Source organism: Dipodomys merriami, unplaced genomic scaffold, assembly GCF_024711535.1.
Source record: "Dipodomys merriami isolate MVZ:Mamm:240054 unplaced genomic scaffold, mDipMer1.0.p SCAF_3, whole genome shotgun sequence".
Lineage (NCBI taxonomy): Eukaryota > Metazoa > Chordata > Mammalia > Rodentia > Heteromyidae > Dipodomys > Dipodomys merriami.
This window is the reverse complement of record NW_027204492.1, coordinates 111512642-111781595: the sequence shown is the minus strand read 5'-3', so window position 1 is coordinate 111781595 and position 268954 is coordinate 111512642. Positions and strand designations below refer to the sequence as shown.

Sequence of the window (268954 nt, the reverse complement as noted above, 5' to 3'; positions counted from 1 at the left end):
GCTCAGCGGTAGAGTGATTGCCTTGTATGCATGAGGCCCTGGGTTGGATTCCTCAGTACCACATAAGCAGAAAAAGCCAGAAGTGGCGCTGTGGCTCAAGTGGTAGAGCGCTAGCCTTGAGCTGAAGAGCTGAGGGACAGCGCCCAGGCCCAGAGTTCAGGCCCCACAATCAGCCAAAAAAAAATGTTTTGAGCTAGACACTAGTGGTTAATGCTTATAACCCTAGCTATTCAGGATGCTGAGCTCTGAGGGTTGCATTTCAAAATCAGCCTGGGCAGAAAAGTCTGTGAGACTCTTATCTCCCAACTAACCAGCAAAAAGCCTGAAGTGGAGGTATGGCTCAAGGGGTAGGGTACCACTCTTGAGGAGTGATTTGAGATAGGGTCTGACTATGTTACCCAGGCTGGCTTCTGTCTCAGGATCTTCCTGCCTTGGTCCCCTAGGTAGCTAGGATTACAGGCGAGTTCAACCAACTTGGGTGCATAGTGGTATTTTGATGCAGGATTGCTTGGGATTCTATGTGGAGATGAAGCAGGAATAAAGGGGACCAGTAAGAAGGCCCTGGCCAGCATCCTGTGCTCCAAGCACCAAGGACTTTTTGCTCGACATATTCTGCCTTTTCCTGCTTCCTTGGCTTTTGTTCTTTTGATCTCCAGCTACCAGATTTACTCTTCTTGTTTCCTCTTCTTTTCCCCCTCTTCCTTTCATTTAGATTAAAGTTGATGCCGTAGTGTGATTTGAATTTTCTTTCTAAAATTAGATAGCATAATTTTATCTTTGCAAGATTTCCTTCTCAACCTGGTAAGTGATGGTAGGTGAATTGCTTATGCAATTTTATTTTATTTTATTTTTGTGTCCAGTCGTGGGGCCTGAACTCTGGGCCTGGGCGCTGTCCCTCAGCTCTTCAGCTCAAGGCTGGCGCTTTACCACTTGAGCCACAGCTCCATTTCTGGCTTTTTTTTGCTTACGTGGTGCTGAGGAATCGAACCCAGGGCCTCAGGCATGCAAGGCAAGCCCTCTACCACTGAGCTACCTTCCCAGCCCCTGCTTATGCAATTTTAGAAAGGGACACTAGCAGATCCCTATTAGGGCTTGGACTATGCTCAGATGTCCTGAAGCACTTCATTCTCTTCAGCCTAGTCCTGATCCTGCAGATCCCTACAAATGGCACGAACCTCCTGGTGTGGCACCCAAACATGATGCAAGGTTTCTTGTGTCTATCCCCATAAAAATGCATAATTAAATCTAATTATGAGAAAAGCTCATACAAATCCATATTGAGGGTCCTTTCCTAGCATAACTTGCCTGTGTTCATCACCACTGTCAATACTGAAGAAGGCCAAGAAGTTCAGGTGTGAGGTACATGTCTATAATCCCAGTGCTAAGGAGGCTGAGTCAGGACAGTTACATGCAGGTCTGGGCTACAGGGAGAGACCTTCTCTCAAACAAAGAAACAAGGCCCGAAGGAGGCGGAGGGACTGTTTTAGTTGAAAGGAGATTGAAGAGATATGAGCTAAATGTCATGTGTACTCTTGGGTTTGAAAAAGTTATAGAAAGGGCATTATTGGGACAATTTGAATATGAACTATAGCTTGGATAATGCCAACACTGATTTTTTTCAGTATTATGTGAACACTGAATTTCTTGAGTCTTATGATTGTACTGTGGTTATGTGAAGGGATGTTCTTGGGATGTGTACTCTGAAGTATTTAGCCAGTACTTACTTCCTTATGGATTAGCACCATCTATTTATAGCTGTCTACATCTTTCTGTCTGTGTAGTGATAAAGCCAATATGGCCAAAATTTAATGATCCAATTTAGGTGAATGGGGATATATGGACAATTTTATGCTATTTTTGCAAACTTTCTGAATTTCGAAAGGATTTCACAATTAGACGTTTTTCAGCCACAGTGGCTTACATGTGTAACCCCAATTACTCAGGAGGGAGAGGTCAGTAGGATTAGGATTGTTGGCTAAGGCTGGCCTGGAGAAAGTTATCAAGACTCCATCTCAGTCAATAAGGTGGGTATGGTTGGCATATAACTGTGACCACTGCTACTTAGGAGGACATAGGTAGGAGGATAGTGGTCTGAGGCCAGCTGAAGGTAAAAACAGAGATCCTATTTGAAAAGTCACTAAAGCAAAAAAAGGTTGAGGTGTGGCTTAAGTGTTAGAATACCTGTCTAGCAAGGGTAAGATAAATCTCAGTACTGTCAAACAACAACCACCACCCCCTTTTTCAGGTTAGGGGTGTAGCTCAGTGGTATAGTGCTTGTTCAGAATGCACAAGGCTCTGAATTTAATCTCCATCATGTCCAAAACAAAATCTGGATGTGGTGGTATTTTTCTGTTATCCCAGCACTTGAGAGGCTGGGATGGGAGAATCAAGAGTTTAAGGCCAGTCTACACTACATAGGGAGACACTTAAAAAAGTGAAACAGGCACATCTTTTTCAAAAAACAAATGGCTGAAATTCCCTTCTAGATGAAGAAAGTAGAGATTGGAATCCTTCTTTAAAACAGATGTCTCCTTTGTTGTCTAAGGCCATACCACCAGAGAACCTGCCCGATCTTGTCAGATATCTCCTTTGCCTTCCACATAAACAAAGGGTTATCAAATAGTCATCTTTCTGCAACAACAAGGAGGGAGGTAAATCATTTACTTTTTGATTGCTTTGAACTTCCAGTTCCCATTTGCATCTTAAGTCCACTGGCTCTGTTGGAGCGGGCAATTAATAAGGAACAAACAGTTATAAGTTCAAATGACTAACCATCCGGTTTATCTTTAATTGCCTGAACAGAGAGAAATGTTCAAGGAAAAATAGCTTTATGTAAGAAGAACATGTTATTAATAACTGAAATACGTCCACCCACAGGCATGCATTTTATGTGTGTTTACAGCACAAGAAGTTAGTTTAGGAATTTGAATACAGTAATAGTCTGTTGACTCCAAACCTTGGCTCACATTAGAATCTATTATCGAATGGTTCAAATTGCTGATAGGTGGGGTCCTTCCCCCATATTTAGACTTCATAGGCTTCAGTGTGCCACAAGAACTTTAAAGAGATTTTAGAGGATTCTAACATATAGTCAAGGAGAACTGGTCTAGAGACCTTTTCTATTTTGGATTGTCATGTTATTGCAGTATGATTAAGGACTGCTGGAGATATGATTATTATTTTTCATTTTATATACCAGCTTTTGTTTCCCTAATATTCACCAAAGATGGTCAATGAATTTTTCAGTGCTACTTTTGAGAAGAATTATGATCTAACTTCATTGATTGAAATTATTGAGAATGGTAATGAAGAACAGAGATACCGAAAGGTGTTGATGGCTCACATCTGTAACCCTAGCTATTCTAGAGGCTAAGATCTGAGAATCATGGTTTAAAGCTATCCTGGACAGGAATGTCCATGAGACTATTATCTCCAATTAAGCAGCAAAAAGTTGGAAGCAGAAGTTTAGTTCCAGTGGTAGAGTGCTAGCCTGAGCAAAAAGTGAAGGGATACTACCCAGGCCCTGAGTTCAAGTCCCAGTACTGGTGCATGTGCAAACATGCATACACACACACACACACACACACACACACACACACACACACACACACACACACACACACACACACACACACACACACACACACACCAGAGATGACTTAGAGTACAACTCAGACTAGGAATGCAGCATCTTGGGAAGGTGATGTGATCAACAAAACCCAACTCTTCTCAAATTCAAAATTCATTATTCATTATTTTATAAGCATATATTTAGTTGTCTCAATACCATTTATTGTACAGACTCTTCTTTGCCCCATTAATAGACTTGGTATCCTAGTCAGATATTAATTGGCAGCTGGGCATGGTGGTGCACATCTGCAATCTTAGCACTCAGAAAGCTGAGGAAGGGGCTGGGAAGGTGGCTCAGTGGTAGAACACTTGCCTGGCATGCCTGAGGCCCTGGGTTCAATTCCTCAGCACCACAAAAGCAAAAAGCAAAAAGCGAAAGTGGCGCTGTGATTCAAGTGGTAGAGCACTAGCCTTGAGCTGAAGAGCTGAGGGACAGCGCCCAGGCCCAGAGTTCAGGCCCCAAAACCGGACCCCCCCCCCAAAAAAAAAAAGAAAGCTGAGGAAGCAGGATTGATGAGTTTGAGTTCAACTTGGACTACATAGTGAGTTCCAGGCCAACCTGGAACTTATAGACTTTGTCTCCAAAAAGAAATCAATTTGACACAGATGTGTGGATTTATTTTTGGAATCTCAATTCTGTTTCATTGGTTTCTTTTTTTTTTTTTTTCAGCAGCAGATGCATATATTTGTATAGAGGTGGCAAAATATTTCCTATTTTTTTCTGAAGTTCCAACTATTTTCTGTTTGCCCCTCAAACATATTTCTATTAGTATATATCAGTTGCAGTAGTGTCCACTGTGATTTCTATACATGTGCACATAAATACACATACATACATACAATATGTCTCCATCAAACTCACCCCTTCCATTTCTCTTCTTCATTCCCCTCTACCTTGTTGTTTTATTTTGTGCCAGTCCTGGGACTTGAACTCAGAGTTTGGGTGTCCTTGAGCATTTTTGTCCAAGGCTAGTGCTCTACCATTTGAGACACAGCTCCATTTCCTGCTTTTTTGCCAGTTAATTGGAGATAAGAATCTCACAGACTTTCCTGCTCAGGCTGGCTTCGAACTGTGATCCTCAGATCTCAGCCTCCTCTTGACTAGCTAGGCTTGCAGGTGTGAGCCACCAGCACCTGGCTCACTACCCACTTCTTAAAACAGTATCATTGTGCCATTTTCATACGTGTATATAAAGTATTTGAATCGTGTTCAATCACATTCATCTTAGCTGTTGGTCTTCACCTTCTTCCTAGTTCCTGCCCCCAACATAGTTTGTTTTATTTTCCTGTGATACCATTGTTTTCGGTTTCTGTCCTTATCCCATGGTCTTGATCACTGTAGCTTCAAGTGAGAGCAAAACTCTTCAACACACTCCACAAGGCCCTTTATGACTTGGTCTGTCTTTCCAGCCTTGCCTTTCAGGTCATTCCCTTTTGTGCTCTCTACTCTTAATAAAACTTTAGGAACTTGGAGAGGAGGGGTACCTGAATTTCAGACCTGAGGAAGGGGTGCTGCCCACTCAGGGAAGGAACAATGTCTGCCAAAGTATGGAAAGCAGGTTAGGAAGAACAAGTCTTTCTCCAAATTTTTACTCTCACTCTCTAGCGCCCTCTACTGGCAGAATCTGAGAGGGAGCAGCTGATAAAGCATAAATATTTGCAGAATTCCACACTAACATCATAGGCTAGAGCATTGTGAAGGCTGGAGACAAGATCACAGAGAAGTAATGTAATCTTTCCCTACATTGATCATAATTGATTGAAATTTATATAATTCTAACTTGTCTGTTACCTGTATAGTTTTGGATAAGTTTCTACTCTGTCCACTCACCTTTTATGAGAGCAACAATCTTTTGACTACCTTATAGTTAGTACTATTATTTGAAAGTTCCAAATACATTCTTTAAGAAATAAAATAGTTCTGGGTGATTTTATTTTTGGAAGGTCTTTTTATAAATACCCTTCCTTCCCTGCCTCTGTTAGTTCTCAATTTGTTGTTGTCTCAATCTAGATCACATATTTGTATGTCGTGTGTGCGTGTGCGTGTGCGTGTGTGTGTGTGTGTGTGTGTGTGTGTGTGTGTGTGTGTGTGTGTGTGTGTGTGTGTGTTGGTACTGGGGCTTGAACACAGGATCTCAATTTCCCACTCACCCTTTGGAATTCAAGGTCTCACATTCTCACTCAGCTTTTTTTTTTGCTCATAGCTGTTGCTCAGCCACTTAGGCCCTGCCTTCAGTCCAGCTTTTTTGCTGGGTAATTGGATATAAAATCTCATGGACTTTTCTGCCTGGGCTGGCTTTGAATCATGATCCTCAAATTTCAGTTTCTTGAGGAGCTAGAATTATAGGCATGAGCCACTGACACACAGCTTAGATTATACTTATTTTCATAAGAACCATCTTGTGGGCTGGGAAGATGGCTTAGTGGTATAGTTCTTGCCTAGCATGCATGAAGCCACTGGGTTTGATTCCTCAGTACCACATACACAGGAAAAGCTGCAAGTGGCACTGTGGCTCAAGTGGTAGAGTGCTAGCCTTGAGTAAAAGAAGCTCAGGGACAGTGCCCAGGCCCTGAGTTCAAGCCACAGCACTGGCAAAATGTAAACAAAGAGAACCATCTTGTGTTTGCCTTATTCAGAGTCTAGAGGACTAAGCTCATCTCCAACTGAACCTGTGCAGCGCAGAATCTTTAAGTACTGTGCACAGCCTTTATCTTGGGCATTCCCAGTAAAGGCAATTGATACTACCTTTTACATTCAATCTGTAAGCAACCTCTCTCTCTCCCCCCTCTCTCTGTCTCTCTCTGTCTCTGTCTCTCTGTCTCTGTCTGTCAGCCCCCCCCCCCACTTTCTCCTGGCTTGAACTAAGGGTCTCTTACTCTCACTTGGCCTTTTCACTCAAGGTTCGTGCTTTACTCAATAAATTAGAGATGAGTGTCATGGACTTTTCTGCAGTCTCTTGAGTAGCTAGGATTACAGACTGAGCCTCGATGCAGGGTTTCCTCCTTTACTTTCAGTGCTTTCCCTTTTCCCATTTATAAAATGCCAACTCCTTACCAGGGTTCCTAAAGTCTCACTTGATTTACCAGTTCCTTTATTCTTAGACACATTTCATGTCAAACTTCCTCTTGCTCACTGTGTAGCAACATCTTGAGGTCTTCTTTCAGTTCACTGAACTTGTCAATTTTTTATTCTACTTGGAAGTTTTTGTGTGTTTTTTTCAGTCCTTCTAGACACCGCGCCCCTTGCCGCCCACCTCCCCCCTTCCTTTCTCTTCAAATCTCATCTTAGCTGCCACTTTCCCAGAGAGGCCTTTGTCAACCACTCAGTCTAAGTTGGTTTCCTCTCGTTTTCTTCCTAGTGCTTATCACACTGTGAATTTTCTCTTTGTTTATTTACTTTTACCAAGATACTTCTCTAGAATGTAAGTGTCTGAATATGAGGATCATTTGTGTCTTCTTCACTGTCCTGTCTCTTAGCAGATACTCAAGATTTATGAGATGAACAAACAAAAGAAAGGTTTCCCCCCCTCCATCTTAAAATTGAGGTCCTGCCAACAACGAGGAAGAGTCTAATGTGGCTGAGTCAATGCTCAGCCTGATTTTCCACCCAGGAATGGGCAAGGTCTAAGTCCAAAATGGGTTAACTTGGCTTAAATTCCCCTCCCCCGCTCAGGGATGATGGAGACAATGTGTGCATGGAGGCTGACTGGAGTCACCTCAGCAAGTTTATTTTCTGCTAAATGACTGAAAAGAAGACTGCCAAGGAGATCAGATGGGACCAGGAAGGCGGTTCTAGGCTCTGTGGTAGTGCAAGTGATTTGCAGATACGCTTTGGTTGGAATGGTGATAATGGAGATGTGGGAAGTAGCTGATTTGATATACACTATATAAGAAGCATCTTGTGCTGGGTGCTGGTGGCACATGCCTGTAATCCTAGCTACTCAGGAGGCTGAGATCTGAGGATCGCAGTTCAAAGCCAGCCTGGGCAGGAAAGTCCGTGAGACTCTTATCTCCAGTAAACCACCAGAAAACCGGAAGTGGGTTGTGGAGCAAGTGGTAGAGCACTAGCCTTAAGCTGAAGAGCTGAGGGACAGCATTCAGGCCCCACAGCCGACCCCCTCCCCCCCAAAAAATCTTGTAATTGTTAGATCTTAATTAGGTTTGCCAAAAAGAGACTACCACGAGGTCTTCAGGCAGAAAAGGGAAGTTTATTCCTAACCGTGGGCCCCCAGAGCAGGATGGAGATGCAGGAGGAAAAAGAGGCCAGTCCCTGGCCACCCAGGTTTAAGTAAGGAAGAGGGTAGGTGGGGGGAAATGTGTGACCATGCTGGATGCAGATGTGATCCCAGAGCCTGAGAACCTCCCACCACCTGGAGGAAGCATGATAAGGGCATCCAAGAAGGTGACCTCAGAAAAGAGGAAGGCAACTGCGTCCAGGTGTGCCAGTTACCTAGGTAATGCAGGTGCTGGATGGAGATTGAAACAGGCTGGGGAGGCTTGTCTACTTTTAGATTCACCCTGGGACTCGCACAGGGGCCTTTCATAGTGCATCTTAGAGTAATGGTATTTTATCATCACTTGCTACTTTATTTGATATTTTGTTCTATGAACTAAGGATGTCACCTACCATGTCCCAGAGTCTATACACATTCTCTGGTGTTTATGTGTCTGTGGGACTCGAGTAAATTTCTTAACATATTTAAGGCTTAGAATACATATATGCAAATTAGACAATACCGGCCTGCAGATTCCCTGGCAATGAGCAGCTTGGGAGACTTCAGTCCACTCGACAATAATCTTTGTGCAGAGAGTTCCAGTCTTCAAACTGGACCACTGGCATTTTCTCAATATTTGTGAATTGCTGTGCAAACACAAGTTTCAAACAGATAGCTATTTCTAGCTACTTCCCGTATAGAAAACAATTGTAAGCAGCTATTGTGTGGATTGTATGAATATATTTTAAGAAATAACTCACAGCCAGGTCCCCATAGCTCATGCCAGTAATCCTACATACTCAGGAGGCTGAGATCTGAGGATTGTGGTTTGAAGCCAGCCTTGACAACAAAGTTTATGAGATTCTTATCTCCAATTAACCATTCTTGAAAGCTGAAAGTGGAGGTATGGCTCAAGTGGTAGAGCACTAGTGTTGAGCAAAAAAGCTCAGGGATAACGCCCAGGCTTTGAGTTCAAGCCCCAGTCTGGCACCCCCCTGACACGCCCCACCCCCCCACGTTATTAACCTATATGTTATATGGGGGGGGAATTTCATCTCCACACTATATTACAATCAAGCTCCCCCCCTCTATCATGCTTCCTTTCCCCCTTTCCCTAAAAAAAGTTTCCTTTAATTTCGGTGGGTTATACATAATTATAGGATTGTGTGTATGAAGTGACTAACACAGATATTTCCAAGCTGGGTGCTAGTGGCTCATGCCTATAAGTCTAACTATTCAGGGGGCTGAGGTCTGAAGATCGCAGTTCAAAGCTAGCCTGGGCAAGAAAGTCTGTGAGACTCTCCAATCAATCACCAGAAAACCAGAAGTGAAGCTGTTGCTCGAAGTGGTAGAGCTCTAGCCTTGAGCAAAAGAGCTCAGAGACAGTGTCCAGGCCTTAAGTTTAAGCCTCGTGACTGACAAAAAAATATTCCAAATCACATATGCTTTGTTTTACTTCCTTTGTAAGACTGCAGACTTGAAATCCTAAAAATACCACCACAAATTTTCAGTGTAAGTAACACTGACAACAGAAATGTAGAACTGTGTAGTTCTACCAGACACAGACCTCAGCCTGACATATTAAAGGCAGGAATTACACATTAGGTGGATAAATGAAAATCTTGTCAATGTCTTTTAGAATGGACACCCATTAAGAGTTATAGTAATTCATGAACTGGAGGCATAGATATTTGATAGAGTGCTAACTTTGAGTGAAAAAGCCCAGCAAGAGCATGTAGCCCTGAGTTCAAGCCCCAATACTGACACATATACACACAAAAGAATTATAAGAAATCAGAAAATCAACTATCTAAAAAAATTTTAAGAGTCTAAATGTTTTTCATTTTGTGTTTATGAAAAAAAAAGAATATGAAAACTCAGGAAGTGGATGATAGTGTTCATAGTTATAATTTCTATTTTTAACACCCTAAATTGCTTAGTTCTCATTTCTTTTTGTATGTCAGCTCGTGGTTGGTTTTGCAGAGCTAACATTTTCTTTCGTGACAGCTTTTAAAAATAAGCCAGAAGAATTTGGTCAGTAGCTTCCCCATTCCATAGAATATATGACAGCCGCGCCTCAATGGCTCATACCTGCAATTCAAGCTACTCAGGAGGCTAAGATCTGAGGATCATGATTTGAAGCCAGCCCGGGCAGAAAAGTTTCCATGAGTCTTTTATCTCCAATTAACCTCTCAAAAACTGGAAGTGGAGCTGTGACTCAAATGGTAGAACCCTAGCCTTGAACTAGATAGTTCAGGGACAGCACCCAGGCCCCTTAGTTTAAGCCCCAAAACTGATCAAAAAGAACACATGACAGCTTAAAAATGCCATTTAAATTGGATTAAAAAGAAAAGGTAATGTGATAGTAGTTTAGTGTTTATTTTTGTTCTTTTTTTTTAAATCTTCTAGAAATATCCTGATGTTTTCCAGGATACAGGGTTTGAGCTCAGGGCCTTGTACTTACTAGGTGGCAGGTGCTCTACCACTTAAACCACTTCTCTTGTCTTTAAACATTTTAAAGCCCTTTTTTGCTTGGGTTATTTATTTACTTGCAAGTTTGTGCTTGCTCCTTTGGTTATTTTTGAGTCAAGCCCTCATATTTTTGCTCAGGCTTGTCTGGACTTTGATCCTGCTTCTTATACTTCCTGTATGGTTGGGATTGAAAGTGTAATCATCATGCCTAACCTTTCCTGTTTGTTGAGATTGGAGCACACTTACTTTTTTTTTTTTGCTCAACCTGACCTTAAACTATGTTCCTACCTATCTTCACCTTCCAAGTAGCTGGGACTACATGTATGACCCACCATGCCTGGTGAGGGTGACCTTTTTAAAAACCAGCTCTTTTGTAACAGAGTACATTATTGGCAAATTATCTACTTTTTATATTATGAACTCATCAGAAATATAACTAGAAAGACAACCTTTTCTTCTTTTTTTTTTTTTGGGGTCCGGTCGTGGGGCTCGAACTCTGGGCCTGGGTGCTGTCCCTCAGCTCTTCAGCTCAAGGCTAGCGCTTTACCACTTGAGCCACAGTGCCACTTCCGGCTTTTTTCTTTTTGCTTATGTGGTGCTGAGGAATCGAACCCAGGGCCTCATGCATGCAAGGCAAGCGCTCTACCACTGAGCCACCTTCCCAGACCTTCTTTGCTTTCTTTTTAGCTAGTCAGGCCCTACATTGTATATTCCAATCTTTAGGCTACAAAAGAGATGAGAGTTCCTTTGTTTTGTTCATTTTCCCAGAGTGACAAGCAGGAGATGGTAGACTTGTGGTGGTTTAGCCAAACTCAGAAGGGACAGTTGGCCTCCCTGGGATTGGAGAGCAGAGCTGGCTTCAAAGGCGAGTGATCCGTGTAGTTGTCTAGTACTCACTGCTTGGTTTAATGCTCTGACGTCCTTTTCTTCTTCTTTCTTTCTTTCTTTTTTTTTTGTCGGTTGTGGGGCCTGAACTCTGGGCCTGGGTGCTGTCTCTGAGCTCTTCAGCTCAAGGTGAGCACTCTACCACTTTAGCCACAGGTCCATGTCCAGCTTTTTCTGAGTAGTTTATTGGAGTAAGAGTCTCGCAGACTTTTGTCTGTAAGTCTGCCCAGCCTGGTTTTGAACTGTGGTCTTCAGATCTCAGCTTTCTGAATAGCTAGGATTACAGGTGTGAACCAGCAGCTCTTGGCTCATTGTTCTATTGTCATAGATGCAAATAAACTACTTCAACCATATTTATTTGTCATTCCTCTTCCTGTTGGTAACCACCTCCCCAACTGAGTCTGTGGTACTTTCACCTTACTTCTTACTTTTAAATATACTTATTTTTGAATGGACTCAGATTTAGAAATAGGATCTCTCAGAGAGCCTGTGTCTGTTAGCGATCTATTTTTGACATTTTTCTTTTGCTCTCTACATTTTCTTGGACAAAAATTTAGTTTATTCAGTAGTCTCTTTCTTACTTTTTTTCAGTACATTGTTCAGAGCTGGTTTGTGTTGCAGGGCAGGTAGACCACAAAATCTTAATACTTTTATTTTTATGTCATTCCTAGGGCCTGAACTAAGAGCCTTGGCTCTGTCCCTGAGTGATTGTGCTCAAGCTTGTGCTCTATCATTTTGACAGCCACACGCCATTTCTGGCTCTTTGGTAGTTAATTGGAGACAAGAGTCTCACAGATTTTGCTGCCTGGGCTGGGTTTGTTTTTTTTTTTTTGGGTCTGGTCGTGGGGCCTGAACTCTGGGCCTGGGCGCTGTCCCTCAGCTCTTCAGCTCAAGGCTAGTGCTCTACCACTTGAGCCGCAGCGCCACTTCCGGCTTTTTTCTTTTTGCTTATGCGGTACTGGGGAATCGAACCCAGGGCCTGATGCATACAAGGCAAGAGCTCTACCACTGAGCCACCTTCCCGGCCCCCTGGGCTGGTTTTGAGCCATGATTCTCAGATCACATCTTCCTGAGTAGCTAGGTGTGAGCCACTGAGACCCAGTTAAAATCTTAATTTCTAAACAAGGGGTCCTATATTTTTATTCGTTCCCATGCTCACAAATCTTGTCACTAGATATGCTGGGAAGAACAGAGACTATAGCTATGATGGAAGGATTTGAAACTGATTTTCTGGACTTTTGACACATACTAGGTACTCCGTGAGCAAAAGGGTAAGAGTAGAATGAATAGTATTTGAAACTATATAAACAGGATGTTTGGACTTAAAATTTATAGTAACAGAAATGATGGATGATAGGGAGTTAGGTCACTACAAATGAGTATCACTAATTTGAGGAAAAGGTAATTCTAATCCATAAAAAGTAAGGGAGTGTTACAACAGCATATAATATCTCATCTTTTTGTCCTTAATTTAACACCTTAATTTTATTCTGGTGTGCAAACCTTATCCCCAAGAAAATGTGTCTAGGCCATATGGGTGGTTAGATCATGGGTTTAAGGTTTTATCAAAATGCATATGGCTACCTGTAATGTTTAACTTTCAATTAAACAGATGTCAGTTGGTGCTATGAATGGCATGTACCCAACTCTGTCTGTGTGAATGTTTAAGATCTTGCATTTGTCTTTAGGGAGCTACTTATTTTAAATAGATGAAATTCACAAGATCCTAAAACAAAGCCCCTGTCCCCAACTGATTTCTAATTTATGTGTTTAATTTGTCCTTGAATATACTTGGTTTGGTAATCATGGTGGGGGGGGGAGGGAAATCATATAAAAAATTCTTACTGGTTTCTAAATTAAAACAATATACTGTAAGAGCAGCCAGAGCAAGGATTATCTCCAGAGGTGACAATGCTCTCAAAAGGTGCTTGGCCTTCACCTTTGTCTGTGAAGTGAATGATGATGGGTTTTGCAAGGATACAGGAAGAGAATTGCCAGAGGATTTCATCTATTTCCTGAAGTAAATTCTGTCTTTAGTTGTAAAGTCTTATTCTTAAATGTTGCTACTTGCTAACTTACTTAATGAATTTCCATCAATAACGGGACTTTTTTAAACAAATAGAATTATTCTTCCATTTGTGCTCAGAGTCATTTAATTCCATAAAGATTCTGAAGAAGAGGGAACAGTTCATTCATAAAGTCAATTATTAAACTCAAAATTTTATTTCTAAAAAACCTTTTTTTTGAAAAAAAAAAACAAAAAACCAGAGACTAAAAGATGGCAGTAGTGGAGACTTTCTTTTTTCTCATTGAGAGGCCACAGAGGACTTGAGGACAGATCATAGTGTAAGTGGCCATAAGAGCCACTGTGAGGATTCCCAAAGATAAGTTTGGCAATGACAAAAGTAGATCTAGACTGGGAAGGTGGCTCAGTGGTAGAATGCTTGCCTCGCAAGCATGAGGCCCTGGGTTTGATTCCTCAGCACCATATAAGAAAAAAGCCGGAAGTGGTACTGTGGCTCAAGTGGTAGAGCACTAGCCTTGAGCTGAAGAGCTGAGGGATAGCGCCCAGGCCCAGAGTTCAAAAAAAAAAAAAAAGTAGCTCTACCAGGAGAGTTCTTTGCTTCTATGAAGACATGAGAGCTTGAATAGTGACTGTAGTAGACTGAAACGAGTCTCTTTTCTAAATGTCCTGGATTTAACGTGGTCCAGGAGTCAAGTCTGAGCTAAAGGAGGATTTCTCTTTGCAAAGGCAGCTTAAGGCCTTTTAGGTTTAATGGGATCCTCTAAAAGCCATGTCTGCCTGAAAGTCCCAAATATGAACTTATTTGAAGGAAAGGCCTCTGTAGATGTAAGTAAGAGAAAAATCTCAAGATGAGATCATTTGGGTTAGGATGAACTCTAAACCCAATGACTGGCAGAGCCTTAAGAAAGAGAAAAGAAGAAGACACATAGAGACACACAGAGAAAAGTCCATATGAAGTTGAAGGCAAGGATTGGAGTGATGCATGAACAAGTCAAGGAATTCCAAGGATTTCTGCCTACCTCCCCGAGGAGAGAAGCAACCCCAGCAACACATTGATTTCAGACTTTGCCTTCCAGGCTTGTAAGGGAATGATTTCGCTTGTCTTATGGCACAGATGTGTGGTAATTAGTTACAGCAGCACTAGGAGACTATCATCAAGCCAGTGTCAGTGAAGTGCTTGGTTGTTAAGATCTAATTTGATTTAGAGAGATAATGAGAATTTTTTATATCATAATCTCTTTTAGTAGAAAAGGAAGGACATTCCCAGAAACCTCTTAGGAAAATTTTTTTCTTTCTATCTTCTTGGCCAGTCTTGGGTCTCATGGTCACTAGGGGATGAAAGAGAGGTTGGGAATATGGATAGTTAGCAAACAGGAGCGCAATAGCTAACATTGCATTGCTGCTTGAGACGAACTGGGAGTCCTGCTAGCAAACAGAAGGTTTGTGGGGGTTGGAGATGAATAGATAGAAGTTAGGTAGGTAAAGTACATCATCTGTCATAATGTAATATTTATATCATTAATACTTTGGAATGACAGCCACATGCTGGTAGCCCATGCCTGTAATCCTAGCTATAAACCAGGCATTTAATTAATTAATTTACTGTTTACCAGTCCTGGGGCTTGAACTCAGGGCTTGGGCACTGTCCCTGAGTTTCTTTTGCTCAAGGCTAGCACTCCACCACTTGAGTCACAGTGCCACTTCTGGCTTTTTCTGGTTATGTGGTACTGAGGAATCAAACCCAGGGTTTTATGCATGCTAGACAACACTCTACCACTAAGCCACATTTCCAGCCCAAACCAGGTATTTTAATAATCACTAAAATGAGGGAGACTGAGGCACAAACAGAGTAGTGATTCTTCACCTTGGCTACATCTTGAACTGTCCTGGGAGTTTTTAAAACTGCCGATGTAATCCAGGAATCGGGTGGCTCATGCCTGTCATCCTAGCCACTGAGGAGGATCACATCTGAGGCTCACAGCAGCCCAGGCAGCCAAAAACTGTGAGATACTTAACTCCAATTACCCACCAAAAAGCCAGAAGTAGAGCTGTGGCTTGAGTGATAGAGTACTATCCTTGAGCAAAAAAAAAAACTCAGGGCCCAGATAATTGGAATGACAAATTATACTTGAATATTAGTCAGCATGAGGAAAATATATACTGTAGTCTTTTCCAACTCAGGTGAGATTCATGAACAAGCAGAATGTATATCCTCTGCTTATTAAAAAAATGTAGACTCTACCATAAAGGTCAAATGTTACAAAAGCCAGGAACCATGGTATGCACTTTTAACACTAGTATTTGGAAGGCTGAGGCAAGATGATTGCAAATTCAAGGCCAGTCTGAGCTACATAGTGAGACTATCTCAACACACACACACACACACACACACACACACACACACACACACACACGCAAAATCTTGTACTGCCCCTCAGATCTATTGAATTAGAATTTGCAATTTAATAAGATCTTCACGCGGTTCCTATGGACTTGAATGCTAAAGAAGCACTGGTCTAAGTGACTCACTATAATATGACTAAACTACTCTGTATACTTCCTTTATTTTTTGTGGGGGAGGGCAGTTTCTGGGGATCAAACCTAGGACCACAGACATGTTAGGCAAGTGTTGACACACTAAGCTACAGCCCCATCTGTGATTAAATCACTCTAGACAAAACAAGTTACTTTTTATGAAACAGGAATTTTTGTCATCTACTCATAAACACAGAAAATAAAAGCCCAAATATAAGCATAGGAGGCAAAAATGAAAAAAATGTAGGGAATATGACCATAATGCAGTAGATATAGAAGAAGAAAAAATTATTTTTTGGTCAAGTTTCAATGGAATGAGGCATATCTGATGGCTATTGGACTGTGTATCACATTTATGATTACATTCATTATATTAAATTCCTTCTAGCACATAGTTACCAATTAATGTCTCTACCAGCAAAGACACACACACACACACACACACACACACACACACACACACACACACACACACACACACACACACATTACCTCAGCTTCTTTGTGAGACTAGAATCTGTTATGATTTGCAATATACCTCCAGGAATAGTTTATTCAAAATCAAATATATTGTTTTTTTAAAACATAGTTTATTTATACTAGACCATATCCTCCAGTTGTCATGTTTGGCGTGAAACTGTTTCTACCCCAAAATTTGAAATAAAACACTGGGGTCATCATTTTACTTTGGAAAGATTATAACAATTTATTTGAGCAAGGATATTTGCTTTTAAACAAGTGAAATTGAGCCAGTATTTTTGCATAAATATGTTGTTCAAATTGATCTGTTTCATCTGAGAACTCTTTTAGGCAGCAAGTTGGATAACTTTGTCTTTCAGTGATATGGTGGAGGACGTAAAGTTGGAATATGATATTTGACTTGGATTGTGTAAAATGGATAATGAATGATTTTAACATATAAATGTAAGTGTGCTGTGGATAAGACTTCCCTGGTAACTTGTTACTTTAGCTAGTAACTGTAATTGTAACTCTGCTTCTGCTGTTTTCTGAGCAATGGGAGCCCTAACCCAGTGGAACCATCACCACCCTTTATTCTATTCCCCTGCTTCCCACCAGCAAAACCTTGGTGGGAAATTTAAACTTAAGGTGCACATTTCTTGTAATAATCATTGGCTAAAACCAACACCCAGCCTCCCCCTTTCCCCGCCTTAGCCCCAAAATGCTTAAAAGCCCATGTGGGCTGGCCCTCGGGGCGTTTCCTGGGATCCCAACTCCAGGTGCGGTCCTGGCACGTCAGCACTTTTCGCTCAATAAAATCTTTTACATTTTCACTGCAGACTGAATGGTCTCACTGTCCCTCCCCACTACATAAGGAGGAATATAACAGGCTACAAGGCTGGGCACTGGTGGCTACTCAGGAGGCTGAGATTTAAGGATTGAGTTTCAAAGTCAGCCCGGGTAGAAAAGTCCATGAGACTCTTATCTCCAATTAATCACCAGAAAACTGGAAGTGGAGCTGTGGCTCAAGTGGTAGACTGCTAGCCTTGAGCAAAAGAGCTCAGGAACAGTGCCCAGGCCCTGAGTTCAAGCCCCATGACTGATAAAACCAAACAACACACACACACACACACACACACACACACACACAACCAACACACAAAACCCCACAAAACCCAAATAAACAAAAAACAGAACACAAAAAAATCCCCCCCAAACAACCTCCCCAGAAGAACCCAAACCCCCCAAAAACTCACAATAAAACAGGATGCAAAAATGATACAAAGAAGGTATTAAAAGCAGACATTCCACAAAAGAAGGTTTAGGGATATCCAATAAGCAATGTAATGCTGCTCAGTATCATTAGTCACCGTGGAAATGGTTAAGATAGCACTATTATTGCTGAGTTTTTTTAAACTGACAATGACAACTGTTAGAAAGGATGTAGAACAACTGAGATTTTCTTGAATTTCCAGTAGGAATGTAAAAATGTTACGGCTTTGGAGACTTTTTAATAACCGTTTATTATCAAGTTAAGCATACACTGCACTTCAGGACCCGCACATCTCACGCCTGGATATTTTCTCATGAGTCATAAAAATGTTTGATAATGAAGAACCTGTACAAAATGTTCATTGCTAATTTTCTTCATAAGAACTCAAATATCTATCAGCAGGAGAATGGATAACCAATTTAGCCTATGGAATACTACCAAAGCAATAAAAAGAAATCAGATATGGCCTATGCACTAGCATGGATTAATCTTAAAAAAAAACCCATTATGTTGAATGGAAGAAATCATTCTTTTGGTGTCTATGTAAATGAAATTCAGTACTAGGGTTTGAACTCAGGGCCTTCATCTTGCTAGACAGGCATTCTACCACTTGAGCCATACTTCCAGTCCCTAGACATCTTTTATTTATTTATTTTTTTCCGGTCATGGGGCTTGAACTCTGAGCTTGGACACTGTCCCTGTGCTCTTCAGCTCAAGGTAAGTGCTCTACCGTTTGAGCCATAGCACCACTTCTGATTTTCTAGTGGTTTATTGGAGACAAGAGTCTCATGGACTTTCCTGCCAGGCCTGGCTTTGAACCATGATCCTCAGATCTCAGCCTCCTGAGTAGCTAGGATTACAGGCGTGAGCCACCGGCACCCGGCCCTAGACATCTTAAAATGCAAAAGATTCTGTTTCAGGCTAAGGCCCCAGGGGTGTAGGACTTCACCAATTCATTCTGTGCCTCTAACTTGTTGGACCTGATGATCTTGTGGTTTAACTTTCAGATACCTTAGTGTTTTAGTAATAGCTTCCTTTCCTGCCTCGTTTTTTAAATTCTCAATGAAAAGCCTTCACTCTTTCTAGGTCCTGTAAGTACAATGCAATATTTGTTGCTGAGACACTCTATATAGGAAAAGAAAAAGGAAAAAAGTCTCTTTTGAATCTTATTCCCTTGCTTTTATATTGAAGAAAACACAAAGATGTGTTTGATTTTTTCAACCGTCAAATGTGATGTTGTCTAATTAGTTAATTAGATCAGATTACTGTTTATATTAAACACAAACAATGACAACAGAATTTTACCACAAGAGCTCACAGGTGAAATTAGTGGAAATCAGTCAGCGCTTGTCTGAATCTGTCCTAAATGGTGTATCCTGCCACAATCGTCTGAGCTGACAGATGCATGGCCTCTGTGAATGAAACGCATAGAGTTCACGGAGGAAGCCACTTGCAGAGCTCAGTAGCAGTTGCAGACTTCTCACTTTTAGTGCTATTGCACAACAGGAACACAGGTGGCATCTTCCAGAGTGTGCTCTCTCTCTGTCTCTGTCTCTGTCTCTGTCTCTGTCTCTGTCTCTCTCTCTCTCTCGTTGACTTCTACAGTAAACTCTTCCTCTAGAGCTCAAGACCAAGGTCTCTACATCTGACAGAATTTTTTTTTTTTGGGTCCGGTCATGGGGCCTGAACTCTGGGCCTGGGCGCAGTCCCTCAGCTCTTCAGCTCAAGGCTAGCACTCTACCACTTGAGCCACAGCGCCACTTCCGGCTTTTTTCTTTTTGCTTATGTGGTGCTGAGGAATTGAACCCAGGGCCTCAGGCATGCAAGGCAAGCGCTCTACCACTGAGCCACCTTCCCAGCCCCACCTGACAGAATTTTTTTGATGGCTATTCCCTTACCAATTTTTTTTTGTGGTTTTCAGGATTTTTATTTTATTTTATTGTAAAGGTGATGTACAAAGGGGTTACAGTTACGTAAATGAGTATATTTCCTGCATATGACAGATTTTTTTTTAAAGAGAAACTTTGTGTGTGTGTGTGTGTGTGTGTGTATGTGTGTGTGTGTGTGTGTGTGTGTGTGTGTGTGTGTGTGTGTGTGCGTGTGCGTGTGCTAGTCCTGAGGCTTGAACTCAGGGCCTGAGCACTGTCCCTGAACTTTTGTGCTCAAGGCTAGCACTCTACCACTTGAGTCACAACTCCACTTTCAGTTTTTTGGTGGTTCACTGGGGATAAGAATTTCACAGATTTTATTGCCTAGCCTGGCTTCAAACTGTGATTCTCATAACTCAGCCTCCTGAGTAGTTAGGACTATAGAAGTAAGCGTCCAGCAAGAAAGACAGTTTTAAATTTGAGGTATGACATATGTCTTTGAAGAGAACATCAATATTCATGCTGGGAGGGGGATGTAGCTTAGTGGTAAAGCTCTTGTCTAGCACATGCAAAGGTGTGACTTCCATCCCTAATGCTGTTCTGATAATTCTGTCTCACATTGAGTAAAGGTGACTTGTCATTTGAGTTAATAATGGAGTTTAGCCAAAGTGGCTCTTGGGCCAGTTCTAGCCCAGGTTTTTAGGAGAACTGATGGGTTCTGCTTCATTTCCCTTGAAACATCCAGTTTGGATTCTTTCAGAAGCAAACACTAGCCAGGCATGGTGGCATATGCTTTGCAATCTTAGCACTTGGGAAGCAGAAGTAGCAGGATTGGGAGTTTGAGGCCCGCCTGGCTATGTAATGAGATAGTATCTCAAAAAAAGAGGAAGAATATGAAGGAGAAGGAAGGAGTATAAACTCCAGTGTCTCATGACAGTAATTGTAGCTAGTCAGGAGGCTGAGGTCTGAGGATCACAGTATGTTAGTAAGCACTGCCAGAAGTGGAGCTATGGTTCAAGTGGTAGAGTGCCAGACTTGAGCAAAGAAGCTAAGTTCAAGCCCCAGTACCAGCACCAGAAAGAAAGAATAAAAGAGAGAGAGAGAGAGAGAAAGAGGAAGGAAGGAAAAAGAAAAAAAGAGGGAGGAATGATGGAAGGAAGGAAGGAAGGAAGGAAGGAAGGAAGGAAGGAAGGAAGGAAGCCAAGCAAGCAAGCAAGCAAGCAAGCAAGCAAGCAAGCAAGCAAGCAAGCAAGCAAGCAAGCAAGCAGTATATCACCATTAGGGAAAATGTTAGTGAAAGAAAAGGGAAGAGAGAGCAAGAGTATCCTAGGGAAGGCTTCTAATCTTGCTGCACCAACCACCATCAAGGCTTGAATTCAATGCCTCATGCTTTCACTCAGCTTTTTCTACTCTTAGGGGTCTACTACTTGACCCATGATTCTACTTCCGGTATTTTGCAGGTTAATTGGAGATATGAGCCTCTGGGATTTGTTTGTTCCAGCTGGCTCCAAACAAAGATTCTTAGATTTTAGTCTCCTGAGTAGCTAGTATTATAGGTGTAAGCCACCAGTCCACGGGCTTGCATTGCAGGTTTTACACTTGTCAAAGGGAGAGAGAGAAGGAAAGGGCAAAGAAGTAGAGGGGGAGAAAGGAGAGACAGGGAGTGGGAGAGAGGGGGAGAGAGCGAGAGAGAGCGAGAGAGAGAGAGAGAGAGAAAGAGAGAGAGAGGGAGGGAGGAAGAGAAAGAGAGACAACATAGAAAAGACTGCATTTGAGAAGTTTCTCAATGGGTAGGAATGACCCAGTTCCATCCTCCCTGTTGTCTCAATCATTGGCTGGGAAAAGGCCACGGTGTCAGGCGCAGGTGGCTTACATCTGTAATCCTAGCTACTCAGGAGGCTGAGATCTGAGGATCACGGTTCAAAGGCAGCCCGTGTAGGAAAGTCCACGAGGCTCTTATCTCCAGAACTACCAGAAAACCGGAAGTGGCGCTGTGGCTCAAGTGGTAGAGTGCTAACCTTGAGCTGAAGAGCTGAGGGACAGAGCCCAAACCGAGTTCAAGTCCCACTACTGACAAAAAAAGAAAGGCCCTGGAAAACATGGCGTCAGTGTGATGAAGGTAGTAAATATAAAGGCACAGCACTTGGAGGCTGTCACATACTTGCGCTCCCTGCCCGTGGCAGGTTGTGTCTTGAAGGGAAGTCTAAGTGGCACCCTGTGCGGCTGTACATCTTGCTACCCTGCTGGAATGGGTAGCTGGAATGTCTTGAAGAGAGGCGTTGAGTCTGCACCAAGACAGAGTGAGGCCCAAGGTGTCAGGTGAGCCTCTAGTCAACTGCAGCCCAGCTGCATCAGAGGGAAACCTCCAGAAGATGAAGCTGCCTGTCAACTCATAGAATTGTGAGTGATAGGGCTGGGAAGGTGGCTCAGTGGTAGAGTGCTTGCCTTGCATTCATGAGGCCCTGGGTTCGATTCCTCAGCACCACATAAGCAAAAGAAAAAAGCCAGAAGTGGCACTGTGGCTCAAGTGGTAGAGCGCTAGCCTTGAGCTGAAGAGCTGAGGGACAGCGCCCAGGCCCAGAGTTCAGGCCCCACGACTGGACCCAAAAAAAAAAAAAAAAGAATTGTGAGTGATAATAAATGGCCACCACTGTGTTGAGCCTACTGCATTTTGGGGTGGTTTGCTATGCTACAATCTATACCAAAACAATATAGAATGCACTAACCTCACGAATAACACTTAATGAATTTTTGCATAAATCCATATATTAAAGATATAATCTAGTGAAGATCACCTACATAACAAAGAGCACCCCTCATAGCAACCTGAAAGGTACCTTCATCCTGTCATCATGGTGAATATTATTCCTCACTCAGAAATGAACTATTATCCTTGAGCTTTGCATTGTAACTTAAGTTTTCCGTATTTTCGCCAGTACTGAGGTTTGAACTTAGGGCTTCAGGCTTAGTAGGCTGGTAATGCAGCCTAACTGTTTTTTGCTGGTTATTTGGAGATAGAGTCTGTCCAACTTTTCTATGTAGAATGATCTCAAACTGAGTTCCTCCGGATTTCAGCCTCCTGATTAGTGAGGATTATGGATGTGAGCCACTCGAGCCTGAGGCCAGCCCTACATGTTCTTAAACATCAGATAAATGGAAGTATACAGTGCTTAGTATATGTTTTCTGGCTTCTTCCACTTAGGTCTGTGATTCGTCTATGTGCTTGAATGCAGCAGAGATTTGTTTTTATTTTATTGCACCATGTTTTCCTGTTTGTATGGCTACACCATAATTTGTTACTCTGTTACCCAGTTGGTGGGTATTTGAGTTATTTCTAATTTTTGGCTACTATGGACAAAGCTGCTCTAAACATTTTCATATAAGTCTTTTGGCAAACATATACATCATTTTTTCTGGAGTCTATTTCTAGAAGTGTGATTGTTGGGTTGTGAGATGGCATATGTTTAGCATTAGTAGATAATGCCAAATTGATTCATTACTTTAAAATGAATTTCTTACATAATGTAATAAATGATAATGGTGCATCCGGGGTGTTTCAATAAGAGACCTCCTGCTTGCTTGTTTTCCTCAGCCGCTTGACTTCAACTTCCCTGGAGTCATGAATCATAGCTAGATCCATGTAGTGCGGTGTCCATGTGAGAAAAATACAAATGAAGTGTCTTCATTGTATACTGATACATACAAGTTTTAAGACTGGGTTCTAGGTACTCTGGTGATCCAATAGAAGAAATAAAAAAGGCCATAGATACATAATAGGGACTGATGAACACAACAAACTTTCAGTATTGTGGAGATAAACCCAGAGAAAATGAGTAATTAAGCTTCTTTTTGGTACTTGGAGGTAGAATTCAAGGCCATGTACATACTAAGCAAGTGCTTTACCACTGAGCCACACCTCTAGCCCATAAGTAAGTTCTTTTCCTTTTTCTATAAACTAAGATATGGGGTCTTCTTATGTTGCCCAAACTAGCCCTGAATTTCTGGGCCCAAGTCATTTTTAGCCTCGAGTAGCTGGAACTGCAGGTGTGTATTACCATACCAGGCCTTTTAGTTTCTTAAAGGATCTTTGACCAGCTTTGCTGTACTTCAGATTTCTTTACAAATTAAGTACATTTTTCCTTTTCAAATATTATCTTCAAGTAGTTTTACAAAGGGATTTCAACTTATCAAATCAGTCTATAAGTAAAATGGACCCTGACCAATGTCATCATAAGTACAATTTTTTAATGCTGGTACTGAGGCTTGAACTCAGGACCTCGGCACTGTCCCTTAGCTTTTTTCATCAAAACTGGCACTACACCATTTGAGCTACATCTCTATTTCTGGCTTTTTTGGAAGTTAATTGGAGATAAGTCTTATGGACTTTTATGCCCAGGCTGGCTTTAAACTGTAATCTTTGAATCTCAGCCTCCTGAATACTTAGGATTACAGATGTGAGCCATCAATGCCTAGCCTATGTATATTTTTAAAACACATTCATTTTCTAGAACTATGTAGGTAGGGGTAGGATAAGGATCTGGCATCTTATCTAGCTGTTCTTTTAAAAGAATTTTCATCGATTCTGTTTTTGGCTCTATCCCACACATCACCTTCAGAAGACAATCTCTCTCCTTCCAGTTTCTAAGACTTTCTGAGGTTTGTAGCATGAATCATCATGTTTCTTATTAGCTTCCCACCTGGCAGTCTTTTCTGCTTCATTATGGCATTTGATGATCCACTTTCTGGCTTTCAAAAATTGTCATGTCTCATCTACTGTCTCATATATATATATATATATATATATATATATATATATATATATATATATATATATCCACTTTCTTGGGACTATGTTTGAAGAATGTCCTTCCTGTCTCTCTACTGAGGTTTGAAGGACTCATATATGTATGAAATTATACTGGTTTAACTAACCCTGGATGAGATTTTATAATATCCCTCAAAATAAAGCAGTAGTTCTTTTTCCTAGCAAGGCCAGAAATATATCAAAGGCAGAGAGAGGGAGAGAGGGAGAGAAGGAGAGGGGGGAGGGAGGGAGAGACTAAGAATAAGGGACAGAGAGAGAAGAAAGACTGTCCTAGTGGCTGGGCCAGTTGATCTTTAAAAGTATATTAAAAGTATTTATGTTCAACATTCTGAATAATAGAAATAATAGTATCTTGGATCCTAAGTGGCAAGCTCAGGTTATCCAATCGTTACCGAATTATAGCTTGGAAGGTGGCAAAGTGCTACAATGTGCAGATATATTTTTTGTTGGCATTATTAATTTCACACTTGCACACGCAGGGCTCGCTCCTTCCTTCCTGTCTTCCTTCCTTCCCTTCTTTCCTTCCTTCCTTCCTTCCTTTCTTCCTTCCTTCCTTCCTTCCTTCCTTCCTTCCTTCCTTCCTTCCTTCCTTCCTTCCTTCCTTCCTTCCTTCCTTCCTTCCTTCCTTCCTTCCTTCCCTAGAGTTTGAATTCAGTGTCCTGTGCTTGCTTGCTGGACTGGTGCTCTAAATCTGAGCCGTTCCTTCAGCCTGTTTTTTGCTAGTTAATTGAAAATGGAGTCTTGTGGATTTTCTTCAAAGCCTATTCTGTCCAGGCTCACTTTGAAGCACAATCCTTTAGTTCTCAGCCTCTTGAAGTTTGAATTAGGTGTGTGAGCCACCAGCACCCAGGCAGAGCATATTCTTGTGGGTAGTTAATGCACTCAGCATGGCAAAGCCCTTTTCTCCATACTGGGTGTGTTTTCAGATGACTTCTCCACGGAAGCAAAAAGCCTATTGCTGACAGCCAGCCATCCAGAGTGTGGAAAATGCTATTCTTTTATGCTATAATTGCAACTATTATTACCCCTGTCTCCATTACTCACTCAACCTTTTCTTGGTATGGTTCTCTGATTTCCTGTAGAAAACCAGCTCTTCTGACATATTAGACTGTTCGTTGGGGACAGTTGAATCCATTCTCAACACCAAAGTTACATGGTGACTTAGGAGTGGCTAGTCACAGACACTGATTCATGGATGAGCATATGACCCAGTTAGACTTAGCCTATAAATTAAAATAGATTTGGTGGTGCTATTAGATGGTATGTTGGAATTCGACCTGAGAGCATACATATGTGATTGGGACAACTAAAAATGAAGCTAATGGCATAAGGTAGAGGAAACTAAGCCAGTTGTGATGATTGCACTCAGATATCTGAATTCAATTGTGTGAGACATCAACTGCTCTTGAGGCAGGTGCAATTATTTTTCTGCCACCAATTGGACTCACCTAGCAAAAGTGTTGTGGGAGTTGAAGGCCAGTGAGTGAAAATGGAAGTTCAAGTCCTAGTCTCATACCTGAACAAAAACCAACAAACTCGTCTCTCTCTTTCTGCATGCCTCTATTCCTTCTCCTTCTTCTCTTCTCTCTCTACACACCTCCATCTTTTGTGGGCCGGCAGTTTACTCTCCCCCTAATAAATTATTTTCTGCCTGAAAGAAAAGAAAAGAAAAGAAAAGGGAAGAAAAGCATAGAATAGCGTAGCTTCTTGTTTTCCCAGTACTGCCCCCTACAAAAATTACTTTCGTAATGTGGGCATTTAGAAGTAGATTAGCAAGAGAAAATAGTAAGCCCCTTTCACTCATGTAGGTTAATTATATAGCTCAAAAGCAAACGTTTGGTAGGAGTCCTGTAAAATATGATATGTGAATATCACTCAAATAAATATTCACATAAAGAGATCTGAATGCTAAGAAATACTTGTTTCTACAGAATGCCATTTGATATTAGATGATGTCCACGCTGTCATTTGATAGGAAGATATTTGCCAATAAAGCATCTCATTTTCCCTTGTAACAAATTTTATTATGTTTGTGACTTTTTTACCCACTTTGGCAGTGGTACAACTTGAACCTTTAGCATCCTGGAAAGCACATTTTTTAGCTTATTTTGGGAAATCTCAGTGGGTTCATTAGAGAGGTCATTGTGCTTTGTTTTTGAAAAGCATCCAAAGGCTCTGATGTTTTCCTGCCACTATTTGACAGTTTCATAACAGACAAAGCACAGGGGTCTTATAGCCAAATAACAGCTAATGCTCATAAAAGCAGTTCTGTTTCATATTCCTAGGACTTTCCATCTGCCTATTACTTTTTGCTTTGGCAGTATGCAAACTTGAATGCAAGCTGTTTAGCTTGCTATGGAAATACTCTACCACTTGAGCCTCACTTCCAGCCTTTTTTGCTTTAGGTGGTTATTATTATTATTATTATTATTGTTGTTGTTGTTGTTATTACGCTTGAACCTAGGGCCTGGGCACTGTCCCTGAGCATTTTTTGCTCAAGGGTAGTGCTCTACCACTTGAGCCACAGCTCCATTTCCTGCTTTTGGTGGTTAATTGGAGATGAGTTTCATGGACTGATCTGGGTTAGCTTCAAACTGCCATCCTCAGATCTCCATCTTCTGAGTAGCTAGGATTACAGGTATGAGCCACTAGTGCCTACCTTTCTTAACTGGCTTTACTCTTCAATGAAATGCAGATCTGTTTTTATAGTGCGGGAATATAATGAAGCATAGCAAAAATAGCAAACTGGACAAATGCAAGTAATTACTATGCAAATGATATAAAAACCTATTAGCCGAGATCACATGCATCCTAGCAACTGAATATTACCAAAAGGAACTGACTAATCACCTGTTTCTGATAAAGATACAAACAGTGGGATCGTAATAATACTTGACATAATAAGATTTCTGTGAAATCCTAATTTATCTTATGTTTTCAAATTCATGAATGTCTATGGATAACATTTTTTTCCTGAGACTCCTGGACTGTGTGCAGACCATTTTGTATACTGCAGGAAACAATAATGGTGTGAGATTCAGACTTGGCCAACACTTCTGAGAGGATAATTATTGGAGGATGACCAAGAGCAACAGGAAAGCCTTGACAGTAGGAAGGACAAGCATTGGCATCAATATTCACCAATTGTAGTTTGCCAAAATAGCAGCAGCTCACAGGTTGGGTGGGAAGTATGTTTAAGAGTAGGTTTCGGGGGCTGGGAAGGTGGCTCAGTGGTAGAGCGCTTGCCTTGCATGCTATTGAGGCCCTGGGTTCCATTCCTCAGCACCACATAAGCAAAAAGAAAAAAGCCGGAAGTGGCACTGTGGCTCAAGTGGTAGAGCGCTAGCCTTGAGCTGAAGAGCTGAGGGACAGCGCCCAGGCCCAGAGTTCAGGCCCACGACGGGACCCAACAACAACAACAAAAAGAGTAGGTTTCAAGCCAGTGTCTCAGGTGCCAGTGTCTCACACCTGTAATCCTACCTACCCAGGAGCCTGAGATTTGAGAATCCCAGTTTGAAGCCAGCTTGGGCAGGCAAGATTTGAGACTCATATCTCCAATTAGCTACCCAAAAAGCTGTGGCTCAAATGGTACAGTGCTAGTCTTGAAAAAAAATATCCTCAAGGAGGGCTGGGAATGTGGCTTAGTGGTAGAGTGCTTGCCTAGTATGCATGAAACCGGGGTTCAATTCCTCAGCATCACATAAACAGAAAAAGCTGGAAGTGGTACTGTGGCTCAAGTGGTAGAGTATTAGCCTTGAGCAAAATAAGCTCAGGAACAGTGCCCAGGCCCTGAGTTCAAGCCCCAGGACTGGCAAACAAACAAACAAAAAAAGCTCAAGGACAGTGCCTAGACCCTGAATTCAAGTCCCAGGACCAGCCCAGGTTTCATGAAGTTAAAATTGGTCCATTCCAAAACAGTTACTTATTTTTATTTTTAGCTAAAACTTACATTAAATTGTGGCACAATATAAATTATATAGATTGTGTGTGTGTGTGTGTGTGTGTGTGTTTGTGTGTGTGTGTGTGTGTATTGGGGGTTTGAACTCAGGGCCTTATGCTCCTGTTTGGCTCTTTTACTCATAGCTGGTGCTCTACCACGTAAGCCATGCTTCTAGTTGGGCTTTCTGCTGGTATTTTGGAGATGGAGTCTTTTGGATTTTCTGCCTTGGCTGGCTTTGAAACATGGTCCTCAGATCTAAGCCTCCTAATTAGCTAGGATTACAGGAATGATCCACCAGTGCCTGGCACATTACATAGATTTTATTATTTTAGCTACTCAAGTGTACAGTTTAAGTGTATTACATATTTTCACATTGTTATACAGTAGATTTCTGGAACATTTTTATAGTGCAGAATTGAAACTCTATTTCATATATATGCCACTTTTTTTTTTTTTTTTGCCGGTCCTAGGGCTTGAACTCAGGGTCTGGGCTCTGTCCCAGAGCCTCTTTGTGCTCAAGGCTAGCACTCAACCACTTGAGCCATAGCACCACTTCTGGCCTTTTCTGTTTATGTGGTACTGAGGAATCAAACTGACAGCTTCATGCATTCTAGGCAAACAATCTGCCACTAAGTCATATTCCCAGCACTCCATATTTTCTTGATTTATTCATCTACTGAGGGGCATCTGGGTTGATTCCATATCTTAGCTATGGTAAATAATGCTGCAATGAATATAGTTGTGCTGGTAGCTTTAGTGTGTCCTTGCTTGTGACAATGCCCCATTCCTAAGAAAGTGGGAAGACTTGGAAAAAAAACATTAAGTGAAGTAAGCCAGACCCAAAGAAACATAGGCTCCCTGGTTTCCCTCATTTATAATAATTAGTATATGCCTGGGATAGTCCCAGCAGAGGTGCACAATAGCCCAATAGCTATGTACATATGACCACATAAGTCCCTTGGTTCAATCTTCAATACAGAGAAAAAAAAGAAAAAGAAACTGGGCTCAGCAGTATGTATTTGAGAGGGTGAGGCAGGAGGATTGTGAGTTTGAAGCCAGTCTGGGCTATATAATATGACCCCATTTCAAAATAATCAATTCAAATGAAATCTGAACCTAGCTATTTTCTATGATCACAAAACTCTTTTCTCATGAATTATATAGCTATAAATAAATAACCAGATATGAATAAATGTGTCTGTATATCTGTAATGTAGACTCTGCCATGGTTTAAGTAAACTAGGTATGTGAAAATGAAAGATGACACAACAAAGTAATAAACATAGTCATTTAATAATATAATGCATAATAAAACTTACTATTTAAACTTGTCCTGAATTTGTTCAAATTTCATCTATTTTTAAAAATACTAAAAATCATTTTTCCCCTGAACTTTAAAAGGTTGTACAAGGGAGTTACAACTTAACATGTCCATTTAAGTGATTTCTTCATCAGAGTTACCCTTGCCATTATTTAAAAATCAGGTTTATATAGACATTTCAGAAATGTATTTGAGACATATCCACTGAGTTATGTAAGATCCACTGAGTGTATTATTAAAGTGTTTGCCAATCACATTGTAAGAAATAGAAGTAGCTTTCAGGATATCTGGGGACAAAGTTGGAGAACTACCTTCCTCAGCTGCCTTCCCTAGGTGAAGCTACCTTATATGATCCCATTTTCTGGAGCCTTGGAGCTATGCAAATCTGTTAGGGACCCTGATCTAGGATAAGAAAGAGGTAAGAAGAGGCACTATTTTAGAAAGGGCACCATTTGAGAAAGTTCAGTTCTAGTGGTCTCACTGTAATCTTTGTTTGCTTTGAATTGACACAATCCAAAATAATCATGGCATTTGCAAAATGTAATGAAGTGTTGGAAGTATGGCAACACCCAGTGTAAAGTGTTGCCTGTTTGGATCACATAAATCAGTATGTTTGCAGAGTTAAATTCCAAGCATGATTAAGGCAGTGGAGAGGAACTAGATTGTTATCTTAACCACTGGGCAACCATCTCCATTTTGCTTCTCCAAAGAAATTTATAGGGATGTGGTAGAGACATGGTAAATATTTTAAACATGTTTTTCTCTTATTTATTTATGATCTGTCTTTCTATTTACTTATCTGTGATGCTGCGATTGGACCTACGACCTCTAACTTGGAAAGCAAATACTCTACCCCTTGAGCTATGTCACCTGCCCTTTTGTTTTTGTTCAAGAGTGGCCTTAAAATTGAAATCTTCTTTCTTCACTTTCAAATAGATGGGATTATAGGCATGAGTTACCATGCCTAGCAATCATTATTTTCAAATTGGAACAGAATTTACACACCATGAAACTCACATGTTCAAGTTGATAATTCAATAGGTTTTAAGTCTGTTCATAAGGTTGTACAGTTATGAATACTATTCCTATAACATTTTTATTACCCCTAAAGGAAAACCTGTAAAACTAGCAGTCACCTTTCATTTCTCCCAAACCTTTTTTTTTTTTTGTCAGTAGTGGGGCTTGAACTCAAGGCCTTGGTGCTGTCCCTGAACTCTTTTTGCACAAGGCTAGTGATCTACCACTTTGAGCCACAGCACAACTTCCAATTTTTTGGGTGGTTAATTGGAGATAAGAGTCTCAGGGGGACTTTTCAGCCTGGGCTGGCTTTGAGCTACAATCCTCAGCTCTCAGCCTCCTGAGTAGCTAGGATTACAGGCATGAGCCACTGGCGCCCAGCCCCAAACCTATCTTTACTCAGCCAGGGGCAACTAGTCTCTGTTTGGATTTGACTGTTTTGGATAATTCATATCAATAAACACACATGTTATTTGTCCTTTGTGTCTGACTTTATTCTCTTAGTATGTTGTCAGTGTTCAGCCATATTGTAGCATATCTTCACTGGATAATATTCATTGTATGGTTTTGTCAAATTTTATTTATACATTTATCAGTTGAAAAGTTAGGTTATTTCCACTTTATGACTATGATGAATAATGCTGCTATGACCATCTGTGGACAAGATTTATATAAATGTATGCTTTTTTCTCTCTTGGGCATAAACCTAGGAGTATAATTACTGGGTCATTTGGAACCTCTATATTTAAATGTGTGTGTGTGTGTGTGTGTGTGTGTGTGTGTTTGTTGGTACTAAGGCTTGAACTCAGGGCTTGGGCTGCTTGTTTTCACTCGAGGCTGGCGCTCTACCACTTGAGCTACTGTTCAACTTCTGGCTTTTAGTTAATTGGAAATAAAAGTCTCACAGATTTACCTGTCCAAGCTGGCTTTGTACCATAATGATCAGATCTCAGCCTCCTGAGTAGTCAGAATTACAGACATATGCTACCAGAACCCAACTATATTAAACAATTTTTTTGTCAGTTGTGGGGCTTGAACTCTGGGCCTGGGTGCTGTCCCTCAGCTCTTCAGCTCAAGGCTAGTGCTCTCCCACTTGAGCCATAGCGCCACTTCCGGTTTTCTGGTGGTTAACTGGAGATAAGTGTCTCATGGACTTTCCTGCCTTGACTGGCTTTGAACCATGATCCTCAGATCTCATCCTCCTGAGTAGCTAGGATTACGGGCGTGAGCCATGGGCGCCAGGCCTATATTTAACATTTTGAGAAAGTGCCAGACCCCCTTTTCAAATTGACACCGTTTTGTATTCCCACCAGCAGTGGGAACATTATTGCCCTTTCCTAGTGAGTCATGCTATATAGTTGATGGAGTCTCACATATTGGGTTACATATGTTTTAAGACAAACTTTAAGAAAAACCTGTGAGGGCTGTGGGCATGGTTCAACAAGGCTCTGAGTTCAAACCCTGGTACTGTCCCAAACAACAACAACAACAACAACAACAAACTCAACAACCTATGAGGATGTATCAGGCTTGTAAAAGCTTTGTAACAATGCTTTCCTAAAGGATGAGAAGTCTGTTAAGACATTGCTAGGTAGGATCTGTTCCAGAAATAATAGTTTTTAAAAAAGTCTCTGTTGCCTTAAATGAAACAGCTGCTTGGAGTCAAAATTGAGAATAAGTTTCATGAACTCAAAAATGCTTCCAACTTTTCTATGGTCTAGAGCTTCAGATTAAAGCCTCATTGTGTGTTAAGGCCTTTTTCTATCAATAAAAGCACAGTCCTCTGGTTCCAAAATGGGAAAAAAAGAGAGGTGAGCAACTTCCTTATTTTTTAAAATCAGATGTTATTGTTTTCATAGTTACTGAATTGCTATGTGGACTAATATGGAAAATGTTTGCAAACACATATCCCCCAAGAGGTTCTGAAACTGGAAAAAAGAAAGAAAGAAAAATCAATCTTCGCTTGTGCTTGTGCTCCTGTTTCTGGCTCTCACATTAGTTAAGGGGCAGAATCTAATGGGTGGAGTCAGATGAAGATAATACACCACATGGGAAATAAACATCCTCTCCAAAATGAACACTCACTTCTATATTTTCCAGTACAAAAGGAAAGCAGGCATTGTCAACCAGATGTGCTAACTTTCTCATGTAGTCACATTCTAAAACCCAAATGAAATCTCTATAGTTGCCAGTTATTTCAGTATTTTCAAAGAAAAAAGCATGGCTTAATCTTATTTTCTTTAACATTTTTTTTTTTTTTGGTCCGGTTGTTGAGCCTGAACTCTGGGCCTGAGCACTGTCCCTCAGCTCTTCAGCTCAAGGCTAGTGCTCTACCACTTGAGCCATAGCACCACTTCCGGCTTTTTTCTTTTTGCTTATGTGGTGCTGAGGAATCAAACCCAGGGCCTCAGGCATGCAAGGCAAGCGCTCTACCACTGAGCCAACTTCCCAGCCCTTTCTTTAACATTTTTATTTCACATTTCAGGACCACTTATATATAAGAATCTCAGTGAGGGCTTACAATTGGAATAAACAAATAGTACTGCAAAAGGGGGTGCTCATGAGAGTTGATAGGCATATATATGTGTATATATATGTGTATATATGTACATATATATACATGGAGGTATTGGGAAGGACTGATATACTTAAAACATTCTCATTATGGAAAATTTCAAACAAAATATTTCCAGAGATTAATATAACATACTTTCTTCTTATTACTCAGATGAAACATTTGTCAGTGTTTTCTGTAGTTTGTTTCAAACTGTCTTCTCTCCATCTTTTTTCTTTTGTGTTTGAGTATTTTAGTGCACATTTAGGAGGTCATTTTACTCATAACCAATATAGAATACATCTATACGTGGTAAGGGTTGTTTTTCATAATGATGATACAATGATCACATTTTCAAAACAAATAATATCCTTTAATAGCATTGGATACTGAGTCCATATTCAAGTTTTCCTTACAGTGGACAGACTATGTTTTGAGATTTCCTTAATCTGGGAGATTTTAGATGTACACAAAAATCAAGAGAATAATAGAATACACTCCCATGTTCCTATTACCCACTTTCAACATCGATCGACTCGATTAATTATTTCCCCTACATATTCCTCCCACACCCTTGTTCAATTTTTGATGCTGGAGATTGAATGTGAGGCCTTTTTTATTGTGATCACATTCATTTAACATTAAAAAATTCACCATTTGGATGTTAGTGGGAGGGAGGGAGTGGAGGAGATGAAGGACAGTGAATATGGTCAATGTATTTTATGTACATATGTGAAAATGGAACGATAAAACTTTTAGAATAATTTGGGAAGTATGGAAGGGAAGGAAGGTGATGGAGGAGGTGAGTCTGATCAAGATACCTTGTATGCATAAGAGGACATATCAAAATGAACCCACCTTGTTGGGTCTGGCACTTTTCCGAGAGGAAATCTTAGACATTGCTCTATCTAGAACTTTTTCTTCAGTTACCACTTTTGATTTAAATAAGCAACAATTTATTATCAGATGACTAGAACATGTTTCATGACCTCAAAATGCTACTTGAAAATATGCCTGACCATGAAAATGGGTGTTCGGATCATATTGTCCTTACTGAACCTGTTTATTTCCATTACTTGTTTGTATAGTTCTGTAAGAAACATTTTCCTTATTTAAAATTCCTTTCCAGCGGGAACTTACAGAAACCAAAAAGGAATGATAGATACACAAAAGTTAGAGCTCATAGCACAGGAATCACTGTTGATATAAATAAGTTACTTAGATGATTTGACTATTAACAAAACTGTACATTTTATCAAAGAAGGTATTTCAGTACACATCGTTTGATGTGTACATATGACTGTATAGAATTAGCATGAAATCCTAGTATTCATATTGTAATCCCAAAGTCTCTTAGTAAAAAATGCATAAAGTATTTACATGAGTCCTAATAAAGGAATATCAATAACAAAAAAAGTTACATAGAATTGTGATTTTATGTACTTGCGCTCTCCTATGGGTTGTGACACCACCAAAATTATAGTGATAAACATATTTCTGGCCTTGCAAGGCTGAGAGTGAAATCCCAGATGACTCAGTAACTATATCAACTTGATCAAAGAAGGAAGAAGGAAACAAAAGAGAGTGAGACCATAATCTAAGTTCACTATAAAAGAAATCTGTCTATTGTCCTGGGGTAGAAGTCTTTGTTATTGAGTACAAGACTATCTAGTCTCTGCAGAAAGTTATTTACAGATTGGCTTGGGCTGTACATGGTTTTTCTGTGAGATGGCGGTCGTATTACTCTCTGATAGAAAATCTTGGCTTAGGCTGGGTTCTCTGGGAGCTGAAATAGAGATGGAGACTTTTGTGTAAGTGTTTTGATGGGAGAGAGCTCTCAGGAGAAAGAGCATGAAAGAAGCAGAATGGGGCTGGAGAAAGCATGGGACAAAGAAATGGTCTCAGCTGGAGACTTGCATTAGCCCGATCCCACTGGAATATAATTAGTATGAAAGGGTTGGTTGGTGGTACTTTGAGGTTGGACTCCCCGTGCCCCCTTGTTTTATTTTTCACAATTTGATACCTTTTTCATACATGTCTATAATATACTTTAATTGTACTCACTCCCCCATTATTCTATCTTGTCTCCCATTCTGCCTGTCCTGTTGGCCTCCTTTTAATTCCTAAATAGTCCAAGATGCTGAATGTTATTTTATGTTTGTGCTGGTCCTGGGGTTTGAACTCAGGGCCTGGGTGCTATCCGTCCTGAGATTTTTTTTTTAATTTTAATTTTTTTGTTTTATTTAAAAATTTTTTCTATTGTAATAATGCTGTACAGAGGGGTTACAGTTACACGAGCAAGGTAATGAGTACATTTCCTATAGGGCATTGTTGCCTCCTCCTTTGTTTTTCCCTCTACCATCCCTTCCCTCCACCTCCACAACTACCCCCTCCCCCGCCGAAATTGTAAAGTTCGTTTTCAACATAGTGTTTTTTATTTTTATTTATTTACTTATTTTTGCTCCAGGCTACTGCTCTGCAACTTGAACCACAGATCCACTTCCAGATATTTGGTGGTTCATTGGAGATAAGAGTCACAGATTTTCCTGCCTGGGCTGGCTTGAACTTTGCTTCTCAGATTGCAGCCTCGTGAGTAGCTAGGATTACAGGCGTGAGCTACCAGGGCCTAGTACATGCTGGACTTGCCCCCCTAATGTTAGTAAGTCATTTCCTATGGGCTCTTTGTGCAGTGGCAAGGTATATGGAAGTGTACCCTCCCAGAAGTGGCTTTTATTTTGCAGATTAAGTGTGCAAAGGGAGCAGCTGTGGGCCATTAACAGATAACACTCACCCATGGTAAATATTCTGCTAAAATCAATCTTGGCAGTGAGCCGACATGCCAACCGTAGATTGTATTAATTTCAAATTTTTCTTTCTGGGGATGCAGCATGACTACATTTCTCAACCTTCCTTTCAGTATGATGCAGCCATAAATAATCTGTTTCTAACCAGTGGAAAGTAGGGAGAAGACATTTGTCTCCTCTGAGCCTGGCCTATAAGCCCACCTGTATATAAAGCAGTCTTCTAAGACTTCTCTTTCTTTGCTGAGTTCTCCCTCGGTTTCTTTTTCTAGATGTAGAGAATTTAGTGGAAGATTCTGAGGTCCTAGGGGATGGAGGTACTGGTAGATAGTGTTCTTGAATGAACTCCAAATGTCTGTCCACTGATCCACATTAGACTATGGCATGAACAAGGAAAATGTTGGTTAACCCATTTGGATTTGGGGGATTGTTTTGTTATAGCAGTTAGCTTACTCATTCTGTGAATGTATCATTTTCCAGAAACATAAAGTGTTTTAGAAAATTTGGTTTTTGGGATCATGTCAGTTTAACTCATCATAATCCTTACTCAACTCTGTGATGACTGAAGTACTGAATACCTAAGAATATTTTCTTAGCTCTTTAAGAAATAGGAAGCTAGTTGCTGGTGGCCTCCTGTTTATGATCCTAGCTACTCAGGAGGCTGAGATCTAAGGATCACTAAAGTCAGCCTGGGAAGGCAATCTGGAAACTCTTATCTCCCATTAACTAGCAAAAAGCCAGTAGTGGAGGTGTGGCTTAAGTGATAGAATACCACTCTTGAGCAGAAATAGCTGAGCAAGAGCTTGAGGCCTTGAGTTTAAACCCCAGTACTGGCACCAAGAAAAAAAATACAGGGAAAAAGCATAAAGAATATTTTGGCTTCTCTGATCAGTGTGGAGCCAAAATGAGTGTGTTAATGTAGAATTACAGAAGTATGAGGAAATTCTCTTCTAAAAGGTTCTTATTTACTATGAGTCTTAAAGACTTTGTTTTTAGTTTCTATACTCTTATCAGTATTTCTCTCCAGCATTTCTTTGATAACTTTTCCATATGCAGAAATTGTATGTTGTAGAAATAAAGTGGGGCTGGGAAGGTGGCTCAGTGGTAGAGCGCTTGCCTTGCATGCATGAGGCCCTGGGATCGATTCCTCAGCACCACATAAGCAGAAAAAAAAAAGCCGGAAGTGGCGCTGTAGCTCAAGTGGTAGAGCGCTAGCCTTGAGCTGAAGAGCTGAGGGACAGCGCCCAGGCCCAGAGTTCAGGCCCCACGATCGGACACCCCCCCCCAAAAAAAAAGAAATAAAGAGCAGTACTTGGCATTTCTTAGTAAAACTTTATTTATTTATTTATTTATTTATTTTGTCAGTCATGGAGCTTGAACTCTGGGCCTGGGTGCTGCCCCTCAGCTCTTCTGCTCAAGGCAAATGCTCTACCACTTGAGCCACAGAGCCACTTCTAGCATTTTTTGTTTATGTGGTGCTGAGGAATCGAACCCAGGGCCTCATGCATGTGAAGCAAGCACTCTACTACTGAGCTCCCTTCCTGGCCAGTAAAACATTTTTGTAAATGTTGTTTTCTTTTCTTTTTGCTGTGTCCTGGCTTTCAGCATTACCGTTCTGGCGGTGTCAATTTGTTGAACAGCTTCTCTCTTGCATGCTGGAATCGTCAAAGGCTGCCCTCCTACCTGACCCAAGCTGGGGTTCATCATTCACTGTGTCTGGGGCTCCTTCTTCTCGCATAGTCTTTCTCAGTTCAACCCAGTCACAGTCCATACCCATTCCAGCCTCTTGTAGAGCCATTCTATGTGAGCTGTGATTCATGTATTTTCTTTTTTCTTTCCTTTCTCCTTTCTTTTTTTCTCCCTCCCTCCCTCTCCCTCTTTCTCTCTTTTTCCTTCCTTTTTCTTTGCTCCCCCTTCCTTTTTTCCTTCCTTTTTTTGTTGGTTGTGGGGCTTGAACTCTGGGCCTGGACACTGTCCCTGAGTGCTTCAGCTCAAGGCGAGCGCTCTACCACTTGAGCCACAGCACCACTTCTGGTTTTCTGGTGGTTCATTGGAGATAAGAGTCTCATGGACTTTCCTGCCTGGGCTGGCTTTGAACAGTGAGCCTCAGATCTCAACTTCGTGAGTAGCTAGGATTACAGGTGTGAGCCACCAGCACCCAGCCCCTTCCTTCCTTTTTTTGTGGGTACTGGTCCTGGGGTTTGACCTCAGGGCTTAGGTGCTCTCCCTGAGCTTCTTTTGCTCAAGTCTAGTGCTCTATCAGTTGAGCCACAACTCCACTTCTGACTTTTTTTGATAGTTTATTGGAGATAAGAGTCTCAGGGAAAGTTTGGGTTGGCTTTGAACCATGATCCTCAGATCTTAGCCTCCTGAGTAGCTAGGATGACAGGCGTGAACCACTGGTGTGTGGCTGATTTTCTTTTTTTCTAAACTTCTACGGCACTTAGCCTGAGGTACACAATTTAGCACCAAATTAAAAGTTGTCTTTTATTTGTAGTCTTAGTGAAGCTAAAGCTTCTTGCGTGTGTGCGCGTGTGTGTGTATATATTCCAACTAGGCTCTAGTGATTCCTGCCTGTCATTCTAGGGTCTCAGGATCCTGAGATCTGAATCATAACGTTCAAAGCCATCCTAGGCAGGAAAGTCCATGAAACCTTTATTTTCAATTAACCATCAAAAAAACCCAGAGTCAGCTGGGAAGGTGGTTCAGTGGTAGAGCGCTTGCCTTGCATGCCTGAGGTCCTGGGTTCAATTCCTCAGCACCACATAAGCAAAAAGAAAAAAGCCAGAAGTGGTGCTGTGGCTCAAGTGGTAGAGTGCTAGCCTTGAGCTGAAGAGCTGAGGGACAGCGCCCAGGCCCAGAGTTCAGGCCCCATGACTGGACCCCCCCCCCAAAAAAAGAACTTTATCTTGCCCATGTAATTGTAACCCCTCTGTACAGTATGTTCACAATAAAAAAAATCCAGAGTGGTGCTGTGGCTCAAAGTGGTAAAGCACTAGCTTTGAGCAAAAGAGCCTGGGGACAGTGTCCAGGCCCTGAGTTCAAGCCCAGGACTGACAAAAATATGTCTTCTCCCCAACATCTTACTGTGAGGATTCAATGAGGAAATGTGTAGAAAAGTGCTTTGAAAAGCCCTTTAGTTCCCACTAGTAAATGCATGTTAGGGCCTATTACACTTTGCGCTTGCGCTTGCATGTGTCATAGGAGGAAATAGGATCTGTTGTCCATCACGTAGAGTGGGTCACTTTGTAACCTTGCTATTCTCACTGACACCTAACTACAACTGGGAAGAGAAGAATGGTCCCTTGGCTTTCATTTTCCTAAGAAGATATTACAGCTATGGAAAATACAGAGATGGCAAGATTTTGGAGAGGAAAAATACTAAGTTATTCCTTGCTGCTGTTTTGATTTTTGTGCTGGTCCCGGGGCTTGAACTCAGGGTCTAAGTGCTGTACTTGAGCTTTTGTGCTCAAGACTAGGGTTCTACCACTTGAACCACACCTTCACTTTCAGCCTTTTTGGTGGTTAATTGTCAATAAGAGTCTCTCGGACTTTCCTGTCCAGTCTGGCTTTGAATCATGATCCTCAAGTCTCAAGTCTCCTAAATGGTTAGGATTACATGCATGAACCGCCAGCAAACATCCCAAGCATGTTCAGTTTAAGGTTATACTTTACAAATGGAAAAGATGGCAGAGACATTTATAGGCCCTGCTTAACTCAAGTTCATGGAACACATGTCCCCAAGGTTAAAGTGGCAATAGGGCAGACAGAACACTATTGAGCTTGCTCAGTTTAGCATCATAGAGATGGTAGAAAAGAATAACTCTGGGCATGAAAAAAAGGAAAAGACACTTAAAAAATACTTTCTGTGCCAGTCCTGGGCCTTAAAGTCAGGGCCTAGGCACTGTCCCTGATCTTTTGTGATGAAGGCTAGTGCTGTGCCACTTAAGCTACAGCTCTACTTCTGGCTTTTTGGTAGTTAATTGGAGATAAGTGTGTCACAGATTTTCCTGCCCAGGTTGGCTTTGAACCATGGTCTGGAGTAGCTAGGATTATAGGTGTGCTGTGCTAAATATTTTTCTTAGCATAAATCAGTTGTATAAAGGATTTTCATTGTGATTTTATGACTGTCACACAATGTACTTGGATCAAACTCAACCTCTCCATTTCACCCCTTACTAACCCTCTTGGAAAGGACTCTTAATGTTCATTAATCAAGGATTTTCCCCACAAAGGTGCCTGTATTACTTAGTAGCTAATATTTCCGGAATATATCCTGTCTTCTATTTCATTCCTTCAGAGTCAAAAAGTAAAACATTACTCTGGCCAAGATTGAAGTTGACCTTATTATTTTTTTTTTTTGTCAGTCATGGGGCTTGAACTCTGGGCTTGGGTGCTGTCCCTCAGCTCTTCAGCTCAAGGCTAGCACTCTACCACTTAAGCCACAGGGCCACTTCTGTTTTTCTGGTGGTTTGTTGGAGATAAGAGTCTCATGGAATTTCCTGCCCCAACTGGCTTTCAACCTGGATCCTCAGGTCTCAGCCTCCTGAGTAGCTGGGATTACAGGCATCAGCCACTGGTGCCCGGCAATTTTTTTCCTAATGTATCTCTTCCCTTTTCCTTTTTGTCTTTATCATTTCATGATTTTCCCTCTTCATTTTTCCCTTGGTTGACCATAATACCAAAGTATTGTTATCATTAGCAAATGTATTTTCTAAGATGCCTTTGCTTTTTTACTTTTAATTAAAGTAAAACTATTTGGATTACAACTTTTCTTTTTGTTTTTGTTGTTGTTTGCTTTTTGCTTTTTTTTTTTTTTTTGTTGGTCGTGGGGCTTGAACTCTGGGCTTGGGCGCTATCTCTGCACTCTTCAGCTCAAGGTGAGCGCTCTACTGATTGAGCCACAGTGCCACTTCTGGTTTTCTAGTGGTTTAGTGGAGATAAGAGTCTCATGGACTTTTCTGCCGGGGCTGGCTTTGAACCGTGATCCTCAGATCTCGGACTCCTCACTAGCTAGGATTACAGGCGTGAGGCACTGGCGCCTGGCTTGTTGTTTGCTTTTTGAGACAGGGTCTCCCTATGTAGCCCATACTATTCTGAAACTCCCATTCCTCCTGTCTCAGCCATGTGCTGGGATTACAGGCATGTACCCCCTATTCCTGGCTGTTATGGAAGTTAAATACATATCTATAAATCTATTTTTTTTATTAAAGCAAGTTCTAATGTGTATGTTTTAACCTTGGAACAACTTTTGTCCTCTTTGATTTATTGCTTCCCAGAAAGGCTTGATTAATGTATTTTGGCAATGCCTCCTAGGGACAAGAGCATTTAAAATGAGAATTTTTGAAAGGGAGATGCACATATGCAGTTACGTTGCTGGAATTTCCAGCATCATTTATCTTCCTGTGGCTTTTCCCCAGACTTTTCCTTAAAAATTGTTAGAGCATAGCCAATGACAAGCAAGCTCATTTGAATATAATAATGTTATAATGCTTATTGTAGCTCTGTTTACAGTAGTCACACTGGGATCAGTCAAAATGTGCAAAAACATGAATTGGTATATGTATATATACTTTCATGGAATATTATTGAGGCAATAAAGAAGAATGAAACGACAATTTGAAGGAAAATAGATGGAACTGGAGATCACCATGTTCAGTGGAGGTAAGCCAAATTCAAAATGCAAATACATGAATAAATAGATGCTCAACATCCCTGACCATAAAGAAAATGCAAATCATTCATCTCACTCCAATAAATACGACCATCTTCAAGACTATCAACAAGTGCTGGAGAGGATTCAGGGGAAAAAGGACTCATCCACTGTAGTTTAACCACTGTGGAAGGCAATTTGAAGAGTCCTAAAAAACTAAAAATAGAACTAGCATTTATCTTCAAATACCACTCATGGAAATATCTCTGAAAGACTTTGAGTCAGGATATAATAGAGGCACTTATACACCCATGTTCATTGCAGCACTATTCACAATAGCCAAGTTATAGAACTAGCCCAGATGTGTAATAAGCAATGAGCGAACTAAGACATGTAGTATATACATGGAGTATTATTCAGTCATATAGAAGAAATGAAATTGTGTTGCCTGCAGGTACATGGATGGATGTGAAGTTCATCATGTGAAGTGAAGTAAGTCAGATTTAAGAGGACAATGGTTGCATGTTTTCTGTCATATGTGGATGGCAGACCTAAAAAGTAAGCATAAATGTAAACACATAGAAGACTCTGACCAGATGAGAAGGAGTGTAGAGGGAGAGAGACTATTAGAAGATAAGCAGGGGCTGGGAAAGTGGCTTAGTGGTAGAGCGCTTGCCTTGCATGCCTGAGGCCCTGGGTTCGATTCCTCAGCACCACATAAGCAAAAAGAAAAAAGCCGGAAGTGGCGCTGTGGCTCAAGTGGTAGAGTGCTAGCCTTGAGCTGAAGAGCTGAGGGACAGCGCCCAGGCCCAGAGTTCAGGCCCCACGACTGAACCCCCCCAAAAAAAGAAAAGAAAAGAAGGTAAGCAATACTGAAACACACTGAATTTTGAATGACAAAGTCACACTAACCCTCTCTTATTGAAGTCTGTATTTTTGGGCTCTACCATGTAAATCTGCTACAAAGTACCAGGTGATGGTTGGTAAGTGTAGATAAGAATCTCATGGACCTTCCTGCCTGGATGGGCTTTGAGTCATATTCTTCTGATCTCAGCCTATTGTGATCCTCAGATCTCAGCCTTCTGAGTAGCTAGGATTACAAGCATGAGCCAGTGGCACCCTACTCTAGATTTGAGTTATGTCAGAGAAAGTAAGTGGCCTAACCACATCCTCCTCAAAGCTTTAGGGGAGACTCTGGGACTCCATTGATATAATTATCTTTGTTCTCCAGCTTGTTAGGACACAACTACCAACAGAGGGAGGAAAGCTAACTTCCCCTGCCTTGCTTTTTCTGGAAAGCGCATAGCGCGTAGCATGGTGTGGTAAGCTCAAGGCACCTGCTCCAGTCTCACAGGGAGAAAATATCACCATTTTCCCCACCCTGTGAGAAGCATTATTCTTTCAGGTAGGTCTAGAAGCTCCCTTCCTGGTCAGGGCGGAGAGCTAAAATGCCCCTCTGGGGTAAAGTGGGCTTGGGGTGGCACCAGCCCTTGCCCTTCCAAACCTGGCCCTCTCCTGCCAAGCAGGAGACAAGACTGTGGGCAGGTGGTGCGTGGAGTTACCTGGAGAGGGGCGGGGCGGGGAGAGGCAGGCGCGTGGAGGGCGGGGCCTTGGTGGGATTCTAGGTTGTGATTGGTCTTTGCCGCGCCTGTCTCCATGTGCCGCGCAGCGGAGGCACAACATTCAAGCCCGGGGGGCGGGGCTGCTGCGCACCGGGAGGAAGCCGCCTCGCGGCAGCTGCGGGGCGTGGAGGCGGTGACGGCTCAGGCCCAGGCGGTGGCGGTGATTGTGACAGAGGCGGTGGCACCTTCGCTGGGGACAGTGCCTCAGCAGGACTCCTTGGAAAGCCCATGGAGGCGGCGGCGGGCGGAGGCGGTGGTTCTGGGCCGCCCTTGCTGCTGAGCGAAGGCGAGCAGCAATGTTACTCCGAGCTGTTCGCGCGCTGCACGGGCGTCGCTAGTGGGGGCACACTCCCCGGGCCCCCTGAGGCCGCCAGGGTCGCCCCTGGAGCTGCCAGTGCGGCCACTGGTCCGGTGGCCGATCTGTTCCGGGCGTCACAGTTGCCCTCTGAGACACTGCACCAGGTATGTGCCTGTGTTCCCAGTTCCTGCAGATCTGTGGGGATTGGGTGTGTGTGTGTGGGGGGGGGAGAGGACATATGGTGTGAATGGGGTGACAGGACGGCCTCCAGGGATCTGGAGGCCACAGTCAGGTCTTGGGGATGGCGGCGACGCCCTAGTCCCTGGGGACCCGAGCCTCCACAGCTCAGCTCTTTAACCAGTGCCGGGTGAGCTCTTGTCTTTGCTCTCCAGAAACTCACACTCCTTTCCTTCCCGTTCTCCCCCCCCCCCCCCCCGCGACCATTTCTGGGGTTCTGCAGCCACCCAGACTCAAAGTTTGCTCTGTTCTGCAAGTGATGTTTGTCTTGGCTGGTGTCTGATTTAACCTCTGTTCCCCGCTTCTGCCCCTCCCTAGGTTTGAACAAATTGAAGTGTGTGTGTTGTGTGTTTGTGTGTGTCCGCATATGTGTGTGTGTATGTGTGCCCTGAGCTACATGTTATCTTCCATGTTTTGTGATAAATGCGTATCTACTATATATATTATATATATTGGCTCACTTGTATTTCTGATTATTAGCATTGAACTGGAACCCTTGCCTGGACAACTTGCAGAGCAAAGACTCAGGACATAGGTCAAGCCAAAGCCAAGTTCCCCATTTGGGGCTAGGAGTGGACCCCGGTGTCTATCAAAGGAGATAGCTGTTGTTTTTTTCATTTGACCATTACTTGAACTTGACCTAGAGTTGAAAAATCCGGGGCATCATAGCTACTTCTTTTTATCTGTTCCATAACTGGAAAAAGAGGAGGAGATGATCCACAGCTGGTGCTGTTTTTTGTTTTGTTCCTTAAAGCTTGGAGAAACCTTTTCTCACTTGATGTCATGGCACTAAATGATGATAAGATTAATAATAGCAGGTCTGAAATATGGAAGGAAGCTTTTCTCTCAAAAGCAGTAAGATGAAAGTTTCAATGCCAGTGGAAGTTAAAGTATTAGTGACATTTAAAAAATCTACTTTCAAAGGAGTATTGAGGGTTTTACGGTTCACTTGCACTACCATTGTGTTTGTAATTTTTCTTTTGTTGCCCCAGACTGTGTTTTGTACAGCCAGAGTGTGCATATGCCCATGTGTTTATGAGCATAGGTTTAGCTACTCTGTCATTTGTTTCACCTCTTCAAATTTAAGATTTCTGAAAATATAATTAGTATTCATTGAATTCAGCATAGATGTTTGTCTCCAAAGAAGTCCCATGATCATGCAGACAGTTCTGTCACTGCAGTTAAGCAGTTCAGGTGGACCAGATAAAAAGGAAGTCCATTTCCAAAACACAAACCATGGCTATTAAATGATGCCCTCAGAATATTTCCAAGCATTATATATATATTTTTTTAATTTTTTTTGGGGGGGTCCAGTCGTGGGGCCTGAACTCTGGGCCTGGGCGCTGTCCCTCAGCTCTTCAGCTCAAGACTAGCACTCTACCACTTGAGCCACAGCACCACTTCGGGCTTTTTTCTTTTTACTTATGTGGTGCTGAGGAATCGAACCCAGGGCCTCAGGCATGCAAGGCAAGCGCTCTACCACTGAGCCAACTTCCCAGCTCCTTTCCAGGCATTATAAATTTATTGAAGTGACTGAGACTACCCAGCAGGTAGGTTAGGTCTGGGCACTGTTGGGGCTTTTTTTTTGTTGTTGTTGGTCGTGGGGCTTGAACTCTGGGCCTGGGCGCTGTCCCTCAGCTCTTCAGCTCAAGGCTAGAGCTCTACCACTTGAGTCACAGCTCAAATGGTTTATTGGATATAAGAGTCTCACAGACTTTCCTGCCCGGAATGAGTTTGAACCATGATCCTCAGCTCTCAGCCTCCTGAGTAGCTAGCATTCCAGGCGTGAGCCAACAGTGCCCTGCTAGAGCATATTTTGTTGTCAGTAATGCCTCAAGTGTGATAAGAGGTTGTGGACACACTAGCTAATATCTACAGGATTTGGGGAGGGACTTTCCTTGAGTTATAACCCATGCTAGATTAGCTCCTTGTGTCCTTGGTAAATCTAAGAAAAACAAAATTTAAATATTCTGTAGTCTAAAAAAATAAAGAACCCACAGTGCCTTTGTACAGATGACATAATATTCTCCAGTTGAATATTGCATGCAAAAGGCTGCTTCGGTTGCTTGCAAAGGGAACTTTCCTAGAGGATTGCTTAGAGTGAATATCTCAGAGCTTGCAGCCAGAGTACAGTGAAGCAAAACTCTTTAGCCTAACAAAATTAAAATAACCCAATCTTCTTGGTACAGATGAAAATAAAAATTAAAGGCATACCAGACAGGGAAAGGCAATTTTAAGGCATTCAAAGTCAGTAACTGGCAGTCACCTAGTTCTTCTTTTTGCCTGTCCTAGGGCTTGAGCTCATGGCCTGGGCTCTGTCCCTGAGAATTTTGTTCAACACTAGGGCTTTGCCACTTGAGCCAAAGCTCCACTTCTTGCTTTTTAGTGGTTAATTGAAGATAAGAGTCTCATAGGCTTTCCTGCCCTGGCTGGCTTCGAACTGCAATTTTCAGATCTCAGCCTCCTGAGTATCTAGGATTACAGGCATGAGCAATCTTGTGCTCAACCCAGCCACCTAATTTTTATTCGTTACTTTGGAGATGGTTCAGCTGGTGTTGTGTATGTTTTGTCCACCTTAATTTGCATGATTCCATCAGTATATTAGTTAGTCTTTAAAACAAGTATAGAAAAATGCTCTCTTACCTGGTTAAACAGGAACTTGTAAGTTTAGATTTAAGTGGCTCAACAGGTATAACTGCTCAAATCATGGAGACATTAACCAACATTGGTGGTTTCTATGGTAACAGTAAGATCCCCCCCCCCCAGTCTTAATAAACAAGATTACAATAATGTACCAGGAAAGGTGAGATTCTTAAAATCTTACCAGAGTAAATATCCTAGAGAGTGAACAAGGGTGAACATGGTTGAAGTATCATATGCATGTATGTAAGTAGAACCATGATCTGTGTTTGTCTTATGATCTTAAGTTTCTTTTTTTAAAAATTGTTTTATTGTAAAGATATTGTACAAAGGGGTTACAGTTACATAAATAAGGTAATGAGTACATTTCCTATCAAGCATTGTTACCCCTGCCTTGGTTTTTCCCCTATGATTATCCCTTCACTCCCCAACTCCCCGCCCCCCAAGTTGTAAAGTTTGTTTTCAACATAGTGTCTTGTACGTGTCATTGTTATAATGGTCAACTTGTATCTTTGTTTCAGCATTTTGATATTTCCCTTCCCCTCCCCAAATGATCTGTGTTTTGAGAAAAGGGAGGGAATGAGGTGAGTGATGGAGTGGATGAGTTTGATCAGGGTACTTTGTATTCACATATGGAAATATCACAATGAAAACTTCCTTATACAACTAATAGGTGGTAATAAAAGTCTTTAAAATACTTTTAAACATACTTTAAAAAATAAAATACTTTAATATCTTCTTATGTCTAAAATAAACCAGAATATCTGTTTTTTTGGGGGGAGGTCCGGTCGTGGGGCCTGAACTCTGGGACTGGGCACTGTTCCTCAGCAATTCAGCTCAAGGCTAGCACTCTACCACTTGAGCCAAAGCACCACTTCCAGCTTTTTTCTTTTTTTGCTTATGTGGTGCTGAGGAATCGAACCCAGGGTCTCAGGCATGCAAGGCAAGCACTCTACCACTGAGCCACCTTCCCAGCCCCCAGAGTATCTGTTACAGAAGTGAACGTATGAAATTAGCTTAGAGTTTTAAACTTTTTAATATTATTTGTTATAGAAATGAACCTACAAAATTATCTTAGGGTTTTTTTTTTTTTGTCCATTGTGGGGCTTGAACTCTGGGCCTGGGCTCTGTCCCTCAGCTCTTCAGCTCAAGTTCTACCACTTGAGCTACAGCACCACTTCCAGTTTTCTGGTGGTTTATTGGAGATAAGAGTCTCATGGACCATGGACTTTCCTTCTCAGGCTGGCTTTGAACTGCAATCCTCAGATCTCAGCCTCCTGAGTAGCTAGGATTACAGGCGTGAGCCACTGGTGCCCAGCTATCTTAGTGTTTTTCTCCAGTTGATATATAATTATTTATATACCCTTATAAGTTATTAATATGGTCTCAACATATGATAAGCATTCCATCGTGGGGCTGTTGGTAGAACCTGGAGGTTGAGCTTAGTGGGAGGCCCTTATGTCATTGAAAGTTTGGATTTGAAGGGTATTGTAAGACTTAACCTCTTCCATCTCTTTTGCTTCCTGGCTGTGAAGTGGTGTCTCTGCTCTCTCAAGTGCTCTCTACCATTGCCATCTGGCATGTCCCTTTGAGGCCCAAAGCAATGAGATCAGTAGGACATAGACCGGTACCTCCAAGACAAGCATATTTGGTATTCTGTTATACCAACAACAGGTTAACACAACACATATACATGCAGGTGCACACATTTATATATAAGATTTTTCTTGGTGCTGGGGTTTCAACCCTAAGACTTATACTAAGCAAGCATTCTACCACTGACTCTACATACAATTTCATAGACTGTTTTCTCAGGGTAGTTTTAGATTCAGGGGAGCATTGAGGAGAGAATACTGTATTTATCCTGTACTACCCACATGCATAGTCTCCCCTACCATCAATATCTGGCACCAGAGAGGTATGTTTGCTAGTGTTGATGAACCTACATTGACAACATCATTCTTGCCAGAGACCAGAATTTCCATTAGAAATCACTTTTGTTGTTGTTTTACTCTATGGGCTTGGATGAATGTATGCCATATATCCAGCATTGTCGTATCATACAAAATAACTTTCCTGCTTTAACAATCCCATGTTCCAGTGAGACATCCTTCCCTTCCTGCAAACCACTGATATTTTTACTGTCTCCAGAGATTTGCCTTTTAAAGAATGTTATATATTTGGCATTATCCAGTATATTGCCTTTTTCAATAGGCTCCTTTCACTTAGAAATAGGCATTTAGGAATCTTTTCATAGTTTGGGGCTCATTTCTTTTTAGAACTGAGTCCATTGTCTGGTTGTATTCCTTTATTCGTTTCCCTGCTGAAGGAAATCTTGGTTGCTTCTAAGTTTTTGACAGTTGTGGATATTGCTGTTGTAGACATCTGTGTGCAGCTTTGTCCACACATTTGGAGTCATGGGGTAAATAGCAAGGGGTATATTGCTAGATGCTATGGTAACAGCAGATCTAATTTTCAGTCTTCTAAAATGTCTGTACCTTCAGCAGTGAATGAGAGTTTCTGTTACTCTACCTCCTTGTCAGCATTTGGTATTGTTAAAGGTTTTGGATTTTTGCCAATGTAATATATGGATACTGATAACCCATTGTATTAATTTGTTAATTCCCTAAAGATATATGATGTTGGGCACATTTTTATATTCTCATTGCCATCTTACATTATATTTTAAAGCTTCACAAGAAGCTATTGAAAGTTATTTTTTATGTATTTATACAATATTCATTTTCATGTGCTGATTTATTTGAAAGCAGGATTCTAGCAGTAGATAGAAAGTAGTTGAATGAAAAGGCTTTTATACTAGAAAAGGAATATATAAAATAAGTGGTTTTTTATATTTAAAAAATATATAAAATATTTTATATTTCAAGACTACAAATATTAACGATGTTTCCCCAGGCTGTAAAGTATTTTATGCCTATCCAGAAGCCAACATTTTACTAGAAGTCATGTGGTATAGTGGGAATCAGGTTTAGTTCGACCCATGTAAGTTTCTGTTGAGTGGCAAGTCCTGTCCTAACTGATGATGTTATAGCAGTAAATCAAACTCAAATCTCTGCTCTAATGGCTCTTAGATTTCATTGCAAATGCTTTTTATACCTCAAGTTTTTTGTGTAAGAAATATCTGAAAGATATCTAAACAAAATGTCTACCTCCAAGTGACAAAATATATATTTGACATAATGAATTAAACATAGATGCCTATGCATATTCTTTAGAATGGCATCTTAGTCTTTGGGGATGCTGGGCACATTTCACTTTAATGATAGGTAATACTTTTTTTGGCCAGTCCTGGGGCTTGAACTCAGGGCCTGGGCACTGTCCCTGAGCCTCTCAGTACTAAGGCTAGTGCTCTACCACTTGAGCCACGGCATCACTTCCAGCCTTTTCTCTTCATGTGGTGCTGAGGAATCAAACCCAGGGCTTCATGAGTGTTAGGTAAGCACTCTACCACTGAGCCACATTCCCAGTTCAATGATAGATAATTCTTAAACATTAAGAGGAGGGACTGGGAATGTGGCTCAGTGGTAGAGTGCTTGCTTAGTATGCATGAAGCCCTGGGTTTGACTCCTTAGCACCACATAAACAGAAAAGACCGGAAGTGGTGCCGTGGCTCAAGTGGTACAATGCTAGCCTTGAGCTGAAGAACTCAGGGTCAGCACCGATGGCCAGAGTACAAGCCCCACAGCCGGCAACAAAACAAAACAAAACAACAACAACCCACAAAACCCCCACCACCACAACAACAACCAAAAACAACATTAAGAGGAATAGTTCTATATAACACTGATTCTATGTTATTCAGGAAAAAAAAAACATTGGAGTCTAGTAAGCAATGCTCTTGTGGAAGCAGATTATGATTAAAGTAGAAAAAACAGTTTTGGAGCTGGGAGCTGGTGACTCATACCTACAATCCTAGCAACTCAGGAGGCTGAGATCTGAGGACAGAGGTTTAAAGCAGACAAATCTATGAGATTCTTATCTCCAGTTAATCAGCAAAAATTTGAACATGTAGGCCTGGCTCAAGTGGTAGAGTGTCAGCTATAGGCACAGAGCTGTGATAAGTGGGGGATTTTTTTAAAACTCTGAATATAATTTCACTTTTTGGGAAAAGTTATTTTGAAGATTTTTTTTTCTAAATTTCAGAGGTAATTATCACTAAGGCTAAAGATAAGACAAAATTCTTTTTTTTTTTTTTTTTGTCAGTCGTGGGGCTTGAACTCTGGGCCTGGGTGCTGTCCCTCAGCTCTTCAGCTCAAGGCGAGCGCTCTACCACTTGAGCTACAGCGCCACTTCCGGTTTTCTGGTGGTTTATTGGAGATAGGAGTCTCACAGTCTTTCCTGCCTGGGCTGGCTTTGAACCGCGATCCTCAGATCTCAGCCTCCTGAGTAGCTAGGATTACAGGCATGAGCCACCAGCTCCCGGCTAAGATAAGACAAAATTCTTATAACCTTTTTCCTGTTACTAGATTATTAGCCAGAACAATTTTTTTTCTTTTGTTGCCAAATACTAGGACTTGAACTCAGGGCCTCAGTTCTTGTTTGACTTTTTCACTGAGGGCTGGTGGTCTGCCATTTGAGCCACACTTGCCCTTCTGTTTTTTTGATGGTTAATTGGAGATAAGAGCCTCTTTGAGTTGTGTACCCCGATGACTTTGAACTGAGACCCTCCAGATCGCAGCCTCCTGAGTAGCTAGGATTACAGGCATGAGCAACTAGTGCCAGTGCCAGAACTATTAAAAATATAAATGAAATAATTGTCAAAATTTCTTCTTTTAGGTCATTTCATTTCATATCAGGTACTTTAGGGAGACAGAGACTAGCATATAAAAACAGTAACTAGGATGACATACTGTTTAAGAACAAATGGTAGCACATACAGGAAAGTATCAGAGCCAAACCATTGTCTGTTTAAAAAGGATATTAGCCGGGTGCCAGTGGCTCAAGCCTGTAATCCTAACTACTCAGGAGGCTGAGATCTGAGAATAGTGGTTCAATGTCAGCCCAGGCAGGAAAATCCCTGTGAGATTTTTATCTCTTAATTAACCACTCAAAAACTAGAAGTAACACTGTGGCTCAAGTGGTAGAGTGCTAGCCTTGAGCATAAAGAGGCTCAGGGAAAGTGCTCAGTCCCTGAGTTCAAGCCCCACAACTGATAAAAAAGAGGATATTGCCTTTTCTATTATTCTTTTTTCTTATCTTTTTTTTCCATATAAGGGCTTAAACTCAGTAGTACTTGCTCAGCTTACCAATTCACCCTACCACTTGGGCCATACCCCCAGCCCAGATTTTTACTGGTTAATTTTAGATTCTCATGAACTTTTCTGTCAAGGCTGGCTTTGAACCTCAATCCTCCAGGTCTTGCCTCTTGAGTAGTTAGGATTACAGATTTGAGTTACTGATACCTGGCAAAAGGAGGATATTGGCATAATAATTACTCATTGTCTCTTAAAAGTGGGAGAGGTTTTTATTCTTTGTCGATGTGGTTTTTAATGTACTATGTGATTTTTTTTTGTTTCTTTTGTATGTTCTTCTCTCTATGGTATAACCCCTGTTGTCACTGTATTTAATTCTGGTGCCCTGCATCTTGTATATATATATATATATATGTTTCTAACTTGGGGAGGGGAAGGGAAATAACATAATGCTGAAACAAGGATGCAGGTTGACCCATTGTAACAAGACACTGTGTTGAAAACGAACTTTACAACTTGGGGGGTGAGGTGGGGAGGGAGAAGTTGGGGTTGGGGTGGAGGGTAGGGAAGGGATAGTAGGGGAAAAACAAAGGAGGGGGTAACAATGCTTGATAGGAAATGTACTCTTTGCCTTACTCATGAACTGTAACCCCTCTGTACAGTATCTTTACAATAAAAATATTAAAAAATGGGAATCCATTTGTTATGGGTGGCTGTTCTGGGGATGTCTGTATCTAGAGTCTTGTACATGCTAGCGTAGGAGCTCTACATTTCCAGCCTTCATTGATTCTTTCACAATAAGATATTTCAGGCATGCATAAGCTACCCAACAACGATGACAATAACAACAAAAAGATTTGCAAATAAATTTGTACCCCCCTTCAGTATAAGAAGTAAGATAATCTGACTAAAATGAAAAAAACTTCCTTGGTTCCCTTCTCTGGTCCTATTCCTCATTCTCCCTACTCCAGAAATGACTGAATTTGATGTACATGATTTGAACATTTCTTAAAACCTTTATTATATGTATAGTTCCTGTATATATGTGTAGATCACTAAAACAGGGTTTTGTGTGTTTTTTCAACTTAAAAAGAGCATTTATTCTGAGTAACCTTCTGCAACTTGCTTTTCCTCTCATTGTTAGATTTTTGGAATTCATCCTTGTTGACACATGTGCTGTCAGTTCATTTGTTTCCTTTGAGTTTTTTTTTTTTGTTACCCCTTTTGTAATGAGTCATTATTATGGTTTTGCAGAGACTTTTTTTTTTGGGTCCGTTCGTGGGGCCTGAACTCTGGGCCTGGGCGCTGTCCCTCAGCTCTTCAGCTCAAGGCTAGCACTCTACCACTTGAGCCACAGCGCCACTTCCGGCTTTTTTCTTTTTTTTTTTTTTGCTTATGTGGTGCTGAGGAATCGAACCCAGGGCCTCAGGCATGCAAGGCAAGCACTCTACCACTGAGCCACCTTCCCAGCCCCTTGCAGAGACCTTTATGTCAAAGGAAAATAGGGGACATTCCTGATTTATATAGAATGTCATGTGATTCAATACATGTATAAACAATAAAACAACTTCATAAATAGTAGAATGCATATTGATACTCTTTTTTAATTTTTAATTGTTATTAGAAAGGTGAGGTACAGAGGGCTACAGTTACACGAGTTAGGTAATGAGTACATTTCTTTTTGGACAATGTCACCCCTTTCCATGTTCTCTCCCAGTTTTCCCCTCCCATCCCCACTCACAAGTTGTATAGTTCATTTTCAACACAGTTTCTAGTGAGTATGCATATTGATACTCTTTTTTTGGGGGTGGGAGTTCGGTCGTGGGGCCTGAACTCTGGGCCTGGGCGCTGTCCCTCAGCTCTTCAGCTCAAGGCTAGCATTCTACTACTTGAGCCATAGCGCCACTTCCGGCTTGTTCCTTTTTGCTTATGTGGTGCTGAGGAATCGAACCCAGGGCCTCATATATTCAAGGCAAGCGCTCTACCACTGAGCCACCTTCCCAGCCCCCATACTGATATTCTTGAAGGTGCTAAACAAATCTTTGAGCTAGTTAAGTTCAACTTTCATGGGCTTTCCTCCATCTTTTTTAAAAATTGAAAATCTCAAACAAGAAGATTGAGGAATGAATTATTATTAGACCATCACTGCACTTGCCTCTCAGGCTCAACAGCCATCAATGCTTAGCTGCCTCCATTTGAATCTATGTTTCTATCTTTGTTATCTTCCTCTTCTCTAAGCTATCATATGATGGATCAGGTTTATCTTCAAGGAAGTAACCTGGTGATAAGCAAGAGATGGGAACTTGCAGTTGGTTTAAGGTGGGCAGAAAAGGTACCTGTGGCCTAAGGACAAATGTGAAGTCAGAATGTTTCCTCATAATCAAGACATGGGCCATTATTGGGGTAATGATGCTTGGGGCCTGATTTAGAATGAGTGGGGAAGGCTATAGGGAAGTTGAAAATGAGCCAAAAGCAGAACAGAAATATGAGGTCGCTTTGAACATTGTCCCAGTTACACATTCCTAAGTTGAGGCTGCCCTGCTTTAAGGGCATAGAAAATAGTCTTTGAGAAAATATTAGGTTACTTTTCTAATTATTTATTACTTTTTAAAGAGGGCTTGATTCCTTTCTAGGTTTGTTTCCCCCTCCAAACTCTAGTTGTTCCCTAAAAGCAAGTATCTCAGATTTTCTATTTACGGCAATTCCTTCACTCACATCTGTTGAGGGGCAACCAATCAACCTGAGTTGCTCAGGACTAAGGGCTTTCCCAGGGCATGGAACTTTTAGTTTTCAGACTGTTCTGCAAACTGGGATTATTGACAACCTGTTTTATGGGTTACTTATCTATTGCTTTATGATGAATTATCACCAATTTCGCACATTAATACAGCACACGTTTACTATCTCCTAGTTTCTGTGGGCAAAGGCTTCCTGAAGCTACGGCAAGATTAGCTGGGCTCCATTGCTTTCAGTTCCTGGCACGCGCGCGCGCGCGTGCGTGTGCGTGTGTGTGTGTGTGTGTGTGTGTGTGTGTGTGTGTGTGTGTGTGTGTGTCCCCTTCCTGGGCACAGTTGCTGAGCTCTTTTTTTTGCTCAAGGCTAGTGCTCTACCTCTAGAGCCACAGCTCCACTTCCAGCTTTTTTGCTGGTTAATTGGAGATGCCTGGGCTGGCTTTGAACTGCAACCCTCAGATCTCAGCCTCCTGAGTAGCTAGGATTACACTGGCTCGTGGGTTGCTTGTGATTTTAAAGTGTTTTTCGTGTGCATGCTGGGTTGGACGTCGGGAGGGCTTCATCATGCTAGACAAGCACTCTACCACTGAGCTAAATTCCCAGCTGGCTTGTGAGTTTAGGGACTGAGGTGCTCAGCTCCTCAAGGCCATCACCAGTTGCTGGCCTCATAACCCTCAACTGGGCAGTTTGCAGAATAGCTATTTGCTTCTTTAAGGCCCAGTAGGAGGGTGTCTTTTACCATCAGCTAAGATAAGTGACATAGCATCACCTTTGCCAAATTTGCTAGAAGCAAGCCTCAGAGGCAGTCAAAGGGGAGGGGATTAAAAGAAAGGGAGGGGATTAGGGATTAGTAGGAAGTTTGAAGTACTGAGAAGATTTAGGGCTGTTCTACCACACTTGCTTTCTAGGTTTGTCTGAAGGAAAACCTGGTTAGCTTTTTCCATACAGAGCTTCCAGCTAACTACGTAACTCTAGGTTTGTTTCAGACTTTCAGTCCTCCTGACTTAGTGCTGGTATTATTGGTGTATATACCATCATGTCTAGCCTGGACATTTCTTGAGACCGGAATACACACACACACACACACACACACACTCTCTCTCTCTCTCTCTCTCTCTCTCTCTCTCTCCTCTCTCTGACTCTGTGTGTGTATATGTATATGTATATGTACGTAGGTATGCATATATACAGGCATAATGTGGCAAAGCATGTCACAAATTTTGAATTTATCTTTCTGATTGGCTTATGTTTCTTACACAGTAGATTTCATTGTTACATCTGCATACATGTTTACACTGTATTCCAATCAAGTTTTGCCCCTTTTAGCTGAATTTATCTTTAAAGAAATATTTTTCATGAAAGATGTATTTCCTTTTCTCAGGTAGAACTGGCAAATATTTATCTTAAGCATTTTCAATTTTACTCATTAAGCAATTTGTTTTTCTTTTGAACTAGAAGAAGGCAGGAAAGAAAGTAGAGAAGCAGATGTTAAGGTTGGAAATGAAGTTCAGTGGTAGAGTGCTTGCCTAGTGTACCCAGACGTTCTTGGTTTGACTCCCAGCACTGAAAAAAAAAAAAAAGATCAGGACTGGGTGCCAGTGGCTTACTCCTATAATCCTAGCTACTCAGGAGGCTAACATCTGAGGATCGAGGTTCAAAGCCAGGCTGGGCAGGAAAGTCCCTGTGAGACTCTTATCCCCAATTAACCACCCCAAATCTGGAAGTGGTGATGTGGCTCAGTTGGTAGAGTGCTAGCCTTGAGCACAGAGATGCTCAGGGACAGTATCCAGGCCCTGAGTTCGAGTCCTACAACTGACAAAATTTAAAAGAAAGATCAGATGTTGATATCTCTCCTGGCCACTCCTGCTCAGAAGTTCCCAAGCAGGACTTCTTAGCCTGTATCCAATTGAGGTGGGTCTGTGAATTGGAGTCAGAAAATGACATCTCTTTATTTTTATTACCCCACTGAAGGCATGCATTTCCTTCTATTGTGCAAGTAGGTAACACATCATAGTAATATCATCACTTCCTATGACTTTATCACCAATAAAAATAGGAGTTTAGACAGGATCCAGTGGCTCACACCTATAACCCTAGCTAATTGGAAGACTGAGAGATCTGAGTATCACAGTTGGAAGCCAGCCTGGGTGGGAAAGTTTGTAAGAATCTTATCTCCCATTAAGCATCATAGAAGCCAGAAGTAGAGCTGTGGCTCAAGTGGTAGAGCGCTAGCCTTGAGTAAAAAAGTTTAGGGACAGTGCCCAGGCCCTAAGTTCAAGCCTCAGAACCAGCACAAAATAAAGAGAAGAATGAAATAGGAGTTCAAAAAAATCATACTACTACAATTACTACAGACATGTCATTTGTTAACAAACACACATATATATATATATTCATACCACACCTTATTCTTTAATATTTTAATAGCTGTATTTTAATATAATTCCTTTACAATATTATTTTATTTTTTATGGCACTGGAGATTGAACATAGGGCCTTGTACTTGCTAGGCAAGCATTGTATCACTTGAGCCATGCTCCCAGCCCATGTATTTTATTTTAAATGTTTTATTTTATGCATTAAAAAGATTACTTTTGGAAGAGGTTTATATACAAGATTTCCAAAGGGACCATGGCACAAAAATAGTTAAAAAGCCTTTCTCAGAAGAGTTGTAAGGTATCAAGACTAGAAATATCTGCCCTTCTTACTTGATTGTATTTCAAAGTCAAAAAGCAAGTACAGTGTCAGGGGTAGCATTCTTTGTTTTTCTTTTATACTCTTTGTATAGAAGTTTACGTAAACAAAATAAAAATTGCCTTGGAGGTAAGACATACACGTAAGACAATAAGTGATTTTTGAATTTGGAAAGTCTCATTTTCATGAATATATACAATTTTCAACTAAAGATGAATTTCCTGAATAATATATGCTAATGTTTCTTGATTTTTTAATTCTCTTCAAATAGTTGTATAAAGGGGTTCAGTTCAGCATGTCAGTTTGAGTATACTGCATCTTCACCATCCCTCCCATCATCATTCTCTCACCCAGGAACAAGGTTCTGTAAAACTGCTGTGGTCCCTCCTCTTCTATCCATTCTGCAGGAGGCCCAGCTGCTTTTTTTGGGTACCCAACAGCCCTTACAGCTCTCATTCTGAGCTGTGCCTATGACCTCTTTATCTGGCCCCCTCAGCTACTTTCCCTGGGAAGGGTGAAGGATGAAAGAGAAAGGACAAACTTTGTTGTGGGAGAGCCTCTCTAGAGCAAATACCAGTTGTTTATTGGGCTATAGTATTTACTAACTGTATCTGAGAAACTTTGAGAAGCTCAGCTGTTCTTTTTTTTTTTTTTTTTTGGTGGTTGTGGGGCTTGAACTCTGGGTCTGGGTGCTTGTCCCTCAGCTCTTCAGCTCAAGGTGAGCGCTCTACCACTTGAGCTACAGCGCCACTTCCGGTTTTCTAGTGGTTTATTGGAGATAGGAGTCTCACGGTCTCTCCTGCCCGGGCTGGCTTTGAACCGAGATCCTCAGATCTCAGCCTCCTGAGTAGCTAGGATTACAGGCGTGAGCCACCAGCGCCCAGCAGCTCAGCTGTTCTTATACTGTATATATGATTCAGGATCAGAAGGGACAATTAACATTCAACTAGTGAGAAATGTTTGCTTGGGCCTCACTCATTTGCAGCACTTTGTTATGGTTTTGGAGAGCAATGTTTTGGTTCAGTCTCCTGGTGGGAGTATTTCTACCTGCGTTAATTTCTTGAGTAGGTGAAGTAAATCTTGTAGATGCCAGTAGTTAAGGATTATTTGTTTTGAAAACTGTCAACTAATCTCTCTTTCTCTCCCTTCCTTAGTTCAGGTCAGCCTTGTGAAAACGAATAATACACTCATAACTTCCGGCCCTTGGATATGTTTGGTGTTCTCGCTGTGTTTTAGGTTTTCCCCTTTAGGATATCTTTGAAAAAAATGTTTTAACATCTCTCCTTTGTATATACTCTGGTATTTTTTATGATGCTAATATTGAGAGATGGCAATGAGAATAATGCATGTAAAATCCAACAGTGGATGTTTTAGCTTCTTTTATTCTTGGTTCACAATCAAGTATCTCAACCTCAAAACTACTCATATTGTGGGCAGATAATTCATTGTTGTGAGAGGAGCTGTTCTGTGCATTGCAGGATACTTAACAGCCTCCTTGGTCTCCACCCACTTGACCCAGTAGTTGTCCTGCTCCCTAGCTGTGGTAACAGATAATGTTTCCTACCATTGTCAGTGTTCTGTCAGTGCAGTTCACTTTAGTTCTCCATAGAAGGTAATAATAATCAGGGTAAAAGCCAACATTTGTTTATTCTTGATCATGTCCTTGGGTTTGTCCTATAACATGTAAAATGATCATCTCATTGAATTTTCACAGCCAAACCTTGACATGGGTGTCATGTTCATTTTGGAGAAAACAAAACAAGCTCAAAGGTTCATTTGCTTGCCTAAGTTTACATAGGTAAATGCATTTTGGTACTACTTTTCTTTTGGTGGATACACAGTCTTTACTGTAGGAGACAGATTACAAAAGGATTTCAAAATAGGAGAGAGGTTTCCTGGGTGATGTCTCAATGGAGAGACCATTGCATTCCCAGCAATTCCATGTAAACGTTGATTCCTTGCTTAAAGGCATTATTGCATAGTGTGTGAGTAAAGGACTGGAGTTTTAAATTTTCTCTTTCTGAAGTGCTGGGGATTGAATTTAGGGCCTTGTATGGTTCTACCCTTTGAGCCATACTCTCAGTCCTATTTTGTGTTTTATTTTCAGACAGAGTCTCTATGTAGGCTGACTTTGAACTCACTATGTAGTGAGTTCAAGGCTGGCCTTGAAATCTTGATTTTCCTGTCTTTGTCTCCTGAATAACTAGGATAACAGATGTGTGTGTCAATACACATGGCTCTTGGCTCTTTTTTTCTTTTTAGTATTTCTGCATTACTGGAGAATGAACTCAGAGCCTCATACTATGTAGGAACTATACCACTTGAGCCATGCCTTCAGTCACGATCATTTCAATAGATGTAGACAAAACATTTATAATATTCAACATCATTTTGTGATAAAAATCCCAAGAAAATGCTGTAGAAGGGGCTGGGAATATGGCTTAGTGGTAGAGTACTTGCCTGGGTTCAATTCCTCAGTACCACATAAACTGAAAAAGCCAAAGGTGGCACTGTGGCTCAAGTGGCAGAACATTAGCCTTGAGCAAAAGAACCTCAGAGACAGTGCCCAGGCCATGAATTCAAGCCTCAGAACTGGCAAGAAATGCTATAGAAGGAAATTTTCTTAACATAATGAAGGTCATTTATAGAATGCCCACAGCTAATATTGTAATCATTGAGGAAAATCTGAAAGCTTGTCTTTTAAGTTCCTGTACAAGGAAGGGATGTCCACTTTCAGCACTTCTATTCAAACTGTACTGGAAGTACTGGCAGAAGCAATCTATCAGGCCAGCAAAAAGAAATAAAAGATACCTAAATTGGAAAAGGAGTAGTATAGCCATCCCAGTTTGCAGATTATATGATCTTATACCTAGAAAACTGAAAAACTATAAAAAATCTGCTAGAACTAATAAATGAATCCAATAAAGTTTCAGGATATCAAATCCACATATAAAATCAGTTGTATTTTTTTTCAGTTCTGGAGGATAAATCACAAGGCCTTAGAATTGCTGAGCAAATGCTACCACTGAGCTCCATACCTAGTTCTTCAGTTGCATTTCTCTCATGCTTGCACGCTACCACTAAGCCACACACTCCCTCTGCCTGGGAAAGTAGACCAGTATAGCCATTATGGCAAACATTATGGAGGAATGGAGGTTCCTTATCAAATAAGAAGTAGGTACTGGGGATATAGCTCATTGGTAGAGTGCTAGAATAACATGTACAAAGCCATGAATTTGATTCTTAATGTGTGCACCCGTCCCTCACCAAAAAGGACATACCATATGATTGAGCAATCATATGGATGCTGGACTTCTGGATACTGGACTCAAAGGAAATGAAATCTGTATGTTCATGACATATCTGCATTCCCATATTCATTGCAAGATTATTCACAATAGCCAAGATACAGAGACTGTATGAAGAAATTGTGGTGTGTTTGGGTATGTGTGTGTGCACACACCTATGCACATACACACATACACACACATACAGTGGAACATTAGTCCGTTAAAAAAAGATATACAGGGGCTGGGAAGGTGTCTCAGTGGTAGAGCGCTTGCCTTGCATGCCTGAGGCCCTGGGTTCGATTCCTCAGCACCACATAAGCAAAAAGAAAAAAGCCGGAAGTGGAACTGTGGCTCAAGCGGTAGAGTGCTAGCCTTGAGCTGAAGAGCTGAGGGACAGCGCCCAGGCCCAGAGTTCAGGCCCCATGACCAGACCCCCCCCCCCAAAAAAAAAGATATACAGCCACAGTGACAACATGGGTGAACTTGGGAGACATTCTAAGAGAATAAGTCAGACACAGGAATAAAAAACCTCTATGATCCCATTTATATGTAGAATCTGAAAAAAAATTAGTTGAAACATAATAGAACCATGGTTAGCAGGGGCAGGGAGGAGGGTGGGAAAATGTAGGTCACAGGGTTCCAAATTGGCAGTTATGCAGAATAAATAAGTCTAGAGAACTTACAGCAAGATTGTAGTTAATACTATGTACTGTATAGTGAGAATTTGCTCAGAGTATATTTTAGGTTCTCTTACTGTTCTGTTCCCTCTAAGGAAACTGTGCAAGACAGTGATATGATGTGATCTGTTAAATTGCTTGCCTGGAGTAATAATTTCAGTATGGACACATCTGCTGAAACATCATGTGGTATGCCTTAAATTTATACAACAAAAATGGAGACATGCATACATATATGTATACACACAAGATTTCTTTATACGTTGTTTAAACACACCAAGGTCCTAATTGAGCAAATTGAACCCTTAAAAAACAATCTTCCTCATATACTTTAAAGGCAAATACAAAAATAAATAGCTTTGTTCTCTTTTGCATTTTTCATGGATTAACATATCTTCTGGAATACTTGTTGCCATGGCAATGGGATATTATCTATCTCTGTAGTGTACTGAAGTAAAATAGACCTTTGTGTTCAAGAATGATGTTAGTGACAGGTGGCTGGGTGAATGTATAGCAGGCTGCTTTGTCAGGAGTAGTCTCTCAACATTCCATTGTTTAAAGTTGTGAAGTCAAAATGAGTATTGATTTCTTTTTTCCTCTCTGAAAATACAATTTTAGTCTGGAAAAACGTTCCTGAGTTCTTCTGCTCAAGGCTAGCGCTCTACCACTTAAGCCGCAGCTCCATTTCTGGCTTTTTGGTGGTTCATTGGAGAGAACAGTCACATTGACTCTTTCCCTGCTGGCTTTGAACCTTGATCCATCAGGTCTCAGCCTGTTGAGTAGCTAAGATTACAGGTGTGAGCCACTGTTGCCTGGCTGCTGTTGATTCTTACTTGGGAATACTTCCTTAGTAAAGATCAGAGCTTCCTGCTGGTTTTGGTATTGGCCTCACACAGGTGGCTGAGGATAGATAGCAGCTGACCTTAATCTTTTTGTTTTTTTATTTTTTTGGGTCCTGTCGGGGGGCCTGAACTCTGGGCCTGGGTGCTGTCCCTCAGCTCTTCAGCTCAAGGCTAGCGCTCTACCACTTGAGACACAGCACCACTTCCAGCTTTTTTCTTTTTGCTTATGTGGTGCTGAGGAATCAAACCCAGGGCCTCAGGCATGCAAGGCAAGCGCTCTACCACTGAGCCACCTTCCCAGCCCCTGACCTTAATATTTTTTCTTCAAAATATTTCTGGCAGTTTATTAGAGCAGTACCTTACAAACATGTTGTCATCCTCACCTATCTTCTAGAAATTGGTCTTATAAATAAATAACAGTTTCCTTGTGCTGAAATAAAATTTACTCTGGTTTTGAGAATTTTAGTGACCTTCTTGAGAAGATACTGTGGCTGGGAATTTTAGACCTAAAACAGTAACTTCAGCTCTCGTATACATTATTCTATTGCAGAAATAGAGATACTGCTTTTGTCTTCTCTGTTGGAGTCAGTGTGCATATATCTTGTTGCTAATACTATCAGTGAAAGTTGTTGATCGCTTTCTAGGTATCTAATACTACCTTCCGAGAATTTTATATATTAGCAAATATTCCTATAAATATTTGCAATAGATTTTATGATTATTTCCTGAAGGAGGCATAATGATTTGTATGCCTTGTGCTTCTAATAATTATCTTTTTCTTTCTTTCTTTTTTTTGGGGGGGGGTCCAGTCATGGGCTAGCACTCTACCACTTGAGCCACAGCACCACTTCCGGCTTTTTTTCTTTTTGCTTATGTGGTGCTGAGAAATCGAACCCAGGGCCTCATGCATGCAAGGCAAGCACTCTACCACTGAGCCACCTTCCCAGCCCCTCTTTTTATTTCTTGTAGGCTTTAATTTAGGGGCTTTGTGCTCTGTTTTTCTCATGGCTGGTGCTGTACTACTTGAGTCACACCTCCTGCTTGGATTTTTCACTGGTTACTTTTTTTTTCTTTTTCTTTGTTGGTCGTGGGGCTTGAACTCTGGGCCTGGGCACTGTCCCTCAGCTCTTTAACTCAAGACAAGGGCTCTACCACTTGAGCCACAGCCCCACTTCCAGTTTTCTGGTGGTTAATTGGAGATAAGGTCTCTTGGACTTTCCTGCCTGGGCTGGCTTTGAACCACGATCCTCAGATCTCAGCCTCCTGAGTAGCTAGGATTACAAGTGTGAGCCACCTGCACCCAGCCTGCTGGTTACTTTGAAGATAGAGCCTCATGGACTTTTCTTCCCAGACTGGCTTTGAACCTGGGTTCTCTGGATCTTAGCCTCCTGAGTAACTAGGACTATAAGTGTGAGACACCAGTGCCCCAGCCCTGATGATTATTTGTGTGCAGTATAAGACTTCGTTGCTCCTTCTTGTTTACCTGTTTTTATGTTAGTGTTTGTTATATTGAAGCATCCTTCTATCAGGAGCTGGGAAAATTCAGCGTATATGCTAACTTTATCCTGCACTGTAGTTTTTATTAAAAAAAAATACAGCCTATGCACTTAGAATGATTTTTGTATTTTTCTTTCTTTCCTTTTTAACTTCTAGATTCCCCTGATTTTTACATTTTAAATTGTTGGGAAAATATAAGAATAATTTGTGATATGTCGAAACTATATGAAATCTCAGTTTCCATAAACAATGTTTTATTGAAACACAGCAACACTTATTTGTTTACATATTGTTTATGGCTGCTTTTGTCCTACAGTGGAAATGTTGAGTGGTTGAACTAAGAGCATATAGACCCAAGAGTCTGAGGTGTTTTCAGAAAAAGTTTGCTACCCTTAGTCTATAATTTCATAAATCCAGAATGGGAGATCACATTGAATAGTAAAAGCAGATTGAGTAAAAGTTCAAATCTATATGAATGCTTTTTTTTTTTTTTTTTTCAAAATCAGTCATGGGGCCTGAACTCTGGGCCTGGGCACTGTCGCTCAGCTCTTCAGCTCAAAGCTGGCACTCTACCACATGAGCCACAGCGCCATTTCCGGCTTTTTCTGCTTATGTGGTGTTGAAGAATCAAACCCAGGGCCTCATGCATGCAAGGCAAGCACTCTACCACTGAGCCACCTTCCCAGCCCACGAATGCACTTTTGGTACAAATTTTCTCTCTCTTTCTCTCCCTTTTGTTGCTCTTGAGATTTGAATGCTTGAACTTGGGCTTGCTAGGTGGGTGCTTTACCACTTGACCCATACCTCCAGGTTTCAATTTTTTTTTCCAGGCTTCAATTTTTAAAAGTTATTGTTATTTATTATTATTTTTGGCCGCATTGGAGTTTGAACTTGTGCTTGCCAGGCAGTGGTTCTACCACTTGAGCCATACCTCCAACTCTGTATATTTTTGTTTTGCTAAATTTTTCTATCTTCATAAGCCTTGAATTCATGTACTATGGCCTGTCTGAAATATACTTGATTTCAATTCTCTTTCTATACCATATTAGTTTTTAACATAACAAATAATCATAGCCCTTCCCAAATGAGGGAGAATAATGAATTTTATTATTTTACTAGTTAATGTGTTTCCTTTGTCATAAATTATAATCTTCCCAGCTCTATTTATTTCTAAACATATTACTTTCTACTTTTGAGCTTTCAGCCAACATATAGGCATTGGCAGTTTAATAATCAGAACTAAGCCAGCTGGAATGATTGTACTGTTTTAATTGAATAAATCCAGTATGTGATTAAGGTGACATATTCTCCATTTATCAGATTGGATCTAATTTAATTAACATACAATTAAAATGCATTTATCCTTTATCTATATTTTTACTTTAAAAGTATACAGCTTTGTTAAGGTATAACCCACCTGTCATATAACTACTCATTTAAAGGATACAATTCAGTGGCTTTAGTATGTATTTAGCATATTCATTGGAGTTTTAATTGGTAATCCCCAATGATTTATGATATTCAATGTATTTATATATTTCTTCTTTCCCTTCCTTTCCTTTTTCTCCTTGCCTATCTCCTTTCCTTCTCCCTCTCTCCTTTACTTCTTTTCTTTTTGTGGTATTGGGGATGAATCTATGATCTTTTGTATGCTAGGAAAACACTCTAGGACTGAGCTATACCCCCAGATTCTTTCCCCTTCATATTTTGTTTTGAAATAGCATCTCGCTATTTGGCTCAGGCTGACCTCAAACTTGCCCTCCTACGGTCACAACCTTCCTAATATGGGGATTTCTGGCATTGTGCCACCATACTGGCTTTGAGCCACCACACCAGCTTTGAGCAGCTTGTCATGTGCTTACTGCCACTTGGTTATCTTCTTTATGTTCAGATCCTTTGCCTAATTTTAGATGGTGTTTTTAAATAAGATACAACATTGTAAGAGTTTTAAAAATACATTCTGCCTATAGATTTACTATCAGATAAATGATTTGCAAAAATGTTCTCCCCATCTGTAGGGTTTCTTTTTACTTTCTTGATTATATTCTTTGAAATATGAAAGTATTAAAGATCTTTTTGGTAAGGTCCAGTTTATTTTTCATCACTTGTGTTTTTAATTCAAGATGACTAAGATCTACATATGTAAGCGTTTTTTTTTTTTTGATAGTCCTTGGTCTTGAACTCAGGGCCTGGGCACTGTCCCTGAGCCTCTTTGTGCTCAAGGCTAGTGCTCTACCACTTGAGCCCCAGCACCACTTCCAGCCTTTTCTGTTGATGTGGTACTGAGGAATTGAACCCAGGGCTTCATGCATGCTAGGCAAGCACTCTACAACTAAGCTACATTTCCAGCCCTACATATGTAAGTTTTTTCCCTAGGACTTTTACAGTTTTAGCTTTTGATATAATTTGTGTACTGGGTTTGAGGTAGAGGTTCAGTTGTGTTCTTTTGTACATGGATATCTAATTATTCTAGTATCATTTATTGAAAAGACTATCCTTTTCTCATTGAATTGTTTTGGAACCCTTGTCTGAAATCAGTTGACTATAAGTGTAGGAGTTTCTTTAGACTGTAAGTTCTATGTCATTGACCTATATTCTATCATTATTCCAGCAATTTGTTTCATTATTTTTTGTGGTTTTAGGTAATAACTCTATCGAGGTCTTAGAACATACTAGCTTAGCTTGTTTAATATATACAAACTCGGGGCCTCGTATTCTCCATTGACTTTTTCACTCAAGGCTGGTACTCTACCACTTGAGTCACAGCTCTGCTTCTAATTTTTCGCTGGTTAATTGGAGATAAGAGTCTCACAGACTTTCCTGCATGGGCTGACTTCGAACTATGATCCAAAGATCTCAGCTTCCTCAGTAACTAAGAGTACAGGTATGAGAAATTGGTGCTTGGCCTAAAATCTTATTAATTTGGGCTCTCTACCTAAAATTAGAATGCTTTATAATTGCTAGTATCATACCTGGTATTGAAGTTTTCAGACTGGGTTGAGGAAAGATACCAAGACTGGAGTGGGACATTGACTTGTAGGAGCCACATGGTTGGGAAGTAGGATAATGAGAGGCAGTAAGCGAATATTTCTTCAGCCTATTAATCAACAATCCTAAAGAAGAAGTAAAAAATAGGATAGCTTTACATAGATTAAAAACAAGATAGCTTTACATAGTTTCAAAATGGAATACTGATGGTTCCAATTTGTTTTTATGGAGTGTATCACCAAATGAAGTTGATAACAAAATATGAAAAAAATGTGGAAAAATACAAACATTGACCACTCTGAATCAAAAACATGGACTCATAGCTGATTCTAATTGTGAGTTTGTTAGGTCTGGGAGTGTGCCTCAAGTGGTCAGGTGTCTACCTATCAAGTAAAAGGTGCTGAGTTCAAATCCCAACACCACCAAAATACTGGATTCTAAATAGAAGCACGTTAAGAAACGTCTTTTTTTTCTTATTTAATTTTGCTTATTTCCTCTTTTATGTATATATGTAAAGTAACTGAGAAGTCTGTTTAAAAGAATATTTAATATACCTGTAAGAGATGCGTAAGTGGTAGAATATCATGCCATATCTTTTCAGGCAGCATTTCCTTAGTGCTACCTGAAGGGAGCCTTCACATCCATCTCAGGGGACCAAGCGGAGGTAGGCAGGCACAGGAGAAAGGTTATTATAAGGTTTATTAGAGGAGCCATATTTCCCCAGAGAGGGAGCACATGGTGTCTGTCCCTATCCAGGTAGCAGGGGAGTGTAGGTAGGGGCTGGAAGTGAAGTAGATGGGAGTTTAGGTGGGTCTGGGTGGAGAGGGGGAGGGGCCAGTTGTGTGGCAGGAACTCCAGGAATGGGAGGGGGCCCAGGTGTGGGTGGAGCTGAGGACCAAAGGTGAGCATAATACTAAAATACAAGTATTTTAGGTTTGAAAGCTTTAATCCTTCTCTTTCAGTTCTAGGTATAGCTCAGAGGGGTGTAGATTCTTTCCCAGACTACAGCGTATGAAGTAACCTTTTTTTTTCCTGCACTCATTGTATATCCATTTGTTTTCCAGTCACAATAATTTCATTCTCTTTTTTGCTTTCTTCTGTGTTTATAGATTTGAGGAACCATGTATTTTTTTTTTTTTTTTTTGCCAGTCATGGGGCTTGAACTCAGGGCCTGGGCAACTGTCCCTGAGCTTCTTTTGCTCAAGGCTGGCACTCTACCACTTGAGCCATAATGCCACTTTGACTTTTTCTGTGTATGTGGTGTTCAGGAATCGAACCCAGGGCTTCATGCGTGCTAGGCAAGCACTCTACCACTAAGCCACATTCCCAGCCAAAGTTTCAATTTTCTATAATCATTGTCTAGTGATCAAGAATAGGAGATTGAGGGCTGGGAAGGTGGCTCAGTGGTAGAGCACTTGCCTTGCATGCCTGAGGCCCTGGGTTCAAGTCCTCAGCATCACATAAGCAAAAAAGAAAAAACCCAGAAGTGGCGCTGTGGCTCAAGTGGTAGAGCGTTAGCCTTGAGAGCTGAGGGACAGCCCAGAGTTCAGACCCCACGACCGGATCCCCCCCCCCCCCCAAAAAAAGAATAGGAGATTGGCCAGGTACTAGTGGCTCATACCCAGAATCATAGTTCGATGACAGCCTTTGAAGAAAAGTTCATAGGATACTTTTTTAAGAAAGAGCTGCGCATGGTGGCACTCCTGTTATCCTAGCTACCAGGAAAGCTAACTTAGTAGGTGGATCACACCAGGCCTGTGCCTGGGCAAGAAGCAAGACTTTATCTCAATGATTATCAGCAGAAAGTAGGGCTGGAGGCATGGCTTAGTGGTTAGAGTACCTGCATAGTAAGCCAAAAGGCTAGAGCTCAAATCCTTGTAAAAAGACAAAAAACAAAAAAACCCCAAACCCCAAACCCCAAAACCAAAAAACCAAAAGATTTTAGGTAGGGGTCATAGCTCACATGGTAGAGTGCTTGAAACCCTGGGTTTAATCCCTACTACCACAAAACAAAAAAATGATCAATGTTGGTACACTGCTGTTAATTACATTACAGACCTTATCTGAATTTTATCCGTTTTCCCACTTATGGTCTATTCCTAGTCCAGGACAAGATTCTATCCATGGTTCCATATGGCATTTAGTTTTTATTTCTCTTTAGTATTTTCCTGTGTAACGGTTTCTTAATTGTCTCTACATTATAATGCATTTGAAAGCATAGACCCTTTGTTTTGTAGCACATCTCTTAATCTGGGTTTGTCTGATATTTCTCATGATTTGAATAAAGTTGTGAATTTTTGACAAGAATATTACAAAAATGATGATGCATCATTTTCATTGTGTCTTGTTACTGGCGATATTTAATTCCTTGTTCAGAGTTTCTCTGCTGTAAATTTATTACCATTTTGTGCATAAGTACCTTGGGGGAGATTCTTTGAGACTATATAAGTACTCATTTCTCTTCAAACTTTTCCTCATTCAGGGCTGGGAAGGTGGCTCAGTGGTAGGGTGCTTGCCTTGCATGCCTGAGGCCCTGGGTTCCATTCCTCAGTACCACATAAGCAAAAAGAAAAAAGCTGGAAGTGGCGCTGTGGCTCAAGTGGTAGAGCACTTGACTTGAGCTGAAGAGCTGAGGGATAGCGCCCAGGCCCAGAGTTCAGGCCCCACAACTGGACCCCCCCCCAAAAAAAAAACTTTTCCTCATTCATTTTAGCATTCATTGATGGATTACTCTATGTAATGTCACAGAGTATTTATGATAAATATTTGATTAAGGAAAACATAGCTGTTCCCTACAAGAAGATCAATTATGTTGCATTCCTATCTATTGTATCAATATCACATTAGCAACTGTGTTCCCTAACTTCCAGATTCAACACAGCTGACGTGTTTCTCCCCAATATGGACGTTTATGGTCATAGAGGTGGTTTTAGAATAAACCTTTTATTTAGAATAAACCTTTTATTTAGAAATCAATTCAAGTTCACAGAAAAATTGCAAGAATATTACCAAGAAATGTTTGTATGCCATTTACCTAGATTTAGTTAGCATGTGTTACATTAACCTTATTTTCTTTCTCTTTAGTTTGTATATCTGTATTCATGTCTATTGCTATATGAAAAACCATTTGAGATTAGGTTGCCTCATTGTGCTCTTTTATGCCTTAATAGTTTAAACTTAACACAATATATTACCAGTTACATAAGGTAGTTTCATGACTGTTAACCCATACCTGTGAGAGAAACAGATTCCCTAACTAGATCACAGCATTCATGTACAGTTCTTTCTTTCTTTAGCAGTATCTGGTTAAGATAAAATTTTTCACTAAAGCTTCAAGTTGGAAAACTATATATGCAATTGTTATGCAATGCAAATGTTATTCAAATTTAGGTAATTTAATATTTATACAACACTTTAAAGTTTATATTCTAGTTGTAGCAATTGTCTCTCCAGTGTTCTTTGTTGGAATATTACTTATTTGTCTCCTGAGATAGAATCAAGCCAAGATCACATATGAACTTATTTTTTACAGCTCTTTATTTTCCTTTGATCTGGAATAGTTCCTGTAAGTCTTTGTCTTTTATCACATTGACATTTCAAACAATGATATTTTCTGACATTTTTTTTATTACTAGTGTGAAAATACCGTATAGAGGGGTTACAATTACATGGGCAAGATAATGAGTACATTTCTTATCAAGCATTGTAGCCTCCTCCTTTGTTTCCCCTTCCCATCCCTTCCTATCCCCCTCCTCCCCTCCACCCCAGCCAAAGTTGTAAAGTTTGTTTTTCGACATAACGACTTGTACATCTCATTGTTGTTGTAGAATGCAACAAATTTAGTTTTGGTTGTTTTCTCTTCTGGTTGAGGTTGAAATTATACATTTTTTTCTGGCCAGCTGCATAAGTGACATGCGCCTCTCCGGTAATGCCTACGAGGCACGTGGATACTCAGTGTGATTGGAATTTTGGTCATAAAAGCACTGTTTAAGTCTAAAGTATTTTTAGACATGACATAGCAAAGTGATCAGTACCATGAAGCCTCTTATAGCAGTGTTTTAGAGTTAAAAATTATGATTGATACAATTCAATGCCAAGCCTACAAAATTCAGAAAAGTGAAGGAAGGAGTGGGTTGGGAGGGATGAGTAAAAATGAAGAAAGGGTGATATTGATCAACATTTGTTGAATTCATATACTATGTTGAATGGCAACTCCTTCGTACAACTAATTCAATATAAAATTAAAATCAAAAAATTATGATGGAAATATATTCAGAACTGTTCATATTGAGTATACCTAACATGAAATCCCAAGTGTTTTGAAATTTTCTTTGAGGTCATTTCCCATAGATAAGTGAATATGTGATTTGTACATTCATGACTGTTTTATTTCTTCATGCATGCGTTTATCTTCTTAAAGTGTTGGGTTCTTTTTGGTGGTACTGGAGTTTGAACCAAGGGCCTCACACTTTTTCAGCTGTATTGCTTACAGCTGGAGTGCTATTACTTAAGCCATGCCTATAGCTGGCTTTTGCTGTTTGTTTTGGAGATGGAGCTTCACAGACTTTTCTGCCCTGCCTGGTTTCAAACACTGATCCCCTGGATCTCAGGCTTCTTAATAGCAAGGATTATAGGCAGGAATCGCCAGTCCCCCGCATTAAATATTTTTAACCATTTTAAGAGTGCATTTCAGTTGCATTAAGTACATTGAATATGCGATGCTACCATCACTACTATGTATTTCTAGGACTTTTTCATTCTAAACAGAAATTCTGTACCTATCAAGCAATAAATTTACATCCCTCCCTCCCACTAGTCCCTAGTAACCTCATTTTATATGTGATCACATTATTTGAGAATAAACACAGTTTTCTGTATAATTTGGGGTGTCCTTGACTTTGGCTCCCATCTCAGAACAATGATACAAATATCATTCTGGCATGAACTACTATATAAGTAACTCCAAGTCCTAGTAAGGGAAGAAGTTTTATTTTGTAAGTTAACAGAAGTAATCATTAGGCTGATAGTCTGGATCTTGAGAGTAGAATATTTTGAAGGAGCTAAATAAGTAGAAACAGGATGGCAGAGCAGAGCTTAAATTGCCTTATAGGTTTTCCATTCTGCCCTCTATCAATGGAATATAGTCACTCATATGTTTGTGTACATGTCTTGAAAGGTAAGCCCATATAAATTGAAATAAATTCTAGCAGTACAAGAGGCTATTGGTTCATTCTAAAGGCGCTTTTCTAATGTACACTGTGTGTTGCTATTCTGTGGTCTGTAAAGTGAGTATAAAATGAACTCTTCAGAGAGTGCTTTGAGGCAAAACTCTATGTCTCTGTGCAGATTAGGAAGGACATCTTATTTTTAGGAACATTCCTCAGTGCTCTTCAAGGACTCGCCTACTCTCAATCATTCTTCCGTGTGTGTTAGGAATACTTAGTTGAACTCATTTTGCTGGCACCATAGATTATAGATAGTGTGGCTGTATGTTTCAGTTTGCCTGGAGCTGAAGAAATAGCTATAGTTTATAAAACACTCGAAATTGTCAGGTGACCCACTTAGTCCTCTGCTGTGTGGTGTAGGGTGACTTTCATTTCCTTGACAAATCTGACAAGGTCTTGTTTCCTTGACAAATTTGATAATGCCTTGTAAGTCTTAGGAGATTTTTTTTTTATTTAAGCAGGCTGTAAGTAGGAACACTAGGACTACCTTGTGGGTCTCTTGCTCCTTTTTTTTCCAGCTTGGGGCTTGAACTCAGGGCCTGGTCAACTGTCCCTGAGCCTCTCTGTGCTCAAGGCTAGTGCTCTATCACTTGAGCCACAGCACCACTTCCGGCTTTTTCTGTTTATGTGGTACTGAGGAATTGAACTCAGGGCTTCATGCATGCTAGGCAAGCACTCTACCACTGAGCCACCTTCCCAGCCCCAAGTCTCTTGTTCTTTAAAGATAAGCACATGGATAGATTCTATAGTTAGGGCATATAGGGAGGTAGTGTGGCAGGGTTTATCTTGCATTTCCATATCTGGGAAGGCAAGATTTATTTTTTTTAATTTAAAAAAATCTGCAGATTTCTTGCTCTTAGGAGATCTTATCTTGAGGTGTCCTTTTTCAATTAGTGCCTAATGGGCCCTAATTATTCCTGTTTCAATGAGTTGGCTGAAGCAAGACTCTGCACTTAATGAAACTAAGTTGTCTGCAGATTTAGGATAGGTGATTCTGAGGTCCTAAGCCAGCTGGAAGGACCCTTGTTACCTTTCTACTCTTATCTGAAGATTCAGACTACCTCACTGGTACCAGTGGTAGTAGGCCCTAAGAGCATGCACTGTTTCTTTGGGCTGTATATTGTTGCTTAAAAGTGCATCTTGTGTACCAGTGGCTCACATCCTTAATCCTAACTACTCAGGAGGCTGAGATCTGAGAATCACAGTTGGAAATCAATGCAGGCAGGAAAGTCTGTGAGACTTTTATCTCCAATTAGCCAACAGGATGCCAGAAGTGGAGTTGGTAGCTTAAAGTGGTACAGTGCAATCCATGAACAAAAAGGCTTAGGGACAGTGCCCAGGCCCCAAGTTCAAGCCCTAGGACCAGCATACCAAAAAAGCTCATCTTGAAATTTAGTGGCTTATAAAAGCCATTTGCAAGCTGGGCACTAGTGGCTTACACCTGTAATGCTAGTTACTCAGGAGGCTGAGATCTGAGGATTGCTATTCAAAGCCAGCCCAGGCAGGAAAGTCTGTGACATTCTTATCTCCAATTAACTACCAGAAAACTGGAAGTGGCGCTGTGGCTCAAGTGGTAGAGCGCTAGCCTTTAGCTGAAGAGCTAAGGGACAGTGTCCAGGCCCAGAGTTCAAGCCCCATGACCGACAAGAAAAAAAAAAAGAAAAAAAATCCAACAAAAAACCCATTTGCAGTTTCGTTAGCCAGGGATTGGAGAGAATCTTGGCTGGGCTGTTCATCTCTGCTCTAGATGGCATTGTTTCGGTTGGCTGAGATCACTGAAACAATGAGTGATCATCATCCTGCTTTCATGATGGCTTCTGCACTGTTGCCTGCTCATCTGTGGCTGACAGTCTCCATATGCTTTCCACACCGCAGTGGTCCCTGCATGTTTTATGGGGCAGGGGTGACATGAAAGCCTTTATTTTAAATTCAACTTCATATTGGTAAAAATATGTAGCACTGGGATTTTCATATTTATTTTCTTTTATCACAATTATAACCCAGTCAGGATGAAAACCAAAAGGGACGAAGGAGTACTTCATTTTCTATGCTCCTTTTGTGGATGATGGGTTGTCCAAATAGCAGGAAATTCAGCTTTTGGCTTGTTTTGGATTACTGAGCACCATCCTTCAGAAATGATTTCCTAATGCTCTCGTGGCCATCTGGCATGATCAGAGAAGACCTTTTACTCAATAAAACTAAGCTAATAATAATAACAAGCTGAAACATCTTTATAATAAATATATTTGTACAGCTTTTCAAATCGCAGTTTATTGAAATTCTGTCAGCCTTGGCTGTTTTCCATGCTCCTTCTGTGCCCTTGTGCTTTCTTTTTTCTTTTTCCTTTTTTTTTTTTTTTTTTTTTGGAGCCACTCCCGCTGACTTCAAAAGGATGTTCTGAGCTCTAACAGGAGTGGTGTTGCTGGGACACAGAAATGGTGGAAATAAGGTTGGATTTAATTACAGTAATCCTCATAAATTTTTGGTAGAAGAGCTGTATGCCATGCTAATCACTGTTTAACAAGTAAGGGAGAGACGGCATATATAAAAAGATAAATGGTTTTTCTTATGGTTATTAACTGACTCCTACCTTCTCCAACCTAGTAACAACTGATAACACAAAACAGATGTTCCTTGGACAAGAGAAAAATAGTTGAGTGAGGTCTTTTTTATGATATGGTATTTATTATTTGTAACACTGAATCTTTGTGTGTGTGTGCACGCGTGTGTGCACATGTGCGCACATGTATGGGCATGTGCACATGGGTGCAGTGGTACTAGGGCTGGAATTTAGGTCCTCACACTCTAACTTGGCTTTTTCACTCAAGGCTGGTGCTCTATCATTTGAGTCACATCTCTGCTTTCAGCTTTTTGTTGGTTAATTGGAGATAAAGAATCTTAAGGACTTTTCTGCCTAGAGTGGCTTTTAATCAGAATTCTTGGATCTCAGCTGCCTGAGTAGCTAAGATTACAGGTGTGAGCCACCAGTGCCAGATTTGTAACGCTAGTATTTGAAACAGGATGCACGATGTTTATTCTAACTAGAAATTTGTGGGCATTTAATAACAAATGAAATAAGGATACAGGTTGACCCATTATAACAATGAGATGGACAAGACACTATGTTGAAAATGAGCTTTACAACTTGGTGGGGGGTGGTAGGGAAAAAACAATGCTTGATAGGAAATGTACTCATTTACTTTACTCATGTTACTATAACCCCTCTGTACAGGATCTTTACAATAAAAAATATATACAAAAAAATCTCACATGAAAACTCATACTCATCCCATAAAAAGATGTTAATAAATATAAGTAATACATAATTTTATATAAACATTAATGAACAAATTTTAAAGCCTGAGATAAAAGAAATAACCCATGCTCACTTTTATTCTGGACTTTCTTTTAGCATACATATTTTTGTTAGACTTGGCTGACTGCCTAGAATTTTTCTGGACGATCCTTTAACCATGGAAGAGAAAGAAAATTTCATATCCTCAAATTTTATCCTCTGCCTACATCCCACACTTCTTGTGATTGTTCTCAGATTTCTTAATCAATATTGAATCAAGTAAAAATCTCCTGTGGCTATGAATTTTGGCATGCTTAAGAGTATCCATGGAAACATCCTAATTGAAAACATTCAGTTCCCATTGGATCATTTTATCCCATGAAGCATTTAAGAGAGTTCATTTAAATCCTCCCACATATTTGACACCCTATAAAGAATTTTACAGCACAAGGTAACACAATTCATGCCACGGTAGTCAACCTCTAATCTGAGCACTCAAAATTATTCTATGGAACTGCGGATGGGAACTCAAAATGCTGACCTGGAATAAGTTTGCAACACTTGGTAAATTAAGCATTTTGTCTGTGATATAAGCAGCACTCTGAAATTAGGCAAAAATCTATTAGAAATTTGCTTCTTTATTGTATTAATAACTTACATGTTAGAAGGTAAGGTATTAGAAACCAGGAGCCACTTGGTTTCATACCTTTCCTCATAATTTTGCCTGCCTTAGAACATTTTCATTCACCCTAACAAGAAACTTTATGTCCCTTTGTAGTTACCCCCAAATGCTTCATCTCCCAAACCCTAGCTGTTGGCAGCAAAGAATCTGTTTTCTGTATCTAAGGCTTTACATATTCTGACCGTTTCATATAAATGAAATCGTGCAATATGTAATCTGTTGTGACTGCTTCTTTCACTTGGAACAATATTTTAAAGATCCATCCATATTCTAACATGTTTCATTACTCCATCCCTTTCTTGAATGTACCATTATTGTACTTGTACACAGTGCTTGACACTCTTGTTTGGCTTTTTTGTTGCTGTTGACACTCTTTTTTTATTGTCATTTGTGGGGCTTGAACTCTGGGCGTGGGCACTGTCCCTCAGCTCTTCAGCTCAAGGCTAGTGCTCTACCACTTGAGCCACAGCACCACTTCTCGTTTTCTGAGTGGTTTATTGGATATAAGACTCTCATGGACTTTCCTGCCCGGGCTGGCTTTGAACCAAGATCTTCAGATCTTAGCCTCCTGAGTAGCTAGGATTACAGGCGTGAGCCACAGGCACCTGGCTGCTGTTGACACTCTTAACACTTGAGTGAGGCCTCGACTTCTGGCTTTTTTCTGGCTAAGAGTCTCTGCCTGAGCTGGCTCCAAACTGTAATCTACAGATCTCAGCCTCCTGAGTAGCTAGGATTACAGGTATGTGCCATTGGTGCCCTGTGCATCATTTGTTTTTATGGTTAAGTAACATTCTACTTTATGGACATATCACATTCATTCACTGATGGACAATTAAGTTGTTTCCACTTTGAGCTATTATGAATCATGTTGCTATAAGTATATGTGGACACATTTTTATGTGGACATATATTTTTCATTCTTTTGTAGGTATATGCTCAGGAATAGTATTACAGTAACTGTACATTAAAAATTCCAAGATAGGGGGCTGGGACGTAGCTCAGTGGCAAAGCACTTACCTACCAAGCGCAACATCCTGGGTTTGATCCCCTGTACCAAAAAAGAAAAGTCGAAAAAAATACAGTTAAAAGAAAAACAAAAAAAAATCCAAGATATAGTTTGAATTGAATGTTGTAGAAGCCCAAAGCATTTTAGAAACTGTTTACTTTTGTAGAACACAGTTTGCAAACAGTGTTAAAGTAGAGAGAAGTACTGATTTTTTGTGTGTTGGGTAGACATGCATTTCAGTTTTATAAGCTGTGCTGTGGTATAGTTAACTGTGAAATATTTCTTCATATTTAAAATCTCCATAACTCTGGATGTGTTAGGAGTAGATAGACTATCTTGTTGGTTTATGTGGCTTAGTGGTAGAGTGCTTGCCTAGCATGCATGAAGCCCTGGGTTCTGTTCTTCAGTACTACATACAGAGAAAAAGCCAGAAATGACGCTGTGGCTAAAGTGGTAGAGTGCTAGTCTTAAGCAAAAGAAGCTCAGGGACAGTGCCTAGTCCCTGAATTGAAGTCCAGTACTGGAAAAAAATATCACTGTTCCTTTCTTGCTATTCACTTTGACCATGGATTTGCTTTAGCCTGTGACCTGTGAGAGGAAGTGATGAGTGAGCTCCTTTTTCCAGGCAGAAGAGTTAAAAGCTAACACATGCTTTGTTTTGTCTCTTTCTGTCATTGCTATGTTCTAGCACGAAAACCATAATGAACAGAGCCTCAGAAGATTTTGTAGTATGATGAAAAAAAAGAACATTATTTTAAGCTATTAAGATTTAATGACTAGTTAATGTAACATTGTAGTCCTCAAGCACTGCACACCCTGAGACACGTAGCAATGTTTGAAAACAACTTTTAGTCATCACAATTAGGGAAATACTATTGGCATCTAGTGGGCACAATGCCTAGGACACCCAGCTGCCAAAAACCAACTATTATCTGGCCTCAAATGTCAGAAATGCTGAGCTTGAGAAGCCCAGCATTAGTGTAACCCAGTTTATGTAACCTGATTAATGCAAGGGTGTTGAGAAGATTAAATGGAACAAATTATATAAAATAAGCACACAGGGTGGCTTATGTATTTTATAATTGTAGTAGAGCCTGGCAATAGCTATGAGATCTTGCCTTGTGTCCATGGGAAAGGAGATGGTTTCAATCGTTCCAAGGGTTCAATATTCAGTTTAATTGTAGTTACATTTATAAATCAATGCTCATTTTGAGCAATCATTTTATTCCTTTAAAAATGGAAGGAACTAATGTTAAATGTTTATTATGCTCCAGGGTCCTTTGATTTCTTCCCCCTTTACAAATACTCCTTTGTTTGCAGTACTTGGATTTGAACTTAGTGGCCTTGTACTTGCAAGGCAGATACTCTACCACCTGAGCCATGCCTCCAGCCCTTATAAGTACTCTGAAATTGATATTCCTCTCTCCAACTCATCTTTGATAAAGAAATTGAGGCTGAGCTACTGCTGATAGTTTATGCCTGTAATCCTAGCACAGGAGGCTGGAATCTGAGAATTGAAATTTGAAGCCAGCCTAGGAAGAAAGATCTGAAAGAATCTTATCTCCAATTAACCAGAAAAAGACTGGAAGTGGGGGAGTGGCTCAATTGCAGAGTGCTAGCCTTGAGTGAGCCTGAGGGTAAAGTTAGTAGGTAGTGGGCCTAGAATTTGAAGCATGTCTGTTTGCCTTTTAAAAATTATCTTCAAGTAGTTGTACAAGGGGAACAAGGTGTTTCAATTTAACTTGTATATAGTGCATCTAATCAGAGTCAACTCTTCTGTCATTCTCCCTCACCTATCCTATCCCCAATATATTCTATGTTGCCATTGCTTTCAACAGGATGTGAAGGTAATACTGGCTTATAACAATAATATATCCTATTAGTTAGCTGTTGCTATGTGAGAAGTTACCTTAAAACAAGCACTTTAGAATAACAAATTATTATCTCATATAGTTTCAAGAATCAGGTGTACAGGAGAAGATAAGCTGAAGGATTGTGGGTCTGGATATTTCTTGAAATTTCAGTCAAGTTGTCTTCTAGGACTACGGCTATCGAAAGGTATGATTGAAGCTGGAGGAGCCACTTCCATGATGATTCACTCATACGGTGGTTGGTAAGAGGCCTTGCTTCCTCACCATGTGGATCTCTCTTTAGCACTACTTGTCTTCTGCCTTCATGACATGGCAGCTGGCTTTCTCCAGTGGGAGGGATCTGAGAGACAGTAAGGTAGCATCCACCATATCTTTTGTGATCTAACCTTAGCACGTTGGATCTGCTCCATTGTATTGGTCCCACTGACAGTCCTAATACAATGTGAGAGAGGATGGCATAAAGGCATTATGAATACCAGGAAGTGAGGGTCATTAAGGCTCACCTTGGAAGCTTCTAGGTTGAAAACGATGTTCATTTCCCATAGTTACAAAACTATAATTTATATTTCCTTTTCATATTCTAAAATTCAGCTTTCTTTATCTATTAAAATATTAAAATCATTTACAATGTGAATGACACAACAAATTGAATTCTTTAAAATATAATTTTATTTTTATTTTTTTATTTTTTATTGTGAGAATACCATACAGAGGAGTTTAATTTTATTTTTATTATTAAGATGTTGTACAGAGTGGTTGCCATTTCCCAATGCAGGTAATATGTACATTTCTCATTTGGACAATGCCACCCCTTTCTTTGTTTTCCCTGTTTTATCCCTCCTGTTTCAACCCACACGTTGCATAGTTCTTTTTCCACATAGTATATACTGAATGCCATGATTGCATTTGTTCATTCTTCCTCCTTCCCTTTCTGCACCCCTTCTTTCTCCCTCAAGAAGCAGAACAAGAGAAAACCACATACATCCACCACCACCACTACCACCAATAAACAGACTTCTTAATATTTACTGAATAGGTAAAATAAAATAATATAAAGGTTATGGCACAAATATAGATTTCATTTGGTAGATTTAAAGATATATTTTAGCCAAGTGCTGGTGGCTCCCACCTGTAATCCTAGCTACTCAAGAAGCTGAGATCCGAGGATCACAGTTTGAAGGCAGCCTGGGCAAAAAAAGTTCATGAGACTCTTATCTCCAATTCAGCACCCCAAATAAGCTAGAAGTAGAGCCGTGGCTCTAGTAGTAGAGTGGTACAGCTCCAGTTTGAATGAAATAAGCTAAGCGAAGGCACTGAATTTAAGCCTCCCTATGTAAGTATGCATATATATGTATATATGCGCGTGCATACACACACACACACACACACACACACACACACACACACACACACACACACACACACACACACACACACACTTACTTTTTTGCCAGTCCTGGGGCTTGAACTGAGGCCTGAGCACTGTTCCTGAGCTTCTTTTGCTCAAGGCTAGCACTCTACCACTTGAGCCACAGTGCCACTTTTGGCTTTTTCTGTTTATGTGGTACTGAGGAATGGAACCCAGGGCTTCATGCATGCTAGGCAAGCACTCTACCACTAAGCCACATTCCCAGCCCTATACACATATTTTAATTGACACATTGTACAGTGTGACATTTCAGTACATATATAAAATGTGTAATGGTGAGATCAGGGATGTTGGCATATCTATCACCTCAGATATTTTTTATTTCTTGATATTGGAAACTTATAACATTCCATATTTCAGTTAATACATTTGTATACACTTGCATACCGCCCAACACATTTACTTATGAGTTTGTAAGTTAAATCTAGTTTTTAAATTTGAGGGAAAACATGGATCCCTTGGGGCCTGATTTACTGCACTTAACAATTTTTTTCCAAGTCGTTCCCTTTTTTTTTTTTTTTTTTTTTTTTTGCAGATGGTACGATATCATTCTTTCTAATGGTTGAGTAAAATTTCATTGTGTGTGTGTGTGTGTGTGTGTGTGTGTGTGTGTGTGTGTGTGTATCACATTTCCTTGATCCATTTATCCATTGAGGAGCATCTGGGCTAATTCCTTAAAAAGCCAAAATCAATGTTCAGTAAAATAAAATTCCACGAAGTGGGTACTCGAAAGGGGTAGGGTAGGTCAAGATGAAAGGGATAGACAAATGAAGAGGAGAGGGGGATAATGCAGACAATATTCCAAGGTATATCCTACAAAATTAAGAAGAGTGAGGAAAGGAGGGGGTAGAGTGAGAATGTTGAAAGGGATCACATTGATCAAGACATATTGTATTCATAAACTGCTAAATGGCAACTCCTTTTTACAACTACTTAAAAATAATAAAAAAAAGTCAAAAAACACAAAAAATCACAAAAGGAAAAAAATAATTAAAAACTTAAAAAGAATAAAATTCTTTCTCTAGCCACTTTGAAATATATATCAACTATAGCTATCCTACTTGCTTTTTGCCTTTGGAACCTATTCTTTGTATCCAGCTTTATTTCATGGGCTGGGATAACAGAAATTTGAACTGATAATGCCTTCTTTCTTCCTGGATAATCTGTCTGTCCCAACTGTAGAATTAATTTTTCATTTTCAAAGTCCTCCCAACTTTCTTCCATTTTTATTGAGAATTTGCTGTGCTTGAATGCCTGGCAAAGTATAAGGTGAATGGGAGATGCAAGGATTGGGTGGTTTCCATGGAGACTTCTTGCAGGAACCTTTCCTGTTTTCACTCAGTTCATGCTGGGAGGCATTCACTTCCAGTTAATGTGTGGTGCCCATCAATTCACTGGCTCTGGCAAAGGGGCTTTGTCTAAATAAATGTGAAGTGAGTTGTGGGTTTTGGGGGGAGTTTTTGAGACAGTGTCTTGCTATGTAGCTCAGGGTGGCTTGGAATTCTCTATGTGGTCCACAGTGGCTCAAATTCTTGGACCTGTCTTAGCCTTCTGAGTGCTGGAATTATAAGTGTATACCACTAGGCTCACAAGAGATTAATTTTTTCTATATGCCATCTTTGAAGTTAAAGTAGGAGATGGGCATTGGTGGCCCACACCTGTAATCCTAGCTACTCAGGTGGTTGAGATATGAGGATCATGGTTTAAAGTGAGCCCAGGCAGGAAAGCCTGTGAGACTCTTATCTTCAATTAATTGCTCAAGAAGCCAGAAATGGAGCTGTGGCTCAAGTGGTAGAACTCTAGCCTTGAGCACAAAAGCTCATGGACAGTGTCCAGGCCCTGAGTTCAAGCCCTAGAACCAGTACAAAAAAAGTTGATTGTCCTGAAATTTGAGGATATCAACTAGTTCCCTTCTTGAAGCAGATAAACTACACTTTTTTATAGTACATTTGGTTTTTAGTGTTCATAGGGCCCTCACAAAGTACAGAAATATATGGATTTTCTGGGTCTAATCTTGCAACCATGAAATAAAAAAAATGTTTCCAGCTCAGGAATCAACTCTTCATTTTTAACCACTGTTGATTACATTGCTTAGAGCTTTTCATTTCCTTCAGGCATTTTCCTTTTCCCCCCTCTGCACATGAGTGCAGTTAGATGTGACCAATTCTACATGGAGGCTGGCTCACTCACGTTCTTGACTCCTGCTGTCCTAATGGCTTGCTTCATTTCCACAGTGATAGCTTTTCTTGCCTTTCATCTGTTGACTTGACACTGTGCAACGTATTTCCTTTCTTAGATATAGAAATGAAAAAAAAATCCTGCATGGTTTGAAGGAAACTTGAAAAGTGCAAAGCATTGTGAAGGAGACAGCGTTGGTTTTCATTTTCACTGTAGCTAGAGTAGGTTAGCACCTGCGGGAAGGCTTGCTTTCTTGATTCATGCTCTTCAGTGTCGGTGCCTAGGGCAATCAAGGTCAAGCTGGTTGCCGGTAGTACTTTTGGCTTTAAGTGGTTCTTACTATGATTAATAGGTCTTACAATAAAATCAAGGTACAGTCACTCACATCACTGTGTGACACATGAGTGGAATTGTTGGGACATTGGAGATTTTTATGATTTGAAGTTAACCATTATAATCTTAATCGTTTCTCATTCTCATTCTCTCTCCCTCCCTCCCTTTCTCTGTCTCTCTCTCTGAATGTGTGTATGTTATTTTCTGACCCTAAGGTTTTTGTGGACAAGTTTTGGAAAATTGACCAGGATGACAAATTAACTATGAAAATCTATTCAAAAGATTAAATATGTTTTATCACAGACATTTTAATGCATTTGGATGTTTTCACTTTGGGGACTAGAATTCTTTTTTATTTACATTTTTATTATCTTTAAGTAGTTGTACAAAAGAATTGCCATTCAGCAAGGCAATTTATGAATACAATGCATCGTGATCAATGGCACCCCTTTCATCATTCTCCCCAATCCCCCCAATTCCCACCCTTTCCCTCAATTTCCTTAATTTTGTAGGATATATGGACTGAATTTTATGACTGCGTTCTCTCCCTCCCCCTTTGGGACTAGCATTCTTAAGAGCTGACTTTTATTTTGGACTCTCTAATATGTGTCAGTGATGTCTGAAAAGCATGTTTTCATGTGTGCATCACATTATATTGCAACTTTGATGGAATGTAAATCTTTTATTGGCCTAAATCTGAGTCTAATCCCCTGCATGGCTTTGGTAGAAAATCAATTTCCTCTTCTCTGTCAAGATTTTTCAGGTCAGTGCACTTTGGAAGTTTCCCAGTTCTCTTAGATTAAAATAGATTGTGTTTCTGTGCTACATATTGGTAAAAGTTAGTAGGACACTGGGATGTAGAAAGCGAGAAAATAGAGTTGGGGACAAAAATATCATTGCTGTTTTATTTCTTTTAAAAAAATTTTTGTGGTGTCACTAGGGTTTGAACTCAGAGCCTCATGCTTGCTAAGCAAGTGGCTCTACAGCTGAGTCATGCCTTCAGCCTCTAGGCATTGTCCTATTTCAGGTAACTTTTTGACATACTGCCCCTTTGAGGAGCCAAGGAAGGTGTATGTTTTGAAAAGGTATCATTTGGGGAAGAATTACTAGTGATACTTGTAGGTGAGGCTTTGCACTTTAATGAGTTTCTGCTTGGTGACCTGCTTACTTGTCACTAGAAGTGAATGGGAAAGAAAATAATTTACCTCCCCCTCCAGTCCAAACAAGGTAAGCAACTTGGATTTTTAAATTTCGTTTTATAGTTAGCACTGAAAAGAATTCCACATCCCAGCAATCTCTTGAATCGTAGGCAAATCAAAGCAAGGAGATGGATGGTTTGGGACTGGTGAGTACACTTAGAGATATTTTAAGGAGGAATTTGTTGTACACACATAGTACCTTGTTTTCCTGTGGTGCCAAGGTGATTGACTTTTTTTCTTTTTGAGACAGGATCTCATGATGTAGCTCAGGCTGGCCTTATACTTCTGATCCTCGTAGTGCAGCCTCCTGAGTTTTGAGATTATAGGCATATGTCACCATGCTGGGCCTCATGATTTTTTGTTTGTTTTGAAGTACTGAGAATTAAACTGAGAGCCTTGCACATAATAGACAAAAGTGCTCTACAACGTGAATCATGAGTCCAAATCCTTTCTGGATTTTTCCCCCAGTAATTTAATAATTTATTCCTCTAGAAAAGGGTAAAAGTATATAGCTGTCATTCACAAAATATATATGAATGACATTTAAAATGGAAGCCCTTTATTATTTCTTTTATCAAAGTTCTTTCTGTTTTTGAGATAAGATCTTACTACCTTTTTTTCCCCTCAAACTAACCTCAGACTCACAATTTTCTTGTCTGTACCCTTCAAGTAGCTGGAATTATAGGTATGTACTACCATGGCCGGCTCAAACATTTTTTTTCTTTTGTTGTTCCTGGAGCTTGAACTCAGGGCTTGGGCACTGTCCCTGAGCTTTTTTGCTCAAGGCTAATGTTGTACCACTTTGAGCCACACACCACATCCAGCTTACTGGTGGTTAATTGGAGACAAAAGTCTCATGGACTTTCCTGTCTGGGTTGGCTTCAAACTGTGATCCTCAGATCTCAGTCTCCTGAGTAGCTAGGATTATAGGTATGAGCCACCGGTGCCTGGCAAAAATTCGATTTTTATTTGACTGAACAAATAACAGCAAGAAAAGTAGAAGCATTTCTAACTTATGAATCTAAGAAGAAATATTACAGAGTGTTTTACCATCAAATGTTTGCCTTTATCTTTCTCCTGGATAATGCAACAACTTTCTTTTCTGTTGTTGTTATGGTGTTGCGGATCAAACTAATACCTCATACGGACTAGGCAAACATGGATACTGAACTAGACCCTAGCCTTTTTTTTTCTGAGATAGTTACTCACTCTGAAGCCCAGGCTGGCCTTAAACTTGTGAATCCCCTATCTTCCACTTGCTAGGTAGCTGGAGTTACAGGTGTGTGGTACCACATAAGGACTTTTAATTCTCCATAGTTATATTATTTTTGCTTTATGTTTTAGTATTGTATATCAAACTCCATATGACATTATTGTTTTATGCAGGCATTTTTATTTAGATCGGATTTCAGCAATTTTTTTCTGTGAAGTCCAGATGGTAAATATTTTAGCTTCTGTGAACCATATGGTCTCTGTGACAAGTGCTCAACTCTACTGTTGTAGTCCAAAGTAGCTGTGGACAATATATAAATGATTATGCATGCCCACATTCCAATAAAATGAATTCAAATATGCAGATTGGACCTACAGGCCAATTCATAATATTTACCATTTTAGCTTCCTTGTTTTGTTACATCTTTTTTGTTGTTGCTGGGGATTAACCCAAGGTCTTACATATACTAATTACATGCTCTACCACTGAATTGCACCCTCAGCCCCTGGACAAAATTTTAAGGCAAGACTGTCTGCTCCCTTTACTGTTTTATCCAATATTGTGCTAGAAATCCCAGCCAGTATAATAAGGGAAGAAAATGAAATAAATGTTTCTTGGATCAGAAGAAAAAATGGTATCTATTTACAGATCACATGATTGTTTACAAAATAACTTGTAGTTAATAAGTGAATTCACCAAGATAACTATCCATGAACACATGGAAACTGAAATTAAAAATATAATATAATATAAAAATATGGGCTGGGAAGGTGGCTCAGTGGTAGAGCGCTTGCCTTGCATGCCTGAGGCCCTGGGTTCGATTTCTCAGCACCACATAAGCAAAAAGAAAAAAGCCAGAAGTGGCGCTGTGGCTCAAGTGGTAGAGCGCTAGCCTTGAGCTGAAGAGCTGAGGGACAGTGCCCAGGCCCAGAGTTCAGGCCCCACGACCAGACCCCCCCCAAAAGTATAATACCTGTGTTGAGGGTATAACTCAGGTATAGAATGCTTGCCTCACATTTATGAGGCCCAGTATTTCCCCATAATGTATATAATACACCACTTAAAAATACTTAGTTGTAAAATCTAATAAAGCATACACAGGATTTATATGCTGAAAACTGTCTAATACTGATGGAAGAAATAAGAGAATCTCTAAAGAGATAAAGAAATATATCATGTTCATGGATTAGGAGACTTAGCAAAGTAAGAAGGGTAATTCTTGCACTGGAGGTATGACATAAGCAGTAGAGTATAAGGCTCTTGCTTTAGTCTCCAGTATTACACAAAGTCAGTTCTCCATAAATTGATATATAGATTTAATATAATTTCCATGAAATTATTTTGTAGATATAATTTTATTAAAAACTTATATGGACTGGCAAAAGAGCTAGAATAGTTAAAACAATTTTGAAAAAAGGAGAATACAGCAAGTCTGCCTAATTTTAAGACTTATTATATAACTACAGTAATCAAGACTGTGGCACTAGGAAAGAGATAGATACATAACCCATTGGAACAAGACATGGAACCTAGAAATATGCCTATAGAAATATGCTCAATTGAATTTTTTGCAAGATTACTTTTACTTGTTTGTTTTTTATATGAAATCTCTATTTCCCAAGATGATCTTGAATTCCTAGGCTTAGATGAGCTCCTCACTCAGCTTTACTTGGGTCTACAGGTACAAAACACCATGCCTCATTCATTTGTAGTTTTCTCTTTTTGTGCACATCCTAGGGCTTGAATTCAAGGCCTCAAGATTTAATTGGGCCTTATGCTGTTTAATTAGAGATTAAAAGTCTCACGAATTTGTCTGCCTGTGTTGGATTCAAACCCCAGTCCTCAGATCTCAGCCTAGCTAGGGTTATTGGGATGAACCATTAGCATCTGGCCCAATTTGATTTTTTATTAACATGTATCAATTGTTTATATTAATGGCATTCAGTGAGGCATTTCTGTGCATGCATATCACTTGCACTAGATCATGTCTGACTACCCTCTTTCCACCCTCCTTCCCAATCTCTATAATGATCTCTATTTTATTTTCAGACTGGCTTTCTTTTGCAGTGCTGGTGATTAAACTCAAGGCCTTGTGTTTGCTATGCTAGTATGTGCCACTTGAGCTATACCTTGGCTGTTTTGCTCTTTCAGTTTTTTCAAAATGAGGTCTTTGCTGACCTTTGCCTTTCCTGGCCTCCATGTCTGATCTTACTACTTCTGTCTCCTGAGTAGCTGGAACCATAGATGTGGGCCATCATGCCTAGCATGATGACTTTGTTTGCTTTCATATGGAAGAGAGGAAGTGCATTACTTGTCTTCCTATGTAGGATTTATTTCATTTAACATAATAGCCCTCCAGTTCCATCTATTTACCTGCAGATGGCATGATTTCATCCTTCTTTTTGGCTGAATAATTGTCCACTGTGCATTTATATAATATTTTCTTTGTGCATTCATTTGTTGAAGAGCTCTTAGGCTCATTACATGTCTTAGCTGGTGTGAGAGTGTCACAATGACATGGGTGTGCAGGCATCTCTTTGGTGTGTTAATATCATTTTCTTTGGATGTATGCCCAGGCATGGTATAGCAGGATCATATGATAGATCTATGTTTAGTTTCTTGAGGAAATTCTATACTGATTTCCATAATGACTGCACTAATTTACATTCCCACCAACATTGTGCAGTTGTTTCTTTTTTTCTCACATCCTCACAAGCGTTTGTTACTTGTTTTTATTAAGTGCTTAGAAAAGTGTATTATGTGCTTAAAATATTTTTCTAAGACATCACAAATTACACATCCAAACTTCCTAATGTCAGAATATTTAATATTCTACAAGAGAGGCACTTAAAGAAAGCTGTTGCACATTATGTTCTGAAAGTCTAATGGATTCACGCAGACAGCCTTTTATGAAGGGTGTTACAGAAATCATTTATTACATGGTACTTGAATGATTCATTTTGAACTTAGAGATTTACTCCTTTTTGAGGCTAGTAGAATCCTCTTGTACACCTTTTTCTTGCTGTAAGGTGAAAACTTTGCATTTTATCTTTCTGATTTCCACCTGTAAAATACCACAATTAGCAGAATATGAATGTGAAATTTGTCTTTTATGAACATGAAAATGTTATGATGTTAAAACATAAAGCATATACTGATTAGAAAAATAAGAGATTTGTATATAAGGATACACTGAAAACATACAGAGATATTATATTTTTTCCTGAGTAGAATGTAAACTTTATTTTATATTAAGTTAAAATTTGAATTTAAAAGAAACCACAAACATTTGCCATATCAAATAAAAAATAGCCAGGTGCTGTCACACCTGTAATCCTAACTACTCAGGCGGCTGAGGTCTGAGGCTTGTGGTTCAAAGCTAGCCAGGGCAGGAAAGTCTGTGAGACCCTCATCTCCAATAGACTACTCAAAAAAGCTGGAAGTGGAACTGTTTCTCAAATGGGTCTTACCTTGAGCCAAAGAAGCTCTGGGACGGTGCTCAGGTCCAGAGTTTAAGCCCCAGGACCAGCAAAAAATAAATCAGGATCGTCCACCTTCACATTAAAAACATAGATTCAAGACAAGGTTCAATAATAATGTAAAAATTTATATTAGCAATAGTCCAATTTGATGGTTTGCACAGAGAACCTCAATTTGAAACAAGTAAAAAAGTACTACTTGACAACAGCAACTGTAACTGTGGTACTCTTCACAAAATTCATTTACAAAATGTCGGCATGGAAATTAAAACACATACTCACACATACACACACAACACACAAACCACACTCTGAACAAGGGGTGAAAAAGGGCAACCAACCTTTATAGAGTTCAAGAGAGCACTTATACAATCTTCCTAAATTGGTACATGTCCTGTTAGATTATGAACTATAAGACAATAAGCGTGTCCATCATTTTAAGCTACATAATGTGTCGGTTACAACAACCCCTTGAAACTAGTACACTGTGTTTTTAGAATTCTTTTTCTCGTGCTATAATCTGAATGTTTGTGTCTCTCTAAATTCTTATGTTGAAAAGTAATCTTAATCCTCATTGTAGTGATATGAAGAGGTGAGGCTCTTAGGAGATGATTGAATCATGACAGGGAGCCATCGTAGATGCGCTTGGTGTCCCTATGAATGAAGCCTGAAGGAGCTTGTTTCCACTATGCCACAATGCAGCAATAGAACACTGTGAGCTAGAGAGAGCCCTCACCAGACTGGATTTTCTGACATCTTAGTATACGACTTAGTCTCTTAGTCTCTAGAAATGGGAGAAATCAATTTCTATTGTATATACATTGTTCAGTCCAAGATATTTTAACAGTCTGAATGGACTAAGATGTGGGATGGGCATGCAAAAGTTTTAAAATCTGAGTCCTGAGATGACTATGCTTTGTTTGTCCTGGAAAAAAAAATCTCACTATAACATAGACATTCTTCACTGCTCCAAAGTCCTTCAGCTTCCTTGTTTTCATTGCTGTGCTTGAATGCCAGCCGAAATATAAGGTGAATGGTGGATGCAAGGACTGGTTGGTTTCCATGGAGACTTCTTGCAGAAGCCCTTCCTCTGTTTAGCAGTTGTCAGGGAAACATCTAGCTTCAATTTGTGGGGGTCTACCAATTTGAATGGCTCTTTGAAGAGGGGGGATTTAGTTATGCCTCTTCAAGATCCTAATAAACAAATGTACAAGAGAGCTTTTGAATGTGTCTTTAGAGTTATAATAAGTTTTTCTGTAATTTAGGGATGTTAACTACTTTTCTGTCTGAAATGGGCAAACTATCCATTTGTTCACATTCAATAAGTAGTAATTTTGAGATTCATGAAAAGAAGCCACAGTCGATTTCACACCAACTTTGGATCTTTAGAATATCCTATAATATGAAGAATTCAAAGGCCTGACTTGTGTGAAACTGTTTCCAGACTGCTAAATTTGCTTATTGCTTCTAATGAGCTATTGTTGAATCAATGGCTGGAGTTGGTGGTGGCTAATGGAAATGGATTCTAGGTATTAGTGATTCTTTAAAAAAATTTTATTTTTATTATATTTAGTTATGCAAAGAAGTTGACATTTAATAAAGCAGTTTATGAATATGTCTTGATCAGTGTTACCCCTTTCAACATTCACACCCATCCATTCCCTCCCTCTTCTTAATTTTGTAGGATATATGTTGGATTCTTGACTGTATTCTCCCCCTGTGTTACTCTTCATTCTTCTACCCTTTTCTGGTTGAACAACCCTGCCCCTTTCAAGTACCCACATGCTGGTGTTTATTTTGCTGAACTTTGATTTTGCCTTTCTAAGGAATTACACTATTTGAGTTCTCCTTTGAATTGACCATATTTCAGTTAGTGCATTTGTATACACTTGCACACCACCCAATTCTGATATAGGTAAATTCCCTAAGAATTTACAATGTCTCTACAGCGACAACTTCTCCATTGTCGTTTTTATCAATCAGTCAGGTACAGTAGATTGCAAAGTGCCGGGCAGTATTTTGTATCTCCTTTCATCAGGGGGCGGGGCCTCTTTTTAGATCCTTCATAACAAAAAGGTGAGACAAAGGACATCTTGGGGAGGGAGAGGGGGAGGGAAGGCAAATGGGAGACGGTAACAAGGTTCGACAAGAAATGTACTCATTCCCTTATGTAACTGTGATCCCTCTGTACATCATGTTACAATAAAATAAAATTTAAAAAATCTTCATTAGCCTCATGATTTGCTTAGACCATAGAATGCAGTGGAAGTGACTTTGTATAGATTTTGAGCCTATGCATTAAAAAGCATTTCAGTTTCTTGCTGCTTTGGAAACTCTGCCACCATGTGAAAAAGCCTAGGCTGGGCTGCAGGATAAGAGACCATGTGGAGGAAAATAGAGGCGCCAGCCAAAGCAAGTCAACTGCCGAAGCATCAGCACTGATCTCACCTGAGATCAGTGGCACTGGTCCAGACCAATGTAGTTGCCCAGATGAATTCAGCCCAAATTATTGAGCCCCAGAATTTTGAAGTAAGTAAATGTTATTACCTTATGGCACTTGAGGCTAAGGGTGGTTTGTTATGCTGTAGTAGATGATTGAGAGCCAAGTTGGGAAGCTCTGGAATGATCAAGTCTTACCTTTGACCTATCTTCTGTAACACCCAGGATTCTTACACAGTTAGTACTAGGAATCTTGGCTAAATTGAGCAGAAAAAGCTGCTCCATTTTTCTCCAGCAAAACATAGGGGGTGTCTTGAAAAATGCACAGTCAGGTCATATCACAAAATCGGTCCATTGAGGATGCTTTTACTCTAGCTACTGAGTATCAGGTACTTCCTCCTATTCCACCACCGCCATTGCCTACACTAGACTCCCAGATTAGAGCTGCCCCTAGAGCTGAGCGTTACTTATGTTACAAGAAAACACTTATCTGTTTGTCCTACTTTGCAGCACTCACTACTGATTTCAAATGCCTGACTGGGTGTTCTTTATTCAAGTTTTGGTCTACTTTTTTTTTTAAGTTTATTTAGCTGAAAGTGGGTGGAAAACTTCTTAAGCACTGTCCAGGGGTTTCAATGCTGGGCACCAAAAGAAAATGACACATGTATGGAAGTTTCTGTCCTGTATTCTCTCCAAGTCAGTTGGTTACCACACAGTTCTGATGAAGCCAACTCTGCTTTGTGGCTGTACTTCTTACAGCTGCTTCTACAGCAGATGTGTGCTGATGGCCATTTTGAAGACCAGAAACTATGGTGGTCTGATTTGGATGCATTTCTGACTGTCAAGCTACAAACAATATGTATTTCAGTTGGTGGGAGCAAAGAAACTCCAGAGTCTAATACTTAAGAGAACTCAACAAATAGAATCACAGTAGTATTATGGGATTGGCTAATTGAACAATGAATTTGTTTCATGTTACATTTATTTGAACCCAGGGTCTCACATATGTGACATTTAAATTTCTGGGCAGTAAGACCTTTCAACTCAAGTGGTTTTCCATTTTTCAGAATTTCTTTAATAACTTCTCTGAGCCTATTTGTAAAACCATCCACATAGAATTAGTGTAGATGTTAGAAGTAATATCTATGAAGGCAAACACAATACCTAGTGACTGTGTAGTCAGTGTTTGATAAATGTTGATCATCTTTCTCATGCATCTTATATATACACACACTCCAGTTACATTAAATACCCACTGAGTAGACTGATTGCTCTTACTGTGTGGACTATCTGTTAAGTTGTTAACTCTCTTAGTTTGGCTTGTGAATGTAACTTGTACTTGATAGAACATCTTGGAAGGAATCAGATGTAGATTTAAGCTCACCTATTGTAATAGGGCTGTCAGTTTAGGAGGATGACATGATTCCTTCACATCAGGCAGATGAATGTCTACAAGTGACTCAAGGTAAAAGTGGGGAGACCTGTCTGGATCCTACAGGTGCCTTTCCCTACAAGTACATTTCAGTCACCCTAAATCTTGAGAGTAGGGAAATCAGGGATTTGCTTACCAGAGAAATATTAGTAGGAAACTGAGAGTGAGGTGCTGGACAAAGACAGAAGTAAGCAGTGTCAAACTTAACAGGAAAGAGAATGGAAGTGAATAGTTGGAACAGGGAATTTAGTCATGGGAAAAGAATTGTGTGGTCAAGATAATGTGACCATTAGGACTGGTAACTTAGTCATTGTTTCAGAGTTTGGTTCTGGTTAGTTAAATCCATCTGAATATGCCATTGTGATACAGAGTGCCTGCCTGTATGTACTGGTTGTTGGGAAGAAGAATAATCACGAATAGGGAGAAAAATCCCTCCTTCAGCCTTGGAATAGCAGCTATTTCAAGTTCCTCAAGGGAGATATTGTCAGAATGTCAGGAAGGTGAGAGATATGTTTGTTTGTTTGTTTGATTTTTGATCATGGGGCTTGAACTTGGGGCCTGAACACTGTTTCTCAGTTCTTCATCTCAAAGCTAGCACTCTACCACTTGAGCTACTACACCACTTCTGGTTTTCTGAGTGGTTTATTGGAGATAAGAGTCTCATGGACTTCCTGCCCGGGCTGGCTTTGAACCTCGATCCTCAGATCTCAGCCTCTTGAGTAGATGGGATTACAGGCGTGAGCCACCGGTGCCCAGCTGTGTTTGCTATTTTAACAATTGGATAGAGTCTTTATGGGAATTGGACAAAGAAACCAAACTAGTGAAATTAGATTGCCTATTTTACCATAAATAGATAATTCTAGTATGAGTTTAGTTCCATGCTAAAAGTTCCAATCTATCTAGATTTGAGGGTCAAGAATGAGAACTCAGGTGTGATCTGAGGCTGAACTTCCATTCATTCATTCTCTTTGCAAGTCATGGATGGGTGTAGTACCATTGCTTCATTTGCTTGAAATGTCTTGGTTTGCATTATTCTTCTAAGTCACTAAAAGAAGTGTGTGTGTGTGTGTGTGTGTGTGTGTGTGTGTGTGTGTGTGTGTGTATGTGTGTGTGTGCGCACGCGCATGCATGTGTGTGCACTGTATAAAATATAGAATGGGTCAAAATAGACATTTCTGTCTATTTAGGATAAATAAGCTGAACTTTTAATTTTACTTTTGAAAAACACTAAAACCGTCAGTAAATGAACTGTCTGCAAAGCCAAACCTTTGTCTGGTGTGATGGTCTGAGTTGCCAGAAGCAGCAAAAGCTTTATATAATTCTGGCAATGCATTGTGTTCACCTGAGATTTCTCTGCCTCCAGCTATACAATAATTCTATGATATGCAGTGCCTCGCAACCTGGGCCAGAAACTTCAAACTAATTTTCTCTTGTGATTTGTGCTATAATTGCGTTTTAATTCAGTTGTAGTGTCAGGTCTCTCTCTCTCTCTCTCTCTCTCTCTCTCTCTCTCTCTCTCTCTCTCTCTGTTCCTTCATCTCATTAATTCCTGGCATTTAAGTCAGTACCTGGTGCAACTCAGTAAATGTTAGTTCTTACTGTGAATTCTGTTTTTATTCTCTTGTAAGCCAGTGGAGTATCTTCTTCATACCTGGACCATTCACTCCATTTGCTTTCTTCCCCTCTGCTCATCTTTGAGTTGGTAGATCCCCATTTTTCTCCAGGCAGTTGACAACCTTAAGATCTTTCTGACCCTATGGTGATCTGTTCCCATTTGTGTGCAGGTGGCAGGGCATCTCGGCAAGCCATTGTGTTGGTTTGTCAAAGGAAGCCTAGTTTATGAAAGTCATGAATGACCTTCACTGTCGCATGACATCGTTTATTACCTATAGTCCTTCCTCATTCCTCCAAAATGTAGGTGGATAGTGAAAGAATCTGTAATATCCTTCTGTCATGTCTACTTCTTCCAGTGCATTGTGCAAGGACCTTTATTTCCCCTTCTGTTTTGGAAGATTATTTATTCATTGTATTATCTTTAAATTGTTTTGCAAAGGAATTGCCATTTAACAAAGCAGTTTATGAATAGTATGCATTGTGATCAATGTCACCCCTTTCAACATTCCTACCCATCCCTCCTCTAGCTATCCTTTCTCTTTCTTCTTAAATTTGTAGGGTATATATTGGATTCCTGAATGCATTCTCCTTCTCTTCATTCATCTCTTTCTGTTTTATTTTTAATGAAACAAGGTCTAACTATGGCCTAAACCTCACACCTCTTCTTGCCTTCATTTTCACAGTGTTGGGATTATAGGCATATACCACCAAACCGGGCATATTCCCACTTGTAGTGAAGTTAATATACTGATTATTTGAGACTGTGTACTAGCTCCCTAAGAACAAAGAAAAGAAAACAATGTGGGAATCACAGGCATGAGTGTACAATTGATTTGAATTCCCATCTTTAAGAATGATGCTAATTTATCTTTGCCTCTTTAACATGGCTATACAATGTACTCCCTCCAGAGGCTGAAGAAACTCAAAGATCTGGGAGGATGTGGGATATTTCTCTTTGAATGTGTTTACATGGAATGAGGACTTAACTGAAGTTCTCTTTCTTGTTGTCCTGTGGTCAGGCAGTGTTTCTGATCCTTTGGACTTAAAAAAATATACTTATTTGAATAGGTTAATAGAGCCCACTACCCAAAGGTACAAAACCAAATATATAGAGGTTCTCTTTATCTGTGATGAGTTAAAAATTCAGACGCCATATTTATTTTCTTATTCTGTGAGCCAAACCTGAAGTCAGTGGAATGGGTGCTGTGGGAGAAGGCAAAGTGATTTTAAAAATGCAGGACTTGTCCTCAAGAGATTTACAGACTTGTAGGCAGATAGAACAGTATACTGAGAACTACTATATAAAGTGCCAGAGGGAAAGTGAAAGCCATAGTTATATTTATAGCTTATTATTGATAGTTAATTTTAGTTTTTTCAGATATGACCATATATATATATATATATATATATATATATATATATATATATATATATATATATATATATATATATATGGTCAGGGCCAGCTTTACACTGTGATTCTCCTAACTATATTTTGAATAACAGGTAGACATCACCACTCTTGGTTGTTTGTTGAGGTTGTTTGCCTAAGCTAGCTTGGAACCATGATCCTCCCAATTTCTGCCTCCCAAGTAGTTAGGATTATAGCTATGAGCTGCCATGCTTGGCCATAAAAAGATATTTTTGAAGAATGGTACTGAAGGTTTCCATAACACTCTATTATCCTTAAAAATATAAAAAGCAAACTTTTATTTTTTAGTGTGTGAATTATTGCATATGTTTTGCTCATGTCTGAAATATGGCATTGACTTGTTTAGGCTGGTTGCTGTAGAAGTTGAGTAGGAATATATGATGCTCTTGTTTGGGAGCTTCTGAAAAATTTAAGGAAATGCATAATAAATGGAGGAAAAATGGGAGCTGAGGGAAAGGGCAAATGCCGATGTTTTCTTTTTTTGGTACGCTTTTTATTGTAAAAATACTGTACAGAGTGGTTATTGTTACATGAGCAAGGTAATGAGTACATTTCCTTTTGAGCTTTGTTGCCTCCTCCTTGGTTTTCCCCCACCAACCCTTCCCTCCCACCTCCACAGTACCCCCTCCCCACCACGTGCCGAAGTTGTAAGTTCATTTTCAACATATTGTTTTGTACATCTCATTGTTACTATGGGGCAACCTGTATCCTTATTTAAGCATTTTGTTTTTTTTCCTTCCCCTCCCCAAATTAGAGAAGTGTATATACAAGATGCAGAGCACCAACATCAAGTACAGTGAAAAGAGGGGTTATATTGTGGGGAAGGAACATACAAAGCAACAACAAAATCACATAGTACGTTATAAATATGTTAAAAACAATAGCAAGAGAGAAAAAAACCACTTGTGTCCCTATCTTGGAGTTCCTTTCACTTAACATCATCTTATATGGTCATATGTACATAGCTGTTGGCCTTTTCTGCCTGTCTTACACATGTACTAGTTATTGCAAATAATGGAAACCATGGGACCTATGTTTCTTTGGGCCTGACTTACTTCACTTAATATATTTTTTTCCAAGTCTTTCCATTTCCTAACAAATGGGGCAATGTCATGCTTTCTGATGGAGGCATAGAATTCCATTGTGTATATATACCACATTTTCTTGATCCATTCATCTACTGAGGGGGCATCTGGGTTGGTTCCATATCTTAGCTATGGTAAATAATGCTGCAGTAAACATAGTTGTGCTGGTAGCTTTAGTGTGGTCTTGTTTGTGATCATTTGGGTAAATGCCCAAAAGTGGGATTGCTGGGTCATAGGGGAGCTCTATGTGGAGTCTTTTGAGGAACCTCCATACTGCTTTCCAAAGTGGTTGAACAAGTTTACACTCCCACCAACAATGAAGTAGGGTTCCCTTCTGGCCACATCTCCTCCAGCATCTGTTGTTATTAGCCTGTGTTTTCATTTCTTTTCTTTTTAATTAATGTTTTTTTATTGTGAAAATACCATACAGAGGGGTTACAATTATGTGAGCAAGGTAATGAGTACATTTCTTATCAAGCATTGTTGCCTCCTCCTTTGTTTTTCCCCTACCATCCCTGCCCTCCCATTTCCATGACTACACTCCCCCCACTTTGTGTTTTCTTGTATTGGAAAGGTTTACTCTTTAAGTTGGCATTTACCTAGTATACCTGACTAATTTAAGAAAATGCCCTTTCTTCATGTTACTGTGGGCAAGGCAGGGTGGCAGTGTGTTATGTAGAACCTAGAATCTCCTGTAAAGGACCCATTGGTAAATATTTCAGACTTTGTGGGCGAAGAGGCAAAGTAAAGTCTATAATATAGTATAGGTACTTCTATAACAAGAGAGAAAATGAAGCTTCCATAAACTGTTTATGGGCATATTTCAAAATAAAATAATACTCTGTGTGTGTATGTCTCTTTGTGTGTGTTTATGTGTATGTGTGCCAGTAGTGGGACTTGAATTCAGGAACTTGAGCTTTCACTTGGCTTTTTTCTCCTCAAAATTAGTGTTCTGTTACTTGAGCCACTCCTCCACTTCTGGATTTTTGTTGGTTAATTGGTGAGATTCTTGAGGATTTGAACCTGAGTCCTTAGATCTTAGCCTCCTGGGTAGTTGGGATTACTGGGGTGGGCCCCCTGTGCCCAAATATGGCATCATAGATTCAAATACATTTTTATTTTAAAAATTCATTATTATATAGTTATACAAAGAGGTTACAATTCTATAAGTCAGGTCATGAGTATCATAATCATAAGGTATCATGATCAATTTCACCCCTTCCATCATTCTCCAGACACTTTATAAAATTCTATGTACTAGTTAGTTACTGTTCTATTTGGAGGTAATAGTGCAAACGTTCATCTTTAAAGACGATTTTTAGCTTGTGACGATTTTCAGTCTAGGGGCTGGATTTGACCCATGGGCAGTGGTTCTCCAAATCCTGATGTAATTGAGAAAAATCATGAGCTTTAGAGCCAGGCACATGTAGGTTTGCATATTGGTCCTGAGTGTATAACCTTGAATAGATCACTAAACTTTTTAGCTTGATGGGTTTGTTTTTGTATAAAATCTATGAGGGTAATAACTCTTACAAGATGGACTACATGTCATTTGTATCCCAGTGATTTTTTTTAAAAGATGGAGTCATGCTGTGTGGCTCAATGCCATGTGGCATGTCATTCACAGGTAACATTGGTGGTGGTCTGACTTGAAAAATGAACCTGATAGGCAAAGAAGCAGGAAGCCATTTGGCTCACAAGTGCAAGTTTTATAGGAAGGGAGCAAGCAATCCTGGAAGTTCTTTGGTGACTTGTTTATAATAAGAGATCATAAAGGGAATGTTCAGGCTGGTATTTGAAAGTGCCCAGGTTAGAGCAGGACTTGAAGCAAGCAAAGTGAAGGGAGAATAGAAAACAGGAGTGCTCTTGGGAGAATTCTTCCAGCCTCTCCTAGTAAGAGTTTTTCGATGTTTTAAATCTTCCCAAGGAAACCTTTAAAAGAGAGAGAGGCTTATTCAAACCTTTGAACTGTTCTGAAAATTTATTACATGTAAGCAGGCAAACAGAATGAGTGTGGACTGGTTACTCAGCACAGACACTTAATCTGACAGAATTAAGCAGAGAGAAGAAATTTTAGTGGTCATTACCCTCTTTCCAGAACTTTGACTAGGTTCCTCCTAAATTGTCAGTGCACTTTGCTTATTTATATCCCGCTATGCAGCAGTTTAGTGTACATCTATAAGCTCGAAGGACTTGATTTAATCCATTCCTTTTTTTTTCATCTCATGCCTTCCACCTGAGAAAACAAACCCTAGTCCATAGGTCCTTACTCTGTCTTAGAAATTTGCATCATGAATAATCTAAGACAGGTCCTGCTGAGCATGTTACATGTTTGGAATTAAAGATGGATGGAATTACAATGCATATGCTATGAAACTAAGAAAATTGAGGGGAAGGGTTGTGAGGGAGGGAAGAGAATGAGGAAAGGGGGACATCCATCGGGATGCAATTGTACTTATGAACCGATTTGTTGAATGGTAATTCCTTTGTAATCTACTTAAAGATAATAAAAATAGAATCTAAAAAAGATGGGTGGAATTAAGGGTGGTCAGAATATTTTCCTTGTTTGTGTTGTTGTTGTTGGTTGTGGGGCTTGAACTCTGGGCCTGGGCGCTGTCCCTCAGCTCTTCAGCTCAAGGCAAGTGCTTTACCACTTGAGCCACAGTACCACTTCCAGAATCTTTTATTTTTTATTTTGAGAAAAGCTGAGTGACTTAACTTTTTTGAAGGAGTAGTTCTATAAAATAACCTCCTGATATTTGAGTATCTGTGATATATTGCCACCTCTTTTCTGTAGATATCATTAAAGCATTTCCATCCTAAAACTTTATGTTTTTATAAGTAACTTAAATGTAAAACGCTTTTAAATAAAATTACGTAGGCATATAATATATTAAAAATTAGCCTTGTTTTGGATTGAAAAGCTCCAGTCTGATAAGGCTTCTAATTATTTTCACTTCTTTGAAGCTTAAATATTTCAGAAAGCTCTTCATATAGCTCTCAGAGGTTTGCTGTACAAGGAGCAATAAAAGTAACCTGTGGGCTTACCTCACTTAGGTATACATATACTTGGTTGCAAAGCAGTGATTGTAGTGGTATATGAGACCAAAGGTAAATAAAATGCTTTACTGTCAGATTAGAGTGTGTCTTAAAGCTATCCTAATAAATGTCTCACCAGCAATTTCAGTTGCCTATAGTAAAGAGCTTTCCAGTTCAATATAGTAGTTACAATAAAAGAATAACGAAAGGGCAAGTTGATATAAAATTCATACTTTCTGAAATATAGTTGTTAAATTGTTTACATACTAAAGTTTAACATTTCTCCCCTCCTCTCCCCTCCCCTCCTCTCCTCTCCTCTCCTCTCCTTTTCTTTCTTTCTTTTTCTTTGAGACAAGTTCTCTATGTAGCCACAGCTGGCTTCAAACTCCTCATTCTCCTTCCTCTGTCTTCCCAGCGTTGAGATTACAGGCAGGTACCATCATTTCTGGCTTGTAATTTCTTGAAATCTGGAATTATTCTGAAAGAGAACTGTCTTATAACTGGAACTGCAGTAATGCTGTTGGTGGGATTTTTTTCATGCATACGTTAGGATGTGTGAATTTATATATTCTCTATAAGGAACATAAAACTCAGGTACATTTTATTTTTGAGCATCAATTCCATTCAGTTGAATGGGAATTTATTGACTGTATCTTGGGTGGCCAATTTTGTGTTAGGCCAATTTTGTGGAAGTCACCTTGCCCTTGAATTTTAATGAGATGCAGAGATAAATCGATAACTATACTGTGGTAAATGCTGAAATAAACCTTACTTAAATTTGAAAAAATAAACCTCCATGATTCCCCATCACCTCACTTGGAGCAATTACTAACCCTTGGTTTTTCTTGTTTCCCACATATGCCTATTTATTTCCTTTCTAACATTTTATTTTGAAACATATCCATGATAATTTATCATGAAATGGACATTTTAGGATTGAGGGTTCTTGAAAGACATTGGGAAAATGAAGTATATCCAGGATGTTGGGAAATTGCTATTGAGAAGGGGAGGAGGACGTTCTAGTTTTAGATGGTGGAATGAGAACCAACAGTTATTGCACCGTCTTGAAAGTACTAGTACATGCATTACTTTTTATGTTCATCTGAAAATGAGCACCCAAGATATAATTACAATGGTTCTGGAATTTTTTTCTGAGAACTTTATCAGAATCATTCACATTCAACTTCAATAAACCAAGATGATATACAAGTGGTGGTATCTGTTCTCTGTTCACTCTAGTAACTTTCTAGACTTTGAACATTTGAACCCAACCACTTGAAAGTCATTCTTCTTTGTAAGAAAAATAACAACCACTGTTGGTCATTTTTGTTTTTGTCTTTGAAGAAGGAGAATCATGCATCAGTTCTGAAATAATCATGAGTAGGTAGAATTTAATGATCTGAACGAAAAACCACCCTGTAAACTGGAGGAAAAAGAAACCAGTGTGTACATTTAGGTTCCCGAGGGAATTTCTGGTTAGCTACACCATGAAATCTCCAAGGTTTCATCATATAGGTTTGGCTCATTTTCCTGTTATGAAATGGGGTTTCAGCATTGTTCTCTCTCGACTGTTTTCAGATCACAGAACTGTGTGGCGCGAAGCGAGTTGGTTATTTTGGTCCCACACAATTTTACATTGCTCTGAAATTGATTGCTGCAGCACAGTCTGGCCTCCCTGTGCGAATAGACAGTATTCAGTGTGGTAAGTATCTCCCATTTTCTGTGCTTTATTGTTCACAACAGATTTCTTATTTATGACGGCTCTTTTTGGTAGTTTAAGACCTGTCCTGTTACATTTTGTGGAATTTTTTTTTCTAGTTTCTTCCAACTCCTCTGCACAATGAAGTAAGAAAACTTGGTGGGTGGCTTAGTTTTTTTTTTTTTTAATGGGGGAAAATCAGAAGTTTTTCTTTAGCAGGATGATATTGGGAAAGAAATTCTAGAATCTGAGACAAAACAATAGCATTCATTTTAATTTTCTACTTCAGATAGCTGTGTTGTCGTTTACTGCTGTGTTAAGGATTAGTTCAGAGTAATGGGAGAATGGTAATTATGGGAGAATGAACTGTCCCTTTTCTCTCTCTTCTATCCCTTCCAGTTATAGCAGATGTCTTCATTTTCCTCCTCTTCCTCCCCGCCCCCCCCCTCCTCTTTTCTTTTTCCTTTTTGTTGTGAGACTGGACTCAAACTTGGTACCTGACACTTTGCTCGTTGGCTAGAGCTTTACCAATTGAACCAAGCCTCCAACCCCTCTCCCCTTGTCTTCCATACAAGGTCTCATTGTATAGCCCAGGCTCTATCGGAACTTGTAATTTTCAAGTCTCAGGCCCCCCAGTGCCAGGATTACAGAAATGTACAACGACACCTCGCTATGTACTTATTTAATTCTCAGTTCCTAAAGTACTCTTCTGGTCACCTAAGGGATACCAACATTTTGGAAGAATGAATCTTCTTATGAATATTCCAATTTTAACATTTTCTTGCCATCTCTGTTCCTGGACCTGCTATGTACTCAAGTATTTTCCCCCAAATTAAACAAAAGGGAAAGCCCCCAACTGCCAGCCTCATTTCTGTTTCCTCAGCAGGAGTTTCACAGATCTGTATGAAGAAGTTAACGATTGTGTGAGTGTACAAGGTCCTTGAATACCTCAATGTTAGCACATAGCCTTCATATGTCCACATACTATGCAGGCATGTGTTATTTTTCTTTTCCTCATTTTGAGATAATGACTCATCTGCAAAAAAAAAAAAAAAAAGCGCAAAACAGAAACCAACTCATCTGCATACTTTTGTCCTCTGCAGGTTCTGGTAGACAGGTTCTGGCTATGGCAGACAAAGCCTTTGGAACTAACCATAGGGAGTCATAGTCATTATGCTAATCTTTATCAATGGCTTAGAGTGGGCCAGACACTGTCTTCTTTAATCCTCATAGCATCTAACTAAATTAGGCATAATGCTTGTTGAACTTTGCATTAGGATAAAATACTGTCACAAATCTCAGTGCCTCAGTTAGATATAGGTAGGTTTCTATCTACATTACCCTGGCCAGTCTTCGGCTTTTAGATTTAACTCTGCAGGGCAGCTGCCTTTCATGTGTTGGCTCTGTGATCTTGGGTATTTGACCTTACGGCACCTCCAAAACAGCACCTGTTTTGACCAGCAAGGATGTGAGTTAAATTCTTTGGTCTGGATGTGACTCGTGTTATTGTGGCTTATAGTGTTTTCCAGAGCTTGTCACAGAGATGCATCTGCTTCACTACAGAGCAGACTGGGGGGAGCACAATCCTTTGGGGGAATTGGTTATGAGTAAACACTGCAAGTTTCTACTATGGCACTGTTAGTATCTCTATTGTACAATGGTGCAATAGAAGTCTAGGTAAGTTGAGTCAACTTGCCTAAGGTCCTAGTGTCAGTAAAGTCTGGACTCAGGAGCTCTGCTTCTAGTTTTCATGTTCTTTATGTTTTGAAGGGGAGGTTGCAGTGCTGGGAATGAAATGTAGGGTCTTGCACATACTAGGCGAGTGCTCTACCACTGAGCTATGTCCCCAGCATTACTTTCTTGAGACAGGATCTCTTTTTATGTCCTACAGGCTGGCCTCAAACTCCCACGCCTGTGTCCGTTTTTCCAGGTCTGGAATCACAAGTGTGCGACCACCATGCTCGGCTACTATGTGCTTAACTGCTATGCAAAATAGCCATTTCTCACTATCCTTACTATCCTTGTAGTAGATTCTGATAGAGATCTGTAATCATGGACTATTTCCCAAGTGAGACAAAAGTCAGGCCCCAAAGAGGTCCTTTGGTATTATAGAATTAAATTCTCTGAAAGAAATTAGTTTTTTTTCCCCCCAAGACTATTATTCTACTACATGGTCCACAGCTCCACTTCTTGAAATATCTTTCCTTTCTTCATTCCTTTCTTCCTTTCTTTTTTTTGGGTGGGGGAGGCAAGGGTCATGGGGCTTGAATTCTGGGCCTGGGTGCTGTCCCTGAGCTCTTTAGCTCAGGGCAAGTGCTCTATCACTTTGAGCCACAGCGCCACTTCTGGTCTTTTGGTGGTTACTTGGAGATTAGATTCTCAAGGACTTTCCTGCCCATGCTGGCTTTGAACTGAGATCCTCAGATCTCAGCCTCCTGAGTAGCTAGGATTACAGGCGTGAACCACCAGGAACAGCTGAAGAAGGCTTTCTTATTTGTGCTTTGCAAACACTGATGCTGCCTTTGGAAGTTTAAGGGTATCCAGAATTAATTCTGAATTATCTTCTTTCATTTAAAGATTTACTAAATAAAAATTATTTGCAATTACTATGTGTTAAGTAAGAATGAGAACAAGATTGGCCCAAACTTTAAGCTGCTACTTGGTTGGTTATGATCTACTAGTTTAATATTTGATGCCACACACCTTGAAGTTCAAGGAAGATGCTCTCTGAAGGCCTAATGGGAAAGTCTGTGGAAGTCTTGTGATCTATAGGGAGTCATATTCTGGGAGTTACAGATAGATACCTCCTTTTTTTTGCTAGTCCTGGGGCTTGAACTCAGGGCCTGGGTGCTATCTCTGAGCTTCTTTTGTTCAAGTCTAGTGCTGTACTACTTGAACCACAGCTCCACTTCTAACTTTTTGGTAATTAATTGGAGACAAAAGTCTCATGGACATTCCTGCTGGGCCTGGCTTCCAACTGCAGTCCTCAGATCTCGATCCCCGAATAGCTAGAATTACAGGCATCAGCCACTGGCACCTGGCAGGATACCCTTATTATTATTCTTTTTGCTGGTCTTGGGACTTGAGCTCAGGGCCTGGGCTCTGTCCCTGAGCCTTTCTATGCTCAAGGCTAGTGCTTTACCACTTGAGCCACAGTGCCACTTCTACAGATACCCTTACTTTATGAATGGCATGAGCCTATGTGTATATGTATGTTAATCTCTATCCCTTAGTTTTTCTTATTGTAAATGCCAGCACTATCTCTTAATGCTAGCTAAAATCCAGAAATATCCTGGGTCCCTTGCTTTCTCTAGTATAGTCCATCAAAAGTTCAGCTCAGTGCCTTTTGTTTCTATCTCTGTTCCTACTAGACTAGGCTACCTCTACCACTTGCCTGGATAACACAATGGTTTTGTCCTTGGTTCTCTGGTCTCCTCTCTTCTTTGCTCCTTTCTCATTTCCCATATTGGAAAGAGTGATCTTTTTGAAATAGACATGATATTATTTCATTTTTCCCTTAAAACCCTCCAGTGGTTTGCCTGTTGTATGTAGTCCCTAGTTCAGAATTCCTGTACCAGTCTATTTCATACCCTTATCTCAGATTTTGTCTCTTAGCATCATGTCCTTTTAGCTGCTTCTAGGTGATTTTCATGCTGTGAGCATATACTATATCAAAGTTTTAGGTTTCCAGAGTTCTGGTCTTCCTCTCTCTTTCCCATGGCTGTTTTTCATACTTCAAGAATTAGAGCCTGTCCCTACCATCGTAAAGTAGGTTCTGTCAAATTCATTAGTGATGGACCCAGTCTGTGGTCAAGCTGCTTCTAGAAAGTATGGTGTCAGAAATCTTTATAAAAGTGCAGATAAAAATGCTGGAATGAGGTTGCTAAATTATGCATAAAACTGATGTTCTACATACAGGGCAATGAAAGTACAATTGGCTTTTGTACTCTTTTCTCAGATGAAATTCGTTTGCCTTGCTATCAAACAAAAGTACGTGTTAGTTAACAGTTTTATAAAAGTTAATATCTACCCTTTCATAATTATAAAATGTCTAATCAAGAGTACATAGTTCTGGGTGTGGTGGCGCAGGACTGTCATTCTAGCATTCACAAGGCTGAGGCAGGAAGATTGTGAGGCCAGCCTGGGTTACATAGCCCAGCCCTGTCTCAAAGACCAAACCAAACCAAAACCCAACAGAATAGTAAGTCATAACAGAAGCACACAGTCTTAGGGGAGTTAGGTGTTCCCTGGGTGAGCCTGCTGGGTATTGGTTGTTCAGGGCACTCTCCTCTGTACTTTGCTCTCTCTCAGCATTTGTTTCCTTATAGCATTTATCAATCTGTAAATATTCCTTACAGGTTCAACTAATTTTTTGTCTGTCTTCCTCATTTGCTTGTAACCTTGCTTCAGAGGAAGGGAAGAGGATCTAGTAGCCTCTCTGTTATGGGGCATTATAGCTACTCAGTGTATGTTGGTGGAAGGAAGGCAGAAAGGGAGGGAGAGAAGGAGGGAAGATGGAAAGAAGGAAGGGAAGAAGGAAAGAGAGAAGGAGGGAGGGATAGAAACGCTGAATGTTTGTTCTCAGAGAAGGCATCTTAATAACTTGTCACTCTTTTTCTTTGGGGGGGGGGTCTGGTAGTGAGGCCTGAACTCTGGGCCTGGGCGCTGTCCCTCAGCTCTTCAGCTCAGGGCTAGCGCTCTACCACTTGAGCCACAGTGCCACTTCTGGCTTTTTTTCTTTTTGCTTATGTGGTGCTGAGGAATCGAACCCAGGGCCTCAGGCATGCAAGGCAAGCGCTCTACCACTGAGCCACCTTCCCAGCCCCCCCTTTTTTTGGTCCTGGAATTTGAACTCAGGGCCTGGGTGCTGTCCCTGAGCTTTTGCTCAAGCCTGGCACAAGGCTAGCTAGTGATCCACAGCTCCATTTTAGGCTTTTTTGGTGCTTAATTGGAGATAAGAATCTCATGGACTTTTACTTCCCAGTTTACCTTGAACCACCCTCCTCAGATCTCGGCCTCCTTAGTAGCTAGGATTACAGGCATGAGCCACCTGTGCCTGGCAGCTTGTCACTCTTTAAAACTCCGGAGGGACTTTTGTAGTAGTCATTCTAGTATGTCATTCTTTTCAGGCCCTTGCTCCTGACATTGTCTGCCTTGAAAATACCTGGGGAGCTTAAAAAAATCTGGGTGTCATAGTCCAACTACAGAAATTCCCATTTAATTTATATCAGGTCCAGCCTAAGCATAAGGGGTTTTAAGATCTCTGCAGGTGATTCTTACATGGAGCCAAGGTTGAAAATAACTTCTCATGAAAATCTGTGTCAAGCATTTTCAAGAGCTTTGCCTAAAGCAAGAGTATATATTTGGTTATCTTGGCATGCAGGGTGCATGGTTTTCAGGGGACATTTATTGTCAGAGTTGTGCAAGTGCTGACTCTTTATTTACATGACCTTAAGAGTGAGTGCCTCTTTAAATGTTGGCAACGGGCATCTCCGTAGTCATAACCTCACTGAGGCTGGGGTTAAACAGATGGTGAAAGAGCATACTTGCAGGGTGGAAGAAAGAGGAGTGAAAATTGAGGAACAGAGAGAATTCCTGATGAGGAAATCATGTGAAAACATTTATCCTGGTAGCTGCTGTGACCTTTCTTCTTTCTGAGGACTGCACTTGAACTTGCATGAATATTAAAGGAAGTCAGGCATGATCTAGAGTAGGGTTCCTAACCATTTGTGTGCCAGGAACCCTTTTGGCAGTTTGAAGCCTATAGGCACCTTTCAGAATAATGAGATTTTTGCTCTTTTGGCCCAGGAATCAAACCAGGTGCTTAGGCATGCTAAAACACGTGCTTTCCCACCAAGCTGCATCCCTATCCTAGAATGTTTTAAATGCATCCAAAGGCATCAGACTGTAAAGGCAATCAATTATATTGAAATAATGCCCAAGGTATTTAAAAGAAATCATTATATGGCAATGTAAATGCTTCTTTATTAAATCCATAGAGATCTGACTGAGATTGAAATAACCTTCATACTTTCAGAATAGTCAGAAGCATATACAATACATCTAGATGTCTACAGCAAGTGTAATGTGATGTAAAAATACCTGAAAGTCACAGAAACTGCTTAATGATACCTTAGAGGTTTCCTCGCTACATTCTTAAATGAAAGAAATTAATTTAAATTAGGGTAGGGGACCATTCAAGGTGACCATTCCCTTGATTTATTTTCTACAATCTCTTTGGGAGCCCCTAAACCCTGATAGCGCAATGCTTGAATTGCTATAGTCTCTAGGGCTGAGTTCTCCAGAGTGGCTCATGATCTGGTGGCAGCCTGCATTGTCTGCAGTGGAAAGAGAGAGAACTAGGACAAAAATGAGTTATTTATAACCCAAATGTGGTTGATTTATTTTATTCCTACTGTGAGGTATCCTTTCATGAAATTGATAATAATAAGTTTGGGACAAAAATTCTTGGCAGAATAAAATATTGGCACATTTTATTGGTTTTCTTTTGATGGGAAGAGGAAAGAAAGATTTTAACAGCTCGCTCTGTAAAATCCCCGCATCGTAGTTATAAGTCTGCCACCATGAACATCCTAAGGCAAATAATTGACTCCTTTGGACTCCTCACATATCTGTAGAATAGTCATTCTCAATCCAGGTGATTATAACTTCAGGGGACATTTGACAATAACAGGGAGACAGTTTAGTTTGTTACAGTTGTGGAGTGGGTGCTATAGACAACAATAGAGGCCAGACATCTTGCTAAGCATCTTACACTAAAAGGGGCAGGGCCCTGTTGCCTAACCACAGCAACTTCTTCAGTCTATACTGCAAATAGTACCGAGACTAAGGAAGCCTTCTGCAAAATATCTACTGTTTTAGATCCTGTAAGAGAGGCAGGATTTCACAAGTAGTGACTCCAGGTTAAATAGTTTCTATGGCTTAAAAACAAAAACAGAAATTCTCTGAATACACACACACACACACACACACACACACACACACACACACACACACACACACGAGAGAGAGAGAGAGAGAGAGAGAGAGAGAGAGACAGACAGACAGACAGACAGACAGACAGACAGACAGACAGAGACAGAGAGTCAAAGAGAGAGACAGAGCGAGAAGGAGAGGAGTGGAGAGGAGAGTAAGAAGAGGAGAGGATGAGGAAAAAGGAGAATGAAAGAGAGGGAGGGACAGGGAGAAAGAGTCAGTTTAGGGAGCTGTCTCTGTGCACTACTTACTAAGCAAGCCTTCCTATCTCTTAGCCCTAAAAGAAACCTTTTGAGTATGACAACCAGTTTAATGATTTATAGAAAAGACAATCCCTTAGTGTGGGATAGGTAGACCAAGGAAAGTGTAAGTAGCCCAGAAAGTGAGGCTTGTAGCTAAACACAAGGGCTGATGTATATATAGTTCCATCTTTAAACAGAGATATAGTTGTGACTAAATGCTGTGTTGTAGTTTCCCACAACAAAGGGTTATGGTTAACTCACTCTTTCTTTGTACCTCTCATCTCAATTTCTCTTCCTTTTTCAGTGGTTCCTTTTGACAACTTACTCTTCACAATCTTCCCTTTTCCTTCTCAGCTTTGCTACAAGGGATCTAGAGCTGCTTTGGACAGTTCACCTATGCAGAATGACCCTCCTGTACAGCTGGTCAGTTGTGTCTTCTGGAGTTGTATTCCTTTATCCAAGCTCCTGTCCTCAGCCCTTTTGTTGCCTTTTCTTTCCAACTTGTACGCAGTGGTTTCCAACTTTATCACTGTTCTGGGATTCTTTGGCCAGCTTGTCAAAGCTCTGAATTTCACTAGGAAAAGGCACATTGACACAGAGACAAGGGATGGAGGTTACTGGAAAGGAGAACAAAGGAAAATCCTAAATCTTAATTTAAATGTTACAGACATGCATGTGGGCACACACACACATACATACTGCTCAAACCGTGCACTTAAAGATCTGTATGAATTATCCTTCCATAGAAAAACTTCTTTATAATAAAATAACATTTAAAAAAGAAGTCATTAAATTGAAAATTCACATCTTTGAAGGTTAAAAACACGCCAGATAAGATTATCAGACTAGCATGGGAACTGGACCAGTAAAATCAAATCAGATTGATATTGTCTACATATTTATGGGGAGATGTAACTCAAACACTGGAATTACAGGATTACTATATCTGTTGTTTGTATTGATTGTAGTTACTTTCTCCTCCTATAAAATACAGCTAAGTTGGTTGACAACCAGTGCTAGTGTGATGTGACCTCACTACATGAAGTGTATGTGTTTCTGCCTCTAGAATATTTTAAAATATCAAATAGACATTTTAAACAGAAAGAAAAGAAAAGAAAACTTCTGTACATAATTTAAAGAGAACTCAAGACATTTCTGACTACAATGTTCCACATTCCCTCGTAAAAACTAGTATCTGGAGATCTACTGTTTTATGATGGTAGTCACTAAACACAGGTAGCAAATGAGTACTTCAGATATGGCAAGTATGAACGGAAATGTGCAGTGAGGATAATACACGTAGTTAAGTTAAAATAATGTGAAATATACATAGCACAAAACTTGCCATCTCAGCTATTTTTAAATATATAGTTCAATAGTTTTAGTGTGTTCACATTGGTGTGCATCCAGTTTCTGGAACTTTTCCACTTTGCCTTGCAAAGTAGACTCTGATTAAATCCTTCTCCTTCTCCCTCTCCTTCTGTAGCCTTTGGCAACTGTTCTACATTTCTCTTTCTTTTTTGTGGTATTTGGGATTGAATCCAGTGCCTCTTGCTTGCTTGGCAAGCACTTTGCCATTTGAGCCACATCCCCCAATCCCAAGAGGAAAATTGGGAGAGTATTCTAAAATGAGTTATTAGACCTCAGTGCTAGGTACCTTAGCATTGTCACTGAACTCAAATCCCAGGCTATGAGACTTCCAAGCTCAGGCTAGTAAGTGATCTACAGGCCCCTCCCAGAAGGTGGAGACCTTAGCATCTTCCAGTAGCCAGGGTCAGCAGTGTGTCAGGGAAGACACATTTTATGTACTTGTGGTTCTGGGGATCAAACCCAGGGCCTTAAGCATGCCAAGCAAGCACTCTACCACTGAGGTGTATATCCAGCCCTCTAGTTTCTATTCCTATGAATTTGATCACTTTTAATAGTTCATATAGGTGGAAGCATTTGTCTTTTGTAACTGTCTTATTTCACTTTTCAAAAAGCCTATAAGCAGGAGTTTGAGATCTGAGGATAGTGACTCAAAGCCAGCCCAGGCAGGAAAGCCTGTGAGACTTATTTACCATAAAGTACCAAAAAGCTGGAAATGGAGCTGTGGCTCAGGTGGGGAAGTGCTAGCCTTGAGTAAAGAAGCTCAGGGACAGAACCCAGGCCCTGAGTTCAAGCCCCAGGTTTGGTACAAAAAAAGCCTTTAAAACATAATAGCTACAAAATTAATAAGTATATATTGGCATATATTTGTAGGGACAGGATTGAAAGACAGTAAACATTTGGGATTTGGATCCTCTTCCCAACCACCATCACTCTGTTGTCTTGGTAGTAAAAATCTAGTGACATTTGCCATTTATTATTACATTCATGATGCTTATATTTTTCTAGTTGGTTGAGGAAATTGAAATATTTCTCCCATTTATGTCTTTATCAGAGATGGTGAAATAGGACCTGGCCATGGCTTACACCATGCTTTGGGCTTATAATCCTGGCTGCTTGAGGGGTAGAGATCAGAAGGATTGTAGTTTGAGGCTAGTTTAGACAAAAAGTTAGTGAGACTCCATCTCAACAAACAAGCTGGCCATGGTGGTACAGGCCTGTCAGGTACTTGGGAGGCAGAGATCAGGAGGATCAAGGTTTGAATCTAGCCCAAGTGAAATATTAGGGAGACCTGTCTTAACCAACATCATGATGGCATGCATTTGTCATCACAGCTACGAGGAAAGCATATGAAGCTAGAAAGGTTGTGTTTCAGGCTGCCTAGGCAAAAATATCAAGATCCTGTTTGAAAGATAACTAAGCAAAGAAGGCTGGGAGGCCTGGCTCAAGTGGTAGAGCACCTGCCCAGCAAGTATGAGGCCCTGAGTTCATGCCCAGTACCATAAAACAAAAAAAAGAAAAAAAAAACCAAGAGATTTTCCTTTACTTTTTAGACAGCTATAAGTTAAAAAAAAAAAAAAGAGGAAGTAGGGTTGGGAAGGTGGCTCAGTGGTAGTGCCCTTACCTTGCATGCATGAGGCCCTGGGTTCGATTCCTCAGCACCATATAAGCAGAAAAAAAAAAGCTGGAAGTGATGCTGTGACTCAAGTAGTAGAGTGCTAGCCTTGAGCCAAAGAGCTGAGGGACAGCGCCCAGGCCCAGAGTTCAGGCCCCACGACTGGATTTAAAAAAAAAAAAAAGAGGAAGTAGTGGGTCACCGGTGGCTCACGCCTGTAATCCTAGCTACTCAGGAGGCTGAGATCTGAGGATCGTGGTTCAAAGCTAGCCCAGGCAGGAAAGTCTGTGAGACTTTTATATCCAATAAACCACTAGAAAACCAGAAGTGGTGCTGTGCTCAAGCAGTAGAGCGCTTGCCTTGAGCTGAAGAGTGCAGGGACAGTGCCCAAGCCCAGAGTTCAAGTCCCATTTCTGACCCCCCCACCAAAAAAAAGAGGAAGTATACTTTTCTTTGTAGAAAGGAATTGCCAGATAAATGCTTTTTTTTCCCCCTGAGCCAGTGTCTAGTTATGCATGTGTAGTTAATATATGAAGCATTTCTGTGTTCAAGGAATGTAAGATACCGCTATGAAACTAAATTTTGGGAGGATGCTGTTCTCATTGTCTTTTTGGTCTCAATAAACATTGAATTTGTGTTTTTAGTTTGTTTCCCATGTTGTTTAGGAGGCAAGATTTTAACCAGTTGGGATCACTTGGCACATATCACTGCATAGCAAATGCTTGATTAATTTCTAATGAGGTTTCACTATTCAATTTTGTGTACATATCACAAGGAGAAAAATTCAGACTGAAAAGTTATAAACTAGATTTGCCTTTTATTTTTAAAATAAGTTGAAGCCGCTTAAGAGAAATGGTACTATCATGAACATTTTCCATAAGACTGTTATTATATATGGTTACAGTTCTTTTAAGAGAGAATTATTTGAAACCTCATTACTAAAGAAAAATATTTGCTATTTGGAGGCCATCTTGAGAGAGAATTTGTTTCCATAGCTAAGATATGGAACCAACCCAGATACCCCTCAGTAGATGAATGGATCAAGAAAATGTGGTATATATACACAATGGAATTCTATGCCTCCATCAGAAAGAATGACATTGCCCCATTTGTTAGGAAATGGAAAAACTTGGAAAAAATTATATTAAGTGAAGTAAGTCAGGCCCAAAGGAACATAGGTCCCATGGTTTCCCTTATTTGCAATATCTAGTATATGTATGAGTCAAGCAGAAAAGGTCAGATAATGTGATGTCAGGAAAATGAACCCTTAAATATGTATTTTAATGTTTTTTTCTTTCATGCATGTGTTTCTAACGCATTTATAAGATTATCTCTTTGTTGCTTTGTATGTCCCTCCCCCACAGTATAACCCCTGCTTTCACTATATTTGATGTCAGTATAACTTGTGGAGGAGATGGGGAAAAACCAGTTGTTTAAGGATACAGGTGGACCTGTTGCAACAATGAGAAGTACAAGTTGTCATGTCCAAAACGAGCTTTACAACATCGGTGCGGGGGGGGGGGGGGGGAAGGAGAAGGATTGGGATTGGGGGGGAGGGGGGAGGCTGGGAAGGGATGTGAAGGGTAAACCAAAGGAGGAGGCTGCAATGCTTGGTAAGAAATGTACGCATTATCCTGCCCATGTAATTGTAACCCCTCTGTACAGTATGTTCACAAATAAAATAAAATAAAATTAAAAAAAAAAAGAGAATTTGTTTCCTAAGCCAACAATTCTGTTGAAATGCCATCACCAGATTGGGAAAATGTGCGATGTGACAGTGTCATAAATGGTGCTTAAGATCCAGGTTTAAATCTGAGGATAGGTATTGCTATTCATAACCAGGTGTATTCCATGGTGTTCTCTGGCATGATCTTTTGAATGCCAATAAAACACTGGTCAGGGAGCTCATGAATATTGAGCATGTCTTTCTCTTCTCCCTCAAAAAGTACCTGGATGTACAGTCAGCTTTTTCTGGGTCAGGGCACAAAGGATTTTTATATGATGTTGTTCCACCCATGTTGCAGACTGAACTGAAAGAAATACCTTTCTGAGAACAGAAGCATAGGATTAGCTTGCATTTTATTCACTAAGACTCTGGAGTTTCTTTACTTTTGTCTTTTTTTTTTTCCTTTTGAAATCCATTCCTGTCTTGAGTCCTGGAGTGCTGCCTAAAGTTGGGAAACATTAGAACATTCAAAATGGCAGCTGCCTTCTCTTCAGAGGACAGTCCTAGTTTAATTTTCCAGATTGGTTCCTCTATTTATGTCTCTTGGGCCTGTGGCTGATTGATCACACAAGGATTTGTCACATTGCCTGTTTCTTTGAATCAAATGTGGACATAGCAACTAAAAATAAACATGATGTGGATATTAGAGAACCACGGGCCTTCTTTGCCTGGGGAACTAGCTGTTTGCTAAGACGTTTTCTGGCTTTAGCATAGCATCAATCATTGGAAGTGCAGCTGTGCTTTTGGAATGGGAAACTGATGAAAGTGCGAAGGCACATGGAGTATTATCCCGAACAATGGCTACAGATGCAAATCATTATGTACAATCCATAACATTATCCTCGTTTTTTGTGAGTCTTTGTGCAATGTGATTGTGTGTGATTTGCCGTGTTGAGAACTAGAAGTATGCCAATGCGTCATTTTCATTTTTGAAATGTTTTGTCAAAAATTGAAAAGACAAAGTAAATATACCTCACCATGGCATTTCAGCTCTTTGCCGCATTGCAAATGGCTAATGGTTTTGACATTAGAATCTGGCTAAATGTTTGACTGATCTGACTTGATACTGTTTTCTTCATTATGTTATCAAAAGACAACCAGCGATTGAGTGGGAAAATTCCTTGAAGAATTACATTGTGTAAGAAACTGTTCAGCCTTGTAAGTTTGTCCCCAGAGCTAAGGAACCTAATATAGGGCACTGGTTAAGAACTAGCTTGCTTGGATTCAGCTTGCTCACAGAAAAGCTATGTGATGTTAGAGAAATTATTTAGTTCCTTTGTGTCAATTTCTACATCTGTAAAGATTTGATAATGTTTTTTAAATTTAATTAAAATTTAATTAAAATTTTTGCAGTGATAAAACATTTGAATTCAGGGCTTTGTACTTGCTAGGCAAGCCACTATTTTCACTCCTAACCCTCTTCTTTTAGTTAATTTTCTGATAAGGCATTCGATTTTGACCCTTGAACTTAACACCCTCTGTATAGCTGAGATTATAGACCTGTACCACCATGCTTAGACCCATGATAGTTTTATTATACTTACTTGTGAGGATTCAGTAAGTTAATATTTGCAATTCCTTAACATTGTAACTGGCATACTTAAGTGTGTCTGAGTTTTCATTGCGACTGTTTATCACTTCTTGTATTTATGCAATTCCACGTCCTTTTTCTTTATGCTAAAGGATTAAGTGAGGGATCAGCCTCAAAGCTCAATTTCTTCTGTGATGGTTCAGCAGCAGTGAAAGATGCTACAAGTATAACAGCTTTGTGAAACCGTAGCCTTGTAACCCTCATTGTGCCTCAACCGATGTTTAATCTGTATTTAATCTGGAATTTTTTCTCAAAAATGGCCATTGAGTCAGCTTTTGGCCATTGAGCCTCGCCTCCCTTTCTGCAGTTTTTAAATAAAGTCTCACTTGAGCTTTTCTCCTTCTGGTCCTAAAGAATTGCCTCTGCCTCGTTTTATGATGTCAAAGAATGATGGTGAGATACGATTTGGGAACCCAACTGAGCTTCATGGAACGAAGGTTCAGATTCCATATTTAACCGCAGAAAAACTTTCCTTCAAAAGAATGGACGATGAGGAGAAACAGGTAAAATAGCCTGATTAGGCATGTTTGTTTGATCCTGAGTATGAACACTCACGTTGCAGGGCCTCACTTCCAGCAAATCTTACCATGGGGAGCACAATTACAGTTTCAGAAGTGAGCCAGTTAATTTTCATGGTAGTAAAAAGAGCTGATGCATGGGAATTACCACAAACTACCTGTAGACCTTTCAGAACCTACTTTAATGTAGAATTATATCTAAAACAAGGAAACTGATTCATTTTGTATACTTACATGATGTCTCTAGGATCTTAAAGGGTCCTCTGGTTAACATAGCTTCATATCTTGTTCTTGGGGAGAAGACTAGACCATCAGTCTTAGAAATTTATAGTGTACCTAGGCAGAGAAACCCTACAGTAAAGAGACCTGGCGATCTATGGTTACTAAACTCCTTTCATCAAGGAATCCCTTCTTGGTTCAACATGTTTGGAATGGCATCTTAGGAAATGCTGCTTATTTGGAATGCCGTGGGTTTGGAAATAGAAGAGGGAAGAAGGGCTTTTAAGATTAGGCCACTAATTGCAATAGTCAGATGGTGTTTAGTGAAGACAAAAATATGAAATCCTAGAAGAGTAGGCCTCTCAAATAGTTTGCATGTTAATAAGGCCCAGCACATCAAAGAATAGCTCATACTTCTGATAAAGATTCTGAGTCACATAGAAAGTTACATTATATTTGGCACAGCATCTTCCTTAAAGTAAGGAAATTTTCTGTATTTTAGGAAGGCTTGAACCAAAATGTTTTTAAATTCCATGAATATTAAAGGATTATATAGGGAAACTAACACAGTTCACTCTAATGATGATGGATATCTAAGGTGTTTCTGTAGAAGATTTTATGTATTTTATTTTGATTATTTGAAACAGAGCCTTGCTATGTAGCCCAGGCTGGTTGAGATCACATGACCTAGGTAAAGGATTATATTTATAGTTAAGGGAGGCATATCATAGCACATTCTGTTAAACAATTGCATGTTCTGTTGCTTTCGTCATCCAGGCACATTTTAAACTAGTTCTTCAGAGGTATATTTTAAAAGGAGGTATAGAACTCTCTAGTCAATATGGTTTTGCATGTTTCTCACTAGCATTTGGAGAAGAAGAATCTACTGGCCCACAGTGGTTGATGTACTGGGAAATTGTCTCTGGCTGTGTGAAAGAGGGTGCATCCTTTTATTTCTTGCTGGGTCTGTGTTCGGCCCACCAATTCTATAGATGTGAACACACACTTCGTAGCAAATATAATTTTCTTTCTCTTTAAGAGAGTATTTGATTAGATTTCATAGTTCTCCTTAAAGTAAAGAGGACGACAGAGTCTGTGTGTTATGTAAAACACTGTTATGTGGTTACCTCGAAGTTACCACCATTGGTAGTGTTAAAAATGAGGAGGAAACCCAACAACAGATCAGCTTAGTTACTTTGTCTAGAGTACTATGTCAGGTTCATACTTGAATTGGGAATGCAGCATGTGAAGGATTTGTTCTAGTATTTAGGAGTAGTATATTCTCAGCACAAATCAAACACAAAAAGCTGGTATTTAATTTGGCATAGTAAACACCAAGAATACTTAGTATTAACTATAGATTTTATTACATTTATACTTATTAAGTATGAATCTAGGAAGTTGGAGTCTTTATTAGTGGGTGAAAACTGAACTGACACAGAGATCACACTTGAGGCATATGAATTTTCATGTGATCAGTGTCTTTTATTTTCCACAGGAAACTATATTATTGGAGTAACTGAAAGCATTTCGGGTTGGTTTTAGTAATTTAGGTTACCTCAGTACTGCTGAGACTTTCTTCTCTGGGAGACTTGTGAATTTCTAGACACTGCCTTTTAACTGCAGTGTGTGTGTGTGTGTGTGTGTGTGTGTGTGTGTGTGTGTGTGTGTGTGTGTGTGTGTGTGTGTGTGTGTGTGTGTGTGTGTGTGTGTGTGTGTGTGTGTGTGTGTGTGTGTGTGTGTGTGTGTGTGTGTGTGTGTGTTTCGGAAATACTTCTCCCCATTTGTTAAATCAGTCAGGTCATCAGCCGTAGGGTTCTGTTATGCTTCCTAACTGCAGCTCAGAATGACAGGCTTCTCCAGTGGTTGTCTCTGAACTCTGCTCTGGTTTTTTGAAGCAGGAAACACAGTCTCCCACGATGTCACCTCTTGCCTCCCCTCCTTCTTCCCCGCCTCATTACCAGAGGGTGCCCTTGAGCCATGGCTACAGCAAACTGCGGAGCAGCACTGAACAGATGCATCCAGGTAAGAGGTGACCTGGGGGCCAGCTGTCCCAAGCAAGGTCTTGGAGTGTCCTTAATCTACCAGGCAGCAATGCCACCAGCTGTTTAATGTCCTGATCTGATTATTCTTGTTTCTAGAAACATGGCGCAATTTAATTTGATATTCTTGAGCCAAAATTTTTGTTAATGAAATTAATGCTTTGTCTCCTGTTCTGGAAACGAATTCATCTTTAGCTTTGTCTTTTATGTATGGAGTCTCTGTGATTTAGCCTTTTATGTAGGGAGTTCATCACACAGGGCCATAGAATGCTAAGGGTTTGCATTTTGGGGGAATTGTTATTCCTTTCTATGAATATACCAAATACATTTATGTAATAACTGCTTTTTTTTTAATCATATTTCTTTAAAAAATATCACTACGTGAAAGCAAAAGAGTCGATCCAAACCTTTAAAGATTGAAGACATAAATAAAAATACTGGGTTCTTGATTTTTTTGAATAAGGATAAAGGAAATGCTAAGAATAGCATTTTGCAGGAAGCATGTGTCATGCATAGTTACAGGGTTACCTGCTTGCTCACATTTCTGCTCTGCTAGCCATGTTACTGGTAAAATATGTTAGTTGGTTGTGAGGATGACTTGCAGAGTTGGCTGCCCAGGCTGCAGTGCTAAAAGCTTCATAAATTCACTGCAGTATCTCATCTTTCTGGGTTTCAGGGTCTGCTTTAAGATAGGACCAATTTAAAGTACTGTACAATTGGGATTTTTGTGGACCCTGGTTGAAAATGACCCAGTTTTGGCCTTTTTTTTTCTGCACTAAAAAAGTGGTAACTTCTAGAGGGTCACAAAAATAAAAATGTGTAGTAGGCTGAACTAAAGGGAGGCTGTAATCTTGCAGACAGAAGTAGATATGGCATGATGGAAAGATCTCTGAATTGAACCAGAAAGTATAGGTTTCTATGTCCAGCCGCATGACTTCAGACAAACCATTTAACTTTTCTTAAACAAGAGTTATAGTAACCTATAGGGATGTTAGAAGGATTCCATGAGACCATCAGTAGAAAATGTTTTTAAATTAAGTACTACATAAGTGCAAGAAGATGTTGGCAATGGCAATAGTCACAAAAAAAGACTGTTCTAAAACCTAGATATCCCATCGGTATCTTAAACTAAACAAGGTTGGGAACTCTTAATTTCCCTCTTACAGTTTCCCTTACCTGATTTTCCCTATTTTTGAAGTGAATCTTTTTTCTTTTTTGAATCTTATTTTGGCTTGGATTTTTTTTTTTTTTTTGGTGCTGGTCCTGGGGCTTAAACTCAGGACCTGGGCACTGTCCTAAGCTTCTTTTACTCAACATTAGCTCTCTACCACCTGAGCCTCAACTCCACTTCTGGCTTTTGTGGGAGTTAGTTTATTGTAGACTTTCCTTCCTGGGCTGTCTTGGAACCACAATCCTTAGATCTCAGCCTCTTGAGTAGCTAGGATTACAGGCGTGAGCTACCAGTGCCTGGCTTGGAAGTTCATTTGTAAGTTACAGGTAAATTAGGTTTTGTTCTATAGAATAAGCTATCATCAAGCTCTTCCTGTTTCTGGCTTCCTCTCTTCATTCCATCCAAACTGAGTTTCCATTATCACAGTGCCAAGGAGCAGCTTGCTTCCCTCCTTTCTGCCCGTCTCGGCTCCCATTCCTTTACATACTTAAAAAAATAAGGTAAAATCTATATATTACAACGCACATTTTGTTTATTTTTGGTTTATATATTTATTTTTTTGAGACAGGGTCTTGCTATGTTGCCCCAGTGGGCCTTGTAGTTACAATGTCATCCAGGCTGGCCTCAAACTTGTGATCCTCCTTTTATAGCCTCCTAATACAGAGTTTGTGTGCTACCACACTTGGTGAACACACACAGCACAAATTTCAATTTGAACTTTTAGCAAATGGATTATGCCCATGTAGTCACCATGTAAGTGAAAACAGCCCTTTCCGGTTACTCCCAGTCCTAATTCAAGCACTATTCTGATTTTTGTTACTATACATTGTTTTTGCCTTTTCTAGACCTTCATAGAAATGGAAACAGAATAAGTGGACTTATATATGTCTACCATCTTTCCCTCAACATAATGGTTGGCATTTTTCTATATAGTTGTATTGGTAGTAACTTCTGTTATATGACTGTACCACAATTTGACAATCATTCTTCTATTGGTGAATATTTGAATTATTTCTAGCATTTGGCTATTACAAGTAGGAATACTATAAACATTTGTCTTTTTTGTGACATAGACTCTCATGTCACTGACAAGCAGGAGTGGAACTGTTGAGTCTTAAGGTCAGTAGATAATGGCAAAAGAGTTCTACTTTGGTACTAAATTTCAGAGTGATGAAATCTTTTTAAATTATATTTTTATTATCTTAAGTAGTTGTGCAAAAGAGTTACCACCCAACAAATCAGTTTCTAAGTATAATATGTATTGGTTTAAAAAATACTTCTCTCCTTGAAGAAATATATTACTTCTTCTATTTCCTCATTACTAAACCTTTTGTAAGGGGATTAAAGAATTATTTAGTTTGAATTGGCACACATATTTTCCATTTCATTTGGGAGGGAAGAGAATCAAGGCAATAAATAGTACCTTTTTACTGAGCTGAGTTTCAATTGAGGAATAAATAAGCCAGAAGTCAGATTGATGATGGCCTGAATAATATAGCTGACTGGAGCACATCTTAAGGTATGTGGCCATATATGCTTCTGACTTTCCTGTTTGCATTCACAGACAAGCTTGGATACCCCAGGCTTTCATGTTAATGGAAGGAGAAAGTCTTTAGAGAGAAGATAACTACGTAGCCCAGACTAACCCTGAAACTAGCAAAGCTCCGGCCTCAACTTCCTGAGTGCTAGGATTCCAGTTATGTGTCACCACACCAGGCTGGTTTTAAATTTTTGATGTATTGTTATATACCATCTTTATTTGAAAAAGATCAAAGTATACTAAACATGATGTTCTGCTCTCCACTGAATTTTTAAAATTTACTAAGTTTCAGAAAGAATTTTGTGTATTTATATACTTTCCTGTCCTCAGACCGTTAACCTATGGAGATGAGGATTGTTTCTACTTGAATGATAATTGCTCCTTTCTGTTGGAGTTTAATATTATCTGGTTGTGCTTAGCTGTTTTTCTGCCATATTAGCAAAGTCATTATTATGTGTTCTAGTCACAGTGCAGCCAGTTTTGAGAGAGATATAGTGTATCAGGCTGGAATTGTTGCTTATTCAGATAAGGTCTTTCGTTTAATTCTGACCTGTAGCCAGTATTTACTATAGGTTGAACTATAGATCAAATCTCAAAACCACTAATGAACTCTGTCTCTGTCTCTGTCTGTCTGTCTGTCTGTCTGTCTGTCTGTCTGTCTGTCTGTCTGTCTGTCTCTCTCTCTCTCTCACACACACACACACACACACATACACATGAAGAGCCCAACTAATATGTAAGTGATCATCATCACTTTAGAGTTTGGTCCAACATACCACAGGAAACAGGAATCAAATTTGAATATTTTTAATATGGTATTTGCTTTGCAATACTGGGACTTAAACATAGGTCCTCATGCTTGATAGACAGGTGCTTCACTATTTGAGCCATGCCTCCAGCCCAAGACACTTTTTTTTAAGGTTTTAATTTTTTAAGTTTTTTTTATTGTGAAAATACTGTACAGAGGGGTTACAGTTACATGAGCAAGGTAATGAGTACATTTCTTATCAAGCATTGATGCCTCCTCCTTTGTTTTTCCCCTACCATCCCTACCCTCCCACTTCCACAACTACACTCCCCCCCCCAAGACACTTTATTAAACATTTTATTATTTTCTTTTTAAAATCCCAATTAGGTTCTTAGTATTCCATGCCAACACTTTATTCCTGACACTAACATGATGAAAATATTTTTCTGCCTGTTTATGGCTGGATGTCTTTAGATCAGTAGTTCAATTGCACTCAAGAAGATCAGCAATTTTCTAGATGGCCCAATAAGCAAATGCTTTAATTTCTTTGCCAATTCTCCTGTGAAAAGTAGATGCTGTATGTGTTTGGGTGTCAGGTCTTCATTTTGAGTAAGACCATTGTATACCATCAGCTTTCTCTCTTACTGTTTCAGCTCCCTATGAAGCTAGGCAGCCCCTTGTCCAACCTGAGGGATCATCATCAGGGGTTCCAGGAACCAAACCTCTTCGGCATCAGGCTTCTCTTATCCGGGTAAGTTATATAACCTGTGGCTGTGGCAATGAAGAATGGATGTAAGATTTGCACTTTGGAACATGGATTCTTGAAGGCTAACTGTTGCATTGCATGGGAGATGTAATCCACATCCTCATTTAAACATTACATTTCTTGTCGTGTTGCTGGTCTAATTTCCTAAATCTTTTCTATGTTTGTGTCTATGTTTTCAGTCTGTAGCCCAAACCGGAGGTGGTTCTTGATCTTCAGTGTATCTCCAGTGTTCTTCCACTTTCATCTACCTACTCATCTGACACCTTTTCAGGAGAGCGTCATTTTTTTCTGAAGCAGCCTGTCTTGCCTTTGCCTGATTCTTTATTATTATTTAGTGCATACTTAATGTTTTCCATTTGTTTTGTGCCTCCAATTATGTGGTAAGCTTTTGAATATAGAACTACTTTGGAAGGTAGTTCTATATTATAAGTGCCTATATAATGCCATTTGGACAACAGGTATGTTGTGCAAATGACTATTGTTTCTTTTTTTTTTCTTGTCCCTTTTTTTTTTTGTTGTTGTTGTTCTTCGGGCTTGAACTCAAGGCTTGGGCGCTGTCCCTGAGCTCTTTTGCTCAAGGCTAGTGTTCTACCACTTTGAGCTACAGCGCCACTTCCAGTTTTCTGGTGGTTAATTGGAGATGAATCTCAGGGACTTTCCTGCCCAGGCTGGCTTTGAACCCCAATCCTCAGATCTCAGCCTCCTGAGTAAGAGCTAGGATTATAGGCATGAATCACCAGTTCCTGGCTTTACTATTTCTTATATGTAACAGATATAAAATAAATAATATGGCCCAAGCACAGGATTATTTGTTTCTCCTCACAGCATTGTGACTTAGACATTTCAGCTTCTCTTTCTTTAGTGTTTTCTTTTTTTCTATATTTATAGCTGTTGTCTTGTGTAGTATATGTGAGTTCTGTTGTAGGGAAATCATATTATCAATGAAGGCTGTATGCCTGTGTCTGTGGAGAAGAAATTAGCAAAAATCTACATTTATTGTTTAGCATGAAAGACAAAAGGAAATGGGGTAGTGGCTTGTATAACATTTCAATTGTATAACTAAGGAAAAAAGATCATTTATGCATAAGCTGTTCTACTCAAAATAGAAGAGTGGGGTCAGATACTCCCATAAAGAAGTGGGCTGCTAGTTCAGAACAGAATAAACAAAAGTCTGAGGAAGATCCTGGAATTCCCTGAATGCCTTCTGGGGATGGAACACTGTGTGAAACATGGTATAGAACATGATCTTATAAAATAGCATTTTGTGTACAAAAACTTCCTTAAAGACAATAATTCAGCCATATATCACATATTTTATGTAATACTTTATAAAACCATAAGCTGTAGGTCATCTTTTTTTTTTACTGGTCCAAGGCTTGAACTAAGGGCCTGGGTGTTGTCCCTGAACTTCTGTGCTCAAGGCTAGTACTCTACCACTTGAGTTATACCTCCATTTCTGGCTTTTTGGTAGAGAAAAACATCTCATGGACTTTCCTACCTGGACTGGCTTCGAACCATGATCCTCATATTTCAGCCTTCTGAGTAGTTAGGATTACAATGAGCTAACAGAGCCCAGCTATGATCTCTCTTTTTAGTATAGATGAGTTGAGTGTAGTTGAGCGAGGTCATGTTTCATCCATAATTTATAAGTGCTAGAGCCATAATTTGAGTCCAATGTCAAAACCTTCACTTTTGGCCTAGTAGTATTGTCTTATATACCTGCCTAGCATGTGTGATGCTCTGAATTCAAAACCTGTATTGTCTAAAAGAAAACCCCTTCATTTTGAATACTTTGCCCACCACAAGTTCCTTATTACAAGACTAGTTTCTAGAATTACTGCATAAACAATAACTGGGCATAATAAAATTAATTTTTTGTGATAGTATGGATGGAATCCTTGACCTTGCTTATGCCAAACAAGCACTCTACCATTGAGCTATACCCCCACTCCAAAGTATTCTTGAAAATTCCTTACTAGCACCACATTGGAGAAGGAAGATGCTATTCTCTCCAAAGGGTAATATAGCTCAGTTTCATCCCCATGTTGAAACAGACAGTTATTTCTTCAGCTGAGCTCCAGATGTAGTAGTTGGCAGCATTCGAAATCCCATGGTTCAAAAACATGTGCTTTCAACACTACACTCATACCCATTGTGAAGACATGTTTACTTTAGGCAAGGCATTAGAAGGGCTAGGTTTCCTTCCATACTATTCAGGGTATAGCTATGCAGGTTCCTGCAGAGTGTGTTCTTTTTCTGAAGAAACACAATTCTGAACAGGTGAGATGATGGTCAAAGAAACAAAGAATCCTGGGCTTTGTAGTGATCGGATGGGACTTGCTGGAATGTAATGGCTTGAGCACTCAGTTGGACTTGTACCCTGTGAGTCCTCTTCGAATCTATAGGTCCCCCCATTCTGCTCACAAACATGCTTTTTGAACTCTTCACTTACATAATAGTGAACACCAGTTAACCATCAGGTACAGTATTGAGGATATACAATGAAGTGAAGCATTAGTAATCCCTGTCTTCATGTAGAGTTCGGGATATTGGAGGAGACTTACTTTATTAATCGAGCCCATTAGCAAAGTAAATATATAATTATGATATGTGATATGAATGCAAATCATACTGCACTTTGAAGATGAAAAATGAGGATGAGATGCGACCTAGCCTGGAAAGGCAGGGGTGCTCAAGGAAGACTTCTAGGGAGCAAAAAGAAACATTTGAGGGCTGGGAAGTTGGCTCAGTGGTAGAGTGCTTGCCTTGCATGCCTGAGGCCTTGGGTTCAATTCCTCAGCACCACATCAGCAAAAAGAAAAAAGCCAGAAGTGGCGCTGTGGCTCAAGTGGTAGGGCACTAGCCTTGAGCTGAAGAGCTGAGGGACAGCGCCCAGGACCAGAGTTCAAGCCCCACGACCGGACCCAAAAAATATATATATATAAAAGAAACATTTGAGTTGAAATGAGGAGGATACAGAGGAATTAACCAGGTAAAGGGATGGGAATAGAGGTACAGGCTTGAAGATAGAACTGCATATATAAAGACATTCTCAGTGTGCTTAACATTTTGTACACATTAACTCCTTCAATGCTTGGAACTATTTATCTTCAGGGGTAACACTTATCTCATTTTTTCCCCACATGACAAAACTCAAGGTATGCTTTAGTCACTTTGCCCAAGGTCACAGGCAGGAGGTAGTGGGACCAGAGTTCAAACAGTGGATACCATTCCCCCAGTTACTGGCTAAGGAACCAGATGATGATGATGTCATCTGTTGAACAAGGAAGCACTGAATGAAAAAACAGTGCCGGGGAAAAGAATCTGATGGTGTAACTGCAGTGTCACTGCATGTCATAGATTGAACTTTTAAAAGAGCCCTGAGGAGTTGACACAAGAGTTGGCTGGTTTGTGGGTCTGAGCTTTGGTGACAGCTGAAACTGGATGTAGATACTTGTCAGCAATGAGCCTTCAGAAAAATCCCAGGACAACGTGCAGGAAAAAAAACCAGACAGGTTTTGGCCAGATCCACCTTAACTCTGTGTGTGCTAGGGTAAGTTCTCTCTCTCTTTTTTATACACTGATGACTCAGAATAGATGTAACATTCCACTTAATAATCCATAATCTTGCCAGGTGCTGGTGGCTCATGCCTATAATCCTAGCTACTCAGGGGTCTAAGATCTAAGGATCATAGTTTGAAGCCAACTGGGGCAAGAAAGTCTGTGAAATTCTTATCTCCAATTAACTACTGAAAAAGCTGAAAGTGCTAGGCACTGGTGGCTTACGCCTGTAATCCTAGCTACTCAGGAGGCTATTTGAGGATTGCGGGTTGAAGCCAGCTTGGACAGAAAACTCTGAGAGACTTTTTTTTTTTAAATTGTGAAAATACCATACAGAGGGGTTACAATGACATGGGCAAGGTAATGAGTACATTTCTTAACAAGCATTGTTGCCTCCTCCTTTGCTTCCCCTTCCCATCCCTTCCCATCTCTCTCCCCCTCCCACCATCCCTCTTTTCTCCAGTAAAACTACTCAGAAAAAAGCCAGAAGTGGTGCTGTGGCTCAAGTGGTAGAGTGCTAGTCATAAGCACAAAAGCCCACGGACAAGGCCCTGAGCCCAACCTTAGGACCTGTACACACACACACACACACACACACACACACACACACACACACACACACACACACACACACACACACACACACACACACACACACACACACACACACACACACACACACACACACACACACACACACACACACACACACACACACACACACACACACACACACACACACACACACACACACACACACACACCCCACACCCCCCCCCCCCCACACACAGCCATAGTTTGATTCTCTTAATGTTTTCTTGGTATTAGTAGAGGTTCTTGTTTAAAGCATAGCTTACTGTTCAAGGAGAGAGCAAGGGGAATGGTTCTTGACCAGAACAGTCTGTGGTTTGCACAGCTGGTGGATTTTTCTTTCTTCAGTTCTTAGGTTTCCTTCTTGTGTCTTGTCAACTTGGTTTGGCTAGACTCCATGTTCCAGAAAGCAAAATGTCAATGTGAATTAGTCATGAGATGAAGGAATTGGAAGTGAAGGTTCTTGGTAATAGGGTATTAGTATTTATTGGGCACAGGGCTAGGCTAGCTGGGGTGGCAATCCCCCTTATGCTATTATGTGCCTGTACTGATAGTCATCCTCCCTCCCTCCTTCCCTCCTTCCCTCCTTCCCTTTCTTGCCTCTCTCCCCTAGCCTTGTATTCCAGTCTTCTTTGACTTATTTATTTATTTAATGAATTTTAAAATTGCTATTGTAAAGGTGATGGACAGAGGGGTTACAGTTGCATAAGTCAGATAAACAGTTCAATTCTTCTTTTTTTTTTTTTGGTTTGGGTTTTTTTTTAACTGTATTTTTTTGGTCTTTTCTTTTTTGGTACTGGGGATCAAACCCAGGACGTTGCACTTGCTAGGCAAGTGCTTTGCCACTGAGCTACATCCCGGCCCGAGTTCAATTCTTTTTGAACAATGTCATTCCTTCCCTTCCTCTCTCCCATTTTTTCCCTTGTGTATAGTTCATTTTCAACATAGTGTTTAGTGAGCATCACTGTTGCATTTGTTCACCCTTTGTTCCTCCATTTCTCTGTTCCTCTTTACCCTCTCAAAGTCAGATAAATGATCAAAAAAGACAAAAGGAAAAGAAAACAAAACAGCCCAAAGGGAAAAAAAAAACTTCTTTCCATTTCCTGGAGTTCCTTCTGATAAATATAGGTATTGCACCGTTGTGTTCCCCACCTAAGAACATCTTCCTTTGATGTGTGTGAATGCCTAGAGACTTGTATAATTTATTATGTCCCAGTGTACTTTTTTTTTATTCATCCAGTGTTTACTAGTAGATTTATATTCTCTGCCCTGTTTAGAAGGGGCCATGCATCTGGGTCCTGGCAGAGTCTGGACTTGACATTGTATGGGTAGTTATACCAAATTTTGCATCCAACTCTTGTAATGACCTTTGTTTCATATCTTAGAAATTTCATTTTTTAGCTGTTGGATTTTTTTGGTCTTTGAAACTTCAGATACAAATCATATTCTATGTTGGTAAGTAGTCCATAGTGGTTTATCTTCTTTCCTATTTTGCCAGTTAACAGGTATCCAGAGGTAGTTTTGTGGTTTACTTTTCTCATAGGTTATCTTAAACATCTAGAACATGTAATCATTTGTAATTGTGCTGGCACAGAATTTAGAACTGAACCTTCGCTCCCACTCTACTCTCTAGCTTCTGTTTTTGCTAGGGTTTTAGAAACCTTGACCTTATGTTGTCTTATTTGACTTATAGCATTTGGCACCAACCTCCTTCTTAAAATACTCTCATTATTTGGGGTCTTTCATGCCACACTGTTTGGATTTTTCTTCTATTTTTGTGACTACTACTTCCTAATTTTCTTTTCAATTCTCCTCCTCTGCCTGCCCTTAACATGCTGGTGATCCCTGGGCTCACTTCTCAGTTTATTTACACTTTAGCCACATGGAATCTGATGATAGTGACCTTCATCTACCATACATCCTCATCCATATTCCTTTCCTTTCCTTTTTATACGCTTCTTCCTTCCCTCCTTCCCCCACCTTTCTTCTCCCTCCCTCTTATTAACACTCCCTACCTTCTTTCTTTCTTTCCTTGCTTCCTTTTTTCTTCCTTCCTTGCTTCCTTCCTTTGTTTTTTCTCTTTTTCTCTCCCTGCTTCCTTTTTCTTTCTCGCTTCACTCTCCCCCCCTCTCATTTCTTCCTTTTTATCTTTCCCAGTTTTTTACCACTTGACTTTCTTGTCTATCTATCCAATTGTGTGTGCTTTCTGGTTCAGGCCATTATCCTTTGTCACAGAATCTGTAATATCAGCTTTAGATATTTTTTTTTGTTTATGTCTGTCATAGGGCTTGGATTCAGGGCCTGGGAGCTCTTTTGGCTGAAGGCACTCTACCACCACTTTGAGCCATAGCACCACTTCCTAGATTCTTTCTTCTTATTTCCATATTTGTCTTCTTCCTTACTTTATCCTTATCGTAGACAAAACCGGCCTTAAAACCCCAGTTGGAAAAATTATTTAAACATTCTACCATATACATATATGTTGAAACATTGAAATTTTTATGGTTTTAGGTATCAGTTAAAAAATAAACCATGTGCCACTGGCTCATACCTATAATGCTAGCTACTCAGGATCTGAGATCTGAGAATTGTGGTTTGAATCCAGCTCGGGTAGGAAAGTCTGTGAGATTTAACCACCCAAAAGCCAGAAGTAGAGCTGAAGCTAAGTGGTAGAGTGCTAGCCTTGAGTGAAAAGCTCAGGGACAGTACCCAGGCATTGAGTTCAAGCCCCAGGATGGACAAAAAATATTAATTACACTCTCTGCCCCTTGAAATTAGTTCATCTTACTGACTGATCAAACCTATCCTCTTCTCATTATTCTTTGCCACATCATCTACATTTTCTGATCCTAGCTCTCAGGTTCCTCTGTTTGGTCTCTACTTATCTCTTCAGACACAATAGTTACAGCTTCTCTCTTCCCGCATTTTGGTAATGAAGAGCTCCAACGTTCTCTCTGTGGAACCCTTACTCTTCACCCTGACTTTTACCTTTTTGTTTGTGTGTGGGTTTTTTTTTTTGCCAATCCTGGGGCTTGAACTCTGGGCCTGGGCACTGTTCTTGAGCTTGTTTTGTTCAAGGCTAGCAGTCTACCACTTGAGCCACAGTGCCACTTCTGGCTTTTTCTGTGTATGTGGTACTGAGGAATTGAACCTGGGACTTCATGCATGCAAGGTAAGCACTCTACCAGTAAGCCGCATTCCAAGCCCTTCTTTTACCTTTTTTTTTTTTTTTGTTGATCGTGGGCTTGAACTCTGGGCCTGGGCGCTGTCCCTCAGCTCTTCAGCTCAAGGCGAGCACTCTACCGCTTGAGCCACAGCGCCACTTCCAGTTTTCTAGTGGCTTATTGGAGATAAGAGTCTCACAGACTTTCCTGCCTGGGCTGGCTTTGAACCACGATCCTTAGAACTCAGCCTCCTGAGTAGCTAGGATTACAGGCGTAAACCACCAGCGCCCAGCTTTCTTTACCTTTTTTATTTCTCAATTTATCTATATGTTTTCCCCTACTGATATATGAAGTATGAATGTGTTCTAGTATTTTTGAAATAAAAATGTGATGTTTAATTGTTCATTTGATCCATGGAACACTACTAACCAGAGGATCACCATTGATCACCATTGATTTCTCATCGCTGAGGTAGCTAGGATTTTTATATTGTTCCCAGGACATTTTATGCAGGTACATGTGGATAAAATTGTGTGCATGTGTATGCATATGTAAATCTATCTATCTGTCTATCTGTCTATCTATCTATCTATCTATCTATCTATCTATCTATCTATCTATCTATCTATCTATCTATTTATCTATCACTGCAGGTTTGACAAACGCAATACCTTTCTAATTTGATATAATTTCTAATTTCTATTTTAAACCAAAACACTCTCACTTTTCAAAGCTAAGCATGCATGGTGTGTTTTCTTCTTTCTGGAGAGAGTAACATAATAGTGTTTTGGAACATGTTGTCATTATCATTAGTCCTTTGCACTTCATAGATAAAATAATGAATAAATGATTTAGAAACCTTTATTTCTCCATTATTCTACTTTAGGGTTTAAGCAGCAATTTTGTACAAGTTTTCTAATGAACAGGTAGGAAAGTAAATATCAGATATTGCTAGATAGTCCCGTATCCAAAAAAAGTCTGCAATTTGAAAAATGTTTCCTTAACTTAGTTGTCCTTTTTTCTTTTCCTCAGCCTTACTCAATTTCAATTCCTTGCTGTGCTTCTTCCTTTGGGTCTAACTGTAGGTATTTAGGGCCAGAAGCAGATTCTTTCTGAACTTTGAATCCTTTTGCAATGGTTCTCAAGAGAAAAAGCAAGCTTTAAAGGATGACAATAGAAACAAAGACTTAGAAGTCCCTGTTGGGATGCTATTGGCCTAAGTCAGAGAACAGAGAATAAAGAATGACTGAAAGATTAGCGGGAGGGGGTGGGGGTGGGGGGGGTGGGGGTGGGTGGGAGGGTGATAGAATAGGGAAGGCTCCAGTTGAGTCATGAGACGGTAGTCTAACTTAGGAAGAAGAGTGAAGCAGGTAAGCAAATGGGGTACACTAGGTACTGTCTCAGGAACTCTGATTTTCTTACACAATTCTTAGCCAAGAAGATGACTCACAAGGCAGCTTGGGCCACCAGGGCTTGTTCAGGGTTCAGGAATTCTGTACAGAGGCGGCATCATCATTTGTCATGTGCATGTTTGCATGTGTGTCTGTGTGTCTTGAGTGGGGCCTTGGCCATTCCCCCCCTTATTTTTGGATCTTTATTTTTCCTATTATCAGAGATTGAACACACCACACGTTGCACTTGATCCATGCCTTTCAGCCCTTTAACTTTTAGTTTGTTTTTAGTCTTGTGCTAACTTTGCCCAGACTGGCCTTCAAATGTGATCCTTCTACCACTGCCTTCTAATTAGCTGGGATTATAAACAATGATGCCCAATTTATTTTTGAATCTTTACCCTCTTGCCTTGTGTAAGAACATTGATCTTGACTCTGTCAAAGTATCCTTGCAGCTGCTCTAGCACAATATCCCTTCCACATTTAGTTATTGCAGCTCTCCTATGTATTTCATATCACCAAAGCAGTCAAGATACTGAGTCATCTGAACAAATGCATGTGGATGTGCATGTGAGAGTCTTAAGTTATGAAGCCCACATGATGGAGAACAAAACCTCAGGTTTTTCTTCTTTACAGGGACATATGGAAGTAACTGTATGGTTTGAGTTACTTCAGATTATGCAGCAAACACCACAAATGTTATTTTTGAGTGGTGCCTTATGAATTTTTGAATGTGTTTGTTTTTAAATACAACTAGTGATTTTTAAAAGCTGTCAAAGATTCAAAAGGACACATTGTGAAGTATCTTTCCTACTTCCTCTTTCTGGTCACCTATCTCAGAGCAACTAATATGACCTATTACTTTTGTATAGTGTTACATAAGACATTTTGTGTGTGTGTGTGTGTTAGTCCAAGGACTTGAACTCAGGGCCTGGCATTGTTCCTGAGCTTTTTCTGCTTAAGGCTAGTGCTCTATCACTTTGAGCCATAGTTCTAGTTCCAGCTCCTTTTTAGTAATTAATTGAAAATAAGAGTCTCATAGACTCCCCTGTCTGGGCTAGCTTTCAGTCATCATAAATCCTTAATTCTTGGCCTCCCAAGTAGACAGGATTACAAGAGTGAGCCACTGTATATGAATATGAATCTTATATACATTCATGTACTTATATTTTATTCATATATTCATGCACACATATGAAACCTTTATATTATATTATGTTATATTATATTATATTATATTAAGGCCTAGTACTGATGGCTTATGCCTATAATTATAGCTATTCAAGAAGCTAACACCTGAAGGACCACAGTCCAAAGCCAGCCCAGGTAGAAAAATCCAAGAGACCCCCTCTCCAGCTAACCAGCAAAGTGCCAGGCTGAGGCACGGTTTAAGTGGTAGAGTGCCAGCTGTGAGCAAGAAAGCTGAGACCATTAATCATTAATCCCTGTATTCAAGTCCTAGTGCCAGTATAAAATATTATATTTATAAGAAACTATAATTATAGGTAGTATATGCAAAATATATAGTCCATTTTACCCATATGATAGCACATTATATATTTGTTATGCACTCTGCATTTTTACTTAGTAATAAATGTTAATAACATTCTGTAGCAGTGCACAAGTACTTCTAAAAGTATTCTTTAGTGTGCATCTTCCGTAAGTTATTTAACCAACTCCTTCTGATTGATGTGTAGTTATTGCAACTAAAACACTGGTTGTAGATACATGGGATCAATTCTCAGAAATGGAATCTTTACATACTAATAGTTTTTATAGAAAATTTCAAATTGGAAACTCTATCAATTTGCTTACCATCAATGTAGAAGTCTATTTCTGATATCTTTGCAAATACAATGTGCAAACAAAAATAAAAGACCATTTTCAGTCTAGTAGGTGAACAGCTGTATCTCTGTGTAGTTTGATCAGCATATCTATTTGTGAAGAAGCATATCTTAGTACATTGGTTCTCTTGTAAAATGTCCTTTACTTTGCTTCTTCATGTTCTATGCCCAGTTTTCTTTTGGAGTAAGTATTTTCATACTACTTTGCCATTCTTTTTTTTTTTTTTTTTGTCAGTAGTGGAGCCTGAACTCAGGGCCTGGACACTGTCCTTCAGCTCTTCAGCTCAAGGCTAGAGCTCTGCCACTTGAGCCACAGCATCACTTCTGAGTTTTTCTGCTTATGTGGTGCTGAGGAATCGAACCCAGGGCCTCATGCATGCAAGACAAGCGCTCTACCACTGAACCCTTCCCAGCCCTTTTTTTTCCACTTGTATATTTAAAGTTTCTTTTCATAAGATTTAGAGATTTAGAGTAAATTTCACAGGAATGCAATGCTGGGATAACAATGTAATAATACAATTTATTTCTTAAACTTCATACACAGACACGTGTGCATGTATCTGTAGACACATATATTGCATCGTTTACTGTTTCTGTGTATCTTCTCTACTTATTGTCAAATTACTTTGTCATTCTTAAGTCTGAAGCCAGAAGCTGGTATCTCAGACTGCAGTGTGTGTGGAAAGCTGCTCTTTGAGTGGTGAAGAGGTTGTAGACATTGAAAGAGTTAGGGGTCCCCTCTTCTTTCCATTTCTGTAGAACTACAGACCTGTCTTCAGTGTGGATTTCTTGTTTTTAGAGCCATGGAAACAAAAGTGAATTACTTAGTTTATGGGTATAAATTCTGGCTGAAACTCATTTCTTCTTAGAGGTGGTAAATGTGGACAAATGCTGTGTGTGTGTGTGTGTGTGTGTGTGTGTGTGTGTGTGTGTGTACTTCAACATTGCTTGGATAAGTTTTCTTGTGGACAAATGCTGTGTGTGTGTGTGTGTGTGTGTGTGTGTGTGTGTGTGTGTGTGTGTGTGTGTGTGTGTGTGTGTGTGTGTGTGTGTGTGTGTGTGTGTGTGTGTGTGTGTGTGTGTGTGTGTGTGTGTGTGTGTGTGTGTGTGTGTGTGTACTTCAACATTGCTTGGATAAGTTTTCTTTTTCTGACCCAAAAAGAAAGGAGGGAATATGTGTGAATTTATTTGTACATAAGAGGAAAGAACTGGTTTGATATATTTTGTCAGTATGCATGTGCTTTCTTCTCTCTCTTTTTATTGTCATTGTAGGGCTTGAACTCAGGCCTGGTTGCTGTCCCTGAGCTCTTTTGTCAAGGCTAGTGCTCTACTACTTGAGCTACAGCGCCACTTAGGGTTTTCTGGTGGTTAGTTGGGGATAAGAGTCTCATGGACTTTCCTTACTGGGCTTCCTTTGAACCACGATCCTCAGATCTCAGCCTCCTGAGTAGCTGTGTTTACAGACGTGAGCTACCAGTGCCTGGCTAATGTGTGTCTCATTCTTTTTTTTTGTCGGTCATAGGGCTTGAACTCTGGGCTTGGGCTCTTTCCCTGTGCTCTGAGCTCAAGGTGAGCCCTCTACCGCTTTAACCACGGTGCCACCTCTGGCTTTCTAGTGGTTTATTGGAGATAAGAGTCTCACGGACTTTCCTGCCAGGGCTGGCTTTGAACCGCGATCCTCAGATCTCAGCCTCCTGAGTAGCTAGGATTATAGGCATGAGCCACTGGCACCTGGCTATGTGTCTCATTCTTAACCTGAGATGTTTGCCAGATTCATTTTCCATTTCATTTTGAATCCTAGCTGATGTATTATACCATCTCCTAGAGAGCAAAAGTTTACTCATCATCTATATGTTCCAATTTGCCGTGTTTATCGTAGGACCTATAGAAGCCTGAATGGCACTATTACCACAGGAGCCACATTTTCCATAGCATTGTGCCTTCTGTATACTTACTTCCTTTATCAGTTTGTAGTTCTTTTCCTGATGTTAGAGCCATTATTGTTGAGGAAGGAAATACTTATTGAAATAATAGCTGAAACATTTATTTCAACTGATGCTGAAGATTATTTTTCTCTGCTGAAATTTTTTCTTTACCGGTTTCTTAGCATATTCCTTCCCTGGTTACTATGTATCCACACCTCTTGAACTTGTTTACTTGCCTTCTTTGCTGGCATATCTGACATGAAAAATAAACGTTTTGTGTGACAAGATGAGAGTGCTCAGGAAATACTAGTCATTGGGAGAAAGGTGATTCCAGGAACAAAGTATTTGGAATTGCAATTGAAGGCTATTTATAGGAGCAAGGTATTTATTAAGCAGCTATTAGAATTGATTGAGGTGCTGCAGTAAGACCTTGAAAAATTTGTACTTAAAGACACTGGGAAATTGAGAGAGGGTAAAAAATAGTAGGCATTGATTTCCTGGTATTACAGCTGATTGTTCTACTACTAATGAATGAACATGAATGTAGCCTGTTTGTGGTGGCAGCATTGGGGCCTGACATTAAAGGCTTATGGTGGTGAGAGCTTTCCTGGTAATCCTTCAGGCCCATAGCCATTTCATAGACTGTGGCTCCTCTAATTCAGTCTCTCTGAGGTAGCTGCATATAATGGATTGGACTTTTGGTCCTAGATATTACTTTGTAAAACCAGAAACGTGTATGGTGTTTGTTTCTGGCCTATTGACCATGACCCATTGCTATCTTTTATAGACTAGGCTGTCACTATGGAAGCTTCCTTTACCACAGTGCTATTTTAGCCCTGAGGTTCATCAGTATTCCTTTTTTTAATTTATTTTTTATTGTGAAAATTCTGTACAGAGGAGTTACAATTACATGGGCAACATAATGAGTACATTTCTTATCAAGCATTGTAGCCTCCTCCTTTGTTTCCCCTTCACATCCCATTCTCCCCTCCCCCACCTACCCAACACAACCCTCCCCCCCCTATTCCTTTTGACATCAGGTGAGCAGGGAGAATTATATCCTCAATTGCCTGTCCCAACAATGATCATTTCTCACCGAGTATTTAGCCTCTTTCACTTTTTCCAAAAGTATTCTGCAGTCGGTATTGCATTCTTTATTCATCTACCTGAGAATACTTTTTTTTTTTTTAATTTTATTTTTAAAAAATTCCGGTCGTGGGGCCTGAACTCTGGGCCTGGGCGCTGTCCCTCAGCTCTTCAGCTCAAGGCTAGCGCTCTACCACTTGAGCCACAGTGCCACTTCTGGCTTTTTTCATTTCGCTTATGTGGTGCTGAGGAATTGAACCCAGGGCCTCATGCATACAAGGCACGCGCTTTACCACTGAGCCATCTTCCCAGCCCCTGAGAATACTTATTAAGTGGCTTCTGTGGGTCAACCAAAATGCTAGCAGTACCATGAGAGCTACAAACTTGCACTTACAGTATTTGTAGTCAACTCTGAGGGATAGATTTAAATCAGTGATCCCACCTATGCATGTAGAATTAAAAACTAATAATTACTGTATTCTGGTAGCACACAACAGAGAACTCTGACCTAGGGCTAGGTTACAAGGAGAGGTTTCCTGAAAGAAGGGACTGTTGGGCTGGGCTATGAAGGATAACTAGGCCTTTAGCAGGAAAAGCAAGAATGGAAGTGGGAAGTGAGGAGAGGAGTCTTTCATGTAGTGATAAGATCCTCAACAAAGGCCATGTATGCTCAGGATTTGTAATTGTGACCTGCTGAATTTCATATGACTAAGTAAATAGTGATTTATAACAGAAGATGTGAATAACCTACTAAGTCTTTGAAAAACCTGGAGATATTTGTTTTGAGTCTGCAGGAACAAGTGCTAGACTCCTACAGGCATGCTGAATTGCTAAGGGAACTTGGCCTGTGTCACAGTCAGAAAGGTACAGAATTGGGAAATGGCCACCTACGTTCCACACCATGTCTGACCCAGACAAGTCAAATGAATGCTTCGTTCTCACCCCCTTTCCTCGCCGCTTTTCACATGTAACTTGGTTCTGAGTCATGCTTCCATGGACATATTTGTTTAGTAGAACACAAGTCCCATATGGATTTCTAGCGGCAAAAGTGTTTGAGCAGTGTAGCTTTTAGCTAGCAAGCCTCAGGTATACTAACATGGGATGAAATTGTATTTTGAATAAGCTAGTCTGCCATATATAGCATGGAGAGTAAACACATATGAAGGACTAAAAAAAGGTTGGCATGGTTAGAGCCTCCTATAAGAGAGAGATCATGCTACTGATCAAGAAAGGGCCCCTAGGGCCTTCGGATTGTGTCTTAGGTGGGAAGCTAATGGCTCAGAAGTGAACTTGTTAGTAAATGACTATCTTAGAGTGGAACCCAAGTTGGTAAGACTCCTAATCCTGTGTTCTGTAGGCACCTTTAGTCAGTAGCCTAATTCTCTAAAGTCTTTCAGCTCAAGTTCTTGGTGCGTCTGGTTTCCATCTGACCTCACCCTGCCTTGGGTGTGACAAGGAGGACATCCTAGAAAAGGGATAGGCAGCCTTCAGCTGACCCATGATGAAGATGGGGGGGGGCATTATTGCAGTGTTTTCGGAAATCGTTGGCCTTATCGAAATCTCCTATTGTGCTGATTTCTTATTTTCTCCTGGCTGCCTCCTCTAAACAGCAAAATCCTGACAATTTGGAAAGAAAATGCCCTTGTGGAGCAGTAAACTGTGGCCTCTGATGGAAAAATTGGAGTCAGTGGTTATTAAGAAACATTTCTTTTGCTAATCAAAAGTAGTGGCAGTGCAGCATACTAAAATAACAGCAAAATAATTAAATATCTGCATTGCAGGCCATCTGCAGGATTCTTTCAAGATGCGAAAACATGCAGGACTAGTTGTGCCCTTTGGATAAAGGGACAGATCCTGTTTTTCTTTGGCCTTGATCTAAAGGAAAGATTAGTTGGGAAGACAGCTGGTATAAAATTAAGTCCCACATTAAGGGCATGTTTTCCACAATAGATACATTTTTCACTTATAGAACAGTTTGGCATGAGAGTCTTCCGTGGTGATTTCAGATGGGACCAGCTGTGGAGGAGTCACAGAAGTGATCATTGGTCCTCACATTGCAATGGCTGTGACTGTCCACGGGTGCATCTAACTGAAAGGCCGGCTATCCTTTGACATGCTAGGCCATTACTCTACCAAGAGCTATGTCCTTAGCACTCCCTTTCCCTCCCTCCCTTTCTCCATCTCTCCCACTTTGTTGTTGTTGTTTTTTTCTACACTGTGGTTTGAGCTTAGAGCTAGGCTGGTTCTTTATCCCTTGAGCCATGCCCCTATCCCGGCTTGCTTTCACTAAAGCATGGCAAAGGACAATGTGAAAAGATCATTTATACCTTCCTAGGTGAAGGGCAGCAACATTTAGAGGTTACCGACAGGGTAAGATAATATTCTAAACAGGAATTTTCTGTGGTTGATATAATAAACATAGCCTTTCTGTGTTCTCCCTGACAGTACTTCCTTGCAATTCATATTATCCAACTTTCATGATTTTATTAATAGTTATTATTTTTAATGAGTCTTTTGAAGTCTCTTTCCTCATAACAGCCTGTTTCCCCCAGAGATAATAACTTGCAGTGCCAACTACTTGCATTTTACTTGAAATAAAACCAAGAGTTTGAATGTTTTAAATACAAACAAATCCAATTCTCCTGTGTCTAGAGAAAATGTATAATCAACCATATGTGTGGGTTTAAGTAGACAGATGTGGAAGATTTCTCTCTTCTTTCTTTCATTTTTTTAAGTTTTTTGTTATTATTATAGAGGTGATATGCGGAGGGTTTACTGTTACATAAGTCAGAAAAAGAGTGCATTTCATTTTGGATGATGTCACCCCTTCCCTGTTCTCTCCCAGTTTTTCCCTCCCGTCCCCACTCACAAGTTGTAGAGTTCATTTTCAACATAGTATGTAGTGAGTACCACTGCTGCATGGTTCACCCCTTTTTCTTATTTCTTTCTTAAAAACATGGGCAGAGCTTAATATCAGCATCGAGTAGCAAATATCTCTGTTTGACCAACAAAACCACTAGAACTGGGGAAACCTCTTCGGGTATGTTTAGAAGTAGATATTTTCCTTGTTCCGGCCACTACTTGGATGTCTAAGGCTTCATAGAACAGTCATTTCCATTTCCCAGTGCCTTCCTTCTTTGCAATAAATCATTCTCTCTTAGGTGCCTTATTCTAAGAAGTTGTATTAATTATGCCTGATAGTGGGTTGTTTCTGGCACGTAGGTGCTGACAAAGATGTACTGAGGTGCCATCTGAGTTTTTTTTTCTCTTCTACTTGTCTCCTATCCGTTGTTAGCTGTAGACCACAGTTATCTATGGCCAAGTTGCTATTGTTAACTGGTTGCTGGACCCTTCATCTTTCTTGCTTCATTCTCCTTGCTAAAGTGACCTTTCTGTAACTTACTCTGTTTAATAGACCCTCAAAGCCTTACGTTAACCATAGTCGTTGCTTTTTTTATTTTGCCGGTTGTGGGGCCTGAACTCAGGGCCTGGGCGCTGTCCCTCAGCTCTTCAGCTCAAGGCTAGAGCTCTACCACTTGAGCCACAGCCCCACTTCTGGCTTTTTCTCCTTATGTGGTGCTGAGGAATCGAACCCAGGGCCTCATGCATGCAAGGCAAGCACTCTACCACTGAGCCACCTTCCCAGCCCAGTCCTTGCTTTTAGTCTGGACCATATTAAGGCAACTACACTACAACGGCAGCCTATTTTGTCTATATGTAGCCCAAGAATTGCTTTCAGCAGATGGCCACCATTCTCTCATGTTTTGATACCTGCAAATGCCACTCCCTTTCCTTGCCCTGCCTTGAATATCATATGGCATTACTTCTCAAAGTTGGGGACACTTTGAATCCCCTAGAGGGCTTGTTAAATCACAGAGTCCTGGACCCCACTCTCAGACTTTCTGATTCACTAGGGGGATTGATGGAGTCTGTATTTCTAACAAGTCCCCCATTACAATGGGTAGAAACCACAAAGCTCAAGTAGCAAAACTCCAGAGTACCTTACTATAGCAAGATACTTCTCTTACTGTTTTAAGATTGCCTGTGTATCGTTCTCCCTCACTAATCTCTGGGCTTCCTGGGTAAAAAAAAATATCTATTTTCCTATCAGTGTATTCATAGTCTGGGCTATTGTTGGTAATTTCAGTGTCTGTTGAATGAATGATAAACAGCTCATTATTTATGCAGTGGCATTTAAATGATTTTGTGGGGCTGGGAAGGTGGCTCAGTGGTAGAGTGCTTGCCTTGCATGCATGAGGTCCTGGGTTCGATTCCTCAGCACCACATAAGCAAAAAGAAAAAACCGGAAGTGGCGCTGTGGCTCAAGTGGTAGAGCGCTAGCCTTGAGCTGAAGAGCTGAGGGACAGCACCCAGGCCCAGAGTTGTGGCCCCATGACTGGACCCCCTCCCCCCAAAAAATGATTTTGCTTCTTGTAGATCACCTTTCTTTTGAGATATTCCAGTTTAATGGGGTGTGGAAAGTCATTGACTCTTTTTTTTGTGTGCTGTACTGGGACTTGAACTCAGGGCCTAACTCTATTGCTTGTTTTCTTTGTTCGAGGCTGGCACTCTACCACATGAGCCTTACCTCCACTTCTGACATTTTTTGTTTAATTGGAGATGAGAGTTCACAGACTTTTCTGCCCAGGCTGGCTTTGAATCAGGATCTTCAGATCTCAGCTTCCTAAGTAGCTAGGATTATAGATGTGAACCACCAGCACCTCACTCATCTACTCCTTCTGTCCTTGAAATATTCACTTTGTAGATATGTAACTACAGAGTTTCCATAAAGATCAAACATAGGTTAATATAGGAAGAGAAAGTGAAAGTTCTTTTGATCTCCACCTTTAAAGTAGAAAATGGAAGCCAGGCTTAAGACTGGCACTTTATCATTTGAGCTACACCTCCATGAATGGCTTTTTACTAGTTAATAGGAGGTAAGATTCAGACTTTTCTGCCCAGGCTAGCTTTGAACCTTGCTTCTCAGATCTCAGCCTCTCAAGCAGCTAGGATTACTGGCATTAACCACTGGCACCTGGCCAAGAAGAGTTTTCTTTTTCTTTTTCTTCAGACAACCTTTTAATTCTCCTTGGTTTCTTCCTTTGTATTTTTATTATTAGAATAAAGAGTATCTGAAAAAAAATAGAGGCAGGCCAGCTTGAAAAATACTGATATGACTGAGCATGGTGGCATATTCCTGCTGAGGCAGGGGGATCTGGAATTCAAGGCCAACCTGATTGTCTCATCAGAGTCTAACTCAAAAAAAAAAACTTCATTTGCAGGAACTCGAGTAAATATGTTAAAAAAGAGTGAGGAGCATTATTTGCTTTGTGCAAGGATTCATTGACTATATATAGCTAAGTCCCTTAAGTTGCCCTGAAAAAAGATAATAAGTAAAACTTGCCATGTCTTAAGATGCTAAATGACATAGGAGCATATGGAATTCTTTATAAATGTCAAAGAACTCTGCGAATTTAATATATTAACTAGTGACTTCCTGGACATTAAAAAATTTGAAGGTGATATATTGGTTATACATAGCTTTCTACTTATTTGTGTTACCTTCCTTCTGTCCATTCTAAAGGACACAGTTTCTTTCTTTGAATAAAAGCTTCTGCTGGGTTTACCCTTCTCCTGATACATTTTGGGAATACCCATTACACTAGCAGAGTTTCATGTCATTCTGCTGCTCTTTTCCAAACAACCTTAGCCCAAGATTTCAGAAGTCAGTCAAAATGATAGATATTTTATGTCAAAGGTGACATCTCAAGGTTATATTATGATGTAAAACTTCCCATGCAATCTCCTTTCTTTTCCAAACATTGTCAAGGGAGATTGGTTTCCTAGGAAGTATTAATTTCTGGAATAGTGTACATAGGGGGACATGTCGGGGAAAAAGGAGATGGTTTGCTGTCTTATCTAGGAATAGTGGGTAGAATGCTACCCCAAATGGTTCATTTCTTGACAGTGCTTAGAGGCGGCCAACTTGATGGCTCCTTTTCATTTCTACACTGCTTTCACCCTTAAAGCTCACAACCCTTGTGTTTTTCTCTTAGTTCCATGAAAATGGCCCTTAGCAATAACCCCATAGTCTTAGGGTAGATGGGAGGAATGAAATAGCCCCGATTCATCCTCTCTACAACATTCCTGTGTTTCATTCCCAGAAGCCTAGCATTCTTTTTTTTCTAGTTCATTTATATGAATATTTATTTTTAAGAAGGTAAACTGGATGGAATAATTTAATTTTAATGAGGGTAATTGCTTTTCTGGCGATTTTTTTAAATTGTGAAAATACTGTACCGAGGGGTTATAATTACATGGACAAGGTAATGAGTCCATTTCTTATCAAGCATTGTTGCCTCCTAATCAAAACAGCTTGGTACTGGCACAAGAACAGACCTCAGGACCAATGGAATAGAAGCCTAGCATTCTTTACCTTTTGCTTTCTCTACTTTTCTGGTTTTCTAGGCTCTTAAATCTTCCTATTTGATGTGTCCGCCCTCTAGTGGCAGGTCTGATGCACCCCTTGTTACCCTATTGTTTTTACCATTGAGTTTTATTATCTCCAACTTACACATGTGGAAGGACAGGGTCAGCGATCTTGACCTGCATTCAAGTAGGATCTGTGGATATGGGATTTGAATCAGAGCTTTTGATTCCCAGATTTATTCAGAGCTATTGAAATAGAAAAGAAAGATAATGTGGTTATAGCTGTTCCACTGGTTTTGTTCATGGTTTTAAAACTATCCAATTACTGTTTTCCTCTCTATGGTGAATTATTGAAGAATGAGTTTTTTCAACCCTTCCTTTATCCCATCAGAAAGTCTTTTGAAACTAATCAAGAGATCAATATTTTATGCTTAATCCTAGTAAAAAGTTTCAGGGACAGAAAAAAAATGTATAAAGCTTAGTGCTTAGTCCTTAGTAATTACATTTCAGTTATGAAACAGATTTATTCCCTTGAGGAAAAAAAACTTAAGAATAATACATAATGGCTTCTACCGGTGTTTAAGTTTTATACTTCACCTCAGCAGAGGCACCTTGTCTAAGCATTTCCTTTTTATTTTTATTTTAAAAAGTCTTTTTCAGTGGAGAGGGAACTACAGGACAACAGTAATTACCCGGATGAACCCTGGAGAATAACAGAAGAACAGCGGGAATACTATGTCAATCAGTTCCGGTCGCTTCAGCCGGATCCAAGTTCCTTCATTTCAGGTAGGAACATGATGTTCTTGGACATTGTTCTCACATGAATAGTAGTAAACACCTTGAGAAATAGTTTACATAGAATGGAATATGACAACCGTCTTTGATTCAACTTGTTTTTCTCAAAGATGGAATTTCTTATCAAGTTTAAATTGTGCATATAAAAGTTGCCAATAACATTGGGAAAACTATATTTCTCTTTCAGAGGGGTTAACAGGGAATTGGAGGGGACCCTGTCCAAATCCTGTATCTGTGTGAGCTGAAGCAGTTCTTGAAATGGTAGATAATAACAAATCTGCTTACTTCTATTTAGAATCAGAGCACAGACAGAGTATAGCTTTCCAAAACAAGTGTTTTATGTTTTATACATTCTAGAAGTTCAAACTGATGACCATTTTCTTTGGCTCAAGTTTTTCTCCTCTGTTTTTTTTTTCTGAGAAAAATTAAGATATGGAAGGAAAACTGGCTATCATTTCCCCCTATGTCATCATATATATATATATTTTTTTTCCTTGTTGATTTCTCATATAAAAATCAAGCTGAGAGGAATTGATGTAATTCCTGTGTGCCTACATTTTGCCAAGTTAATGACTAAGCAAACAGTGCAATAAGACTCTGGAAAAAAATTCATAAAATGTTCTTTAATTTTCAAGGATAACAGAGTATTATTTTTTTCCAGTCCTGGGGCTTAAACTCAGGGCCTGGGCCCTGTCCCTGAGCCTCTTTGTGCTCAAGGCTAGCATTCTACCACTTGAGCCACAGTGCCACCTCTTCTGGCTTTTTCTAAATAGTTTATTGGAAATAAGTCTCTCTCATGGACTCTTCTGCCTGGGCTGGCTTCAAACCATGATCCTCAGATCTCAGTATCTTGAGTAGCTAGGATTACAGGCATGAGCCACCCATACCTGGCAACAGTGTATTCTTGATAATGCTAACATGATGTTTTGAAGTATGGACTAAAACTAGTTTTCTTCCATAAAACAAAGTGTAACTGAGATATATTTGTATAAATAAAAATAAACATCATTTTGTTGATAGTAATGGCTTTCTGGAAGTCAGAATAGTATTGCTACAACAAATTAATGCTACAACATATTAATATTATGGCTCAGAAAAATGAGCAGAAACCCATATTGCATATATTGTCTATTGCTAGCCTTACCTCTTGCTCAATTGACTTTCTTCACAACATATTCAGATATGTAGCCAAACACAAATAGGTACTTGCTAGAAATATTTTTTGAGGGGGGTGTGGGGCCTGAACTCTGGGCCTGGGCGCTGTCCATCAGCTTTTCAGCTCAAGGCTAGCGCTCTACCACTTGAGCCACAGCGCTACTTCCGGCTTTTTTTTTCTGCTTATGTGGTGCTGAGGAATCGAACCCAGGGCCTCATGCATGCAAGGCAAGCGCTCTACTACTGAGCCACCTTCCCAGCCCCTAGAAATATTTTTATTTGGAGCTGGGTGCCAGTTGCTTATGAGTATAATTCCAGCTATTGGAAAGGTAGAGATTAGGAGGATCACAGTTCAAGGCCAGACCAGACAAAGGTTAGTAAGACCTTGTTTTAACCAATAGTCGAGTGTGGTGGTATGTGCCAATTACCACAGATGTAAGGGAAGCGTAATTGGAAGGAGAGATATTCAGGCATAAACATGGGACTTTACACCTAAAATAACCAAAGGAAAAGGGCTCGGGGCATTGTGCAATGGTAAAATGGTAAAGTGATTGTCTACAAAGCAGGGGGTGCTCAGTTTAATCTCCAGTACTGAGAGAGAAAGAGAGACAGAGAAAGAAAGACAGAGAGAGACACACAGAGAGAGAGACGAGCCACAGAGATAGAGACAGAGACAGACGTAGACACAGAGACAGACAGACAGAGACAGAGAAGAGGAGAGGAGAGGAAAGAAAAAAAGCAGACCTTCACTGAAAATATTTTCAAGATGCTTATCATATTCCTATTTAGTGGGATTAATGGTATCAGTTTTTGTTCTGCTCATTTTTCTACCATGGCTATTATTTTTTTCTTTGATAGATTTTTACTTAACTCTGAAATTAGTTTTTTTGAAGTTTTAGTAAAATTTTGCAGAGGTTTGCTAAAACTTTTATGAACTTTATGGGAGCTTTTTGCCCTATTTTGACGTAAATATTCTTTTTTTTTTCACTTCTTTTTTTTTTTTTAATTGTATTTTATTTTATTTGAGAACATACTGTACAGAGGGGCTACAATTACATGGGCAGGATAATGCATACATTTCTTACCAAGCATTGCAGCCTCCTCCTTTGTTTACCCTTCACTTCCCTTCCCCGCCTCCCCCCTCCCCCCACCCACTTTTACCCCCCTCCCCCCACCCAATTATACCCCCCTCCCCCCCCACACCGACATTGTAAAGCTGGTTTTGACATGACATTTTGTACTTCTCATTGTTGCAACAGGTCCACCTGAATCCTTAAACGACTTGTTTGTCTCCATCTCCTCCACATGTTATACTGACATCAAATATAGTGAAAGCGGGGGTTATACTGTGGGGGAGGGACATACAAAGCAACAAAGAAATAATCTTATAAATGCATTAGAAACACATGCATGAAAGAAACGAAAACATTAAAATACATATTTAAGGGTTCATTTTCCTAACATCACGACGTAAATATTCTTCTAAAAACTATGAATATGTTTTTTGTATATGGAGTTTGAATTCAGAGCTTTTGTTTGTTAGGCAGGCACACCACCACATGTTTCTGCTTTTGTGTGTGTGTGCGCGCATGTGCATGCCCTGGTCTTGGGCATTGTCCTGAGCTTTTGTGCTCAAGGCTAGTGCTCTACCACTTGAACCACAGCTCCACTTCCAGCTTTTTTTGTTTTTAATTAGAGATAAGAATTTCATGGAGTTTCTTGCTCAGGCTGGCTTTGAACCTTGATCCTCACATCTCAGCCTCCTGAGAGACTGGGATTACAAGTGTGAGCCACAGGTTCTGGGCCCTTTTTGCTTTACTTATATTTTGAAGAGCAACTTATGTTTATATGCACGTTAGCCTAGATTGTGTCCCTTCTGTCTATGTATCCCATTAGCTGGAATGTCTGTCATATATCACCATCCCAGCTTCTTGATTGAACTGGGGTCCTGACAACTTTTTGTCTGGATTGATCTCAAATTGTGATCTTCCTGATTTCTGCCTGCTCAGTAGCCAGGTTATAGTGTGAGATACTGTGCCTGCCTTTGTATGTTACTTTTATTTTTAATATTTGTGTATTTTTTTGAGGTGCTGGGAATTAAACCTAGAGCCTCATGAGTCCCAGATAAGGCATACATTGCTTTGTGTGATTTCTTGAGGATTAAATATGTCTGTGGCTACATGGTAATGATTGCTGAATGGAAAAAAAATGGGGATCCACTTGCATATAAATTAAAAACTGCTCTAGATAAGTAATTACTGGTTTATTTAAACAATGGCTCTTGACAGGATCTGTGGCCAAGAACTTCTTCACCAAATCAAAGCTTTCCATTCCAGAACTCTCTTATATATGGTGAGTACATTTAATGCCAAATAGTATCACATTAACATAATATTCATTCTTTAGCATTTTTGAAAGTCTTTTTTTGAATGACATTTTTAACAGATTGAGAAAGTGACTCGAGCTTGGATTTGTGTGGCTGTGAAAATAAATTAAATTACCACACACACACACACTACATACCACAAATGTTAACTACTAGCTTAAAAGTAATTTAATTATTATTGCCTTCTCAGTCCTTTTTCAAATCTAAGTAATGGTGGACATCTGAGATATTCTGTCTTGTATATTTTATTTTCAGATTTTTTGTTTCACTTGGTGCGAAGCAAGTATAAGGCAGGGCGAACAGAAGGTCTGGGAACATTTGGAACGGAATTAAATCTGCATATTCTAGCTGCTTCTGAGCTCTGTCAATTTGGCCAGTGTTTCTTGGCTGAGCCCTCATTCAGCCTTGCAGCTGCACTATCCCTGTACATTGCTGCTCAGGCTGCCTTGGCTCTGGCTTCAGAAGGGCCATACTGTGATGGTCCAGATGGCTCTCTTTGCATCTATGAAAATGCTCTGTGTTGTAAACTCCCGGCCATGTGTGGATTACTTCTTCCCCAAGACCAGGCAGGAGATTGTGTGGTTGTCAATGTATATTTAAAATATTGGAATGTTTATGTAGAGGGTTTTTATCTTAAGGATTTACAAAAAAAATAAGTTGTACAATTCTACATCATTTAATTTCATCTTATTGAAAAAAGTATCCCAATAATACTCATATATGCCATTGTATCTGGGATTCTGAACTGGATTGAGGTTCTTTAGCAATGTAATCTAGGATGATTTTTTTTTTACAAAAAGCTTTATATTATATTTTGAAGCTGGGGGGAAAAAGAAATTATCATTTTGAAAAAAATACAATCTGTTTTGGCAGTATCCCCAGCCTTAACATGATCAGCATGAGGGCTCCTATCTTTTTTTTGAGACACATCCATGAAGACCAAATGGCATTCTCTCTATCCAGCATTTGAAGCCGTTCCCAGATTGCTCACCCTGGGAAGCAGCTGTTTTAAGACTGATCCATTCCAAACTGAAGGAGGGGGAGAAAGGGGTTGGTCCAAAGCGAAGTTATGTAGCTTACCATAGAAATGGGTTTTGTTTTCCAGTAGCAACAACTTCTTAGTAAAATCTTGTATAAGTCCTATCTCTTTACCTGTGCAAATACAAGTAGACTTATTTTTGTACGCTTCAGAAGTGTTAGAGCTTAACGGGTCTTAATTCCTTTGGCAAATAGATTTCTTTTGTATTGAGTAAATAGGTCTGTATCTTTTAATGGGAAACAGTGGCTAACGTGAATATAAGCTCTTGCAAGACTTTTTCATACTTTCTTATTTGCTTCTAGCTTCCTCTAGCTTCCAGTTTCATCTTAAAACACAATTTCATCAGTATTTATTTAGCTCATTTATATTTTCCCAAGAAGGAATTATCAGGCAAACAATAGTTTGCTACAAAAATTAATGTAACTTGGAAAGTTCAAGGCTTATCCTTAAAACTGGAAAAAAAAGAAGCACCAATTTGTGTGCTGAGTAAACTGCACAATGGCTGCACCCACCTTTCCCTGCCTCTTTTGAGTACTAAGGACTTTTCAACTATACAGTTTACATTTAGTGAACAATTGTGGAATTCCAGGCATCACTTTTCATTTTATACTAGACTTCCTTGCTCCAAGTATCAGTCTTGTTAAACAGACCTATCAGAGAACCTTAAAAACTTAAATTTTTATTTACAGAATGCTACTGATGTGAATACTGTCTGTTAATCAGGGTTTTTCTTTCTCTGAGTTGTCCTCTGAGATTTCAAATTGGTGTGGTCAGGAGAGTTTGGGGATTCTGCAGGCCCATGCATGGCTAGAGAGTATAGGAGTTGTAATCGCATGTTGGAGGTGCAATTCCATGGCAGGTGCTCATGATTTGCTATATTTAGGGAACTTAGCGATGCTGACTGTGATGGAGCCCTGACTCTGCCTGAGTTCTGTGCTGCATTTCATCTCATTGTGGCTCGGAAGAACGGCTACCCACTGCCTGAGGGCCTGCCTCCAACTTTGCAGCCAGAATACCTGCAAGCAGGTAAAACCTCATTATACATTATAAACCTTAGACATTTTCTATGGAGTCCTCATAAAAACTTTTATTTTCATTCATAAATATGTATACATGTGTGTTGTGTGTATATATTTGTGTGTGTGTGTGTGTGTGTGTGTGTGTGTGTGTGTGTGTGTGTGTGTGTGTGTGTGTGTGTGTGTGTGTGTGTGTGTGTGTGTGTGTAATGCTGGTCCTGGGGCTTGAACTCAGGGTGCTGTCCATGAGCATTTGTGCTCAAGGCTAGTGCTCTACCACTTGAGCCATAGCTACACTTCCAGTTTTTTTTTTTGTAATTGAAAAGAAAAAAAGCCAGCCCAGGCTGGCTTTGAACCACAATTCTCAGATCTCAGGTTTCTGAGCAGCTAGGATTACAGGTGTGAACCACAGATGCCCAGCTTAAAACTTTCCTTCCTTCCTTCCTTCCTTCCTTCCTTCCTTCCTTCCTTCCTTCCTTCCTTCCTTCCTTCCTTTCTCTCCTTCTCTCCCTCCCTCTCTCTCCCTCTCCCCTCTCTCTTTCTTTTCTTTTTTGTCAGTTGTGGGGCCTGAACTCAGGGCCTGGGCGCTGTCTCTCAGCTCTTCAGCTCAAGGCTAGTGCTCTCCCACTTGAGCCACAGCACCACTTCCTGCTTTTTCTGCTTATGTGGTGCTGAGGAATAGAACCCAGGGCCTCATGCATGCAAGGCAAGCATTCTACCACTGAGCCAACCTTCCCAGCCCTATAAAACTTGTTTTAAAAAATATTGTAATAAAAATACTATTAACTTAAAAATGTAATAGAATCATGCTCACTGCTGTTTATTTATAATTATTGAATGAATTTCTTTTTATAGATTAGAGGGCTGAATTATAAAGGTAAATTGGATTTTTGGTTGAATATCCATGAACCTTTGATATTTTCATGTCTATATGACTGGGTATTTTCTGGCAGAAAATTTTTGTCATGTAGTTTGCTAGAAATGTTGAGAATACTGACTAGGTAAAGGGTATTGCACTGAGAAGAAGGAACTGAAAAGAAACTTGAAGCCTGGGAGAAGTAGAAATTTCAGACCAGTAACTGGAGTACACGAATGAGGCATAGAGAGAAAGATAAGGCTGAAGACAAAGGTAAGGAAACGATTGTGGGCAGTAGCAATAACCTGTATTAGGCAGAGAAGTGATCAAATTGGACTTTTGTTTTTGAAATGATCATGCTAACTGCCCTCCAAATAGCAAGATTTGAAAGTCAAGGTTGGAAACTAAGTTGTTAGTAAGTAGTCTAGCAAGGACTTGCACTACAATGGGGATATATGAGTGTGGAGATGGAGAATTGTGGACACAATAGAGAAAGATTTATGGGAGCTGGGAAGATGGCTCAGTGGTAGAGCACATGCCTTGCATGCCAGAGGCCCTGGGTTTGATTCCTCAGCACCACATAAGCAAAAAGAAAAAGCCGGAAGTGGCGCTGTGGCTCAAGTGGTAGAGTGCTAGCCTTGAGCTGAAGAGCTGAGGGACAGCGCCCAGGCCCAGAGTTCAGGCCCCATGACCGGAAAAAAAAAAATAGAGAAAGATTTAGCAGTTGTTGTCATGTGTAGTTTTTGAAAGTATTACTTTTCTACACAAGAAACTATCATGATAAGTCATTGATTGATTTTGTACTTATAGTCAGATCATTGGTAGATAGACTAAAAAGACAAATATTATGCTGGTTGAAAATATTCTACTCTCAGTCTGGATTCAGGATGTTTATATGTGCTGGTCCTGAAGCTTGAACTCTAGGCCTGGGTGCTGTTCCTGAGATTCTTTTTTTTGGGGGGGGGGGCGGTTCCAGTCGTGGGGCCTGAACTCTGGGCCTGGGTGCTGTCCCTCAGCTCTTCAGCTCAAGGCTAGTGCTCTACCACTTGAACCACAGCCCCACTTCCAGCATTTTTTTAGTAGTTTATTGGAGATAAAGGTCTCACAGACTTTCCTTCACAGGCTGGCTTCAACCACAACCTTAGATCTCAGCCTCCTGAGTAGTTAGGATTACAGGCATGTGTTATCAGTTGCCCAGCTGTTTTTTTTTAAATCAAGGAAACAGAGCACCAGATATGATAAAAAAAAATCACCAGGGCCTCTGATACATCCCATTCAATACCAGTGAAGTTTAAACTAGAGTAAGAAAATCAACAAACAGGTGAAGGCTTTTGCATTCAACTCCACAGGCTTTTCTGACCAGTGCCTTACTACAGAGTATTGATGGCATTTTAATCACTAGTGGGGATGGAAATGTGAGTAAAATTAAGAACAACATCAATCCATTTTGTAACAATTGATTCAATGTTGTTTAAAGTTGGCACTAAAATTTAACTCCCTAATATTATATCTTGACAAATTCAATTTGTAGCTTATGTTTGTCGTATACCCAAGTCTGCTTTTGCTCTTCGGAATATTGACATTTTTAATCTGTTTAGATATATCCTTCTTAATTAGTTTGTGTCAACATGAATCAAAATTTGCTCCTAAGAAATAACACAGCTATTTGGTAATTAGCTTATCACAATAGTATGAGTTTTCTTCACACTAATTCAATCGGTTTACCCAACTAATAGCCACTATCACTGTTGTATGTTAGAAGAAATTCACACTGTGATTCTTCTTCTTCTTCATCTTTTTTTTTTTTTTTTGTCGGTCATGGGGCCTGAATTCTGGGCCTGGACACTGTCCCTCAGCTCTTCAGCTCAAAGCTAGCACTCTACCACTTGAGCCATAGCACCACTTCCGGCTTTTTCTGCTTATGTGGTGCTGACGAATCCAACCCAGGGCCTCATGCATGCAAGGCAAGCACTCTACCACTGAGCCACCTTCCCAGCCCCACACTGTGATTCTTATTTCCTTGTTGTAAATCAGCAAAGTTTTATGATTTTATTTCCCTATTAACCAAAGATAATTATGACAAATGTCATAAAATTATCTTAGACATACTTCCTTCAGTATAAGATCTTGTTTATTTCCAGCAACAGCTAAAATGAAGTATCCGGTTAATATTCATAATATTCAAATTTACAACCAATGTCTTTATGAATTGTGATAGTGATGTCTAATTGAAACATCACTACTGTGTTATAACATAAAGTTCTGGGAACATGGGTTCTTTAGCTGAACTCCTAGGAGTTCAAGATCCTGACCTTCATTTATCAGCACTATGACCTTGAGTAAGTTATTTATTACCCCTTTCCTAGTTTCAGCGTGTGAAAAATGGTGATCCTACAAGTTGGCATGATAGAAGTATGGGATTGTATTTATTAACAGCCTAAAATACTATCTTATCATGATTAGTGGTACAGGTTGTATATATTAGCTATAGTGTACAGATAGTATATATGATTTGTTGTTATGTTTAAAAGCACAGAAAGGTTGACAATGAGCACTACTATAACTATAGTAACTATTCTTACATGTGCCTTTTCTTTTGTCTTAGCTTTTCCTAAGCCCAAGTGGGAGTGTGCTTTGTTTGATTCTTATTCTGAGTCAGTGCCAGCAAACCAACAGACCCGTGACTTGAATCGGATGGAGGTATGTAAAAGATCTACATTTGTTAATACATAAGGATATGTATGAAAATAAATATTTAGCTTATATTCTTTATAAACTTTGGAAACATGAACTTTTATTGTTTTTATGCTCTTTTTTATTGTTTTATGCTTTCATAATTAGCTTTTCAAATCTAAATCTATAATTATTTTTCTCTGCTCATAAAGTATGGTTGATGATTCAGCCAGTGTCTATTGACCATTTAGAGATAGTTAGATATAACCATCCTAGGCCAGAAAATATTAACCATGTTTTTTACTTTAACCAAGTTTTAATTTCCTGGTAAATAATTTAAGTTGTATTTTTAGTGGCTGGTTATTAGCAAGTTGTAATGAGTCAGAACAGTTTTGAGAAGAGGTTTGAGAACTATTTAAAGGATCCCAAATCACATTCAAGGTTCTGTCAGAGTTTTAGCTTTTGGATTAAATTAGGAGTAATCTGGATTTCCCAAAGAAACGTAGAGATTCACACAATATTGGGAAATTAATACAAGGTCTTTCTCAGCCTCTTGGATTGCTAAGATTATGGGCATGGACCACTAGCCCTGACTATAAAGCTTGTTTTAAAAATAATGTAATAAAAACACCATTAACTAATGATCCTTAGCTATGGTGTAATAAATAGGAATTGTTATTGCTGTTGTGGTTGTCACAATTATTGTTATTATTATTATTGTTGTTATCATGAGCACTATTATGATTACTATGATGACAATTTAAGATACCACCTGTTTTCTTCCTAAAAGAAAATTTGGAATTGGCATTGGGGGTGTAGCTCAGTGATAGAACACTTGCCTAGCAAGTGTAAAGCCCTAGGTTCAATTCCTAGCACCCAAAAATCTGGAAACATTTTTAATTGAAAATTTTTATTGACATGCAATATTTGTACATATTTATGCGGTACAGTATGACAATTTGGTACATATTAATGTACCAATTTGGTACAATGCATTAATGAAATCAGAGTATAGACATATGTAAATATATGGAGTTTATTAAAGACTTCTGTTAGAGTCTTCTATCATTGATACCATTACAAGAAGATAGAAGTCAAAGACAGAAGAAAGGGACAGTTCTTTAATTTCTATTGCTTAGTTTGATTATTCCCCCATACCTAAAGTGTGTACTGCTCTGATCCTATGTGAGCCATTCAAGCCAGTCTCTCTGCTTTTCACTGATTAACAACTCCCTTTTGCTCTGCAATTATTTCTTGGAGCTGCAGCCTACATGGTTCTTTCCTCAGTAGATTTCTACACATGGGGAAAAGATATAAAGAAAAGTGACTTCAGAAAGAATGATGGATATGCATATGAAGAAGAAGAAGAAGATATAATAATTCTCTACTTTCCATGCTCCTTGGTTTACTTTGGGGTTCTAGAATTCTGTCTATGAAGTTAGGACTGATAACCCTGTAACTCTGACATGGCTGTACTGTACTATGTAGATGTGATGTCCTTTCCACTTTATATGAAATTGTGAAGTTGCTAGGTGGTTTTCTTTAAACCACCATTCTATATAAACTATATAAACTACTTTTTCTATATAAACTTGCCATAGTATTAGATTGTCTTGGCCTTTCCAACACAAACAAGTAATATTTCTTTTTATTGGTAGAAATTATGTTGTTTTCCTCATGTAGTCACATGTCATCCTTCTAAAAGGAAAGGAGAGCAAATATATCCTTTATTGTTTTGCGCATCTAGTTTTATCTTTTTTGTACACTTTCACTGGCCTATTTGTGATTAAAAGATGTAGCTAGTCCTTTTTTGTGCATGTGTGTGCCAGTACAGGATATCGAACTCAGGCTGACTTTTTCACTCTACTCAAGGCTGATGTTCTACCATTTGAGCCACATCTCCACCCTAGTTTGCCTTTTTTCCCAGTCTAAACCAGAAACACAAAATAACAACAGATATTTACTTCTTTTCAATCAAATGATTATTTGTGAAGATGAGATATTCTTATATAATGAACATAGTGAACAGAATTGAAGGATGAAGTAATAAGCTTAATGGATTGTTTAGTCATTTAAGAAATTTAGGCCATCATAAAATGGGCACTAATGGAAAAAAAGGGACAGATAGGTGCAGATACAGGAATATTCAGGTACTCAGAGATTTCAGTATCCCATTATCATCATAGATAGATCATCCAGATAAAAAATTCAGACACTTCAAAATTAAACTGTACCACAAATAGGAATATATATGTATATGTACATATATGTATCATTTCCTTTCAATAGCTGTAGAATAAATATTCTTCTTAGTAACCTATGAAACTTTGTACAAAATAGACCACATTTTAGGTTATAAAACAAATCTTAACAAATACCTAAAAGAAAGATTTTATTTGTATTTTATCATAGCACAATGGAGTGGAACTAGAAACCAATGCTAGAAATTACAAATAATATATAAGTACATGGAGATTTAAAAATTTACTTTTTTTCTTTTTGCTCTAATGGGGCTTGAACCCCAGACCTCAAACTCTCATTCAGCCTTTTTCCTCACTGCTGGCATTCTACCCTCTGAGACATACCTCCAGTTCCAGCTTTTTGCTGGTTATTTGGAGTCTTACAGATTTCTCTCCCTGGCTGTCTCCAGATCTTGATCCTCCGATCTCAAACACCTTATTAACTAGTACTATAGGCATGAGCCTCCAGCACCTGGCCAAACAATACATTTTAGAGTGATCAATGGGTCACTGAAGGATCAGATAGATATTAAAAAAGTATCAAATAAAAAATTTAAAGCATTACTTACTAGTTTCTTTGTAACACACAAAAGGCATTTCTAAGAGGAAATTTTGTAGCTATGATGGACAGGTCCCAAATGAATAATCTAATGATGTCCCTCAATGTCTTAGAAAAACAAGAACAAGCTAAACTCAGAATTAGTTGAAGGAAAAATAATAAAGACCAAAGCTAAAAGTAATGAAATGGAAACCAAAAGAACAGTACAAATGATCACTGAAATAAACAGTTGCTTCATTGAAAGAGAAATGCAATTGACAAACCCTTTTCAAAACTAAACAAAAGAAAGAGGAGATCCAAACTAATAAAATTAGAGGAGACAAAAAGGACATTTTAAATGGTACCAATGAAATACCGAGCAACGTTATGGAATAAATAAACTTAATACTCTAATAATATGGAAAATCTAGCATAAATGAATAAATTTCTAGATACTAAGACCTACCAAAATTAAACCCAGAGGATATAAAAACAACTGGTTTATACTGAATAGTGAGATTGAAGCAGTAATTAAGAGTCTCCTTACAAAGAAAAGAGCAGAATTGAATAGATTCACTGCTGAATTCATTAAAGAACACACTAGTGCTTACAAAACAGTCCATGAAATAGAAAGAGTAGGAATGCTACCAAATTCCTTCTATGAAGACAGTAGTATCCTGAAAACAAAATTGAATAAGGACATAACAACAACAACAGCAGCAGCAGCAGCAAAAATAAACCCTATGGACTAATTTCCTGATGAACATATAGAACATACAGAAATCCTTACAAACAGAATTGAACAACACATTAAAAAGGTAACATACCATGATCAAATTTGTTTCATACTAGGTATTCAAGGATGAGTGAACACACACAAATCAATATATGTAATAACTCCCACCCCCTGGCTATTGATCAATAGTGGATAGGGAGCAAGGGAAAAAGATAGTAATTACTGAGAGTTTGTACAAAATAAATTCATACTAAGACGATTTTAAAATAATTTCTAAGGGCTGGGAAGGCAGCTCAGTGGTAGAGTGCTTGCCTTGCATGTATGAGTCCCTGGGTTCCATTCCTCAGCACCACATAAGCAGAATAAAAAGCCAGAAGTGGTGCTGTGGTTCAAGTGGTAGAGTGCTTGCCTTGAGCTGAAGAGCTGAGGGACAGCGCCCAGGCCTAAAGTTCAGGCCCCACAACTGACAAAAATAATAATAATAATTCCTATTTGATCAAAATGGATATTCAGTACATGTAAGAGCTTCCATCATAGGTAACTTATGACAAATTTTGATCTGATCATCAGTGAACTTTTCTTATTCTATACCAAGGAGGCTGTTTCCATCAGGGTTAGGTAGCTGTCTTCATGACAGTTCATGGCAAACATCCACATTATGGGGCTGCTTATTAGAACCTCTGTCTGCTTATGAAAACATTACATAACATCTAAGTTGGAGCTTGTTTGTCTCACAGGACAAATGTGCAATTCTCTAGCTAGATTATGATTTAATGTACACTCTACATATAGGCTTTGATCTGAATCATTATTTCTTTACCTTGTGTATGTAAATTTTTAATACAAATTAACTTAGTAGTTTAATTAGGTTCTGTAATAGGAACCAAAAGTAATGAAAATACTATTATATTTCAGACGTTACTGAAGACAGAACTTTTTTTTTTATTGTGAAAATGTAACAAAGGGGTTATAGTTACATGAGCAAGGTAATGAGTACGTTTCTTATCCAGCATTGTTGCCTCCTCCTTTGTTTTCCCCTACCATCCCTTCCCTCCCACCTCCTCAGCTACACCCTCCTACCCCCCCCCAACCCCCTCCTAAATTGTAAAGTTCATTTTTCGACATAGCGTGAAGACAGAACTTTTGGCAAGAAACAGTCTTTTAATCATTTCCTATGTGTGCACATCACATATTTCCATTCCAACCTGCATAACTCATTTCTTTTTCCTTTTTAAGAAGACATCTGTTAAAGATGTGGCTGACTTTCCTGGCCCTGCCCAAGACGTGACTGGTGATGATAAACAAGGTATGAAAAGGATGCATTGTCTTATTTCAAAGACATAGTCCTCTGTTCCCTTATCTACTTCTCTTGGAATGGCTGCTTTCTTGAGCATCTGAAGATAGTTCTCAGTATGCAAACTCATTGGAATAGATTAAATAGTTGCAACTTGTTGCAAAATGGTGGCTCCTAAAGTGAGAGCAAGAACATTAGTGTCTACATCCCCCCAGCCTAATTGTTAACCTTAGTCTATTCTGATATCTTCCATTGGAATCTGCTTCTGTGAAGTAGAAAATGAGGAGAAATAGAATGAATTGAGAGCTTAATATTTTACATTGGCATACACCATGCTAAAAACACAGGTCTCTTCAAAAAGTTCTCTTCAGCTACAGCTTGTGTCTCAAGGCTTTATCTGTCTCTCAGTGGCTTTGTGGTTATGGTGCTGTAACATAAAGCAAAGCTATCATTTGCTTATTATTCTGGGTAGCCGAGAAGTCACACAATACAGAGTTCTATGTTAGAGCTACCATCAAGCAGGGGGATGACTTGGGCAGCAGGATCTAGAAGTATAGGAAGGACCCTCTCTTCCAAACCCCACACTTTGTGTAATACGTTTACAATTCTTTCACCAGGTGCTTTTTCATATACTGTCCTAGTCAGTCCTCGCAAATCTGGTGTTTTATTACCTAAGATTTAGCCATAAGCAAGCTGAAGTTCAGTTAGTATGAATCATTTCCTTGTACAAAAAAAAAAGGAAAAAGAACTTAAATGAGAATCAAGACTTGGAGTGTCAAACCAGTATTCCATCTGTTATCTCACATTGATTAACTACTCATGAATTGAGCCTTGTCTGCAGTGAAGCTATTCCAGGTTTGATTGCTGAAACCTGCCATTCATTCAGCCTTAGATACGATTAAACATAAAAAATAGTTTTCAGCTAAACAACAATAACATTATGCTTCCTATTCAAACACTTGCTCCGGAGAACCAGATGGAACTGGCAGTCCCATGTACAGCGATGGGTCTCCCAAATGGTGGGTTAGCTTTCACTGCATGGCGGAATAACCACCAGGCCAGCTCTAAAAGTACTGAAGCTAGCATTGCAGTCCCCGACCTTCTCATGTTATTGATCCTGCTGTCAGAAAGGAAAGGGGGAAAATTCTTAATACTCTTTGGTAATATTCCAACTAACCACTAGAGGCCCTCTCTCTGGAAAATTGAAACTGGTTTGATCTCTGTAGGAGAATTTATTTCCATACTCCACTAGATTAAAAATTATTTTTTATTGTTCTAGTAAATGCTATAGTGATGTCTAGAGGTTTGTAAGACTTATTTTTGTAAGTGATGACTAGGGACTGTTTGTTTTAGAGCGATGTTCTTCAGAAATAAATTTTTATGGTTTTGTTCTTTTCTGTCCTTTATTTTTCTTTAAAAAATGAAACAAAACATCACTAGCTTTGAAAAGTGCCATCAATGAAGCCTTACCAAAGGACCTATCTGAGGATTCAGGTAGGAGAAAACCATTTTAATATACCTTCTGTGTTATTGTTTCTAAGTTAAAAAAACCTAACAGTTTTGTGAGTAGAAAATTGCTAACGCTATATATGTTTCTCTCTAAATATTTGTCTTGTGTTTTATTACAAGTCAGCCTTTTGGCATTCTACTCTTTCCTTTTTTCAGGGATGAAACGAGAATGGCTTATTTTTAAGATCATGATTTAGGTCCCACCAAAAGGATCACTCAAGCTTGTTAAAATTGGAAAGTTAAGAAGATTTGGAATTGAGATGATTTCAATAAGTCACTGTGGTTTCTGTATACAGCAAGGAATTGATAAGTGATTAAATAGAGACCCAGAGTTGGCATTTTCCATTTCCGAAGCATAAATCTCAAATACTTTTTATTATACTTCACCACAGAGAAAGCAACTGTATGTGCTTTACATGGAGTAGTTTCCAAGGTGAAAAATAAAAGTTGTGCTTTCCAGATTCTTTGAGATATGGAAATGTGTCTGTGGAACCATAGAGAAGGCTGGGCTAGGTCTTCAACTCTCTCTTGATGTAGCCATGGTTAAATCAAGATGAACTCCGTTCAAAACAAGTGACTACAGAAGTCATTACTATTTGGAGTTCTAGTTATGAGGACATGAAATAAGTTTCTACTTTTCTTTTACTATTATTTCTCTTGCATAGTGGATGAGTAAATTGTATTTTTTTGTTGTTAGCTAGCTATCATCCTGGGTTATTTGCTTAACATTGGAACAGAAGAGTGAATTGAACATATGCTGTGATGATATATTTCCCAAACACTAAGTTCAGTCAAGGTTTAAAAGAGAGTAGGATAGAGAAAATAGTGAGAAGGAGTGGGAAAGAATGAGGAAGAGAAGGAAAGAGAGAGGCAGGGAGGGAAGAAAATATGAATGAGAGCGTATGGCTGATCTAAGTGAAGGAAAGCCTGATAAACCACCAGTTCCTCTGGTGATTCTGGTTTGCAGTCTATTTTGACAACCACTACCTTTAGAAAGTAATGATACAAAATAGATAACCAAGACTCATGACTTCAATAGCAGTGGGAAATCCAAGCCAAATTTTGATTTTTGAAACACTTTTCGATTCACTCATCAGAGGGAAATGCTCTGTCTGTATCATCTGAACATGGCTTTTTGCCATTCTCATTTCTGATGCTAAAGTGGATGCTTCTCAAGCTTTGTTAACTTCATATTATAGTCTTTTTAAATTTTGAGTTATTTTTTATTCTTCAAAATGGAACTGTTGTACATTGTACAAACCATATCTACTGGATGGAATAAATAAGAAAAAAATTATACTGCTGTACAACCTGCCCATATTGTAGTCTTAATAAAAATAATTTAAACGTGGGGTGTTAAGCTGATGCTTCTCCAACAGGCTTTGAGAATTACACTTCCAGTTTTTCCCCAGAGATCCTTTTTTATCATGAAATCAAGTGTTCTCTGGGGCATGAGCTTTAGATCTCATTTTTAACATTTCTTGACTAAGACTTGACATCACTAAACCAAACCTAACGCATGTGTCACAGTGCATGAAGTGTATCTAAATTCAATTCATATTGTGCCTGAGAGCATGGTATGTTTGTCCGATTTGTTCATTATTCCACGATTGCCCTTTTCTGGGTGTGATGAGATACCTCACCTTAAACACATTTAGTGATTTCTTTGGATCCACTGCAGAAGACACAGGAATCTCAAGGTGATAATTAAAAATTCTATATAGCAGTCCCTTCATTGGGGAGTATGTTCAATTCAGTTACAGCATTGTGGAGGGTTAATCTTTTAGACCTTCTCTCTTTTTCCATTGTCATTTTTCTGCAAAGATTACACACTAGAGTGTTCCAGTTGTCATTTTTTCCCTTGGCTTTTGCTTGAATTTACAACATAACATACCATTGCCATGTGTGAATATCTGTGATATTCACATGCCCCAAAAGCAGAATCAGGTTTTCAGAGCTTAGAAGTAGACAGAAGAGTTGAATAGGATAGTGTTGTTGAACCTTTCTAGAAGACCTACCATGAGATATTTTGTAAATATTTTTGCAGGTAGAAGCATCTCCCTATTCTAGTCTCTATAGTTGTTGTTGGCGATGATGATGATGATGATGATGATGAGATGATGATGATGATGATAATGACAATGAGGGTGATGTAGTGGGTGATAAATGAGGGGCTACTATCTTAGGGAATGGGGACATTACTTATATATTTTCCATCTGCTCTTCCCTTTTAATTGCTGAAAGTGTACATATTAAAGGAGTCTAGGAGATTCTGTACCCAACATCCTATTCCAACCTATTTCAATTATGTACACTACACATTGGTGATCTTGGTCTTGATGTCTCTGAATCATGCTGAGGTGTTTTATGCCAGTTTCCCCTCAGTGAGGTCTTGTAAATGCTGTTGGTGGTGGTAGGGGTCTGCTTCATTGCTAAAGACTAGTCTATGATTTTAACTGTGCTGGAACAGTTCTCTTTGCACTTTTCCTTCTTTTTGTGTGTGCCAGTCCTATGGCTTGAACTCAGGGCTTAGGCACTGTCTCTGAACTTTTGAGCTCAAAGACTACCACTTAAGCCATAGTTCCACTTCGAGCTTTTTTGTGGTTCATTGGAGATGTGACTCTCATGGGCTTTCTTGCCCAGACTGACTTGGAAGAGTGACCCTCAGATCTCAGCCTCCTGAGTAGCTAGGATTATAGGCTTGAACCATTGGTGCCTGGCTTCATTTTTGCCTTCTTATCTGTTCCTATAAGAAAGAGGTTTCATTTTTATTGGCTTTACTCTGTGGATGAGGAAACTGAGGTTCAAGAAGCTAACAAATCCTTAATGTGATGACCAGGAGGAACACATGGTCATCAAGACTCCCAGCCTGTTCTCTGGTCCATATCTCCATTGCTCATCCACACCCTTACTTCATCTGACTGTCTGTCTATCTGTTACTAGCAGCTCCTTCCACACCCATCCCCACACCAGCACAAAAAGACAAAGATAATGACAACTGAATAAATGGTTATCATCTGGTTTGGGGGAACAGTATTTGAACTTGGATAGGACTTGTATGCAGATGTTTCTGGAAAGCAGTGGGGCCTGAGGGAAACAAGGGGGCACAGAGCAACACTGGTCAGCCTGCTTAGAGGTTTGCCCCCAGTTCTGTGGTGAGTCTGGTCATATACTGGCCCTTCAGCTTTAGGGCAGCCTCCTTGACTGGAAGAGAGGCACACCCAAGCGCTCTCTCTCTCTCTCTCTCTCTCTCTCTCTCTCTCTCTCTCTCTCTCTCTCTCTCTCTCTCTCTCTCGTTTTTCTTTCTGTATTCATGTGTGAGTGCATGATACAAGCAAGGAGGGACTCAGAGTCCTTGGACATTTGGCGGCCGGCGGGGGTGGGGGTGGGGGTGCGTGGTATGGCCAGGCTTCAATTTGTTGAAGCTGAAAGATGCCTGTGTTCTCATTCGTGCAAACCGAAGCTTTTAGGTTAGGAAAAATGGCTCTTCCATGCAACTGACCTGCCTAAGGGAAATATCTCTCAGCAGTTTGCCCTGAACCTTGCTAGCTATTATGAGGGTTTTTAGCTTCCCTTTCTGCCCTGCTTATCTAACCCAAGGATTTAGTGATCATCCTTACTTCTGGCTGCATCATACTAAAGAGGAGTTTCTTTTAAATGTTTATAGCAATGTAAAAAAAGAATTTAATAATGCAGTGAGGCATTTTCATTTGGAAAAATTTGTAAAAACAAAGAAATAAATTATATTATCTTTGTTCCTCATAAGTAGCACTCTTTCGTAAGTTTTTAAAATTACTTCTATTATTTATTTTTGTTTATATGGTATCAAGGAATCCAACCCAGGGCCTCATGCATGCTAGGGAAGCACTCTACCACTAAGCCACCTTCCCAGCCCTCCATAATTTTTGTTTATGATGCAAGATTTGCAAAGCTTGTAAATCTTTAGCATAGCTTCTGCTTTCTTATTCTACTCTATTCTATTCCATTATATTCCTTTCTTGTTTCTCTCTTTGTTCGTTAGTACTGGAGTTTGAACTCAGAGCCTAGTGCTTGTTCACTTGGTGCTCTACCACTGAGACACTTCTCCAGCCTTGATTTTTGCTGATTATTTTGAAGATGGAGCCTCATAGACTTTTCTGCCTGGCCTGACTTCAATTTATGATACTCTGGATCTCAATTTTCTGAGTATCTAGGAATATAGGCCTGACCCATCAGCATAGCATAGCTACTTGTTTCTGAAGTTGCCTTCTGTTGAGAACTGAAAACATAAAAAGAGGATTGAGAAAAATGGAAGGGGATTGATATTTTTGGTAACTGTTTCTAATTACCTTTTACAATTTATCATGGGAAAGTAGGTTTCATGGGCGTTTGTAGTGAGAAAGTTTGCTTATGATTTAAATTTGATGTGGGAGGTCATGTGATCAACAAAATATTTTAATGATTTCATCCCATAATAGTTTCTGTCTTGGTTAGAGATATGGGGAGCAAGAATCTTTTCTTACAGGAAAAAGAATCTTTTCTTATAGGAGTCTTGCATTTTTGAGACCATGTTGCTCCACAGTAGTTTATTTTAAGAAAATGTGTAGCTGGATAGATTTCTTCCTAGTCCTCGGAAAAGACTGATTCAAAATCTGTATTAGGCATCACAAGATACTAACAAGCTTGCAAGTGTGAATCCATCATTAAATAAAAAGACAACCCTGGGGGGTTGGAATATCTCCATCAGTAAACTTACAATTGATTGTGGCTTCTCTGATAGCATTGTGATAAAATAGACAAATATTCTGGGTTTTCTTTCCTTTTAATTGAACCTTTAGATAAAAAAAATTAAAAGAAAAATTAGGAAAATGTTCAAATGTGTACGCTCCAGACTTCTCCACACGGACATCTTGGTCTCACATTTACTTGTTGATGTGTTCTGTACTAGCCCAGGTGCTGCATATATCACTGTTTAACTGCAGAAATGAAACCCAAGCAAACAACAAATAATCTTTGTTTCAGCAACTTCTAAGGATTCCAACAGTCTCAAAGGAAGACCAAGATCCAGGTAGTATTCAATTCCTGCTTCATTGACTTTTGGGCCCTATTCCTGCCTAAAAACAAGAAACCCAAGTCCCAAACCATGATCTCATTTGCTTTTAGATTTGAAACTAAAGATAGAAACCATTTTACTATTTGTGAGTGGCTTCCTTAGAACATGCAGTGACACTGGAGAGCCTTTGAGTCTCTGGTTGTTAGTGCTGGATGATGGTGATTGATATTTTCTAGGCCCTCTAGGGGAAGTGGGTTGTATGAGATGATTCAGTTGGGGCAAGATAATAACTAATGAGAACACATAGTTTTGGGAAGAAAGAACTACGGATAAAAGGTAACTAATGACTGCAATTTGCCATCATGACAAGGTGAACACCAAAAAAATAAGTTTGAGGAGTGCAATCTAGATGTGGGATGATTTCAAGGACATACTAGGGTTCAGGCAAACAGTTCTTTGGGTCTGTTTATGCCTGTATTAGCACCTCTTTGCAGCTTCACATTTTTAAAAGGATCAGTAAGGCAGTGCCTTGGTTGATATCACACTTAGAAAAACAAAGGAGAAATACAAAAATAACCAAGTGTTAATCCATTAAAGAGTAGAAATGGTATTGAAAGCACTTTTTTTTAGCCATACAACTACAGTGTAAGATAGGCTGTTCTATCTTACACTATGTTTTGTGAATTTTTCTCTGGGTCTTAGAGACTGCTTTTGGCTACAAAACACATTCTCAAAAAAGTGAATTTAAGCCTGGTTATATTTTATATTTTTGAATTACTTACATTTAAGTAAATCTCATCTCACTGCAAATCTAAGAGTTATGTCTACATTTTCTTAGTTGAGGTTCTATTACCTTATGTATAGCAGGTGCAGGTACTTATAGTATTGAATGCTAGAGTTTGAATTCAAGCCTTGTGCTTGTTCAGCATGCTTGTACTAACAGAGGTCCGCCTAGAGCCTGGCTTTTTGCTCATTATTTTGGAGATGAGGCCTCATAAACTTTTCTACCCAGACTTTTCTTGAACAGTAGTCCTTCAGATCTCAGCCTTCTGAGTAGCTAGATTATATTATGAGCCCTCAGAACCTGGCTATATTTCTATCTTAAAAAATAATTCATTTCAGTAGGAAGAAAAAGCTATAGTCACTATCTCCATGGTGAATACAAATTTACTCATTTTTGTTTGGAAGGTGGGAGTAGAGTATCCAATCATTTTAATTCTCCTTTTTTTCAAATAATAAGTATTTGTAGAAATGTGAGGGAATGAGAAACAAATCACTATTCTAATATTACCATGCTCGTCCTTTTGACAATTCCCTGGACATTTATTTATTTATTTATTTATTTATTTATTTATTTATTTATTTATTTATTTATTTATTTATTTATTTATTTATTTATTTAATTGCTGGTTCTGAGGCTTGAACTCAGTGCCTGGGTACTGTGCCTGAGCATCTCTGTGCTCAAGGTTAGCACTCTACCCCTTGAGCCACAATGACACTTCCAGCTTTTTCTGAGTAGTTTATCGGAGATAAGAGTCTCATGGAATTCTTGCCTGGGCAACCTTCGAACTGCCATCCTCAAATCTCAACCTCCTGAGTAGCTAAGATTACAGGCTTAAGCCACTGGTGCCTTGCTACATTTATGTTTTAATGATTGATATTCAGTATCTTTCTGCAAATATAAGAATACATTATAAATGGAAATGAAGTAGAAAGGAGGTCTGTAGTAGGAGATAGTGTATTTAATTATATGTGTGCATATACATTATTTAAATATATACATTATTCTTTTTTTGAGTAGAAGATGTCACCAAAGCTGTGCGTGGCATAGGAAGTTCTTGAAAAATCTCTAGAGAGGGTCTCTAGTTTTATAAAGCATATTGTCTTTTCATGTTGTTTCCTTTTGATTCTGGGTCAGAGTGTTAAAAGCTTTTTTTCCTTAGTTCCTGCCTGTCTTTTCTGTGCATCTTGCTAGTTATGGTATGGAGACCACCCCAGAGTATATCATGTGCCATTATGGTGGCTTTATTAAAGGTTAAAAGCATACAAGAAAGACAAAACCCTTGACTACCACAAAGAAACTTTGAGAAACATATTTATATAAAGAAAAACTTGCCATGTCAAAAACCACTCTATAAAGAACTGATGAGGCTTAATGGTCATTTTTTGTTGTTGTTGGTCATGGGGCCTGAACTCTGGGCCTTGGCACTGTCCCTTAGCTCTTCAGCTCAAGGCTGGCGCTCTACCACAGCACCACTTCTGTCTTTTTCTGCCTATGTGGTGCTGAGGAATTGAACCCAGAGCCTCATCATATGCAAGGCAAGCACTCTACCACTAAGCCACCTTTCCAGCCCCTCAATAGTCGTTGATAGATTAGAATTTCCTAAGTGCCACTCTAATAGCTAAAGAGAAAGAACAGTTTCTTGAGGTTAATTTGTCTCTAGGACATGAAGTTAGTTGAGAAGAGATGTATACATCCTTTTCCTGATCTATGGAGTTGAATTAATTAAATAAAATGAGTAGATTTCCAATAGATAGTTTAGCTGCTACTGCCAAAGGATTTCTTCTGTGGTTCATAGGCATAGAAAATCATTAAAAATTAAGTTTAGAGACAGACTGGAGTTTTAATTGAACCTATGTAACTTTCTAGCTTTGTGAACTTTGGCATTAGTGTTTTTTTTAATGTCATTGTTGGAGATACAGTCTCAGAAGTTGCTTAGTTAACATTGCCTTGTTATACTGTAATGAAGGTATTAAAATGAGGCTTTTGCTTTGAATATTTCCACATACACTTATTTCCCAAGCAAGGCAAGTCAAACCCTTCAATCTGATTGATGTGTTTTCCCTTCTTAAATTCCATATGTGGCATATTCCCTTGAATATATAATTCTTAGTCTCATCTATCTCAATTCCATATGTGCCTGTCATCACATTTGCACTAGGCAGGGGGTGAGGTTTTACAATCAATTAATACCATGAAGCCCTTTTATTAGAGCATGAAAATAATTACACCGAAGTGTTTACATGGTGTTCTTATTAAAAACTCTAATCAAAATGGATTTGAATTTACATGAAACTTTTTTTGGGGGGGGGAGATGGAGGGTAAATTTATGTCTATGGCATAATGAAAGAGGTTAAAAAGGTCCTAAGCCGGGTGTGGTGGTGGACATTTGCTCTACCAGCACTTGGGAGACCAAGACAAGATGACCTTGAGTTTAACCTCAGCCTGGGCTGCATAGCAAGACCACAGTTATTATACATAGTAGCATCCAAGCAATAGTAGCTGCTCTTGGCAGCTCATCAGTTCTCTGCAGTTACTTTGACGTTCTGTTTCTACCCATCTTCTGGGAGTAAAGCTTTGCTCTTTCCTTCTGACTTTCACTTATTTTGCTGCAGATCTTACTCTAGCACCTCCATAGAAGAGGCCATGAAAAGGGGTGAGGACCCACCCACCCCACCACCGCGGCCACAGAAAACCCATTCCAGAGCCTCCTCCTTGGATCTGAATAAAGTCTTCCAGCCCACTGAGCCAGGTGAAGTGCCTCCCTGTCCTCTGAGCCCCTCTGAGCCTCTCCCTTTTCTGTTGGAGCCATTGGGTGTGTCAGTTGCAAAAGGCCTCTGTGAGTTGGGGGAAAGAGCAGATCTGGCAGTTTCTTTTTCCATGATGGTCTTCATATTGCTGTGGGATTTTTGGGGGGGGGGCAGGAAAGCAATCCCAGCAGATAGACATATGGGTCTGGATCCTTGCCTGTAACTTGCTGTGGTACGAGAATGCTGAACGTCTGTATCCAGGGGATAAAAATGCTTTCCACTGTGTGCTTGGCTGGAGTCTTGTTCTCTGCATCATGGTAATTTGTAAATAAGATCACTGCCTGCCATTTTCTTAGACACTTATATGGTTCTTTTGCATAAGATCTTAGAGAACAGCCCTTGGCCAGGCCCTTCTCTGACAGTTTATCCTTGTGGAGAAGATCCTGTGAACCATATGGTTTAATGTAAAGAGCCTCCAAATTGGATTGATGGGGATTTGGTAAAGGAGTCTAAGGCCAGGAACCCTTCAAGTGGGCTATGCTGGAGCTTCTGGCAGTAGGAGTTTGTTGAGCTACCAGCTGTGTAGCTGGGCTGGTGGTAGGAGAAGTCAGAGAGGCCTGTCTGTTCCTGGGCTTCCTGTGACTAGACATGTCCTCCTAGGGAACCTAAGGACAGACAGTGAGACACATGCAGGTGACAGGATACAGCACTGTTCTAAAAAAAACTGTTCTACTGATTCATGCATTTTAACTGAAGCCGGCTTCAGATGCTAGTGATTGTAGATTTTTTAAAAAAATCTTTTCTACTAAGAAAAGATTCTCATTTGCTCTTACATTAGGATGACCCCGTGACCTGGCACAGCTCAGCATGTTTTATTTGTTCTAATAAAGTAACCTCCTCACAGTAAAGTTATAGATTATTTTTTAATATACGAGAATCTGGAACTCTATGAAATTTGATTGTCTGAAATGAGCTCATCAGACAAATATTTCTTTTAAATTTCCTTGCATACTTTGATGGAAATTCTGGCATAATTTCATAAGAACTGGTATTTAGAGTGGGAGTAGGCATGGGTGATGATGTTATAAAAATTTCACATAGTTGGTGCATTATGAGCAAGAAAATTCTTTTATGGAGGCAAGAAGATTAAGACAATCTGGGCAGCTATGTCAACACTTTTCAGTTGCAAGGAGGGAGGGTAGAGCTGTACGTGCACTTCAGGCTCTGTGACACAGGAAGGAGATAGCAGCTGTGCTTGAGAATTGGCATGCTACGGGTTTTACACCATCATCTTGCACAGTGGAAGACATAACTTTACTTGGAGCTCAGCTTAACTGCTTGTTGAACTGCTTGATTTTCAACAAGTGGTTTAATATTTTTGTACTTCTGATTACTCATGTGCAAAATAGAGTCAATACTAACTTTATACAGTTGTAAGGTTTCAGCGATATGATAAACATGATGTAAATGTCACCCTGTTTGACTCATAGACCTTAATGTGAACCTGAGGCCCATCTTGTTGTGACTTGAAACTATCAGTGAATTAATGCCCTCAGGAACATCATATGACTGATGAATATAAAGTCCCCTAACTCTCCTGACCCCAGTGGATAATTCTGTGGTTCTTTCTAGAAGGTTATTCTGAAGTTTTCAGAAGGACTGAATTCCAGCTGATGCAGGGCACCAGAATCAAATACAGTGACAACAGGGGTTATACCATGGGGGAAGAACATACAAAAAAAGCAAAAAAAGTCACATAGTGCATTAAAAACAACAGCGACAAGGAAAAAAAACCCTCTTGTGTCCATATCTTGGGGTTACTTTCGCTTAGCACCATCTTATATGGTCATACGTGCATAGCTATTGACCTTTTCTGCTTGGCTGGTAAGATTATTCTAGACATATACTAGTTATTGCAAATCAGGGGAACCAGGAGACCTATGTTTCTTTGGGTCTGTCTTACTTCACTTAATATAATTTTAGAGGGGCTGAGAAGGTGGCTCAGTGGTAGAGTGCTTGCCTTGCATGCCTGAGGTCTTGGGTTCGATTCCTCAGCACCACATAAGCAAAAAGAAAAAAGCCGGAAGTGGCACTGTGGCCTTGAGCAGAAGAGCTGAGGGACAGCGCCCCGGCCCAGAGTTCAGGCCCCACGACCGGACTCCCCCCCCCATAAAAAATATAATTTTAGAACCTAATATCTCATTCCTCATTGAAACAGTTGTTTCCTTAACGTGTTTTTTTTTTTTAAATCATAATCTGATTTTGTTCTCTTCTACTAGATGTCAGTTTTCCTTCTACTTTTGACTCTGGCTTGCCTCTTTCAAAGCCAGTTGTAAGGTTTACAGCCTAAGAGGTCTGTGGTGATGATAGAAAACCTTAACTCTGCCTATTTCACAATAGTCCTCTCTGTTCCTGTTGTTAGCTACCGGGGCAGAAAGGACAGAGATTGTGTGAGGAGACATAGCCTTTCCTTTAAAGCTTCAAACCAGGAACTTTCATCACTTCTGCCACTTCTATTCACATCTAACAAAGGAAACCTACTCTCACATATGTATTTAGCTGGCAGGCAGGGCCGTCATTTCCCAGTGATACCCTCAAGATTTTAGAGAAGGGTGGATTTTGATGGTTAGTATTTCCTACCACATTCCATTTGGCTAAAGAAGTTGAAATACACCTGTTAAAACCATTGTGATAGCTAAACAATATACATCTGTCAGTAGCTTCTTTTTACGAACAGCTAATTTCCTCTGTGCTTTAGACATACTGGTAATAAAAATTCATTCTGTGGTTAAGAAATTTATTTATTTATTTATTTTATTGTGAAAATACCCTACAGAGGGGTTACAATTACATGAGCAAGGTAATGAGTACATTTATTATCAAGCATTGTAGCCTCCTCCTTTGTTTCCCCTTCCCATCCTTTCCCATCTCCCCCCCCCCTTCCCCTATCCCCCGCCTCCCCCACCAAAGTTGTAAAGTTCGTTTTTAGACATAACGTCTTATACATCTCATTGTTGCAATGGGGCCACCTGTATCCCTATTTAAACAGTTTTTTTTCCCTTCCCCTCCACAAATTATACCAGCATCAAATACAGTGAAAACGGGGGTTATACCATTGGGGAGGGACATACAAAGCAACAAACAAATATCCTATAAATATGTTAGAAACAAGAAAGAAAAAACAGTTGGGTCCTTATCTTGGAGTTCATTTCGCCTAACATCAACTTATCTGACCATTTCTGCTTGTCTCAGACATAAACTAGTTATTGCAAATAAGGGAAACCATGGGGCCTATGTTTCTTTGGGCTTGGCTTACTTCCCTTAATATAATTTTTTCCAAGTCTTTCCATTTCCTAACAAATGGGTCAATGTCATGCTTTCTGATGGAGGCATAGAATTTCATTGTGTGTGTGTGTGTGTGTGTGTGTGTGTGTGTGTGTGTGTGTGTATATATACATTTATGTGTGTGTGTGTGTGTCTGTGGTTAAGAAATTTTTATTGGGCTGGGAAGGTGGCTCAGTGGTAGAGCGCTTGCCTTGCATGCCTGAGGCCCTGGGTTCGATTCCTCAGCACCACATAAGCAAAAAGAAAAAAGCTGGAAGTGGTGCCGTGGTTCAAGTGGTAGAGTGCTAGCCTTGAGCTGAAGAGCTGAGGGACAGCGCCTAGGCCCAGAGTCCAGGCCCCATGACCGGACCCCCCCCAATTTTTTTTATTACATCCATACTATAAAGTCTTATGAAGCTGCTCAGAAGAATAATGTATATAGACTAGCTTGAAAGTTATCTTACATGAATGAAAAATATCCAGTGCACAATATGTATATTTGGAAATGTATAGGTAATCTTAGGGAGAATAATTAAATTGGTAATGATGGTTGCCTCTTTGGAAAAGGAGCAGTGTAAGTGGATATAAAACTGAAAGATGGACTTTGCACTGGATACCTGCTATATATTTTTTTAAATTTGCCTCATGCACAGATATTGCCTATTACAAAAATTTCCTTTGCACTCTTTGGTTGCAATGATGGTACACGAGAGTCCTAGGGATATTTTTCCTGGCTGAATTGATCTATCTCAAACTAGCCTACCATTCTGTATTCAGGGTATCTTTATGACCATCTGCTACCACCTCCTGGAATGCAGCTGAAATGACAGAAGCATTCTAGAGTGTTCTTTCAGAAATTCAGACTACTTTTCATCACCCCTGCAACACAAAGGAAAAGTTTTGGAGGACTTTCCAAAGTATCTATTGTGAGATATGTAATTGGGCAAAATGTCTTGGTGAGAGTTCCGGCTTTATTGGCAAGTGAGACTATTTATTGGGTGGTGAACAGAGAGGATTCTGTCCTGCATTTTCTATAAAAGAATGTTTCTACCTGTAAGTGGAGAAATAAGTAAAGACCAAATTTATCTTCATGTTCTTTAAAAGAAATATAACTTGAACTTGAATATTTCATGTATTATTCCCACGAGAGCTAATTGTTCCCTTTGGAAATTTAGTAGGATCTAAAAATTTTGTAGGGTTGTCGAATTCCTGCACCACATCCAAACTTTTGGTTCCACAATACACAGCCAGCTGGAGCAGTTTTCTAAAATGAGAGGTTTATTCAGATATAATCCAAGTACTATCAAACTCAGTTTAATAAAATGTATACAATTTAATGGCTTTTAGTATATTCACAGGGTTATATAATATCAAAGCTAATCTCAGAACACTTTCAAATCACCCCCTCCCCCCAAAAAATCCTGTATCCATTAGCAGTTATTCTTCATTCTCTTTCCAGGTCTGTTTCTATGAATCTGCTTGTTCTGAACATTCCATATTAATGGGATCATACAATATGTGGTCTTTTTTGTCTGGCTTTTCTCATTTATCATTATGCTTTCAAGGTCCACCCATGTTGTAGCATGAATCAACACTTCCTTCTGTAATCTCACATTTTATGGATATACCACTATTGTTGGGCACTTGAGTTATTTCCATTTTTGACTATTCTAAATAACTTTGCTGTGAACATTCAATGTCCAGTTTCTTTTTTAGTATATACATAAGAGGGGAATTTCTGGCTCATATGGCAATTATATATTGACTATCTTCCAAAGCAGCTGCACCAGTTTACAAGCTCATTAGCAGTGTGTGAAGATTACAATTTCTTCATCTCCTTGACACACTTTTTATTGCCTTTTTATATGTAAGATCCTTTTAATAAGACTTTGAACTTAATAGCAAAAAGGATGAAAATATAGATAAAACACATCAATTTTGAGTTTATAGTTTACAATGCATTCTGTGGGTAAAATTGAAAGGATCATCTTTTCAACAATTGTTTATAAACCCAGAACGAGATTTAAAATGCAATCTTAGAAAAGATTATTGAACAGTATTGGAATATACTTTATTAAAGGATTTTGAAAGTATTGAAATCCACTAAAATACTAATTCACAGTGCATCTTTTAAGTATTGTTCAAAAATGTATATACTCAACATGTATGTGTAAATTGCTTATACTAAATCTTTAAATGAAATAAGTGATAAGAAAGTTCGTAAGAAGTATGAAAATCTAATAACATATGTTACATTTTGGAAACAGTTAAATTCACTGCAATTGTTAAATGCATTTTAAAGTAATATTAACATTTAATCTTTTAGCCAGGTGCTGGTAGCTTATGCCTGTAATCTTGCTACTTGGGAGGTAGAGGCCTAGTGGATCGTGATTTGAAGACAGCCTAGGCAGAAAAGTCTGAGAGACTTCATTTCCAATTAACCAACAAAAAGCCGAACTGGAGATGTGGCTCAAGTGGTACCAGCCATGAGAAAAAAGCCAAGCAAGCACAAGACCCATAGTTCAAACTCTGGTACTGGCAAAAGAGAGAGAGAGAGAGAGAGAGAGAGAGAGAGAGAGAGAGAGAGAGAGAGAGAGAGAGAGAGAGAGAGAGAGAGAGAGAGAGGAGAGAGAGAGAGAGGAGAGAGACTGGGTGCTGTCCTTGAGCATGTTTTGTTTAAATCTAGCATGCTAACAATTGAGCCATAGCTCCGTTTCCAGCTTTTTCTGTGATTAAGAGAACACTCCCACAGGCTTCTTACTTGGGCTAGCTTCAAACTACAATCCTCAGATCTCGGACTCCTGAGTAGCTAGGATTACAGGCATGAGCCACTCACACCTGGCAGCAATACAGAATTTGAACTCAGGGCACCTTGTTTGGCAAGAACCCAAGTGCTGAGCCATATTCCAGCTCCAAAGTTTCATCTTTTGACATATGTATGTATATTTAAGGTTTTATTTAAATGCAATAAGAAAGTTTTAGCTATCCCGATGAGTGTGAATTAATATTGTCATTGTGGTATTGATTTGCATTTCTAATGACTAATGATGTTAATGTCTTTCTCATGTGCCTATTGGCCATATTTATATCTGTTCAATATGTAAAATAATGGTCTGTTATATATCTTTGCCTATTTTTAGACTGAAATATTAGTCTTTGCTTCGGAGGATTTGTTACATATTTTGGATACAAGTTCCTTTTTAGATATTTGAATTTCAATATTTTTCTCATTCTTTTTGGTTGTCCTTTCTTCTTCTCTTTTTCATGGTACTATGGTTTGAATCCAGCCCTTGGGGTTGCTGGCACATTTTCTATCACTTGAGCCATGCCTCAAGCCTTTTGACCTTAGTTATTTTTCAGATAGGGTCTCAGACTTTTTTCCCAGGCTGGTCTTGGATTGCTATATACTTCTCCTGTAGCTGAGATTATGTGTGAGCTATCACCCTATGGCTTTTTCTTTCTTTCTTTTTCTTTAATTGTGAAAATACCGTACAGAGGGGTTACAATTACATGGGCAAGGCAATGAGTGCATTGCTTATCAAGCATTGTTGCCTCCTTTGGCTTTTTCTGTGAGATAAATTCTCACTAACTATGAGCCGAGTAGTTGAGGTTATAGTCCTGGGCCACCATAATCAGCTCTCCTTTTATACAGAAGTTCACAATTACATTTTTTTCTGCATGTGGACATCTAATTGTCCCAGCCATTAATTTAAAAGACTATTAATTCCTCACTTAATTTTCTTGGCACGGATATTGAAAGTCAATTGATAATAAATGTAAGGGTTTATTTCTAGACTCTTAATTCTTTTCCATGATTTATATTTCTTATTGCCAGAACCACAGTGCCTTGAATAAGTGTAGCTTTGTAATAAGTTTTGGAGCCAGAAAGTGAATCCTCTTTATCTATTCTTTTCCAGATTATTCTGGGTGTTTGGGTTCTCTTGTATTTCTATGTAAAATTTAGGATCAGCTTTCCAATTTCTAAAAAACAAAATGAAATCTAGAGCCAGGCATAGGTGGCTCATACCTGTAATCCTACCTACTCAATAGGGTTAGATCTGGAAGTATCATGGCTCAGGCCAGACCAGGAGAAAAGTCAAGAAAACTCCATCTCCAATTAACCAGCAAAAAGGATGACTGGATGTGTGACTCAAGTAGTAGAGCACCAACTATAAGCCCTGAGTTCAAATGCTGGTACTAGCAAAAAATATCCAATTGGGATTTCCTTGAATCTATAGATGAAGTTTGATTAATATGGCTATTTTTAATATTAGTATGGCTATTTAATATTTCCAAACACAGACTATCTTTTAATTTATTTAGATCTTATAATTTCAAGAAATTAAAGGTTTCTAACATATAAATATTGTACTTGATTATACTTAAGTATTCTTTTTTATACTATTCTAAATGGACTTCAAAACAAAATCTGAAGGAAATTGGTAAATAGTAATATTTTGCCTGGAAATTTCTAATGCTTATGGATGAAGATATCAAGAAGCTGAGATCCAGTGGATTAGTGCACAGCTTTGAACAAAATTAGGAATACTTTTTTGTTGGTCATGGGGCTTGAACTCAGGGCTTGGGCACTGTCCTTAAGCCCTTTTACTCAAGACTAGCACACCACTACTTTGAGCCACAGCTGTACTTCCAGTTTTCTGGTGGTTATTTGGAGATAAGAGTCTTACAGCCTTTCATACCTGGGCTGACTTTGAACCATGATCCTCAGGTCTCAGCCTCCTGAGGAGCTAGGATTATAGGTATGAGCCAAAGGTGGCCCAGCAGGACTTTATTTTAAACATGGGAAATTATTACTGTGTTTCCTGAATTTAGGATTAAATAACATATTTAACCTGAACTTTGAAATCTATTTTGTAGAATTTGGGTATTTATTATTTTTCCTCTAATTGTCCTTACAAAATTTCTTGTTTTGACAAAAATCTTGCTGATCTTTGGTGTCCCACTTTTAACTTTAAGCTTCAGGAAGAAATCTATAGGTTGCTTCATGAGATGGAGATTGGTATGTAGGAAAAAGCATTCTTCTCCCTTTACTTCCTACCGTCTATTCACTTCTAGGAGGCAGGTATTTCTATTGGCAGGTACATTGTCATCTTCTGCAAGTGTATACAAGATTATTCAGCCAAAGTATTTTTTTCTTTAATTTCATTTTGTGTGAAGGTGCACATTTTCTTTTTCTTTTGACTGATTAGAGCACACTGAAAAAAAAAACATTAGAATCTATTTTAAGCCAATGGTGGGCTGAAAGTATTACAAGGGAATATTTTTCACTAAATTCAACTACTTTATGTGTACCTGCTAAATATATGACAGTGTGTTTAGGTGCTGTAGTAGACAAAGAGAAATAGACATAAAATGGATAGAATGAGGCTAGATAAATACTCTTGCCTTGAAAGGAAATGAAGAGTATTATAAAGACAAGGGAATGATTTTTCAACAGCAACCAAATAAGGAAAGACCTGTGGCATTTTCTGGGAGGGGTGTTAGGCATGGAAGCTAAGAGGAAATCTTAGATTTTAGACATGTTCCTGACTGTCAGCTTCACTGCAGAAGCCACGTGTGAGTGGACAGATAATAAATTTCTCACTGAGATCTCCAGTCTATTTAAAATTTCATCTTTCACTCTTACCTCATTATCTATCTTCTCCATAGAATATACTATAGCTGTATAAAGATAAAGTTTCTTTGGTCACCTCTCACTCCTGATATTTTTGAGTACCTCAAACAGTGCATGCTCTATACTAAGCATTTCTGGAATAAACTTATCATTCTGTTAACATTAATAATACAAATTTTGAAATTTTCCCTAGTACAGGTCTAATCTGTTTCTTTGAGGTTGCTTTTCTATTTGTATTTATTTTCTAGTTTAGGTTAGATCATTTTCTGCAGATATGTGGTAATAATGATCTTCTTATATTGAAGAATGAGAGATTAAAAAGCTGACTTGAGTATAGGAATATACAGGACATGCCAAATATGATCTTCATGGTACAATGATCTGGCTGTTCCATCTTGCTGGTGATCTTCACGTGTCAATGACTTTTGCTTTTTCTTCATGGCCTATCTGATTTCCTGGAACACATTCTTCCATTCCTTGGATATGATATTCATAAACAGAGAAGAGTGCACACATCCAGTGTGCTTACCTTGATGGAATCCTTCTATTTTTCAGTTCCCAAAAGTTTTATCGGGACTTGCTGTCCTCCCTGGAACAACAAACTATTTTTTAAGCCTTTTACTTGAGAGAGAAACATGCTCAAACTAGGCAGAATGTGGGAGAACAGTAACCAACCACACACTTCTTCAGTCTTTTAAAATTCAGGGATGGAATATAACCTTAGTGATTGAATATAATCTCTTCTGATAACTCAAATACGATTTTGTTGATCACTTACCTTATTCTGAGCTATTAGATGAAAAAATACATGTATTGTACCTAGAACAAATCCTGAAGTGCCTTGTCAAAGTATATGTTTCTTCTGAAGGGGGAGGGAATGGGATCACTATTAGGGATTACATTTTATTGATTTCTTCTTTTGTTTGCCCTTCCAGAGGAATTTTCCAGCATTTCTTGAGACCTGGGGGTCATATATGGTATAAATTAGTTTTTTACACTCATTTTTGAAATTTTATTTTTATTAGTGTATATTAACTTTACCAAGGGGGTCCATTGTGGCATCTTTACACATGCATATAGTGTACTTTGATTATATTTACTCCTCTTTATCACTTCTTATTATAGCCTTCTCCCCATTCAAGATGATTTTTTTGCAGGTTTCACTATTCTGTTTCCATACGTGTGTACAATGTACTTTGACCATATTTATCCCATTCTTTCACCCTCTCCATTTGTCCTCCACACTTCTACACGTTCCCACCTCCAAATAGTCCCCATTTTATAGTCCTGTCTTTCTCCCTGTCCTCAGTACTGGGATTTGAACTCAAGATCTCTCATTTGCTAGGCAGGCACTCTACCACTTAAGCCATGTTACCCCCCCCCACTCTTCTGGTTTAATTATTTTTGGGGTAGGATCTTACATATTTGCCTGGGGATAGCCTTAGATTGCGATCCTCTTACAGCCTCCCATGTAACTGGGATCCCAGGCATTTGCTACTATGGCCAGCTTACTGGTTGAGATGATATTGCATCAAATCATGATTCTCCCGATCTCTACTTCTTGAGGATCTGGGATCACAGCTATGAGTACTTGTTCATGTCATTTGCTTCTTATTTTAATACAAGAGAGAACATGTGATATTTGTCCTAATCTGGCTTGTGTTGCTTAGCATGATGATATCTGGTTCCATCAGTTTTCCTATAAACACATAATTTCATTTTTTTTGGTGGAGTAACACTCAGTTGTGTATATGTGTCACATTTTTCTATACCCATTCATCAGCTGATATACACCTGGGCTGATTCCATGGTTTTGCTATTGGGAGTAGTGTTGCTGTTAACATGGACATGCAGTTATCTCTCTTCTATATTGACTTACATTTTTTCAGATATATGCTCAGGAGTAGTATAGCAGGATCATATGTTAGTTCTATTTTTAGCTTTTAGAGGAACTTCCATACTGATTTCCATACTGGCTACACTAATTTATATTCCAAATATCAGTGTATAAAGTCCCCCCCCCATGTCCTTGCCAGTATTTGCTATTTTCTTGATGATAAACATTCTGATTGTGTTGAGATAGAATCTCAGTTGACATTTTGATTTGCATTTCCTCATGAATTTTTTTTAGCCATTTTTACTTCTTCATTTGAGAACTGAGTGTAAAATTTGTTTCTCCACTTGTTAATTAGATTCTTCTTTTGGTGTTTAATTTTTGGAGCTCCTTATATGTTCTGAATATTCTTTGTCTGACAAGTAACTGGCAAAGATTTTTTTCTCCCATTTTGTAAGTTGTCTCTTTATTTTAGTAATTGCTTCATTTGCTGTGAAGAAGCTTTTTTAAAAAAAATTTGATGCAATCCTATTTGTCAATCCTTATTCTTATTTTCTGAGCAATTGTGGTTCTATTCAGAAAGTTGTTAACTATACCTATATCTTTAAGGTTCTTCCCTATGTTTTCCTCTGATATTTTCAGGGCTCTAGTTTCAGTCTTCTGCATGTGGAAATTCAGTTTTCGCAGTAGTATTTATTGAAAGGACTATCTTCTCCAATATCGTTTTTGGCACCTTCACTGAAGATCAGATGGATATACATTGTGGACTTATTTCTAGATGTTCTATTACATTGGCTTATGTGTTTGTATTTTTGCTAGTACTATGCTATTTTTGTTACTCTGGCTCTGAGGTATAATTTGATTTGAAATCGTGTATTGTGATACTCTTATCACTGCTTTTATTCCCTCTCAGGATTGCTTTGGCCCTTCAGGGTCTTTTGGCTTCTGAATAACTTTTGATTTTTTTTTCCTATTTTTTGTGAAAAATGACATTGGGATTTTTTGGGATTATGTTGAATTTGTAGATTTTTTTTTGGTAGTATGGCTGTTTTTCACAATCTTAATTCTATTGATCAGTGAACATGAGAAGGCTTTCTATCTTCTAGTGTCTTATTCAGTTTTTTTATAAAGTTTTCTTTATAATGTTTCTTTATAAAGTTTTCATTGTAGAGGTCTTTCACTTCCATAGGTATATTCCTAGGTAGAGTGGGTTATTTTGAGGATTTTGTAGATGAGATTGTTTTCCTGTTTTTTTTTTCTCAGCTTGTTTGTTATTGATATATATGGAAAATCTACTGGTGAAATTTTAAGTTGGTTTTGTATCTGATACTTTCCTGAAAGTGTTTATCAAACTTAATAGTTTTTTTTTGTGGAGCCTTTAGCATATTTTAAGTATAAGATCTAGCACCTGAAAATTGCAATAATTTGACTTCTGTTCCTATTTGTATCCTTTTTATAAAAATTATTAAGTAGCCAAGCCACTCTAAAAGAGGAAAGAGACCAAATAGAACTTATAGAAAAGAAAAAAATTCTAACTGCAATTCAGATTGGACATTAAGTAAAGCTGAAGACATAATTGGTTAATTGGACCATACATCTTAGAAAATTATCCAAAGCACAGCATAATTAAACAAAGTGCCTACAAAAGAGAGGTGAGAAAAAATGGTTGGAAGACAGTACTCAAAAAAGCACTGAGAATCGACCAAAGTTAATGGGGATAGCACATGGCTCCAAATTCAAATGAAGCTCAAGTAGGAGTTTAAAGAAAAAGATAGTAGTCCATGTGAAGATAAAGAATAAAGTATAATACTTCTGAATACTAAAAACAAAGAGAAGTTCTTAAAAGCAGTCAGAGAAAAGAATGATTACTGACAAAGAACAGTGACTTGACTGAAAGCTGACTTCTCAACAGCAGTAATGAAAGCAAAAGACAATGGAATGCTATCTTCAATGTACTTTGAGGAAATACTATGTCAGTAACCAAGTTTGCTACTAGCAGATGCTCTTAAAGACCTGAAGGGTATACTGAAGACAGAAGGTAACACCATAAATGAAATAGAAATAGAAATTAGTAAGATTTTAGCACTAAAGAATTGGATCCAATATGAAGAAATGTATGAAATTTTAATAATGTTTACTTATAACAAAACTGATAACCATAAATACATACAATAGAAAAAAAGAAAAGGTAGAAATTAGTTTAAAGGTAGAAATCAGTTTAAAGGCTGGGCACCGGTAGCTCAAGCCTATAATCCTAACTACTCAGGAGGCTGAGATCTAAGGATTGTGGTTTTAAACCAGCCTGGGCAGAAAAGTCCCCATTAGACTCTTATCTCCAATAAACCACTCAAAAACCAGAAGTGGTGTTGCTCAAGTGGTAGAGTGCTAGCCTTGAGCATAAAGAGGCTCAGGGACAGCTCCCAGGCCCTGAGTTCAAGCCCCACAACCCAACCACCACCACCATCACCACCAAAAAAGAAATCAGTTTAAGGTAAATAAAAGAATAAGAGATGAGCTAGAAGTTCAGTTCAGTAATAGACTCTATGTGTGTAGCATGAAGCCTTGGGGTCAATTTTAAGTCTCCCCCAGTACCAAGAGTAATAATAAATAATAATAAAATTAAAAATAATGTTAAAAGAAAAGCTCAAAGAATGTAAATGAGATAACAATAAAACAAAGGAAACAAGTAATATATGGGCTCAAAAACATTTTGATTTTTTAAAAAAGATTTAACACATGCCGAATGAGTCTAATGAAGGAAAATCAGAGTAATCATGCAAACAGTGTGAGGAATGCAGAAAGATAATTACACATTCAGAGATTAAGATGTTCGTAATAGGGGGGTATAAAAAATGAACTGAAAATTTTTGATAAAGTGAATGAATCTTCAGAACAATACAATTTGCTAAAACTGACAAGAATTAGAAAGTCTGAAAAAATCTATAACAGCCATAGAAATGGAATCATTCACAAAATCTTATTTAAATAAAATAAAATTCCAACCCAGATATGTGTACTGGAAAAACTTCCTATTCCAGAGCATAAATAAGGAGAATGCATTCCAGCTAAATTAGGTACAAACAAAGACCATATGCAAAAGGGAAACCATGACTGCCAATGTCATTCATGAATGCAGTTGCAAAAATACTACAATATTAACCAACTGCAGTGACACTGATCAAGATGCAATGTACTCCTAACCTGACTCATACAGTTGTAACATCTCTGTACAAGTAAATGATGAAATTAAAAAATATTAACCAACTAAACCTAGCAAGTTGAGATTTACCTCAGGTCTGCAAGGATGCTTTAATGTTCCACAGTCCTTTATGTAATTCACTATGTTAACAAATTATAAGGAGAAAACATTATTATATAAGCAGATGACATTGTAGATTTGGTTAAAATTCAGCATCAAATTATCATGCAAAAAAGTCTCAAGACAAGAATAGATGGGAATTTTTATAATCGCTTAAATGATATCTATACCACACCTACAATGAACACTGTATTTTATGGGACCTACCGGATGTTTCCCATTGATCAAGAGAAGACAATTATGCCCATTATCACTATATAAATTCAGCTTTAAAAAGAAGCTCTCAGTAGGTATGTTAGATCAGAAAATAATTGGTGAAGGTATTGAAATGGAAAAACAAAACTGCTGATAATATTTGCAACTGTTTTGGCTCCTCTCCAATCTTAGAAATCACTAATATTATCTGCTAAATTATCCAGAATGAACAATGGACACATGCCTGGGATGGCACTTTGTTGCTTCAAGTTTAGTTGTGAGAAATTGAAGCAAGGTTCCATTTTAAATGGTTTGCTATCTGAGATGTTGGAGAGGTAATATAATTTTATTCAAAAGCATATTCAGGAATAGACTCACATATTTTTAAAATAGAGAATTTGTCCTTTTAAAAATTTTGTATTCAGAAGGTAGGTGCCTGTAACTCATGCCTGTAATCCTAATTACTCAGGAGGCTGCGATCTGAGGACCACAGTTTGAAGCCAGCCTGGGCAGGAAAGTGAGATTCTTATTTCCAATTAACCACCAAAAAGCCACTAGTGTAACTGTGGCTCGAGTGGTAGAGTGCTATTTTTGAGGGGAAAAAAGCTCAGTGCCTAGGCCCTGAGTTCAAGGTCTAGGACCATGCGCAAACACACACACACACACACACACGCACGCACGCACGCACGCACGCACGCACGCACGCACGCACGCACGCACGCACGCACACACTTGCTGAAAACAAGACCTAGATCCAGATTCAAGTCTTATTGTGTGCTGATACTGGGGCTTGAACTCAGGACTTTGGCATAGCTGTCCTTTAGCATTTTTGCTCAAGGCTGTCACGGTAGCACTTGAGCTTCAGCTCCACGTTTGGCTTTTTGGGGGTTAATTGGAGACCAGAGTCTCACTGGTGTTCCTGGCCTTGAACTGTGATCCTTAGATCTCAGCCTCCTGAGTAGCTAGGATTAAAGGTGTAAGCTACCAGTGTCTGGCTTATTGTTTACAGTAATTCTTAAGGTAATGAATGAGTAAGACAGCCAGTCGCGGGGATCATCATGTTTGTTGCCTGATTTTCTGGGGTTTTGAAAATTCTTTTTATATATGTTTTATTCTAATATCTTGAAAACTGTTATTTCATATGTTTTTCTGTTTGTGCTTGGTTGTTTCAGATGGGTAAGTAAATCTGGTCTGCGTCTGCATTACCATGTTGGCCAACAGCAGAAGTTAATTTAATTAAATTGCTTATCATTTCTTGAGTTATCTTTTGTTAATAAAGGGCTGACTTACCACAATATTTTATTCTGGTGCAATTGCTTGACCTTCCCCTTAGAAGGATACATACATTTTTCAGGTTTATTTGTATTGTCTTGAAAATAGTAAGTAATTGAAAGGCCCAATCTGTGAGAGCATGTAAAGTAGGAGCCCTGAAATGAATGAAAAATTCCTGAAAGCTTTCAGCGTTACTTCTGCTACGTACTTTTTATTGATGAGTGTTCACTAACAAAGGGTCTGAGGTCAAAATAATAAAAAAGGGGTCAAAAACCTCTGGAATTTTGACCCCGTGATGTGTCTCATAAATTTTAATGACAGATAGATTGAGAGACATCAGTGATGGGCCCACATGGTTATATTCTATCATGTACTGGCACCGATTGGACATCTCTGTGATGTGAATTATATTTGTGGAAAACAGCAAACTCCATTTTCTAGCTTGTCTGATTCAACAAAGGTAAACAATGATTCTCAAAAACATTCATACTCTTAGTACATTATAATTATTTGTTTTAAGGCAAAGAACATTGTCCAGATTAAGCACACATACTACATACAGATTTGTGAATAAACTATATACAATTATATATATACATGGTGTTTTAAAAAGTAGTTTATAAAGAATGTAGTTTAACTTATCAGTATGTTACCCTAAACTTATTTCTTGCTTGTGATCATGGGCTTTATTTATAAATAAAGAGCCATTTTCATTGTTAAGTTACAATTCAGATGTCTGTGGCTTAATATTCTCTGTATCTCACAAAATTTAAAAAAAATGTTGAGTCTATAGCTTCCTTTCAAAAGACCCTTCAAATATGGCCAGCTTATTTTTGAAACAGATTTAGTTATCCAAACTAATAATGATCATGGAGGAAAAAATAAATGGAGATCTTTGAAATAAATCAGTCATTTCAGTCCTTCACTTTTGGCCTCTTCCATTGCTGGTTGAACCATTCATGGGAGCCTGCACATAGTGACAAAGCTACCTCCTCTGCAAGACTCCTTTCCTTTCTGCAGTCTATGCATTAAGCTAACAGACATTGCATAGCTGAGAGCTAGGGAAATAAGCAAGAAGCTAAAGAAGACTATGACTTTTGGCCTGGATCATTTGAAACGAAATCATTAACATCAGGTTAATGAGAACTGACCATGTTTCCTGTGTTAAGTCCCAGTTTTGATCACAAGGAGACTTTACTGTTTTACCCTGTCTTCATCGTACTCAGACTATATAAATATGTGAGTTAGAGGGAAGAGGAAGATGAAAAAGGAATTGGAATTTAAGACAATTTTAAGACAATTTATTTAAGACAAGTATGCCTTTAGAGGGATTAAAATGTACTCAACGTTATTGCTATTCCTACCTGAGTAGAATAGTTTTGTTTTGTCTTCTTTTGGGGGGATTGTCCTTAACAGTATATGTATTTCTTTTCAGCTACTAAATCGGGATTGCTACCTCCACCACCTGCACTCCCTCCAAGACCTTGTCCATCACAGGTAGGAGATAGATTTGATTTTTGCAAACCATTTGGTATTAGACAAGCTGTGTGACCACTGTGCTTCTTTGTAAGGGTTGATAGTCACAGAAATGGTCAGACTCCCGTGATAATGTCCAGATGAGCAGAGTGGCTTATTTTTTTTTTCACCCAGCCAGCTTCCAAGCTTCATGTGGAAGAGGGAAAATTTCCTCGATAAGCCACTAAGAAATGTGTGTTTTTGGTTTATTGTTGGCCATTGAGGTTATGTATGGTTGTCATAAAGACACTGTAGTAGCTATATCCCTCCAGTTGTTATTAGGGAATGCGTTTGTTCCATATAGTACATTCTGCATAGTACACGAGGCCATATTCCACCACCATTTTAGAAGCTCCATTAATTCCACGTGAACTAACAATAAATGGTCATCAATGTGATGTTATCTGGCTCATGGTGCTTTCTTCAGGCTGTTGTTTTCGATTAGAACAATAAGATGGAACAGCAGAAGTTGGGAGAGTGTGACATACAAACCTGTTTTCCCTATAAGTGAATTGTAGCTTATTTACACATACTACTATGGCCTTACTTATCACCACACTTCACAGATCTGAAAGTGAGAAGGAAATGGTAAATTGATGGAGTGTGGTATATAGTACTACAGATCTTTCCTTTCATTAATTACTGTTAAATAAGCTTTCTATATTTAAAGGTTCTTTCTAACTTTTGGCAGAAAATATTGAGAGATTTCTCTATGGACAGTGCTACTTCCTATCTTATTGCTCTGAATGGCTCAGAGCATACCTTTCCATGTGGCTAATCTCATCACTTGAGTTACTAAAACCATTGTAAACATTTGCTTATTCTTTCTTCAACTAGAAAGTCTTTAGCATACACTCAACCATGAGGTACAAATACCATGAGGTATTGGCTTCCTGCTTTAGTTTGAAGAATAATAAAAGCCTACTTCTTCCTGACCTGCACAGACACAAGTGAGAACTCCCTTTAGGAAATTCAGCATTGACTTTAAGAGATATTGATCAGTTGGCAAGGAGCTATTGAGTGTATACTGATTATAGTTCTAACCTATGCCTTTCCTTGGTCCTAATTTCTGCTTATTCAAAATTATTGACTGTGTTAACTGAGCATAAACCATAGACCATGGATTGTACTAAGTGCTTTTCTGTGTATAACTTCATTCTTATAAAATGCTTTTATAAGAATGCTTTTATAAAAGCATTTTATAAGAATGAAGTTGAGGTGGGTGCTGGTAGCTTACACCTCTAATCCTAACTACTTAAGAGGCTGAGATCTGAGAATCAGAGTTCAAAGCCAGATTAGGCAGGAAAGACCGTGAGATTCTCATCTTCAACAAACTCCCAAAAAGCCAGGAAGTGGCACAAGTGGTAGAGTGCTAACCTTGAGCAAAATAAGCTCAGCAATTGTGCCCAGGCCCTGAGTTCAAGTCCAGGACTAGACCAAATAAAATAAAAGCCTTATCAGGCAGACACGAATATTCCTCTTTTTTTTTTTTTTTTTTTTGGTCAGTCATGGGGCCTGAACTCTGGGCCTGACTCTCCCTCAGCTCTTTAGATTAAGGTGAGCATTCTACCACTTGAGCCAAAATGCCACTTCCAGCTTTTTCTGCTTATGTGGTGCCGAGGAATTGAACCCAAGGCCTCATGCATGCAAGGCAAGCGCTCTACCACTGAGCCACCTTCCCAGCCCCCTCTTTTTTTTTTTTTAACAGATAAGAAAGTTAGAGCACATTGGACTTAAGCATGCCATCAGGGTAGCATAACTAGTAAATAGTAAAGCCAGTTCCCAAATGGAAGTATTTAGGCTCCCTCTCTTCCTATCCTTAGAGTATAAGCACCCATATCTATAGCAAGACAGTAAGTCCCTTGCACTTGTAACTGTTGTTTGCATCACATCCTCTTAAGGGGAACCAAGATGAATGGAGGATTCCATTTGGCATCCACAGCCAACCTGGACTTGGTTGCAACAAAATTAGCAAGCATTTTGGGGATGCTTATCTACCAGCTGGTTATTTCACAGCCTCTGCTCTCCAGCCACCTGGATAAATATGTTGAAGACTTGTCTGAAAATGCTTTTGCAACCAACCCCCTTATCTTTCCCCTGTGGCACCAATGACAGTAGTTCCTTCCTGTTGTGCACTGTGCTGCTGCTATCAGCAGTCCTCATCTGAGCTGCTTGAGGAGGGCTTCCTGCCTGCTGTGGGGCCTAGCGACTGAGGATCTGACAGGGGGACTGGGAATTCTTGAATAACTGTTAACAAATAAGTCTGCCTCTTTGTCTACCAGATTTCCCAGCACAATGTAAACACTGAGCACAGCACTCTGCCCAAGCTTCCAGCTCAGCTGCCTAACTATGGAGATTTCAGACGACAGGAACAGATGTGTAAGAAATGCAGACAGAAAAAATCTCCAGGCTATTTCCCTTGCCCATCCTTCCCTTTTGTCCACCATAAAAGGGACATATATTCAATATATAAAGTTCTGAGATGTATGCCCATGTTTATGTTTAGTCTTTTTTTTTTTTTTTTGGGTCCGGTCATGGGGCCTGAACTCTGGGCCTGGGCGCTGTCCCTCAGCTCTTCAGCTCAAGGCTAGCGCTCTACCACTTGAGCCATAGCGCCACTTCCGGCTTTTTTCTTTTTGCTTATGTGGTGCTTGGGAATCGAACCCAGGGCCTCATGCATGCAAGGCAAGCACTCTACCACTGAGCCACCTTCCCAGCCCTATGTTTAGTCTTTATGTCTTATTAATTTCCCCATATTGACCTTAGGAGAATGAGGACCATAATTGTCCCAAATTGCTATTAATGAAACAGTCTCTGGGAGGTGTTAGGGTTCTGTGGAGATTCAAAGTATACACAAACTTCCTGAAAGCTTTCAAGTCATACGGCAAAACAAAACAAAACACAAAACCAAAACCAAACTGGCCAATTTTTCTAAAGCTGGCAGTTTTGTAGCTTATATGATTATTCATCTTTTTATTTATGAAATGCCTGTTAATATCCTTAGAGCTTAGTGCTTAGGAAACACGGCAAGTTAAACCAGCCTTAGGGTAGCACTAAAAAAGGTTTCCAAATCTCTCTCATCTGTCACCTTATTTCTACATTATGTGATTAAAATTAAGTTCTAAATGTTATGCCAGTAATTTTTCCTGGAAAAACAGAAAAACTCAAGTTCGTTGCACATTAGTTTGGGATTTCAGATAGTCTGCCTTTTCAGATTGTTCCATTTCTGTCCTTGATGTTCTTTCTATTCCTTGCTTACTCTTTTTTGGTGTTGCTGGTCTGGGAGTTCGAACTCAGACCTTCACTTGGCTTTTTCCTCTCATTGCTGCCCTTATACCACTTGAGCCAGATCTCTCGTCCTCTTTTGTTGGTTAATTGGAAATAAGAGTTTCTTGGTTTTCTGCCTGGAATGGCTTTGAACCTCAGTCCTCTGGATCTCAGCCTTTACAGTGGTTAGAATTACAGGCATGAGCCACTGGTGCCTAGCCCTTGTTTATTTTTATTTTGCTTGTCCTGGAGCTTGAATTCTGGGACTGAGCACTGTCCCCGAGTTTTTGGGCTCAAGGCTAGCACTTTACCACTTGGGTATAGCTCTACTTCCTGCCTTTTGTGCTTAATTGGAGATAAGAGTCTCATGGACTTTCCTGCCCTGGCTGGCTTCAAACTGTGTCCTTAGATCTCAGCCTTCTGAGTAGCTAGGATTACAGGGATGAGCCACTGGTGCCCAGCTGTCTTGTTTACTTTTTTAAGAGGTTGCTTTTATCACCTTAAAGCAAATTTTACTACAGAGAACTTAAAACACTCTGAATAGCGCCACTTCCCTTTTGTTTGCTTTTGAATGTATGTGATTACTTCAATTTTTTTTTTGTGTGTGTGCTGGTTCTGGAGTACTCCAGGCCTCTGCTCAGTTGTTAAGCTTTTTTGAATATTTCTTGTTATATATGAACCATCAAACTGACTTTGGGAATACACCTATGTGCATATCTGCAGAGTCTTCTGTTATGAAGCTGAGACAGAAATACCATCACTATAAGATTTAATGGAGGAACCAAGAAACTTCGAATAATTAAAATCCTTATGTTTATTAGTAGCTTTGAAAAAGATTTAAGATTTTGGTCTTAAAATATCCATATTATTAAAATAATATATACTGAAATGAGCTACAAAGATATGCAAACAAAGGAAATTTGTCTTAATTTGTTTTTTTCTTTTTCTTTTTGATAATGCTGTATTCCTTACCTTACATATACCGTGGGTGTATTCCTGTGCACATCTGTGCGAGTGTGGGAGGAGGGCACAGAATCAGAGGAAAAACAGAGAAAACGTGCAGCAGTGGAGTGCACTGGCCGCACTAGTCACTGATGAAAGTGAACTATGAGAAAGGAAATGTACTTAGTACCTGATGTCTGTAAAGGTAACCCCACCATATATCACCTCTAAAACAACAATAAAGTAAATTTTAAAAAATACATATTATTTAACTTGATAAATGGGCAAGACTAGATTGTAATGAATGAGAAAATGTTTTGTTCCCTATAAAGGAACACTTTTAAAAACTAGGTAGCCACTTAATAGTATATGACTTCTAGATTCTAAACATGTTTTACATATAATATAATTTTGTCTACTTCTGTCACTTGAGAGAGATGCGTTAAAGGTTTTCAGCATAAAATGCCATTTTCCTGGCTCCAACTTATAGTAAGCAACCCGGTGACATGTACATCTGGATCAAGTTGTACCAATGGGATTTCCAGAGTTAGGAAAGGGAAAAAATCCAAAGAAGCAGATGTTTTGTTTTTTTTATATAGGTAAGCTCAAGAAGGAACAAGTGAATATGTGAAGAGCCAAGTGGTTTGTATTCCATATTTTTGTGTAGAAAGAACAGAAACCAGAACATGGCTAAGTTCAGAATAGGAGATTTTTTAATAGACTGACTCATAGCATGAACAATCAAAAACTCATTCAAATAAGCTGTTTCATATGGAGCATGTTAAAGTGAGAGTTGGTTACACTTAGCTCAGTGTGTGTGTGTGTGTGTGTGTGTGTGTGTGTGTGTGTGTGTGTGTGTGTGTGTGTGCATGTAAGTTGAATAAAATGCCATCTGCAGTTTGTGCTTGTTTGGTAGGTCAGTTCTCTGCGAAGACATTATTTGTTACTCAAATAGCTAAAGTCCCTTCAGTAACATTGATCTCTGCTAGATTTCTTATGGCCATCATGATTTAGTCACAGCTTCAGTGTAATTATGTTTAATGTGGAAAAGATTTTGGGGTACAAAACATTATCTCTTGACTTTTATTAGTGCCACATTTCATAAATTGGAGATTTCTCTAGACTCATGTGTCCAGAATTTTCCTACTTACACAGAATTTTTCTCTCTTTACACAGCAAGCATTCCTCACTAGAAGTGGTATGTGTACGAAAAGAGCACTCAAGGGCAAAAAGCACTAAAGAAGTGTCTTCTTAATACCTTTTAGCTTAGATAGGCCAGAAAGGCTCTTGGGGGCGAGGTAGGTGATGAATGAAGTAGGTATACAGAAACAAGAGGACCTTTCTTTTTAGATGACTGAGGGACACAGAGCTTTCCTGTAGAGGGAAAAAAAACCAAATGCAAAGAAACGGACAAGCAAGGATGCCTTGTATGTTTGAGGAAATGCCTAAGCTTTGGAAAGCCAGCTTTCAGGGAAGAGAGATGGAGTGTTGTAGAGGTAATGAGAAGTAAGTCACTGTCTCACCTCTAGTTCCAGTGGTGCCAGAGCTGTGGGAGAGAAATATTCCCTAGGCAACCAAGTTCTCCCTGAAGGGGAGTACACGTTTGTCGTCAGACTGATCCACCTTACCCTGAGCTGCAATTTTCAGGGGGAGTGTTTAACCCTGCTGACGCCCGGAAATCTTTGGCATGAGGTGGTGAGACCTGCTCATGGGGAGTTTAACAAAACTCCTCAAACAATTCTGAAATTCAGGGGAAGCACTGAAGGAGGGCAAGAGGAAAGAAGGGTCAGAGAAGTGGTTGAGAATGTAGGAATTTCCCCCCTGCTTTTCTAATTTATTACTCAACTTTTACAATCCAAACTAAGATACTACAAGTTGAATGAAATAATTTTTTAAATTGAGAATGTAGGAATTCTCACTGGGCTTTCTTATTCATGTCTAGTGTTCTACGACTTGAACCATGTCACCAGCATTTTTCTGGCTCACTGGAGGCAGAGTCTCATAGACTTTTCCTGCTTGGGCTGGCCTCAAGCCTTGATTCTTTAGATCTCAGCCTCCTAAAATATCTAGGATTATAGGTGTGAGCCACCAGCTTGTCTAGAAGAAGGAGAGAAGTTGAAAGTAGGAGGTCAGCTTAGGAAATATACCCAGATATTATGGGGGCCTAAACCTAGATCACAAGAGATGATCTGCTAGCCCCAGTCTTCTTGTGATCCCTGATGTGAATAGATGAGAGATCTTGAGGGGAAAGTCTTGCTGAAAGTGCTAGTCAGGGAGACTAGCCTGTGATACAGAGGGCCTCCAAAGGAAACTAGCTGAACTCTTATCTAACTTTGCCATCTGGATAGAATCAGGGCCTGAAGACCATAGTGAATCCAGTAGGAATATTTTGGGTGTGCTTTTCTTTTTCAGAGGCAAGTTTGTTTGCATACAGCTTTTTAATAAAATTCTACCTATAGGTCTGGGGATGTACCATAGTGATAGGGCACTTGTTGATTGTGCACTAAACTCTGGGTTCCATCCCTAGCACTACTAAAAAAAAGCTTTAAAAATAACATGAAAGACTTAAACTCAAATAGCAGTTGATGGACTCTGAACGTCTCATGAGTCAGAAAATGAGAAACAGATGTTCTCATTTTGTAGCCCAGGCTAGCTTTGAACTTGTGATCCTCCTGCCTCAAGCCTCCTGAGTGCTGATGGTACAAACCTGCCATCTCAAAAAGTACTTTTCCTTTTTTTAAAAAATTTAATTTAATTTTTTTGTGAAAGTACTTTTCCTTTTAATTAATATCCTATAATTTTTTTTACCATTCTTTTCCCCAGTTAATATACAGTTGATTATATATCTTGGAAAACTTTTGGTGTCTTACCAAGTTAACTTATAAATAAATTATCTTATAAAGATAACACACTGGGGCTGGGAAGGTGGCTCAGTGGTAGAGCACTTGCCTTGCATGCCTGAGGCCCTGGGTTCGATTCCTCAGCACCACATTAGCAAAAAAGAAAAAAGCCAGAAATGGCACTGTGGCCCAAGTGGTAGAGCGCTAGCCTTGAGCTGAAGAGCTAAGGGACAATGCCCAGACCCAGGGTTCAAGCCCCACGACCGGACCCCTCTAAAAAAATAATAAATTGTACTGGGAGAAAATTTAGAGTTTAGAGTGCATTTTGTCTCATTCATGGAAATTTCTGATAAACATTTGTCTTTTAAAGGATTTGCATTCTAATGTAACTTTAGCTGAAGTATGAAATGTTTACTGAATACACTATAAACATTAAATATATTTCTGAGAAAATATCTCCTTGTCACTTTCAAATACCTATGAGAAAATGGCAAGAAACATTTTAAATGTAAACAGTATAAAGATATCATTGCTTTTGAAATTTCGTAGCATTTTTCTCCCTCAGTGGACACATATCAGATGTTGCTTTTGCTGTTACATATTAAGATGACCTCATGTAGTATATAGAAGGCACAGAATCATACTGCCTGTGTTGACAAAGCATATTTATGAGCTCTCAAAAGTAAATACAACATCCAGCCAAGCACAGTGGCTCACTTCTGTAATTCTATGTATTTGGGAGGCTGAGTTGGGGAGAATAACAATTGGAGGCCAGCTTGGGCAGAAAGTTCATGACTTCTTTTCAACAGAAAAACATGGGTGGGAAGGCATGTGCATATCATTTGTACTATAGTGGGAAGTAAAAATAGGAGGATCACATGCTGGCGTGGAATAAAGCTACATCCTATCTCAAAAGTAACCCGAATAAGAAGGGCTGGGTCTGTGGCTCAAGTGGTAGAACATTTGCCTAGCCAGCACAGGCCCTGAGTTCAAACCTTAGTATCAAAACCAAACTTTATCCAACATCCTAATTTTTCTCATGAAAATATAAAATCAATATATATTTTTCTATTTATGTTTGTATTAGAAAATCAGAAATTATGGGCTGGGAAGGTGGCTCAGTGGTAGAGCACTTGCCTTGCATGCTTGAGGCCCTGGGTTCGATTCCTCAGCACCACATTAGCAAAAAGAAAAAAGCCGGAAGTGGCGCTGTGGCTCAAGTGGTAGAGCGCTAGCCTTGAGCTGAAGAGCTGAGGGACAGCGCCCAGGCCCAGAGTTCAGGCCCCACGACCGGACCCAAAAAAAAAAAAAAAAAAAAAAAGAAAATCAGAAATTACTCTGAAGTGATTTAACTAATATATATTAGCAATATATGATTATATGTAATATAATATATGATTTAATATGTATATAAAACTGAAGATGCAAGTTTTCATTTTCTTCCAATGTGCTAGTCTGCTATTCTATTTTCTCTTACTGTTAATGTACTTTTCAATGATGAAGGAAAGAAATCATAAATCAAGGATTTATCTTCATCTAGGATGAGGAATGAATATGACAAACGCTATACACCACTGTTGAATGTAGTGAATGTAATAATATGAATGTGCCCATCTGTGTCTGTATTCTTAGCTCTACTACTGCGTGGCTCTATGACCTTGGGGAAATTGAGTAAGTTAGGCCCACAGACCCATTGAATCCTCTCCAAAATGAAAAGATTCAACTTGATATGGATCCTTATAATGCTAAGGTCTCTGATTTGATGTTGTATTCCTCTGTTCAAGAAAATTCTTATTGCAAATATAGACAGAACATCATAAAGCACTGTAGAGGGACAGTTTGACTTAAAATGCTCTAACGTTCTCCCCTAAAGCCTAGACATGCTGTAACAAAAAATGACTACTGTAACTGCTAAGTGCACTTGGAGACCCACTGACAAGGAGTCCTTAGGAGTTTAATAGCTGTTTTGGTGAGGAAATTATGCAATTAAAATATTATGCATTGCCAGGTGCTGGTGACTCACATCTGTAATCCTAACTACTCAGGAGGCTGAGATATGAGGATTGTGGTTCAAAGCCAGCCCAGGCAGGAAAGTCAGTGAGATTCTTATCTCCAAAGGACTTATAAGAAGTTGGAAGTGGAGCTATAGCTCAAGTGGTAGAGTGTTAGGCTTGAGCAAAGACCTCAAAGACAGTGCCCAGGCCTTGAGTCTGAGGCCCCAGAACTGGTGCGTACACATGCATGCAAATGCAAACACACACACACACACACACACACACACACACACACACACACACACACACATGCACACATACAAATGCCTTTATAATTAAGGATTGGACAACAGGGAAAATGTCTTCTGATATAACTAAAGTAAGTTATTTAAAGCTTTGCTAGAACACAGTGACTGATAAAACTCTAGCAGTTGTGTGAGTCAAATGAACAGTTTACTGAAATAAGTCACATAGTAGTTGTTTTCATCCACATTCTCAGAATTGTAAACTTTTATTCCTCTCACTCTTAAATGATCATTTTGATGTGGTCAGAATTCTAGATTGAAAGTTATATTCCCTCAGCATTTTAATGTATTGCTTCTTGAATGTATTACTTCCTTCTCTCCTGGCATTTATTGCTCCTATTGCTGGGGAATCTACTGTGAATATATTTTGGGTTCTTTCGGAGTGACTTTGTCTTTTTCTGTAGGAAGAGTTTTAAAACTTGATCTTTGGATGTTCTGTGTTAATGTCAGTGTTACATGTCTTGTCATAGATTTTAAACCTGCTTATTCCAGGTGATACTTAGTGTTTATTTTCCATCTGTAAAAACCCAGGGTTTATTTTTAGACTATTCTTAGTCATATATCTGTGGGCTTTGCTTCTCTAATTCTTCTGTTTTCTTCTTGAACTTTACTTGGCTATATTTGTCACATGGCTTTTGTTTCTAGTAATAGCAATTTCATCTTATTCTGTTGTGGTCATTCTGTGTTGGCATTGGATAAAATCTTCATCTTCCAAATTAACAATTCTTATGATAACTTTATATAGCATATAGATAACTTTATATAGTTTTTTTTCTGTTTTGTGTTTAAACTTCTGTCTTCATTCATTCTATTTTTCCCTTCCTGAGACAGGGTTTCACTATGTGAACTCTCAATTGTCCTGCCTCAAATTCCCAAATGCTAGGATTATAGGCATTTGCTACCACCTCTAGCACTTGATTCTAGGTTTTATAATCCATTAAAAAAAATCAACCCATTTTATTTCACCTTTTCCTACTTTTGTTTCATGCAATCCCTATTTTTACCTTTGAGGATTTTAGATGTATTTATATATTTTAAACTTACTTTCAACTTGCTGTATTTCCAAAATCTTTAAAAAATTTAAATTATCTTGAAGTAGTTGTACAAAGGAGGTACCATATAACAAAGCAGTTTATGAATACAATTCATCCTGACCAGCATCACCTCTTAAACATTTTTTTTTTGGGTCCAGTCGTGGGGCCTGAATTCTGGGCCTGGGCACTGTCCCTCAGCTCTTCAGCTCATGGCTAGAGCTCTACCACTTGAGCCACAGCGCCACTTCCAGCTTTTTTTTCTTTTTGATTATGTGGTGCTGAGGAATCGAATCCAGGGCCTCAGGCATGCAAGGCAAGCGCTCTACCACCGAGCCACCTTACCAGCCCCCTCTTAAACATTTTCACCCCCCTTCAACCCACCCCTTCCCTTACTTTTCTTAATTTTGTGGTATATGCAATGAGTTCTTGACTGCATTTCCTTCTTCCCCCTTCCTTTGTTTATGTTTCCCCCCTTGTCCCTACCCATTTCCTGATGTTGATTTTGTTAGGCTTTAACCTAGCCTTAACCTATTGAACATCATAGCTTAGCCTAGCCGACCTTTACTATGTTCAGGTTAGCTTAGAATTGATCAAAATCATGTAGCACAAAAACACTTTTGTAATTAAGTGTTGAAATATCTCATATAACTCACTGAATTCTATACTGAAAGTGAAAAGAAAAGTGCATGTTTTTGTACTGTCACAAGATAAAAAAAAATCCTTATTTAAACCATTGTAAATCAGGGACTATCTGTATATTTTCCCCATTCTTTTCCTAAGAAGGCAGCCCTGAGCATCTTCATAGATTTCATGCTGGTTTTCCAGCTTTACAGATAGTGGAGCACCACCTGAGCCTCTGGATTCAGGGGATGAACTTGGTACCAGTCAGGCCTCACATGGGCCATTTTAAGCTCTGTTATTCTGCATGAGCTGCTCTCTCTGCTGACTTTCCATGCTTCTGGACCCTCAGTTTGCCCTACCAATTTGTGGTTTGGCCTCCCCGAATCTTTTTCTTGCTCTTGAGTATGTCTAAGTCTTCTTAATCTTAATGCTTTAATATCTGTCAGTGCATGCTGTTTTACTAAAGAAGAAGTTGAAGTTCACGGAAGAGAAGCAAGTTACTTGGAATCTCACAGCTAGTTAGGAGAGCTTGAAAAGGTTACTGGGCAATCGGTAGCAATTTAATGATGAATGTTTCAAGAGAGAGGAAATCATTAAGTATGTGTCACAAAAATTAACTATTTTCGCTAAGCAAAAGTTGATGAGCCTCTGTGCCTGCCAGTAATTTTCTTAATGTGAAATCTTCTGTATATTAATCTAAAATGCTCATATTAAAGTGCCGTCCTCAGTGAAGACTTATGTTCACCTTGCTCAAAATAGCCTTACATTTTGGTCTGTCGTCCATATTAATTGTAGCAAAAGGTGAAATGTAATTCTTTGTCTGCCTTTTGAAAAGTAATAAGGGGCTAAACTATACACTAACTTTTATGCATTGCAAAATTGCTTTTAAAAGTACACAAACCATAAGGAACTGGGATTGTCCATTTATGTGATTTCTTTATGAAGTACTTTGAGTGCTCTTCTCCTAGCCAGGCTCTTCTTCCATCCTGCTTAGCTTTCTGAGATCAGACAATCTCAGGCATGTTCATGGTGGTACAGTCATAGATTGATTGACAAGATGCACTTGTAAGTGCTTTACAGATTCTCATTCAATCCTCGTAACAGTCATGTGCAATGGTTTCTCTTACTATCCTCAGTTGGCTGGTAAATTTCAAGAACTTGCTCAGGGTCACCCACAGTAAGTAAAAGTTAGGGCCACTATCCTATTCTTGCTGTATAACCCAAGTCCCAGCCCCTACTATGCTGCTATGCTGTGAATATATGTCCTGGAATCATTTTCTTAAGAACTAGGCTGACATATGAGTTATTTCATGAAATATTTATTAAAGTTTTAAAGAAATTTCAGTGAAACTTTTTTTTTTTTTTTTTTTGAGTCCGGTCGTGGGCCTGAACTCTGGGCCTGGGCGCTGTCCCTCAGCTCTTCAGCTCAAGGCTAGCGCTCTACCATTTGAGCCACAGCGCCACTTCCGGCTTTTTTCCTTTTTGCTTATGTAGTGCTGGGGAATCGAACCCAGGGCCTCATGAATGCCAGGCAAGTGCTCTACCACTGAGCCACCTTCCCAGCCTTCAGTGAAACTTCTAAATAGCTTTATCCCCCACTATGACTTGTTTTCTTCCTCAGTTTCCCCAATTAGGTTCATAATATTGTCATGTTGGATAAAGCTCACTGTGCTAGCCTTATCTCTCTGTTTGATGACGTGTGTTCATTAATGTTTATCAAATGTTAGTGCAGTCTGCTTAGTAGAGGCCCATACTTTGTTGAGAACTGTGGCAGCACAAGGATTGCAGTGAGATTCTTATCCTGTAGCTCTGTCGCCTTTCCTCATTCTTTGAAAGCTGGCATGTCTAACACCAGCCCTTATGCAGTCTCTCCTGTACTTACATGTAGCTGTCGTTCCCCACATGCCTCATTTAAACCCATCTCTTCATGCTTTCATGGTAAAGGTTGTAGGCAATAGCTGGCTACCATGTTTCCCTGAAGCAACCCGTGGGAGTCAGTTATGGTTGTTCTCTAGGTTCCTGAATAAGAGAAATCTTCCTTTCTCTTCTCCACATGCACTCCCGCCCTTTAGCATATAGGGACAGAAGGCAGAAAGTCCTCCCGCGGGTCAGTGGAGGAGGAATAAATGTATAAGTAGGTGGGTACAAAAATGTACTCTGGCCTTAATAAGTAAGCACAATGGAGGACAACAGAAGTTGGGCTCAAGAAGGCAGCCTGACAGAAGAGGTAGAAACGCGGGCTTGAGTCTGAATCTTATCTCTAACTTTTATAGCTTTGTGACTTTGGACAAGTTCTTCGTCTCTTCACGTGTATATTTTCACAGGGTTGTTATGATTTATCAGCATCCGTAGAACAATGCATGGCATATGATCAACCTCAACAACAGTTAGCTGTTACAATTTATTACCACGATGGGCTTAATGAAACAAAAGGCAGGCTATAATTGCATAATATAGAAGAATCAGGATAGCCAGAAACGAGTGGCCCCAACCCTAGTATGAGTGCTCAATTAGCTCTCTTTGACTTGTCACAGTAGAATTATTTTTTATTTTTCTTCATTTTATTTAATTTTTGTGGGGCACCGTATATGTTTGACAGTCTTGACAGTCACTCTACCAGCCAGCTATATATCCCGCTTCTTTATTTACATATTTGTTTTTTGTTTTAATTTTTGCTTTTTATTCTTAGTGGTACTGGGGTTTGACTTCAGGGTCTTGTGCTTGCTAGACAGGAGTTCTACCACCTAGAAATATGTTTAGCTCTTTTTTTGTGCTGGTTATTTTTGAGATTGAGTCTTACTTCCTGTCCAAGGACATGCCTGGACATGCGCAGTTTCTTTTGTTGAGAGAGAGTCTCATGAGGACTCTGAGATAGGCAGGTTGGCTTGGAACTGGTCTTCCCATTCTCAGCCTCCCACAAAGTTAGGATGGCAGGATGTGCCACTATGTCTACCTAGGGGTCTTGTGAACTTTTTTGGTCTGGCTTTGAACCACAATCCTCCAATTCTCAGCATCCAGAGGAGTTTAGGATTACAGGTGTGAGATTCCAGCTCTCAGCTGTTTTTGTTTTTGTTTTTCTGAAACAGGATCTTCCTTTATAGCCCAGGCTGTCCTTAACCTTGTGTTTGTTCTGCCTCATCTTCTCTAGGGTTTAGATTACAGATATGCACTACCACACCTGGTTTAGGGTCACTTTTCCCCTCCATTTCTGTGACTTTTCATGGAAAATCCATCTGCCTATATCAAGAATTGGCCTACAGACCCAGTCCAGATCTGTGCTCATTTCTGTAAAAATGGGAATGGGAAGGAAAGAATTGATTGTTAAGGAGCACATATTGGGCATCTTCACTCTTCTCTCATTAGGAACACGAGTTTAAAAAGAATTCTAATGTAGATCAAAATAATGAAAATGAAGGGAAGAATCAGTAGAAAGAAGGGTAGAGTTTCCTACCATCTTGTAACTCACAAGCTTCTAACTCAAGAATCACAACATCCATTTGCATGATTTGTGGATTTTTCAGATTTTACTAGCAGAACTCTGAGCAAACATCCTTTGTTCAGGCACTTCAAAGGCTTGTTGTGGGTGAGCCTTCCAAAGTCTGTGTTTCTCAAACATAATTGAAAGAAATCAGACTTATCCTCACCATAACAGTGTATCTTGAAGGCAAAAAAAACTGGTGAAACAAGCATGTCCAACGAATACAGAGCAAAGGAAATTTCCTTTACAATTTCCTCCTCCTCCTCCACCACCTCTACCACTACCATCACCACCTCCTCCTCCTTCTGTTCCTCCTCCTCCTCCTCCTTCTCCTCTATGCTTCTTCTCCTCCTCCTTCTCCTCCTTCTCCTTCTCCTTCTCCTTCTTCTCCTTCTTCTCCTTCTTCTCCTTCTTCTTCTCCTTCTTCTCCTTCTTCTTCTTTTTCTTCTTCTTCTTCTTCTTCTTCTTCTTCTTCTTCTTCTTCTTCTTCTTCTTCTTCTTCTTCTTCTTCTTCTTCTTCTTCTTCTTCTTCTCCTTCTCCTTCTCCTTCTCCTTCTCCTCCTCCTCCTCCTCCTCCTCCTCCTCCTCCTCCTCCTCCTCCTCCTCCTCCTCCTCCTCCTCCTCCTCCTCCATTCTTCTTCTTCTCCTTCTTCTCTTCCTCCTCCTTCTCTTTTTCTTCCTTCTTCTCTTCCTTCTTCTCCTTCTTCTTCCTCTTCCTCTCCTTCCTCTTTTGCCAGTCCTGGGCCTTGAACTCAGGGCTTCAGCGCTGTCTCTGAGCCTCTTTGTGCTTAAGGCTAGAGCTCTACCACTTAAGCCACAGTGCCATTTCTGGATTTTTTTCTGAGTAGTTTATTGGAGATGAAAGTCTTGTGAACTTTCCTCCCTGAGCTGGCATCAAACCAAGATCCTCAGATATCAGCCTCCTGAGCAGCTAGGATTACAGGCATGAGCCATTCACTCCTAGCTTCTAATTGCCTCTTAGAGGAAGTTTGCCAAGCAAGCTTTGTAGGTATTACCAAGTGGTATGTTGCTAAATCCTCTCTCTGGAAGATGGATGGGAAGCCACGATTCATAGCCTTTTTTGCTCTTTGTCTTGTAAATACTCCTGCTGTACAGATCACAAGCAGAGATGGGAAGAGATGCACACCCCCAGCTCACTAGCACAGGCATGCTCTGTGATACATAGCTTTACTTGCCTCTGAATGCTTTTGTCAGAATTCTGTGTACCTGGCAATAGAAGCCTTTTCCCTCTTGGTTGTGTGAATGATTCTGAGGTTAGGACACTGTTTTAACTAATTTCTAGCATGTGATGTTAGAAATAAGACCATATTTTTGAAGTAGCTGGAGATGAAACCTTTCTGTTGTTTCCATTTAATAGTGCCACTAGGTGGCACTTGAAGGATATTACAGGAAATTGGTTTACTAGATTTTACATTTGTAGCTTTTTACTAACGCATAATATGCATGCAGAAAAATGTACATTGCATGTGAATCTCAGTGAACTTCTACAAGCTTCTACACATTAGGTACACCCAGACCAAGAAACAGAATATAATTAGCAGTACAGAGGCCCTCCATATCCCATTTTCCTGCAATGATCTCTTCTTAGGGTTATCATTTTTCTGTCTCCTAACAATATAAATTATTTTTATCTTCTTTTTACTTATGTAAGTAGAATCATATAGTATATATACTTGTGTCTGGCTGCATTTTCTTAAGTGATGTTTGTGTGACTATAGTGTTGTATGTAAATCATTGCTGGAGAGTATTCCATTTTATGTGCAAATATATCACCGCTTGTTACTGTAGGTAGATATTTGAGTAGTTTTCAGAGTTAGGCAATGAGGTATAATGCTTTTATTAATGTTGACTGGATGTGTGTTTTTTAAAATTTCTCTTGAGTAGACTTTCTGGGTTATAGGGGAAATATATGTTAAGTTTTCATAAGTACTACCAAGTAATTTTGCAGTGTGTTTGTACTGATACATTTCATCAGTGGTGTTCCTGTTCCAGTTTTATATCCATATCAGTGCTAATTTAGTTTATGGCCAGTTCCTAACTTTTGCATAATTTTCACAGATTTTTTTTCTAGTGAGTTATTTCTGATAGAATTTATTAAAGCCATATTCTGTTTATGACTATAACTTACCCAGGAAGGGATTATCAACCCCCAAAGGGACATTTATCATGACAGCCTTAAGTGTGAACGATCAGTTGGCAAGGATGTTATTCTAACACTCCATCACTAATTCCCAAGAAGAGAAATCAAATGATATGTGCTAAAATATTGGGTGAGCCAAGGACGCTGAAATCCTGTGCAATTTTACATGCTTTTGTTATCATTGCTAGGCATAAATACAGTATATCAGTTGTACTGGACCAGCCAGGAGACTTGCTCTTAGAGGCCGTGTCATGAGACCCTTTGCATTGTGATGGCAGTGAGTGTCTGTTTGGAAAGGAGACATGCACAGGGTATCTTTCTTCACCCTTATCCGTGTGGAACACAACTCTCAAAATAACAGCCATAGATCTCCTTATTCTGCCATGGACTCTGCAGATGGGATTATAATATAGCTCGAGTTATGTGGTGTAGAAAGTGGGGCTTAGTCTTAGCTCAGATCTCTGTACTGTTCATAAGAACAAAATCTTGTGCCATAGTAAAAACATTTGTTTGGGGGACAAAATAAGGTACCCATCTTCTTGTAGTTATAACAGCAAATTTGTTTCATGGATGTTGTCCATATCCAGTGGGTTTCAGGAATCCTGAGACTAGTTGGCTATGATGTCTGATCCCACTAAAACTGTCCCCAGGCAAATGTGGCAGTATTTTCCTGGCTGTCTACCAATGCAGACTGGTCTACTGTAGGGAAGAGATGCATCAGAAATGTTCAGTGCAAACTGCTGGAGATATCTGGACTGAAGTTGCCATGAAATCTGAAAGCCTGAAATGACTTGTCCCCTCCACTGTTGATAGCAGTGACTATCCAGTGACATTGATTTGGTTTTGGATCATGTGCTTTGTGGCTTATAATTTAAATTGGAGCCAGCATTTCCTCAGTCCAGTTTTTCATCTATTTGGCAAGGCACAAAAAAGTTGCTTCCATTGAACTGCCATAGTAGAAACCAGGCTTGAGAAACCAAAGACACTTTCAATTCCCATTGCAGTAGTAGCTACCATTATTGAAGTTAGTCTGTAATTGTGCTTAGCACTCTAGACAGATATTTTGCTTAATCTTTATAGTGCTGTGAGTTACGTGTGTCACCCTCAGTTTTCAGATAAAGGAAATACAGCTCAGACAGGTCAAATATGTGACCAGCTTATACACCAACCAAAGGAAAAGCCTAGAATTGACCCCAGTGCCAGTGCCTGTGCTTTTGTTCTAGTTACCATGAGATAGATGTTGGATGCTATATCCAGGGTGGGCTTCATTGTTTGTTCATACCACATGTTGATGAAAGAACTTGCAGAATGGATGGCAAAGTGAGACAGAGCTTGCCTGCTGGACACTTGCAGTTCAGTTCATTTTCTGTTTTTCACAGGTGACGGGTTAGATTTTGGTAAATATTTCTGTCTGGCTATTGATTCTTTTGTTGTTGTTGTTGGTGGTGGTGGTGGGGCTTGAACTCAGGGCCTTTGTGCTGTCCCTCAGCTCTTCAGCTCAAGGCACGCACTCTACCACTTGAGCCACAGCATCACTTCCGGTTTTCTGAGTGGTTTATGGGAGATAAGAGTCTCACAGACTTTCCTGCCCACGCTGGCTTTGAACTGTGATCCTCAGATCTCAGCCTCCTGAGTAGCTAGGATGACAGGCAAGAGCCACCGGCACCCGGCTATGATTCTGCATCTTTAATGTCTATGTTTGACTAGATGACTTCTTGGCATGTCTTTGCTGAGCAGAAATGGGTCAAATGAAAACTTAGGGGTCAAATGAAGATTTAGACACCAAATGGCATTTAGAATACTAACAGGATGCTGCAGCAGGATTGTCTACTCATTTCCCTACAATGTAGCTACTGTGGCTGTGAGTCCTAGTCTTGAGATCATAAGGCTTGAGCTTATTTTTGTTGTTGTTGTTAGTTGTGGAGCTTGACCTCAGGTCCTGGGCGCTGTCCCTGAGCTTTTGTACTCAAGGCTAGTGCTTTAGCCACAGTACCACTTCCTATTTTCTGTGGCTAATTGGAGATAAGAGTCTCACTGACTTTCCTGCCTGGGCTGGCTTTAAACTGTGATCCTCAGATCTCAGCCTCCTGAGTAGCTAGGATTACAGGCGTGAGCCACCTGCACCTCGCATGAACTTCTTTTTGTAAGCAGTCAATAGCAAGAATATAGCAAAGTTTTTTTTTAAAGTCACAGATTATTCACATTGTGGCAAAAATGTTCACATTAAATGTTCAAAAATGAGATTGAAAAACCTACCTTCTTTCCTTACAAGTTTGACTTTTAAACTGAAGGTTTTGGCTGAAGGTTTTGTCTAGCTGCCTTGTATTTATTTCTTTTGGTATAACCCCCCATTTCTTCAATAATAAGTGGATGAGCAAATAATTAAGGAGCCTAGTCATTGCAAGAGCACCTGTGGCCATGTCCAGACAGACACCTTAGAGACTTGGTTTTTACATCTCTTAAGTGGAGAATTTAGACCATCAGTGGTCCCCAGTTAGTCTGGGCGGGTATAAGTATCACCTAGGGAGCTTGTTAAAGTGTAAGTTGTTAATACTTTATTCCGAAGAGATTCTGATGATGGAAGTCTGGGGGTACTATGTATAAATCTGCAACTGACAACATTTCCCCAGATAATTTTCCTGTGCCAGCTCTATTTGGGAACTACTGAGCTACAAGGCCTAGAAGAAACCAAGATGCCTTGGGAAGAAGCTTCCATGTTTTAATATGTGGGGAATATGTTTGTGCCTAGAGCAGTCCCACCCATATGGATGAACTAAGGCAGTTATGATGAAGAGGTAAATCAGAGGCAAATGATGGAGGACTTTTAACTGCTGGGATTGTGCTGTCTGCCATCAGCCTTAAGGTCACAACAAAGGGTTTTTGAGAGAAAAAGAGTTTTGGGGTTCTACAGGATTGGCTTGTCAGTAGTGTTCAGAGAAATACCTACTGAGTATTTCTGCAGTGGGAGGTGTGATGGACTTCAGATGGGGGCAGTAAAACCCTTGGAGAGCTAGTCTGCCTCAGTGGAACTAGAATCTGAGATATTTTGCCTTAACCTTCTTTAAAAAAATTTTTTTTTATTGTGAAAATACTGTACAGAGGAGTTACAATTACATGGGCAAGATAATGAGTACATTTCTTATCAAGCATTGTAGCCTCCTCCTTTGTTTCCCCTTCACATCCCTTCCCAGCCTCCCCCCTGCCCTGCCCCCCCACCCAATTTTCCCCGGCTCCCTGCCCCCCCCACCAAAGTGAAAGCAGGGGTTATACTGTGGGGGAGGGACATACAAAGCAACAAAGAAATAATCTTATAAATGTGTTAGAAACAATCGCATGAAAGAAAAAAAAAACATTTGAATACATATCTTAGGGTTCATTTCCCTAACATCAACTTATCTGACCTTTTCTGTTTGACTCAGACATATACTAGTTATTGTAAATAAGGGAAACCATAGGACCTATGTTTCTTTGGGCCTGGCTTACTTCACTTAATATAATTTTTTCCAAGCCTTTCCATTTCCTAACAAATGGGGCAATGTCATTCTTTCTGATGGAGGCATAGAATTCCATTGTGTATATATACCACATTTTCTTGATCCATTCATCTACTGAGGGGCATCTGGGTTGGTTCCATATCTTAGCTATGGTAAATAATGCTGCAATAAACATAGTTGTGCTGGTAGCTTTAGTGTGGTCTTGTTTGTAAACATTTGGGTAAATGCCCAAAAGTGGGATTGCTGGGTCATAGGGGACCTCTATGTGGAGTCTTTGCCTTAACCTTCTTGAAAGTCCATAAGTGCTTATGGTTGTTACATCTCTCTTCCTCAGATACTATCATAATAACTTCTATTGTGTGTTTATCTAGGTTGTTTCAAAAGGAACCCAGTAATGGTTTTACACAGAGAAGTAGTTAACAGCAGCAATAAGAGCTGCTACTTCAAGGAGGTGCAGGGGAACTAGAGAGCCCTTTTTTGCCTGCAGCAAAATCCCAATTCACACCCTGATAGCATAGCAAGCATTCTTTTGGTCAAAGTGAGAGAGGGAAGGGAGTACGGAAGCTTCTCTGGTTTTGGATGTGCTAAACACTGTGGAGATTGCTCCTCTTCAAGGATGAAGTATGGACCATTTGGTATTAAAGTCAAATGGCATGTTCTTGTTCTTGTTGTCAGTCTATAGTCAAAGTTGCCCAAAGTGTATTCTATAGCACATCACTTCCATTGGGTGGTGATAGCAGTTACATGAGAATAAGGAAAGGAAGCCAAATAAGTCTGAGAACCGATGTGCTAAGTAAAGGCAAGTGGCTTCCGTTATGAGTTTCAGAGCATCTTGCTCTATTCTACCAGCTCCCAAATTCTAGGCATTATAGAATGCTATGTGTGTGTGTGTGTGTGTGTGTGTGTGTGTGTGTGTGTGTGTGTGTGTGTGTGTGTGTGTGTGTGTGTGTGTGTACATATATATGTGTATATATATGTATGTATAAATACATATATATATGTATATATACACACACATATATGTATATATATATATTTACTGCAAATATACTATACAGAGGGGTTACAGTTACATGAGTAAGGTAATGAGTACATTTCCTATCGAGCATTGTTACCTCCTCCTTTGTTTTTCCTCTACAATCCCTTCCCTTCCCACCTCCCCAGTATCTTAAAACAACGGTGTACCTAGAATTTGGGAGTGGCTTGGCTGGTAGTTTTGGCTCAGGATTTCTCATGAGACTACTGATGATGTCATTCAGGGGTGCATTTATCATAGGCTGGACTGGAGGTAGAGGATGCAGTACTAAGGTTGGTGTTGGGAGGAGGCCTCAGTTCCTCGCTATGTAGCCCTCTTGTTAGGATTACTTGGGTGTCTTCACAACATGGCAGCTGATTTTTTTCCCCAAGGAGGGTAATAGAAAGAGAAAGATACAAAGGCAAAAACAGAAGCATGGAGGAAAAGCATAATAGAATGCTTTAAATACCTTCGTCTGGGAGGTTGTTATATAGTGTCTTGGGTCAGATTACCTAGACAGAAAGCCTGAGATAAAGATTCTTAGAAAGTGACTTGCTGTGGTAGTGCTCTTCAGGAAAATAAACAAACTAAAGAAGAGGGAAGAAAGGCTGGGAAGGGGAAAGAGGCCAGCCATGATGGAGTTTTGGATTAAAAACCGCCATGGGCCTAATCCACACAGGGAAGATCTGCCACATAAACTACACCACAGTTATTTCCCTTTGAGGCAGGAGACTGGCCTTTATATCCTTTTAGAAAACAGACATTGTGGATTGTTGATGGTGGGTTTGAGAGGTCATTTTTCCTAAGTTGAAGGTAATTCTCTATAGGACACAGCAGTTGTTAGTCCTTCCCTGACAACAGTCAGTACCAGGTAAAGGAGAGTGGGATATCATCACCCCTCTGAGAGCTGGCTTCCTTCTGTTTGTGTCCCAAGCATTTATCATGGTCCCTGGCACATCGGAAGTACAAAATAAGTATCTGCACAATTGAAAAAGGAAATACACACAAATTCTTGGCCTCTCTGGGCTTCCATCCATTTCAGGGAAACCAACTGAGCACAGATCCTTATTGTCTCATCAATCATGGGAATAGGCAAAACCACGGGATAGATCTCCACATGTGAGTGGCAGCACCTTCTAGGACCATATGAAAATAATTTGTCATTTGTGCCAGGAGAGTCTTAATGTTAAAATATCACATATACTTTACTTATATTGCACACATGTGTGCACTCACACACTCACAGACACTTTGGCCTGAGTTTCAGTGATGTGTTTGCTAACAGTACACTTTCCTCACTCCATGTGTTCGACATGGAGCCATGGTAGCAGTTGGTTGTGCTGCCGTGCATTTCTATACTGCAGATATATTTGTGGGTAAAATGGAAGACTTATGTCAGTATAATGTGTAAGTCACTTGACTCATAAGTGGGGGGATTTTTCTCAGCATTTGATGTTTTGCCTCACTGGCTAATAGAGGCTGAAGGTAGGCAAGCCTGGGGGACATAGGGAGCTACATGTGATGTCAACTCACCCTGTGCTCTTTCGCTTGGCTGCTTGCCTGCTTGCCTGCTCTTTCTTGCATGCTCTGGGGGCATTCTTCACCAGTCTTTGTGCATTTAATCATCAGTTCCATACTACTCAGCAGCTTCGAACCTCCAGATGACGCCTTCCACCACACACCTCTTTTCCTTTTAGTGGAAAGAGGTTTTGTTTAGTAGAGTGTTTCCTTGTTAGGAATTTAACAAAAATTATAGTGTGCTTTTATGGTGATGATTGGTTTTTCTTATTGCTCCAGTTAAAAATCATTTTTATATGTGTGCTCTCAGCACACATTTATTTTATTTATTTTTGAATTTTTATTATCATATACTAGTTATACAAGAGGGAGTTGTTGTAATATTTCCATATATGTATACAGTGTACCCTGGTCACATTTATTCCCTGTATCATGTTCCCTCCTCCCTTCTCCCTATTTTTTTTTTTTTTGTATGTGTGTCAGTTGTATGGCTTGAACTCTGGGCCTGGGCGCTGTCCCTGAGCTCTTCAGCTCAAGGCTAGTGCTCTCCCACTTGTGGTTTTCCAGTGGTTTATTGGAGATGAGTCTCATGGACTTTCCTGCCTGGGCTGGCTTTGAACCGGGATCCTCAGATCTCAGCCTATTGAGTAGCTAGGAATACAGGCATGAGCCACCAGCACCTGACTCTTCTCCTGACTTTTAAAAATATTTTTGTTATTCTACTTTAACTTTATTTTAAAATCATTTAAAATTGTCTCTAAATAGTTATACAAAGGAGATTCAATGTCAGTATGTCAATTATGAGTACAAATGCATCTCGATGTCACCCCTTCCATCGTTCCCCTCCCGCTTTCCCATCCATCCCAACCCCTCCTGTCCCAAGTTTCCTAGTTCCATTTTCACGTGCATGCATTGAGTATTGTGACTATATTTGCCCATCATTCCTTTCTCCTTCATCTTCCCCTTCCTTAAGCCCCAACCCCCTCAAACCACATGTGTCTCATTTTCTTCATATTCACATTGTTAAATTATCTGTTAATTTTTCAAAGGTGTTACACTATGGAAACCCACCCCTGCATATATCATACTTTACTTCACTTTGCTTGTGTATTATATGCATATGGTCCCATATGTAATTTCATCTATTTTTATTTTTTAGATCTAGCTTCCACATATGAAAGAAAACATGTACCCTTTGTCTCTCTGAGTCTGACTTATTTCACTCAACATAATTTTTTCCAGGTTCATCCATTTCCCTGCAAATGACATAATATTATTCTTCCTAATTTTACCCACTTCTTAAAACAATTTTGGGACTGTTTGGGGGACTGGAAGGGAAGGAGAAGATGGAAAGGGAATGATGGAGGACAAATAATATCATAATATATTGTGTTTATGTATGAAGATGGTATGAGACATCTCAGTGAAAGCTGTCAATAAGTAACTGGTTGGGGAGGAATCAGGAAAGACAAAGCAATAGACAGGGTTATTCTTATCAAAATGTAATATATGCACATCTGCAATGCCATGATGAAACCCCTTGGTAGTGAATGGGTGTCAGCAGGAAGCGGTAGAAAGAGGGCAAGGGAGTGTGAATATGATCAAAGTACTTTATATACTTGTATGTAAATAGAACAATCCAGTGAAAATGTTAACTTCTTTTCTAACCTATTTCTCCTTGATAGGTTCTGCTGCTTTTATAGCTTATGTTTTAAAGAAATACATATGTCCAAATATAGAAGAAGTTCTTACGATTCCTTTTCTTTTTTGTGTGTTGGTATTAGAACTTGAACTTAGGGCCTGGTGTTTGTTATGTGGGCACTGAACTAGTTGAGCTATATATCTCTATTTCCCCTTTTTTGCTTTAGTTATTTTTCATAGCAGGTCTTATGGTGTTTATTTTATTTATTTATTTTTGCCTGAGATGACTTTGGTTCATGTTTTTCCTGCCTAGCAGGGATTATAGACATGTTCCACTGCATTTTGGTTTGTTTGTTGTTTGTTTGCCTTAATCTCTCCACGAACTACATGATCTCTACCTAATTGAGAGTAAGGCATGTGCCCCCCCATGATTCCTTTTATTAAGGTTAAATGATAGTGGAAAGAGGAGTAGAAAGGAATAGTAGGGTCGACAGAAAATCTTTCTCCAACATTAGTAGACAACCAGGCTTGGCTGCAACTTGGTTTCAATCTGTTTTCCCCAAGTGACTGTTTTTTTAAGTGCTCTTTGCTGCATATTATTGATGGTTTGTTTTGGCATTTATATCATCTCTTGGATCTTTTACTTCAGTCGGAACAAGTGTCTGATGCCGAGTTACTTCCACAGATGAACAGAACTCCTTCCCAGGCTGTAGAAAGTAGTCCAGCAAAGAAGGTAAGAGCAGCCTGAGGATGCTGTCTTACGCACTATGATCCCACTCTTGGGCTTTTTGCCTCTGTTAGCAGATCTATCATTTTTAAGGTTTCCCCTGAAGATAAATGTGACTGACTCACATGTCCCAAAATGTGGGTTTCTTTATGAAGACTAGGATCCCGATGTTTCTTGGGCAGACTACTTGATGTCACTACCATACTCCCCATTTGTCTTCTTATATTTTCTTCTTCTCTTTTTTTAATTTTTTAATTTTTATTTTTTATTGTGAAAATACCGTACAGAGGGGTTACAATTACATGGGCAAGATAATGAGTACATTTCTTATCAAGCATTGTTACCTCCTCCTTTGTTTCCCCTTCCCATCCCTTTCCATCTCACACCCCCCACCCCCACCCCACCCCCCTCTACTGCCAAAGTTGTAAAGTTAGTTTTTCGATATAATGACTTGTACATCTCAATGGGTCCACCTGTATCCCTATTTAAACGATCTATTTTAAAAGTTATTATATTATCAACCTACAAGTAATTTAGGAAGAACTATAGATTTTTGTCCATTCAAAACATGGCTTTCCATAGTACCCTCTTATATAACACTCTGATTTCTCAAGGAAGCTTGCTCTGGGTTTACAACCTCAGAAGTTGGAATGACTCATATTTTTTTTAAATTTTATTTATTTATTTATTTATTTTTATTGTGAGAATATCATACAGAGGAGTTACAATTACATGAACAAGATAACGAGTACATTTCTTATCAAGCATTGTTGCCTCCTCTTTGTTTCCCCTTCCCATTCTTCTTCTCTTTTATTCTCTGCCAGGCCCTTCTTGGGAAAGTAGGCCTCGGAGCGGGGCACCAGTGGCTCACACCTGTAATCCTAGCTACTCAGGAGGCTGAGATGTGAGGATCATGGTTCAAAGCCAGCTCAGGCAGGAAAAGTCTGTGAGACTCTTATCTCCAATAAACCACTAGAAAACCGGAAGTGGCACTGTGGCTCTCCTTGAGCCTGAAGAGCTGAGGGACAGCGTCCAAGCCCAGAGTTCAAGCCCCATGACCGACAAAAAAAAAAAAAAAAGAAAGTAGGCCTTGGGCTCAGGAGCATACGAGAGGGCAGTGCCAAATTTGTACTGTACTGTTAGATTCGTGGGATCGTTGTAGAGTTAAAATATAAGAAATAATAGATTACTTACAGTATAAACAAAAGAAAGACAAAAGGAAAGGCTACTGGAATTTGGTTTCTGTGTTCCTTCCTTGATGACCAAAAGAGGCAAGCTTTTATTTATTTATTTATTTATTTATTTATTTATTTATTTATTTATTTATTTATTTATTTATTTATTTTTAAGACAAGAAAGGCAGGCAGGCTGGCTGGCTGCTGGAATCTGATACCTATATCCTTCCAATTCTTGCTGAGCCAGGTATTAGCCACAGATCTAAGGTTGTGGAGTTTGGATAGAGGAGTCTTCTCATCTTGGGGACAGAGCTAGAGGAATGGATGGAACATTTAAAATGTTAACTTTGGGGGGTTTTTTCATTTTGCTTTTGTTTCTACTTCATAGGATGTTCCATATTCTCAGCCTCCATCAAAGCCTATTCGTAGGAAATTCAGGCCTGAAAATCAATCTACAGAAAATCAAGAGCCTTCCACTGTTGTAGGTGGGCCAGCTCCTGTAACAACTGTGAAGCCCCATCCTACAGTTCAAAAGTAAGTTGATCCAGTAAATCAGAACAAGATGAAACTTCCTCTTACACCTATGTGTATCTGTTCTCATACCTACACTCATACCCATGGAAAGGTGGTGTTACTCATCACTTTAACTGGATCAAAGGCTCCCAGTCACATAGAAGGCTTTATAAGCTATTGAGCTTAACCTAGCTTAAAGGGGAAGTGAAGTCCTAGGCTGTGGCGACTTGGTTTCCTGCCCTTCCCCTCTCCTTTTCCTTCCTACCATTTTTTTATTTTTGTTTTTTTAGTGCCAGAAGGTTTTTCTCTAGAAAGAAGAGGGGTCTGTAAGTAGTAGTTTCCCTTCATTTCCTGTTTTATCTCATCTTTTTTTCAGGGCAATGGGTTAGCTCTATGACCATGCACCCAACTTTTAGTAGAAGTAGTATGTGATTTTATTTGAAGGCCCATAAAGAGTTCCTGTCATCAATCATGTCAACTCTGAATGGCATAGGCAAAAGGCCCCTAACACCTATCTCGCCAACTGCACCAGGTACTGAAGGACATGTGGGAGCTTGTGGACTTGGACAGAGGCTGAGGCCACATTGCTATGGACATCCTTGTCTACAAAGTTTTGGGTTTGAGGACAGCCATCACCTGCCTCAGTTTTTCCACGGTGACATTGAATGAAGCATTACGGGCAGAAGCATGCCACTGCCACTTGCCAGTGAGCCTGCCTGGTTACTAATGTAAATGTTCAAGCTCCATCCTGATGTTTTTGTGGCACCTTTCAGGTTTCAGAGGCTGCAATGAATTTCCTTCTGTTCACACTAGTGTGGGAAGAAAAGCAACAAGTTCTGTGGGTGGTGTCAGAAGCTTGCTTTGAAGCTTAAATTCTGTTTTGAATATTTGCATCCCCAGTCTTCAGATGATTTTTTCCCGCACATGGGCAGTTCCAGAAAGTTATCAGTATATAAAAGAAGCAGATTTTCGTCCATCACTTCCACTGAGAGCTGGGACCATCTTCCAACCCTATCCATAACAAAGATGTCCAATTCCAATCTCTCCACTTCTTTGCTAATCCCTACCTCTTTTTCAAATTGTTATGACCATCCTAATGAATGTGAAGTGGTATCCCATTATAGTTTCTATGTATTTCTTTAATGACTAATGATGGTGTGTATCTTCTGTATTCTGGTTACAACTCCCTTGTCAGTTACATTTTATGCAGATATATTTTTTCAATCCATGGGTTTTCTTTTTCTAATGTTTGTAGGAAAAAAGTTTCTCATTTTGATGAAGCCCATTTTGTCTTTTTTTTTCTGTCTTTATATGTTATTGCTGTGCTAAGAAAGTATTTCCTTCTCTAAGTTCATGAAGACTGGTTCTTTATTTGTGGGACCAGGGCTCCAACTCAGGGTGTGGTTCTTGCTTGCCTGGCGCTATATAACTGAGTCATACACCCACCCTAGTTTTTGTGATTGGTCCAAAGGGGAGGAGCACAGGGACCTTCTGTCTTCCTGTTCTTAACCCCCTTGGGGGATGCATTTATTCATATGATTGAAGGCAAGACATTGCCAGCATATTCATGTTTCAAGCCACAGGAGGAGATAAGGAAAAAAGGAGAGAAAACAGATTATTGCTAAGGACATAACTCAGAAGCGATACACATCATTTTTCTCTGATTTCATTGTCTCCAAACTTAGTCATCTGAGGACCAAGCACTCATTATGAGCCTTCTAGGGACATTTTAAAATTCAAACGATAGCGGACAAATGTATCTCTATTTTATGTATTATTTACGGAATTTTCAGTGTATTTAGAGGAAAGAATAGAGAGAAATGTGTCAGCTGGTTCCTGGCTGATTGGCTTTTGAAATGGTCTATTCCCTTCCTTGGAGGAAATAGGTCGCTGGGGGATGAGCTTTTGAAGGATATATCTTATCCCTGGTGCCTTCCTCTTGCTTTCTACTTCCAGTATGCTGTGAGGTGAGCAACTTTCCTTCACCAATACTCCCTGTCGTGATGTTTGAGCCTCTGAAACCATTAGCCAAAATAAATAAATCCCTTCTTTCCTAAGTTTTTTTTTTAATCTCAGGTATTTTGCTACAGTGAAAAAAAGCTAACTCCATCTTAGCAGCAGGGAAAATAATATATAATAAATATTATATATAATATTATATATAGATATAGATATATTTGTGTGTGCTTGTACTTGGGGCTTGGTTTCTTTTCTCTCAAGGCCAGCCTTCTAACACTTGAACCACATTTCCACTTCTGCCTTTTGCTCATTAATGGGAAGATCAGAATCTTGCAGACTTTTCTGCCTGGGCTACCTTCTAACCATGATCCTCAGCCTTCTGGATAACTAGCTTTATATGCATGAGCCACCAGCATCCAGCCCTAAGCTATATTCTGAAAAGATGACTTTGACATCTCTCCCTTACCTATATATGTGTGAAACAATAATAGCAGTGAACTTATTGCAGACTATACCTTTCCAAATCAGCATAGTAACTAGCACAGTGTATATTCTCAGCAAGTATTTTCTGTTCAATGATCACACATGGTTCTAGTTCAGTTGCCCTGGCCTAGTGATTGCAAATATGGTTATTTTTTCCAGGAGAACACAAATCGCCTTTCTTTTTGCTCTAAAATTCAGTATTTTTGTAATGGGATAAGAAATTAGAAGTCATACCTATGAGTAACCATGTTATTTTAGCATTGTACCCACAGACATTTTTGAAAAATAAAGCATGTTAAGACTTATGGTCACATAGTATAAGCAGGGACTGTATGTAATGGGCAAGCAGAGTGACATGGTCACCCTACTTTTACTGGTTCTGTGAATTTACCATTGATTTAGTTCAGAAATTCGGTATTAAAACATTTCATCTTTCTCAAATGCTGCAGATATATGTTGGTACCAGTACGTGTCTCTGTCTCTCTTTCATTTATGCTCAGTAATAAAGAAATAAGGGAATATAAGGCAATCTTGCCAAATTAATGTAGATTTTTTTCTAAAGAGAATGTTCTATTCTTTTCCTTTAGACTTGTCCACAGAGGCCAGCTGCAGGTCTTTTAAATGCCACTAATGCTTATGCAAAAGGGCATTCAGTTAATAAGGTTTGTCAGAAGAAATGCTTATTAAAATGTCTTAGAATAAATGGAACACAAATGTTTGAAAAGGCCCAATTCACAGCTTTTATTCAAGTTATAAAATGAGAATGACTTCAGGTATAAATAATTCATCTCGACAAATTTGGTATGTGCCTGCCTGCCTGTGAATATGAGATTGTATTTTTGGAACCCTATGATTATTAACCCTTGTTAGTTTAGCACTTCTCATGAGTGAGAGTTCTGACTTGCAAGAGTCCAGACCTCTTAAAATCCTTTTTCGATGAAATATTTGTCCTTTCCCATAGGCAGTCTTCCAAACAGAAGAAGGCAATTCAAACTGCTATCCGTAAAAATAAAGAGGCAAATGCAGTTCTGGCTCGGTTGAATAGTGAACTCCAACAACAACTCAAGGTAAGGAATGCCTCCCAGATTTGGATTACCAGGCCTTTCCCTGCTAGTCCTTGCTTCTTTGCTTTGGCTTTGTTTGGACCGTAATCTAGCATGAGCTCATCTTGATTACATTTGCAAGGCTCCTATTTGTATATAAGTCACATTTAAAGGTACTAGGGTTTAGGAGTGAAACACATTTTTTGGTGAGACATGATTCTCTGCTGGATAATTCTTTATTTACACATAAACATGTTCCAGTATTATCTATTTCCTTTGACAAGGTATCCATTTCTCCTGTCCTCTTCACAGTGCAGCTTTTTTCAGAATTGTTTTCATTCACTGTCTATTTCTTCACCAATGGCTTTCCCCCTCTCTACTCAGGGTGGTTTTCCTCTCTTCTCACATTCCTCTTTTGGTCAGATCCAAAGGGCTTTTTGTAACATCTGAATTTTCAAAAGCATCTATATAAGTGAAGATTCTTTCCTCTGAAATCACTGTTTTTGTTGTTTTGTTTTTGAGACAAGATGTCCTTACGTAGACTAGTCTCACCTAAAACTCTGATCCTCCTGCTTCAGCTTCCCAAGTGCTGAGATTAAATGCATGAACCACCATGCCTGGATTGAGATCTTTTCCATCTCTACCTGAAGCCTCTGTACTGTATTCTATAGCGTTGTATAAACTTATATGAAGTTCTATAGTTTCATGGCGTTGAAGATCATCTATACTCTAGTTAAACCTGAATTTATGTCTCAAGCTCTGCTTACTCTTTGAACCACGATCCTCAGATCTCAGCCTCCTGAGTAGCTAGGAATACAGGCATAAGCCACTGGCACCTGGCCCACTTTCTTAAAGTGCAAATCAGAGAAGTCCTCCTTAAATTTTCCTTTCTGACCAGCTTAACTTCATCAGCAAGACCTATCAGTTATAGATTCCTGGTGGCCAGGAATTAAAGACAGGAAGATGCCAGAATCACCATGAGAGCATGTTCCCAGTGACCTCATTTCTTTCACTTAGGCCCCACCCTCTAAAGTCTCCACCAGCTCCCAATAGCACCAACAGCTGGGTTCCAAGGGGGATAAGCCTTTGGGGGATATTCCAGATCCAGGCTCTAACAGAAACCCTCAGTGCTATCCCTCAACACTTGGAGTGCAGTCTGCCAAGGTTCTATGAGATATGGCTTCTCCTTAACTCTCTGGCTTCATCTCGTGCCAATATGTTCCTTGTTCCCTCTGCTCTGGTAACGTGGAGCATTTTGTTCTTCAAACTTACCCAAACCACTTAGTGCCCCCTTTCAGTTGCCGTTATATCTCATTTGCCCATCCTCCATATCTTGATGTCATTCCTCTCCTTTTGAGTCTCTGCTTAAGTAATATCACCTCTGAGAAGTTTCCCTGGTCACCCTCTGCTTTCTCCGACATTTACCATCTGTTATACAATCCCATCACTCATTTCCTCCTGAAAGTATCTTGCTCATTCATTTGATTGTCTCCCTTCAGATATTAGAATATAAGCCCTATGAGGTCCTTGTTATTTTCAGAAACCACTATAGCTAGGGAAGTATCTGGCTTATAACACATAGATCCTAAGACAATTTGACAACTTGGTAGAAGTACAAATGAACAAGCATGTTGTGTTTGTCTGACTGCTGACTACCAATGTGTTGATTCTTCTGGAGCAGCTCAGTATCAAACTTTATAACAGAATTCTTTCCTCACCTTGACTAATTGTAGTTAAGGATGTTTTCTTTACCTGAATAGAATGAGAGTTTATTTAGTGGTGAAAGGAAAGCTGTGAGAAGAAAATAGCAGTAACTTTCCATCTGGAGACAGGACAAAAGAGGAGCCCAAAGAATGTCTTTCTTTCTTTCTTTTTTTTTTTTTGGGTCCGGTCGTGGGGCCTGAACTCTGGGTGCTGTCCCTCAGCTCTTCAGCTGAAGGCTAGCACTCTACCACTTGAGCCACAGCGCCACTTCTGGCTTTTTTCTTTTTGCTTATGTGGTGCTGAGGAATCGAACCCAGGGCCTCGAGCATGCAAGGCAAGCGCTCTACCACTGAGCCACCTTCCCAGCCCCCAAAGAATGTCTTTCTGTATCTCTTGTATCTCTGCAAAAAATATTTTTTAGGCCTGAAAGTTTGATTTCTCAAATAGGAAACTGGTGACCCCTCTCCTCTGTCTGTCTCCAAAGGTCACACATTAAACCATGTACAGGAGCCTGGGCAAGACTTTGGTGGAGGGATGTGATGTTGGATTAAAAGCCAGAAATTGTGACTAGAAAGTTAGTCCTGGTGGCTTACCATTCAGTTTTGGGAGTCTACTTTTACTTTTGATCTCCCCCAATCAATCTTTTATTTTTATATTTTTAGTTGTTTTTATTATTTTACTGACTTGAACTCAGGGCCTGGCCCCCTGGCTTAGCTATTTTGTTTTGTTTTGTTTTTTTTGCTCAAGGCTAGTGCTCTACCAATTGAATCATGCCTCCAATTCAGGATTTTTTTCTGGTTAATTGGACCTATGAGTGTAACAAATTTGTCCTCCCAGTTTGGCTCCAAACCACAATTCTCAGTTCTCCTCCTCCTGAATAGCTAGGGTTATAGGTGTGAGCCACTCATTTCTGGCCTGCCTTTTAATTTTTAATGTCATTCTATGCTTGCTGCAAATCCTGTTAAAATAGGGCAAGACTAAGGTTGAGTTATGGAAGAGATTTTTAATTGATTTCATCATCTTCAAACAGGAATTCATAGATTATAAATTGTGAAGCCCTCTGGTCTCATTACCAGCTTTGACTACCATGCCTTCCAGTCCACATGTGCTTGAGAACAGTATTCAATGTTTGTGGGTCCACTTATAAGTTTCCCTTGACTATCTAAGTGAACTAGAACTGAGCCCAAGAAATGACATCCTTGCTTTCTGGTTTTTCCTCTCCCTGTTTTGTGCAACACAGGAGGTTCATCAAGAACGGATTGCATTGGAAAACCAATTGGAACAACTTCGTCCAGTCACTGTGTTGTGACTGCCCCAAAGTTCAAGTGACGGCGTGTGACCTTGTCTGCCAAGATATTTCTTTTGAATGTTTGAGCCAGCCATTTATCATAGATGTCAGACTGTGTCAAAAGTTGTAAGCAGCATAACATAATCTCTGTCACCTTTTCTCTTCTGCAGTTTACTATGGTGGAAAAAAAAATCCCAAGTATCACACTTAAAATTGTAATTATCAGTAGACTTTATCTCCCATTCTTAAGTGCTTCATCAAGGCATTGGATGCTGATCCTTACCAAAAATCCATCTTCTAGCAAATAATTTAGAACATGATTTATTTAAAGGATTTATGATTTTTACAAAACCTGATAACCAAGTACCTTCAGGATGCTAGTTTTATTTTTGTATGCATATCACACACAGTAGGTTGGTTTACTACAATTGTTATTCCAACTGGATAGTCTTTGGCATGATAACAAAACCAAAAACTAAAAGAAAATGAAAGCATGAAATTTAGACTGGCGCTGTGCCCTCCACCACTACATGCCAAAAAATTGTTTCTCTAGTGCCATTTTGATCTCATATCTAGCTATAAATAATACATGACTATTGTTCTGTAGTGAATGTCAAAGACTTATTGGATCTTTACACCTCTGTGAAGTAGAGATTTTGGCAACAAGCTATTTAACTTGTCCAATCTAAGCCATCAACCCAGAAAACACAGTCCTTTCATGTAAATTTTGAGCAAGAGCAATCTACCTTAACTGCCTCATCTGATCAACTTAAACAAATACTTGCCATATGTCTACTTTTATCTTGCATGGGATAGCATAGTTATAGATGCATGAGTTTGCAAATCATCCATCAATATGAAAAGCTGGGTGATAAATATATGTTGTTTGAACCCAGGTATCCAGAGTAGAAAGGAAAAGGAAATATTTGCCAACAATCTCTGGTAGTTATTTTCATCTTAATTTTATCTTAAAGTATGAATGAAGGCAAGTGATCCTCACATTAGCTTTATGACTTTTGTTCTCTGTGGAGTGTACCCTTGGGAAGTAAATGATTTATATACACAGGAGCTCACCTAACTGGTGTAGGTGATGTAAAGCAGTTCCAAATGCAGAATCTAGTATTCTATAGAAATTTAAGTAGCTGCTGCTGTTTTTGAAAGCCCAAGCTGAAAATGGGAATTGACTGGCTCTACCAGGTTACAGAATTATGGGTCACTCAGCCTCATCTGGCATGCCAAATTTAACATTGCATTGTGAGGCTTACAACAAGACAAACTAACTGTGGTGCATTTGGCTAATTTACCTATTCTTTGCACAATGAGATGGAGTATAGTTAGGGTCCTTTGTGAAATGCTTTTGAATGTTTTTACAAGATGTGAGATTAAACTATTGATAAGAGCTGAGAACTTTTGGAAAAAGCAGAAATGTATTTAATGCTTCCTTATTCCATTGTAAAGTTCTATCAATAGCTGAACAACAGAAGAAAAAGGCTCAAGCAGATGATGTTTTTCCAAAGAAAAACAAATTGTTGAATCTATTCCATGCATATTTAAGGGTTTCAACTGATCTGATTTTGAAAGTCATGAAATTTGAACCTTCTTTATTTCCTTTTTCTTTTCTTCTTTGGCTGCCTTTTATGTTGTTGTGGAGAAAGATTAGGAGTGAATTTAAACCCTTACAGAGATTATGAATGGGTCAATACAGTTTTAGGTAAGCTCTTTTTCCTTTTGCTGAGATCTAGGGGCTGTAACACATTTTTTATCAACGGTGTTCTTATTGCAGATGTTTTGCTTTTGTTATATTCAGTCAGAAAAGACTAACATATGCACAGAATCTTCCAGTATGTGTGCATTTACTCTGGATAGCACTTCATATCTACCAGCCAGACATATGACCTAAGGAATGTTAGTCCATACTATGCATTTAAAAATATTAACATGCTATTTCCCCTGTGAAGTCAATGACAGAGTGAGCCAAGTTAGGAGGTTGGAGTTTTGTTTAGTTGGCTTCATTTGCATTAAAGGAAAAATCTTGCCATGGACACAAAGCCCTCTAGGTTTTATAGTCTCACCAAAAATTTTGTGTGCATGTGGTTTTGGCTATACATCATGCATGCAAGTGCTATAATACTTACCCCCATTGTCAGCTCATTGCCAATATTTAAGATAGGCATTGCATTCAAGAACACATCAATACTACATGTGCCTAGCATTCTTAGTTGGACCTAATGTTGGCCCGTTGTTTCCCAGTAGATATTTTAGAAAGGAGATATTTGTGTATGTATATACTCAGAGACACATACACCTTACAAATAGAGTTACCTTACTCTAGTACTCATCCTCTCTTTCTGTTTTCTTAGGATGTGCACTTTTAATTTAGGATTATAATGCCTGATAATGTCTCTGTGTACTTTTCATGTGATTTATTGGAAGGCTGGTGCATTGAAATCACCATTTTACCTCTTTTGAAAAACATCTCCAAGATTAGACTTTTTTATTGGGCAGAAATCCATTGATAGGAGGGTTTATACTGTCCCCACTCATGGGGGTTTAATTACTTTGTTATGCAGTGGTCTTTCCTTGGAAGGATCCTCCAGTCCCACAGATGAGAACATAATAGGAGGTAATAGTGGGCTTTAATGGTCCTTTGGTTTCTCTCCCCTGCCTCTTTCCCCTCTTCTCTATCTCTCACTAACTTGCATTAATATACAGAGGGGGTCTTCATTGTTACATTATGCACATGTTTACAATATAGTCCAAATAGTCTCAACTTCAGCATCTCTTATACATGCTCTTGGTCATTTTCTATTTGCAGACATGAAGCAAAACCAAATAGTAGATACCCAGAATGGATGTGTTATGCCATAATCAAGGCAGATGATTGCCTTAGTTGAAAGGATCTAATTACGCTACAGATATTACTAGTGCTTGGAGACTAATTGGGAGAGGAGTCAGCTTAGCTGGAGGGCGTGCCTATCTTCTTAGCCCTAGAGATGTCAGAGCTGGGCAGGACTGCGCTCATCTCCTATCATTTGCATGTGGGGAAAGCTCCTGACCCAAGAATTCATGGAGCTGGGATGTCAGCCTGATTTCTTCTACCAAAACTAAAATTAGATTAGGAGGTTTTTAAATATTTGCCATTGAGTTTTATTGACTCTATTCGTCTGTAAATATGAAGACATGTTTTAAAGAGATTTAGATCTAGACATTTCTCTTGGAGTGAAGTAAAATAATAAAATCTTAAGGAAAAGAATATTACTGAACCATTTTTTTCCTGAACACTTTACCTATCATGGTGCAATGTTACTGTACATTTCTTGGCAGCACTTTTGACTGCTGTTTCTTTGAACAGATTCCATTCCCATAGTCCTTATGGGAGCTTGTTTTAAAGACTACTGTGATTGAAATGAACTCAATATGTAGTAAGTTATAGCTTTTCTTCAATATATCTTTGGTTGCTTTCATTGCAAATGTTTAATTTCAACATATTGTTATGGTGAGTAATCAAAAGCATGGATTTTCTTTCTTTCTTTCTTTCTTTTTTTTTTTTTTTTTACCAATAATTGAACTATCACAAAACTTTTTCTATTTAGATGTGATTTAATTTTATGTTTCTTGAGTGATCTCACAGCCATGGTAATAATAGATTTTTAAGTAGACTATTGATAAGATAATGTCTGAAACTGATGTATTTCTTGAAAGACATTTGCATATGTCTTCTTCTAAGCAATAATTGGGAAAAGCTCGGTTACATTATTAACACCTTAGAATTAAAACCATTTGTTCAACACAAACTACACAAACTACTTCTTATCCTCAAGGAGATGTGATTTTAAAATATATGTATTTAAACAAGAATTTAACATCTTCTAATAACCAGATCCTTCCATGTTATTGACAAGAAGGCCCATTACAATTGTGGTCGGAACATTATGAATGTGAACAAAATAATCACAGTTAAGGAGGTCTTCCTTCCTTCCCATTAAATTAAATAGAACAGTAGTGATTTTGATTTTGATTTCTCTTACTAGTTTGCTTTGTTTAACGTGTGTTCTTTAAAAGTTCTGATTTCAAAGGATCAGTTATGGGTGCTTTGTTAGGGAATTTTGCATCATTTTGCAGTGTGGTCCAGGTTCCTAGTAAGAAGTGAGGATTTGGGTTTGTAGCATCTTCAGTCCACATATCTTGCTTTTCTTTCAGCACAGGCGAAGGGAGGCTGCCCACTAACACTGACAAATTAGTCACTGATGGCAATTTGGATGAGTACTTCTCTGTGGGCCGCCCTGCTTTGTTTGTTTGATGAGAAATGGATCTAGGTCTGTGGATATGCCAAGATCAGCAGGCGTGGAGAGCCAGACTTTAAGAGCAATGCAAGCAGATCCTAAGGGCACCTGCCTAGCCCCCAAACAGACTTTCAAAAGCTGTCATGCAAGTATGGTGCAAGGCAGACATTTTGTTAGTGCAAGCAAGACAGCACAGGTCTAAAGCGGCTTTTAGGATAGTGTGATTCTTTTCTGAATTTAGTAAACACTAACTGATGGTAAAGGAACCTTCTCTGGGAAGCACTACAGGGTTTCAGTCTATAGGCCTTGTTTTGATTACAGAAGCTTAGCTTTGCCCTCAACAATTGGAAAATGCTTGTTGTTTTTTACATCTGGTGAATTGTCCAATCTTGCTTCAAGCTAATTCCATGGTGGTGGGAGGTTGAATAAAGTAGGTTTATGACTCTGAAGAGCACAGAAGAGCATACTTCAAGAGGGCTGAACTTGGAATTTGGAAACTAAAATGAGGAGACCTTCAGGTGCCAGTTCCATAGCACTCTTTTGGATAATAGACTAAGACCTTAAAGCTCCTTTAGGGATCTCTGCCCTGAGACAGGTACTTAACACAATACCCCAATTGCATGCAGCTTACATCAACAAAAGTGTGTTATTTTTATTGTCAACTTATATGACAGCTTCAAATGCACCCAGCTTGGGAGCCAAGAATATCCTCTTCTTTAGCACTGCCGTTCTTTTTGGCTCAAATATGATAGTGAGCCAGAGATGAAAAGAGCCATTTTAGTCTTCATAGGTATTGGCCAAAAGTGATACTGAGCTGTCTATTTTAACCTTGATAGTAAAAATGTATATTATATTTTTTCACTACAGGTACATGGTAAAAAGTACTACAGGTACAGTAAAAAGTGTAACAGCAAATATATATTTGATGCCTTCTGTCTTTTCATGATAATGTGCTAACAAGTTGTGTTAATATTTTACTCAGCCAGAATCTCATGTGTTTGTTAAGCATTAGGAACATTATGCATATTTACCTTCAACCTAAATAAATCCCCGAGACTGTTCTATATTTGAATTGTGATTTGTAGACTCAAGTTAATTTTCCTGCCTCTGTTTCACACTTGTTGAAATATCTGCGAAGAAGATAGTAAGAAGAATTTCCAATGGGGAAAACTGTACATGTTGTGAAACGGGGGTGCTGTGTTAAAAATAAATGTATGTTACCTAAGCGGCTTTTATGGTGTCTTGGTGTCCATATTTTGTGGTTTGTACTTGGTCTTTTGTGCACTTGATGTAGGCAACATGGAAATGAATTGAGAGTCTTTCCAATGAAGTCAAAGTCTAAGTTTTTTTTTCACCTTGTGATGATCTGAGTTAGGTTCTTCAATATCTGCACACAGTAAACACGTGTCATTCACAGGATAGCATAGATAACTCACTGTGGATTTTTAAAGGTCCATTAAATTGAAAATGTGGCTTACTGTGAGGCAGCTTATGTGTTTTATTAAAAATGTTCCCAAAGTGGGTATGATGGTATAAGCTTGTAATCTCAGCTCCAGGAAGCTGAAGCAATAGATTGAATACTACATAATGAGTTCAAGGCTCCTTTGGGCTAATGAGACCATATATCACTACAAAAATGAACAAAATGAGAATGTCCCCATTATAGTGTCCTTATCTAGTATGGGGTGATAAGGATAAGGGACACTTGTCACAAAAATCCTCACCTAGTAATCTTATGTCCCAGTTGTATGTTTTACCTTTAAAATTTGTAAACAAATGAGGAGGCAACAATGCTTGAAAAAAATTGTATAATTTTAGGAGTCTCCAGTTTCCTATTGGATAGATTGTCTGCTGTGTTACAATGTCCATCTGTTATGGTTAATAGATGAAGTGTTCCCCAAAAGGCTCATGGATTAAAGGATTGATCTCCAGCTGATAATGCTATCTTAGGAGGTTCCAGAAACTTTATGAGGTGATGCCTCACTAGAGAAAGTAGGCCATTGAGGGCATGTTCGGGATGGTGGGTGGTGGTGGTGTTATGTTTTGTCTCTGGATTCTTCTCTGCTTCCTGGCCATCATGATGTATTCTACTCTTCTATGTCCTTTTAATCATGATGGACCCAAACCTCTGAAACAGTGAGCCATATATGCATGTTTCCTTCTTTAAGTTGATTATGCAAGATATTTGTCATAGAGACTAAAATTCTAACATGCTCTCTATGAGTTTGTTCTGCCACTTGATCATCCCACAGATATTTACTGTGTCCCTAATATGTAAAAAAAAAAAAACCATGTGCTTAGAAGCTGGAGATCAATTCATTACCTTACTCATGTAACTAACCCCTTTGTACAGCATCTTTACAATAAAATAAAATTAAAAAAATTAAAATAAGCTGGAGATCAGACTATGATGACAGAATCCTACATTCCAGGTGGTCATAGCGCACTAGGCTGAGCCATACTGATGACTTAAAGGGCAAAGTTGGCTAAGTTCTGTGTAATGTATTAGAATAGTCTAACTGAAGATATTTAGAAGACATAATAAGCCTTCAGATTAAAGTTATTTTTAAAATCTAAAACCAAGTGCCTATAGTTGCTTACATTATTTGTATTCATAGAGTGATTTGTGTTCCCCCATTTTTTCTTACTCCCTAGAGAGGAAATGCCTTGCTAGAAGATTGCACACTAGTGTTCCTAATTTAGACCAACTCTATTAGATATTTTAAATATATACTTGGTATGTGTTTCAACAAAGATCCCTAAGTCCAGTATACAAGAGATTAAACTTTTGTATACATGAATCCAATATGAGATAGATATTTTCCATGCTCAATTCCTTTTTGGAGGATATATTAGCGATACTGAGATGAGATGATTGAGAGGCGAGGGTTCTCTTTTGGTTAAGAAGGCCATCAAAGTACAGAAACAGTGTGGAAATGATGGTGAAATATTTCCTTTTCCTCCTTCCCCTCATCTCCCCTCCCCCTTCCTCTCTCCCTCCCTTCCTTTCTCTCTCCTTCCTTCCTCCCTCCCTCCCCTTCCTCCCTCCCTCCCTCCCTTCCTTCCTCCCTCCCTCCCTCCCTCCCTCCCTTCCTTCCTTCCTTCCTTCCTTCCTTCCTTCCTTCCTTCCTTCCTTCCTTCCTTCCTTCCTTCCTTCCTTCCTATACCAGGGTTTGAACTCAGGGCCTTGTACTTCCTCAAGTTGCTGCTCAGCTGGTGCTCTTCCACTTGAGTGACACTTGTTGGTATTTTTTCACTCTTAGTTTGGTTTATTTCCCTTAGTGCAATGATCTTCAGTTTCATCCACTTTTGTGAAAGTAACAAGATTTTATTCTTCTTTATGGCTGAGAAATACTCCATATGGAGTTCAATATTAATCATTCTGTGGTGTCTAATGTTAAGATCTTAACATTGTTGGTTATTTGAAGATGCAGTCACAGACTTCTCTGCCTGAGCTGGCCTCAAACCACAGTCCTTCAGATCTCTGCTTCCTGAAGAACTGGGATTACAGGTAAAAGCCACCAGCAACAGGCTTTTCCCATTTCTTTGAATAATAGTATGTAGTAAGACTATTTAACAATTCTGGAAAATGCCCAGTCCCACAGGTCAAAATGCTCCAAGTGGAATATCTCCGTGGCAAATTTCAACCTCAAAGAGTCCTGCCATATTTTATTGTGTGTGGGAGGGTTTCTTTGTTTTGCATCTAAGGTGTTCTACGAGTATGAACAATGGTAGTCACAGACATTGAATTGGATTTTTCTGTATTTTTTCTTTTAAACAAAGAATGAAGAACATTATCTTTGGCTATTAGATTAGACCCCAGATATACTGTTCTTTATTTGCCTTGAAATTCTCTTAGCATTATGGTAGGAAGAATTGGCACAGAAACTTGTAAAAAAAAATTCTAGATGTGAGGATACTGTAGCATCATCAGAAGAGGGCAAAACAACATATATATATATATATATATATATATATATACATATATATGCATTTATTTAAGATATATACTGAAAATTCAACAGCAACCACAGTAATTGCCTTAGAAGGCAGATCAATAAAAATACTTTTTGGTTGGAGGATTATTTTAATATCAACGTTGCTAGGGATTACTAACAACTACATGGTGATAATAAAAGCTGACTTTTACTGAGTTTTATTGTTTTTAAATTCTCCAGGGAGAATGTACCTCTTGTTCTTTGTCTAGGGGTAGACTACTACCATCCTTGGTACAACCTTACAAAATAGACCACATACTTCTACCATTTGTATTAGACTTAATCAAAACTACAATGCTGAAAGAGAGCCAAGGGGAAGCAATATTATGCTTGGGGAATGAAATAAAGGAAAGCAAATTAAATACAGATACAGAGAACTGTGATGCATGTTCTTTGAAATTCAAATGAAAATTGGCTCAAATCTCAGTCCATGTGTGTCAGGAGCCTGCATCATGGTCTTTCAGGAGATTCTGAAAGACAGGAGTGATGGTGGACAGACTGATGTTTATGAGCTTGCCACTTCTTGCTCTGAGATGCTTCTTTGGAAGCCCCACTAGTAACATTTATGCACGTCTTGTGTATGTGAATGGTGGACAGAGTAGATTGGGAAAGAGGCAGAATAGATAGGGTATTTAAGGAGATCAGAGCTTTTAAGTAGTTTATATCCAGGCTTAGCACAATGTATAACTCCCAGGGACATTGCTTATATTATATTTTTTGTGAAAGATTCCTCTTGGAGTTTATGATACATCCTGTGTCTCCATGGCTCCACACTCCACAGTCCAGTCTTTCACCAAAGTGTTCCTCCTTCCCTCATTTTTTTGTGTGTGCTGATATGGAGGCTTGAACTCAGAGCCTAGGTGCTACTGCCTAACTTTTTCACCCAAGGCTGGCACTTGGACACTTGAGTCACAGCTTCAACTCTGGCTTTTTGGTGGTTAATTGGTGACAAGAGTCTCACAAACTTTCCTACTCAGGCTGGTTTCCAACCATAATGCTCAGATCTCAGCCTCGGGAATAGCTACAATTACAGGCATGAGTCACTGGTGCCCTACCCTCCTTTCCCTTTTTACAGATTCATTGTTTTGTTTTTGCTGGCCGAGAAAAGATGGGGAGCTCGGAAGCGTGGCAGATCTGCCAGCACTTCTGACCCAGTGGCAGACAGCATCTACTTGTCTTGTTTCTGCTCTAAGTGCTCAAATGAGTGCAGTTTTGCCTCCTTCTCAGGAGACAGTTGGCAGTGACTGGAGGTAGTTGCAGTGATGAATACTATGAGAATCCAGTGGATATAGGCTAGGGATGTTAACTAAACATCCTCTAATGCACAGGATAAGCCCCCAAAACAAATTGTGGTCTGGCTCAAAATGTCAGGAGTGCTGGAATATAGGAATTTTGCTCACAGAGGATCTCTTCGGGCTTCTTTCTATTTTCCTCAATTATCTAGAAGAGTTTAGCTTCCCCCTGGGATACTCCTCATGGCTACAGCAAAAGGCCCAGCTAAGTTAGTCTATTAATTCAGATATTTCCTGGGTCTAGGTAGCAGGACAAATGAGTCTGGAGTAAGATGGAGGGTAGCACTGGCCCAGCTGCTGTGGTGATAGTAAACAATAAGGAATGATGGGTACTGTGGCAAATTGGAGCCTGCCTAGTCCATCTGTAAAGGCACTACTATGTAGAGATTCAATGCGTCATCTCCTATCCTTGCCCAGTTCATCTCTTTTGTGTTGGTTACATAATTGTTAACTTGTAACATATATGCACTGAGAGTTCCAAACATGCATATGATATACTTTGATTTAAAAAAAAAAAACCTCCCTATACTACTCTTTCATATCCCTTTCCTTCCTTTCCCTTTGTCAGTTATGGGGCTTGAACTCAGGGCCTGGGTGCTGTCCTGAGCCACTTTGTGCTCAAGGATAGTGCTCTACCACTTGAGCCACAATACCACTTCTGGTTTTTGTGTGGTTAATTGGAGATAAGAGTCTCATGGGGACTTTTTTTTTGCCCAGGCTGGCTTTGAATCATGATCCTCAGATCTCAGCCTCCTGAGTAGCTAGGATTACAGGTGTGAGCTTACCAGCACCTTGCTAGCCCAGTGCCTGGCTCCTTTTAAACAATTTTAATGGGTTTTGGTATTCTAATAGCATATGAATAACTTCAGTCATGTTCACTTCTGGGTTTGCCCTCTTCTTCTCTCCTCTGCTATCTTACTAGCTCTTATCTCCAAACAGTTCCCTCATTTTACACTTGTGTCATTCTTTCTTTTTTTAACTTTTAAGATCTAGATTCCATACATGCACCAATTTTAAGTGTTCAGGCTAATGAATCATCAAGATAAATTTGAAGAGTAGTTGGAGGACTTAGATTAGCAAATATCAAGACTTATTATAAAGCTACAGTAATTAAGACAGTATGGTATACGTTTTTGCAAATGGTAAGCAGATTAATGGTACCGAATGAAGAGCCCAGAAATACATCCACACATAAACACTTTTGATTTGTAATTTAAGAAGCCAGAATAATTCAGCACCATTTCAGTAAATGGTGCTGGAGCAATTGAATCTATATGGAAAACAGTGAACCTGGAATTCCTACCATGCACAAAATTAATTCAAGATGTAATAGAGATCTCATTATGAAAGGTATAACAATAAAGCTAGAGGAAAGCATGGGATAATATCTTCATGAATTTCATAAAGAGTTTTTTTTTAAAAAAACATGTCACAGAATATTAACCATAAAGGAAAAGATTGATAAATTGGATTTCATTGAAGTTTACAAAAACTTTTGTTTATAAGAGTTCATGACTAAGAGAATTTTGGCAAGCTACAGAACAGTAGAACTTATTTGCAATACATCTGTCAAAGAAAACTTGCCTATTTTTTTCTATGCTGGCAAGTATTTCTAATTTCAAACACCAAGAGGAAAGAAATTACTGCAAGCTGACAATATGCAGACCAAACAATCAAATCTACAGGTCAACGCCAGCCCCTACCTTGCCATCATTTGACCTGACCTTGAGCAGCACAGAAAAATGTACAGGCACTCATACTCCAGTATTTTCTTATTCTTTTCTTGACCAACATTTATGAGGGGGACAAACAATGTAGGTATCTATTTTTCAATGATAAAATTTTTTCCTTAGATGGCAAAATAGCTAATTATAGTGACTTTAAGTTTTAAATTGCATTCCTTCCTTCCTTGGCTGATAGACACAATAATTAAATGTTTTAAAATATGACCCAATCAACTTTTTTAATTGGCTTCACCATGTGTGGAGCTTGACTTGGCTCAGTGGAGATCACAGCTTTTCCACTCTATTCTCTGAGCATAGAATTTGTCAGCATCCATGAATGATAATCTGGAGAGCAAGAAAGTCAACTTTCAGCTGCAGTGAGACAGAAGACATATGGAAAGAAACTGAGTTTAAAGCTTTAGTATTCTGAGCTCATTACTGTCTTGCTCCTTTACTCTATCTCCTTTTCAAATTGATTTCAGTCACCTTTGCTTCTCCCCAGCACTGTTTTTCTTTAATTGCCTTGTAGTCCAGTTGGAGGTTGGGGATGGTTTCCACTTGTCACTTCTATCCCTAGTCAAAATGAGTGTCTAAAGGATGGTCCTAGGCTAGCATAGCACATAGTGGTTGCAAACACCCCTCTGAAGTTAGACTGTCTAGATTCAAATTCTGGCTCAAACACTTAGTATTTGGTAATCTTGGGACACATTCCTTGCTTCTCTACTCCTGACTTCCTCATCTATGTTACCCATAATAATGTGTGTGTAACACTTAGAAACTTCAGGCATTAGTTGGGCAACAAGGATCTCCATCAGAAAATAGTATTCGGGAGAGTCTTAGACATCCCAGAACAATCTGTAGGAGGAGGAGAGTACTGGGGGGAGTCATAAGGATCTGGATAGAGAAAGGGAATATTTCTTTAGCACCCAAAGGCCTTCTGCAAACAGAGGATTACCAGTCTAACAATGGAGAAATAGGCATTTATAAAAGTGTCCAGAGGTGATTTCAAGCTTGTGTAAAGTAGGCACAAGGCCTAATTCCAGGCAGAATTAGGATGAGGTGGGGAGGGGTGTTCATTCTTCAGCATGCAAAGTGATTCTGTGTCATGGTATCAATGCTGGGATGTTTGTTCAGCGGTGACTTTGACTGCCCAGTACTGGGCTGCTGGAGGGTTGGCAGAATAGGCATCGTTGAGAACATTGAGCAAAGTGTGAAGCGGTCTTAGGTGAGGCTTGTGGATTGGCACCAGGGACCTCATTAGACATCTCACATTATATGCATCAGCGTCCTTAGTCATACATACTGGTAGATGTAATATGAAATGTCTAACGAGGGCATAGGCCTACTTAGAGGATAGCCTGTTCAACAGCTTTCTCAGATGAGAGTGAGTGATCAGACATGGCATTAAGAGTACTGGGTTGTCAAGCACAGGTGTCACAAGACAACATAGAGGAAGAAGAAGGAATTGAAGGCAACTCCACTACTTCAGCACACCCCTAGGCATTGAACTCCACAAAGCAGGTGTGTTTAAGCACCCGAAATACCAATCACACCCCTAAGTAAAGTCTTGTGGATTTGTCTGTCTGGGCTGGCTTTGCACATCAGTCCTTCAATCTTAGCAACCAAGTAGCTAGGATTATAAGTATAAGCTACTGGGTGCCCAACAGCTTCTAATGGCTTTCAATATTCTGTTTGTATACTTGTATATAAGGTACTTCAATTATATTCATGCCTCTGTCACCTTCTCCTTTTCCCCCTCCTCCTCTGTTTCAGTCTCGATTCTATCTATGAATGAAAATGTGGAATATTTGTTTTCCTCTGTCTAGCTTATTTACAAAACAAATTGATCTCCACTCCTATCCATTTTTCTGCAAATGAATAATTTCTTGCTTCTATCTGGTTGAGCAAGGCTACATTCTTTCCCTCCCCCCTCTGTATGTATGTGTGTGTGTGTGTGTGTGTGTGTGTGTGTGTGTGTGTGTGTGTGTGTACGTATCCCAATTTCCTTTTCCATTCATAATTTTATGGGCACCTAGTATGGCTATTGTGAATAGTGCTGCTATAAGTATGGGTGTGTGGGTGGCTCTACTGTATGATAACCAACACTCCTTTGGATATATGCACAGGAAGAGTATAGCAGGATCATTCAGTAGTTCTATTTGTATTTTTTTTTTTGCAAACCTTCCATACTGATTTCCATAGCAGCTGTACTAGTTTACATTTCTACCCACAACATACAATGGTTCCTTTTCTCCTGCATCTAGGACAGAATTTGTTATTGTTTGCTTTCTTGATGTTTGCCATTCTGACTAGACTGAAATGAAATCTCAACATTGTTCTAATTTGTTTTTTCTTTTGGCTAAGAGTGTAAAAAAATCTGGCACAAAAACAGACACATAGCATGCATTGTGTGTGCATTCAGTGAGTCTGACATACCAGTCCTACGCCCTTCTCTCAATAAAGCTAACATCTAATAAAAATATGTTCAAAATTAATAATACAAGTTAATATAGAAAATTTCAAAGAAAATTAGTATTCCCATTATTAAGGCCACCATTTTATATCTTTTAAGACACTAGCAAAGAAGTCATTTTATCTTTTTAAAAATTTCTGCTTCTGAGGCTTGTGGTTCACAGCCAACCAAGGAAGGAAGGAAAGTCTGATACTCTTTTTTTGTTTTTAAATCAATCGTGGGGCCTGAACTCTGGGCCTAGACACTATCCCTCAGCTCTTCAGCTCAATGCCAGTGCTCTACCACTTAAGCCACAGCACCACTTCTGGTTTTTTTTTTTATTTATTTTTGTTGATTTGTATGTCCCTCCCCCATGCTTATAACCCTTGTTTTCACTGTATTTGATGTTGGTATAATTTGGGAAGGTGAGGGGAAGGGAAAAAACAAAATGTTTAAATAGGGATACAGGTAGACCCATTGCAGCAATGAGATGTACAAGACGTTAAAGGAACTTTACAATTTAGGTGTGTGTGTGTGGGGGCGGTGAGTGTAGTTGAGAAGGTGGGAAGGAAGGGATGGTAGGGGAAAAACAAAGGAGGAGGCAACAATGCTTGATAGGAAATGTACTCTTTACCTTACTCATGTAACTGTAACCCCTCTGTACAGTATTTTCACAATAAAAGACATTAAAAACACAGACACATAGACCAATGGAGCAGAATAGAGCACTTAGAAATAAGCTCACATAGTACAGCTATCTGATTTATGACAAAGGTGCCAAAAACATATGTGGAGAAAAGACAGTAGCTTCACACCAAATGGTATTGGGAAAATGGGTATTCACATATAGAAGGCTGAAACTAGATTCCTGTCTCTTACTCTGTACAAAAATTAGTTCAAAATGAATCAGAAATATTAACCTAAGACCTAATACTTTGAAACACTAGAAGATAAAGGCACAAGTGACATGTTAGGTATGTATAGGCATAGGACTCCAATAACTCAGCAAGAATTGACGCATGTCACTGCATCAAGTATATAGCTTCTGTACAAGCTGGCCATTGGTACTCATTCCTGTAACCCTAAATACTAGAAGGCTGAGAGCTGAGGATCAAGAATCAAGTGGTTTTCCCAGGTGCCTCTCTACCTGCCTTTCTCAGATGGGGGTGGGGGGCGGAAGGGGAGGCTTGCTGACCTCTGGCCAGAGTTTTGGGGAGAGTTGGGAGTTGTAGTTTGCTGGTGCAGGGGCGGAGCTGTGCCCCAGGAGTCTTTCCTGGGTAGCTGCAGAGGGTTTAGGAGAAGAGTTTGGATCCTTGGCCTCTACCGGATTCATGTACCTGTAACCTCTTCGCATATCAACTATACAAATACAATAATAAAAAAGAAGCAAGTGGTAGAGTACCAGCTGTGAGTTGAAAATGCTGAGTGAGAACATGAGGACTTGAATTCAAGCCCTAATACCGGCAAAATAAAAAGAAGTTTCTGCAGAGCAAAAGGTTCAATAACAAGAGTGATGAGATAATGTATAGAACCACAGAAAATATTTGAGTGCTATTCATCTGATAAGGCATTAATAACCAGAATGGGTAAAGGGCCAGGAAAATAAAACACTATAAGAACAAATAATCCAATTACCAAACGGTTAAATGAATTAATTTTCAAGTAGAAAATAAGTACTGGAAGAAATGTTCAACATACTTAGCCATAAAGAAAATATAAATCCAAGACAATGAGATTTCATCTCACCCCAATCAGAATGGCTGTCATCAAGAAAACAAAAACAAATGTTGGTAAAGATGTGGGGGAGGAGAGAGGAACCCCCATACACTGGGCACCAGTGGCTCACACCTGTAATTCTACCTACTCAGGAGGCAGGGATCTGAGGATCGTGGTTCAAAGCCAGTGGGGGCAGGAAAGTCCATTGAGACTCTTATCTCCAATAAACCACCAGAAAACCAGAAGTGGCACTGTGGCTCAAGTGGTAGAGTGCTAGCCTTGAGCTGAAGAGCTCAGGGGCAGCTCCCAGGCCTAGAGTTCAAGCCCCATGACCGAAAAACAAAACAAAACAATAACACTAAAAACAAATCAATGCCCCACATCAATAAACCTACTATTTAGGAGGCTGAGATTGGGAGGATCACAGTTTAAAGCCAGGCAGGGTAAAATGTTCATGATAACCCATCTGAACCAATAAAAGCTGGGTGCAGTGTTGTAGACCTGGCATCTCAGTTATGTAGGAGAATCAGGGTAAAGCCAGCCTAAATAAGGCCAAACCCTCCTTGGAAAATAAGTAAAACAGAAAGGCTGAAGGCCCTCTCAGGTGGTAGAGTGCCTGCCATCAAGTACAACAGAGATCTGCCGTGGGATTCTGCTATATCACTTGTGGGCATGTATCTGAAGGAATGTTAAGTCCATAGAGATATATGCACATCCGTGTTTTTAGTGGCACTGCTCACCATAGCCAAGTTCAAGTCAGCTTGGATGCCCATGAAGTGATGAATCGACCAAAAAATGTGACTATTCACCATAAGGAATAGTGATCTTACATTGCTTTCAGGAAAATAGATGTGGCAGTAACTATATTAGGTGCAATACACCATGCTGAGAAAGATGATTGGAGGTTTTCTCTCATATGGGGAATGTAGGCATAAACATATTGAATGCTGTAAGTGTAAAACAGGGCTGGTTTGGTGATGGGAATAAATGGGAAGGGAATGTGAAGAAAGTGTGAATATGATCAAAGTATGTACATTCATGTATCAAAGTAGAATAATGGCACTTGTTAAAAATGGTAAGAAAATGGGCCAGCAAGTAGATGACAAATTGTAATGTGTGGTGAATTGGATCAAAGGATAAGTATGTATGGAAATGTTACGATGGAACCATTTTGTACAATTAACATGTATAAACAAAGGTTTCAGATAAATTCTTAGGAAATGGGAATGGCTTACTCTGGTCTTGCTGCATTGTGGAGGAGAGTCTTGTCCTGCTGCTAGGGCTTACTCCTCTCCAGACAGCATATGCCTGGGACATATGGATTTCATAGTAGCTCTGGATATTTGTTTTGAAACACAGATTTGTTTTCTTAGGCCATATTCATACATAGGCACAAATTGGCTCAACATGATTGCTAAGAGAAAAAAAATCAGAAATCCATTGCTCATGTTTTCCAAAAGAATTATTCAAGATTTTGTTACATTCATCTAATAACTGCCATCATTTTCTAATTAAAAATCATTGAAGTAGAATTCATATAACATGAAATTAACCACATGTTAAGACACTAAAAAAAGAGTGAGAAACATGATTTTGGAAACCAGAGTAAGAATGATCATTGTAATGGTGGTAGAAGACTGAGCAGAATTGAGTCCTGCAATTTTATAGGAATTGGAACTTATAAAAACATGACTAGTTGAGACTTCTCAGCAATATATTTCAAGGAAAAGTTTGGTTATTCTTTATAATAAGATGTGGGAGGAAAGATAATCGAGGAAAGAATCATTCAACAAAATGATGCTTGATAATTTGGGAAATGTTCAACCTATGCAGATTACAAAGCTCCAAGTGTTCAGTCACATACAGGGTCTGATGAGATTCAAAGTGTGATTCACAGATCATTGTTATCAAGTCAGAGACCCTGTAGAAAGCATAAGTGCATCATCCTCAACCATCTTAGTAGACACCAAAAACAAGAAAAGAGATTGTCTTCAAAATATTTGTGGTAGCTGTGTGTCCGTGGCTCATGTCTATAATCCTAGCTACCCAGGAGGCTGAGATCTGAGGATCATGGTTTGAAGCCAGCTGGAACAGGAATGTCTGTGAGACTTTTATGGCCAATGAAATACCCCCCAAACCCAACCCAACCCAAACCAAACCACAAAACAAACAAACCTGGAATTGGAGCTGAGGCTCAAATGATAGAGCATAAACCTTGAGCACACAAGCTCAGGGACAACACTCAGATCCTGAGTTCAAGCCCCGGGATCTAGCGCGCGCACGCACATACACACACACACACACACACACACACACACACACACACACACACACACACACACAAGTTTGTGAGTCTGGCTTCTTTCTAATGGAGTGAATCCCTCAACACTTACAGGAGTTTCACAAAGTTCTTGCCGTTTCCTACCAATAGAAACACTGAAGAAAAGAAGACAATTAGACTCCCCAGATTCTGTTGGTAAGAACCAAGCTGAAATATATACTCAGGTGTAAACATGTGCTAACTTTTGTGAACAAGGAAGACTCAGCGGGAACTGAGAGTCAGAAGGTGAAACTAAGAACGGCAGAAGTAAGTTGAGAAGCAACTGTGGGTTATTCTAAAGCCATGAAGCCTAATGGAGTTTGGCTGAATTAAAAAACATGCATTTCTACTTTGCATGTTTCCCTTTTAAGGGAAGCATGTCCGTAACTTTTATTCTGTGTCTGCTCTACTTGTTTGAAACAAGTAACTTGGTTCCTTATTTCCACTCATCCACAGATAAAGAGGAATTGTGCTCTCAAGTTGACGGACTATACTCAGAGTCTTATTTGTATCTGATTCAAGCAATGTAAATTCTAAGATGGGGACCTTTTATATTGGTGAGTCATACATGAGCTTTTTGAATGATGGTTACAAAGGGATGCCATCTTGGGGGATGCTGGGATGGGGTGAATATATTTTACATATGGAATGGATGAGAATGACAGGGACCCATCAGAATTTAGAGTCTCTTTGTGGATGTTATTCCTGTGGTTGTATTGGGTTGCATGGCAAAGGGGACTTTGCAGATGGAATTAACATTAGTGATCTGATAACCTTAAAGTAGGGAGATTATAGTGGGTTCTCTATCAGATGCTGTGTAACAGAAGAGGAAGTGAGATTTATAGCATGAGAGCCTTAAAGATGGAGAGGGCAGGGTGCTGGGGAATGCAAGGCAGCTATAAGGAACTCAGTGTCTCTGCTGACAACTAGCTCAAGGAACTGAAATCTGCCAGCAAGCTGAATGATCATGGACGCCAATGCATCCTCTAAATCTCCAGAAAGGATTCTTTCCTAGCCAGCACCATTTTATCCACTGTACTCGAAAGAGAGGACTCAGTTGGGCTACATTGTTCCCAGACTTTTGACCTATAGAGCTGTAAGAAAAGACATTTATGTTGCTATCAGCCTCTAAGTGCGTGGTCAGCTCTTAGGTAGCAATAGGAAAGTAGCAATGCAAAGTGCTTATTCAGTTTCCCATGTTATGGTGCCCATCAGAAATTTCCTGGTGTTGGAAAAGGAAGGGATGATAAAAGTAGCCTTCAAATGGACGGTTGGTGGCTCATGCCTATAACCCTAGGTACTCAGGAGGCTGAGATCTGAGGACTGTGGTTCAAAGCTAGCCCAGGCAGGAAAGTCTGTGAGACTCTTATCCCCAATTAACTACCAAAAAAGCCACAAATGGAGCTGTGTATCGAGTGATACCATGGTAGCTTTGAGGAAAAAAACCTTGGCTGCGGCCAAGGTTGTGAATTCAGGCCCCAGGACCAGCACAAAGCAAAGGAGCCTTATTAACCTGAGCATTCATGGCTTTTTTACGAAAAACAACCTTTTGACCAACAACAAAAAATGGTCATAGGAGTACAATGGGTGTTTGGGGTAGATTTCTGGAGGAGATTTTACTCTGTATATTAGTCCTGCAGAACAATTATTTCCTCTCCAGTTCATGAGCCTTTTGTAGAAGTTGCCGGGAGCAGCTGTAACAATGTTGCTTGGAAAAGGAGCGTAAGACAGCGTGGGCTGTGTGCACTAGCGGGTAGGAGGGCCTCTGCAGTTGAATCATGAGGACTAAATGCTGGCAGCTGAGCCTCAGATGCCCACAAAGAGAAGGAGAAAGAGCATGAGGCCAGGGAAGAGTGAGCCTAGGCACCGCTTCTAGGCTGTGAATCTGTGAGCTTCTCCTTGGCTTCCTATGATAGTGTGCATAACAGAAAACCCATCTGGAGGAACTGGGGCCCCAATTAAAGAATATGATTCACCTGGACGCATTTTGTCAGCTGTAGTCCATCATGGGAGGCATAGTTGGTGTAGGGTAAAAGGAGCAGGTCGGGCTTTTCTCACTGTAGCTTCTAGAGGGCTTTGGGCTTTGTATGTTCCCCAGACTGGGATTCAGCTGCTTCTGTATATCCATGTAACCTCGAGTCCAGTACACATGTACTACCTTAGGGATCCCTGCACGTAGCCTCGAGTCTGGACATGCATGCAGGGCCTTGTGTGGCTATCCTTGGCCAAATGCCATCTTTGTGTAGACAGGGTATAAACAGGCACCCCTGAAGGACAGTGTGTGGCCATTGGAGAACAGGATGTGATCAGGTGTTGCTGCTGGGCGACATGATATAGAGGTTGTCCTGACGGACACAATGTGAACCTGGCAACAGAACCAAACTGGTGGCTGCTGGGCCGAGTCTGTGAGTCCAGCCGGACTGGGCCAGTGGGCAGTGCACAAGCCGCTGTTATGTTCTGCACAGCTGCTGTGCTTACTGCTACTGACGGATCTCTGGAGAAAGCTTTGAATAAACATGACCTGCACCCCCACTTGGGCATCTTTCTGTGGTCTGCCTGAAACAAAGAACCTGAATGAGACCCACCTGCAGCACAGTTGGGATTCCTTACATCCTGTGCAAGTTAACCCAGCATTGATTGAGCTCTTTATAGAAAATGTTCTGGAGAATGCAAGAGACCCTGCCTTGCTTCCTGTTGGAACAGTAGATGTGACTGTCAAGGTGGGACCCCCTCCCCACCTCCACAGTTCAAGTATGTCGGAGATAGTTTTTTACCTCGTCCATGGTGCCAGCCTGCAGCAGAAACTGGTGAGTTTTCTAACTTCCTTCCCACTTCTATCAAGGGAGTTCTGGGAGATGCAGGTGGAGGGGGCTAGGCTACAACCATGTTCAGAGATTTGTGGCATTATTTTCAAGATAAAAAGTGTGTGTGTGTGTGTGTGTGTGTGTGTGTGTGTGTGTGTGTGTGTGTGTGTGTGTGATGGTGGGGATGCAAAACGGTTTCCAATAACATCTAGGGAAACATGAAAAGTCATTGAAATGAGACTGGGCCTAAACAGAGAGATCCATTCTGTTGAAGGTCATGTTCCTTCCAGCTATAGAATGTCAAGTGCTAGTGGACTTAAGGAAAGATGTGGACCGACCATAGCTGTGTTGTCTCTTGGTGTAGTGTTCACTTATGGAAGGTCTGGAATGGGTAGGTGCTTTGAATGCTTCAGTTCCCAGGGATTCACTTTTATAATAGCAGGAATGAGGCTTGTATGCATTGTGCTCCTAAGTAGAAATGTTTACAAAGGCTGAAAACGATGACAGGAAGTGAGTACCTAGAATCATTCACAGAAGCTCAGCAGCTTGCAAGGCACAACTATAAATAAAAGAAAAAAAGAAGCACACCAGGCAAAAGCATTCCAACCTTAAGACTTCTCAGTAAGAGAATGAATCACCTCACAAAATGAAAAGAGCTGAGGTGGAGCTGTGTTGTCAAGCAGGTACTTAGAATGTGCAAGACCCTGGGTTCAATCCCTAGCACCAAAAGAAAACAAAACTTCCAAAGAAGAGTGATTCACACCAGAGTTAATTAAATGGCTTGGCAACCTCTCTTGAACCCAAGTGCCTTCCACCTTCTTGCTCTGCCATCGTAGAAGGTTGGCGATACTTCTTAGACTTGATCAGAAGGTGGTTATATAACAATCACATGTAAAGGGAGGAAAAGCTCTTTTCTCTCCTGTGTCAATTTTGAAAGGATTTTTTTTGGGGGTCTGGTTGTGGGGCCTGAACTCTGGGCCTGGGCGCTGTCCCTCAGCTTTCAGCTCAAGGCTAGCGCTCTACCACTTGAGCCACAGCACCACTTCCGGCTTTTTTCTTTTTTGCTTATGTGGTGCTGAGGAATCGAACCCAGGGCCTCAGGCATGCAAGGCAAGCGCTCTACCACTGAGTCATCTTCCCAGCCCTGAAAGGATTTTTTGTCAGCATATATTCGTTGTACAAAGGGGGTGGTCATTGTGACATTTGCATGTGTGCATATTCTAGATATGTTCTCACAGTGATAGCAGAGGGCAAGAGGGAGCCAGTGCATATATGCAAGTTCCTTGTTTCAGTTTGTGTTATCTTCTCTTACTTCCTGTTTTTGCCAGCAAGCCACATGACTGAGGCCTAGAGGCAGCAGAAAGTTTCTGCAGAGTCCCCTGGCAAATGGGTTGTGGAAACAGGGAGACATAAGCAATTGGGTCAATTTTTATAATCTTGTCACACTAACACTCTCTTCACAGAGGGGAGAAATCATCACAACAGCTTCTACTATTTCAGAAGCACTCCATTTCTGAAATGCAAGGTTTTTTCATGTCTTTTAATTGCCATATCTGTTTGACCCAAATCATTCATTGTCAAGCTGTCGTGTTCAAAGCTTGTGCTCAGCTCCACTCTTATTTGGGTTGGTAATTTCCCTAGAGAGATGCAGTTTGGCCATAGAACTTTCCATCCCACACCTTTTTCATATATCTTAAGAAACAAACAAGGGGTATCAAAACCAAAAATACCAGGGGTAAAGGGTTCCTAAACAGTGACAAAAAGGTAGATACTATTAGACTACGAATAAGCTGAGTCATGAGGTAGTTACCCATCCAAGCCAGCTGTAACTTGTGTTTCTGTATATATATATATATATATATATATATATATATATATATATATATATATATATATATATAAATGCATGTATATATAATTTTTAAAAATTTTTATTGTTATTGTAAAGGTGATATACAGAGGGGTTCCAGGTACATAAATCAGGTAATGAGTGTATTTCTTTTTGGACCATGTCACCTCTTCCCTCATTCTGACCCAATTTTCCCCTCCTGTTCCCATCCACATGTTGTATAGTCCATTTTCCACAGTGTCTAGTGAGTACCACTGCTACATTTGTTCACTCTTTGTTCTTCCATTTCTGGAGCTGATCTTGTTCCAACCTGTAGCTTACAGTCAGTTTAGCTAACCTCAGTCTCTATCATCCAAATGCCAGCCAATCTGCAGATGTGGAAAGTGTTTGAACGAATTCTTTTAAGTCACTGATTTTGAGGATGCTTTGTTATGTAGCATTACTGTGCTGATACATGACTAATACAACACATGTAGCTTACCTCACACCCAGAGAGCCTGCCTATTCTCAGAACTAGGCCTCAAATCTTCCAGTTATTTGTGTATCATGGCCACTACCTTGATTTCTGGCTTAAATGGAAGTGTTTATTTTTCCTTCTCTGAGGCTAAGATACCACTGGATTTTCTTGTCATTTTCGGAATGAATATTTAGCACGAAACATAACTCTTTTATTAGATTAGGCACACTCAAACCAGACTCTACCTCCTAAGGAAGCATTCAGCAAATCATTCCAACAGATGGCAGGAACTCAAGGTGGGGGTGGGGTGGGGGACTCAAGAAAAAAAAATTTCTTTTTCCAAAAGAGAAATGACCAGATCTTCCCTTTCTGATGAAACATTTTACAAATATGAAAGGCTCTAACAGAAATTCAAATTGTCAAGGATTTTCCTCTAGCAAATTAGGCATTTCTTTCAGAGAAGTTAGAGATCACACTTTTTTAATTGTATGACTTTATATGTAGGGGAAAATGTCTTCTGCCTTAGTATCTTTCTGATCAAAATTCACTCATATTGCTGTGGGTTCTTGAACATGAAAACTATATACTGTGAGGAAAATATTGGAGGGACAGGTATGACAATACTTAGTATACTTTATGGGTGCCTTAAAATTTGTTGATTACTGGCTTAAATCTTTAGTCTTTGAGAGGTAAACTTTAATTTACTATTAATATTAACCATGCTTGATTATTATTTACTGATAACTAGAAAGCTAAGGAGTCAAGTAAGCATAGAAGAATTTGTTCTTTTGAATATAGAGAAAGAAGTTAATTCCCTTGGATATAGGAAAGAATGTGTGCTGGGTTCTTGAATAAATATACATGTGTGAAAGTTGAAGCCTGGCAGTTCAGTGTTTGATGCCTCTGTCCTCAGTCTTAAGACATGTATTATTTATATAACCTTCTTCAAAGGGGGCTTTATATACATCAAAGAGGTGTTGGCTTTCTTTTTTTGTCTTTGGCAGTACTGGAGATTGAACTCAGAGCCTTTAACTTGTGCAGCTGACTTGCTTAGCTGGCACTCTACCACTTGGGCTATGCCCCCAAACTAAAAAAAATTGCAAGAACTTACTTTGCTTTTTAGCCTTATAAACTTCTTTAAAATAGTGTCTATACAACCAGTAGAATTTAAAATAAGCAATAGTATATATAAGTGTACCCTTAGGAGAGGAACACAAAGGTGCAATGCCTATGTGCCACTTAAAATATTTATCAAAATGAACTCTGGAGCCAGGTGCTGGTGGCTCACGCCTAGAATCCTAGCTACTCAGGAGGCTGAGATCTGAAGATCGTGGTTCAAAGCCAGCCCAGGCAGGAAAGTCCATAAGACACTTAACCACCAGAAACCCAGAAGTGGCACTGTGGCTCAAGTGGTAGAGCACTTGCCTTGAGATGAAGAGCTCAGGGACTTTGCCTAGGCCCTGAGTTCAAGCCCCATGACTGACAAAAAAAAAAAAAAAAAAGATGAACTCCTGGAAACAGAACAAGAAGGTTTCTTTGGTTTTTTTTGTTTTTGTTTTTTGCTTTGTTGCTGTTTTTGTCTTGTTTATTCATTTATCTGTCACATTTCTGAAAAATCCATACAAGAAACAAGGATACTGGCCATTATGGATCCAATAAGCTTTTTTTTGTTTTTTAGAACTCTGGAAATTAACCAAAAGCAATCAAAATCTTGTAGCAATTTGGAGAGCAGTTATGAAAAAGATGATGGAATCTCAGAGATCATTTCTGGCCTTTCCACTTGCCTTAGTCCTATTCTCCTTGCCCCACTGCAGTCATAGCCTTGAAAGCAGCCTGCGATTACAGTGAGGGCCAGCGGCCCAGCAGCGCTGTATGGGTCAGAGTAGGATTGGAGCTCTCTCCAAAACCCATTCTCAGAGAACGGCCATTATTTGACCTATTTTACAGTTCCTTAGAAAACCCTCCTCACAAAGCTTATCTTTATTTGACCTGACTCACAACTCATCCTGTGTGAAAAGCCTTCTCCTCACTGTCATTTGTCAAAACCAATCAGCAGCAATTGTTTCATATCATAGCTGCCCAAGGCCATGGTGGGAGTTGGGGACAAATAACTAGCTAAGCATAAAAAAAAAAAAAACTTACATGGGAAAACTAAGAAATGAGATGTTCATAGGGGCCTTCAAAAGCTCTAGCATATTCCTGGCAATCTAGAAGGCTACCCTTATGTACAGGCCTGACTTTGCCCAGGGCTGCATATATGATTTTAAAAAAATGAACTGACAATGGCCTAAGCTCTCACTCTGGCTGATCTTAAGTTTCTGCATAAGCAACACAGAGATATAAACTAGTTCTAGAAATTAACCAATAGTTTATACCAATTCAAGAAAAGTGACTGCATGTGTATTAAAAACAGCGAGTGTAAAAATGATAGAAATAGGGGCTGGGAAGGTGGCTCAGAGGTAGAGCGCTTGCCTTGCATGCCTGAGGCCCTGGGTTCGATTCCTCAGCACCACATAAGCAAAAAGAAAAAAGAAGTGGTGCTGTGGCTCAAGTGGTAGAGTGCTAGCCTTGAGCTGAAGAGCTGAGGGACAGCACCCAGGCCCAGAGTTCAGGCCCCACGACTGGACCCCCCAAAAACAAAAACAAAAACAAAAATGATAGAAATAGAAAAAGGGAGACATGTACCTTAACTCTATCTTGTTAACACAAAAGAAAGCAATAATGGAGGATTATAGGAACAAAAAAAAAGACATGCTAGAAAATAGAAAAATGGAAGGTATGGTCATTAGCAATTCTATGAAATAAGTAAAACATGAAATACATTAATAAACTGTGCAATTAAGACAGTTTCACAGTGAACTGAAAACCAACCATATGTTGTCTATGACAGACACATCTTTGATTTAAAGACATAATAGGTTGAACAAATAGAAAAATGATGTATCATGTAAGCATTAACCAAAAAGAACTAGTGTGTTGGGTGTGATGGCTTGCACCTGTAATCCTTTGAGGCAGAGATCAGGAGGATCATGGTTTGAGGCCAGACAAGGCAATAATTCTTGTGAGAGTCCATCACAACTAATAAAAACTTAGGCATGGTGGCATTAATCTGTCATCCCTGAAACATGGAAAGCATAAATAAAGGTATCACAATTCAGGCTTGTGTCAGCATAAATTGAGACCCTATGTGTGTCTAGAGTCCTAGAACAAGGGGTAGAGTATTGGCCTAGCAGGTGCAAAGATCTGTGTTCAAATACTAGTACAGCCAAAAGAAAAAAAGAACTAGAGAGGTAATACCAGTATCTGACAAAATAGACTCTAAGAAATTGTTACTAAAGACAAAGGGAATTTTTATAGTTTTAAAATGGCGAGTTCAACAGGAAGATATAAAAATATGTTCAGTTAATAACAGAATCCAAAATATATAAGGCATAAGCTGTCAGAAGTGAAGGGAGAAATTGGTAACAATTTGTGGAATACAGTTAAAGCAGTGCTTTCAGAGAACTTTATAGCTGTAAGTGCCTCTATTAAAAAGAAGGAAGATTTTGAGTAAATAACTTCTACCTTAAGAAACTTGGAAAAACAAGAGCAATCTATCTTATAGCAAGAAGCTAGCAAATGAAAGAGCTGGATGTAGTCGTGCCTACCTGTAATCCCTACACTCAGGAGGCCAGGGCATGAGGATAGAAAGTTTGGGGCCATCCTGGAAAAGATGGACTGTCTCAAAAAGTCAAACCAAAAGTAAAGAAAACAAGTTAGGAAAATAACAAAGATTAGAGTGGGAACTAGTGAAATAGAACATAGGAAAACAACATAGAAATGACAATGAATGCTGGGTCTTTGAAAACAATAAAACTGACCAGCCTTTATTGGCTAAGTTCTGTAGTATGTTTTAAACAGAATATTTTTCTTAACTACTTAGCTCTTTCTTCCATTTTCTGTATTTACTTCCCTCCCTCCCTCCTCCTTCCTTCCTTCCTGTCTTCCTTCCTTCCTTTCCTCTCTCCTTCCTGTCTTCCTTCCTTTCTTCCTTCCTACCTGTATCCCTCCTATCCTCTCTCCTTCCTGTCTTCCTTCCTTCCTTCCTTCTTCCCTCCTTTCCTTCCTTCCTTCCTGTCTTCCTTCCTTCCTTCCTTTCCTTCCTTCCTTCCTTCCTTCCTTCCTTCCTTCCTTCCTTCCTTTCCTTCCTTCCTTCCTTCCTTCCTTCCTTCCTTCCTTCCTTCCTTCCTTCCTTCCTTTCTTCCTTCCTTCCTTCCTTCCTTTCTTCCTTCCTTCCTTTCTTCCTTCCTTCCTTCCTTCCTTCCTTCCTTCCTTCCTTCCTTCTTTCCTTCCTTCCTTCCTTCCTGTCTTCCTTCCTTCCTGTCTTCCTGTGATACTAGGGCTTGAACTCAGGTTTTGTACTTGCTAGACAGGCACTCCAACTTTTGAGCCACAGAAGCCAGAACACGAACTACTTGTGCTACCCTGCTTTAACTGTATTCCACAAGTTGTTACCAATTTCTCCCTTCACTTCTGTCAGCTGTGGCTCAAGTGTTAGTAGAATCCTTTTTGGCTTTTGTTATTTTTCAGATAGAGTCTCATTCTTTTGCATGTGGCTGGCCTGCGACCACAATCTTCTTACCTATGGCATCCCATATAGCAGGGATTCACAGGTACTACCACCCATGCCTAGTTTATAGGTTGGGATGGGGGTCTCACTAACTTTTGGCATGGGCTGTCCACAAGCCACAATCCATGATTCTTTATATCGATGCCTCCTGACTAACTGGAATTACAGGTATGCAGCAGCACACCTGGTCATTGTAGGGGTTATGAACCTCTGTTCTCAGCATTGTCTCCTGGTGCTCACATGTGCACTCAACACACACAAATGAACCCCGCCCCAGGACCCTACCACCTGCACTGCATTCACAAGAAACAAACTCGTCGTTTTCACAGATGGGAAACTCTTCAGTTTCTGACCACCAAATTTATTAACCAGCCCTGGATCCTTCCATGAATCTGATGATTCAGTCAGAGAATCCCTTGGCAGTGACCTTTATTATTTTCTCTTTTTTTTTTCTATTTATGTGGTACTGAGGAATCGAACCCACGGCCTCATGCATACAATGCAAGCATTCTACCACTGAGCCACCTTCCCAGCCCTTGGCAGTGACTTTTAAAAACAAATTGCCCATTTACGTGAGTGATGGTCAAACTTGCTTGGAGAATGTAAGGAACCTCGGCCTTTTGCCCACTCCCATCAACAGAACCTGGGCGGAGTCTGGCCAGTTTGGTCGGGTTGGGCTTAGCAATGAAGCAGCTGTCTGCTGGCTAGATTGCTGTCGGGGCCTGGCTTCCTGGGAAACTCTTGAACATGTAAAGTAAGTCCAATCTTTGCACGTGGCTTTCCCTCTAGCTCTGTTTTAAGGGATGTTGTTCTCATTATTTTCCACTTATAAGGAATCCGATTATGAACCCGCCTGTACTTTGTTGAATTGTCCGAGGGAGGAGCAGGGTGCTTTTGAGGACTCTGCTTTTGAAAGTGGTTTGGAGTCTGGTTTTTTGCAAGGCCCTGGCCTAATGTGAAAGCATGATGTCAGGGAGATGGTTATTTATTACTCATTTAGTTCTAAGCTGGGGAAGTGGGTAGAAATGCTACAAAGGGAGGAGAAGTTGGGTGGAGGATAAGAAACTTTTGTAATTACTTGCTCGTGGTAGTGAGAATGTTCTGTTCTGCTCTGATTTTTGTTGTGTGCTGGATCTGGGCCTTGAACTCTGGTCCTGGGCACTGTCCCTGAGCTTTTATGCTTAGGGTTAGCGCTCTATTGCTTGAGTCATACCTCCACTTCTGGCTTTTTGGTCATTACTTGGAGATAAGAATCTCGTGGACCATGTCTGCCCAGGCTGCCTTCAAACTGTGATTTTCAGCTCTCAGTAGCCTCCTGAGAAGCTGGGATTATAGGCATGAGCCATTGCCACTTGGCTCTGTCCTTATTTTTGAAGTAAAATTGTATATAGTTTTACACAAGTATCTTGATCTCTTCTCACACTGGTGTGTTTAGGTGCTTAGGTAAATGAGCATGGAAGAGATGCTCTTGGAATGGGGTGGGGTAGGTTGGGTTGGGGGTGAGAACAAGGAAGCTGTGGCTCCTTCTTAAGCTCTAGTTCTCAAATGCCCTTCATTCTTCATGATGATTAGCCTTACTGTTTTTATAAGGCTGTCCTGGTTTCAACACAAGAGGGGGATTAAATAATTCCACAGGTGTCTAGATATTCTCCATTCTTTCTCCTCTGGCATGGGTCATAATGGTGTTGCAGGGGCTGGAAGTTCCTGTGAGCCCAGAGGTGGGAGAGCTATTGCTTTGGTTGCTTCCTGTAGAGTCCCTGGATCTGTTTGTCCTCCGGTGCTGTGATGGGATGCATCTTGTCAGTTAAACCCAGAAAGGAAGATAAGTCATGGCAGTGAAAGCCAGACAGCATGGCGGTCTCTGTGACTCTGGCGCCCACAGGGTGCTTCCTAGGAAGTGCTGTGGTTTCATCGCTACAATGGGCAAAGAAAGAACACATGAGCCCACAATGTTATGTTAGGATTTTGCCCATTGACTTAAAAGGCTGAGATTTAATTTATTTTTCCCTGAGAAGTTTACAGTCATGAACATCTGCTCGCAGGAGCCTGCCACATCTGCAGCATTTGTAGCCATTTTTTGCAAAAGACCATAAAGTTTATAAAAGGAGAAAAAAAAAGACTCCATGCAGGCACAGAGGAGAGCTAGCAGCACCAGCTTCCTGGCTGCGAAGTTCACTCTTTCATAATTCAGCATGAATGGTGTGCCAGAAGGCAGCTAGGCTTTTGTCTCTGCCCCTCTCCACACACAAACACACACCGCTGTCACACGAAATCCCTACTGTGTCCTGGGAGAGTGTTCTCATTCAGGTTTTCTTCTTTCACTTGCACAGGGACTCTTTCTACAGCAGTGTAGATGCAGTCCATACTGGATTCACTATTATATGGCAAGGAGAAATAGGTAGAGGGGATATCATATCACTGACAAGATACAGCTTGGGAGACCTCAATTTGGTCTCCAGTTCTTGGGCCACCCCTTTTCTTTCTTAATTTTTTTAATTGTTAAGTAGTTGAACCAAGAGTACAGTGCATGATGACCAATGTCATTCCTTCATTGTTTTCCCCATTATTCCCACTCCTATCCCTATCCTCAAGTTACATAGTTTAATTACATCTTTGTGCCAGTCCTGGGGCTTGAATCCTGGGCGTGGGTGCTGTCCCTGAGCTTATGGGATCCAGGCTAACACTCTACCACTTGAGCGACAGATTCACCTCCAGATTTTTGGTGGTTAATTAGAGGTAAGGGTCTCATGGACTTTCCTGCCTGGATTGGCTTCAAGCATGATCCATAGATCATGAGCCACCAGCACCTAGCTTCGTTGTTTGTTTTTAAACTAGTCAGGCCTTACACTTCCTAAGCTCTTATAGTTAAGTTGTGGATGCTGGGAATGAGTAGAAGACTACATTCCTACATCTTGGGTCTAAGAGTTGCTTTCTTTACTCATGCAGCAAAACTGATAAGGCTTTGGACTAGGAGCCAGAATAGAGGTTAAAAAAGTTTTGTTGCTATAGCTGCTGTCCTCCAAGCACTCATAGTTTGGCAGAGATTATACACATATATGAATGTCTGCATTCAAAGTTGGATGCTGCTACCAGAGCGGTGATGGAAACTTCAGAGCCCAGGATCCCTGAGGAGAGAGAACTCGCTTCCAACCGCACATCAAGGAAATGATACCTGACATTTTTGGTACCTCACAAAACATTCCCTGGTCTCCCTCTGATTCCAGACACAGCTGCAGTGGATAGTTCCAGAAAATCTCAGGGTCATGCTGATAGTGTCTCACCTCAAGGCAGCACATGTGTCTTTCTGCTCAGGACTGGGGAGATGACCTGGTTCAAGTTTAAGAGCACTCTGGAGGTATGCGGAAGATCTTGTCTCCTGGGAGATTACTCTCAACCAATAGAAGGTACCAGGTGGTGGGTAAAGGCTCCAATCTGAAGTTCTTCTTATGACAGAGAACTCTGAGATATTGCATTGCTTTGGTAGGATCCTTGTAGAATCAGTGTCTCATTGTCTGCAGTATAAATCTCAGGAAAGCACCCTTGTATTGGATTTCCCCCCATCACTTTATTTGCACATTGTGTGTGTGTGTGTGAGAGAGAGAGAGAGAGAGAGAGAGAGAGAGAGAGAGAGAGAGAGAGAGAGAGAGAGAGAGAGAGAGAGAGAGAGAGAGAGAGAGAGAGAGAGAGAGAGAGAGAGAGAGAGAGAGAGAGAGAGAGAGAGAGAATGAGTACTGGGGTTTGAATTTAGGGCCCAGGCACTGCCCCTTAGCTTTTTAGCTCAAGGCTAGAACTCCATCCCTTGAGCCACAGCACCACTTCTAGCTTTTTGCTGGTTAATTGGAGAGAGGAGTCTCACAGACTTTCCTGCTGCTGGCTTAGAACTGTGATCCTCAGATCTCAGCCTTCTGAGTAGCTAGGATGACAGGCATGAGCCATGGGTGCCCAGCTCACTTTGCTACTCAATATCTGTACTCAAGTCCTTATCTCAGCCTCTGGTTTTGTGAGGAACTAAACAAAAGAAGAAGCCATTATGAGGTAGAAAGCATTTGAACTGGGCCTGAGCCGTGGGTAAGTATCAGGAGAAGGGGAAGATTTCAGGTAGTGGATGTAAGAAAGCTTCGAGAACACAGGAGATACTTGTTGTAGGAGTGTTGAAGTTCCATCCAATATGTGCAATCTGTTCTTGAATCCAAACTGGACTTTGTCTTATTTTGTCCAGTGAAATGCTGCAGAGGTGAGGTGGTGTGACATCAGAGCATGTGTCTTCAGCAGCTTGGCACAATTCTGTCATTTTTATAAAGCTGTCCCTGCCATGTTTAGAAGCCAGGACTGGTCTGCTAGAGTATGAGATCCCACGAAGCATGGTCTTTTCCAGCTATGGAACTCTAGTCATTCGAGGCACCCCAATAGTTCACTATAGACTCATGAGTTGAACACAGCTGGACTGGAGCTAAGCAAGTGTTTTTTTCAAAACCACTAACTTTTGGAATGTTCTATGCCCTCAGAGCCCTGGGTTATGCCTCAGATGGCCCTGGGTTATTCTGACTAGCAAGAAAGTGGCATCTATGACTTGGACTGGGACTAGATTGAGATGGATTTTGTATGTCATCCTGAAGAGTTTTGAAGTGATTTGCTAGGTAAAGAGACTTTGTGGAACTAGGCACCAGTGGTTCATGCTTGTAATCCTAGCTTCTCTAGGAGGCTAGAATATGAAGATTGCCATTTGAAGCCAGCCTGGACAGGAAACTCTGAGAGACTCTTTTTTTGTTGTTGTTGGTGGTGGTTGTGGGGCTTGAACTCTGGGTTTGGGCACTATTCCTCAGCTCTTCAGCTCAAGGTGAGCACTTTACCACTTGAGCCACAGCACCACTTCTAGTTTTCTGGTGGTTTTATTGAGGTAAGAGTCCCAGGGACTTTCTTGCCCAGGTTGGCTTTGAACCGCGATCCATAGATCTCAGCCTCCTGAGTAGCTAGGATTACAGAAGTGAGCCACCAGCACCCGGCTTCTGTGAGACTCCAATAAACTACTCAAAAAAGCAAAAACCACCAAAACCCCAAAGAACAGGAAGTGGCGTTATGGCTTAAGTGGTAGAGCACTAGCCTTCAGCACAGAAAGACTCAGGGACAGAGTCCAGGCCCTAGTTCAAGCCCAGGACCAGCAAATAAAAAGGCTTTGTGAAGGAGATAAAGGCTTTGTGGGGGGAGATGACTGGATAACCACCAAGTTATGTAGTGTAGAGTTATTGTTAGAAAGGGTATGCCCAGACAGCGACTATTTTCTCCCCATCTCTCTTTCCACATGTCTAGTTTCTCTCCAGGGGAACAGGGATGTCAGGGATATGTGTAACCTTTCAGATACTAGGTATGAAACACTCCATATCTCTGTCTCTGTCTCTGTCTCTCTCTCTGTCTCTGTCTCTCTCTCTCTCTTCCTCCCTCCCTCCCCCTCTCTCTCCCCTCTCTCCCCTTTTGTAAGTAAAATGTCCAGATGAACACAACCTAGATTCATGATCTCTCCTTAGAGCATTAATAAAGTGGAGATGTAGATACAATTAATGAGATAATGATCTTGATTGTACCTATTACCTGACGTACATAAAGGTAACCCCACTATATTTCACCTCTAAAACAACAATAAAGTAAATTAGGAAGAAAAAAGAAAAGAACCAGTGTAGACAGTTCTTTCAAGTTTTACGTGTTCCTTCCAGGGGAAGAAATTAGTTAAATCATGGACAGTCTCACTATACTCAAGAACTTATTTCCACTTGTTGGCTTGTGAATTGGAAAAATTGGTCTCAACATTTCAGATTGGGATGTTAAATGCCAAGCACTTCAAAAACAAACACCCAAGATTCTATTTTTGGTCATGGAACTTGAACTCTGGGCCTGGGTGCTGTCCCTGAGCTTTTTTTCTCAAGGCCACTCCTCTACCATTTGGGCCACAGCTCCATGTTCAGTTTTTAGGTGGTTAATTGGAGATAAGACTCTCATGGGCTTTCCTGCCTATGAACTGCAATCCTCAGATCTCAGCCTCATGAGTTGCTAGGATTACAGGTGTGAGCCACTGGTGTTCCCCAGGGTTATTATTTTTTTAAAGCATGATAATAATGAAACTTGGATCTATTGGAAGGCCTCATCACCTCCCTGAGCCTCTGCTCCTTTCCCCCATGCACTATGGAGGTGCTGATCTAAGCAAAATAGATAGAGGCTGGGAATGTGCCTCAGTGGTAGGGTGCTTGCCTTGCATGCATGAAGTCCTGGGTTCCATTCCTCAGTACCCCATAAACAAAAAAAGCCAGAAGTGGTGCTTTGGCTCAAGTGGTAGAGTGCTAACCTTGAGCAAAAGAAGCTCAGGGACAGCACTCAGGCCCTGAGTTCAAGCCCCAGGACTGGCAAAAATAACCCCCAACAACCTAGATACTGTCATTGGACAGCTATATATTTTTTTTGTGATTTTGGACACAGGTCCTGTATAAGAAACATGAAGGTCTTTCACGAATTTTCTTGGGAAAGATTTCGATGGATTTCATTTCTACTTACTCTGGGAGCAATTCTGGACTGGTTAGTGGGTGTTTTTGCAGCTATACACTGCTTAGAGATAGCCCTGTCTTAGAATTGCTCCCTGGAACAGCAAGCCATTCTTGGCATCTCCATGGTTGTGGTGCTACTACCACAAGAGCTTCACTTCTTTGTACCCTCAGGTACAAAGGCCCGGCCTGGCCTCTTTCCCCCATGCTGTCCCAAGCAGTGGAAACCTTGTCAGCTATCCCTGACCCAGCTGCCTTCCTGGCTGGGCACTTGCACATTGCTTGTGGCCACAGCACCAGCTACTCAGCTTAGGAGTTCTTTAGAACCAGCCCTGCCCTTCCTCTAGATTGTTTTCCAAGTGCCCTTGACCTGGGCTACCCAAGCAAAGCCCAGGTTTTAACGCTATCCCAAGGGCAGATGGGGCTCCTCAGCTGTGCTTCATGGTGGCCTTGGAATGCTTCCACCTCCCATCCAGCAACCAGAGGCCCCTGGAATGTTGAGCTAGAGCTTTGACCTAGACCTGGCTCACCCCACACCATAACTAATGCGTTTATTACAGCCTGTAATAAACCTCAAACAAGCTTGACTCCGATTCTTAAAGGGCCAGTTCCAACCATCCCATGTCGCTCCAGAAGAAGTAGAGGCTAATTTTAAAGAACCCCTTTCTAACATTCAAGTGGGCAATTATGTCTTCAATATACCACAGCATCCACTTTAGGTCTTTTAAGAGGATGTGAAATTCCTTTGGAAATTGGAACAAATGCCCCTAATTGTGATGCATTGTTTTTTCCTTCTCGTCTTCCTCCTTTTTTTTTTCTCCCCTTACCTCCTTTGTGCTGGTAGGTACCAGGGTCTTGAGCCATTCATTTGCTTGGCTGGTGCTCTTCCACTTGAGTCACATCTCCAGTTCAGTTTTTTTCTGCTTATTTCTGAAAGGGAGTTTCATAGACTTTTCTATCCAAGCTGGCTCTGAACCACAATCCTCCAGTTCTCAGCTTCCTGAATAGTTAGGATTAGAGTCATGAGTCACCAAGGTAAGGTCTGCCTTCTATTTTTCCAATGTATTTATTTTAAGAGCTGAACCTAAGAACTCCAAGATTGTACTATTGATGATGATGATGATAGTAACACAAACCAACATTTGTTGTACACCAATTACAAGTCAGACTGTCTTAAATATGAATTATATAGTATTTTATTTATATAGTATTTTATTTTACCCTGTGAGGTATGTATTATCCCATTTATAGATGAGGAAACAGAGGGGGAAAAGCAAAATAATTTGCTAAATTTCAGAAAATACAATGGGGTAGTCAGGCTTAGAATTCAGGCCATGTGTTTCTGTTGTTAGCTCTTACTTTACTTTGTATCTGGATCTGTGACAGATAAGCCCTAGTTAGGTTATTTTTTTCCTCTTAATTAAATCTGGAGTTGTTGATGGTGGGAAGTATCTTTCAGTAATTGGAAAAACTATTGGGAGTTATTTATTCTTTTTAATTATACCAGTCAGTGGCAGCTCTTAAAGGCATAAAAATAAAATAATATTTCAGATTCTTAGAATATTAATTTCACCCCCCAGAGATAAGCATTGTTAGCCAAGCATGGTGGCACACACTTGTAACTGAAGCACTGGGGTTTCATAACGAGACCTTGTCTCAAATGAAAAAAACAACTCCCCTCCCCCCCCCCCAAAAAAAACGGAGATAACTACTGATTACTTTTGGATATTTTATTTTTTTAATGTTTTTCTAATATTATATCACTAATAAAGATGTTATACAATACAGAGAAGGAAAATAAAACCAGTAAAAAGTCATCTCAAATTCTACTTTATTATTAGCTTTCTAGAGTCTTTTTGTGTGTGTCTGTGTGTGTGCAGGTTTGGATCATATTGCGTTCCAATTTGAGCTTTGTTATTTAATCATATTTTATAAGTGTCTTTCATTGCAAAGAATGCCTTTCTGTGATACTTCCATTCGTTTTCTATTTCCGGGCAACAAATTACTTTAAAAACTCAGTGGCGTAAAACAGCACACATTTACGTCACACAATTTACATAGTTTATGAGCCCAGGATGAGCTTAGCTTAATTCTCTGCTCAGGGGTTTATAAGTCTGTCATCACAGTGTCAAGCATGTTGTATTGTCATTTGAATATTTGACTAGGGCAGAATTCACCTATCAGTTCATCCAGGTTGTTGACAAAGTTTATTTTCAACCTGCTCTGTTTCTGACCTGGGCCTGTTCACCCCTCCTTAGGCAACCTGGTGTTCCCCCGCTCCCGGGAGGTCACCATATTGATGCCGAACTTGGTGCGGACACTCAATCGGCATAGCGCACTGCAGCCCAGAACTCCTGGACTCAAGTGGTCCTCTGGGCTCAGCCTTCCAACTAGCTGGGATTACAGGCACGGGCCACGGTGCCTGGAGGCACAGTTTATTTTCTACGGGCTCTATGAGTGATGGAGAGCCTGGATCTTGCTGGTTATTGACTGAAGGCTGCCCTCAAGGCTTACAGGGCACCATATTCATTGCCATGTGGCCCCCACCATGGACAGTTCACAATATGGCAGTTTGTTTCTTCAAGATCTACCATATGAGTATTAGATTGCTATCTTTATGCATCATAACCTAGCCACAGGAGCGACCCTGTGGATTGCAGCTTTTTGTGTTTTAGTTTTAAAGTTATAATTTCTTGCCAGGCACTTGTGGCTCACACCTGTAATCCTAGTTACTCAGGAGGCTGAGATCTGAGGATTGCAGTTCGAAGCCATCCTGGGCAGAAAAGTCTGTGAGACTCTTAGCTCCAGTAAACTACTCAGAAAAAGCCAGAAGTTGTGCAGTGGCTCAAGTGGTAGAGCGCTAGCCTTAAGCAAAAAGACGCTCAGGGATAGCACCCAGGTCCTGAGTTCAAGCCCTAGGACTGGCAAAATAAGTCATAATTTCTTCATGAATCCCTTGTTTGTTAAATCTTTTGTCACTATAAATGCAATAGCAATGATCACTGTGTTAGTCAACTTTCGACTGACATAAAAAAATACTTGAGATAACCAACTTATGAGAAAAGGTTCATTTTGGCTTACAGGTTTGGAAATTCTGGTCCATGCCCAGAGTCCCAGTTAATTTGGTTTGTTGGAGAGATAGTATGTGATGGTAGGAATGCATGATAGAGCAGAACTTCCCATCTCAAGGCCAGGAAGCAAAAGAAAGATAGGAAAGGGATAGGGTCCCCTAATCCCCTCCAAGGACACATCCCCAATTACCTGAGGACTTCCCATGATGCCCCACTTCTTTTTTTTCCTTCTTTTTCTTTTTTTAATTGTAAAAATACCATATAAAGGGGTTACAATTATATGGGCAAGATAATGAGTACATTTCTTATCAAGCATTGTAGCCTCCTCCTTTGTTTCCCCTTCTCATCCCTCCCCATCCTCCCCCCGCCCCCACCAAAGTTGTAAAGTTCGTTTTTCGACATAACGACTTGCACATCTCATTGTTGCAATGGGTCCACCTGTATCCCTGTTTAATTTTTTCCCTTCCCCTCCACAAATTATACCAGCATCAAATACAGTGAAAGCAGGGGTTATACCATGGGGGAGGGACATACAAAGCAACAAAGAAATTATCTTATAAATATGTTAGAAACAATCACAAGAAAGAAAAAAACATTTGAATACTTATCATGGGGTTCATTTCACCTAACATCAACTTATCTGACCTTTTTTGCTTGTCTCAGACATATACTAGTTATTGCAAGTAAGGGAAACCATGGGACCTATGTTTCTTTGGGCCTGGCTTACTTCACTTAATATAATTTTTTCCAAGTCTTTCCATTTCCTAACAAATGGGGCAATGTCATTCTTTCTGATGGAGGCATAGAATTCCATTGTGTATATATACCACATTTTCTTGATCCATTCATCTACTGAGGGGCATCTGGGTTGGTTCCATATCTTAGCTATGGTAAATAATGCTGCAATAAACATAGTTGTGCTGGTAGCTTTAGTGTGGTCTTGTTTGTAAACATTTGGGTAAATGCCCAAAAGTGGGATTGCTGGATCATAGGGGAGATCTATGTGAAGTCTTCTGAGGAACCTCCATACTGCTTTCCAAAGTGGTTGAACAAGTTTACATTCCCACCAACAATGAAGTAAGGTTCCTTTCTGTCCACATCCCCTCCAGTATCTGTTGTTATTAGAGGTTTTGATTATAGCCATTCTAACTGGGGTGAGGTGGTATCTCAATGTTGTTTTGATTTGCATTTCTTTTATGGCTAGAGAGGTTGAGCATTTCTGCATGTGTCTATTGGCCATCCTTATTTCCTCTTCAGAGAAGTTTCTCTTTAAGTCTTTAGCCCACTTATTTATCAAGCAGTTGTTTCTTTGAGGATTTGTTGTTGGGGGATTTAATTTTTTGAGTTCCAGGTATATTTTAGATATGAGACCCTTGTCCATAGTATGGCTAGTGAAGATCTTCTCCCAATCGGTGAGCTTTCTATTGATCTTGCTAGCTATGTCCTTTGCCATGCAGAAGCTCTGCAATTTCATGCAATCCCATTTGTCCAACCTTTCTTTGATTTGTTGTGTTTCTGGGTCTCTATTAAGAAAATTTCGGCCTGTGCAAGGAGACCTAGGGTTTCTCCTATTCTGTCCTGTAATGTTTTCAGAGTGTCTGCTTTGACTCCGAGGTCTTTGATCAATTTGGAGTTGATTCTGGTGCAGGGTGATATATAAGGATCTAGCTTTAGTTTTCTACAAGTACTTAACCAATTTTTCCAGCACCATTTACTGAAGACGCTGTCTTTCTTCCATTCTATTTTTTTTAGCTCCCTTATCGAAGATTAGATGGCTATATTTCTGTAGGTTCATTTCTGAGTTTTCAATTCTATTCCATTGGTCCTGAGGTCTGTTCTTGTGCCAGTACCAAGCTGTTTTGATTACTATGGCTTTGTAGTAGAGTTTGAAATTTGGTATTGAATAATTCCTCCAGGACTGTTCTTTCTGTTAAGGATCATTTTTGCTATTCGGGGTCTTTTATTGTTCCATATGATTTTTTTGGATTGCCTCTTCTATTTCCTTGAAGTATGAGGTTGGATGCCCCCCACTCTTAAAGGTTCCATCACCTCCCTAATACTGCCTTTTAGGGCAGCAAGCCTTCAACACATGGGCCTTTGGGAAACAGTCAAGATCCAAACAATAGCAGTCACTCATACAGTTAAATCTCTTCATAAGTCTTTAATTACTTCCTTTTCCTGAAGTATAAGAAATGGATTTGCTGGGTTAAAAAAGTTCATGCATTTTAGAGGCAATTAATAGTGTTATGTAGAAGGGCTCAGGAGGCATTTCAATGAATAAAACTAAGTTAATATTTGGAAAGTTCTTGAATAGTGCTTGGCATCCTGGAAAGATAAATTCACACATTAAATTTTTTTAAAAAGAAAAAGTAACTTATTTCATCCCCACAACAACCCTGTGGGGATACAGGAGAGGTGCTCAAGTTGTTCTCATTAGGGTGGAGGGCTAGGAGGGTACGGTATACAATTACTGAATTGAATACTGAAGACCCATCTCCTCTACTCATCCAACTTCTGACTATAAGCATGCTATTGTTTTGGTCTGAGTTTACTCTCTCCTTTCAACACCCTTGATTGCACCAAAGGAGTTAATGCCTGGACAAGTAGTTGCAATCTGTAGGCCAGAGAGTCTCATCTTTGGGTCCACAGTAGCCTCACCTGGGAAACATTGAACATTCGAGGTGCCTGGGTCCTGGCTTCAGAAATTCTGATGTAATTGGTTTGGGTTATGGTCTGGTCATCAGAAGTTTATGAAAGCTTCCCAGGTGAGTCTAGTTGGCAGCCAGGGTTCAGACCCACTAGTAGAACTGCCCATACTTCTAAGGGATTATGTCTGTGTACAACAGAAGAAGCCACATTTCATTTTTCCTCTGCTAAGTTGTCAGGAAGTGGCCCACTACATTCAGACTGGAGTCAGACTTCTGTCTTAGACTCCAAAGTCAACTCAGTCCACAGAGTACGTTTGGGAAGCCATAATTACCTGCTGGTTTGCCCTCCAGTGGAGGTCCCTGTGCAGCAGGGTGTCAGCATCAGCTGTGCTGACAGGGCTGCTTTCTAATGGAGCTTGCTGTAGCTTTTGCTGTTGCTGTTGCTGTTGCTGTTGCTGCTGCTGCTGCTATTTTTCTAGAAGCCAAATCAGATCTTCACATCAGAGCCTCAGCATCCTGCTGTCTGTCAGTCACAGCTGCACAACTGAGGCTAAGGGACCAGACGCCTGGCGGCCGGCCACTAGAGCTGGGTAGCAGACTTGCTGAGATATCTTTGGGGCCAGGCCAAGCTTTCTAGCTCACTGTGAAGCCTGAGGATGATTTTCTTTTCTGAGCAGCAAAATGCAATTCAAAATGAATATGCTCAATCATTGGAATGCAAGTATTGGTCAAGTTGTCCCACTATCATCACAGAGAAAGATAGCAACAGCCTTTATCTTTCCTTTACATTTGATAAATTGGGAGAAGTATGTGTGTCTGCCATTTTGCTGAGGCCTGCTACTACCCAGTGATTATGGGCAAAATGATGGTCTAGAGAAGTTTCCAGAAAAAGACAAGGAAACTCATACTTAAGGCAGCCTACCCATGAGGTATTGAGTGGACATGTCAGATGTGTAATCTCATTGAATCTAACCATGATGGCAACCATAAGAATTAGATGTGGTTATCTCCATTTTACAAGTGAAAAAGTGGAGCTTTAGAGGTAAAGAATCCCCATGACATGATATCACTAGCAAATGAAAAACACAAACAAACCAGAATCCATGTCTTGACCACTTAGCCTGCAAATCAGTTGGTATTTGCATTCTGCCTCTGGAAATTGGAAAGGAAAATTTTGATCCAAGAAGCTATTTTTTTGAGGGGGTGTCAATTTCCTTGTTTCTCTTTAGGATCGCTGAATCACAGCCTATCATTGGCCCAACTGTTAAAACTGAAGCTTGCTTTTAGAATAATCTAACTTCTCCACCAAGTAAATTTAGACAATGTTAAGTGCCAGAACAGAGAAAGCCACAGATCTCAGACCTAACACAATAGGCATTCATTTCTTGTTCACATAAAGTAGTCTTCTACCCAAGGCCCTGGCCACCGCTACGGCTTCACTGTTGTCTACCAGGTCCTCTGCCTCTGGAAGATAGCTGGGTAAAGGAAGTGAGGAAGATCTTGTAGAAGTTTTCACAGCTCAAGGGAGGACATGGGACTCTTCATTTCTGTATGTAGCCCTAACCAGAACTAAGTCACATCAACAGTTAATGCAGGCTGGGAAACTTGTGGTAATGAAATTGAGGATAAAGGATTTTTAGTGAACATATACTAGTCCTGTCTACAGCAAAACATGCCCTGGAAGTCTCTTTATTTTTGAAGCTTCACTTGCTTAATCTTATCCAGGGCTTTTTTTTAAGCCCTCCTCTGGTTGATAATGGCCTTCTCTCAAATTTCTGCCCAGTGTACATAGTTAAAGGCAGGAACAACAGGAATGTCTTGGGGGTATTTTATAGGCCACCTTTACATACAAGAAGTACCTGAACCACAAATTGTGGGCCTCTCAAAGACATCTGGTCTACCTTCTGTTGGCTCTTCAGAGGTGGGAGGTGGTAATGGAGAGCTTGCTGAACTTTGGTTTGACTTTTCATTTGATTAATGATGATGAACATCACGGTCTCCGACTCTGAAAGCTCTGTTTTGTTTGCCATCTCTCTTTCTCATCGTGTTTTCTTCTTTTCATCAGCTCTGCTAGCTTCAGACCCCAGGGAAAAGATGGATTCTTACAGAGATGGACAGTCAGGATTTTTCATACCTGCCAAGTTTGGGTAGTGAATTGGCTAAGTCCTCATCAACTTGTTGGGCTAAATGAAATAAACTGGGCAGTCTGGTTTAAATGTAGTCATTTGTATTCATATAAATGGACCTTTTAGAAGATATGCAGACTCTCATTTGGTAACAACTTGTTTATCAACTCTTCTCCAATTCCATAATGAAAAGACCCTAAATAGGTGTCTTAGCTTTTAGTAGATATCAGGCTGATGTTTTTCATGGGCCTATCATGAGATCAGACAAGGCCTGTGGCCCTCCTAAAATGAGCAGCCTTTTCTGGATTTCTGATTACCTCTGTGTGTCTGCCGAGGCCTCTGTCTGCCCACTCCAGAGTGACAATGTTGGGTTGAGGTAGGAGTGTAGCAGGTCCTCTGCCTCTCAGCCTCTGTGTCTTACCCTATAGGAACTGCAGGCAGCTTAGAAAGGCCGGGGACTTCTCTGCTTAATCCCAGTGGGTCAGCCAGTTGAATTCAAATTCACTGATTCAGGTTTGTAGGAGGCTGTCTTGTCTGTCAGTGTGGCTCAGAAGACTATTGCTTCTTTGCCTTTCATTCTTTAAAATATTTTTCAAAATTATTGTAAGTAGTTGTACAAAGGAGTTCCCATTTAACAAAGAGGTTAATGAATGCAATATATCTTGATCAAGGTCACCCCTCCAACATTCTCACCCATCTCTCTCTCTCACTCACCCCTTCTTTCGCTCTTCTTAATGAGCATGTCTAGAAAGTAAGATGGATAAGATTGCCACAGCTTTTTTCCCTCATAAATTATGCATAATTTTTCATTTCCAAAGCCCCAAAATTTGTTCTTAAAGGTAAGCTACATGAAGGTATTGAGTGGCCTCAGAAATTTTAAGAAGAAGGGCTGGGAAGGTGGCTCAGTGGTAGAGCGATTGCCTTGCATGCCTGAGACCCTAGGTTCGATTCCTCAGTACCACATAAGCAAAAAGAAAAAAGCTGGAAGTGGCACTGTGGCTCAAGTGGTAGAGCGCTAGCCTTGAGCTGAAGAGCTGAGAGACAGCGCCCAGGCCCAGAGTTCAGGCCCCACGACCGGACCCAAAAAAAAAAAAAAAAGAAAAAGAAATTTTAAGAAGATATTTGGTGAAGCTATATGGGGATGTGAGGACATTAACATCTTATTACTTACCTGACTTCCTTCTACATATATATTATATTGCATATTATATATATGCACTGCTTGACAAAGGATGATTTAATGTTGAGATCATTAGTATTTTTTTTTTTTTTGGTGAGTCGTGGGGCTTGAACTCTGGGCTTAGGCACTGTCCCTGTGCTCTTCAGCTCAAGGTGAGTGCTCTACCACTTGAGCCACAGTGCCACTTCCAGTTTTCTGGTGGTTAATTGGAGATAAGGCTCTCACAGACTTTATTGCCTGGGCTGGCTTTGAACCGAGATCCTCAGATCGCAGTCTCCTGAGTAGCTAGGATGACAGACATGACCTGGCGCCTGGCAAGAGCTCAGTATTTTAATCAGTGTTCTTTGAATTTATAACATGAGCCATTTTGCTTTGTATTCTCCCACAAGTTCTTAGGAGGGAAAAGGGATGAGCCTTTTGTCTGCTTCTCCTTGGTCACAGTTCCTTCTTCCTGGCTCCCTGGACGAATCCTCTTGAGTGAAGATATAATGAACATTTGCAGCTCTATTAAGAGTTCACTGCTAAGCTGGGAGGAAAGGAGCAAGGTTGCAGGATGGAAGGTGGTGGTAAGGATTATTCCTTATAGACACACTGTTCATAGCTTAGTTAAGTAGTAACTCCTTAAAATAGATGTAGCCCCAGAGGAACACCATGGTTTATGTTGGTAACGAAATGAGGAATCTAAGTGGGCAATATAAGCAAGAAATTTAAGTTTAATATGACCTCACTTGAATAGTAACACAATTAACATCTGGGCATTGTTTGACCACTTAACCTTGTTCATTGAATGTGAGAGACAGCATTCCTGCCCAGCTGGCCTATCACTCTTCCAGAGTCTTCCAGATGTGAACCACTCCATTCTGTCAAAACAAAAAATGGAAAAAGAAGACAGAACACATGGAACAAAAAAGCAGAGCTGAGCTACATTTCTTTATATTTTACTCATTTATTTATTTATATTCTGATAAGAATGTGGAGGTGTATAGGATGAATGATGATTCCTTTTGGGATAGGTGGTAAAAGGTGAATAGAAGCAGCGTTTGGAAGTCGCCTATGGGTCCCTAGCTCCCTTTTCCTGACCTTGTTATGTTGTATACACAGAAGCATCTCACTGCAGACAGGGGCTCTTGAAGTCTTTGGATAATCTGCATGTGTTGATTTCCTATCTTTCCGTGCAGAGCTGACTTCCCTGTTTATTGTTTCTTTGACTTGGTTTACATACATTGGATCTAACCCTCGGGAGATGACTCAACTCACATACCGATGATAGAACACCACATTGTGGATTGAAAAAAACAAAGATTTGAATTTTAGCTTTATGACTTGCTATGTGATCTTTAAAGAGCAAAACTATAGTTTCTACAGGTGGTTGTACCAGTATCTTTCACCCTACACATTTTTTAGATGAACTCTTACCCTCCACTATCAGAACACAAAGACTAGTTCCTCTCTTCTTGGATTTGAGTGGGTAGATTTGTGACTGTTTCTACAAGTAGATTGTAGACACGGATGGTGCTTGACTTCTGAAGTTAACAGAAAACCTTTGCTTGGTTCTTTTGCATTACTCACTGATAGGAACCCAGCTCCATGCTATGAGGAAGCTCAAGCAGCCTATGGCCCAAGTGTAGAGGAACCAAAGCTACTGACCTTAACCCTAAGCTTCCAGTAACCAGCTTTCTAACCATACGAGTGAACCATCTTAGAACTAGATTTTCCCACTTCTAGTTGAGCTGCTATGACTGCTAATAAGGAAAAAAGAAGCTGGGTATGGTGAACCATGCCTATAATCCCAGAATTTGGGAGGCTAAGATAGGAAAATCACAAGTTCAAGTCCAGTTTGGGCTGTATGATGAGCCACTGTCTCTCCCAAACATCCACCATCCCTCCCTTCCTGCTAAGTCCTGAACTGGGAAATTTAGGGCAAAAAGTTATTGTTCTTTTTTAAGCCACTGAGTTTTGGTTTATTTCATCGTAATTGGTAACTACCAAATTTAGACTTGAGAGTCCCAAGTTTCAGGTCATATCCTATAGGTATAAATTCATCTACTTATTCATCTATGTAGAAATAGATCTGTAGGGATGACTCTAGGTTAGTCCTACCAAAGAACCCCAAACAAATGAAAATAACTTTAAGCGACCAGAACATCAGTCAATAGAGAAAATGCATACTTTGTGTATTCCATCTACATCACAGACTAAAATTGTTGGAAAGAATCAACTAGATCTATATTAGTAGCATTAGAAAGAGGCCTTTGATATATTGTTAAAGGTAGAAATACAAGTTGTAGACTAATTTGTAACATGATCCATGAAAATGAACAGTAATAGTCATGCATACTTACGTTTATGGGGAGATGCACATCATGATGATCACACTGAGTAATTTTGCAAGGCAGAAGTAGGACATTCAGGGATTATGGTCCTGGAGGTGATATTGAGACTCTTGGAGTAAAATAGTAAGTTCACATTTATACATCATTGTTTTACATGGTGCAGTGATCATGTCTTATCTTTAAGTAAAAAATTCAGTAAATAAAAAAAAAACTTGTTAAATTTAAGAAAGAAAAAAAAAGCCTGGAACTTGAAGTCATATAGATGTAGGTTTGGATCCTGTATCTGCCTCAAACTAAATGGCCTTAATAAAGCTACCTGACATCTGTGGACTTTTGTTTCCTTATTAGAAGGGAAGAATATCACTACCTACCTTACAGGATGGTTGTGAGAGTTAAATAGGAACATTATTATGTGTGTGTGTGTTTGTGCATGTGCACACATGTGTGTATCCATATCAACCTAAGCTATACATATGCGGTCTTGATTAATGTCCTATCTGAAGAAGTACAGTTCAACAGAACAGAAATGAGTGAGTGCCTCTCTCTCTTTGTCTCACTCTCTCTGTCCCTTTCTCTCACCATTTGCCCTTGAAGTAACCTCCACATAGGTAATGGTGAAGGTGTGATAATGGTGGTGGTGACAACGACTTGTTGAGCCTTGACTGTGTGCCAGGAACTTCTAAGTGTTTTCCATGTATTATCACATCCCAATGGCAAAATCGGTAAACAGAGTGCTAGGATGAGTGCCCAGTGATCAGTTTTCTCCCTCTTGAGGTGGAGTCTAAATTGGTTCGGCTGACCTCGAACTCTTGAACTCAAGTGAGTCCCTCTGCCTTAGCCTCCTGAGTAGCTTGGACTTCAAACACCTACCACCACCATGCTTGTCTGAAACCAGCCTCCTTGCTGTACTGTTGAAATGGAGGGAAAACTGGAGTAAACCTTCTATAGACTTACCTCACTTCTCCTCTTAGTTAACCTTCAATATATCTCCCCTCTACCTCAGCCCCCAAGTCTCCTCAAATCACATCTTCTGAGAGGTAGGCTTGACCATCTGATGAATTTTATTCTTGTCAAACTCATCCTATCAGCAATCGTCATACTGCATGATGAGCATAATGAACCCGATGCAGTGACAACTGTCTCTCAGAAGCACCCCCAAATTCCATTTTTATCTCTCAAAGCCCTACTTTCTATTTCCCATCACTCTTCTCCCATTAAGTTCTTGCATGCTTTGAATTGTGCTGACTTCATTCAAGTGTTGCTGTGGTCTCTGGACTTTTCTTCCTACTTATGGACTATGTGGGGTTGCTCTGGTCTAGAACCACTGAGGACTCCTTGCTCCTTCTCCTTTTCATAAGGAGGGAGAATCAGAAGGAGTTTTCAATATGGCCTTTCTTTCACTAAGACTCTTCTGAGAGAACTTATTGTGGATAAGTTGGGGAGGAAAAATTTATCCCTTACACTACTGCAAGTTAAAATATGGCCACAATGTTCTCTTTTGTCAATATTCACACTCTTGCAGTGTTTGTGGATGTGCTCTGACAGTCCTAGATTCAGAGAGGAGAACACTGACAATCAGGACAAAAGAAGAGAGTTGAGAAGTACTTGCATGATAGAGCTGGCTGCTCTAGGAACACGTCACATATAAAGCCAGGACTTGCTTGCTGGTGGATGAGAGACCATGTGGAAGAGAGCCAGGGTGCCTCAGCTGACTGTCAGCTTGCCTCCAGTTGACCTGGCCGTTATTGTGATGCACAGAAAGGCCAGAGATTAGCAGAGACTGATATAGATCAGAAAAACTGCAAGAAGACTCCAAATCAAGTTGCTGTCTCGTGGAGTCATGTTTTCCAAAAGCCACCAATCTTCAGGCAGCATTGTGTAAACCATTCAGGGGCATACTAGATGCTTAATAAATGGGAGTTTTCTTCTTTCTCTTTCCCTTTCTCCATAGCACACACATAACCCACAGGTGAAAATTCAAGGTTGCTACTGGTCAAGAGGACAGTGAGTATGAGATCCAGTCATTAGTGGACAGCAGAAGCCTAGTTCCATTTCACAGCTATAGAAAATTAGATAGAAAATGCTGAATTTGGCAAGTGGCACTATGGCTCAAGTGGTAGAGCGCTAGCCTTGAGCTGAAGAGCTCAGGCACAATGCCCAGGTTCACAGTTCAAGCCCCATGGCCTACAGAAAAAAAAGAAAGAATAAAAAGGAAAACACCATTTATATTCCACATCAGAAGAAGAAAATGCTGAATTTGGTAGAATTTTGAAAAATTATTTTCCGTTAATTCTAAATGACATATTATTTTCAAATCGTCCCTGCAACAAAGATCCATAATTCATGGACTGGTGTCCCAAGGGTATTTGATATTAAATAATAATAGATAATACTGAGTACCTCTTATGTACCAGGGGCTGCATTATTTTAATCACCATGCCACCATATGGGTGGTGGTGTTATTATTACCCAATTAAAAGATGCTAAAGATCAAACAAGTAATAAATGGCAGAAGTAAAATCCAAACCTGGACAACTGACTCCACGGCCCATGATCTTTATCACTAAACTGTACTGTTTCTTAATATGGTTAAATAAACAAGTGTTTCTCAATTACCTTTTAGGAAAAATAACATATTAAAGTTGTTTATAAGCAAATGTGGATGCCTGGAGGGACTATAATCAGGATTTGGGTTTAAAATATTCAAAGGAGGAATGTTCTCTGAAGGAGGTCCTGCTTTTCAGAGAACTAACTAGGGAAAAATTTAATCCTATCCACAAAATTGTGAAATTAAGAATTATGAACCAAATACTCTATTCTCTATATAGTCAGATGCTGTATGTATATATGTATGTATGTATGTATATGTGTATGTATATTTTATGCCTGTCCTGGGGATTGATTGAACTTAGGGCTTGAGTGCTGTACCATTTACCATTTGAGCTCAAGCTTTTTGGTGGTTAATTGGAGATAAGAATATCACACTTTTCTGCCAGGGCTGGCTTCAAACCATGATCCTCAGATCTCAGCCTCCTGGTAGCTAAGATTACAGACATGAGCCATGGGCACCTGGCTTTGGGTTTATTTTTTATCTCCTTTTTTTAAGTATGAGGAAAACTTATTAATGTACAATAAAACTTACATAAAATATGAGGAAATGATATCCTTATTCATTGTACTGTATTGCATAAGTATATGCAATTATTACTTTCTAACTAAAAGGCAATAAAACTTAAATACTTCTGAACAAAAATTTTGGAATCAACATATAAAGAGTCAAGCAATACCAATGACCTCACATTTGCTATTGTTTTTGGCAGTACTGGGGTTTGAACTCAAGGCCTCATGCTCACTTGGCAGGCGATCTACCCCTTGACCCTTCAAGTTTGTTAGAGCTGTGGATCAAATAACAAAATTTAGTAGCAAGGCAGCATATATGCTGTCAGTAGGCTTAACCTCACAGGGTTGGGAAAGCTGTTATTTGCCAAGGGCTATCTGGATATTTATGACATCCTTTGTGGGCCATTCAAAAGTATCAATACATTCAGATGGACAGCTGATGAGGAGCATGAATGTTTGTCCCATCATGCACCAAATAATTTCTTGGGCTGGACATTCCTCACTCCTGTAATGATTTCAGAGTCTGACCCCAATGTTTTCAGGCTCCACTCAGCACTCTGCACTCATCTTCCATTCTGCTGCCATAATGACCTTAAATGGTGGAAACCAGATAGTGTTCTGTTCGATATAAACCCTCCTGTGACTTTGTACTGCACCATACCCATCTCTCTATCTTCCTCTCTGGTCACCGTACCATTGTGCTACTTGTTGAACACATACCTTAGGTAGTTTTCTTAGTCTCAAGTTTCCATCTAACTGGCGCAATGCTATCTCTTTTCTGAGTATCTTTCCCAAACTTGTCACTCAGCGCCCTTGTCCATCACCTCTCCCTGTTGGTTACCACGACTCTGCATGTCACACTCACACTTGGGTAATGACCTGACTGTTTCCTTCCTTCCTTCCTTCCTTCCTTTCTGTATCAGTTAGTTTCTCTTTTATTCATTTTACTATGTAGTGAACTACTCTCGAACTTAAGAGGCCTAAATCATCATTTATCTAGTTGCTCCTGATTCTTGTAGATTGTCAAATGGGTTTAGGCTCAGTGGAGTGACCAGTAGCTAATTTGACTAGGCCAACAAATGTATGCCCTGTCAGCTGATACAGCATCTGTGCCTACTGGATTAGAAGGACTTCATGAGGAAGGCTAGGAGTACTAGGGCCTTTCCCACCTAAGACTTCATCCTCTAGCAGATCAGTCTGGCTTGTTCACCAATCGTGTTCCCTAGACCTTAAGAACAGGGCTTTTAAAGTTCCTCATTTTCGAAATTGGGAAATGTACAGTGTCCTTTCTGTTGCATCCTAGTGATCAAATAAAGTCCCAAGACCAGCCCAGGCTCAAGAGGCACTGTGACTCTTCACCAGAGGAGCTGCACAGTGTTGGTGGCCATCACTGCAGTGTATCACACCCACACTGCATTGGAACTCCATGGTCTTGGCCCAACTCCATGGCCTTGGCCGGGCTCCATGGGCTGCTATTTGGAAAGCACTGCTCCAAAGCCCAGGATTGTACTATACTACATTCTGGTCAGTTTCATACTCAATCTTCACTTGGGTTTAAGTTATTCAAGATGTGGCAATTCTGCCTTTCACATTAACCCACTCTGGAATGCAACCACCAACTGAGAAACTGTTGCTTTGGAGAAAAATTACCCAGGCTGGAAGGGAGGGTGGGGAGGGGGTAACATGAGAAACTTCAAATTAAAGTGTGAGGCTGAAACATCTGTCAAGTTCTGGGAGATAGAAATCTTCTTGAAAGGGCAGATCGACCAAGACTGCATTTTCACAGGCAGTCTGGCCTGCGCACAAGGTCAGCATGGAGCCTGTGTCCTCCTTGTCAGCCAGGCCTGGCAAGAGTAGAGGGATTTTTTGACAAGAACTAAATGAGATCCCCCTAAAGCTCGGGCTCTGCATCCTATCTTTAAAAAAGGCTAAGTGAGTGAGAGAAGCCAATAAGAGGACTTGGAATTAGGTTCCAGAGCTTTTCCTCTATTCTTACCTGAAGTTTCAAAGTCTACTCCATTGAAATATGCAGGCATTCTGCTCAGTGTTTCCTGGCTCTGTCTAAGGTGGGGGCTATTAGCATCCCTATTTTCTCAGTACATACTGAACCCCAAAGATACAGCACTAATGGGTTGCCAAGCCAGGATTTCAACTTATGTTTGTGTAGAGTTCCATCCTGGGCTTCCACTATATAGTTTTTTTTTTAATGTGTGTGTGTATGTGTGTGTGTGTGTGTGTGTACTGGGACTTGAACTTAGGGCCTGGGTACTGTCTCTCTTACCTTTGTTCAAGGCTGGTGCTGTACTACTTGAGCCACACCACCACTTTTTGGTGGTTAATTGGAGATAAATGTGTCATAAACTTTTCTCCCTGGGCTGGCTTTGAACTATGATCCTTGGATCTCAGCCTTCTGAGTAGCTAGGATTACAGATGTGAGCCTAGATTACAGGCACTTGACCTAGACAATTAATTAGTAAACAATCAGCATTGTGTTTTTATCCCATGCTAGAGTGTATATGTATGGTTTTACTTAATCCCTACCACAACCCTATGAGCTAGTTCCAGTTATTATGTCCATTTCACTGATGGGGAAATGGAAGCATGGGGAGAAGTTCTTGTCCAAGATCACAAGGCAGATCTGAGTGGCCATGGATTTCCTCACAATTTCAGTAGCTGATGGTGACCTTCATCAGAGCTAGAAGAGCTTCCAGTGTCTCATCCACCCACAAGTCCATTCAGGACATCTTTCATGAAGAATCACCTTCCCACTGACCCTGACCCTATTCAGTGAGGATGCCCGTCACAAATTCCATTCCTCTTGCTGCCCTAAATCCCCTCTCTGCTGGAATGCTGCCAAGTCTTTTTGGCTCTTTTATTATCTGAGGGTTGCTCTGCAGAAACTCCTTCCTTCTTTCTTTGTCCAACATGAGCTCCCCTCCTCGGTGGGCCGCAGGCCCAGGGCGCACAGCCAAGGAGGAGAAGGAGACTTTCAAAAGCAAGCTGCCATAGGGGCCTACCGTAGAAGCTCCTGAGAAAAGAGATCCTGAGTAGCTGACACACAGGAATGTGCCCCAAATCCAGCAGCCTCCTGTCGGCTTTATTTCAAACAAATTCAAGCTGACGGCAGAAGAAGGAGCCAAAGCAGCCCCGCCTTCACACGTGCTGGGACGTAACACCCAGCTTCTATCTGAACAGATTCCAGCTGGAGAGCTTCCAGAAGTGACCACAACGGACATTCTTGTCCTCCATAGGACAAGGTTGAAACTCTGACAGGTCAGTGGATGGCCCAAGGGTGCATCATCCTTTACAGGAAAAGCCGGGCCTGAGGCTTTATCAGAGGCTGGATAGTTCTACAGTGGCTATCTACACTCTGGAGAACTAGGGAAAGAAGAAGCTTCTAAGTTCAAGAAGCTTAAAGGAAGTCTTAGAAACCAATGATATAACCTTAGTCTACTATGTATAATAGAAGTCTTCTTGGAGATTTCCATAACATATCAATAATATTTTTAATAATCATATGTTTATATGTACAACTAAATGTATACTTTTATATCTACAATGAAAGATGAATATGTATAGGTGTTGTGTGTATACATGCTTTTTTGTGGTACAAGGAATTGAACCCAGAGCTTTGTACTTGCTAGCAAGGGCAATACTCCCTGTGATAGATCTATGTATGTATGTATGTATGTATGTATGTATGTATGTATGTATGTATGTATGTATGTATGTATGTATCTATCTATCTATCTATCTATCTATCTATCTATCTATATTCACAGTGTTTTCCTTATCCGTGTACCCTCTGTGCCATTAATTGCTCTAGATTTTCTTAAAAGCGATTTTTTTTATTGTAAAGGTGATGGACAGAGGGGTTGCAGTTACATAATTAAGGTCCATTTCTTGTCTAACAGCGTTCCGCTTCCCTTATTTTCAGCTGCTTTCCCTCCCTCTCCACTGCTC

The 268954-nt window shown here is 39.8% G+C and overlaps 1 protein-coding gene across 7 annotated transcripts; it reads left to right on the top strand.

Annotated features, from left to right (window-relative positions):
* The first annotated feature begins 43220 nt into the window (after window positions 1-43220).
* Reps2 (RALBP1 associated Eps domain containing 2) lies at window positions 43221-221990 on the top strand. 7 transcript variants are annotated; one of them, XM_070040800.1, is made up of 18 exons: window positions 43222-43557; window positions 100733-100856; window positions 114746-114894; window positions 117027-117153; window positions 121283-121380; window positions 142037-142172; window positions 145625-145688; window positions 147645-147787; window positions 151239-151333; window positions 156060-156126; window positions 157555-157608; window positions 162625-162670; window positions 166052-166188; window positions 183201-183262; window positions 208240-208323; window positions 209881-210026; window positions 213409-213514; window positions 216435-221990. In XM_070040800.1, the coding sequence occupies exons 1-18, from the start codon at window positions 43324-43326 to the stop codon at window positions 216501-216503; spliced, it is 1941 nt and encodes a 646-aa protein (XP_069896901.1). In that variant the 5' UTR covers window positions 43222-43323; the 3' UTR covers window positions 216504-221990. The 7 variants fall into 7 exon arrangements, with proteins under 7 accessions (XP_069896904.1, XP_069896901.1, XP_069896905.1 ...); XM_070040799.1 differs by having other exon boundaries at window positions 43223-43557; window positions 117030-117153; window positions 156057-156126; XM_070040797.1 differs by having other exon boundaries at window positions 43223-43557; window positions 156057-156126.
* The last annotated feature ends 46964 nt before the right edge of the window (window positions 221991-268954 follow it).

What these genes read in the sequence shown, in the direction of transcription:
- Reps2 (XM_070040797.1), top strand. Translation starts at nt 43,324, where the DNA reads ATGGAGGCGGCGGCGGGCGGAGGCGGTGGTTCTGGGCCGCCCTTGCTG. An exon ending in CACTGAACAGATGCATCCAG is followed by an intron (nt 117,154 to 121,282) that starts GTAAGAGGTGAC and finishes TTACTGTTTCAG; the next exon opens with CTCCCTATGAAGCTAGGCAG. An exon ending in CTTCCAGCCCACTGAGCCAG is followed by an intron (nt 166,189 to 183,200) that starts GTGAAGTGCCTC and finishes ATTTCTTTTCAG; the next exon opens with CTACTAAATCGGGATTGCTA.